At 44.0% G+C, this 288,358-nt stretch overlaps 2 protein-coding genes and 1 pseudogene across 2 annotated transcripts in view; 2 read left to right on the top strand and 1 right to left on the bottom strand.

The window, feature by feature from the left end:
- Positions 1 to 16,983: 16,983 nt before the first annotated feature.
- LOC137532738 (U2 spliceosomal RNA) lies at positions 16,984 to 17,197 on the top strand (annotated as a pseudogene).
- Positions 17,198 to 87,501: 70,304 nt separating this feature from the next.
- Positions 87,502 to 234,174, bottom strand: DTHD1 (death domain containing 1). Its single transcript, XM_068271847.1, has 10 exons — positions 233,883 to 234,174; positions 184,619 to 185,207; positions 173,270 to 173,600; positions 163,062 to 163,241; positions 160,150 to 160,391; positions 149,519 to 149,677; positions 123,620 to 123,913; positions 121,903 to 122,143; positions 90,051 to 90,108; positions 87,502 to 87,806 (listed from the first exon to the last, which is right to left on the bottom strand). The coding sequence occupies exons 1-10, from the start codon at positions 234,172 to 234,174 to the stop codon at positions 87,502 to 87,504; spliced, it is 2,691 nt and encodes an 896-aa protein (XP_068127948.1).
- Positions 234,175 to 252,472: 18,298 nt separating this feature from the next.
- Positions 252,473 to 288,358, top strand: part of ARAP2 (ArfGAP with RhoGAP domain, ankyrin repeat and PH domain 2) — a 53,875-nt gene continuing 17,989 nt past the window's right edge. The window contains exons 1-4 of the mRNA XM_068271835.1: positions 252,473 to 252,623; positions 262,013 to 262,780; positions 268,058 to 268,122; positions 277,777 to 277,856. Of these exons, the coding sequence (XP_068127936.1) occupies positions 262,104 to 262,780; positions 268,058 to 268,122; positions 277,777 to 277,856 (822 nt within the window). The 5' untranslated portion in view covers positions 252,473 to 252,623; positions 262,013 to 262,103. The remainder of the gene's footprint in view (positions 252,624 to 262,012; positions 262,781 to 268,057; positions 268,123 to 277,776; positions 277,857 to 288,358) is intronic.

Raw genomic sequence — 288,358 nt, 5'->3', positions numbered from 1 at the left:
GACAAATATACCCCAGCGTGGCGTAACTCTATGCGGATCACAGTGTTGGACAAAGTTCAACACTTTTATCCCCTCCAGCACCATGCTGCGATGCGTAATTCGATTGGTGCACTTGCAATGGGGAAGTGCTAAAGCACACAAGCTGATGCTGGCCCCTCCCCTTTCCTGAAGCCAGTTCACCTCCTCACTGTAGTACGAGGGGAAAGAGCCCTTCTGGATCCCCACCACTACAGCATTTGCTGTATCACCGACACCTTCCCCCCTTGAACACTGGAAAGAAGTACCATATTTTTCAAAATACGCACCTTTTCTTCAACAAAACTGGGGAAGGGGGAGTGGGTACGCCTTATATTCTGGTAAAAAGGGCCGGGTCGAAACAGAGACTGGGCACAGCACAGTGAAAGCATGTTCTCCTCTGCTTATCCTGGCTCCTCCAGGCTCCAAAGTAACTTCCCCATGCCCGAGCAGCCGTTCCTCATAGTGGCTGAGTCCATTGCCACCTAAGCCCAGGCGCCCGCCATGCAAGAGTGCACAAGCCTTTACAAGAATCGCTCACCAAGAAAACAGTGCAGCTGGACTGCAAAGTCCCACCGACCACCTGTTGCAGGAGTGGATTTGTAAAAGGGGAAGTCAGGAGGGCTCATCCTTGTGTGCAGTGTCACTCTTGAGTCCTGTCCACCGCTCACTTCCTCCTCCGCAATGCAGGAAGCTGGCACCGCATTGGAACAGAACACGGTTTCCCGGTGTTACCTAGCAACAATAACACCACAGCTAGCCTGCGCCTGTCATCTCTTTGATGATAGTGCTAGCCTCACAGCCCGGCTTCTGGGATAAAGTTCAATCCTAGGTTAAAGTTCCTCTTTGATGTGTGACATCAAATCAGAATTGGCCAAATTTAAATCTGTTTTGGTTTCAATTGAATTGGCAATTCCTCTGAGAAAATAGATCAGTGGGAAATGACAAGTTGTTTCTAATTCAAATCAGTGGGTATATAGTGTTGACCATACCAGCACACTATAAAAAAAAAATGATTTTATTGGCAGCAGTACTCCTATGTTCTATATATTTCAAGCAAGGTTTGCATGATTATCTGATGTAGGAAAAATCAGTTTCTTTATATGGTTTGTGTTTCAGTGTATTTTGGCTACACATCTGTCATAGAACAATAGCACTCTGTCATGTTAATATATGCAAATCTCGGCTTTAGTGTAAATTCTGCACAAAATAACTACTGCGTATGGGTTTTACTGAATATTTATAAGTGTTAAAGTAGAGATATACTTGACAGAAATAGGACAAAGATCTCTTTTAAGACAAGCTCATCCTATTACCTGTGTTGTATTAGGAAGTGTCTGCCCTGCCCATCTTTTCTTTGGAGAACAAGTAGTACTATTTTTAAAAATGTACAGGGATAGAAATTACCTTCATGTTGTGTGACTATTGTGTCATTGCTGCATATAAAAATAAAAGAAAGTTTTTAAGAAATAGCAACAGAAATTCCAGACCAAGGCTGGTGATAATAATAATAGTAATAATTATTGTTATTACTATTCTCCATCATTTTTCATGGCATTGTGAAATGAGGATGATGTGTTAAATGCATATTATTATTACAAACAACACGGCAATGCAGGTTGTGCAGCAAACCTTGCAAAATGTACATTTACACTATATTGCCCAAAGTATTGGGAAGCCTTCTTTTGCACATACATAAATAGTGATGAGCATGAATTTTGCATAATCATAATTTTGCATTGTAATGCGCAATTATAATGCAAAATTGTAAAGCAAAATTTCAGGAATAAGAGTCCTTCATAATGAGGATCTGTAATTTAGCAATTATGCATAATTTTGTGTTGATTTTAGCGGTTAATACCAAAGCCCCCTTACATGCTATCATCACTTCACCAAAATTGTTACGTATGTTAACCACTTCACCACTGAGGGGTTTTACCCCCTGACCACCAGAGCAATTTTCACCTTTCAGCGCTCTATAACTTTATCATTACTTATCACAATTAAACGAACTATATCTTGTTTTTACCATTACCAATTAGGCTTTCTTTAGGTGGGACATTATGCCAAGAATTATTTTATTCTAAATGTGTTTTAATTGGAAAATAGGAAAAAATGTGGGAAAAAATTAATTATTTTTTCAGTTTTCGGCCATTATAGTTTTTAAATAATGCATGCTACTGTAATTAAAACCCATGAAATGTATTTGCCTTTTTGTCCCGGTTATAAAACTGTTTAAATTATGTCCCTATCACAATGTTTGGCGCCAATATTTTATTTGGAAATAAAGGTGCATTTTTTTCAGTTTTGCGTCCATCCCTAATTACAAGCCCATAGTTTATAAAGTAACAGTGTTGTACCCTCCTGACATAAATATTTAAAAAGTTCAGTCCCTAATAGAGTTGGGCCGAACGGTTCGCCGGCGAACGTGGTTCGCGCGAACGTAGGTGGTTCGCGTGCGGGTACCGCACGCGAACCTTTTGCGGAAGAAGTTCGGTTCGCCCCATAATGCACTGAGGGTCAACTTTGACCCTCTACATCACAGTCAGCAGGCCCAGTGTAGCCAATTAGGCTACACTAGCCCCTGGAGCCCCACCCCCCCTTATATAAGGCAGGCAGCGGCGGCCATTACGGCCACTCGTGTGCCTGCATTAGTGAGAGTAGGGCGAGCTGCTGCAGTCTCTCATATAGGGAAAGATTAGTTAGGCTTAACTTCTTCCTGGCTGCATACCTGTTCTGTTCAGTGAGCCCTCAGCCCACTGCATACCTATACTGTGATCCTGCCACTGCATACCTGTTCAGTGATCCTGCCACTGCATACCTGTTCAGTGATCCTGCCACTGCATACCTATTCTGTTCAGTGAGCCCTCAGCCCACTGCATACCTGTACTGTGATCCTGCCACTCCATACCTGTTCAGTGATCCTGCCACTGCATACCTGTTCTGTTCAGTGAGCCCTCAGCCCACTGCATACCTGTACTGTGATCCTGCCACTGCATACCTGTTCAGTGATCCTGCCACTGCATACCTGTTCAGTGATCCTGCCACTGCATACCTGTTCTGTTCAGTGAGCCCTCAGCCCACTGCATACCTGTACTGTGATCCTGCCACTCCATACCTGTTCAGTGATCCTGCCACTGCATACCTGTTCTGTTCAGTGAGCCCTCAGCCCACTGCATACCTGTACTGTGATCCTGCCACTCCATACCTGTTCAGTGATCCTGCCACTGCATACCTGTTCAGTGATCCTGCCACTGCATACCTGTTCTGTGAACCCGCCACTGTATACCTGTTCTGTTCAGTGGACCCGCCACTGTATACCTGTTCTGTGAACCCGCCACTGTATACCTGTTCTGTTCAGTGGACCCGCCACTGTATACCTGTTCTGTTCAGTGGACCCGCCACTGTATACCTGTTCTGTTCAGTGGACCCGCCACTGTATACCTGTTCAGTGAACCCGCCACTGCATACCTGTTGTGTTCAGTGAACCTGCCACTGCATACCTGTTGTGTTCAGTGAACCTGCCACTGCATACCTGTTCTGTGAACCCGCCACTGTATACCTGTTCTGTTCAGTGGACCCGCCACTGTATACCTGTTCAGTGGACCCGCCACTGTATACCTGTTCTGTTCAGTGGACCCGCCACTGTATACCTGTTTAGTGAACACGCCACTGCATACCTATTGTGTTCAGTGATCCTGCCACTGCATACCTGTTCTGTGAACCCGCCACTGTATACCTGTTCTGTTCAGTGGACCCGCCACTGTATACCTGTTCTGTGAACCCGCCACTGTATACCTGTTCTGTTCAGTGGACCCGCCACTGTATACCTGTTCTGTTCAGTGGACCCGCCACTGTATACCTGTTCTGTTCAGTGGACCCGCCACTGTATACCTGTTTAGTGAACACGCCACTGCATACCTATTGTGTTCAGTGATCCTGCCACTGCATACCTGTTCTGTGAACCCGCCACTGTATACCTGTTCTGTTCAGTGGACCCGCCACTGTATACCTGTTCAGTGAACCCGCCACTGTATACCTGTTCTGTTCAGTGGACCCGCCACTGTATACCTGTTTAGTGAACACGCCACTGCATACCTATTGTGTTCAGTGATCCTGCCACTGCATACCTGTTCTGTGAACCCGCCACTGTATACCTGTTCTGTTCAGTGGACCCGCCACTGTATACCTGTTCTGTGAACCCGCCACTGTATACCTGTTCTGTTCAGTGGACCCGCCACTGTATACCTGTTCTGTTCAGTGGACCCGCCACTGTATACCTGTTCTGTTCAGTGGACCTGCCACTGTATACCTGTTTAGTGAACACGCCACTGCATACCTATTGTGTTCAGTGATCCTGCCACTGCATACCTGTTCTGTGAACCCGCCACTGTATACCTGTTCTGTTCAGTGAACCCACCGCATCAGTGCGCATACCTGTGCAGTTAAGTGAACCCACCTACCTACGTGAGTGCACGCAGTGTGATATACCACTCCGTGCATACCCAATATGGACAAAACAGGTAGAGGAAGAGGAAGAGGTAGTGGCAGAGGCAGAGGAAGGCCACCCGGCAGGTCTGCGCGAGGTCGTGTAAATGTAATTTCGTGTGGACCTGGCCCACAGTACAGTGCTCGGAAGAAGGCACGTCCCATCACCTCCCAAGATTGTCAGGACGTGGTTGAGTATTTAGCGACACAGAACACCTCATCTTGCTCAGCCACCAGCGCTACTACTAGCACCACTTCCGCTGCATTTGACACTTCGCAAGAATTATTTAGTGTTGAAATCACTGATGCACAGCCATTGTTGTTACAGCCAGATGAATTTTTACCAGCTAATATGTCTGAGTTACGCGGCAACACTATGGATGTAACGTGTCAGGAGGATGAAGGACCTACTGATGGTGCAAGTTTGGATTTGTCTGAGGCAAGCGAAGCTGGGCAGGATGACTACGATGATGATGGTAATAGGGATCCTCTGTATGTTCCCAATAGAGGAGATGAAGAGGGGGACAGTTCAGAGGGGGAGTCAGAGAGTAGTAGGAGGAGAGAAGTTGCTGAAAGAAGCTGGGGCAGCTCTTCGTCAGAAACAGCTGGTGGCAGAGTCCGGCACCATGTATCGCCACCTATGTACAGCCAGCCAACTTGCCCTTCAGCATCAGCTGCTGAGGTCCCCATAGTGCCCACATCCCAGGGTGGCTCAGCGGTGTGGAAATTTTTTAATGTGTGTGCCTCAGATCGGACCAAAGCCATCTGTTCGCTCTGCCAACAAAAATTGAGCCGTGGAAAGGCCAACACTCACGTAGGGACAAGTGCCTTACGAAGGCACCTGGAGAAAAGGCACAAACAGCAATGGGATGGCCACCTGAGCAAAAGCAGCAGCAGCACACAAAAGAAAAGTCACCCTCCTTCTCCTCTTCCTCCTTCAGGTGCATCATCTGCTTCTGCCGCTTTCTCCTTTGCACCTTCACAGGCACCCTCCTCCACTCCGCCTCTGCCCTTGAGCGGTTCCTGCTCCTCTGCCCACAGCAGCAGTCAGGTGTCCGTGAAGGAAATGTTTGAGCGGAAGAAGCCACTTTTGGCCAGTCACCCCCTTGCCCGGCGTCTGACAGCTGGCGTGGCGGAACTGTTAGCTCGCCAGCTGTTACCATACCGGCTGGTGGACTCTGAGGCCTTCCGTAAATTTGTGGCCATCGGAACACCGCAGTGGAAGATGCCAGGCCGCACTTATTTTTCGAGAAAGGCCATACCCCAACTGCACCGTGAAGTTGAGAGGCAAGTGGTGTCATCTCTTGCGAAGAGCGTTGGGTCAAGGGTACACCTGACCACGGATGGCTGGTCTGCCAAGCACGGGCAGGGCCGCTACATTACCTACACAGCCCATTGGGTGAACCTGGTGGTGAACGATGGCAAGCAGAAAGCGGCGGACCAAATTGTGACACCTCCACGGCTTGCAGGCAGGCCTCCTGCCACCTCCTCTCCTCCTGCTACATGCTCTTCGCTGTCCTCCTCCTCCTCCTTGGCTGAGTGGCAGTTCTCCTCTCCAGCTACACAGCCCCAGCTCCGCAGGGCCTATGCTGCATGCCAGGTACGACGGTGTCACGCCATCTTAGACATGGCTTGTCTCAAAGCGGAGAGTCAACCTGGAGCAGCTCTCCTGGCTGCTCTTAAGAAACAGGTGGATGAGTGGCTGACCCCGCACCACCTGGAGATAGGCAACGTGGTGTGCGACAACGGCAGCAATCTGCTTGCCGCTTTGCATATGGGGAAGCTGACACACATACCCTGCATGGCACATGTCATGAATCTAGTGGTTCAAAGATTTGTGGCAAAGTACCCTGGCTTAGCGGATGTCCTGAAGCAGGCCAGGAAGTTCTGTGGGCATTTGAGGCGCTCTTACACAGCCATGGCACGATTTGCAGAAATTCAGCGTAAAAACAACATGCCGGTGAGACGCCTCATTTGCGATAGCCCCACTCGCTGGAACTCGACCCTGCTCATGTTCTCCCGCCTGCTAGAACAGAAGAAAGCCGTCACCCAGTACCTCTACAACTGGAGTAGAACGAAACAGTCTGGGAAGATGGGGATGTTCTGGCCCGACAACTGGACACTGATGAAAAATGCATGCAGGCTCATGCGGCCGTTTGAGGAGGTGACCAACCTGGTGAGCCGCAGTGAGGGCACAATCAGCGACTTAATTCCCTACGCGTACTTCTTGGAGCGTGCTGTGCGTAGAGTGGCGGATGAAGCTGCGAATGAGCGTGACCAGGAACCGTTACGGCAGGAACAGGCATGGGACCAATTTTCATCAGACCCAGCTGTTTCCTCAACACCTGCGGCAGCACAGAGGGGGGAGGAGGAGGAAGAAGAGAGGTCGTGTGCAGAAGACGAGTCAGACTCAGAGGATGATGAGCAAGGTGTTTCTTTGGGGGAGGAGGAGGAGGAGGAGGAGGGGACAGCGGCAGGAGAACAACCGCAGCAGGCGTCGCAGGGGGCTTGTGCTGCTCAACCTTCCCGTGGTATTGTTCGCGGCTGGGGGGAGGAGGTTGACTTACCTGACGTCACTGAGGAAGAGCAAGAGGAGATGGAGGGTACTGGATCCGACTTTGTGCAGATGTCGTCTTTTATGCTGTCCTGCCTGTTGAGGGACCCCCGTATAAAAAACCTCAAGGGGAATGAGCTGTACTGGGTGGCCACACTACTAGACCCTCGGTACAGGCACAAAGTGGCGGACCTGTTACCAACTCACCGGAAGGTGGAAAGGATGCAGCACATGCAGAACCAGCTGTCAACTATGCTTTACAATGCCTTTAAGGGTGATGTGACGGCACAACGCCAGCAAGGTACCACTGCCACTAATCCTCCTCCCGTGTCCACGCAGTCAAAGACAGGACGCTCCAGCGATCTCATGGTGATGTCGGACATGCGGACGTTCTTTAGTCCAACGCCTCGCCGTAGCCCTTCCGGATCCACCCTCCACCAACGCCTCGACCGGCAGGTAGCCGACTACCTGGCCTTAAGTGTGGATGTAGACACTGCTGTGAACAGCGATGAGGAACCCTTGAACTACTGGGTGCGCAGGCTTGACCTGTGGCCAGAGCTGTCCCAATTTGCCATCCAACTTCTCTCCTGCCCTGCCGCAAGCGTCCTCTCAGAAAGGACCTTCAGCGCAGCTGGAGGCATTGTCACAGAGAAGAGAAGTCGCCTAAGTCACAAAAGTGTTAAGTACCTCACCTTTATCAAAATGAATGAGGCATGGATCCCGGAGGGCTGCTGCCCGCCCCAAGACTAAGTCAGTCCCCGCACACACAGCATCTCTGCCTGCACGCCGTGTGACTGGCTGCCTGGCCTGCCCCAAAAAGACTAAGTCGCTCCCAGTCCCTCCACACAGCATGTCTGCCTGCAGGCCGCTTCACTACCTTCTCCGCCACCACCAACAGGGTCCGGGACTCCAGGCGGATTGCTGAATTTTTTAGGCCGCTGCTAGCAGCGGCCGCTGTAATAATTTTTATGGTGCGTGTACATGACTGCCTAATTTTTCTGGCTGCACTGAGGGCAGCTGCAACAACAAAAGAAAAGGCATGTACATGCGCCCATTCCCCTTCGTGATCATTACCTTGCCGTGGTGAAGGGGCTTGCGTATCACAATGAAGCAATGACCGGCGCCTAGATGAGTGTCTCGGGGGGCACACAAAAGATAATAAGGTCGTTGCTTCATTGTGGTCAGACCAAATTTGATCAGCTGGACAGTCACTGTTCTGTCATTCAGCTACATCAGCCAGGCCGACCATATGGGCTGTAAAGCCACCAAAACCTGCACTCTCGCCATGGTGCGCACCAGTCCAGCACGGCCGTCACTAGTACAAACAGCTGTTTGCGGTGCGTTACACGGTGAGTTTGGTGTGTCAGTGTGAAGCAGTACCTTAATTACACTACCTGATTGATGTATACACATGCAAGATGTTTTAAAGCACTTTAGGCCTGTTATTTAGCATTCAATGTGATTTCTGCCCTTAAAACGCTGCTTTGCGTCAAATCCAGATTTTTCCCGGGGACTTTTGGCGTGTATCCCACTCCGCCATGCCCCCCTCCAGGTGTTAGACCCCTTGAAACATCTTTTCCATCACTTTTGTGGCCAGCATAATTATTTTTTTTTTTCAAAGTTCGCATCCCCATTGAAGTCTATTGCGGTTCGCGAACTTTAACGCGAACCGAACGTTCCGCGAAAGTTCGCGAACCCGGTTCGCGAACCTAAAATCGGAGGTTCGGCCCAACTCTAGTCCCTAAGGTAACTATTTATGTATTTTTTTTAATTGTAAATTTTTTTATTTTTTTTTATTACAAAAAAAAAAAAATGGGAATGTGGGAGGTAATGAGTTAATTTTTTGTGTAAAAGTAATGTATTTGTATGTGAAAAATGTTTAGGGTGTAGTTTTACTATTTGGCCACAAGATGGCCACAGTAACGTTTTGTTTAATGCGACCTCCAAGCATCCTTCCGGACTCTTGGAGGAAGTACTAGGAGGCTGGGTAAGTGTTTTTTTTTTCACAATGATCGCGCTGCCCATCGGAGAGCAGCAGATCATTGCGGGGCTTAGATCAACGAACGGGAATGGATTTTCCCGTTCATTGATCTCCGGGCGAGCGGCGGGCGGCGTGTTTACGAGCGGCCGGCGGCGTGTTTATGAGCTGGAGCGCGGGCAGCGGCGGGAGCGCGGAAAGTACGGATTTCTCCGTCCCTGGGGGTTAAAGGATGGAAAAAGGGATGGAGAAATTTGTACAGGCGGGGGTAAAGTGGTTAAAGGAGTTATCAGGCAAAAGGGGCAAAACCAGCTTTACTCACCTGGGCCTTTCTCCTGCCCCTTGCAGTCGACTGTCCCACGCCGACCGCTACGCTCTACGCTGCTGTCCCGGTCTCCTTGATCGGTATTCAGGCCGACCATGGGGTCAGCCTTACTGCGGCTGCGTGAAGCGCCGCTGTCAATCATGGGCACGTGGGCCGCGGCGAACTGCACAGGCAAAGTAGACAATGGCGGGGAGCAGAGCGGTCAGCGTGGGACAGTCGGCTGCAAGGAGCTGGAGAGAGCCCCAGGTGAGTAAAGCTAGTTTTGCCCCTTTTTGATTGATAACTCCTTTAAGGACAATAGTGAGAAAAAGTCAAAACATTTTATTCAATAAGACCTTGTAGTTTTTGAGAAAATCAATAGTAAATATTCAAAAGAAAAATATTTTTTAACTACCAAAAGACCGCCTCATGCCAATTGGCGTGAACATGGCTGCTCCCCCCGGACTGCATAACGGCGCAAGTTAAGTCCTGGGGCGTGGTTTGCAGGGGATGTCGCGTGCCGATGCTTGCGCATCCCTGCTTGAATGATGGAGCTCCACTCCGTCATCAGCGTCTCCCAGCGGCGATCATTGTATTTACATTGTACAGCGCTGTGATCTACGGCAGCGATGTACTGGGGACAGCCGAGTCACTCTGCTGTCCCCCAGGGAGGCTCGGAGAGCGATCGGCTCTCATAGGCTGATGCTTATGACACTGCAGAAAGTTGGTGACTTTTGAGCAAAATGCACCTCAGTGTGATTTTATGTGGCCTACTATTTCGAAGCTGAGTTGCTGTTGTTCTTAATTTCTTCCTTTTTGTTATAATGCCACAAAAAGTTGACCATTAAATATTAAATAATGATGACATTTCATAAATGGACTTATTGCAAAGGTGGCTGGATTTGACTGAGCTTCAGAGAGTTTGCCTTTCTTCCACAAATGTTTGTAGATGTATTCTGTGTGCTTAGGTGCTTTTTTTTTATACACCTGTGGCCATGGACGTGGTTGGAACACTTGAATTCAATAATTTGGGGAACGTTGTAATATTTTTGGCATTATAGTGTGAGTAAAAGTGACTATACAGCCTAAAATAAACATGGCATCTACTATATACCATGTTCTCCTAAAAAGTTATGACTTCATGTTTTTTGTTTTGTTTTTTAGTTTGTTTTGTTTTACTCACCCCGACTTTCACCTCTTAGCCCAAATACCCAAAACTTAACAAATCAAATACTTTCTGCCTCTGTTCTGAGACCAGGCTATATTATTTTTAGAGGAAGTTCCCTCCAAGGCCCTTTTTTAATATGGTAAAACAAAAAAAGTTTCCTCACATTGCACATATTGCAATAAAGGGAATTTCTTCTGGGTACAGAACAATGCATGTCTAGTACTATTTGCTATCATGATTTCAGTTTTGGCTTACCCCATAAAGGAACAGAATCGATTTGACTGATGTATCCATAACTATTTTCTTTTGTAAAAATGTGGACAAAAGGGGTGAGATATTATAGCAAATTATGTGCAGCTAATGTTGTTGTGTCTGGGACAGTCCCACATTTTAACTGAAAGCTTTTTTCACAATGCAATGCAATGGAAAAATAAAACACATCAGTTTTTCAGCCTATAGTGTAAATAGAAAAACTGACGCACAGTAGAGACAGGCCCTAAGAGTGTACCCCAGTATGCCGTAAAGTGAAGGATTAGGACCTCTCCCATTACTGGCCTCAAAGCCACATTTTTTGTATTTCTTTCTAGGTTCACTATCATTGGCATCCTTGTTTATAGTTCTGATGTTAACAAACAATTACTCTTATTGGTATCAACCATCATTATCAGCAATTATTAGTCATTTGGCCAGATGATTCTGATATTAACATTTTTGAACTCATTACCCAGGTTAAAATAAAGCAATTACACCTATTTAATTATTACACATGAGATGAAAAGTTAATTCATCTTTTGTTCTTTCTAGCAGAGAGAGGGCAAAAATAATTAATGTAAGGCAAATATTGTATTAATCATTCATATACGTGCTTTACTGTTAGCTGTATGCTCTATTGACTACATTAAACTTATATAAAACTTTTTAAAACATTACCACAATATTAAATTATATTTCGCTATCTAGCGCCACAAAAAAATGGATAAACAAGGATAAAAACTTGATCTTGATCTGCAACTAGCAAATGTAAAGATCAAGGAGAATGTGACCAATTCCCAAAAACACAAGATAGCCTCTAAGGAATGATTATGTCTGACTAGTGTTCTCAGGTTTACCATATTGGTGAGTGAAATTTTCAGCTGGGGCATTGGGGCGCTATTTTAACCACTTAAGGACCATAGGCTTACACTACCCAGACTATTTTTTTACAATTCAGGTGACTGCACCTTTAAGGGCCTGCTGCAGGGCCATACAACTCAGCACACAAGTGATTCCCCCACCCCTTTTCTGCCCACCAACAGAGCTTTTTGTTGGTGGGCTCTGATCGCTCCCACAAATTTGTGCATATATTTTTAAATACATTTTGCTATTTTTTTTAATTATTTTTATAAATCCCTTACCTTCCTCCCCTCGCCAGCCAATTATATACATCAGTCTATGAGAGACGATCGCTCTCTGTGCCTCCCAAGGGGACAGCTGAGTGACACGGCTGTTCCCAGTACAGCGCTGCCGTAGATCGCAGAGCTGTACTATGTAAATAGACGGCGGTTTTACCGTCTAACAGGCTCCTAGTGGTGACTGATGACAGAGCGGAGCAGTGTTTTTCTGATCCCCAGCAAAACACTGCCCCAGGACTTTACGCCAATTGGTGTTAGGCGTCCTGGGGCTGCCGCAGCCTTCACGCCAATTGGCATGAGGCAGTCTTCAAGTAGTTAAAACTAAAGAGTGTATGTTTGATGGAGACAAATTGAGGGAATAAGAAAAAATCATGAACAAAAGGCTTAATTTGCCAAGGGAAAAATACTACAGATTGGAGGCAGGGCTTTTTTTATTCATTCTGGCCACAGTAGCTCCAAACTCAGCTGTGGTATGTGTTACTAAAGGGTCTCTAAACCCTTTTAATTACACAAATCGAAGCGCATACTTCTACTTTCAGGTTCAGACTAACCAGCAAGCTAATGGTGACCCAGAACTCATTGGAGTGTGTAAGGGACTACAATGGTCCTAAAAGCCCCCTTACTAAGATGTTAAGAAAAACAAAAGTTTGCTTTCTTAAAACAGAAAGAATTTGCGATAATTCAGGTTGGAGTGAGCTTGAGATGTCTCCCAGTGCATCACTGCTGAATATATGCAACTTCTACTTTCACACTGACTTTTTCTTGCAGTATTCAAATGGATTTAGACTGACAAGTACCTGGAAGTCAGCATAAAGGTCCTTAGTGTGGGCTTCTGCGGACTCCTTACGCGGCTCCTTCCGGTCACAGCAGCCAGTGTGGAAGCTGCCATCTTGCATGATCATGTAACATACAGTTGAATCTATAATCACCTCACTGCTGTTTTTTTGAAATTACTATCTTTCTGACAGTCTGTATTACTGATCATTAACCTGTTCGGATTGAAGTAACTCAATAATTACTTGTATGCACCCCCATAACAGCAGTGGAACCACCTTATATTTATTGTATAGCTCAATATAAACATGCAGCTATGTTCTTTTTAATGCATACATTTTTTATTTGCTTTATTCTTATCTATATATATAATAGAGTAAGTGTCTCAACCTTCAAGCAAGAAGAAGAAGTAGCGCCCTGCCCCCAGGGCCGGTCCAAGCAAGAAGAAGGGGCTGGTCCAAGCAAGAAGAAGAAGTAGTATCATATCAAACCAAGGGCAAAAAGGGATAATTTGCATATTCAGTAGCAGTGCATTGTGGGTAACCACAAATGTTCACTTATAGCTGAATTATTGCAGACTAGCCGACCCGCGGCGTAGCATACGCCGCATAAGAGGGTAGAGGGCAGGAAGGGGGTATTGGGCACAGTGGCGGGGAGGGGGGCTGGACCCCCCCTCAACTGGGTCCCCCATGTGTGCTCTACCTCCAGCTTAATCTCACCTGGGTCCCCCATGAGCACTCCCCCTCCAGCTTAAGCTCAGCAGGAACCTCCCCCCCCCTCACCTGGGTCCCCCATGTGCGCTCCTCCTCCTGCTTAAGCACAGTAGCAGCTGCCACTATTAGTAAGAGGCGGCGAGCGGGGATGACTCACCTCTTCCGTGTTCCATCATGCATTCCACTGTTGTCACTTACTGCAATGCCGCACACTGTATTGGTGTAATTTGCCTTTTTAAAACAGAAGGAAATCTGCAATAATTCAGCTATAAGTGAACATTTGTGATTACCCACAATTATCTGCTACTAAATATGCAAATTACCCATTTTCCCCCTTGGTAAGCCAAGCAAGCATCCAGAGCCGCCGGTGTATAGCAAGCATACATCTTTAAATTTCACACAGTCATATCAAACCCACATGTGACAGCCTGTTTCAGACTTTTGGTCCTCATCTGTACATGGCAAGGATTGATATGATTGTATGAGATAGGGGTTGGACCAGTACAACAGAGTAACCAAGCGGCTCAGGGTGACCCAAACCACTCGGAATGTATAGGGAGATAAAAGGGACCAAAAAAAACCTCCTACTAAAAAAAGCAAAGCTTGGTGTAATTTGCCTTTCTAAAACAGAAGGAAATATGCAATAATTCAGCTATAAGTAAACATTTGTGGTTACCCACAATGCACTGCTACTAAATATGCAAATAATTCCTTTTCACCCTTAGTAAGCAAAGCAAGCATCCAGAACCACTGGTGTATAGCAAGCCTATAGTTTTTCAATTTACACAGCCATATCAAACCCACATGTGACAGCCTGTTTTATACTTTTGGTCCTCATCTGTACATGACAAGGATTGATAAGGCTGTGTGAGATAGCGGTTGGACCAATACAACAGAGTAACCAAGCAGCAGCTCAGTGTGACCCAAACCACTCGGAATATATAGGGGGATAAAAGGGACCAAAAATACCTCCTACTAAAAACAGCAAAGCTTGGTGTAATTTGCCTTCCTAAAACAGAAGGAAATATGCAATAATCCAGTTATAAGTGAACATTTATGGTTACCCACAATGCACTGCTACTAAATATGCAAATAATTCCTTTTCAACCTTAGTAAGCAAAGCAAGCATCCAGAACCACTGGTGCATAGCAAGCCTACAGCTTTACATTTTACACAGCCATATCAAACCCACATGTGACAGCCTGTTTCAGACTTTTGGTCCTCATCAGTACACGGCAGGGATTGATAAGGCTGTATGAGATAGGGCTTGGACCAGTACAACAGAGTAACCTAGCAGCTCAGTGTGACTCAAACCACTCGGAATGTATAGGTGGACAAAAGGGACCAAAAAGACCTTCTACTAAAAAAAAAAAAACCCAAAGCTTGGTGTAATTTGCCTTCCTAAAACAGAAGAAAAGCTGAACATTTGTGATTACCCACAATGCACCACTACTAAATATGCAAATTATTTCTTTACACCCTTGGTAAGTCAAGCAAGCCAAGAGCTTTAAGTTTTATACAGTCATATCAAACCCAGTGGCGTCCCTACCATAGTGCGCAGGGGGGCGGGGCGCACCGGGTGTCAGACACCCAGGGGGGTGTCACCACGACCCCCCACAGCAGCACAGCAGGAGGAAGAAGCAGGGCTAGAAGGAGGGGCAGCAGTGGGTAGGGGGGGGATATATCCCCCCCTCACCTGGGACCCCTCCTTTTGCCTCTCTCCCCCTCCAGAATAGCGGCGACAAGTGCGGGGCGGCCGGAGGCGTATGAACAATTACTCACCTGATTTCCGCGTTCCAAGCGTGGAGCGCAGCGTCATGACGTCACATGTCTCCGTCTTCAACGCCGCCCACTGTGCTTCCTGATTAGTGGAAGCACAGTGGGCGGCATTGGAGGCGGAGACCTGTAACGTCATGACGCTGGGAACGCGGAGATTAGGTGAGTAATTGTCTATACGCCTCCGGCCGCCCCGCACTTGTCGCAGCTATTCTGGAGGGGGAGAGAGAGGCAGAAGGAGGGGTCCCAGGTGAGGGAGGGGGGGGATTCCCACCGCTGCCCCCACTGCCCCTTCTTCTAGCGCTGCTTCTCCCCCTCCTGGGCATCTTTACTGGGGGGGGGGGAACTGTACTAGCTATACTGGGGGCAGCTATACCAGCTATACTGGGGGCAACTATACCAGCTATACTGGGGGCAACTATACCAGCTATACTGGGGGCAGCTATACTGGGGGCAACTATACCAGCTATACTGGGGGCAACTATACTGGGGGCAACTAAACTAGCTATACTGGGGGCAACTAAACTAGCTATACTGGGGGCAGGTATACTAGCTATACTGGGGGCAGCTATACTGGGGGCAACTAAACTAGCTATACTGGGGGGGGGGGGGGGGGCAACTAAACTAGCTATACTGGGGGCAACTAAACTAGCTATACTGGGGGCAACTATACCAGCTATACTGGGGGCAACTATACCAGCTATACTGGGGGCAACTATACCAGCTATACTGGGGGCAACTATACCAGCTATACTGGGGGCAACTATACCAGCTATACTGGGGGCAACTATACTAGCTATACTGGGGGCAACTATACCAGCTATACTGGGGGCAGTTATACTAGCTATACTGGGGGCAGTTATACTAGCTATACTGGGGGCAGGTATACTAGCTATACTGGGGGCAGCTATACTGGGGGCAACTAAACTAGCTATACTGGGGGGCAACTATACTAGCTATACTGGGGCAACTAAACCAGCTATACTGGGGGCAACTATACTGGGGCAACTATACTAGCTAATACTTTAAATTACAGTTAGCTCCGCCCTCATCCAGTCATGACCACGCCCATTTGTTTGCCACAAAGCACGCCGCAGGTTGTGGCCACGCCCATTTTTAAGGGGGGGGGGTGTTTCTTAATACCCAGCACCGGGTGGCAAATGCCCTAGATACGCCACTGATCAAACCCACATGTGACAGCCTGTTACAGACATTTAGTCCTCATCAGTACATAGCAGGAATTGATAAGGCTGTATGAGATAGGGCTTGGACCAGTACAACAGAGTAACCAAGCAGCTCAGGGTGACCCAAACTACTAAGAATGTATAGGAGGATAAAAGAGACCAAAAAGCCCTCCTACTAAAAAAAAGCAAAGCTTGGTGTAATTTTCCTTCTTAAAACAGAAGCAAATCTGCAATAATTCAGCTATAAGTGAACATTTGTGGTTACCCACAATGCACTGCTACTGAATATGCAAATTATCCCTCTTTGCCCTTGGTTTGATATGACACAACTTCTTTTTCTTGTTTGGACCAGCCCCTTCTTCTTGCTTGGACCGGCCCTGGGGGCAGGGCGCTACTTCTTCTTCTTGCTTGAAGGTTGAGGCACTTACTCTATTATATATATAGATTTGCTTCTGTTTTAAGAAGGAAAATTACACCAAGCTTTGCTTTTTTTAGTAGGAGGGCTTTTTGGTCTCTTTTATCCTCCTATACATTCTTAGTAGTTTGGGTCACCCTGAGCTGCTTGGTTACTCTGTTGTACTGGTCCAAGCCCTATCTCATACAGCCTCATCAATTCCTGCCTCTTCAATTCCTGCCTCTTCAATTCCTGCCTCTTGGCTGAGATCAAGTGTAGTATCTGTTCTTATCAGAGGAGACCTTTGGGGGACCTGGAGAGATGGCACAGTGGCAGTGTGTCCCGCCTTGTCATAATTCCCAGAGGCTGGTGGAATAGGATCTGCTATTGGTCAAAGCTGAATGGCTGAAGGCTTTGCCTAGGCATACTGCTCCTGGAAGTGGTGCTCCAGAAGCACCTGAAAAAACCTGGGATGTGGCAGATCCCAGGCGGAAGTAGGGTGCTTTGGTCTGTACTGCCCACATGCATAGCCAACTAATGCCGCTCCCCGGCCTTTTGGCTAGGGAGAGTGCGGAATTTTTATCACTCCGGCCACAAGGTCGGGGCCAGCATGCTGGCACCGGGGACTTGTACCCTGGGGACTTCGGTTCCCACCCGGCTCTCTCTCGGGGGAGCCACATGGCCAAGCCCTTTGGGTAACCACTGGGCACAGTCGGGGTCCTCCAACCCCTCGGGTGTTGGAGGATGCCACCCCCTGAGCCGAAGGCAAAGGGGGAAGGTTCCGTTCAGGGAACAACAGGAAGGGCCCTGCTGTATTGTGGGGCCTGTGGCTGCTCATGCACGTTTTGTGGGGGTGCTTTAGGGCACTCACGCTTTTTCCATGCATGGGGCTAATAGCCTTGCTTTCCCGGGACTCCTGTTGCATGCAACAGGAGCCAAGAAAGCTTAAAAAAAATGGGCTGGCACATGTGGTTTGATATGACTGTGTAAAACTTAAAGCTATAGGCTTGCTTGACTTACCAAGGGTGAAAAGGAAAGATTTGCATATTTAGTAGTGGTGCATTGTGGGTAATCACAAATGTTCACTTATAGCTGAATTATTGCAGATTTTCTTCTGTTTTAGGAAGGCAAATTACATCAAGCTTTGCTTTTTTTAGTGTGAGTTATTTTTGGTCCCTTTTATCCCCCTATACATTCCGAGTGGTTTGGGTCACCCTGAGCTGCTTGGTTACTCTGTTGTACTGGTCCAAGCCCTATCTCATACAGCCGTATCAATTCCTGCCATGTACTGATGAGAATCAAAAGTCTGAAACAGGCTGTCTACATGTGGGTTTGATATGCCCGTGTAAAATTTAAAGCTATATGCTCGCTTTACACCAGCAGCTCTGGATGCTAGCTTGGCTTACCAAGGGGGAAAAGGGGTAATTTGCATATTTAGTAGCAGTGCATTGTGGGTAACCACAAATGTTCACTTATAGCTGAATTATTGCAGATTTCCTTCTGTTTTAAAAAGGCAAATTATACCAATACAGTGTGCGGCATTGCAGGAAGTGACGACAGTGGAATGCATGATGGAACACGGAAGAGATGAGTTATCCCCGCCTGCTGCCTCTTACTAATAGTGGCGGCTGCTACTGTGCTTAAGCAGGAGCGGAAGCGCACATGGGGGACCCAGGTGAGGGGGAGTGCACATGGGGGACCCAGGTGAGGGGGGTGCTTCCTGCTGAGCTTAAGCTGGAGGTAGAGCACACATGGGGGACCCAGTTGAGGGGGGTCCAACCCCCCTCCCCGCTGTTGTGCCCAATACCCCCTTCCTGCCCTCTACCCTCTTATGCGGCGTATGCTACGCCGCGGGTCGGCTAGTTTTATATATTTGCTTTTGTCTACGATTAATGACCATTTCACCTTTTGTTGGTAAATCTGTTCCTCTATGTGAAGAAAGCATTGAACAGTAAAATCAATAGTATTTAAAGCAATTAGAGAGCACAGTGTTTAATTTATTACTAAATAAAAAACTGAATGTTGAAGTTATTGCTAGATTTCCTTCACTAGTCAATTTTGTCTTGAAGTTGTTGTAATTGAAGTCAAGATTAAACTAGTCTAAACCTTTGAATGATGAAGGACTCAGGACATGTATTAATGCAGAAGAGCTTGCACAGACATTGCAGATGCCCTGCTGTGACTGACATATGATGGCAGTGACAGTAGCTGTCATAATCCCAGAACACATATCTGAAAAGAATTGCATCCCATTGGCACTAAGATATGAATGGGGCGCCATGCTTCTCATAACTTTAATGGTGCATTTGTGCTTATGAACATACTTCATTAGTGCTCTTGGGTAAATTCCAATCAAAAACTACCTGCATGATGGTTATGTGTTCTTTACAGGATTTGCAAGGATGCTGCAGGTATAGTAATTTTTTCACATCATCAAAACACACAACACACACACACACACACACACACACACACACACACACACACACACACACACACACACACACACACACACACACACACACACACACACACACACACACACACACACACACACACACACACACACACACACACACACACACACACACACACTCACACTCACACTCACACTCACACTCACACTCACACTCACACTCACACTCACACTCACACTCACACTCACACTCACACTCACACTCACACACACACACACACACACTCACACTAATTAACTACACATTCACTCACACACAGAGAGACACACACACCAAACTAATTAACTGATTTTTACTAGTGAACAGTTTCCTGTGAAAAGTAACCAGTGAACTATTGACTAGTGTCATGCATCTGTTTTGAAATGCAAATGCTAAGCTAAAAAGCACTAAGAGCTAAATATACTCCTGATGTGGCCAGCCTCATCCAGATATATCTTGTGGAGGGATTGCACCACTCAGGAAGACACCTTCTGGGCTATATATAAATATATACATACCTACGGGTTTCGGCTGTTCGCTCCCTTGCTGTCCTCAAGTACCACCTCCAACTTCGGCTAGCTGGCTTGTTAAATACTCCAGTCAGGATGAGTCGGCGCATGCACAGTCCGACTCTCTCCTGGTCCCATATAAACTTCCTCTTGCACTGGTTCACTTTAACTACAACTAAGGGCAGATGGTGGGCCCGATACGCGTTAGTTGATCCTGTGATTTTATTGTACTGTCTGTGGATTTTTTCGAATAAACTTTTCAACCCTTTCTACCTCAACCTACTCTGGTTTGCGGATCCTCCTTTGTACACAGTCCGGCTGCATGCTCACCCCATCATGCTCCCGACTCTGTGAGCTCTCTGGGCCTGCACAGGTGCACAATGCTCCTGGTGACTGGAACCCAATTGGGGCGCATGCGTGCAGCTGTGTTGCGCATGTGCAGCACACCCCGACTGAAGGACTTCTAGCAGAGGAACCGCCTTAAAGGGGGCTGGAGGAAGCCCCAGGTATGTATATTTTTTTCAGTCATTGCAGGTTTTCTTTAACCATTTGTGCCAAAACTACAGTACATTCACATCTTCTCTGCCACCAGTTGCAGCAGAAGGACGTGAGTCTGTAGCACCTAGCACGTGCCTGTGCTCATCACAGCAGGCAACAAGTGGGGCCCTAAGGAGGGCCACCTGACTACCAGGGACAGCTATTGGGGTAGAAATGGGCTCAATAGACAACTATGGAGAGCTGTTGGAAAGAGGGAACACTAAATTACCAAGGAATGCCTTGAAGGGAAAAGGAGGCTAGGGGCACTAGACTACCAGGGACTATCTTATAGAGAAAGTGGGGACCCCCCAGATTCCACAGGAAAAATATATAAAGGGGAGGGGACCAGTAGATCCCAGGGAAACATATACGTAAAGGGAGGGGGGGGGGAATAGTTCACAGGAAAAGCTATAACACAAAGAAGGGGTTTATTACTTTAAAAATACCATTTAGCGACATCTTATAGCCCCACCTTCATTTGAAACCACACCCTATGCATAGAAAGAATTAAGCTTTATATAAACCTTTTATTCCCTCTGTTCAATTTGTAGCATTGCAGTGTTAGGAGAGAAAAAAACTACTACTACTAATGCAGAAAAATATTCCTTTATTACACAATTGAATACCTTTACCATACATTATAGCAGCAACAACATTAACATTTTCTGATAAATGGTATAAATAGCCACATTTAATCAAAGTTCGTTATCCATAGTAGCATTTTTTATTTTAAATTAACAATAGGTGAAAAGTAAGAAACTGTTTTTTTTTTTTTCTATTTTTTTTCTTCTTTTCCCCTTTAAATTGTACAGGAAGTAAAATAAATCCCGGGAAAACACTGACATAGCTTAAATGTCAAAACTGCTCTAGTCTATAAAGAGGGTGCAATTAATGCTATTTGCCTCCATTGGGTAAATAGGGATATAAAGGTGAGCATGCCATACACATAGAATCTTGATGAAGGTGCCTTTTCAGCAGGTTAGGTGATACACAGGTCTTTTTAAGAAAAGAAAAAAATAAAAAAACCTGCAAAAGTCACATGCCCAAGTACAAATCTCCCTTATTGGAGTTATTCTCGGTGATCGCTCATGTTCACCGATTAATGATTTATGAACGTATGCTGGCTAGGGTCGATGATTGTATATTTCAGTTCTCTAAGACCTAGGTTCTCAACATGTGGTACGCGTACCCCTGGGGGTACGTATGATGGTTCCAGGGGGTACTCGGGCTTGATATACTTAACCAAGAATAACAAATTTAGAGTTTTAGAAAATGATAAAACTTATTTAAACAATGCCAAATTAGTATTTTAGCTAACTAAAAGCAAGAGTAAATGCTTGAAAATTGTTTAGAACCAAATCTCATGTACTACGATTAAATATATATTTGTCAAGGGGTACTTGTGATAATGTTTACTCTGCTAGGGGGTACTTGGTGAGTATAGGGTTTTAAAAGGGGTACATAACAATAAAATGTTGAGAAACCCTGCTCTAAGACATGGGCCGCTTGGGTCGATCATTCTGACAATATGGGCCTAGCGTACCTTGTTTTCTTCTGCTATGTCTTCTTTTGTCTTCAATTTCGTTTTTTTTTTTCCTAGAACCCTAGGATCTCACCATATGTTCTTGACATGGACTGTGCTTGTAGGCTTTTATCTTATGAAAAATATGTATATTTTATTCCTTGCCATGATGTTCATATTGTTCTTTTGATATTTCAAACCATCTTGTTATCTTATGCCCCCCTTTTTTAGGGTGGGATTGTTACTTTCAATCAAAATAATTGAAACTAAAATTCACATGCCCAAATTACAAACGTAAACTATATAAAACATTACATGGTTTACATAACTCACATTATATGCAAAACACAAAGATTGCTTGTATACTGCGCTATTTGCGTAACACATGTTATACGGGCAATGTACGCATTCTGTGTATTACTGAAGTTACTAAAACTATTAGATTGCATAGGTCCTGGTAAAATTGGCTTACCTCATAGTGGAGGTATTTGGAGAAGAGCGCTATTTTGAAAAACTGTTACTGCATAGAGAGACTCAGCTCATACACAGACACATCTCCCAAACATTCAGTCATCTGAAGTTGGACTATTTGTGTATGATATAGACTATATTGGTCTGAGTGCATAGGACTCTGTTCTGGTTTACTTACTGCAGTAGTGTCTGAATCACACCAGAAACAAGCAAGCAGCTAATCTTGTCAGATCTGACAATAATGTCAGAAACACCTGATTTGTTGCATTCTTGTTCAGAGTCTATGGTTAAAAGTATTAAAGGCAGAGGATTAGCAGGACTGCCAGTAAACTGGTATTGTTTAAAAGGAAATAAATATGGCAGCCTCCATATTGCTCGTTACAGTTGTCCTTTAATAAAAAATATAGCACCATCTAGGCTCCCATTGTCTCAGCTAGTCCCTAGTCTAGCGTACATATTGCCGACAGCACTTCCAGCACTACTTCACATTTTACAAAACCAAGGTGATTCAGATTAAGTTCTGACTTGAAAGGCTAAAATACCATTTAGCCCAAAGTAAAGCTTTAAGCCTTTGATTGTCAAATCTTTTTTTTTTTGGAGGGAGTGAAAGTGTTGAGGACTCGTGATGGAGAGTTTCCAGTTTACGGTAATATGACTTTTTCCTTGGAGAATAAGCGGCAGATGAAGGTTGAATGAAGAACAAATACAAATATTCATCCCTATATTAGTGCACATTTTCCATGGTGTTTATTACTGAACATGAAAACAGAATGGACAATCAAATATTTCAAAGAAGCATCTAAACGGTGTCCCAGCATGTGTCAATATGCCACCAACCAGGCTCCTAAGTAAGCAATATCGCTAAATGACGCTGTTGTGGTACAGTAAATAAAAGGGAATTTTAGAGATAACACACGATTCTTTCCTCCCCACTGTGACACAAGCTGTACTTCTTCCAGCCCGGCAATTTTCAACACTGTGCACACTCTTATGTACTTAATGCCAGAGAAGAATAATGAGTGGGTAACAGTGACACAATACATGCTCCAGGAGAGATTAGTTCCTTCATAGCTGTAGTCCTCTTCATATTCTCTGTTACAAGAAACACCCAAATTTACCTAGTGTAAGTATGTAAAGCATGTTCCTCTCCTTGTTTCCTCAGTGATCTTTACCACATCTCAAAAGTCACTTGAGGAGAAGTTACACAAGTGCTTTATTAACAATCACTGCCATTGGGAGGTTTGCCTATCGAGGGAGAAAATAATAATTTTGTTGTGATTTAAGCAGGTGTGGCTAATGCAGTGCTGCTCAATAGCCTGAGAAATCCCGGGGATGTACAAGAGTGTCACTAGAAATAATAGTAGGTGTTCATTACCAAGCAGCAACCTGGCTTAGAAATGGCTGTAGGAAGAGCCTCCCAGAAAATGTTACTGCATCTGCATTACCAGAAAAAGCAAGAGCTGTTTTTAGTGTGATTTTGAGATAGACGGGGGGAGGGGGAGCTCAGGCTCCCGGGTGGAGCAATGTGCAATGTGGGGGCGCTCAGTAGCTGTCGCTGGTTTGTCGGTTCTTTCCCTTTTTAGGAGTGGGCAGGTGGGATCGTATCTCAAGCAAGGCACATGAGGGCCTGTTTCTCTAGTGGCAATCTGGGGTGGTTATTGGCATATTAACTTTTTTTTGTGTGTGGTGTCCTGTCCGGCCAGGCATGGCGGAGCTGGTGGTGTTGGTGGCCAGAATGAACTGCAGCCCCCTCCCCCGGCAGAAGGGCTACAGGAAAATAGCATCTGAATCCCAGCACTGGAGTCTTCAAAAATAAAAAAAGAGAAATCGAGAGCCCAAAATGGTGTAGTATGTTAGTATAGTAAATATTGTCTTTATTTAAATGGAAAGGTACTCACAAAGGTGGGTTATCACTATGGCAACTATTGTAATTGCAGGTGGGAAGATTAGACCTGACCTCATTTGGGTTAAGAATGTCTCTCTCCGTGGATGTGTAAGGTAAGGGGTAACACCGTCTACCAAGGGTGGTAGTTTTTGAAAGAAGGCCCCAGATTAGAGTAAAAAAACGTAAAACTGTAATGGATTGCGGAGACACCGCCACGCGGTCTGACAGCGAGGCGGCTGGTTCCGCGTTCAGACCGGTGGTTTCTCTGCAACAGCATGCGTCTGGTTTGTCTGAGCCTAGTAGTGCACACAGATGGAGAGCTACGCACGCGCACGCTAACAGGCAGGCCCTTTATGCCAATAGGAGAAGGATCAGCTGATCAGGACGATCAGCTGATCTCAGCGCAGTAGGTGATTGGCTGAATGGGACTGGGCGGCGCTGAGGAGCGCTCTGCTATATATACTTCTTGCTTGTCAGTTGCTGGTTGTCTGCCGTTGCGAATGCTTATGTGTTAGCACTCAGACCATAGAATCGTAAGAGCCCACCGCACCAATGGGAAATCAGGATGTGCTGTGATCACCTCTGGAGCCACAAGGATCTTGTCAAATATTCCAAACGATCCGCACCATCCAAAATGAATATTTTATTAGCTCAATTTAAAATCATCATGACAAGTTAAAATCAGAAGTGGGTCTGTGCATTGTGATGACGCACAGGCGTTTCGGGCCAAAGCAGGTCCTTTATCAAATCATGACCAGCCCACAATGATGTCTAATCCATCAAACAGTTCATTTAAAGTCCAGAAGAGGACCACATAGAAGACTTCAACATCTACATATATACATATTCATATAAACATGGCCACCAATCAGAATTGTAACATGACTTTCCTGTATACATCCACCATATCCCACAATCCAGACATGCCGCCTCATATTATTACAATAGCATCAAAATACCTGTGTGTAGGGTACTCACCAAGACGCTATGTGTGTATAAAAGCACACAACAGCAGAGTTTTCACCACGGATCATAGTATCCAATCACAGGGGCGCCTACAGCGTCCGCCGTAGGACTTGGTCCAATCCCAATAGGGACATGAAAAGCCCTAAGCCGCATTTGGCAATGAAGTAGCTGAGTCAGCCAATCAGAATATCGAAAAAACGGCTGCCGTCCAGGACACACAGGCCCAATCACAAGACTGTGTTAGGCAGCGACCAATGGGGGCAATGCATTGCGCAACCAATAGGTGGACCGCCGACGCCGTCCGCACAAAAACCAGGCCTGAACGCACTGGCCAATAGCGCGTCAGCCTTACACGTCCGCTCCCCACAGTCATTGGAAGCACATGATCGCGGAAGTCCGCGTCATGCGCCTTCCAGACTCTACGCTACAGCCCATACGTGATGGCCAATGGCATATAAGCCTACCACGTCCGCTCCCCGCAGTCCTAGAGGCACGTGATCGCGGAAGTCCGCGTCACGCGCCCCCTAAACCAACCGCAATTTGCCACGTATGCATGGGTAAAGCCACAGCTACACGCTATATAGGCAAACCCATCCAACCAATCAATAAGGATATTTAAATTAGCCATGCGGCAGGCCTATCAATAGTCCCTACAGAGACAGATCCCCTAGACTATGTCTAGATCTGAGACACGGTGGATAATTCCCAGTAAGCAGCCACATGTCAGGACAGGGGACAGAATATCCTTATTGATTGGTTGGATGGGTTTGCCTATATAGCGTGTAGCTGTGGCTTTACCCATGCATACGTGGCAAATTGCGGTTGGTTTAGGGGGCGCGTGACGCGGACTTCCGCGATCACGTGCCTCTAGGACTGCGGGGAGCGGACGTGGTAGGCTTATATGCCATTGGCCATCACGTATGGGCTGTAGCGTAGAGTCTGGAAGGCGCATGACGCGGACTTCCGCGATCATGTGCTTCCAATGACTGTGGGGAGCGGACGTGTAAGGCTGACGCGCTATTGGCCAGTGCGTTCAGGCCTGGTTTTTGTGCGGACGGCGTCGGCGGTCCACCTATTGGTTGCGCAATGCATTGCCCCCATTGGTCGCTGCCTAACACAGTCTTGTGATTGGGCCTGTGTGTCCTGGACGGCAGCCGTTTTTTCGATATTCTGATTGGCTGACTCAGCTACTTCATTGCCAAATGCGGCTTAGGGCTTTTCATGTCCCTATTGGGATTGGACCAAGTCCTACGGCGGACGCTGTAGGCGCCCCTGTGATTGGATACTATGATCCGTGGTGAAAACTCTGCTGTTGTGTGCTTTTATACACACATAGCGTCTTGGTGAGTACCCTACACACAGGTATTTTGGTGCTATTGTAATAATATGAGGCGGCATGTCTGGATTGTGGGATATGGTGGATGTATACAGGAAAGTCATGTTACAATTCTGATTGGTGGCCATGTTTATATGAATATGTATATATGTAGATGTTGAAGTCTTCTATGTGGTCCTCTTCTGGACTTTAAATGAACTGTTTGATGGATTAGACATCATTGTGGGCTGGTCATGATTTGATAAAGGACCTGCTTTGGCCCGAAACGCCTGTGCGTCATCACAATGCACAGACCCACTTCTGATTTTAACTTGTCATGATGATTTTAAATTGAGCTAATAAAATATTCATTTTGGATGGTGCGGATCGTTTGGAATATATAGCACTCAGACCATAGGCAGATCCCTCAGTGTGTTAGAACCAGGTGGACCTGGGAATTCACACTTAGCCAGATTACTGTGTTATTACTGTGTTATACTTTAGACCAGTTTCAGGGTGTAGAGACCACGGACCTCACACCCAAGATTAGGGATACTAATGTCATTGCTGTGTTATTCTTTAGACCAGTTCCAGAGTGTAGAGACCACGGACCTCACACTCAAGATTAGGGATACTGTGTCATTGCTGTGTTATTCTTTAGACCAGTTCCAGGGTGTAGAGACCACGGACCTCACACCCAAGATTAGGGATACTGTGTCATTGCTGTGTTATTCTTTAGATCAGTTCCTGAGTGTTGAGACCACGGACCTCACACTCTAGACTAGGCCTCTGCTTGATATCTGTTATGACCTATTGCTCTCTTGACCCTTCTCCTGCTCTCTGATTCGGTACTTTCGCATATCTGATTACCTGTTGCCAACCCTGCTTGCCCCTGGTTACCGAATCAGCCTTCTGTCTCTGTACCTTATCTGCTCGTGTGTTGCCGACCCGGCCTGGCCGACCCTTCTACCTGTGACACCCCCCCGGTGGGGTGTCCAGTAGTTGCAGGGACTCCCTGTCCCTAAGAGGGACCTCTCTGCAATCCAGTTAGGGACTCTATCCCATAGGAGTCCTTGACTGCAGTAGAGTCTGACTCTCAGCAGTTCAGGGAATCACTGGCTCTCTGGTTATCTCCAACCCTAATTAGATTAGATACTTGTTACGGTCTAGGGTCACCTGCTCCTCAGGTGATCTAGGCTCATATACTGTTGCACCAAATACTTACACTTCATCAGGTGTCCAGAGGTTAGTTATACTTGTATTATTGGTGATTCTGCAGATCATCAATAATCAGGTATATATCTGTATTCTTGGTGATACTGCAGATCACCAATAATCAGATTCTCTCTGTGTGCTGACACCGATCGTTACAAAAACCAGTTAAAAATGGAAAGCAGTGGTGGACTTGCCTCCCCAGATCACAGGGGGTGCTGTCATCATGATACAGGACACACAGAAACAGCAAGTATATGCAGTGCATGGATTGGAGAAGTGAGTTAATGTAACAACTCCAGCTGTGCACTCTGCATGTGCTCCCCCCACCCGCTATCTGGGTACTGTGGGGCTCTATGGCCATGTAAAGGGGGGCACTCTCTGGCTATCTAAAGGGGGGAACTCTCTGGCTACCTAAAGGGGGGAACTCTCTGGCTACCTAAAGGCGGGATCTCTCTGGCTACCTAAACCACTCCGGCTTTGTGGCTATCTAAAGGGCAGGGAGGTTCTCTTCCTACCTAAATAGGGCTTTCTAGTCACCTAAATGGGAGGACCTCTCCAGCTACCTAAACAGGGGCTCTCTGGCTCCTACAGGGTTGGCTCCCTGGCTGCCTACCTGGTGGGCTCCATGACCACACCCACATTCTGATAATGACCATGCTCAATTTTGGTGAAGCACACATCGCTGCAGGACTCCCAGGGGGTTGAACTCCTCCTGACCTTGCCCAATTGTTCGGTGCTGAACAGTGGCAGATGGAGGTATTCAGGTGTTTAGAATAGGCTATGCCGAATTAGAATGCCAAAACGATATGTCTGTAATACAGCTTGCAAAGTATAAAAATTGGCAAGACATTTATTTTTTCTTAGGGAAAGTGGACTTCCATTTTAAATTATCAGCAATCACTTGCAAAATCATCTAATCTACATTGATTGGATGAATCAAACATGTTAGAAATATTAGAATAGTCAGTCCAATTTGTCATTCCTACATCACCTTTTCTTACATAATCAATGTCAACTGTTACATTACTTACAATATACATCAGTCATGTTTTGCAGCAGAATTAAAACTGTCCATTAATAATACAACATGAGCTTTGATTATAAGTCCTGACAGTTTTCAGTTTGATTCATGTGAAATGACATACAGAATAACCAAGTCTTTTTGTCAGGAAGATCCGTCACTGAATGCTTTTCAGAATGATAAAAGTTCTCAATAAAGTGAGTGGAAACTTTGAATTCTATTATATTAACACTGTCTATTAGGTCTGCAGAAATTCAGAGACCCATGTCAGAAGACTGTACTTACAGGTACTGGGACTCAGTAATGATTCTGGGAACTGGCAAATACTCTTCCAGTGAGACGGAGTGGCTGTGATTCAATAAACTGAGTTTTCACCCAGATGTTTTCTCGTCTTATCTACGAAATACATTTACAGAACCTACAAAGTGTACTGAAAAATAGGTAAGAAAGGTCATATCAACCTAAAAGGACTTCTGAGGCGAAAGATCTAATCTATTCTAATCTATTTTGTACTCACTTCTTCCAGCCCTTCCTAGCCTTCCCAGTCCCTCACCGCAGCCCCGGTCCTCATCGGTGTCCCACTGGCCACCCGTAATGATGCCGACCCTGCACCTGCACAGGCATTCGCGTCCACAACTACTGCGCAACTACGGCGCTCAACTACTGTGCAGGCACATTACACGCCAAATGATGTGGGCACGCGGGCAGAAGAGGCGACCCCGCCGGTAGGTTGCAATCATTACGGCCAGCCAGCGAGGACACCGAGGAGGACCATGGCTGCAGAATGGGACTAAGATGGCTGCGAGGGGCTGGAATAAGCCCCAGGTGGGTAAAAAATAGATTAGATCTTTTGCCTCGGAAGTCCTTTAAAGAACAACTAAAGGCAAGGTATATGGAGGCTACCATATTTATTTCTTTTTAAACAACACTAGTTGCATGGCAATCCTCCTGATCCACTGCCTCTTCTACTTTTAGTCATAGATCCTGAACAAGCATGCAGCAAATTAGTTGTTTCTGATATTAGTGTCAGATTTAATAAGATTAGCTGCATACGTGTTTCTGGTGTATGATAAATAGACCAGCAGGACAGCCAGGGAACTAGAATTGTTTAAAAAGAAAATAAATATTTTAGCCTCCATATTCCTTTCACTTCAGTTGTCCTTCAAGTTAATTTTAGAGAGTTTATATGAGAATCAGTTGTATTTGCTAAGTACTACAGGTGCCGTACCTGGAAATGCTTTTGGTACACACAAGCATTGGTAGTAGTGCAACTTGCCAGACACAAGCTAGCACAAAGCAGGTTGTTTTGGTGCTTGGCACCAGGGGTCGAGCACCTGAACTGGGTGTCGCTATAGTACTATTGCAATAGTGCGCATCCCGCGCAAGGGTAATTCAGAGTTCCTGCAATGACTGGACCCTGAATTACTTCTCCCTCCAAGTTTCTATGACTCATTTAACACCACCAGAAATTGAGCAGCAGCAGGGTGAGCTGTCATGATGATCTATTGGAGAAAAGGTAAAGATTTTCTGTGGGAAAAGGGGTATTAGCTACTGATTGGAATAAAGTTCAGTCCTTGGTTAAAATTTCTATTTAATCAGTGTTTTTTTTTAGCTTTGCAGGCCTGCTGGATAGTTCTAGACATTTATTCCTGTGTTTTCTGAATTGCCCATCTGGGCATACAACATTTCTGAAGCGATTACACTGAAATTATACAGCGTAGTTTGGCATATACAAGTCATTGCAGTTACACTTTAAGACATGTCACATTATAATGCCTGTAGTAAATCATTGGTGTTCTTTGAACAGGAGTTTACAGTCCATAGATAGCCACAGCAATATTTTCTGACTGCAGTGAGAACAAAGGATTGGGAAATCCATTCTGTGCTTCAGCACCAACATTCACAAAATGTTATTGATTTTAAATTTTAGGAAACATTTCTCAAAAAAGCTTCCATAAGCATCACTATGTATTGCTATTCTGTGTTTGCACAGACTGAAGTATTAATGGAATATTTTCAATGCTACTTATCGATCTGTTTTATTTTTGTACCTTAAAAGTTTATTTTAAAGCAGACACACAAGGCCAGTCTGTTTACCACATGGGCATAACTAGACTGTATAGATACATATCTGTTTAGCACATGCAGGGGCGTAGCAATAGGGGTTGCAGAGGTAGCAACCACATTGGGGCCCTTGGGCCAGAGGGGCCCCATGCAGGGCCGGCCCTAGACTTTTTACCGCCTGAGGTAAACTTAGAAAAAATCGCCGCCCCCCCTCTCCTCTTCAAGCCGTGGGTGGGGGGCCGCCGAGCTGGAGGGGGTAGTGGGGAAGGAAGGGGGTATTGGGCAAAGCGGCGAGGAGGGGGGTCGGACCCCCTTCCCTCACCTGGGTCCCCCGATCTGCGCTCCCCCTCCAGCCGCTACTAGTAAGAGGCAACGGGCGGGGATCACTCACCTCTTCCGCGCTCCAGCGTGCGCTCCACTGTCATCACTTCCTGCAATGCTGTCTACTTACAATACAGTGGGCGGCGTTGCAGGAAATGATGACAGTGGAACGCACGCTGGAACGCGGAAGAGGTGAGTCATCTCCACCTGTTGGCTCTTACTAGTAGCGGCTGCTACTTAACTTTTTAAAGCTGGAGGGGGTGCGCAGATCGGGGGACCCAGGCAAGGGGGGAGTCCGACCCCCGAGAGGTGCCGACTGAGGCATTTGTTTCACCCTGCTTCATGGGCGGACCGGCCCTGGCCCCATGGGGCTCTTCCTAAACCAAAGTATCAGCTGTTTATTGGTCCTGTCGTGGTAATAATCACTTCCATAGATGCTTTGAATGGTAGTAATCTTTAACAAACTGTTCCCCATCCCCTTCTTGCACCTCTAATACTGTAGATGACCTTGGAAGGTTTTGTTGTGCCGTATCATTTGTTATGTATACAGTGAATGGGGGGCCCAATGGAAACTTTGCACCGGGGTCCATAGCTCCATAGCTATGCCACTGCACATGGGCATAGCTACACTGTATAGATGCTTGCCTGTATACCACATAAGCATAGCTAGACTGTATAGATGCATATCTGCTTACCACATAGGCATAGCTAGACTGTATAGATGCATATCTGTTTACCACATAAGCATAGCTAGACTGTATAGATGCATATCTCCTTACCACATAGGCATAGCTAGACTGTATAGATGCATATCTGCTTACCACATAGGCATAGCTAGACTGTATAGATGCATATCTGTTTACCACATAGGCACAGCATGACTGTAAAGATGCATATCTGTTTACCACATAGGCATAGCTAGACTGTATAGTTGCTTGTCTGCTTACCACATAGGCATAGCTAGACTGTATAGATGCAGATCTACACTCTGCATTGGGGCACAGCAGCATGTTGGGTCACTGGCCAATTGGGGAAAGGTGGGGGTGGGGGGGTGGGGGGGCGGGTCAGAGTATGTATGTAAGGGCTTTCCATGCATACTATAAATACATATACATTATGTCATTTTAAATTACAGAAGTTTAAATATTGTTTTACAAAAACTTTTCTTTATAAAATTGGGTATTTTTAGAGAAAAGGCTGTACAGAAAATGTATCTCTTGCATTTCTTCAGCAGGAATTCAATACATTTTTCATTCTGCATAAAAAAAAAAAAACTGATAGCTTTCAAAAACCACAGCACATGAATTAGACAATTAAAAAGTACTGAATATAACATGAAGAAATTGAGGAGTTTAACAATAGATTTCCTTTCTTGTAAAAATACAGACAAATCTTTAGATCTTAGCATGATCCCCAGAACAAGGTACACCTGAACAGTGTGATTTCAGGGGATTCAGAGAACTGGCTTATAAAGGGAACCTGGGAATGTCACAAAGGGCCTGAATAATCCTGCTATAATCCTCCCCTGGGAAGTTCTCTCAGTACACCATATAAGTAAGCTTAAGTAAGCCTCACATTTTTGTCTTTAACCTAATATCTAACATTTCTTGGATCAAGTTTCACTTCCAGATGAACAATGTTCTAGCATTCAGTGGTTAGCAGCATATACTCATGTACTGCATTGATGTGAAACTGGAGTAGGGCTTTAACCACTTAAGGACCAGGGGATTTTGCACTGATCGGTGCTGCGTGGGCTCTACAGCCCGCAGCACCGATCAGGAATGTGGCAGGGCGATCAGACTTCCCCCCTTTTTTCCCCACTAGGGGGATGTCCTGCAGGGGGGGTTTGATCGCCGCCGGCTACTACTGATTTGCGGGGGGGGGGGGCTCCTCAAAGCCCCCCTCCGCAGCGTTTTCCGGGCTCCCCTGCTTTCCCTCCCTCTCCCTTTACCTCTGAGCGGCGCAGGACGGATATCCGTCCTGCGCCTGATAGGATAGGCTTCTGCCTATCAGATGCCGGCGATCCCCGGCTAATCAGAGGCCGGGGATCGCCGATCTACGTCACGGCGCTGCTGCGAAGCAGCGGCGTGTGATGTAAACAGCGGGGATTCCTTCCCCGCCTGTTTACATTATGCGTGCGAGCCGCGATCGGCGGCTCGCACACTGTTCACGAAGGCAGTCTCTGTGAACCGGCATGGAAAGAGCGGCCGTTTCCATGCTATACCACTAACGACCCGCCGACGCCTATCGGCGTTAGGCGGTCGTTAAGTGGTTAAAGTGTACTCGAGCTGAAACTCGGGTACACAATGAGATACTCACTTAAAGAGAGGGAAGCCTCAGGATCCTATTGAGGCTTCCCTCGCTGGTCTAATGTCCCCAGTCGCTGAGCCAGGCCGCCTGGAAGATTAGTGACAAGTCATTGTCACTAACATTGGGGCTGCACAACTCCTCTTCCTGCAGCAAACCCGCCCGTGCATGCACAGTAAGCCGGAACTGTGAGCTCAGTGCTACTGAGCATGTGCGGGCAGGCTCGTGTGGCTACTGCGCAGCCACGCTGCATGAAGAGGAGCTGTATGGCCTCGATGTGGAGGAGGGCTGCGCACAGCAACAGGGGCAATTGAAATGCTAAGGGAAGCCTCAATAGGATCCTGAGGCTTCCCTCTTTTCAAGTCAGTATCTTATTTTGAACCCAAGCTTTGGCTCTGGATTGCTTTAAAGAGACTCCGTAACAAAAATTGCATCCTGTTTTTTATCATCCTACAAGTTCCAAAAGCTATTCTAATGTGTTCTTGCTCACTGCAGCACTTTCTACTATAACAGTCTCTGTAATAAATCAATGTATCTTTCCCATGTCAGACTTGTCGGCCTGTGTCTGGAAGGCTGCCAAGTTCTTCAGTTTTGTGGTTCTGCTATGAACTCCCCCTTCCAGGCCCCTCTATGCACACTGCCTGTGTATTATTTAGATTAGAGCAGCTTCTCTCTTCTCTCTTATCTTTTACAAGCTGGATAAATCGTCCTCTGAGCTGGCTGGGCTTTCACATACTGAAGAATTACAGACAAGGGCAAAGCTGTTTGCAGGAAGAAAAGAGCAGCCTGAAACTTCAGTGCATGAGAGCAGAAGGGGGAAAGAAACACACAAATGATCTCTTGAGATTCAAAAGGAATGCTGTAAACAGCCTGCTTGTGTATGGATGCATTTTCTATGTGTGGACATACTGTACATCAACGTACTTCCTGTTTTGGTGGCCATTTTGTTTGTTTATAAACAAACTTTTTAAAACTGTTTTTAACCACTTTTAATGCGGCGAGGAGCGGCGAAATTGTGACAGAGGGTAATAGGAGATGTCCCCTATGTTTACTTTTGTGCGATTTTAACAATACAGATTCTCTTTAAAGGATACCCGAAGTGACATGTGACATGATGAGATAGTACAGTGCCAAGCACACTAATAACTATGGTGTGTTCCTTTTTTTCTTTCTCTGCCTGAGAGTGTGACCCTCCTTGATAAGAAATTCCCCTTTTTACCTCTTTTTTTCTCTCAGGAGCCATTTTCTTCTAGGAAAGTGTTTTATAGTTGGAATTCCTTATCAGCGAGGGTCACACTGTAGTCACTTCCTGTCTGAGACAGGACTGAGTCAGCCACTTACATACCTGATATTTAACTCTTTCAAGCAGAGAAAGAAAAAAAGGAACATAGCATAGTTATTTGTATGTAAGGCACTGTACATACACATCTCATCATGTCACATGTCACTTTGGGTATCCTTTAAGGCTCTGTTCCAACTTGGAGCGGATGCAAAAATGGCACAGTAAATGCTGTTCCCTCCATCCTATATCTGTCCCATACAAAGAGATGGGAACGTTGCTGCCAGTGCCAACTGATAGAATGTTGCAGGTGTAGAGAAGGAGTAATAAGCTCTGTCTGTGCAACTATTTATCCTGCATCAAGATGGAAATTGCGCAAACAGAGTACAGATTCCAGTCTTGTAAAGAAGTGCAACTTCAGTGTATGTGTAAAGATTGCATTATCATTTCAGCATGAAGCATGTGCCAATTTAAATATTAATTATGCTATTAGTAAAGACACCCGTTAATGCCAGAAGGGAATGGGATGAGTCGTAGCACAGGAAGGGGAGGATCATAGCTGAAAGTCAGGACTACTTGATCATGGTGGACAATAATTATTGTTAGGCTTACAGTCAATCACACAGAGTTACCACTAGATAGCAACACTCTAAATATTGCTAAGCTGGGCATGCCTTGGGACATTATAGGCCGAATTCAAAAGCGATTATTGTTATTTATTGGATTTATATAGTGCCAACACATTATTCAGTGCTGTACAATAATTAAGAAGCAATATTTTGAAGCAGGTCATTTTGGGTGCACGGCGTTCAGCACCAATCGCCGAATCTGGGCGCCGATGTAGCAGTAATGCTACAGTGTGCACCCTGCTCAAGAGTAATTCTGGGTTCCAGCAATCACGAGACCCTAAATTACTTTTCCCTCCACCGATAATTTGATCAGCATCAGGGTGAGCCGTTATTCATCTCACCCTGCGCTCAGCTCACCGGCGACGTAATATGTACGCCGATATTTGACTATGCACATTTTAAAATGTAGCCACATCTGATATCATAAAGTGACCTTTACCTCACCTGGTTAGAAGAGCCAACTTTGATTTGTGATCTCATTAAAACACCAGACAGTATATTTCAGCAAATAGCTTTAGATGTAGTTATGCTGAGCTCCTGGCCCTGAGACTCGGGCATCAGTCATTTTCCAGCATTCTTCTTGGCCCACTTGTACGGACTAAATAGAATTATGAATGCTCACCAGTCTGCCTAATAATTAATGAAGAGATTCACTTCTGACATTTTCAAGGTCAGCCTTATGATTTTGTAAGGTTTGTTAGTCTGTATTTCACAAGGAATATTGCAATTTTGCCAGCCCAGCTCCATTCACATTTATCTATCTTTAATATTTTTTTTTTCATTTAGTTTCTTTTGATGACAGGAGAATAATAAGTTTCAGTTTTTAAGGCAAATAAAAAACTGTATGGATTGTTTCTCTTCACGCAATATTAGAATATGTCTCCTTTTTTCCTCTAAGATAAAGTTACTGCTTTTGGGTGAGAAAAGTTATCTAACTCACCCCCCATGTCTGGAGAACATGATGATACATTTTTTGCCTTAATCAACCATTCTTCTCAGTCCTTTAATTCTGCCCTTCATCATCAACAAAAAGCACTAATTTGACATGACTGCCCCACTAGTTTTGTTTAATTGTCACATATAAAGTATAAAGTATAGTCAAAAAGGTCCAAACAACTGATAAAATACTGATCTTTTTGTGTCGCCACACTTTTCACAAAAATATAGAACGTTTTGAGAAAGTTTGCAATTTAAATGTAGAGCAAATTGTCCCTGAATGACCACCATAGAAGCACCAAAAGAGGTTTCCAAAACTCAATGATGTGATCTAAGAGCCTCCATACAGGCATGGAGGGGATCCTCTATTGTAGCATCGTCTTACTGGCCAGCTTATGTAGTGTTCTGAATTAAATTTACATATAGCTTTGCTGTGTGCCTCTGAAGAAGCGGTCTACCTTTGGCCACAAAATTTGAGTCATGCTGCGCTTGAAGTTTGCTACATTACCCTGACATATTGGCTGTTATTATGATTTGTCCAAAAGGAAACTACTCTGTACAGCAAAGTCCCCGTTATCTGTAACTCAGGCAACCGGAAGTCTCAACTAACCGGCATGCCTGAGGTGATAACGGGAACTGTTTTTGGTGGGCTTTAAGTGTTTTGTAGGGATTAAAATACTTACCGAGCCTCTAGCACCATCTTAAAACCTTCCTGTAGCTCCTAGTGGCTTACTGGTGTCTATGCACGGCTCGTGGCATATCACGTGACCAGACATGGGTCAGGTGACATGCCGGGAGCCATACACAGAGTTTGCTGAAAAGCCACTCGAAGATTCAGGAAGGTTAGAAGATGGCGCTGGAGGCTCGGTAAGTCTTTAATGCTGCACAGGAGGGGAGGGGGCGGTACTGAGCTTTTTAGGATACCGGGGACCTTGTTGTATGATGCTTTTATGACTGATTAAAAGTTATCTTTTATGGCCTGAATTGTCACAACTAGAACCCTCAATTTTATTGTGAGAATCTACATAAAAAAAATTGGGAAAAAGTGATCACGCACATAAGGACCAAAACAAAAAGGAAGCAAAGAAGATAACAAAATCCGTTATAATGGCAAAACCTGTTGTCCGTTGCTACAGTTATAGATGTACTCTTAACTGTCTCCATTATCCGTATGTTTACATGATTTCTAACTCAGTGAAATGATCAAAATGAAAAGTGGATGTTCTGCTGTCAGTTTTAATAAGCATGGGTGAAAAAGTTTCATTTTGTTTTATTCAGTTGACCAAACTGTGCTACGGCAATCTAGCAAATGAGCAAGAGCCTGATATTAATAACTATATGCATTGTCATTTGTAATTGCTACTTTAATTTCTTATGACAGGTGTGTTCAGAACCAGATGTCTTTGAGAGCTAATTCCATTAGTAACAGTCAAATGTTTATTGCAGCTAATGTTATTGAGAAATCTTATATATTTAACTGCTGCACAAGGAATATCTAGTTTGATAATTATCATGTGCACATAATAATTTTCAAAATGCAATAAAGGGAAATCTTTTCACGTAATTTAGAACAAAATTAAATAACATAATTAAAGAAGTTGGATGAGGCTTGTTATAACATTAGAACTGTGCGCTGCTATTCGAAGTGTGTGCTGTAAAGGCTGAAGAAGACTCATTGGGCTTAAAGTGGACCCCAATTAAAAATACAAGATTTCAGAAATAAAATCCATTTTCTAAATTATAATAATAAATAGCAGCCTTTTTTCAGCTGCATGATGACAAATAGAAAATATTTTACATTTATTGGAGAAACCCCTCCCCTTCCTTTTAAATTGCCGGGACAGAATCCGGCAAACTGGTGGAGTAGATGGTGTCCAGCAAAGGAGGAATTGCTAATGGCTGCCACCTGTATAACGCTAGTTATGAAAAGAGAAGGGTGAAAATCATGCTCTGAAATGCTCATAGGCTTGAAGGAGTGTTTACTTATCTTTGTATGTGTCAGAGTGGTGCAACTAAATATTTTGAATTAAAAACATTTTTGGTTTGGGTCCGCTTTAACTCACTAAGACAAATAGCATGCCTTATCAGAGTTAACACACCTTATCAGAGTTAACACGCCTTATCAGAGTTAATGTGCCTTATCAGAGTAGCATAGCAATTTGCTATTAGCAAACGCTACGAACGTATGCCTGCTAATTGGCAATGACGAGAGCTCCACTCGTCCTGCCCTGAGCCCCCGTGGGTCCAATCACTTTAAAGGGAATCTAAACTGAAAAGGAAATGGAATTTCCTTTTAAAATAATACCAGTTTCCTGACTCTCCTACTGATCTTACACCATCAGCAGTTGGCTGATGGTGTAATGGTTAAGGGCTCTGCCTCTGACACAGGAGACCAGGGTTCGAATCTCGGCTCTGCCTGTTCAGTAAGCCAGCACTAATTCAGTAGGAGACCTTTGGCAAGTCTCCCTTACATTGCTACTGCCAATAGAGCGCGCCCTAGTGGCTGCTGCTCTGCTCTGGCGCTTTGAGTCCGCAAGGAGAAAAGCGCAATATAAATGTTATTTGTCTTGTCTTGTCTTGTCTTGTGTCTCTAATACTTTTCCGCCACAGCCCCTCAACAAGCATGCAAATCAGGTGCTCTGACTGAAGTCAGACTGGATTAGCTGCATGCTTGTTTCAGGTCTGCGATTCAGCCACTACTGCAGTCAAAGAGATCAGCAGGACCGCCAAGCAACTGGTATTGTTTAAAAGGAAACATACATATCCCTCTCAGTTAAGGTTCCCTTTAAAGGACATTATCCTCACATTTTGATTGGCCCAATAGGCTGCCTGTCACTTGATAGGAAACTTGACAGGCAGCCTATTGGCAATTGCAAATTAGCAGGCATAACTTCGTAGCTCTTGTTATGCTACTATGATAAGGTGTGTTAACTCTGATAAGACGTGTTAACTCTGATAAGGAATGTTAACTCTAATGCGGCGTGTTAACTCTGATAAGGCATATTGTTTGTCTTAGTGAATCAAGCCCACTCTATCTTTGTATGAACAGGCAGCTAGGCTAAGACAAGCACTGAGGGAATAAAGTCAGAAGACCTCCCAATGCAAAAAGTACAATAGGAATCAACCAGGAAAATCCATCTTAGTGGTTGACTAAGGGCCTAAGCAGTGGCAGTCCTAGCTGCCAAGCTGAGAAGCATTAAGATGTAATGGGGCTCTGGGCAAGGTAATAGATTTGGCACCTCCTTGAGGTCCTTTTGGAAAGCTGAAGTGGAGAGAGGTCAGAGAAGGTGGTAGGTTGGCCCCATGACACTAACTAGGCCTCAGGCATCTGCCTAAGTTGCCTGGTGGAGGATCCTGCTCAGGTGCCAAATAAGGTTTGCATAGTTACTGTATTGCTGTTGAATCTGACTGATCTTAAAAAAAGCAACCTGAAAAAAGAGGTATATGGAAGCTGCCATATGTATTTCCTTTTAAACAATACCAGCTGCCTGGCAGTCCTGCTGATCATTCTGGCATCAATAGTGTCCGAATCACAGACCTGAAAATAGCATGCAGCTAATCTTGTCAGATTTGTGTCAGAAACATCTGATCTGCATGCGTGTTCAGGTTCTCCCTCTGTACATAGAACTCTCAGTAACGAACATTCCTTACAGATCACCTGGCAGAACTAAAGATGTTACCACCAGTGATACATTTCAGAATGTAATGGCTATGGCTATGGTGCCCGATCACTGATTCCTCTCCCCCGCTGAAAAAGCGACAGCTTCTCTCGGAAGCTGTGCTTTTTCTGGCCGTTCCCTCCCCGATGAGTCACTCTATGTGTGTGTGTTACGCTTAGAGTGACGTCATGTAAACAAACTCATGGCCGCCATCTTGTGGCCAAAAAGTAAAACTACTACTAAAATTAAAAAAAAAATTAAAAATAACACACAATTACATTATAAAACTATACTTTACATCCCACCCTCCCAAAAATACCCAAATAAAATGTTTAATATAATAATAAAAAAAACATGTAAATATTTACCTAAGGGTCTAAACTTTTTTAAATATCAATGTAAAGATGAAATGCTTCTATATTTTTTTTTTATTTTAAACTTGTAAATAGTGATAGATGCAAAACGGAAAAAATGCACCTTTATTTCCAAATAAAATATTGTCGCCATACATTGTGATAGGGACATAATTTTAACGGTGTAATAACCGGGACATATGGGCAAATACAATACGTGAGTTTTAATTATGGAGGCATGTATTATTTTAAAACTATAATGGCTGAAAACTGAGAAATAATTATTTTTTCAGTTTTTTTCTGATTCTTCCTGTTAAAATGCATTTACAGTAAAGTGGCTCTTAGCAAAATGTACCCCCCCCCCCCCCAAAGAAAGCCTAATTGGTGGCGGAAAAAACAAGATATAGATCAGTTCATTGTGATAAGTAGTGATAAAGTTATAGGCTAATGAATGGGAGGTGAACATTTCTCAAGTGAAAACGACGGAACGCGAATGGGTTAAAGAGAATCTGTACTCTACAATTCTTACAATAAAAAGCATACCATTCTATTCATTATGTTCTCCTGGGCCCCTCTGTGCTGTTTCTGCCACTCCCTGCTGCAATCCAGGCTTGTAATTGCCAGTTTTAGGCATTGTTTACAAACAAAAGACATGGCTGCTAACCAGCATGTGATAGGCTGAGAGAATCTCAGTCTGTGACTCATACAGAGCTTGCAGGGGGCCTGGAGAGGGTGTGTATAGCTTCTATCCTATCACAAGCAGATTAGCACATTACATCCTGAGTGCCTGAGCCCGACAGAGCCGACAGAGGAAAGAAGATTAGATCATATAACAGAGATAATACAGCCACTGTGCAACTAGGGAAGGCTGCAGGAAGACAGAGCACATTAGAACAGGTATAGGAACTTATAGGATAGAAGAAATAAGGATGAAAATTTTGTTACAGAGTCTCTTTAAAGAGGAACTACTACCAAACATTGAACTTCATCACAATCAGTAGCTGATACTCCCTTTACCATGAGAAATCGTTCCCTTTTCTTGAGTTGATCATCAGGGGGGTCTGTATGGATGGTATAGTGGTGAAACCCCTCCCATAGAGTGATGTCAGGACCTAGGTCCTGACAGTCTCCTGTCTGTGGACCTTGTTGCATTTTGGGAAATAACAGCTGTTTCCAACTGCCAAGCAACCAGTATCTCCCTCTGTGATTATGTATATCTATAGATAAACAACAACCTTTTAACCTATTGCAATGTTAGTGGGTGTGGTTATAAATAATGGCGCTTGGTGCTGTCTAGTTTTTTTCATGTCTGACGGTAGTAAAGATGATTATGTGCAGGCTTATTGCAGATCAAACAATATGAACAAATTACATGGCAAATATCAATCATTTCTTGATCTCTCTTTGATTTTTTTACTTCTCACTTTGCAATTCAGTTGTATTGACTTCTTTTTCCCATATTTGCTAAAGTCTCTCTTTAATACCCCCCACTGACAATTAACTCACTGAGCAGTACCAACATCAGCTACTTAGTAGCCGAGTGGCGGCACTGAAATGGTTAATGGCACCGATGTCAGGGTGTTTGGCTGCATCCTATTCTAACCAGTAATTCTTCCTATAGTTGCAAGGTATTGCAAGTGAGAATGCATCAGGTCATTGGACAGAAACATCAACTTTTTTTTGTTCTTTGAACACTGAAAATATTGCTTTTGAAGCTGCGTTGCTTTAGGGTTGGAACACACTAGGCAGAAACACTAGCATTGCGGAAAACGCTAATGTTAATGCACATAATGCAAGTCAATGGGCCACATAAAAAAACGCATATATTTGCGTTCTGCAAACGCTGAACTCACTGCATATTTTTTAAAAACGCATCTAAAATGCACCTAATTTATGTCAATGGTGACGCAGAGGTATAGCGTTTTATACACATTTCATATATATTTATGCTCCCTGCAAACTTCCTAGTGATTTTCATAAAATACATAAATGTATTCAAAAAAGTATACAAAATCGCATATGCAATTTTTATGTGCAAAACACAAACACATTAAAACTCAAGCAAAACGCAAGAAGAATGCATGTGAAAATGCACACACAAAACACTAAAAATGCACTCAAAACAAAATGAAAAGGCACAAAGGCATATGCAGCAAAAGACAACCTTTCACGCAATGCTTAGTGTGTTCCCAGCCTTTAGTGAATGCAAGCTCAAATATAAAATAAACATGCTGAAGAAAAAAAAGGGCGGATGCATATGGTTGAAGATCTTTAAATTAATGGACTTCATGTTTAACCTAATTTTGGCTTGCACTTTTCCATATGGCTGAGAATATATTTGTAATGTTTACAGCTGCATGCTCTGATAAGTATCCTGGCATGACCTCAACTCAAGCTGTAATCTCTGTGAAATGCACAGGCATGACTGCATCGGATTCTACTAATTGGAGCTCTAAGGTATAGAAGCCACATGATGGTCCTCAGGTATATTCATATGAGAATAACAAACACATGACAGTGCACACTGACACCACAGTCTGTGATATGCATGCACACGTAGCAGTACACACCACATATTCCATGGCAGACATTGCACCATACTCAGTGACACACACACACACCAACACCACACTCTGTGATGCACACACACCACATTCTGTGACACACACTAAACTACACTCAGTGACACACAAACACACATACCACAAACACTAACAACACTTCCAAACACTTTATGACATGCATGCACACAGGGACTTTCATTTGTGATTAAAATGTAGACATTCCCTCTCCCCCCACACAATACACACAAACAAAAAATGCAAACACACACCACAGTCTGTGACACACACATCACAGTCAGTGATAGGCACACATGCAAAATCACACACCTTACTCTGTGAAACAAACACACCACAATCTGATGCACACACATCATGGTCAGGGACGGATTTGTACTCTTCACCGCCCAAGGCCACTGTCACCAGCCGCCCCCTTCGGTATAGGTAGCGAGATGAGCCCTCCCCCCTTCCCTCTAGTATAGGTAGCCAGATGACTCCCTTAAACCCTCCTCCCCCCCCCCCCTTCCAGTATAGGTAGCCAGATGACTCCCTTAAACCCTCCTTCTCCCCCCTCCCCCTCCAGTATAGGTAGCCAGCTCACCTTCACACCACAGCAGCCATCAGTGTCACTCATTTCTCCGCTTGTCTCCAGTGCAGAAGTTTCCTTTTCCTTTTCGTCTCCAATGCTGCCCAAGTCCATAGCCGCCGGCCACAATGCAAACGTGCACAGAGAGCAAGGTGGCTGCTGCACAGGTGGCTAGCAGCAGAGTACCGCATTCAGGCGCTCGCCTGATCTCCCTGCCGTTCTGCAGTTCAGCATTTACAAGCTTGCACCAGTTTAGCCTGCTGCTTTGGTGCCCTTGCTCCTGTGGTGCCCTAGGACATGGCCTAGTGGGCCTTGCCCTAAGTCCGGCCCTGATCATAGTTAGTGATATACACACACAAACCCTCTGTGGTGTAGTCATAAAACTGCGTAAGCAGAATAATGTGCATAAAGTCTTACCCCATGGTGAGCAGAGCACAATGCAATACATTACATGCAATGCATTATACTCTACTAATCATGCATAATTCTGCTTATCACAGTTTTGTGCATACAGCACACCCCTGTAACATAAACGTACACTTTACTCTGTGACAACTACACACATGCATGGACACACGCACGCGCACACACCTATGTACTAGGAGACCAAATTGAAAGCCAATCAGATTTCATCTTTAATTTTTCCATTTTAAGATAGAGGTTATGAGAAAACAACTCCCTGGTTGCTGTGAACAGCATTTTTTATAGTGTGGGCTAATTTATGGAAACTGGAACAAACTAAAGCAAAAACACCCGATGCATATGAGAGAATTAAAGCTAAGTCATGATTCGAAGCTATAGGCAATGGCCCAGTTTTTACTTTGCACTTGTTTTAACAAGCTATCCTTGTTGTTGTCATTTATAAGCACAGGGACCATTATAGTCATTGCTCACACACACAAAAAAGGAATATAATTGCAATATGTCCTAGTTTAGTTTGTTATTTGAGAAGGCATTTTCATTTGTTCCAGTCACTGTCAGTGCATGTGACAGCGCTGACACATTATACTGTATAATACTGATATTAACCTCTTATGATTAAGCAGTCATTTTGACCCAAAAATTGTTGAATTGTGGATCATATTTATAGCCAATTCCCCAATCAATTCCCCTTTTTCAAAGCTACACAAATATTTAATACAAAAAGCCACAGCTCTGGTTTTAGAGATATACTCAGACTGGTAGTCTGCAGGAGCACTAGTTCATGCACTGAGTGGCATATCTACAGAGCCATGGGCCCAAGTGCACAGTTTACACTGGGCCCCCCTTTTCAGAGTTGTATGTATACTAATTACATAATAGGTGTGAGAGGTGTAACCAGAGGGAAATGAATGGCGTGTTAATGATTACCACTATTCCAAGCGCGTACGGGAGGAATCGGCACGGGAGACTTGGGCGCAGGATACAGCCGGTATATGGCTGATCCTGCTGCTGCACAAGTTCCCGGCCGTGTTAATTACTATTCCCCCTCCAGTCCGCCATGGATGGTGGGGAATGAAATAATTCGGCTTCCAGCAATTGCTGGAAGCCGAATTATTGTGTTTTACAAGTAACTTCAGCTCCGTCTTCTGACGGCGCCAAAGTTACTCCCTGTATGCTGCTATAGCTGTAATTCCTAATAAGTCTCCTGCACTAGATTCACTGTGCTCGATTCCAAGCACGTATAGAGGTGATTATTACCACTCCAGCCAATGCCAGATTTCTGGCAAGGCCACAAAGGCCATGGACTTGGGCGGTAAAAGCAAAAGAGTGGCAGAACTCAGAGAGATAGGAGGCCACACTTCAAAGTAAATCATCTCTCCTTGTCCACAAGTGCCCTGCTTTGGTCTGCACGCATTGGTTTTAGCCTGAATTCCAGAGTTCACTGCATCTCCCTTACTTTCTGTGAGTGAAGTATAATGACAGTCACAGTGTGTTCTGCTTCATCTGCTATCTCCTGATAATCCCATCCTCTGTATGACTAGCAGAACATACAAGCTGCAGTGATTAGTTCCAGTGGTTGTACAGTACTGTAGAGAGCAGAACTCCTAAGTTCTGTGTTTTTATGCACACATTTACGGACATAGAATATCAGCTCTGCTATCTCCATGTCATCTTGTCTCCTGCAATCTGGTCTAGAAATCAACCAATCTGGAAGCCTTAAGTCAGCCATAGAGGCCCTAAAAGCTAAAGCATGCTGAATGTTCTATGCCAACAGGAAAGAACTGCACCACCTCAAACCACCGGTAAAGGTCTGGCTGAAAGTCTTTGACAGTATCATCACCCCGATCCTACTCTATGGAAGTGATGTATGGGGCCCCGCCACCTACCCAGATCAATCAAAAGGGGAATCTAGCCCAACAGAAATATTACACCTGAAATCCTGCAAACACCTCCTCCATGTCCATTAGACTACCTCAAACAATGCCTGCCGAGTAGAGCTGGGTAGATTCTCATTACTGCTTGAGATACAGAAGAGAGTGCTGTCCTATTGGGCCCACCTACAAAGCCATGTGGCACAATGAAGACCAAAAAAAGCCATGTGCCCTGAAAGAAGGGACACTTACTTTAAGAAATTGATGGAACAATTCCCAGACTTTCTCACATTAGAGGATGAGAAAAAAATATACATCTTACTGAGTGAAAAGGAATCCACAGTGACAATTGCTGTACAGTATGTCAAGGCAGGCCACAGACTGAGAGGAGCATAGCTGAACTGTAAATTTAAAAATGTTCACAGACTGCTTTGACATTGTACCCCTACTCCACCCCCTTTCATGTCCCCCGTTTCCCCTTGCTTTGGCTATGCCTGTATGAATTTTGGTCATGTCAATAAAGCCATCTTTGACTTGATTTGACATAACAAAAAAAGTTGTTTAGGTAATATCTTTGATTAACTCTGCAACATTTCTTTGCAGATTTTCCAAACTTTAAGAGTCTTCTTCATTCCGATCCAGTTCTGTATTATTAATGAAGAAGAAACTTAAAGTTTTGAAAGCTTGCAAAGTATTCCTATACAGTTAGTCATTAAAGGTATCAAAGGTATTTGTTGTTATTGCTTCAGATATGAATTGAATAATACTAATATTATAGTTTAAGGTGCTTTCTATATTGTTTGGAGCCCCTTACCTGCTCTTAATATCTCAACTAACTAGTGCACAGTATGTATTCATAGGTTAATTAAAAATATGTAAGAAATAATTTTTTTCCCCTCAAAACATTAGATACTCAATGAATAAATTACTGTATATACTCGCACATAAGCTGAATTTTTCAGCACAAAAAATGTGCTGAAAAGTTACCCCCTCAGCTTATATGCAAGCCGTCAACTTGCCATGTGGAGAGCAGTGTACAGCGTGTGCAGCAGCAAGCTTGCTGGTGGGGAACCTGTGTGCAGAAATGATGCCGGCACTTACAGTAAATTTAAATGAGCGGGCTTGCGAGGACAGGATTGGCTTATATGCGGGTCGGCTTATATGCGAGTATATACGGTATTTAAAAACATTGTAAATCCATTGAAACATACTTATAACGACAAATACAGTATATTTACCTAAATACTTTCACTAAAAAATGATAATAAAACAACAATACTTTAACCTATGAATCATTAAAAGGCTAAATGTATATTGTACTTGATGGAGGTCTGCTACAAATATTCAAGCTATAAATGGCTCAAACGCAAAAAGAAAGCCGCTTAAATACTGAGCTTTAAATACCACATTTACAAGAAAACGAAATAAATGTAAATTGATTCATTCCAGAGTGACTTATAGAAGCTCTTACTGGAAATGGTTGCCCTGGGTCATGACGATATAACATCACAATTTTCTGTTTGAACTGCAACATTCCACATTGATTTCATTTGGGTGGATGCTTCTGAAAAATGTCCACAATCTATGGAAATCTATTTTAGAAAAATAAATGATTTTATTGACCCCAGCCTTGCACGATTTTGTCGGTATTATAATTAATTTAAAATTAATTTTATTGCCACCGGACTTCTTGCAACACGTTATGTGAAAATGGCCTTTTACATGAAATATCTAAAAAAAATCAATATGCTGAAAGCAGTTAAATATAGTTTTTCGTTACTAAACCTATTTGTATGCATGGATCATAATCCTTAATTTTCATATATGTATGAATAATTATAATAATATTTTTTTCAGATCAATAAGCTGTATATTTTTAGAATAAAAGTAAGTAATGCAAGTGCTGTCTTGATTTGTACATGAATTAATCAATACTTTAACTATTAGACAATATTTTATGTTTGTAACTTTAATTACATGTTATAGTTGAATGTAATTTATAAAAGCCAGCAATACTGGCAAAGTTTGTGCCATCATATAGACAAAGATTTAACATCTATTCTGCATAGTGTCCTACATTTGGTATATCAGACCCAATAATAAACCATATAACAAGAATATACTAAGACAAAGCAATCACTAACATCATGCCTGTCAAACCATCATTCCTGTCTGTTTTTTCATCTATCCTCCACCTGGCCGTCCATTTATCCATCCATCCATCCATCCATCCATCCATCCATTCATTCATTCATTCATTACTCCTTCAAACATCTATTAATTCATCTGCGAATCCATGTGGCCCCTCAAATGTGTGTGTGAACTTGTATAAAGTTAGATATTTTCCTTTACCATGTGGTAGATTGTCTTTAAAATGAGTCTGAAGTAAAAAAACCAAACCAAACAAACAAACAAACAAAAACCCCATATACTCACCTACGGAGAGGGAAGGCTCTGGGTCCTATAGAGCCTTCCCGTTCCTCCTCATGCAGCGCTGGATCTCCCGTTAGCTGTGTCCAACCGATCGGTGGAAGATTTCTCACTTGCCTGAGTGCCTGGAGCCTGAGTGCTCCTGAAGACTGCCACTCTATAAGGCCGTCTTCCACTGGTCAGAGGCTAACGGGAAATCCAGTGCTTGAAAGAAAACACAAAACAAACAAACAAACTTTAGAATCTCTTTAACTACATCAGTCCTAAATCTTAAACCCCTGTCAAAGTATTTGGCAAACTCTGGAGCTGTCGCAGGTTGTCCTTGGCAATCTTGATAACATTTTAGGAAGGATGGATGCGGTGGGCGGAGCCTGGATGCGGAGATGCCGTCTGACGTCACAACAATTCGGCGTAGACCACGCCTTCATCAGGTGTGGACCTGATGAAGGCGTGGTCTACGCCGAAACGTTGTGACGTCAGATGGCATCTCCGTGTCCAGGCTCCGCCCACCGTCTCCGACTCCTACGCTGACACCAACGCATCCTGCTGCTCTGGCCAAGCGCGGGACACAGGAGAGGATAGACGGCAGGCCTGATAGGCGCATTGACTTCCTATATATTGTAAGTGTAACTTATATCGGCGTGATTGACCGAAGTAAAAAACGTTTTTGCACCAGCGGTGCGCTCTTGTTTTCTTCTATCCTTTTTGTCAGATTCGCTGGCACCACCCAGCTTCTGGAGCAGCACGCATCTGTCCACCATCAACCTAAGACAGAGCAGGGATTGTTCTTTCTGTTGTTTAACATTTTAGGAAGTCAGATTAGGTGTATGTTAACTGATTTGCATAATTAACAGAAGTAATTAAAGATATTTTGTACTTACATTTCTGTGGTTTTATTAGTTTGATGAGTTTAGGAACAATCTGGTAAAAAATAGGGAGTCGGATAGGATGTCATTTAGCAGAATTACCATATGCATAATAAACAGAGGTAATTAAAGATATTTTGCTCTCCAGTCTCTATGGTTTTATTGGTTTGAGGATGGGATGATCTGGAAAAAAACATTTTAAGGAGGCAGATTGGATGTCTTTTAGCAGAAGTACTATATACATAATAAACAGAAGTAATTAAAGATTGTTTGTACTCCAACCACTTTGGTTTTATTAGTTTAAGGACACTGGGGAGTTCCTGTCTGTTTGCAAACGTTGCTTTTGGCTTCCTGGCTGGTGCTACTGATCCACCGAGACTCAATTAGCATTCCTTGTAAACATTTTTACGAGGTAGGAAGTATCTTTGGACAGCCATGTCCTTCTTGGATCCCTGCCAGGATTGGAACTGTTGCTTATTTGCTACATTGTAAACCGTTGGTGCTACTTATGAAGCCCATTTGTTCAATAGAGCTTTCTTGATGTTGTTTTGGAAATTGGAAGACGCTGGATGTCCCCTTGCAATTAGAAGTTGATGATCTGAGCCACAGTTGGCTCCCGGGCTTGTTTTAGTTATTTGTATAGAACTCGCCCATCTCCTCCTGCAAATTTGTAATCAATTTGATTGGAATACTGACCATCAGGTGATGTCCATGTGTAAATTTGCTGCTGTTAAAAGAAGTTATATGCTATAACCAATGTGGTGCCTTGCCAGAATTCTTTTAGTCTCTGCCCTGCCTCATTACATTTTCCAAGAACAAACTTGCCTGTTCGTCAACTTGTTTTTTCTCTGCCAACTATAACATTACAGTCAACTACAATGTATGTAATGTCTTTCCTGGGTGTTGTGTCCAGAAGCTGTTGCAAATCATCATGAAACTGTTTCTTTTCCTGTACATCTGCTTCAGTTGTTGGAGTAAATTTGAATTGCTGAAATGTTGAATGGTTTGCCCTGCAATCTAACGGTGCCCATACATGGTAGAATTTTTTTCATCCAATCTTACCATTTCTATGTAATATAAGTGAACTGCCTAAATTATCCTTTCAGTATATTCACTTAATTTACCCTTATACTACATACAAATGGTAAGATTGGATGAAAACAATTCTACCATGTATGGGCATCATAAGTGAGGTCATTCTGACACTTTATGGATTGTAACCAAGAACTGGTGTTGACACCTTTTTTATTGATGATGATGACTACTCCATTTCTTCTGTGATTATCCTGTCCACAATAGAAAATAGGATATATATATCTGATATAAAATGACAAACACCAGTCCTATTTAGTTCACTAATTCCCAGAATGTCAACGTTTAGACTTCTCATTGCATCTTTTATCACATCCAACTTTCCTTGATTCATAAATCATTACATTCCAATTTCTGATGGCACATTGTCTTTTGCAGCACTGGATTGTACTTTTGTTACATCTAAGCACCTCAACATTTGGATGTCCTCTTGGCTTTAATCCATCAGCATCATTAGCTCTTGCTCTACTCATACTAGTCTCCTGCTTTTCCACAGTAACTTGTTGGTCATCTTCAGACCTGGTGGACTCATCTTTGGATGCCATATCGACATAACTCTGGTTGCTCCTATTCATCTTACTTTCTTGGCAAAAGTTTACTGGAGTTTTCTGCCAGAACCTTCTCCAACATATGATCTGAACAATATTCCATATGACTATTCTGGTAGATAGAATGCCTGAAGAACTATGGAAAGAAGAAGTTATATTGGCCTCAATTCACTAAGATCATGCTGGAGATAATAAGGCAAGAGAAAACTTACCACATATCGATCTTGCCTTATTAAGGTGTAGAAATATGTTTTCACAGTGAGAGAGTTATCTTATCACTTCGGTCCTTAAGTTACCTCCTCTGTAGTTATTTTCACATGCATTTAATTAACAGCCTGGTCCATATGCAAATACCTTTTTCTCCTGCGTTTTCTCTTTGGAGATAATTTTTCATATTTTATTTAGAATAACTTTTCAGCACTTTACAATTGAAAAAATGCCAAAAAGTAGGTGGAAAAGTACTATCAAAATTATTTTAAATATTTTCTTGCTTGCTAGTGATTTAAAATGCATTTTATTGAAAAGTTTTAAAATATCACTTAGGAGAAAACGCAGGAGAAACAGTTAATTGCATATGGCCCCCTGTATTTAACTTTAGAATTCTGGAGTTATTTTAAGGATTGAAGAGTTAACTTTAGAAATCTCTCCTTAAAGACAGAAGAGTTAACTTTAGGTTTGTTTGCCTGAGGTAAAATGTTTCCTGAATACTGCATGACTTATCACCATGGTGATAACTCTAGAAATGTTATTAAAGACAAAAGTTAAGCTTAGTGATTTGAGGCCATTGTCCAAAAAGTTGCAACAAATAAGATCCCAAAATGAAAAAAGATTAAGAAGGCAAATGGTTGTCAACTTTGGCTTTAAACATTTCTGAGGAAAGGAGAAAATCAAAAGCTAACTGAGTCAAAGAAAAATTTGACTAGCAGAATGTAGAGTTGTAGAGAATAGCACACAGAGATAAGGAAGCTTTTCTGAACCAAAGGTGAAAGAAAATCAAAACCAACAATGTAATATATTAGGAAATACCAGAGATCTTTTTAAGTAGTTTGGCAATATCAAGGGAACCTTCTATGCAAAAAAATGGGAATTGTGAAAGACAAAAATGGAAGGGATCTCACAGAAGCAGAAGTTGTCAAAAAAGGTGATAAGAGTATACAGAACAGCTGTACAAGAAGGACAAAGACAATACATATACTTGGAATACATACGCTTAACCAAGAACCAAGCATCTTGATGAGCAAAGTCAAACGAGCATTACGAGGTCTGTAGCCAGAATGGTGACTGCAGCCTTGAGATTAAGAGACTTGTTACTTGGAAGGAAAGCTGTGGAAAATTTGGAAGGGATACTAAAGGCTAGGGCAGTCACCCTACCATCAAAGATCATGACAGCTAAAGCTATGGTCATCCCAGTAGTAACATACAGTATGGCTGTGAAAGTTGGAATGAGGCCATGCCTAGAAAAACTGATGCTTTTGAATTGTGGGTTTGGAGAAAGCTACTGAGAGTTCCCTAGACTGCCAGAAGATCTAACCAGTCAATGAGGCCAGAGTGTTCACTAGAAGGGCTGATACTTCTATTAAAACTTAAATACTTTGGACACACAATAAGAAGGCCAGATTCTTTTGAGAAATCCTTTATGCTTGGAAAAATGGAGGGCAAAAGAAGAAGAGAATGGCAGAGGCTAAGTTGGATAGACAGTATATGTGAAGTTATGAACATGCCTATGCAACAGCTGAAATAAGCCGTCATTGACAGACACGCCAGGCGTGCAGACACATATATGGACACGAGGAGTCAGAGTCGAGTGTGTGTGTGTGTGTGTGTGCAGTCTATTCCTTGCTGTTTTTATGTGAGTTTCATATTTTCAGAAGCATGATAGCAGAAGCATTACAGCCAGCCCTCTTCCCATTTCTGGATGAAGTTGGGCAATTCTGTTAGAGAATAATGGAATGCAGCCAACTCACACTGATTAAAAGAAGCTCTGTGCTAAAGGATTTTACCTCTACCAATACAGCATATGTCTACCCATATGTATCTCCTGAGAGCACGGCACAGCTCATTCTGAGACTCTGCTGAACCAGATCTGTCAGGTGGCTTCAATGTGTATTCAAGTTGATAAAATGCACAAAACACTAACAGTGAAAATAAAGATCTAATGATCAGTATCTCAAAGTATAGATAAAGACACAGGAAAAAAAAAACTACCACTGTGATGTACTCAATAAATTAGTAAGTGCGACTTAAAATTGTGCACTTAGTACATTAGTCAACTAACTCCATCAACAGCTACATATTAGTAAGTTGAAACATTTGTGTACTAGAGGAAAGAAATAAAGTATTACTTACTATTTTTTACAGTGCCAACAACTTCTGCAGTGCTTTACAGAGTATATATAGTCTTGTCACTAACTGTCCCTTAAAGGGACACTTAAGTCAAACAAAAAAAAGAGTTTGTGACAGGAGCTGACAGGCTGGAGACGCGAGTGATTCTTCGCGTTCCCAGACACATTAGCACCCTCTATGCTGCTATATGGTATATGATATATGCTATAGCAGCATAGATGGCGCTATTGTGGCCAGGAACGCGAAGAATCACTCGCGTCCCCAGCCTGTCAACTCCTGTCACCGAAACGGGAAGTGGCTGCCGGCGGGGCCAGGAGGATCGGAGGGAGATGGCGAGGGCACCGGACAGCTGCAGGGGGCTATTGGAAGCCCCAGGTGAGTAAAAAAAATTTTTTGTTTGACTTAAGTGTCCCTTTAAGCCTCGTACACATGCCTGATTTAAGGCGGCTGAGGTGGCCAATAACAACCACCTCAGCCGACAATTGGGCATGTGTACAGCAGCTGAGGTTCCCTGACCCCCAACCCGCAAGCAATCTGCCTGGCATATCTACTCAACTCCAGTGATGCTGATCCCCCACTGATCCCCTTGTTTGCGTCTCTCCCCTGCCTGCTGCATGACATCCCACATGTGTCACTCGTCATCCCTCCATCGTCCCCCCACATAGCAACACAGAGTGTCATCAGCTACACAGCTGATGTGTGTGTACGGCCTCGGCCCAGTGATGTTGCCCAAGATGTTCAGGTCCTGATCCCCGATGGGCGACATCCATCAATGGTGTGTAGGCACCTTGCGAGTTGCTCATAATCTAATCCCCACTACAATAACTATAACAACATCTCCAGCATAACCGAGGGTCAATTTTAGGGGGAAGCCAATTAACCTATCTATATGTTTTTGAAATGGGGTTGGAAACCAGAGAGCCTGGATGAAACACATGCAGACATGGGGAGAAAATACAAACTACACATGCAGACATGGGGAGAAAATACAAACTCCATACAGATATACTGTAAATAAATGTCCAACCTGAACCATTTACATATACCATAAGTAAAAAAAAACACCTTTTGGACTTACTGCTCCTACTGTAATCAAATAATCTTGCATAGCAATCTGCCTTCTTCTGAGGAAGCAGTTTTTTGCTCTGGTATGTTTGTTTGGTGTGACAATTTAGACTCCAAATTTTGGCATCACACTAAACCAAGGCACATTTCTTCTAACACTAATCTGAAGCCTAAACCTAACACTATTGCCAGTGGTGTCACAGTAGGAGATACAGAAGTTGCAACTGCACCAGAATTCCCAACACAAAGGGCTTCCTTCAGCTCTTCGTTGGTGCTAGGCTGGCAATTATCACATCTATTTATGCTTTGCAAAATGGTAATCATTAAAGAGACACTGAAGCGAAAAAAAAATTATGATATTATGATTTGTATGTGTAGTACAGCTAAGAAATAAAACATTAAGATCAGATACATCAGTCTAATTGTTTCCAGTACAGGAAGAGTTAAGAAATTCCAGTTGTTATCTCTATGCAAACAAACCATTAACTCTCCGACTAAGTTTAGTCATGGAGAGGGCTGTTATCTGACTTTTATTATCTCAACTGTTTTCTTTTTCTCTGCTAGAGGAGAGGTCATTAGTGCACAGACTGCTCTGAAAGACTCATTTTGAATGCTGAATGTTGTGTAATCTGCACATATTATAGAATGATGCAATGTTAGAAAAAACACTGTATACCTGAAAATAAAAATATGAGAATATTTTCTTTGCTGCTAATCTTCTAGTAATTATTCATAGTACACAACCAATTCACTATATCATATTTTTTTGTTCGCTTCAGTGTCTCTTTAACAAGCTGTGTGTCTAGCTGTTAGGGACATAGACAAATTATTTGCCTATCATGGGAATTTCTTATTGCTCATATAAAGCTGCATAATGGCAAATACTTTCTATGTTAAAATTAAATTATGCTCAAAATTAAATGTTTGTTTTAAAACATTAAACACAGTTAAATATAAAACTCTATAAGACTGGTCTAATGGTGTACATAAAAAAAGGGCGCCGTGAAAAAAGAGCCCAGCTGGATAATGAAATGGCGCCGGTGGGTAATGAAATTTGATAACGATAAACATCATTGTCAAACTTGGTTAACAATCGTTACATTAAGTCAACAGTACAGCTTAACCCAACCCTACTCTCACACAGAACCCTCCGCTGGTGGTGCCTAAAACTAACCACTCCCCTGGTGGCGCCTAACCCTAACCCCCCTAGTGGTGCCTAACCCTAACCACCCCCAGGTGGTACCTAACCCTAACCCCCCGGTGATGCCTAACCCTAACCACTCCCTGATGGTGCCTAACCCTAACCACTCCATGGTGGTGCCTAACCCTAACCACCCCCCTGGTGGTGTCTAACCCTAAACACCACCGCCCCCGGTGTTGCCTAAAACTAACCGCCACCTGGGTGGTGCCTAACCCTAAACACTCCCTCTGCAGAAACACTCTTTTACACTTAGAAACGATAATGTCTTTGATAACGTAAAATCTGTACATACAAACAAAATAATATGACAAAAACTACAACGTTGCAAGTTTCTAAAACGATAACATACTTCAAAAACTCTAATGTTCTAATGTTGTTAACAATATTTATTGTGGCTCCCTTTTTTCTGCTTTTTTCACCATATTAACGATAATTCCATTAGACTCTATGGCGGCGCCCTTTTCGTCCACCCTTAGCCGGCGCCCTTTTTTCCTGCTACCATCATAATGTCATTTTACTGAATATATACACCTCACTGAAGCAGACTGATATAATTGCCTGCTACAGGATAAATTCTCAGACTTGTAGTAAAGTAATTATTAAGCAAACAAAGAAGAAAAATTTATCCCCTCCCCTCTCCCCAGATACAGCAGAAAATGTCTACTTTGTTTACTTTGTTTACAAAGTGTACACTTCAAACACAATCTAATTATGCTGTCCAGCAGCAAGCTAATGAATTATCAGCTAAATGAAGTGAAAAACTTCAGTGTCAACCCTTTCAGTACCTATGAAATAGTTTTAAGGCCTGTTTTCACTAATGAGGGCCCATTTCCCTGCATCCGAGTTACACGGGGGAATGCTGCCTATTCCGTCAATAGGCATGCTGTCCGAGTCCCTTGCTAGTGCGATACTGGACGGCATACTGCAGTTTCCGCACTCATCTGAACCCTATAGCTCTGCATGTCATGGTTATGGTGATTTGGCAGCAGCTTTGCAGCAGCACAGGTTTGGACACGGCAACTGTAAAATTTGAGTTTAAAGTGAACCAGAGATTAAATACATGTCAGGTTTCATACTTACTTGGGGCTCCCGGCAATGGGAGTGTGACAGGGGCGGGCGTGGCTGGGCCACGCATGCACAATGAAGCGTAGTTTGGGCAGAGCAGCCCGGGGAGAGGATGAGACAGGAGCAGCCCGGGGAGAGGGTGAGGGACTGAGTAGCTTCAAGGGGGCTGGAGGAAGCCCCAGCTAAGTATAAAACCTGACATGTATTTAATCTAAGGTGCCCTTTATCCCCCCCCCCCCCCTTAAGAAAGCAAACTTTTTATTGAGAGTCTTTTGACCACCATGCACTTCAAATGACACGACATAAAACGTCCCCACTGCTGTGACGTAGGGCTGTGGGCCATTACATGTTACTGCACACAGAGGAAAGTGCAATAGATGATTTCTTTTGTTTTTTTAAAAAAAAAAATCACTTTTAATCTTCATGTTCCAGCAATGCCATAAACTTGCCCCGTGCACACTGCCAGTGATATGTGACATAATAAATATAAGCCTACATAAATTAAAGAACGGATAAAAGAAAGAATAACATCACATTATTATGTGAACAGAGACTTCCTCTGCTTTGTTAAATAATGAAAGAGGGTTTAATATATGCTCCATAATTCCCATTGTGACATTCATTTCACTCTTTTATCTAGTGAAGCAGATGCTGCAGTGATGTGGATCCCATCAATCTTAATTGGAGCTCCCGTCATGTCTGTGACTGTGGCTTTAACATTGCTGAGGTGAAATTCTAATTCGGCTCCGATGGAAAAAATAAATAATGAAAACAGCCCTATTACGGGTTTTATTGACCTTTATGTCAGATCCTGACCTGCTTATGTTATGTAGCTATTGGCATAGCTGATGCTATCACACTTTCTGAAAATTAAAATTACACTCTTGTTAGGAAATTTCTATAAATATAGATCTGTGCTGCAATATAATATCATTAAATCGGACCTAAACCCAGGACTTCTTTTCTGCTCTAAGGGCTTGTTCACACCTAGGGTGTTTTCATTATTTTTTAGCATTTTTTAAAATTGCACTAAAAGCGCTTGTGCAATGATTTCTTATGGGACAGTTCATACCTGCGCGTTTCGTCTGCTTTCCGCTGACCAAAGCGCTGCCTGCACTATTTCTGGGGCGATTTTGCTGTAATGGAAGGTATCGGAAAAGCGCAAAATGTTTACAAAATCGCTTTATGCGGTGATTGCGATCGCGCTTTCAGGAATAAATACATTGGGCTTGATTCACAAAACGGTGCTGTTAGCACGCTGTAAAAAGTGATTCGCGCAAAATTTCGTATTAATGGTCGCGTGAAAAATTTGCGTTAATGCGTGAGCAAGATTTTTTTTGCGCGCGATAACTGTTTTTCGCACGAAACCAGATTTTGACGCAAAAACGCGCAAAAAGCCTACTAACAGCCGTGCTAACAGTAGCACCATTTTGTGAATCGAACCCTTTGTATTTATTCATTTCTGGGTGAAAGAGTTCACTTTTTTGACTGACGTCAGGAAGTGAAAAAACAGAATTGCTCTGCAAAAGCGCTTAGAAAAGCGCTTTACAAAAAATCATAGCGCACAGGTAAGTGCCGGGAGGGGGAAAAAAATCACTCACAAAATCTCAAAACACTGGCCTCAGCGATTGCATTTTTAGATGTGAAGAAAGCCTAAAAGATAAGCAACAGCATAATAAGCTTTACAGAAAAATGTCCTTGTTACAGCTTATAGAGCTCCTCCAGAGTAGTGTTGGGCGAACACCTGGATGTTCGGGTTCGGGAAAGTTCGCCGAACATGGCCGCAATGTTCGGCATGTTCGGGCCGATCCCCGAACTCCCCGAACATCCCGCTTTTGGGGGCCCTATGGGGTCGCAGGCATAAGGGGGGAGCATGCCCCGATCGCAGGGGGGGGGGTCAGAAATTCCCCCCACTCCCTCCGCTAGCGCTCCCCCCTCTGCCCGCTTCCCCATACAAAAGTTTCAGGAAGTACCGGTCCGGTGGTAGTGGGTGGCTGGCAGTGGGCGGCACTGTGAAGTGAGTGACTGAGGAGGAGGAGTCCGGAGAGTGACGCGTTGAGGAAGGCCGGGCAGCGGGCGGTTCAGCAGTAGTACGGTACTACTGCTGAACCGCCCGCTGCCCGGCCTCCCTCAACGCGTCACTCTCCGAACTCCTCCTCCTCAGTCACTCACTTCACAGTGCCGCCCACTGCCAGCCACCCACTACCACCGGACCGGTACTTCCTGAAACTTTTGTATGGGGAAGCGGGCAGAGGGGGGAGCGCTAGCGGAGGGGGTGGGGGGAATTTCCGACCCCCCCCCGCGATCGGGGCATGCTCCCCCCTTATGCCTGCGACCCCATAGGGGGGCAGTATTGCGGGCGAACAGGGCCCTGTTCAGCTGAACAGGGGCCCTGTTCGGCCCTGTTCGGTGGCCATTTAGTAGTTCCGGGCGAACCCGAACTTAAAAGGCCGAACACCATCAGGTGTTCGGCCGAACGCGAACATCACCCGAACAGGGTGATGTTCTGCAGAACCCGAACAGTGGCGAACACTGTTCGCCCAACACTACTCCAGAGATGCTGCAGTGTAATTACTTCCTGGTTTGCTGGGAGCACAGACAGGGTTAAACTCCTGTGTTGACATTTAGCCCGTCTGAACGGCACACCCATGGCACAGATCAGACAGAGATGACAGCTCTAATTACAGTGGCTCCTTAATTCCAGATAAGGAAGAATTAACGGGCTATTATATCTAAATACACAAAGGGTGGGTTTCTCTGTGTTTTCCTTCTCTCCTGTGGAAGAGATTAGGTCCTCTTTAACAATATATTCCTGTTTCAATTTGGCTTTTAAGGCCCAGTGCACACCAAAAACCTCTAGCAGACCTTCAAAACGCTAGAGGTTTTTGAAGTTGGTTTTCAGAGCGATTCTAGGCATGTTTAGAGAGATATTCTAAACTTGCCTAGCGTTTTTTGGAGCATTTTTGTGTAGCAGATTTCATATATTGTTAGGCCCCGTTCACATTAGGGACATTTCTGTGCGCTTTCCACAGCGCACTGCCCTGTGCGATCAGCAAGGTATTGATTTTTTCATGTAACTAAATGTAGCTGGTTCACATCTATGCGCTGCGCTGAGCAGCGTTACAAAAACGTAGTGTTGCATGCATTTCTGTGCGCTGAGCTGTAAAGCGCACAACAATGCAAGTGAATGGGTCCGCTTTTTTAGCGCATAGAAGCGCGTACAAACGCATAGAAGCGCATGCGTTTTTTACCCCTAATTGGAGAAAAAAATACATTTACATACAAAAACAAAGTTTTATTGACAACTGCTGCTGCTACAGTAAGCAAAACGTGCTTTAGGCCTCGTTCACATCATTTAGCGCAGATGGCTGTGCGATTGGAACGCAATGCGTCCAATCGCACGCCATCTGCGCTCCTATGCGCTGCGCTGCAGATCCCATTCATTACAATGAATGGGATCTGCGCTGCGATTCCCAAAAATGCGTGCAGTACGCGATAGCGCAATCGCACTGCCACGCAGCGCATATGATGGGAACGGTAGAAGGGCTGTCTATGCCCTTCTACCGTTCTTGCGTGTCGCACACTATACGCGCTGCCAAAATGCGCACGGCAGCGCGTATAGTCTGAACGAGGCCTTAAAGAAGCGCAGCGCAACGCACAGAAACGCGCACTAAAACGCGCACAAGCGCATGCGTTTTCTACCATGCGCTTTAACACGTTTTTCAGCGCAGTAGATGTGAACGAGGCCTTACAGTAAAGCTGTTACTGAACAGCTTCTGTAACAAAAAACGCTTGGAAAACCGCTCTGGTCTAGCGTTTTTCAGAGCGGTTTTCCACTTTCCTATACTTTAACATTGAAGCAGAAACGTCTCAGAAATCTAAAAAATGCTGCAGCCCCCGAGTTTGCATTTGTGGGAAAAACGAACAGCTCTGGTGGGCACCAGCTCATTGAAGTACATTAGCCAAGCAGTTTTCAAACTGTTAGCGTTTTTAAAAACGCTCATGAACCGCTCTGGTGTGCACCAGCCCGAAGACTTACAGAAAGCTCTTCTCTGCAACTTTGGCAACAATATTTTCTACAGTCTGTGTGGAGCACTGTTGCCACAATTCTAAAAGGCATATATTTAATAGATAGTAAGAAGCAAGGTAATGCCAATAGTAGAATCATGCCAATCCTTTTACTGATATTCTACTATCCTCGATAATAGAATTTAAGTAATTATACCGATATTCTACTATCTACTTCTGTAACCTAAGAGTTACAGATTGCCCAGGAAGCTCATGGTGAACCAGAACTCTTAGGAGTGTGTAAGGGGCTAAAAAAAAAAGGACCAAAAAGCCCTTTTACTAAAAATGCTATGTTTCTATGTGCATCAAACTATTAGACAAAGTCTGACACTTTGATCCCCTCCAGCACCATACAGTGCCAGGTACTAATTATTTACACTGGCACTGGAAATTACTATTATATTGGTGCATGTGCAAGGGGTGGCAGAGCTACTACGCTTGAGCTGTCGCTGGCCCCTCCCTCTCATGCCGGGTTGCCTCCTTACTCTAGAGCAGTCCTGGGTTAACATTACGTGGCCCAGGCCACATGCAGCGGACCACAAGTCACATTCCTAAAATACTTTCTTTTCTCCCACCCTGCAAATTGCGAGCAGGGCGGGATTTACCATAAGAAACTGTAGGCACGTGCCAACAGGTGCCTGATGATGGAAAGGCAGCTCACTCTGATCTTTGAGTGCCTCTCTCTCCTTCCCTATGCAGAGTACTGAGCGGAGTGTAAATGAGCGGTTACTTACCCTGCTCTCGGCATTCCACTGACGAGATCTCCCTTTAGTCGGGGGCAAGTTAATGCTAAGGCTACATCTTCCTACCTAATACTAAGGGGCACCTGTAGCTATGTATGCAGGGCAAGGGCAGTAAGTGAGAAGTGACAGCTGGGCTGGCCAGCACACTTGTGGTGCAGTTCGGCGTGGGTTTGTAGGTTCATGAAGGATAGAGTCTAGGGTGCCAGGACATCTGTGCCTATAGGCTCCTGTGACGTAAATCCGGGCCTGGTCGCGAGCAAGGTATAAGAGTGGGTTAAAACTCACCTGATCGCCAATTCCAGCATCGTGTCCCTATAGCCACAGGGCGTCACGTGACAAACTGTTAGGATGTGCCAGGGTATTGGCGGGACGGATTTACAGTGCTCTAGACTAGAGCAACCAAGTACAGACCCTCTAGGTCATCGCCACTACTGCAATTTCATGATCACCCCCCCCCCCACCAGCACAATGGAAAAAAACTACATGCTGGTGGGGACATGAGTGATTGATCGCAAAATTGGATTGGAAAGGGTTAATCTTACATTAGATTAATGCTATACTCTGTGCAACGCACAAAACAAGTTCAGTAACCTGATAACACAATGAATGCTAATGTGTAGGTTTTTCAACATTTTTCTGCAAGAATTGCAACACTTTAAACCATCTGTTGAGCAGAATATATTGCTGCTATAGAACAGAAAGATTGACATTTCCCTTTGCATTAATTGGAAAGGACACCCTGGCAACGTGTCAAAGTGATGCTAAAGCAGCCTTGATGCAAAAAAGCACCACTTTAATTAGCATCAATATTTAAAGCAATATCCCTCCTTTAGCCTGGTGAGTCACTGTACCGCTATCACGAGTCATCAGGCGAGATATTGCCAGAATTTACCTGACAGCGTATGATAATAAGATGTTTATGTTTCTGCTTCCTGGGCCCAGTCCATTATACCGCTTGCTGAAAATCTGTCAGTTTGATGCTAAAGTATAATCATGGCTGTCACTATGATGCATCGAGAATCTGAGGCAAACCGTTTATTTTTAAAATGTTAATTTATTTTCAGAGAATTGCAAATTATACAGCGATGACTATAAACAGAGCACAATTACTGTTAATTGTTTGGCTTCTTAATGTCATAAGAAACTAAATTTAAATGGGGAAAAATATAAATAGAGGAAGTATAATGTTGCTTATCTAATAGTTACATTATCTTGTAGTTTCAAAGTCCAACTCTGTTCACTACTATGTAGGATTAAGGAAAGGAAGTCATGTTACTTTTTATTATCTTTATTTAGTATTTATAAAGCACCAACACCTTCCGCAGTGTTGTACAGAGTATATAGTCTTGTTGCTTATCTGTCCCTCAGAGGAGCTCACAATCTATAGTCCCTACCATAGTCGTATGTCTATGTCTGTATCGTGTATTGTATGTATTGTAGTCTAGGGCCAATTGTAGGGGGAATCCAATGAATCTACAGCAGGGGTGTCAAATTCAAATAAAGTGGGCCGACATTGAACACTGAGACCAAGTGGTGGGCCAAGCTCAATGTCTAGTGGTCACCTCTCTCACTTATACATTTCTGTAGTGTCTAATAGCCCTCCTCCCCTATACAGTTCCCTGGTGTTTTAATGCCTCCTCCCTCCCCTATACAGTTGACTGGTTTCTAGTGCCCCTCCTCCCTCCCCTATACAGTTCCCTGGTGTCTAATGCCTCCTTCCTCCCCTATATATTTCCCTGGTTTCTAGTGATTCCCAGTTCCCTCCTTCCTCCCCCACATGGCTTCACTTGTGATCTAGGGCTTCACCTTCAAATACAACTTCTCTGGTAGTCTGGAGTGGGCCAAACATAATGCAATGTGGGGAAGCCACTTGGGGGATAAATTTGATGGCTCTGAGGGCCAGATTTGGCCCGCGGGCCGGAGATTAACATGTATGATCTACACTCAGTATATGTATGTTTTTGGGATGTGGTAAGAAAGTGGAGTGTCCGGAGGAAACCCACACAGACACTGGGAGAACATACAAACTCTGTGCAAATAGGGCCCTGGCTGAGATTCAAATCTGGGACCCAGGTTAGAGTGCTATCCACTACACCACCATGCCAACCGAGTTCCTGTCACTTTAGCAGTCATATTACCAATGACTGTACCCAGGGGGTTAATTTCAAGGGAGGGCTCAGAGATGTAAGGGGGTCCCAACTACCAATTCACTCCAGGGCCGGTTCAAGGGGCCCTGTGGCCCCGGGCAAACTTCAGTGTTGGGCCCCCACATTACCCCTTTGCTCCCCGGGGCCCTGCTGCAATTACATTAGCAGTGATAACTACCTCATCCCCGTCGGGTGAGCGAGCGGACAGCGGCTGCACTAGGAGATATGCTGTCTCCCTCCCACTCTATGACCCAGTGCGTCATGTGTAAACAGTACACGCGCTGGGTCATAGAGTGGGAGGGAGACAGCATGTCTCCTAGTGCAGCTGTTGCCCGCTCGCTCACGCGCTGGGTCATAGAGTGGGAGGGAGACAGCCTGCCCGCTCGGGATAAGGTAATTATCGCTGCTAATGTAATTGCAGCAGGGCCCCGGGGAGCAGTGCGAGCGGGCGGGCTGGCAGAAGAAAATATCGCTCCCTCAAATATAGTGGCCCATCCTTCAGATCAGGGGCCATATGCAATTCTCCTTTTCACCTGAGTTTTCTCCTAGGAGATATTTTTAAACTTGTCAATAAAATGCCTTTTAAACCATCAACAAGCAAGAAAATACTCAAATTAATGTTGATAGTACTTTTTCACCTACTTTTTGGTACTTTTTTGGTTGAAAAATGTTGGGAAATTATTTTAAATCGAAGATGAAAAATTATCTCTTAGGGGAAAACTCAGGTGAAAAAGTGAATTGCATATGGCCCATGGTGTTTTTGTGGCTACACTTGTTTTATGACCCTTGCAAGAAGGTATTCCAAGCTGGGAGGGTCACCAGGGGTAGGCAAGGGAAAGGATGTGAACATTGGGAGGCCTGATCAAAGTTTTGCTGGGGGCCCCATGATTTGTAGTTACACCCATGACTGTACCTATTGATTCTGGCCTTGTACTCATTGAAAGACACTACACTACAGACATTGAAAGACAATGCAGCTGCCAAGAAAATCTCCATCTTCTCCCCTGGGTGTAGCCTGGAGGAGTAGATGGAGGCCGGTAGCCATTTTCATCCACCCAATAGGGATGTTTGCTCTATGATTCCTTCTTCTCCAGAACAGTAAATGGTGAGTGAGTTGACGTGCGCCCTCATTAGTTTTATCATTCCGAGGAAAAATCGCATTTTAAAACCATTGCAGTGTCCTATTGAACAGGATATTGGCTCATTATAAACCTCCCATACATGCACTGGTCACCAGATTTTCTATATATGTCAGGAGGATCAATCAAGTAAACATGTCAAAAAATATTTGGGAAAAGACCTTTTAGCTTTGGGGGGAAAAAAAAGGTTTTTTAAGCTCAGTGTAATGCAAATTTACCTATATTCTACTATCACTCACCCTAACCTAACTCTCTATGTCTAACACTAACTAACCCAGCTACACCTAATACTGACCCGCTGACCTACACCTAATACTAACCTGCGTACCTGCACCAAACACTCTATAGTACATAGTAGCCAACTAGCCATACTCCATAACACATCACCACTGCTCCCACCGCAGAATAATACAGCTAATACTGGAAGCTGGAGTTTGGCTACACTACTACAGCTCAAATTACCTATGCAGCACTGCCATAGTCACAATTTCCACAGTGGCCTACATTTATCAGGTGCAATCTGTTCCCCAATTAACTGATCTATGTTGTTTGTCATGCAAAGGCAAGAGTCTATTGAAGGTGCAAGCAAATGGCTTCCTGATGACTACAAACAATTTAATATTTTTCTAATGTAGTAGACAGGGCAGGTCCGGACTTACCATAAGGCACTGTAGGCACATGCCTAAAGGCGCCTGATGATGGAAAGGCGGCTCACTCCCCTCCCCAAGTTCCTCTCTCCTGCCTTATCTATGCAGAGTACTGAGCGGGGTGTAAATGAGAGGTTACTGACCCAGGTCTCTGCATTCCACCGACTAGATCTCTCTTCAGTTGGGGGCACCTCCACGTACTTAATACTTGGGGGCACCTCTAGCTACTTAATAATGAGGATAGGCCTGGCAACCTAATTCTTGACAGGCAAGAAGTAAGGGAGAAGTCACAGCTGGGACAGCCAGTACACTTGCGGTGCAGTTTGCTGGGGTTTGTAGGTCCATGGAGGTCAAAGTCTAGGGTGCCAGCACACATGTGCCTATAGGCTCCTGTGATGTAAATCCGAGCCTGAGACAGGGACTAGGCTACCCTTTGAAATTCTGGGCATGGAAAAACAGGGATAGGGAAGGCATTCACAATACCCACTCAAAAGAAATCCATCATTACCACTAATGATAAAATTTCATTTTAGCTGTAATGGTCAGGCATTTAGACACATTTCTGAATTAAGTCAGTGAGGCGCAGGTCAAGGAACTAATTTTACATAAACTTTGTTAATTGTTTTTAAAGATAAAAAAATTGAACAGTAGCAGTGGCGTCGCGTTTGGGGGCATTGCGGCGGCTGCGCGGTCAGGCTTTCAGTAGCCTTTGCGTCGCGTTCTGATGCGGTCGCGTTTTTTGTTCCCCTAGGGGGACATTAGCTATTGCGGTTGGCTGCCCCCTGGAAGCTACATGTTGCTTCCAGGGGCAGCATGAACGCTCGCTAAAATCGGGACCCGAACGCAGCGATCGTGCAAACATGCGCAAAAGCTCAGTGTAAACGCTCCCATTCACTTGAATGGGAGCATTTACTGCGACGTTCCAAACGCTTGCGGTAAACGCTCCGCAAGCGTCCGTCTGAACCAGCCCTTAAAGTGTACCTGAACTCAGAACTTTCTAACCTTTAAAGAAAAACATTTCTTTGTTACAGCTTACAGAACTCCTGCAATAAATCTGCAGTGAGTCTACTTCCTGCTTTCATGGAAGTAGACAAAGGGTTAACATCCAATGTTTACATATTAGCTGTGCCTACCGAAGACTGGCAAATACAATGTGAGCATAGAAGTACAAAATAACAATGCTGAGAAAGTGCAGGTGTAGGATTATATTGTTAAATAAACTAATGGGTGGGAAGTGCAGATGGGCTTCTTGGCAGAAGGTATAAGACAATGGTAGCAATGCTGTCTGTTACCAGATGTAGTGATAACAATTTAAAAAAATGCAAAATTAAAATATAACTCAAATACAAAAACAACAGTTTAAAACCAGGGATTCAGAAGATTAGGTGCCAAGCAGGTTGACTGAAGCACTGACCTTGAGGGGAGGCACTGTACACTGAACTGAAGGGAGGTACTAGTCATTGAGGCATACAAAAGACAGGCTGGCATGTGTGAAGGTAACCCTGGTGCCAGTGATAGGGATTGAAAAAATAACCAATAGGAGAGGGATGTTTCCAGGCCTGGATAACTCAGCAATGTAGATACACAGGGGAGAGAGTATACATGAGGATACAGTGGTGTAACAAACGATCTGGGGGAGCCATTGCAAGTTTTACATTGGGCCCAAACCACTGTTTTGATATGAAGCCCCAAAACCTACCCAGAACAGCTGCATGTCAGCTGTTATCAGAGTAAGGAAACCGTTTGTTAACCATTAATACTATTCATTGTAAATATAGAGGGGTATTTGTTACCAGCATAGCACCAATGAAAAGCTAATAAGATGGATGATCTTGGTCCCTAGTGGTTCCCTCTGGTCTAGTGACCCCGGTGTGGCTGCAACCTTTGCATACCTTATTGCTATGCCACTGTGAGGAGATTTTCATGTAATGAGTCAGATCAGAAGGATATGATTTATTTTTTATGCTTGTCTAGCATTTACCTAAACTGGAATTTAGAAAAGTAGAAAGCACCCTTGAGGCTTGTTAGATGTTTGAAAAGAACTAAACTTCACTGTGCCAGTGTAAAAGTGAATTCTTTTGGGACTTGTCAGTTGGGAAATTTCTTCAGTGTACCTGACAGTTTTGTTAAGCTTTGAATAATGTATTCCCTGGTCACATTACAGTGTAGCTGCTTAAGATATCACATATGTATTCTATATAAAGACCGACTGTGTGTAGTACTTTATTTTGGACATCACTTATAGTGGTCACACCTGATATCAGGTAGTTGCTGCAATCAGGGACCCAGGTCAGATCTCCAGTCGCCTCTTGTCCTAGTAACCACGGCTCAGATTTGGCTCAAATATAAACTCAAGATATGATCCAGAAAGGAGGTACTGTATATACTCGACTATAAGTCTAGAAATGTAAGTCTGATTCACTAAATAAAAGTGTAGGGGTCGACTTATACACGAGTCACAACCAACACTGAGCTCACTGAGTTATGTGAGTAACTATTAGTGTAATTCCCATTTACGGCAATTTATCCTTGATAATAAAAAAATAAGAAATGCCATGAAAACACAGGTCTTAAAGTCCTGGCCTCAACAATTAACAAGGAAGGAGGCAGGGGGGAAATACTGGGCTGCAGGATGGGGGGGGGGGGGGGGGGGGGGGTTTGAATAATTGCTGCTCTTGGGGGCCTGGATGAGTTTTTGGCTGCACTTAAGGGACAGGCGAGTTTAATGGATTTAATGATGTATGCAATACAGTCATTAACCCCTCCTGGGCCCCAAGTGCACCTATTAATTATTCCTGGTCCCCAAGTTCAGCCTTTAACTTTGCTGGGTAGTCAATAAAAAATTCCAGCTTAAGAGGGTCAAATGTTGGAGTCGACTTATACATGAGGTCGGCTTATATTCGAGGATATACAGTAAGTAATATTTGGGTTCTACCTCCTCTTGTTCTTTTTTTTAGTAGGCTTTTTGAGGGGAACTGAAGAGAGAGGTATATGGAGGCTGCCATGTTTATTTCCTTTTAAGCAATACCAGTTGCCTGGCAGCCCTGCTGATCCTCTGCCTCTAATACTATTAGCCATAGCCAGTGAACAAGCATGCAGCAGATCAGGTGTTTCAGACTTTAAAGTCAGATCTGACAAGACTAGCTGCATGCCTGTTTCTGGTGTTATTCAGATACTACTGCAGAGAAATAGACCAGCAGGGCTGCCAGGCAACTGGTATTGATTAAAAGGAAATAAATATGGCAGCCTCCATATACCTCTTACTTCAGTTCCCCTTTAAGACATTTATTTACTAATGGGACACAGACAAAAATACAGTGAAAAAAATATTCTAATATGACACGCTATAGTACTCAAACAAATACAGTTTTGAATGTTTAAGTTGTATTTGTTTTTAGATGACTTCACCATTTTATTGGATCAACTGGAGGATGTATTGTTTTGACTGTAATCTTTCATCTTTTCAAAAATAATATTGGAGTGTGCAGAATCTTTTTCCAGCTTTTGGGCAAACTGTCAAGCTTGTATGTGTTTTTTGTTTGATGGCAGTGGTTATTTTGAGTTGGCAATATTCAAGGAATTTTGAAATGTCTGAAAGTGTTCATAAAGGCTCTTTCACACAGTTCAAGCTCTGATTTGCTGATCTGAGTGGCTTCCAGCTGCAATGTCATAAAGCCGAATGGCAGTTTTTGCAACCCCCATGTGTTTCAGTGTTTGACACATGGTGCCATTAGCTGGTAAAAGGAAACCTTATAATTGTCACATCTGAGAGAGGGTGCTGCCACGCTTAGATGTGACTCCAGGAGATGGACGCCTCCTACCCACCTGCACTGAGTGGTTCCAACTTCCTAGTGTACGCAAGGGAACAGCTGAAAGGTGGTTATTGCGGTATTAGGCAAATCGGGCACATGTGGCTTCTGGACAAATCGGGCCGCCATAGACTTCAATTAAAAACATCAGCTAGCCGCCGGTGCCAAAAGAGAAAATTGGGCACCAGGCGACACGCAATAATTATATATTTTTTTGGGGAGGGATTTTCTTTTTGTTTTGAAGCCGGCAAAAAAAAGGGGAAATTGGTGCCCAGTAATTATTGTTTTTTTTTTTTGCTGCTTTGTATGTGCATGGGGTGTGGTTAGGGTTAGGCGTCAGGAAGGTGGTAGTGTGGTGGTGGTGGGGGGGGGGGAATTAGGGTTAGGCATAGGCACCACTGGAGGGGGGATTCTTAGGGTTAGGCATCACCAGGGGGGGGGGGGGGTTATGGTTAGACATCGGTAGTGGAGGGTTCTTTGTAAGAGTAGGGTTAGGCTTAGCTATAGTAAAATATTGGTAACATTTGCAGATATTTCACTAATGAAAATTAACACTTTAACCATTTATGGCACCTGGATGTGATTGTCACGTCCATGCGGCTGCTTTAGGGCTGCTGCACGCTCCCGCTCATGATTGCGCGTGTGCTTGAGCATGCATGTGTGGTCCCCTGTTATCCCAGAGATCAATGAATGGCAACATAGTTCCCATTCATTGATCTAAGTCCCCGGTAGAAAGACCGATGGTTTCTTATCATAAACCGTCGTCTTTATAACAAAAAAAAAAAAGTTTCCCATCCTCCTAATACTTCCTGGAAGCAAGCACTTCGCTTTCAGGGCTAAAAAAATAAAAATAAAATCTCACTGTGGCCATCTTGCGGCCAAATAGGAAAACTACATCTACATACATTTTTTAATAAAATAAACCCACATTATTACATTTAAAATTAACTGTTTACCCTGCCACACCAAAAATTACCCCATAAATGTTTTAATGAAAAAAAAATTACAATTAAAAAAAAAAATCATGAATAGTTACCTAAGGGTCTGAACTTTTTAATATGCATGTGAAGAGAGTAGATTACAAAAATGTTTTAAATTATAAGCTTGTAAATAGTGATGGTCGCAAAACTGAAAAAATGCACCTTTATTTCCAAATAAAATATTGGCACCATATATTGTGATAGGGACATAATTTAAATGGTGTAATAACTGGGACAAATGGGCAAATAAAATATATAGGTTTTAATTATGGTAGCATGTATTATTTTAAAACTATAAGGGCCGAAAACTGAGAAATCAGCAAGGCTTGGTGTACAGAGGCGCCAGAGTAGAATAAAAACACTTAAAAACTGTCTAAAAGAGGGGGATGTTCAGGTGGACTTACCTCCCTCAAAAATATAAAACTCAATTGAGTCACAATATATCAATACAAACATTTTATTCAACTCCACTTAGTGCAACGCGTTTCGCAGGTGTGGTCCTGCTTCATCAGGCAAACAGGAGTATAGCTCACAGAGGCGCTCACTTCTGCATTTAGACCCACTGAGCTATACTCCTGTTTGTGCAAAACTGAGAAATAGTGAATTTTTTCCATTTTTTCTTAATTTTGCTGTGAAAATGCATTTAGAATAAAATAATTCTTAGCAAAATGTACCACCCAAAGAAAGCCTAATTGGTGGAGGAAAAAAACAACATATAGATCAATTCATTGTGATAAGTAGTGATAAAGTTATTAGCGAATGAATGGGAGGTGAAAATTGCTCTGATGCATAAGGTGAAAAATACCCACGGGCTGAAATGGTTAAATAGTAGAATATTGGTAAATGTACCGATATTCTACTATCAGCACTGTTCCTGTGCCCAATTTTCCATGGTACCCGAAATTCACGTATGCAGTTATTTCACCACTGTCAACACCCCATGTGAAAAAGGCATAATGTGTCTCTGACTGCATTCACACTGGGGTGTTATGGTGCATTGCATTAGAAAATATAGTCTCATTGCTAAAAGTGATGCAATTATATTTTAATGGTTGGCCAAGAGAGGAAGGGGTCTATGATACTCTACGAGAGGAAAAGAAGCGTATACAACTATGGTCAGTCACTGCTCAGTATTACACAACTGGAACTTGCCGAGTCCCTGGACATGCTCATGGTCATGATATGCAGAGGCATTGTTGTAAACAAAGAGTGGGTAATCTGGGCAGCAGTGCTGCTCATCCGGATTCCGGATATCCGAGTAACCCGTATATCTGACCTTTTTTCAGCCATCGGATTCTGTTTCAAGATTCCGGATTTCTGTGGAAATCCGGATAGCTATCTGTGGATAGTTGGCTGGCAATACGGATATCTGCGGATGTCAGCAGAAATCCGACTATTGAGATACTGTATGACATCCAGGACGTCATTGAGCCAATCAAAAGGGCTCCCAGCAGAAGCCCTAGCAACCAATCACAGAGGGTAACCCTGGCCAGCCCCATCTGACCTCATTGAGCCAATCAGAGGGCTCGCAGCCTAAGCCCTGGCACCCAATCACAGAAAGGAACCCTGACCAGGCCCCCCTGTATAATAAGGAGGGCTGCCATGATGAGACATATCGTCCTTGCTTGTGAATGCTCACTGAGAGACATGCTCCAGTGCTGCTGGCCTAGCAAGTGCTGTACACAGTTATAAACCTGAAGCTGTTCAGTGATTAACCCCTTCACCATCACTACACTATTATGTATTGTTAATTAGCTTGATTTCATTGTGCGACAGAGTGTGTGCTGCAGGCCTGCTGCAGCTGCTATGTGTTTGTGTGTGTGCTGTGCACAGACCAGGCCAGCTGCTGCCTGATGGCCAGCTACTAGCCTTAGCTAGCTACAGTATAGGTTAGGTTAGGGATTAGAGAATAGGATTACTGTGTTATTGTTGTGTAGTCAGTACTGTAGTACTTCAGTCAGTGCTAGTAGTTGTTAGAGTAGTAGTACTACTGTGTTAGCTTACTACAGAACTGCTGTGCTGCTGAGCAGTGCCAGTGTGACAGTTAGTGTCTTCTCCTCTGCTGTCTGACTGTCAGTCGGCATGTGGCACTTGGCACGTGGCACTTGGCACGTGGCATGTGTCACGTGACACTTGGCACGTGGGACTTTGAACTTTGCACGTGGCACTTTGTACATGGCAGGTGGCACTTTGCATGTGGCACTTTGCACGTGGCACTTTGCACTTGGCAGGTGGCACTTGGCAGGGTGTCACGTGCAAAGTGCCACGTGCATAGTGCAAAGTGATACACGCAAAGTGCTATGTGCAAAGTGAAAAGTGCCATGTGCAAAGTGCAAAGTACCACGTGCCAAATGCCACATGCCAAGTGCCAAGTGCCACATGCAAAGTGCCACGCGCCAAGTGCCACGTCCGGCATGCTCCTGGCAGACGTTACACCTGCTGCTGCATTGCCCTGCTGCCTTTGCCGCTCCCACCGCCAGGGTGCCACAGGCCTTTGCTGCTGTGCTGATACCACCTATGTTTAACCCAAAACACAATTGCTGCATAATTTTTTGGAGGTGTCTGGGCTGAAAACAGTCATGTCCCAGTTGTGCGGTTGGACTTTGGACACAATGTGGGCTGCACGACCGCTGTCTGGAACCTAGTCCTGATGTTAATTGACAGCCATTTTTTTGGGGGGGGGAGGGGGGATTTTAAGTCCCCACATCATCAATTAGTTTTTCCCTTTAAAAAATAAAGATGCTACATGCCTCATTTACCCCCAAAAAGTTTTTTAAAGCAATTTAATGGCCATCTCCGTTTTTTTCTAACTAAATATCTGAATCTGCCCGGATACCCCGGATACTGGGGTTGGATATCCGATTCTATTCAGATACCAAAAAGGTCAAAAATCGGATATCCGATCTGGATCCGGATATCTGGGTATCCGGATCCTGATCAATCTGGATTTTGAAAAGGGGTATCCAAGCAGCAGTGGAAGTGATTTATTAATGTTGCAAACAGCATATGAACAGGGCACACAGTAGTTGTGCTGGGAATATACATACGGCGCTGCAGAGGTGAGTGGCTCATGGGGAGGAAACCTCAGTTCAGAATATAACCCTGCATTTCAACTTTGCTCTAAAACATTATTTACAGCATATTATATGCAACCAGCATTTTTTTTACTAGACCAGCATTGGAAGGGTTAAACACAGAGGTTTAAAGTTCCGTGGAGAGATATGCAGAAGTTCAGATAGATACATTTAACTAAATAGAATGTAACAAGTGATAAATGTTACACACTCTTTGGCTGTCCTCCAGCTCCTTCTCAGTCAGAGAGAGTGAGTCACATTCAACACTTAGATACATTTATGTAAACAAAATGTATCTATGTAAGCTTCGGATGCGTCTGCAGTTCTCTCCAGGAACTTTAAAGCTCTGTGTAACCCTTCCAATGCTGGTCTAAAATCATTGGGCTTGACTTGATTCACAAAACGGTGCTAACTGTTAGCACGGCGGTTAGCATGGCTGTTAGCATGGCGTTTTAGCGCGTTTTCCTGCAAAAAAACAGTTACCGCGCCCAAAAATTTGCGTTTAGGCATTAACACAAATTTTTCGCGCATTAACGTTCGAATTCGCATGATAACGTGAATTTGTCACATGAATGTGACCGTTAACACGCTAAAAATTTGTGTTAACGTGCCAACGCAAATTTTTGCATGCGATAACCATTATCATGTGAAATTTGTGATAACGGTTATTGCGCAAAAAATGCACATTCATGTAATAAATTCACGTTATCGTGGTATAGAAATAACTTATGAGAACCCCAAAATCAAAATCTCTGACTATTAGAATATTGTGAAAATGTTCAATATGCAAGGTGTCTGACTCTAATCCAAACCACCTGCAAAGGGTACCTATTTTATATATTAGTCTCACCTTTTAAGTTGAATTACTGACATGAATGGATTTTTGTTTGCACTATATTTAAATTTGTTGAGTTCCTGTGTGTATATTATATATATATAATATATATTTATTTTTTTTCTCACACAAAACATTAGCGCCTGCGCATGTTAGTACAATGAATTCTCACCTGTGTTTTTCAAATCTTTTCACCTAGATTCTTCTTGATAAACAATAAACAGCAAACATTTTGGACATGAACCAGTCAAGCGGTGGATCAAGGAAAGGTATTTGACTGCCATCCTGTGGTAAATTGTATATTACAGTCACTAAAGTTATAAAATGTGATTTATACTGTATTTTGAGTATTGTAAAAACAAAGTAAAAAGAGAAAGCATTTATTTATATTTTTGTCCATCTTACTTTTTTTTGTTTTCACATCACAGGACACCACACGTTAAATATTTGGTCTCTGTCTCAGTAGATATTAATGCAGAACTGCAGCCTGTATAACAATGCCACAGCTCCCAAATATTTAAAAATGATTTCTTGTGATGCTGGTGATTAATATCTAAGAATGCCATTCTCCAGTACTGTCTCAGGAAAATGTAGGTATAGTAGTTATAAAATAAGTAGTTATAAAATAAGAATTTTTAATGAATATAAAAATAAATAAAAATAAAACTCTACCTTGAAAGTAATCCTGGGGCTTGATTCACTAAAGGGTGCTAAGTGTTAGCACGCCAGTGAAAAGCCCCTTAGCACGTGCAAAGTGCCTTTGCACGCGTTAATATAAAGTTTAGTGCTGCACATCGCTCCTGTGCGCACAAAATGTCACACCGTCCACCTGCAAAATAGCCTGATTAGCTTACTTTGCACACAGACGGTGCGACGCTTCAGGCACACCGGTGCGACGTTTTGGGCCCTCAAATAGCGCGCAATGATTAACACCTTTGCCCGTGCAAACTATTTAGCACCCTAGTTTGCACGTGCAAAGCTTTTAGGTGTGCTAACTGTGTTAGCACCATTTAGTGAATCAAGCCCCTGGTGTCAGACTAGTGTGATTAAAGCTTGTGGACTGCTGTAGTTCAGCAACATTTCCCATCATGAGAACTTGGCCCCAAAGACATTGGATTAAAATATAACTTTTTATGACACACACACACACACCTCAACCCCTAAATTGTGAGAGAGCATATTATCATTAATATTTATACAGCGCTGACATCTTCCACAGCACTGCACAGTATTGTCTTCAGTACATTGTCTTGTCACTTAAAGTGAACCTTAACTGAGAGGGGTATGGATGTTTCCTTTTAAACAATACCAGTTGCTTGGCACTCCTGATGATATCTTTTGCTGCAGTAATGGCTGAATCACACACCTGAAACAAGCATGCAGCTAATCCAGTCTGACTTCAGTCAGAGCACCTTATCTGCATGCTTGTTCAGGGGCTGTGGCTAAAGGTATTAGAGACACAGGATCAGCAGCAGAGTGAGGCAACTGGTATTATTTTAAAAAGAAAAATCCATATCCTTCTCAGTTTAGGTCCCCTGTAACTGTTCTTCAGAGGGGCTCACAATCTAATCCCTACCATATCATGTGTCTATGTATGTATCATAGTCTAGAGCTAATTTTAGGTGGAAGCCAATACACTTTTATGTATAATTTTGGAATGTGGTAGAAAACTGGAGTGCCCGAAGGAAACATACGCAGATACAGGGGAAAACATACAAACTCTGTGCAGATAGTGCCATGGTTAGGATTCCAACCAGGGACCCCAGCACTGCAAGACAAGAGTGCTAACCACTATACCACTTCCTCTGCAATGCAAATGTCTCACACAGAGTGGGGTAGGGCTATAGTCACTCTACTTCACCCTTTAGTAATCTGCTAGCATACAAACAATACAGTCAGTATCCTCAGTGGCTGGGGGGGCGGGGACTAACAAACATATAAGGTGCAGGTGCTGAATAAAAGTGCAACATAACAACACCTGAAACATTAAAATCGTTTAAGTGTGAAAATTTGCAAAAAAATGTGAAAAATCACACTTATCAATGGAAAAATGCAAACAATAAAAAACAAGCTAAGGAGAAACACCTTCATTTAATGTTTGATATCTTTTGCCTGGAGTTCATCCTTGAATAAGCTTACAGTCAAAAGTCCTTCATAGTCTTTTATTCAATAGCAATTTGTTAAGTGTTAAAGTAATTTTAAAGTAAACTATAGTGACATACAGTTCTTTAATACAGTAGAGTCCCAGAACTCAACTAACCAGAAGTTTGAAGCAACCAGCACAAGTCACCGGCAGTACTCGCAGTGGTGAAGGCCAACTTCTTAGGCTGTTTGTGGGCTTTGCTGTGCTTAAAGGGACCCTGAGCAGTGACTGAAATTAAAAGATTTCACTTACCTGGGGCTTTCTCCAGCCCACCGTAGACCGTGAGGTCCCACGACGTCCTCCTGGCTCCTCTTTGTCTGCCTCTGCCGGTAACGATAAAACCTGGCCAGGTGTTGGGCCGGCTCTTCCTGGATCCTGACACATGCTGTCATCACGCCGCCCGCTACGCATCATCAGGGCGGCCAGCGTGACAGGTCTGCACATGCGTGGTTTTCAAATGCTAAACTGCGCATGTGCAGACCTGTGGACGTGACCAAAACATGATGTGGGTTCAGCTGAATACTAGCAGTTTCTAGGCTAAATTGCACCCAGGGCAAGGGGGTAAAATGCGCCCCCAACATGGAGACAGATATAGGTGCCCGCAGTATAGGTAGCCAGCTATAGGTCCCGCCTAGTATAGGTAGCCCATATAATTGCCCCAGTATAGGTTACATAGGTAGGTGCCCCCATATAGGTTACATAGGTAGGTGCCCCCGTATAGGTTAGATAGGTAGGTGCCTCCAATATAGGTAGCCAGTACATTTGCCCCAGTATAGGTTAGATAGGTAGGTTCCCCCATATAGGTTAGATAGGTAGGTGCCTCCAGTATAGGTTAGATAGGTAGGTGCCTCCAATATAGGTAGCCAGCATAGATGCCCCAGTATAGATTAGCTAGGTAGGTGCCCCCAGTATAGGTTAGATAGGTAGATGCCTGCAGTATAGGTTAAATAGGTAGGTGCACGCAGTATAGGTTAGATAGGTATGTACCCCCTCAGTATAGGTTAGATAGGTATATGCCCTCAGTATAAAGGGAGTGCAGAATTATTAGGCAAATGAGTATTTTGACCACATCATCCTCTTTATGCATGTCGTCTTACTCCAAGCTGTATAGACTCAAAAGCCTACTACCAATTAAGCATATTAGGTGATGTGCATCTCTGTAATGAGAAGGGGTGTGGTCTAATGACATCAACACCCTATATCAGGTGTGCATAATTATTAGGCAACTTCCTTTCCTTTGGCAAAATGGATCAAAAGAAGGACTTGACAGGCTCAGAAAAGTCAAAAATAGTGAGATATCTTGCAGAGGGATGCAGCACTCTTATATAGGTATATGCTTCCAGTATAGGTCAGATAGGGATATGCCCCCAGTATACTTTAGATAGGTATATGCCCCCTGTATACGTTAGATATGTATATGCCCCCAGTATAGGTTAGATAGGTATATGCTTCCAGTATAGGTTAAATAGGTATATGCCCCAGTATAGGGTAGATAGTTAGGTTCCCCCAGTATAGGTTAGATAGGTATATGCTCCCAGTATAGGTTAGATAGGTAAATGCCCCAGTATAGATTAGATATGTATATGCCCCCGGTATAGGTTAGCTAGTTATATGCCCCCTGTATAGATTAGATAGGTATATGCCCCCAATATAGGTTAGCTAGTTATATGCCCCCAGTATAGGTTAGATAGGTAAATGCCTCAGTATAGATTAGATATGTATATGCCCCAGGTATAGGTTAGCTAGTTATATGCCCCCTGTATAGATTAGATAGGTATATGCCCCCAGTATAGGTTAGATAGGTATATGCCCCCAGTATAGATTAGATAGATATATGCCTGACGCTCCACTTGGTGCCCGCAAGCCTGCCGCCAGCAGCAGAGCGAGGCCCCCTGCAGTGTGAGGCCCCAAGTGGGAGAGTGCCTCGCCTGTATGCTGGCAGCGCCCCTGTTGGAGACAGGTCTGCTGGTCCTAGTAGTGCACCGATCATAACCCAATAATCCTTCTCCACCACTACTAGCATCTAGTATCCACTACTGCCCCCTGTATAAGGCCTCAGTGCAGAATCAGTGTTTTTTTTTTTTTTGGGTCACTTAACTGTCATTGAACTACCTCAGCCTGACCATAGGGGCTGGAAAACCGCGATTGCCTATACTTTTGCAAATGCGCTCACAAGCATGGTGGCCACTACACACCACTACATAAATATTGCCACCGAGAGGACTAACATTTATGTCCTGGAGGAGTCAACTAGAAAAAACAATGATTTGCTCACTTGATGTTGTTATCACTAAAGCTCTTTGTGGTGCATTAAACGCAGCGTTTCGTCTGTCATTGTCAACCTAACCCTTACAATACCTTATTGCCGTGTATACACATCGGATGTTTGTAAGCACTTAATTCCACAAATTTAGGAATGTAATGTGATTTCTGCCCTTTAGAGATTAAAACACGACTCTGCGTCAACTACGTAATTTTTGGTGGGACTTTTGCCATGGATCCAGCTCCGGCATGCCCCCGTCCAGGTGTTAGGCCCCTTGAAACAAATTTTCCATCACTTTTGTAGCCAGAAACAGTCCCTATAGGTTTTACCATTCGCCTGCCCATTGAAGCCTATGGCGGTTCGCCCGCTTCGCCTGTTCGCGGACTTTTGCGGAAACTTTTATTTTATTACTTTTAGAATGTTATGGTCGCTACATCACTATCCAGGTGGACCGATGAGCATGAAGAGGGCTGGAGGAAACCCCAGGTATGTTTCATTTTTTTTTTACATGTTTGTATCTTAGCCGATTGTGAATGTTTATGATCTTACTGGCAGCATATATCTCAAGTAAAGCAATATTAGTTCACAGTGAAGCGTAGCTGTAAAATAGACTTATAGCACGACAAAAAGGAAAAATAACAGGGTAAAAAACTAGATTTTATTCAATATACAGTAAAAACAAATAAAAATAATTTTTTTTTAATTACATCAAAATCATGCTTTACTAAGGTGGGACTATTTTTACTGATGCATCTACAAAACAGCTGAAAACCCTATTTAAATACTATAAATTTTAGCCGAGGTCAAGTCAAGGCTTTTCATGTCTACAACATTATTTACTGAAAATTGTGGCATGCAAAATCCACACTAAGCTGATAAAAGCTGCACACAGCTTTCTGGAGGAGAACTCCGGTGACAGGTATTGCCACGCTGAGCTGATGGTGCATTTATAAGCTTAGAATGAATTTTACACAACGAAATTTTCTGTTTATAAAATCATCAGCTATCCAGCTTGACCCTGAAAGTTTGGTGATCTAAAACTCTTTCCACTTTTGAACCAAGTCCTTTTGTAATTAGGATGAAAAATATAAACATTATAAACCCCGCACAATGAGTATAATCCATAGCAGCTTCTGCAAGCATTCAACAGAACATATTTATAAATATTTCAATATATAATTAATTTCTAAAAACAAACAAGCAAACAAAAATATAATGATATGTAATAGTTAAAGTGAACCCAAGTTAAAAATAAACTGATGAGATACACAATTGTATTTATCCTTCTGCTCCTAAAAATGACCTTTTTTTTAGTTATCCCATGTTTTTATTTTATATTTAACCACTTCAGGATCACAGGTTTTCTTCCCTTAAAACCAAAACAACTTTTACATTTCAGCGCTCCTCCCATTCATTCACTGATAACTTTATTGCTACTCATCACATGTGAATGATCTATAGGTTGTTTTTTTCGCCACAAATTAGGCTTTTCAAGGGTGATATTTTATTTTAGTAATAATGTTATTCTCTATGCATTTTAAAAAGAAAAAAGAGAAAAAAATGAAAAGATACACTATTTCTATATTTCCAACCATAAAAAAAAAGCAAGGGAGGCTAGGATTAGATCAGGGTTGATCAGGGTTAATCAGGGTTGATCAGGGGTATATAGTCCTGGTATATTTATTTATAAGTCCTGGTATATTTATAAAATCCTCTAGGTGGCAGTCAGACTACAAGAAAAGAAGATCCAGTTACCTTGTAATCCTCTCAGGAGTGATTACAAGGTAACTGTATCTTCTTAAGTGCTGGCAACATTGTTTGTAAACCTCACAAATGAATGAGCACTGCTATTGGCTTATAGCAGTGCTCATTCATGGTTACAGGCATCTGATTGGTGATGGGAGTAATTACTCCCATTCATCAATCCCACCCAGAAATAAATGAAGCTGGTGCACGTGCACGTGCACGCACGGGGGCGCGCACCCGCGGGCGGGAGCGCGGGAGCGCGCGGGAGCGGGGGCGCGCGGGAGCGCGCGCGTGCACGCGCGCGATCGCGCCCGCACAGCACAATAGCGGCAGGGGCGTTTATAAACGCCCCTGATCCGCTAATTAAGTCAATAGGGGCGTAGTTAAGCGTCTGGGAAATCCGAAAGTGGTTAAACACTTACAAAGTAGATTCAATGTTTTGTTGTCTCTACTCAGTGGCAGCCCATTAAGTGTCCCTAAATGTTTTTATTTATTTAAGTATTTTTATAGCGCCGACATATTACGCAGCGCTGTACAGAGTATATTGTCTTGTCACTAACTGTCCCTCAGAGGGGCTCACAATCTAGTTCCTACCATAGTCATATGTATGTATCGTGTAGTGCATGTATGGTCTAGGGTCAATTTTTGGGGGGGAAGCCAATTAACTTATCTGTATGTTTTTGGGATGTGGGAGGAAACCCACACAGACACAGGGAGAACATACAAACTCCTAGCAGATGTTGACCTGGCTGGGATTCGAACCGGGGACCCAGCACTTGCAAGGCAAGAGCGCTAACCACTATGCCACCGTGCTGTTAAATGAAAATGCATGACCTATTGACCTTTTTATTTTATCTCCCCCTGCTCTCAGAAGTGATTTTCTGCCAGGAAAACTTTTTATGACTGTAATTTGCTTATCAGTGATGTTTACGAAATTCCTGACAAGGTACCGACAAGACAGAAGCGGTCACTTCCATGCCTAGAAATTAACTCTTTCAGGCAACAAAATAAAACAGGTAAAACAGCTTGGTTATGAATATGTTTTGCACTCTACATGCACATGTTTAACTCATCATGTCTCATGCCACCTAAAGTACATTTTAAACTTTAAATACTGCATTATGGGCAAATACATAGCAACAAAATAACATTAATTCATTTTGTACAACAAATATAAACTTACTTTCTAGTCAGCAGCAAGAAATACAAGACTGACGGACAGGTTCCAATTTGGGATGCATTTTCACTTGTATTTCTTGTTTTCACTTTAAATACTTGATGTTATTACACATTGTAATTTTAATTTTAGATACAGTATGAAAGGAATAGATTATTTCTACTGTTTGGGTTCTAGTTGAAGGGATTTCTGCTTACATCATATCCCAGTGACTGGGTCTCAGAGCACAGAAAGTGAGGTAAACAGTAGTCACCATTATGAAGGCCTCTTTATACCTGCTTTTCCTATGTACCCCATTCTTCACTTTACTTCAGCCTCCCCTTTACCTCATTATACATCACGCTCTCTCCTGTACCTCAAATCCAGTTAGCTAGATTTAGGCATTGTAGTTTTGACACAGTGATTAGGGCTCATCATTTTTAGTGATTTGGTATCTATACACCATGCAGAAAATTTGCTTAACACTAACCCTCAACCTATGCTTAAAACCTTACCTTTTACTCTTTATGCTAATACTAGAGCTTCTAACATTAACATATATACATATTATTTCTTATGCCAAAATGTAATGACAATGCCAAATCTTGCACCAAACCCTTGATTCCAACCTCATACCATGTATTTTATCACTTTCCTTACCTCATTCAGTATTACATTCTAGCCCTGCCAGTATCTTATTTCTCAGTTTACCTTATTTCTTTTTTGTTCCTCATTCTGATTTAGTATACTATGGGCTTGATTCACAAAGCCGTGATAACGCTTCTCTCGCTCGCGCTAGCGATATAACGTGCATAATGTTTATTGTGCGCAAACATACATTTGCGTGCAACCATTTGCACGCGAAAAATGCGCATTTTCGCGTGAAAATGGCCACGATTTTGTGCGCAACTTTGCATTTGTGCACAAAAATGTTACACGCATTATAGCGTGCGCAAAAACGCTAGCGCGACCGTGATTCCACAGCTTTCTTTGCATCTTCCACAGTTCTCTCTTTCTCACAGTAACCATATTCTTAATATTATTTAGTATTTATATAGTGCTGACATCTTCCACAGCGCTGTACAAAGTATATGGTCTTGTCACTTAACTGTCTCTCAGAGGGGCTCACAATCTAATCCCGACCATAGTCATATACCTGTGTATGTATCATGTAGTGTATGTATCGTAGTCTAGGGCCAATTTTAGGAAAAGCCAATTATCTTATCTGTATGTTTTGGGGGTGAGGGCGCATTCACACTTGAGCGTTTTACCGGCGATTTGGGCAAAACGCTCAAACGCTAGCGCTTTTGAAAGCGCTAGTATAATAGAACCCTATGGGCCTGTTCTTACTTGGGCGATTTGCGTTAATCGCCGCAAATCGCCCAAAATCACGAAACGCAAATGCGTAGCCTGCAGTATTTTCAGGCGATTTCCCGGTAATCGCGTTTCAGTGCTATAGAAGTTCTAAACGCGATGGCGGAGAAATTGCTGCACTGTCCAGTGGTTTTTCTACACGAAGTCACGGTAAAATCACTCCCACAAAACGCCAGCAAAAAACGGTGGCGTTTTGCACTTCTAAGTGTGAATGGGCCCTGAGAGAGGAAATTGGAGTGCTCGTAGGAAACCCACACATACATGGAGAGGACATGCAGATTTTGCACAGACAGTGCCTTAGCTGGGACTCATATCAGGGACCCAGCGGCCAGCGCTGGAAGGCGAGAGAGCTTACCAATACGTCACCATGCTGTCCATATCCATTACCATATCCTCTATGAATGGATGGATCAGCCTTCCGTGTTTCTTTGTGGCCTACAGGTTACATGCTCCTCAGTCCTCACTATCTCACCAATGTTCTTTCTTAAAGAGGAACTCCAGTGAAAATAATGTAATAAAAAAGTGCTTAATTTTTACAATAATTATGTATAAATTATTTAGTCAGTGTTTGCTCATTGTAAAATATTTTAAATCCCTGATTTACATTCTGACATTTATTACATGGTGACATTTTTACTGTTGGCAGATGATGTAGCTGCTGCATGCTTTTTTGGCAGTTGGAAACAGCTGTAAACAGCTATTTCCCACAATGCAGCAAGGGTCACAGACAGGAAACTGCCAAGAGTACATACTCATAATTTCTTGTTGGAGGGGTTTCACCACAATATCAGTCATACAGCGCCCCCTGATGGTCTGTTTGTGAAAAGGAATTGATTTCTCATATAAAAGGGGGTATAAGCTACTGATTGGGATAAATTCAATTCTTGGTCGGCGTTTCTCTTTCAGCTAGTAGTGATTTTCTTATTGTATGAATGAAAAGTATTTTAAAGTGAACCCAAGGTGATAGTGATATAGAGGCTACCATATTTATTTATTTTTAAGCAATACCAGTTGCCTGGCAGCCCTGCTGATCCTCTGCCTTTAATACTTTCAGCCATTTCATTGCATGCTTGTTTCTGGTGTTATTCAGACACTACTGCAGTCAAGTATATGAGCAGGGCTGCCAGGCAACTGGTATAGTTTAAAAGGAAATAAATATGGCAGCCTCCCTATCACTATCACCTCGGGTTCACTTTATCCTATTTAGTGATATAGTAATAAACAAGAGCGGACAAGTTGGGGAGAAAAGGACATCACTGCCTAGTAGACTAAGCTTGCTAAATTTAGAATTAATAGCTGGGGGATTAAAATATATCATCGCTGATTGACTTATGAGGAATAATTCTATAATTATAAGATTTAAAATTACGTTACCAAGGTAAAGAACCAATAGAAATACCAATTAAATCCATACAGTAGAGTATAAGTGGAGTACATTTATATTTTTAAAAAATTCTCAAATTGGAGAAAACCTATGCAGTAGGCATGAATGTGACAAAAAAAATCAATTTAATAACGATATGCCATAATTATTTATTTTTCCTTTGATGATGGCTGGCTTTACTGATCAAAAGAGAAGCTTAAAAGACTAAGGGCTCGATTCACAAAAGCATGATAACTGAGATATCACATGTTAAAGCTTTTCGTGTGCAAACGCGTGCTTAAACCACAGCCCTGATAAGCATTACCACGCTTTAGTGAATCAAGCCCTAAGGCTTCAATGGATCAAAGGTTGCGCGATAAAAAATATTTTAGACTTTTTTTCTGCCAATGCATCAATATTTTCTCAGGTGCGGTAGAAGTTCAGTAATTTATCGCAGCCCATTGATTAAAACTTGTTCAGTAACAGCAGAAGTCTCTGTTGTTATATGCTGTTCTCCGTGCAGAGACAGCATTGCAATAGTAAGAGGCATCCTGACATTTCTTTAGATGTACATGTTTGTTATACTGCCTCTGCTTGCTCTAAATCTGTCTATTCGTTTTTCTTAACATTTTATTTAATTGATTCAGCTTAGATGAACTTCCAGGAGACATTACTCATGCCCTGTTTAGGTGATTTCTCCACTAGTTCCTCCTCATCTTCAAACAGAAACCTAAAAGGTTAAACTGCCGAAAGTGGGGCAGGGGAAACCTCTTTTGTTCAGTGATCTCTCTGTTCACTGCCTGGGGGGTAGAAAAGCTAGACCTGCCGGAGAAGCCTGCACGTCCTATCAATGAGACTTGCAGGAGACGGGGCTGTTTCTATTGGCTCCCTGCTCCTGTCAATCATGGGTATATCCACATGGAAGGCATTTGAAGCTGGTTTCCGAAAGAGGAGAGCTGCCGGTAATGATCGAATATGGTACAGTGTTTTACCGCATGCTGTAACCTTCATGAATTTACATTTACTTACATTTGTTGAGGTATTTACTGCACAAGACAGAAACTGTCATTTCTATGCCTAAAATTTAACTCTTCCAAGCAGCAAAATAAAACAAGTAAAACAGTCTGGTTTTTAACTACTTTTGGATGACGCTAATTGAAATCTGTGCCCTGTTTTGATGCTGATTTGGCTGGTGAGGCGTAGATTTCAACTCACCGCCGATGCACGCATCTTCCGTTTTCATCGCTCCTGCCGATCTTGCCACTGTCTCCCCGCCGTCACCCATCGTAGCTCACTTGCCCTGCAAATCTCTATGACTGCAGAGCCCTATGAGCCGGTCAGGAGCCGATAGACTCCTGGCCGTGTCTATCAATGTAAACAACTCCCATTGGCTTACATTGATAGGCACGGTCAGAAGCCAATGAAAGCGGCTCCTGACCGGCTCACAGGAACTCTGCCATCATAGAGATGGCAGAGTGGGTTGCCCAGGTTCCTGACATGCGTCAGTGATGGCGGTTGCGGCGGTATGTGTGGCGATTCATCGGAAATCTGCATTTTCTGTACCAGCGGTCTCTGGCCTTTAAGGGGGCAGAGGCCGCTGGTTCTTAAGTGGTTAAAATGTTTTGCACTGTACATACACATGTTGTATCTCATCATGTCACATGTAGCTTCGGGTACACTTTAATTTCACAATATATTACATGTACAGACAGTCCCAAACTTACAAACGACCCGAGTTACAATTTTTCATACCTACAAAGACAATTGTCTTCATGTACAAAATATACAGTGGCTTGCAAAAGTATTCAGTCCCCTTGAAGTTTTCCACATTTTGTCACATTACTGCCACAAACATGAATCAATTTTATTGGAATTCCACATGAAAGACCAACACAAAGTGGTGTACAGGTGAGAAGTGGAACGAAAATCATACATGATTCCAAACATTTTTTACAAATCAATAACTGCAAAGTGAGGTGTGCGTAATTATTCAGCCCCCTTTGGTCTGAGTGCAGTCAGTTGCCCATAGACATTGCCTGATGAGTGCTAATGACTAAATAGAGTGCAGCTGCTCTGTGACGACCTCAGATGTTGTCTAAGAGAATATTGGGAGCAACAACACCATGAAGTCCAAAGAACACACCAGACAGGTCAGGGATAAAGTTATTGAGAAATTTAAAGCAGGCTTAGGCTACAAAAAGATTTCCAAAGCCTTGAACATCCCATGGAGCACTGTTCAAATAATCATTCAGAAATGGAAGGAGTATGGCACAACTGTAAACCTACCAAGACAAGGCCATCCACCTAAACTCACAGGCCGAACAAAGAGAACGCTGATCAGAAATGCAGTCAAGAGGCCCATGGTGACTCTGGACGAACTGCAGAGATCTACAGCTCAGGTGGGGGAATCTGTCCATAGGACAACTATTAGGCATGCACTGCACAAAAATTGGCCTTTGTGGAATATTGGCAAGAAGAAACCATTGTTAACAGAAAAGCATAAGAAGTCCCGTTTTCAGTTTGCCACAGGCCATGTGGGGGACACAGCAAACATGTGGAAGAAGGTGCTCTGGAAAGATGAGACCAAAACTGAACGTTTTAGCCAAAATGCAAAACGTTATGTGTGGCGGAAAACTAACACTGCACATCACTCTGAACACACCATCCCCACTGTCAAATATGGTGGTGGCAGCATCATGCTCGGGGAGTGCTTCTCTTCAGCAGGGACAGGGAAGCTGGTCAGAGTTGATGGGAAGATGGATGGAGCCAAATACAGGGTAATCTTGGAAGAAAACTTCTTGGAGACTGCAAAAGACTTGAGACTGGGGCAGAGGTTCACCTTCCAGCAGGACAATGACCCTAAACATAAAGCCAGGGAAACAATGGAATGGTTTAAAACAAAACATATCTATGTGTTAGAATGGCCCAGTCAAAGTCCAGATCTAAATCCAATCGAAAATCTGTGGCAAGATCTGAAAACTGCTGTTCACAAACGCTGTCCATCTAATCTGACTGAGCTGGAGCTGTTTTGCAAAGAAGAATGGGCAAGGATTTCAGTCTCTAGATGTGCAAAGCTGGTAGAGACAAACCCTAAAAGACTGGCAGCTGTAATTGAAGCAAAAGGTGGTTCTACAAAGTATTGACTCAGGGGGGCTGAATAATTACGCACACCCCACTTTGCAGTTATTTATTTGTAAAAAATGTTTGGAATCATGTATGATTTTCGTTGCACTTCTTACATGTACACCACTTTGTATTGGTCTTTCACGTGGAATTCCAATAAAATTGATTCATAGTTGTGGCAGTAATGTGACAAAATGTGGAAAACTTCAAGGGGGCCGAATACTTTTGCAAGCCACTGTACATTACTGTTTTTTTTTTATCATTGTTACATGTTACCGTATTGTATAAACTGCTGTATTGTAAAAACTAAAAACATGTTGAAAACAACCAAAAAACATTTGTTTATACTATATGTCCAAATCCAGAGTTACCCAAAAGTAAATCATTTATCCACTTTCCCTATGTATAACACATGACTCAACTTACAAACAAATTCTACTTTCAAAGAAACATGCGGAACATAACCTGTTTGTAAGTAGGAGACTGCCTGTATTTGTTCTAAGGAAGTAGAAATATTTTTTGTTTTGTTTTGTAGTTGCACTGAATGTAGCTTCTAAATATGTACTGTATTTGTGCAGTTTAGTGACAGGTTTGTTTTAAAAACTAAGTACTGGCCATTAGCAGAAACGTCTGTCTGAATAGGATACCATTGTTACTTAAGATGTCTTTTGGGTTGCTGTCATTTGTGATTCCCATTTAACCTTCATCTGTTCAACTAAGTCATTGCGTCCACATTTGTGCAGGTGTCTCGCTAGGAGTCTGAACTTGTCTGTTGATGCTGGAAGTCTTTTCTTCCAAAGACTCAGAAGTTCATAGACCTGAGTAGATAAATTGTCTGGGCTTTTTAGTCTCACTAACTGGAGAGTGCTCCTTCGAACAGGGAGTGATTGAATTAACTCACTCACATCATCTTCTGAAAGTTCAGGAGCTACCCATTTCACCACACTGTCCCACAGAAGGTCTAGTAGAAAAGACAAGAACAGTGAGGTAAAATGATTATGGTTAAAACATAAAAATATGTTTTTATATTTTTAATTTATTTATTAGTTTCAGCTCTAAAAATAGATAAAAAAGCATTGATAAATACTTAATCTGCTGATTTGGTTGGAAGGCTGGGAATACAGAAAAGGTTTTTGTTTTATGAATTTTATGACTTATGAATAAAAAGTCACCACATATCTCCAATTTTCTGTCACCCGATCTTTTTTTCATAAATCTGGCACTATGTGCAATACTGGTAAATTAAATATGAGTGATTAAGAAATTGGAGACACAAAAAAAATTCATATTTTAACCTTATGTCACCTTTTAAAAGCAACAATCAAAGAAATGGCAATAAGCAGGGTAAAAAGGCAAATTACTCTGCCCCACTTTATAAATAGATCTTAGCTTCTGTGGTGTTAATAGACTGTTATCTACAGTATTAAAAAGAAACATTCTTGTACAAAAGTTATTATTGAAACCAGCAGAAATAAATACTACCCCCCCCCCCAAAAAAAAAAAAATAAATAAATAAATAAATAAAATAAAAACAAAATAAAAATAAAACCTTAACCTATTTTGGTTCCTGGACGTAGTTTCTACGTCCAGGAACCATGCGCGCTACCGCGCGCCCTCGCGGCCGATCGCGCGCGTGCACGCGCACTCCCGGCTGCGGATTCGGTAGCCAGGGAATCAATGTATCGGTCTACAGTGCCCGATCATTGATTCCTCTCCCCCGCTGAAAAAGCGACAGCTCCTCTCGGAAGCTGCGCCTTTTCTGGCCGTTCCCTCTGCGATGAGTCACTCTAAGCGTGTGTTACGCTTAGAGTGACGTCATGTAAACAAACTCATGGCCGCCATCTTGTGGCCAAAAAGTAATACTACACCGTTAAAAAATTTTTTTTAAAATTAACACACATTTACATTATCAATCTATTGTTTACCTCCCACCCTCCCAAAACTACCCAAATAAAATGTTTACAATAAAAAAAACAAAAACATTACAATAAAAAAAAAAAAACATGTAAATATTTACCTAAGGGTCTTTTTAAATATTAATGTAAAGATGAAATATTTCTATATTTTTTTTATTTTAAACTTGTAAATAGTGATAGATGCAAAACGGAAAAAATGCACCTTTATTTCCAAATAAAATATTGTCGCCATACATTGTGATAGGGACATAATTTTAATAGTGTTTTTTTAACCGGGACATATGGGCAAATACAATACGTGAGTTTTAATTATGGAGGCATGTATTATTTTAAAACTATAATGGCTGAAAACGGAGAAATAATGATTTTTTTCCGTTTTTTCTTATTCTTCCTGTTAAAATGCATTTACAGTAAAGTGGCTCTTAGCAAAATGTACCCCCTAAAGAAAGCCTAATTGGTGGCGGAAAAAACAAGATATAGATCAGTGCATTGTGATAAGTAGTGATAAAGTTATAGTCTAATGAATGGGAGGTGAACATTTCTCACGTGAAAACGACGGAACCTGAATGGGTTAAACATCCATTTGTCCTGTTTTACATGATGATCATTAAAAATAATTCTGGTACTAAAATAGTAATTGCATAAAATTGATGCCTTTTGTTAAAGAATTAAAAGTTTTAATTTCATCCAAAGCATTCAGTAAGTACAGGCAGCACTTCTTTCTGCCGCTCACACATGGGGCCTGATGTTGTACAACACTGTGGTATGGTAGCCGTCTGCGGAGAGAGGGAGTGCATGGCAATTTTACTGTTACTAATACTAGGGGGTGCGCTGCACTTTAACCTTTTAGCACCACGAGTGTTACCGAATCAACACGCACATTGCTATGGTGATGCCAAAGGGTTAACCTGCAGTGCTCCCCCGAGAAACAGGTCATTCTGGCATCTGACCTGAGCGCCGCCATAGACATAATGTTACTACGTCTATAGTGGCAGAGCAGCTTTTAAAGTGTAATTGGGTCCTGGCGATTGCTGGACCCCAAATGACTTCTCCATCCAAGTTGCTATGACTCGGAGGGGGAGTAGTAGCAGCAGGCTGAGCTGTCATTTGGCTCACCCTATGCCCGAATAAAAGGTACGCGCTCTCCTAGCATTATTATCGGTAAAGTTTCTGTGTGCTCCCTGCACACGGCAACTTTACCACAACTTTACTATGGAGTAATATTTATTTATGTAAGTTGATTATAACTTTAAGAATTAAATTGTTATACAAAACAAAGTAACGATTACCTCCGGGATCACTCGTTATTAATTTTGTACTTGATGGACGAGTGATATTTCTCTCCACCTGGGAGGATAAAACAATAAAGAACAATTTACCAGATAAAATAATATCAGTGATTTACAAAATTAAATATACACTTGAGTAAGTCAACAGCTGAAATAATAATGGAGGGGGGGAAAAGTAATATTAGATTTCTTCTAGTTTGTACAAAAATATATCATTATAAAGAAAAAAAGATTTGTTTTGCGAGAAAATAAGATTAAAAAAAGTTGTTTTAGAACTAGATTAGGAAAGTAGATATTTAATCCTCCAATTAGAAATTGTAAATAAATTACTGTATATACTTCCAAATATCTGTGCTCCAGATGGATTTTTTCCCTAAAATGACTAAATTTATTTTAAGAAATAATTTAATTGGAGGATTGAATGCTTCCTTGGACAGACATAATAACCTTTCCCTATGACCAGGACAACCATACGCAATTAAAAACCCAAGCAGTTTACTTGTTAACCATTTACCGCCATCCTAACGTATTAAAACGTCATGCTTACCGCTATTAACAGCAACATGACGTTTTAATACGTCGCGCATTCCCGCCGCTGCTACCGCCGTGTGTCCGCCGCTACCGCCGCCATTACCGTCGGGATCCCGTGCTGGGCGATTGGGGAAGAGGACCGAACAGTCCTCTACCCAATCGCAGTGCCTGGAGTGAATGGACGTGACCGCGAACAGCGGCTACGTCCATTCACATAAACAGGAAATGTAACAGTTTAATAAAGTGTAAAAAAAAAAAAAAAAAAGTGAACACGTCCTATGAGTGTTCACTAGCGACATCTTGTGGCCAAAAAGTATATTACACCTACAAAATACATACATTTTCAAGTATATACACATCATTAATAAAAATTACACTTCCAACCCTCCCCCCAAAAAAAAACACTTGTAAAAAAAAAAAATCAGCTTAAAAAAAATAAATAAATAGTTGCCTTAGGGACTCAGCTTTTTTTATTCTATATTTTATGGGGGAAAATTAATTTTAATTTATTACATAGGGGCTTGTAATTATGGCCAGAACAAACAGAAAAATAACCAATTATATTTCAAAATAATATACTGTCGCCATACATTGTGGTAGGGACATAATCTAAACGGTTTAATTATCGGGACCACTGGGCAAATAAAACGTGTTTGTTTTATCCACAGGAGAATGTTTAATTTTAAAACTATAAAGGCTGAACACTGAGAAATAATGATTTTTTTTCTTTTTTTTCTGTTTTTCTCATTAAAATGCATTTAGAATAAAAAAATTCTTAGCAAAATGTACTATCCACAGAAAGCCTAATTGGTGGCGAAAAAAACGAGGTATAGATCATTTTCTTGTGATAAGTAGTAATAAAGTTATTAGGGAATAAAAGGGAGGAGCGCTGACAACTGAAAATTGCTCTCGTTCGTTAGGATAAAAACCCTTGGGGGTGAACTGGTTAAACATCTCTCATTATTACATAGATGAAAGATGTTAAACCCATTGGGTCAAGAGTACACCTGCTTATCATCTGCCCATAAATCTTTATCTCAGGATGATAATTTTTTGATTGAGGAGCTTCTGTGTCTGAAAGTGATAAAACGGTTTATTGAATACATGGTGGAAATGAGTCTGAAGATTTCACAAACAGAAGCACATGTGGCATAGCAGACACACATACTCAAACACTTGTTTTATTGGGTAGGGAGAGGGGTTGAATATATGGGGCCCTCTTTCTAAAGGAGGCTTCCAGCCCTACACTTCGAGCTTCAAGTTCCTTGCAGATCTGGGAAATGCCAGCCTGCATGGGGAATAAGAAGACAATAATGGTAGAATTCCACACTAATATTTTTTTTTCATTTAACTATAGCATGTTAATGCAGTTTACACCTGCCCCCCATCGCCCTCCTGTCCTAGTAGTTCCCCTTTGTTGCCTGGTAGTAGTGTTTGCCTTCCTAGCCCCTACCCCTAATACCCCTAAGTCTTAGCAGGAGCATGTAACTAGTCATCTTACCTGTCCTGCCAGCAAGTTTTATGCCATCCAATCATTGTCTGGGCCTAATGGATCTTGGCCACGCAACATCACTCATGAGTTGCATGATCACTTGGTCACACCAAGTAAAGTAAGGAACAGTGACACAGCTCTGGAGAGCCATGACAAGACCTGGGCAATGAATGGTGACTAGGAAGCATGCCAAATGGACAGGTAAGATCAGGTATTGGGCAGGATCCTCTTATTCTTAATTGTCACAGTATAATATAAGGATATTTGCGGTGTATTCCCCTATTATTATACAGAACTGCATAATATACTGTCAAATACCTTCTGTTTTTAGAAGGCAAAATTATATGCAGCACTGCTTTTTAGTAGGAGGGCTTTTCGGTCTGGATGTGTGCCTGGCTTTTAGGGGCATTAAGAGGCGAATTGTACAGTGGGGTGCGAAAGTTTGGGTAACCTTGTTAATCATCATGATTTTCCTGTATAAATCGTTCGTTGTTACGATAAAAAATGTCAGTTAAATATATCATATAGGAAACACAAACAGCGATATTTGAGAGGTGAAATTAAATTTCTTGGATTTACAGAAAGTGTGCAATAATTGTTTAAATAAAATTAGGCAGGTGCATAAATTTGGGCACCACAAAAAAGAAATGAAATCAATATTTAGTAGATCCTCCTTTTGCAGAAATTACAGCCTCTAAATGCTTCATGTACGTTCCAATGAGAGTCTGGATTCTGGTTGAAGGTATTTTGGACCATTCCTCTTTACACAACATCTCTAGTTCATTCAGGTTTGATGACTTCCGAGCATGGACAGCTCTCTCTAACTCAGACCACAGATTTTCAATTATATTCAGGTCTGGGGACTGAGGTGGCCATTCCAGAATGTTGTACTTGTTCCTCTGCATGAATGCCTTAGTGGATTTTGAGCAGTGTTTAGGGTTGTTGTCTTGTTGAGAGATCCAGCCCTGGCGCAGCTTCAGCTTTGTCACTGATTCCTGGACATTGGTCTCCAGAATCTGCTGATACTGAGTGGAATCTATGCGCCCCTCAACTTTGACAAGATTCCCAGTCTCTGCAATGGCCACACAGCCCCACAACACGATGGAACCACCACCATATTTTACTGTAGGTAGCGGGTGTTTTTCTTGGAATGCTGTGTTCTTTTTCTTCTATGCATAATGCACCTTTTTATGCCCAAATAACTCATCAGTCCACAGCACCTTATTCCAAAATGAAGCTGGCTTGTCCAAATCTATCTATATATATAATAGAGTAAGTGCCTCAACCTTCAAGCAAGAAGAAGAAGTAGCGCCCTGCCCCCAGGGCCGGTCCAATCAAGAAGAAGGGGCTGGTCCACGCAAGAAGAAGAAGTAAGGTCATATCAAACCAAGGGCAAAGAGGGATAATTTGCATATTCAGTAGCAGTGCATTGTGGGTAAACACAAATGTTCACTTATAGCTGAATTATTGCAGATTTGATTCTGTTTTAAGAAGGAAAATTACACCAAGCTTTGCTTTTTTTAGTAGGAGGGCTTTTTGGTCTCTTTTATCCTCCTATACAGTCTTAGTAGTTTGGGTCACCCTAAGCTGCTTGGTTACTCTGTTGTACTGGTCCAAGCCCTATCTCATATAGCCATATCACATGTGGGTTTGATATGGCTGTGTAAAATTTAAAGCTATAGGTTTGCTATACACCAGTGGTTCTGGATGCTTGCTTGGCTTACTAAGGGTGAAAAGGAATTATTTGCATATTTTGTAGCAGTGCATTGTGGTTAACCACAAATGTTCACTTCTAGCTGAATTATTGCATATTTCCTTCTGTTTTAGGAAGGCAAATTATACCAAGTTTTGCTTTTTTTAGTAGGAGGTCTTTTTGGTCCCTTTTATCCCCCTATACATTCCGACTGGTTTGGGTCACCCTGAGCTGCTTGGTTACTCTGTTGTACTGGTCCAAGCCCTATCTCATACAGCCTTATCAATTCCTGCCATGTACTGATGAGGACCAAAAGTCTGAAACAGGCTGTCACATGTGGGGTTGATATGACTGTGTGAAACTTAAAGCTATAGGCTTGCTTGACTTACCATGAGTGAAAAGGAATAATTTGCATATTTAGTAGCAGTGCATTGTGAGAAATCACAAATGTTCATTTATAGCTGAATTATTGCAGATTTTCTTCTGTTTTAAGAAGGCAAAGTACACCAAGCTTTGATTTTTTTTTTTTAGTAGAAGGGCTTTTTGGTCCCTTTTATCCCCCTATACATTCCGAGTGGTTTGAGTCACCCTGAGCTGCTTGGTTACTCTGTTGTACTGGTCCAAGCCCTATATCTCATGCAGCTGTATCAATTCCTGCCTTGTACTGATGAAGACTAAAAGTCTGAAACAGGCTGTCTACATGTGGGTTTGATATGACTGTGTAAAATTTAAAGCTATATGCTTGCTATACACCAGAGGCTCTGAATGCTTGCTTGGCTTACCAAGGAGGAAAAGGGGTAATTTGCATATTTAGTAGCAGTGCATTGTGGGTAACGACAAATGTTCACTTTTAGCTGAATTATTGCAGATTTCCTTCTGTTTTAAAAAGGCAAATAACACCAATACAGTGTGCTGAGCTTAAGCTTGAGGTAGAGCACACATGGGGGACCCAGTTGAGGGGGGGTCCAACCCCCCTCCCCACCGCTGTGCCCAATACCCCCTTCCTGCCCTCTACCCTCTTATGCGGCGTATGCTACGCCACAGGTTGGCTAGTGTGCTTTAACATACCACAAGCGACTCTGTTTGTGCTGTGGGCTTCCTCTGCATCACTCTCGCATACAGCCTCTCCTTGTGTAAAGTGCACTGAATGGTTGAACGATGCACAGTGTCTCCATCTGCAGCAAAAAGATGTTGTAGATCTTTGGTGCTGGTCTGTGATTCTGACTGTTCTCACCATTCGACACTTCTGTCTATCCGAGATTTTTCTCGGTCTGCCACTTTGAGTCTTAACTTGAACTGAGCCTGCGGCCTTCCATTTCCTCAATATGTTTCTAACTGTGGAAACAGACAGCTGAAATCTCTGAGACAGCTTTCTGTATCCTTCCCCTAATCCATGATGGTGAACAATCTTTGTTTTCAGGTAATTTGTGAGTTGTTTTGAGACCCCCATGTTGCTACTCTTCAGAGAAAATAAAAAGAGGAAATAAACTTACAATTGACCCCTTAAAATACTCTTTCTCATAATTGGATTCACCTGTGTATGTAGGTCAGGGGTCACTGAGCTTACCAAGCCAATTTGAGTTCCAATAATTAGTTCTAATGGTTTTGGAATTAATAAAATAACAGTGCCCAAATGTATGCACCTGCCTAATTTTATTTAAACAATTATTGCGCTCTTTCTGTAAATCCAATAAACTTAATTTCACTTTTCAAATATCACTGTGTGTGTCTCCTATATGATATATTTAACTGACATTTTTTATCGTAACAAGCAATGATTTATACAGGAAAATCATGACGATTAACAAGGTTGCCCAAACCTTCGCACTCCACTGTATATTTTGGAGTGATACATCTTAGGAAACCACTCACTTTAACTGCTAGCTGACCGCACCACGCCAATGGGCGTGGCCGTGGAGGCAGCCCCAGGGCCGCTTAGCACTGATCTGGTAAAGTCCTGGGGGTCGCTTTTGCAGGAGATCGCGTGTGCCGTTGCGCGTGCATCTCTGCTTGGTAGGCGGAGCTCACCTCCACCTTCAGCCTCCCAGGGGCGATTGACGCCAGGAGACTGTTAGACGGTAAAACCGCCGTCTAATTAGCTTGTACAGTGCTGTGATCCACGGCAACGCTGTACTGGGGACAGCCGTGTCACATGGCTGTCCCCTCCAGAGGCTCAGGGGTGATCGGCTGTCATAGGCTGAAGCTGATGACAGCTGATCACGGGGATTAGCTGGCGGGGGGAGTCTAACATACATAAAAAAATACACATTTGTATTTAAAAAGTTAGCAAATACATATTGATTAAGCAAAAAACAAACACTGGGGGAGCAATCAGACCCCACCAGCACAAAGCTCTGTTGGTGGGGAGAAAAGGGGAGAATTCACTTGTGTGCTGTATTCTGCGGCCCTGCAGCGTGAAAAGTGGCCTGGTCTTTAGGGAGGATTTAACCCTGCGGTCCTCAAGTGTTTAAAGGACAAATATCAAACTTTACTGAAATTCTAAATGCCATATTTCCAGTAATTACTAGCAAATAGCAATACAAAAGCATTTTTTCATCTTTTCATTTCCTATGTGAAGAAAATATGACATTTACAGAGAACAGTTTTTGCTGTGGGCATTACTATGGAGGACTGTGTCCAACACACAGAGGGCTTGATTTACAAAGCTGTGTTAACTGTTATCACGGCTGTGAAAAAGTGCTTTGCGTGTCGTGCGTTTTTTTGCGTGAAAAACAGTTATTGCGTGCAAAAAGTCACACATTTTTGAGCGTTAAAGTTTGCGTTCATGCGATAATGCGAATTAACTACGCAAACGCGGAACTCTAACGCACAAAAAATTTGCGTTATCGCACAAATGCTAATTTTTGCGTGCGATAACCGTTTTCACGCTACATTTTGCACGAAGCACCTTTCACAGCGTGATAAGTTATCACTGCTTTGTGAATCAAGCCCAGAGACAGTACTTGCTGGCTGAAATCCTGTGATTGCAATGCCTTCAGAACCATAGGTAGCAGAGGTATAGCATCAAATGCTGTGTAAATATCTCATCAGCTGCATGCCTTGCTCCTGTGTCTGTGCTCTCTGCCTCACAAAGTTCTAAAGTAAACAGTCAAGTGTTACAGCCAGGAAGAGCCCATTCTGAATGGAAGGGGTAAGGATGCAAGAAAAGGAATAAAGTATAACACCTTCTCTTTAAAAGCTGCTCTGTACTTGAAAAATCTCTTAGCTGTTCTCATATAGGCTGTGAAAAAGCAGCGTGTGTGTGAGCAAAAAGGGCAGGAATCAACAGTAAATATTTCCTTTGTGAATAATGACATGGGAATGGTACCTATCTACATGGTACAGCCTTGCAAGCTGTCACCTGCACAGAAAGCTGAAACCTGATATAGAAGGCATTCCTTCACACAGGCTGTCATAAAAGACACAGGAAAAGCCTTATTTTAATGCTAGCTAAAAACTCTATAGGTATGTGTGGTTTATAGAATGACAGTTTCTTTGATAGTTCCTCTTTAAGATGAATTATCACATATACCTTCTGTTTAAAAAAAGGCAAAATTATATTCACTTTATAAATGAACAATGAATTGTAAATGGCAAATGCTAATGTATTTTCTTTTCAACTATAATTTTCAATTAAACTCTCAATTCTAACGTACTAGTGTCGAGTATTACATTTATATTTCAAACACTTCAAAAAGTAATTTTTACATGTAAACGTGTACAGCTTTGAAACATATAAAATTATATTACTAATTCATTCAGATGTGAAAAAAATAAACAAACATTAACTTGTGAGCAACCAGCACCGCTTTTTGATGCGCTGGAAAAATAACATATGCTAACACAGATGTAACTGAAGAATGATTTTATTACAATGATAAATGTGGGTCCAAAGCCACTTTAAAGTTATTATTTATCCCACTAATCTCATTAATTATCTCTCCTTATCTGTTTATATTATTATTCATTACTCCTAAAAAGTAATTAAGGCAAGATCATTAACACATTTTTTGAATCAACCACAATAATAAAAATATTATTTATTTAGGATCTATATAGCATTGACATCTTCTGCAGTGCTGTACAGAGTATATTGTCTTGTCACTAATAGAGATGGCCCGAACGGTTCGCCGGCGAACGGTTCCCGGCGTTCGCGTTCGAACGCAAACTTTTCCGGAAGTTTGGTTCGCCCTCATAGTGCATCATGACATCACAGTCAGCAGGCACATTGTAGCCAATTAGGCTACACTCCCTCCTGGAGCCCCCTCCCCCCCTTCCAAAAGGCAGGCAGCATCAGGCTTTTCACTCACTCGTGAGCGCACGCAGTGTCACTGTGCCTGTCCAGTACCTGTCTGTGTGTGACAGGTGCACATTGTAATACCCACTGCATACACCTACCTGTTGTTCACTGTGCACCCACCCACCTACGTGAGCGCACGTAGTGTCACTGTGCCTGTCCGGTGCCTGTCTGTGTGTGACAGGTGCACATTGTAATACCCACTGCATATACCTACCTGTTGTTCACTGTGCACCCACCCACCTACGTGAGCACACGCAGTGTGATATACCACTCTGTGCATACCTGTTAACTGCACCTGTGTGACTGCACACTGTATTAGTCAAGTCAGTACATATCTTTCACTTCATCCTCCCCAATATGGATAAAACAAAAGGCAGAGGCAGGCCACCTGGCAGGTCTGTTCGAGGTCGCGCTGTCGTGATTTCGTGCAGCCCTCAACCAAAGTACAGTGTTCAGAAGAAGGCACGTGCCATCAACCCCCAATATTGTCAGGATGTAGTCGACTATTTAACACAGAACACCTCATCTTTCTGAGCTTCTGCACGGAACTGTGACATATCTTCCTCCTCCTGCTCTGATTCTGGCACCCCACTTAACACTCAGTCGGCCGCCATCACCAAAGTGCCATCACCCCAGGGCTCAGCGGTGTGGACGTTTTTTTGTGTGTCTGCTTCAGATGAGAGCAATGACATCTGTACTCTCTGCCACCGAAAATTGAGCCATGGAAAGACCAAGACCCGCGTAGGTACAACTACCTTACGAAGGCACATGATTACAAAGCACAAACTGCAATGGGATGACCACCTGAGGAAAAGCAGCACACAAAAGCAAAGCCACACACGCAGTGGAAGATACCAGGCCACAATTTTTTCTCAAAAAAAGGCCATACCTAAACTGTACCATGATGTTGAAAGGCAAGTGGTGACATCTCTGGCACACAGCGTTGGGTCAAGGGTACATCTGACAACGGATGCCTGGTCTGGAAAGCATGCTCAGGCCTACCCGAAGACTAAGTCTTTCCCCACACACAGCATCTCTGCCTGCACGCCGTGTGACTGCCTGCCCCAATACTAAGTCGCTCCCCACACAGCACCTCTGCCTGCAGGCCGCTTGACTGCCTTCTCCGCCACCATCAACAGGGTCCAGGACTCCAGGCGGATTCCTGAATTTTTAAGGCCGCTGCTAGCAACGGCCGCTATATTAATTTTTCTGGTGTACATGCCTGCCTAATTTTTCTGGCTGCAGCAACAAAAACAAAAGGCATGTACATGTGCCACTTCCCCTTCATGATCATTACCTTGCTGCGGTGAAGGGGATTGCATATCACAATGAAGCAATGATTCTATGTGATAGCCGATGGCTATATGAGTGTCTCATTGTGGACAGACCAAACTTGAGCAGGTGGACAGTCACTGTTATTCTACCATTGAGCTACCACAGCCTGGCGACCATATGGGCTTGAAAATCGCCACGGCCTGCACTCTGGCCGTAGTGCGCACCAGTCCAGCACGGCCGTCACTACACAAACAGCTGTTTGAGGTGTGTTACACAGTGAGTTTGGTGAGTCAGTGTGAAGCAGTACTCTAATTACACTCCCTGATTGATGTATACACATGCAAGATATTTTAAAGCACTGGGCTTGAAAACCACCACGGCCTGCACTCTGGCCATGGTGCGCACCAGTCCAGCACGGCCGTCACTACACAAATAGCTGTTTGCGGTGCATTACACAGTGAGTTTGGTGTGTCAGTGTGAAGCAGTACTCTAATTACACTCTCTGATTGATGTATACACATGCAAGATGTTTTAAAGCACATTAGGCCTGCAATTTAGCACTCAATGTGATTTCTGCCCTTAAAATGCTGCTTTGCGTCAAATCCAGATTTTCCCGGGGACTTTTGGCATCTGTCCCACTCCGCCATGCCCCCCTCCAGGTGTTAGACCCCTTGAAATATCTTTTCCATAACTTTTCTGGCCTGCATAAGTGTTTCTAGTTTTTAAAGTTCGCCTCCCCATTGAAGCCTATTGCGGTTCACGAAAGTCCGCGCAAACCGAACTTTCGCAGAACCTAAAATCGGAGGTTCGGGCCATCTCAAGTCACTAACTGTCCCTCAGAGGGGCTCACAATTTAATCCCTACTACAGTCATATATCTATGTATGTGTTGTGAAGTGTATGTATCATAGTCTAGGGCCAATTTAGTGGGAAGCCAATTAATTTATATGTGGGAGGAAACCAGAGTGCCTGTAGGAAAGCCACCCAAACACGAGGAGAACATACAAACTGCATGCAGATAATGCCCTGACTGGAATACGAACCAGGGTCCGATCGAGAGTCGACAGTGTGTTAACCCTTTCCACTCGTATGTCCCGCATAGCAGGACATCACGAATTTGCCGTTCCTGTCGTATGTCCCGCAGAGCAGGACATAGTTTCAGCGGCGTTTTGCAGGCACATCTGGCCCCCAGAAAAGCCAGATCTCTCTCCCCTTGTATAGTAGTCATGTAAGACTACATGCCCACACAGGTGGTACCCCCCTGCCCCAAACTGGAAGTGCGCGATAAGCGCTGACAGGAAGTGGCAGATTCAATTCAGCTTCTTTGTTGCTGATTGTTGCTGCTTCTTTGCAGGGTCTTTTTTGCAGTTTTCTTGCAGATTCCTTGCAGATTCTTTGTTGCACAATCCTTGCTGATCCCTTGCAGGTTCTTTGTTGCAGATGCCTTGCAGGTTATTTCTTGCAGATACCTTGCAGATTCCTTACAGAGCGGAGCAATGGCATCCTCTGCAGCAGGCAAAATAAAAATGTCAGCAGCTGAGGTGACACAGCGGATTATGGAGGACAGCAGCACAGGATCAGATGTGCAGGATTCTGGTGATGACAGTGACTATACTGTCACTGATGATGGTGATTATTGCTACAGTGATGACACTGATATTGATGATGCTGATAAAGGTGGGGAAGCTGCTGAAAGTGGGGAGACTGCTGAAAGTGGGGATGGTGATGGTGATCACATAAAATGGACAAGCTTCTCTCCTACCAGTGACTGCTTGCTGCATAATTTTCCCTTGACTGTGTGTAATGCAGGGGTACAACTGCCTGCAGCTAATGTTACAGAAACTGTCGGTGGGTTTTTTGAGCTTTTTTTTTACACCGGCCCTATTACAAGAAATTATTAATGAAAAAAATGATTATACAAAAAGGAAGTTAGAAAATAACCCTCCTTCACCCAGATCCATCTGGAAGAGCTGGACTGATGTTACTATGCAGGAAATAAAGGCATACTTTGGAGTCATTCTTAGGATGGCACTGCAAGAAAGGGGATCTATCCAGGATTTTTTCTCAACTCGGTGGATCAATTACACCCCCTTTTTTGGAGATATCTTTTCTCGTGAGCGATTTAGTCAGCTTCATTGTATGCTACATGTTTCTCCACCCATCAGTGGTCCTGAAGGCCCTCTGTAACGATTGTGAAATTATTCCCCTGGTCAGCGCACAGGATGCGCGCTAACACTGCGGAAATCCTCCACAAGCGTGTAATCTGAGAGAACCCAGCAATGGTGCTATGCACCTGTAGAGGGGAATTCCTGCCGGCAGATGGAGCTTTGGAGTGCAGAGGAACATATCCTCTGCACAGCCACAGATGCCAGATAGGAATTGTACGAGGGGAAGCGATGCAGGGCAAGATAGCCCTTAAAGAGAGAGAGCACAGAGACAGGGTGTATGTGTGTCCACCAATCTAGTCGCCAGAGCGACGATGCACACACAACCGTGAAGACCAGGTGGGAAAGCAATCGCAAGAGATGGCGATTGCTAACAGCGACACAAGACTGAATAAGCACAGAGAAGGAATGTATGTATGTCCAACAATCTAGTCGCCAACCAGCGACAGCGAACACACAAGAGTGGAGACCAAGGGAGAATGCAATCGCAAGAGATGCAATTGCCAATGAGAATGAGCACAGTGACAGAATGTATGTGTGTGCACTAATCCAGTCGTCAACCAGCGACGGTGAACACACAACAGCAGAAACAAGGTAGGAATGCAATCGCAAGAGTGGCGATTGCCAATAGTGACACAAGACAGAGTAAAGGTTAAACACAGGAGCAGAGAACGAAATCAACTAAATAACCAACGCAATAACTAAACGCGGTCACCGCGCGTTAGGCGCAACAGCGACAAGCGCGTTTACGGCGCGGTCTCCGCATGTTAAGCGCAACAGAGACAAGCACGCCACCCTGACTAACGAATGAACACAAATGAACAAATAACAGGAACGCTTGCTAAACAGCTGCCTTACCGCAGACAACCGCAAACGTTTGCTCCAGACAGCCAGACGAACGGAAAACAGGAATAGGTCAGATAAGATCCACCGCTCTTCCGCCAGAGCGAGTGCGATCCGAGTTCAGGGATAGGACAGGAAGGATCCACTGCTCTTTCCGCCAGAGCAAGTGTGATCCAAGTACAGAAACAGAGTTAGCAGGATCCACTGCTCTTTTCCACCAGAGCAAGTGTGATCCAAGTACAGAAACAGAGTTAGCAGGATCCACTGCTCTTTTCCACCAGAGCAAGTGTGATCCGAGTACAGAAACAGAGTTAGCAGGATCCACTGCTCTTTTCCACCAGAGCAAGTGTGATCCGAGTACAGGAATAGGCCTAGCAGGATCCACTGCTCTTTCTGCCAGAGCGAGTGCAATCGTAAGGACAAGACAAGACAGGCAATACAGATAATACAACCTGACTGCACTAGAAGGATTGCCTAGTGCAGTCCCCAGGAATTACTCTAAGATAATCTTTAGCAAACAATAGCAAGGCTGACACTCAAGGGGCTTGATTCACAAAGCGGTGCTAACTGTTAGCACGCCTGTGAAAACCCCCTTAGCACGTCTAAACAAGCTTTTCGTGCATAAAACTTTACGCGCGCAAAACTTTACGCGCGTAAAACTTTACGCGCGTACTGCACAGAGCACAGGGCGCACCGCGCGAAGTGCCCATTAAAGCCTATGGGACTTAGCGCGCGTAAAACTTTGCGCGCGTAAGACTTTACGCGCGCAAAGTTAGCGCATGATCTGATTGAGAAATCCGATGCTAACCTACTTAGCACCCTGGTTAGCGCGTCTAAAGACTTTAGACGTGCTAAGTAGGTTAGCACCGCTTTGTGAATCAAGCCCAAGGAGTGTTTTAGTGGTAACAAACCATCATGACCAGCAAAGGATTGTGGGATCACATGGTATTTATGCTGCAAGCCTTCAAAGGAGGCGGCTAGATAATTTACATGACAAATGTATGCAAATTCCTCAGCAGCAGAGCAGGTCTGAAACTTGCAAAGTGAAGACAGGTCTCTCTTCCAGAGACCTGCAGCCCACAGACTTTAGGAATGGTCAAACAGCTGTCTGCCTGTGCAGCCAGCTGAGCGGATCATTACACCCTCAAACTAGGGGTTGGAAAGTCAGGAACTTGACTGAGCATATGAAAGAAAGATGCAGAAGTCTGTTTGTACCCCATAGGAATGTAGTGATTGATGAAAGCACAATTCGTTTTAAAGGAAGATCAAAGTACAAGATGTAAAATCCTCAGAAACCAAGCAAGTGGGGGCTACGAGTGTTTTCTCTGGCTGATTGTGAGACTGGATACCTCTTTGCGTTTGAACCGTATTATGGATCTGCAACTACGGAAAGCTTGCCAAGGCCAGACTTGCCATTTTCAGCTCGCATTGTCCTTCATCTTTGTGCAAATCTGAAACAAGCCACTCCTGGACATGGATACCCTTTATTTACAGATCGATTTTATACCAGTCACATATTGGCACAAGAGTTACTAAAAAGAAAAAAATTCACATAACTGGAACGGTCATGCCCAGTCGTTAAGGTCTACCAAAGTGAAATAAAAAAATTGAAACTGAAGAGTTGTGAAGTTCGTGCTTGGAAACTTGACAGTGAAGAGATGGTATTGGCATGGAAGGATAAGCGTATTATACACATGCTTAGCACTTTCTACCCTGCAACTACAATGACACAGCAGAGAAGAATGAAAGGTAGAGTGACTGAAAATGTTGAGAAGCCCACAGCAGTCGTAGAATATACTTAACACATGGGAGCGGTTGACCGATTTGATCATTATACCAGTAGTTACTCTTTCAACAGGAAGTCACTCAAGTGGTGGAGGAAGACCTTTTTTGGTTGTTGGAGCTGGCAGTAGTGAATATCTTCATAATTTTTAATCAGTTGCATCCGCATGAACCAAAGGATCATATCAGCTACCACAAGAACCTAATTCTTGAGCCGGTATGCAAACAACGAGCCTCTAGGCCTCAGCAGAGATATGGCCACCCTTCTTCATTGGACGTGGAAAAGCGTCTAAATGGTAGCCAGCATTTTATTGCTCTAATGCCCAATCGAAACACCAAAGATTGCACAGTGTGCAGTGACAGGAAGACACCAGATGGCTAGAGTTGGGCCGAACGGTTCGCCTGCGAACGGTTCCATGCGAACTTCCGTGGTTCGCGTTCGCGTCCCGCAGGCGAACCTTTGCGGAAATTCGGTTCGCCCCATAATGCACCATGGAGGGTCAACTTTGACCCTCTACATCACAGTCAGCAGGCACAGTGTAGCCAATTAGGCTACACTAGCCCCTGGAGCCACTCCCCCCTACTAAAAGGCAGGCAGCGGCGACCATTACGGTCACTTGTGTGCCTGCATTAGTGAGAGTAGGGCGAGCTGCTGCACACTCTCTCTCATAGGGAAAGATTAGTTAGGCTTAGCTTGTCCCTGGCTGCATACCTGTTCTGTGAACCCACCACTGCATACCTGTTCTGTGAACCCACCACTGCATACCTGTTCTGTGAACCCACCACTGCATACCTGTTCTGTGAACCCACCACTGCATACCTGTACTGCAAACCCACCACTGCATACCTGTTCTGTGAACCCACCACTGCATACCTGTACTGTGAACCCACCACTGCATACCTGTTCTGTGAACCCACCACTGCATACCTGTTCAGTGAACCCGCCACTGCATACCTGTTCTGTGAACCCACCACTGCATACCTGTTCTGTGAACCCACCACTGCATACCTGTTCTGTGAACCCACCACTGCATATCTGTACTGTGAACCCACCACTGCATACCTGTTCTGTGAACCCACCACTGCATACCTGTTCTGTGAACCCACCACTGCATACCTTTACTGTGAACCCACCACTGCATACCTGTTCTGTGAACCCACCACTGCATACCTGTGCTGTGAACCCACCACTGCATACCTGTTCAGTGAACCTGCCACTGCATACCTGTACTGTTCAGTGAACCCGCCAATGTATACCTGTTCTGTTCAGTGAACCCGCCACTGCATACCTGTTCTGTTCAGTGAACCCGCCACTGTATACCTGTTCTGTTCAGTGAACCCGCCACTGCATACCTGTTCAGTGAACCTGCCACTGCATACCTGTACTGTTCAGTGAACCTGCCACTGTATACCTGTTCTGTTCAGTGAACCCGGCACTGCATACCTGTTCTGTTCAGTGAACCCGCCACTGCATACCTGTTCTGTTCAGTGAACAGTTTGGTGTGTCAGTGTGAAGCAGTACCTTAATTACACTACCTGATTGATGTATACACATGCAAGATGTTTTAAAGCACTTTAGGCCTGTCATTTAGCATTCAATATGATTTCTGCCCTTAAAACGCTGCTTTGCGTCAAATCCAGATTTTTCCCGGGGACTTTTGGCGTGTATCCCACTCCGCCATGCCCCCCTCCAGGTGTTAGACCCCTTGAAACATCTTTTCCATCACTTTTGTGGCCAGCATACATTTTTTTTTTCAAAGTTCGCATCCCCATTAAAGTCTATTGCGGTTCGCGAACTTTAATGCGAACCGAACCTTCCGCGGAAGTTCGCGAACCCAGTTCGCGAACCTAAAATCGGAGGTTCGGCCCAACTCTACAGATGGCAGGTGAGGATTACACCTAGGAAATTGCTTTAAACTGGACCATACTTTGGCCACCTTCTCTGCTACCAGCCAATAGAAGATACCAAGCTGTCCAAAAAAGGTATTAAATTAAATGTTATAATGTGTTCTTTAAAATAAGATATACCATGTTACTGTGTTACGTTCCATGTTAGAATGGGATAGAGGGTAAAAGGGAGAGTGCAATTCTGTAAAAAACAAAACTCTGAGCAGAAACGACTGCCTTTAGGAAAATACTCAGAGGGTCCGATCGAGAGTCGAGAGTGTGTTAACCCTTTCCACTCGTATGTCCCGCATAGTGGGACATAACGAATTTGCCGTTCCTGTCGTATGTCCCGCAGAGCAGGACATAGTTTCAGCGGCGTTTTGCAGGCACATCTTGGCCCCAGCAAAGCCCGATCTCTCTCCCCTTGTATAGTAGTCATGTAAGACTACATGCCCACAGAGGTGGTACCCCCCTGCCTCAAACTGGAAGTGCGCGATAAGCGCTGACAGGAAGTGGCAGATTCAATTCAGCTTCTTTGTTGCTGATTGTTGCTGCTTCTTTGCAGGGTCTTTTTTGCAGTTTTCTTGCAGATTCCTTGCAGATTCTTTGTTGCACAATCCTTGCTGATCCCTTGCAGGTTCTTTGTTGCAGATTGCTTGCAGATCCCTTGCAGGTTCTTTCTTACAGATTCCTTGCAGATCCCTTGCATGTTCTTTCTTGCAGATCCCTTGCAGGTTATTTCTTGAAGATTCCTTGTAGATTCCTTGCAGAGCGGAGCAATGGCATCCTTTGCAGCAGGCAATATAAAAATGTCAGCAGCTGAGGTGGCACAGCGGATTATGGAGGACAGCAGCACAGGATCAGATGTTCAGGATTCTGATAGTGTTGGGCGAACAGTGTTCGCCACTGTTCGGGTTCTGCAGAACATCACCCTGTTCGGGTGATGTTCGAGTTCGGCCGAACACCATCAGGTGTTCGGCCAAACCGTTCGGCCACATGGCCGAACTAAGAGCGCATGGCCGAACGTTCCCCGAACGTTCGGCTAGCGCTGTGATTGGCCGAACGGGTCACGTGGTTCGGACCCGAACGCGCTCTGATTGGCTGAACGGTCACGTGGTTCGGGTAAATAAATACCCGAACCACGTCATATCTCCGCCATTTGTCTGTGGGTTTAGCTTTGGGTAGGCAGGCAGGGTAGTTCGCTCTCCAGCCACGCTAGCCAGGGTCCCCCCCCAGTCATTGTGTGTCGCTGCTGGGAACAGTAGTACACCGCTCGCTCAGCCACACTATATATAGCATTGTTTACTGCCACTGTGTACCTCGCTCAGCCACACTATATATAGCATTGTGTTTACTGCCACTCTGTGTACACGGCTCAGCCAGACTATATAGCATTGTGTGTACTGCCACTGTGTACCTCGCTCAGCCACGCTATATATAGCATTGTGTTTACTGCCACTCTGTGTACATGGCTCAGCCAGACTATATAGCATTGTGTGTACTGCCACTGTGTACCTCGCTCAGCCACGCTATATATAGCATTGTGTTTACTGCCACTCTGTGTACACCGCTCAGCCAGACTATATAGCATTGTGTATACTGCCACTCTGTGTACACGGCTCAGCCAGACTATATAGCATTGTGTGTACTGCCACTCTGTGTACACCGCTCAGCCAGACTATATAGCATTGTGTGTACTGCCACTCTGTGTACACGGCTCAGCCAGACTATATAGCATTGTGTGTACTGCCACTCTGTGTACACCGCTCAGCCAGACTATATAGCATTGTTTACTGCCACTCTGTGTACACGGCTCAGCCAGACTATATAGCATTGTTTACTGCCACTCTGTGTACACCGCTCAGCCAGACTATATAGCATTGCGTACTCTGCCAGTCAGTGTGTATATTGCTGGGATCAGTAATACTCCACTCACCGCCGGCGCCAACCACTATATGAGCTCACCATGAGTTCCTCAGAGACCTCCGCTGTGAGCAGCACTCCCAACAACAGCAACAGCCAACGCCCCACGCAAGCTATAACATCCACCCCAGCAGCCAGTGGTCAGCAGCAGCCCTCCCCGGAGGAGAACGTTGTGTCCATCGGTACGTCGACAGAGCGATTAATGAGGGCTGCCATTGAGGAGATGATGGGGCCTGATGTGGAGGAGGAGGTCTGGCTCAGGCCAGCATCCCAAGGTAATGTTGAGGACGATGAGGGGTCTGTGTCTGGGGATGTTGGGGTGGCAGAGGTGGTGGGTGGGTCAGACTCAGTAGAAGAGTTGTATGATGAGGATGATGATCGGGACCATCTGTATGTGCCTCAGAGTCCGACCCCGGAAAACATGTTGTATCGTGTGTTTAGGTACTAAAATCTGCGTTCCCACTTCCCAGTACTGCCCGCAGTGCCCAGGTTCACGGATCCATATAATTTTTTGGGCAGCACTATCAAACTGTGGTACTATGAGTGAGTTGCCATGGTCCTTCTGTGCTGCCTGTCACACTCACCGTCTGTCTGCAGATGGATTGTTCAACACAGCTACGCCATCTGACATGTAGTCCTGGACCTTGACCATCTTCTCCAGGCGATTGGTGTTGGAGGACGTGGAACTGCCCGATTGCTGTTCTGTGGGCTGCTGCATGGGTGTCAGAAAATGTTCCCACTCCAAGGACACTGCCAATACCATTCCCTTTTCGGCACTAGCAGCAGCTTGTGTTCTTTGCTGCCCTCCTGGTCCTCCTGGGTTTGCTGAAGTCAGTCTGTCGGCGTACAACTGGCTAGAGAAGGAGGAGGATGTCAATCTCCTCTCTAAAGTCTCCATCCTCAAGGGCCTGCTGGAATTGTTCCATTTTTTTTTTTATTTTTTTTTTTTTTATTTTTTTTTTAACTCAGATGCACACCACATGCGGAGAGCTTGTCAGCTAAAGGCCTATCAGCCTTGAGTGGCTGTATGCCATCGCTGGGTAGTGCTATCATCATTGTTCGTCTGATATAATAATTATATTTCTTATATTGCTCATAGGTAGCTTGATTATATAGTCGCCCTTTCAGAGCCCGATCATCCCCCCCCTGAAAACAGGGTTACAACAACTACCCCTGCTCACAAACCCTGAGACGGAGCACAGTAAATTCCAGCTACCGCATGTGAACACACACAACCCTCATCCAACCAGCTCTTATTCCACAAACTACTCATTCAAACTTCACAAATACCACACCCCTATCACCAGTCTCTGCTACGGATTGCCCAACCGCCTCTAACCCTGCCCGTCTTTATCCCCGACATGAATCTATATTTATGAATTGTTTAAATACCCTTCTGTGATTACTCGCCAGGTTTTACTACACGATCTTGCCCATTCACCTCCATCATAAGTCATTTCATCTTCCTTCATATCTTGGACTACAGGATTCCTGCCACCACACAACTGGTCCATTCTACAAACCCATTCATCCAGACTTGGGGGGGTTGGTTCTTTCCACTTATCCAGTATCATTCTTTTAGCAACCTTGGAACCTACTTCTTTGATTAAAATGCTACCCTTACAACCACCTGCATCAGCAAATCCAAAGATCGCTTCTTCTGCGGATAGGTTGAAGGTATCTGTTAGTAATTCTCTGCAAAAGAGGGTTATTTCTTCCCAAAAAACTTTTACTATGGGGCATGACCACCACATATGCATCTCTGTCCCGTCCTCCTGCCCACACCTCCAACAAACCACCTTATGGCTAGTAAATTTCTGGATGCGTGAAGGGGTGAGATACCATTTAGCAGTGGTCTTGTACTGGATGAGTTGTAGAGTTGTATCCCGTATGGACCAATTACTCTGCCAAATCTTTGGCCATTTGTGGCTGAGAGTGGGACTAACGGCCGTTTCCCATTTTTCACAATAGGTTGGGGTAGAGTTATCTATCTCGCCTGGGCTGTTAAGTTTATTAAGTTTAGATAAGGCTTTTTCCATTTTTTTGTTAAGCAAGATGTGTTTTTCTAGGATATTCAAGTCTATCCTACTTTTCAAATGCACTTTATGCAGGAAACTTTGTGCTTGGATTAGTCCCCACGTATTTTTCTGCCCATCGTTATATAAAAGGCTAGGAATTTTCAGAGTGTGGTCGCCCCTAAGGTTAACAATACGTGTTTCACTACTTATATTATTTTTTATGAACCACGACTTCTTCGCGCCTGGAATAAAGTCTGGGTTGTCCCTCAGTGTAGTCATGGGCGAGAGGCCCGTTTCTTTTTGCCATATTTGCACAAACCAATAAAAGGTTTTTAGTGTTGGTGTAATCAAAGGATGGTGGGTAGTTGAATAAATTTTGTAAATGTTGCTGGGTATCCATGAGAAGATTAAATCAAGATTGCCTTCTTCCTTTTCTAGTGATGTCCATATTTTGCCTGTTTTATTAGGGGAGGCTTCTATCCTCCAGTCTAGAATTCTGGCCAAGTGTATACTTCTATAATAATTCTGGATATTTGGGGCGGCTAAGCCACCTCTTTCTTTCCCTCTGGAGATTAGCTTATAACTTAATCTACGTCTGGACCTACTCCATATAAAATTCTGAAAAATGTTTTGCCAAATTTGGAACCATGAACCCGGGATAGTCACTGGCAAACTCCGCAATAAAAAGATGAGTTTGGGTAGCACAACCATTTTGATAATACTGATCCTACCAATAATATTAAAACAAGGGCGGTCCCATGACTGAAGTTTACCCTTAAATTCTTTTATAATTTTTGAGAAATTAGCCTTAAAAAGATCCTTAGGGTCTTTTGTGAGGGAGATTCCAAGATAGTTAATCACGCACTCATTCCATTTAAATTTGTTTTTTTGTTTAATTTTATGTACAGTAGCAGCTGAACAGCCCAAATCTAAAATTGTAGTTTTTTCTTGATTTAGCTTAAAGTTGGAATACAGTGCGAATGTATTTAAGATTTCCTCACATCTAGTAATAGAGTGGATCGGGTCAGTCAGGATTAACAACAGATCATCCGCATAAGCAAGGATTTTAATCTCATCTTCATTTGTTTTAACGCCTTTTACCTGATCATCACCTTGAATTACTTGAATAACAGCTTCTAGGCTTAGGTTGAATAGCCAGGATGATAGTGGACAGCCCTGCCTGACCCCATTTTTTATATCAAAAATATCAGATATGTGTCCATTGACGTTGACTCCTGCACTTTGATTCGAATATAATCTTTTTATTTTCTTAATAAAATTGAGGCCAAAGCCAAGCCTATCAAGCATTTGAAATAAAAAGTCCCTTGAAAGTCTGTCAAACGCTTTTTCAGCATCTACAGCAATCATTATTGCTTCAACTCCTCTTTTTTTGCATATGTGAATCGAGTTTATTGCTGCATAGATATTATCTTGAGTTTGTTTGTTTTTGACAAAACCTGCCTGTTGTTTGCCCAGGATTCTATCAGCAACCCCGCCCAGTCTATTTGCCAGGATTTTTGTATAAATCTTGACATCACAATTCAGAAGTGATATAGGCCTAAAATTTGCACACTCCATATTGGATTTCCCTTCCTTTGGGATTAACGTTATGGTTGCTCGATTCGTCTCTAAAGAAAAAGTAGCAGCTCCTTCCTCATTATTAACCATATTACAGAAGATGGGGGCCAAGACAGGGGCGAAGTGCTGATAAAACTCCGCGCAATAGCCATCAGGACCAGGACTTTTTCCCTTCTGGAGTTTCGACACAGTGTCTATAAATTCACTTTCTTTTATTAATGCTCCAAGTATTTCTTGGTCTATAGTATTTAATTTAGGTAAATTTATTTTTTCTAAGTAAACCCCTATATTCTGGAGCTTAGGAATATCTGCATTGTATAGTCTTTCATAATAAAGAGAGAACACTTTACATATATTTTCTGTACCTATAACCAGTTCGCCGTCTGTTTTTTTAATTTGTTGAATAAATTTAGATGTATGTTGTTTTTTTTTAATTAAGTCCGCTAATATTTTACCCGGTTTGTTTTTCCCTTGTATGTAATGCCTTTTAAACTCTTTATACTCTTTTATACATTTATTATCAAGCATTAAATTTAGTTCTGTCTTGATTTTTGATAGATTGAGTAATGTTTTAGACGATAGGCAAGATTTATGTTTTATTTCAGCTAAGTGTAGACTGTTCATTAGTTCGGTGATTTTTTTTTGCTTGTCTTTCTTTTTCTTAAAACTTAGTTTAATTAAAATTCCTCTTATAACACATTTTAAAGTGTCCCAAAGGATGGCTGGTGTAGTGGCCGTAGGTAAATTAATTTCAACAAATTCTTTAATGGCATTTGTTATCAAGAGTCTGGTGTCTTCATCTTCTAGTAGGGTTTTATCTAGTCTCCATAATTTTTTCTGTGGGCCAGTTAAACCTAGATTTATACTTAATATAACAGGGGCATGATCGGAAAAAGTAATATTCCCAATTGTGGCTTCTGTAATAGATGTAATATCATTTTCTGCCACAAGAAAATAGTCTAGTCTAGAATAATTTTGATGTACGTGAGAAAAAAAAGTGTAGTCTCTTTCTTCAAGGTTCTTAATCCTCCAAGCATCTACAAGCTTTAAATTTGTGAGTTCATTACTAAATTTTAAAATATCGCGTTTACGAATGTGTGAAAAGCCTTGTGACGTATCCTGTGTTGGGTCGATCGTGAGGTTGAAATCTCCCCCAATAAAGACCCTACCTCTGGCTTTTTCTCTCACTTTCTTAAGGAAGTCAATTAGAAAGGCTACTTGGCCTTTATTTGGTACATAAACGTTTGCCAATGTCAAACAAATGCCATTGACCTTCCCAAGCACAATTAGCTCTCTTGCTACTTTATCTTTGTAAATTTTGTCTATGGAGAAGTCCAGACCTGATCTTACTACAATTGCTACGCCACAGGTTTTTTTGTGCTCATTCAAATTTACGATCCACTCTTTATACCTTTTATCAAAACACCTGGGGACTTTCCCTTTTTTAAAATGTGTCTCCTGAATAAATGCTATATCAATTTTATTCTTTATTAATTCATCTACAATTCTCCTACGTTTACACCCAGAGTTAGCTCCTTTAACATTAAGTGTAAGCAATCTTAGATTATCTGCCATATTAATTAATGACTAAAATTGTTGTATAAATCTCCATTCAGTGACTGAGTCAGGGCAGGAGGGCGGGACAGCAGCACTAGGGTACACCAAGGCGGGAATTGGTAAGAAGCATTCATCCATACACTCATTCTTTCCACATTCAAATTGGTCATGTCCGAGTTGACAACTAGGTGTTGTCGACATGTATCGGACTTCTCGTTTTCCTTCTTGACATTTTTGACCTGTCTGACACTTTCTTCAATCAGTTTTTTAACATTGTGTTTGTATAAACTGGGTATAAACCCAGTCATTGGTGTTGTCCAGATTCCAGAATAATGAATAATAATGAATAGTGAATAATGCGCGGGCCGCGTTCAATGCAGTCTAGCATGAATTGAGCCATGTGTGCCAGAGAGTCCTGCCAGACTCCTCTGTCTTCATGTTCTTGTGAGCGTTGTGATTGTTGTGATGCACCATATTCGTCACCAGCATCACTTTCTTCCTCTTCTGCTGTCCATTCCCGCTAAATTGTGGAAGTCCAACGTGCACCGCTCTGTCCCTCGGCAGTGGGGGCATCCAATTCCTGCTCCAACTCCAGCTGTTCCTCGTCCTGTTCTTTGTCATAGCTGGGACCAGCGTTTCCTGAGGCAGGTTGCCTGATGTTGGTATCATCACGCTGATCGTTTTCATCTTCAGAATCCCCCACTTGCATCATGCCAGCGGTTTCCATCTTCAACATTGATTTCTTCAGTAAACACAGCAGTGGTATTGTAATGCTGACTGTAGAGTTGTCACTGCTCAGTCACACAACGTGGATTGCTCAAAATTTTGGAGGACTTGGCAGAGGTCCAACATGGTGGCCCAATCAGATCCACAGAAGCTTGGTAGCTAGCTGCTGGAATGCGCCTCGGCACTGCGCAAAAGCGTGCTAGCATGTGCAGCGTAGAATTCCAGCACGTAGGGAGGGACATCACCCAGCGAGCGATGGTGCGCTAGATTAAAGTGCTCCTGCATCTCTTGGTGAGTCCTTCAGAAGCGGTACTGGACCTTTAACAATGTTTTTTTTTTTTTCCTTCAACAGAAGATCTGCCATGTTGGAGTGAGGAGGACGCCGCCGACCCCGACACCAAGCTGAACCCCGGCGAACTCCAAGCAGAGGATCTTCAGGAACCCTCAAGGCTTTGAGCAAGCTGAGGAGGATCAGCAGTCCCGATGAGACCTCTCCTCATATGCGACTGAGTGCAGTGGAGCTCCCCAGAACAACCTCTCAGTTGTCACTTTGTCACTGGTCACTTTGTCATTTTGTCACTTGTCACTTTGTCACTTGTCACTTGTCACTTTGTCACTTGTCACTTTGTCACTTTGTCATTTTGTCACTTTGTCACTTTGTCACTGGTCACTTTGTCACTTTTCACTTGGTCACTTGTCACTTGGTCACTTGGTCACTTGTCCAGATGATCTCGGTACACCTCCTGCGATTCAAATTCCTGCACACATTGCTCTGGGATTTGGGTGTGATGAATGATGCATCTAACTGGCCACCGGAGGCAATTAGACCTTCAAAACATTGAAAGCAGCTTTCTGTTCCGCCCCCATTTTGCATCATGTTGAGTTGTTGACGTCATGTTCATCCTCGGCCTCGCCTTGCATTTCAGTGCGAGGTGCATTTTCCACAGAAAAAGGTTGTGAATCCGGGCACAACATTTGTGGCTGTTCCATTGACCTTTCACAGGTAGAAGATTGTGGGGGTGGGAATAGCTCCTCCGAATAGCCCATAGTGTCCTGAAAACTACTCATTGCATTGCTTTGCGCACACATTTTTTTGTCCTCATGCAAGGCCTGAGTTGCACCTGAAAGCGTGGCCTTCTCCTCCTGCGCCTCCTCCTGTTCCATCACGTCTGCTGCTGCTGGGTTAGCGTTGATGCCCGGTCCATGTTTATTGAACCTCTTATCTTTATTACATTTATGACTGCATGGCGGTAAAAAGCATGCTATCCGCACGCTTCTTGTCCTCATGCAAGGCCTGGGTTGTTGTGTCTCAAAAAGGATGGCCTTCTCCTCCTGCGCCTGCTCCATCACGTGTGCTGCTGCTGCTGGGTTAGCGTTACCGGTCCCTTTTCCTGGAACCTCTTCTCTGTATTACATTTATGACTGCATGGCGACAAAAAGCATGTTACCTGTGCAAAGAAACATGACATTTTCCACATTTAAAAGACAGTTTTTCCTTTGAAACTTTACAATCAATTTTCTCAAAAACTATAAGCTCTTTTTCAAATATTTTTTTCCTCTTGTACCCACTCCCAAGGTGCACATACCCTGCTAATTTGGGGTATGTAGCATGTAAGGAAGCTTTACAAAGCACGAAAGTTCGGGTCCCCATTGACTTCCATTATGTTCGGAGTTCGGCGCGAACACCCAAACATCGCGGCGATGTTCGGCGAATGTTCGCGAACCCGAACATCTAGGTGTTCGCCCAACACTAAATTCTGATGATGACATTGACTATACTGTCACTGATGATGATGATTATTGCTACGGTGATGACACTGATATTGATGATGCTGATAAAGGTGGGGAAGCTGCTAAAAGTGGGGAGGCTGATGAAGGTGTGGAAGCTGCTGAAAGTGAGGAGGCTGCTGAAAGTGGGGATGGTGATGGTGATCACATAAAATGGGCAAGCTTCTCTCCTACCAGTGACTGCTTGCTGCATAATTTTCCCTTTACTGTGTGTAATGCAGGGGTACAACTGCCTGCAGCTAATGTTACAGAAACTGTCGGTGGGTTTTCTGAGCTTTTTTTACACCGGCCCTATTACAAGAAATTATTAATGAAAAAAATGATTATGCAAAAAGGAAGTTAGAAAATAACCCTCCTTCACCCAGATCCATCTGGAGGAGCTGGACTGATGTTACTATGCAGGAAATAAAGGCATACTTTGGAGTAATTCTTAGGATGGCACTGCAAGAAAGGGGATCTATCCAGGATATTTTCTCAACTCGGTGGATCAATTACACCCCCTTTTTTGGAGATATCTTTTCTCGTGAGCAACTTAGTCAGCTTCATTGGATGCTACATGTTTCTCCACCCATCAGTGGTCCTGAAGGCCCTCAAACTAGGGGTTGAAAAGTCAGGAACTTGACTGAGCATATGAAAGAAAGATGCAGAAGTCTGTTTGTACCCCATAGGAATGTAGTGATTGATGAAAGCACAATTAGTTTTAAAGGAAGATCAAAGTACAAGATGTAAAATCCTCAGAAACCAACCAAGTGGGGGCTACGAGTGTTTTCTATGGCTGATTGTGAGACTGGATACCTCTTTGCGTTTGAACCGTATTATGGATCTGCAACTATGGAAAGCTTGCCAAGGCCAGACTTGCCATTTTCATTGTCCTTCATCTGTGTGCAAATATGAAACAAGCCACACCTGGACATGGATACCATTTATTTACAGATCGATTTTATACTATTCACATATTGGCACAAGAGTTACTAAAAGAAAAAATTCACATAACTGGAACGATCATGCCCAGTCATTAAGGTCTACCAAGTGAAATAAAAAAATTGAAACTGAAGAGTTGAGAAGTTCGTGCTTGGAAACCTGTCAGTGAAGAGATGGTATTGGCATGGAAGGATAAGCATATTATACGCATGCTTAGCACTTTCTACCCTGCTACTACAACAACACAGCAGAGAAGAATGAAAGGTAGAGTGACTGAAAATGTTGAGAAGCCCACAGCAGTCGTAGAATATACTAAACACATGGAAGCGGTTGACCAATTTGATCATTATACCAGTAGTTACTCTTTCAACAGGAAGTCACTGAAGTGGTGGAGGAAGACCTTTTTTGGTTGTTAGAGCTGGCAGTAGTGAATATCTTCATAATTTTTAACCAGTTGCATCCACATGAACCAAAGGATTATATCAGCTACCCCAAGAATCTAATTCTTGAGCTGGTATGCAAACAACGAGCCTCTAGGCCTCAGCAGAGATATGGCCACCCTTCTTCATTGGACGTTGAGGAGCATCTAAATGGTAGCCAGCATTTTATTGCTCTAATGCCCAATCGAAACACCAAAGATTGCACAGTGTGCAGTGACAGGAAGACACCAGGTGGCAGGTGAGGATTACACCTAGGAAATTGCTTTAAACTGCACCATACTTTGGCCACCTTCTCTGCTACCAGCCAATAGAACATACCAAACTGTCCAAAAAAGGTATTAAATTAAATGTTATAATGTGTTCTTTAAAATAAGATATACCATGTTACTGTGTTACGTTCCATGTTAGAATGGGATAGAGGGTAGAGATGTCGCGAACCTCCGATTTTCGGTTCGCAAACCGGGTTCGCGAACTTCCGCAGAAAGTTCGGTTCGTGGAAAAATTCGCGAACCGCAATAGACTTCAATGGGGAGGCGAACTTTGAAAAATAGAAAAAATTATGCTGGCCACAAAAGTAATGGAAAAGATGTTTCAAGGGGTCTAACACCTGGAGGGGGGCATGGCGGAGTGGGATACATGCCAAAAGTCCCGGTGAAACATCTGGATGTGACGCAAAGCAGCGTTTTAAGGGCAGAAATCACATTGAATGCTAAATTGCAGGCCTAACGTGCTTTCAAACATCTTGCATGTGTATACATCAAACAGGGAGTGTAATTAGAGTACTGCTTCACACTGACACACCAAACTCACTGTGTAATGCACCGCAAACAGCTGTTTGTGTAGTGACGGCCATGCTGGACTACTGCGCAACATGGCGTGATTGCTCTTCCTCACTCAGTGATGTCAGGTAATGTGTGACTTCCTTCTCAACTTTCCATGGCATTGTTAAAAAGCTTACGTTTTGTTTTTAATTTACATTTTCTACTTGCTGTGTACTTGTTCAGTACCGCTACAATGAGAATCCTGTGGAGGCGGGCAAGTCTGCCATTGTGACCCCGGGTAATGGCCGGGGAATGAGAGGTTTGAATCCGGTGTGGAGCCTGAGCAACGGCTACCACTACACATCCAAGGAGGGCAGCGGGCAGGCATGCACGCCCGCCCCGAGGTAGTGACCAAAAATAACAATACAGGAGGAGGACTTTCGAGGCCCTGCTGTGTATTTGAAATGAATGTACTTTAAATCCTTTAACGAGAACCAGTTATGGCGGGCAAAGATGACACCACATTCCTTTCACGAGAATCATATGGAGGCGGGCAAGTCTGTCATTTGTGACCCCGGGTAATGGCCGGGGAATGAGGGATGGAATCCGGTGTGGAGCCTGAGAAACGGCTACCACTACACATCCAAGGAGGGCAGCAGGTAGGCATGCACGCCCGCCCCGAGGTAGTGACCAAAAATAACAATACAGGAGGCGGACTTTCGAGGCCCTGCTGTGTATTTGAAATGAATGTACTTTAAATCCTTTAACGAGAACCAGTTATGGCGGGCAAAGATGACACCACATTCCTTTCACGAGAATCATATGGAGGCGGGCAAGTCTGTCATTTGTGACCCCGGGTAATGGCCCGGGAAATGAGGGATGGAATCCGGTGTGGAGCCTGAGAAACGGCTACCACTACACATCCAAGGAGGGCAGCAGGTAGGCAAGCACGCCCGCCCGCCCCGAGGTAGTGACCAAAAATAACAATACAGGAGGCGGACTTTCGAGGCCCTGCTGTGTATTTGAAATGAATTAACTTTAAATCCTTTAACGGGAATCCGTTATGGAGGGCAAGTTTGCCATTGTCACCGCGGGGAATGAAGGTTGGATTGCGGCCCGAAGTGGGAGCCTGCTGAGACCCATGCTGTAGCTGCCCTAACCGTGCTTTGCAGACCAGGCATCTGTGGTCAGATGGACCCTTGAGCCAGCGGAAGACAAACCAAGTCGAAAGCATTTGCCAAGAATGTTTTACGGAGGGCAAGTTTTTTTGCCCTTTTTTTAAATTTTTTGAAAATGATAGATGGTTGTATTTTTAAATTGTTTGAAAGTTTAGATGGTTGTATTTTTAAATTGTTTGAAAGTTTAGATGGTTGTATTTTTAAATTGTTTGAATGCTTGTCTTTTGAGGGGTGCTTCTTTTCCTCAGGTGTTCTTGCCATAGCTGTTTGTGCCTTCTCTCCAGGTGCCTTCGTAAAGCACTTGTCCCTACGTGACAGTTGGCCTTTCCACGGCTCAATTTTTGCTGGCAGAGACAACAGATGGCTTTGCTCCGATCTGAGACACACACGTGAAAAAATTTCCAAACCGCTGAGCCCCCCTGGGGTGATGGCGCTACGGTGGCATCAGCAGCAGCTGACGTTGAAGGGCATGTGTGCTCCCTGGCCATAGCTGGCGATACATGGCACCGGACACTGCCCCCAGCTGTTTCTAAGGACGAGCTCCCTCTGCTTCTATCATGGAGTTGTCTCCTCCTACTCCTCTCTGACTCCTCCTCTGAACTGTCCCCCTGGTCATCTCCTCTACCGGGAACATATGTGGTATCCGTATAATCGTCATCATAATCCTCCTGGCCAGCTGCGCTTTCCTCAGACACCTCCTCAAGTGCACCAACTTCAGGTGGTCCGCCATCATCCCCATCCACACACGTTACATCCATACTATCGCCACCTAACTCAGACGTATGAGGTGGTGTACCTGCGCCTTCTTGTTGTTGTTGTAGTAGTGGCTGGGAATCAGTGATTTCACCACCACCACCAAATAACTCCTGCGAAGTGTCAAATGCAGCGGATGTGGTGCTTCTTGTAGCGCTGGTGGCTGCGGGAGATGAGGTGTTCTGTGTTAAATACTCAATCACCTCCTCACGATTTTGGGAAGTGATGGCACGTGCCTTCTTCTGAGCACTGTATTTTGGGGCAGGTCCGCATGAAATCACAGCAACACCACCTCGCACAGCCACAGACCTGCCGGTGCCTGGTGGCCTTCCTCTGGGTCTGCCTCTACCTCTTCCTCTACCTGGTTTTTCCATTTTGTCCATCTCGGGGGTATGCTAGCTATATGCAGTGAGGTGGGTTCTCACTCAACACAACAGGTAGTTAGATGCAGTGAGGTGGCCAGGTGGGTTCACACTCAACACAACAGGTAGTTAGATGCAGTGAGCTGGGTTCACTCAACAGTAAAGGTACTTAAGATGCAGTGAGGTGGGTTCTCACTCAACACAACAGGTAGTTAGATGCAGTGAGGTGGCCAGGTGGGTTCACACTCAACACAACAGGTAGTTAGATGCAGTGAGCTGGGTTCACTCAACAGTAAAGGTACTTAAGATGCAGTGAGGTGGGTTCTCACTCAACACAACAGGTAGTTAGATGCAGTGAGGTGGCCAGGTGGGTTCACACTCAACACAACAGGTAATTAGATGCAGTGAGCTGGGTTCACTCAACACAAGGCTAGGTATATGCAGTGATGAGGTGGGTTAAGTAAACACAACAGGTACTGGGTAGTTAGATGCAGTGAGCTGGGTTCACTCAACAGTAAAGGTACTTAAGATGCAGTGAGGTGGGTTCTCACTCAACACAACAGGTAGTTAGATGCAGTGAGGTGGCCAGGTGGGTTCACACTCAACACAACAGGTAGTTAGATGCAGTGAGCTGGGTTCACTCAACAGTAAAGGTACTTAAGATGCAGTGAGGTGGGTTCTCACTCAACACAACAGGTAGTTAGATGCAGTGAGGTGGCCAGGTGGGTTCACACTCAACACAACAGGTAGTTAGATGCAGTGAGCTGGGTTCACTCAACACAACGCTAGGTATATGCAGTGATGATGTGGGTTAAGTAAACACAACAGGTACTGGGTAGTTAGATGCAGTGAGCTGGGTTCACTGAACAGTATACAGTAAAGGTACTTAAGATGCAGTGAGGTGGGTTCTCACTCAACACAACAGGTAGTTAGACTTAGATGCAGTGAGCTGGGTTCACTCAACACAACGCTAGGTATATGCAGTGATGAGGTGGGTTAAGTAAACACAACAGGTACTGGGTAGTTAGATGCAGTGAGCTGGGTTCACTCAACACAAAGCTAGGTATATGCAGTGATGAGGTGGGTTAAGTAAACACAACAGGTACTGGGGTATATGCAGTACTGGGTAGTACAATGTGCAGCTCCCTGTCACACACACAGGCAGTCAGTCACTGAATGTGCTGGGCTGCTGGCAGTGGCACACACACTATCAATTAGCAAGGCTGTGCATGCAACAAAAGTGTCAGAAAAAAAAATGTACAGGTTGAGCTCTGAAAAGAGCTGTTGCTGGGTGCTTTAAAAGCAATATTAATCAGTCAGGAACAAGCAAAGCAGCCTAGAACCTAACTAATCTGTCCCTAAGAGAAAAAGTCTGCAGCAGCTGTCCCTTTCCTCTCTCTAGCAGGCACACGAGTGACTGTAATGGCCGCCGGAGGCTGCCTTATATAAGGGGGGGGGTGGGGTTTCAGGGCTTACTGTAGCCTGATTGGCTACAATGTGCCTGCTGACTGTGATGCAGAGGGTCAAAGTTGACCCTCATAGTGCATTATGGGGCGAATCAAACTTCCGGAAAAGTTCGCCTGGCGCAGGCGAACGCGAACCCCCAATGTTCGCCTGGAACCGTTCGCCGGCGAACCGTTCGGTACACCTCTAATAGAGGGTAAAAGGGAGAGTGCATTTCTGTAAAAAAAAAAAAAAACTCTGAGCAGAAACGACTGCCTTTAGGAAAATACTCCGAGTGTACTCCGAGTGGAAAGGGTTAACCACTACGCCACCGTGCTGCTATGTGAAAGCATTACAAATGCATTTGTTATGCTTTCACATTAGATTCCCCCTTATGCATACATCTTTTTGCTAGCAAAGCTTAATTATATTTTTACCTTTGGAAGAGTTATTTGAAGCTTGCATACTGGTGTCCTTTGCGCTAATGAATTATCAGTTGACTGCCCAGTCCTGTAGCTCACAATGATATCTTCCTTAGGCAGTCTGTAGAAAGCTACTGTCCCCTTATAATGTGGTGAGCTGTAGTTTCCAAACTCATCAACAACACTGAGATCTAAAGAAAGTCTCTGCATTTTCTGAGTGTGAAATGTCAACTTGTACACCTCTGAGGAATCCTTGCTACCTGTGAAGATAAAGGGAAATATAATGTCACTGTAAGCTTTTAATCACTATTAGTGGTACAACACACTAAAGGAAATCCATTTATACCATATTAATGATCCTGTCTTTATTATATCACTGATTGCCAATCAATTACAATCACTTGAGTCCTCAGGGGTGTAACTTACATAGGCCGAGCCCCCCCATCAAAATTCGGCATACTTGCACCCTTTACCAATCCATCACATGTCTGTTTGGTCTAGTAAGAAGAAAAAAGAAGGCGCCTGCGCACGCTTCAAAGTTCCAATGTCACCCCCCCAGCTCTCTCCAAATTTAGAAGAGCAGCTGGAGCTGCACTGCGGCAAAATACTTTACCTTATTGCGGTGGGACAGGTCCTCTTCACTTCTCTGTGTAGCTTCACTGTGCAGCCTATTAGCTTGCGGCTCCAATACTGCACATCATGTGACAGGAAGCTGCAAGCTAATAGGCTGCATGGTCCGGCTTCACAGAGGATTGAAGAGGACCTATCCCGCTGGAATGAGATAAAGTACTACGCTCCTGTTCTGTATGTATTTAAAAGGTCATACACTATTTTGCCGTTAAAGGAAACCTAAAGTAGAAAGAAAAAAAAAACAGTTTATCTTACCTGAGGCTTCTTGCAGTCCCCTGAAGTCATTATGTGCCTGCACTGTCCTTCCGAGTCTTTTCGGCCAGCAGCGGTGACCCTCACAAAGCTGGCTGGCCACATAACTCCTAACTGTGCTGCCGGGAGTGTTCTGTGCATGCGCAGTACATGAAAATCGCTACTCTGAAGCACAATTAGAGTGTGCGTGGCTTAGGGCTGTGCATGTGCAGTGGCTGCCGATTGGCAGCGATTGGCCAGCTTTGCGGGAGTCGCTGCTGAGCGATGGAGGGACTTGGAAGCATGACGTGGGCACAGGATGACTCCAGGGGGCTGCAAGAAGCCCCAGGTAAGTTAAACTGATTTTTTTTTTAGCTTAAGTAACCCTTTAAAGGATACCTGAGGTGACATGATGAGATAGACATGTGTATGTACATTGCCTAGCACACAAGTAATTATGCTGTGTTCCTTTTTTTAATTTCTCTGCCTGAAAGAGTTAAACATCAGGTATTTACCGTAAGTGGCAGTTCCTGTCTGAGTCAGGACTGGGTCAGACTACAGAGTGACCCTCACTGATAAGAAATTACAACTATAAAAAACCTTCCTAGCCGAAAATGGCTTCTGAGAGCAGGAAAGAGATGCAAAGGGTCAATAGTTCATAGATTTTAGCTCTGGTATATGTCAAAGGATGTGTCATTGAGCAAAAACAATAAAACTGTAAAAACTTAAAAAGTAGATGTAAATACAAAATAAAACTGTGGAATATCTTAATAAGTCATTTTTAGAAGAAGGAGGATAGATACAATTGTTTATTTCATTTGTTTATTTTCACCTTGTATGTCCTTTAAATTATGGAAGAAAAGCAGTTTACCCACCTGATGCAGATATGTTGCCACAAAAGCGAAAATTAATTTGGTCTCCTTCTTGAATACTTATTGGCTCTGAGGGTTCAGGAGGTCCTGTGTACCCAGCCTCCACCAGTGCAGAGACTTCCCAGTTCAGCTCCTTCGATGGAACCAATTCAACAAGGATGTTGTGAAAGTTGTCTTGCTTTCTGTATAAAACCACATTGACCATTGAGCTGCGTATAGCAACTTCCAGGCTCTTAATAAAGCGAATCAAATGCGTACTTTCCACAGCTGAAGATAGGCGAACTACAATAAAACTAAAACATAAAAGGTCTGATAAGTTATTAGAATACTTTCATAAAAACTACAGCTAAACACTATTGAAGCTAGTTATTGTGACAATCCAGCCCCGCGATCCCGTCGAGATCTGCTCCCGTTAGTGTACGCAGGAAGTACGGGCGCAGACGGACAACGAGACCGGTTGCTGGATCGTCAGAGGGAAGAAAGAAAAGGGCGACAGAGCGTGCCAATTCCGTCTAATCTGCTCCCGTTAGCATACGCAGGAAGTACGGTGAACAGACTGACAATAAAGATTGGTCGTGCAGCTGCCGACAATATGTAATGGGACAAACATCCACCAATCCCGTATTACTAGGCCACTGTTGCCATGCAGGTCTCATGCACTAGAGACTGCTGGAGGCACATTCACTGTGTGCGTAGTAAACGGTTAAGATTGGTTGGAGGTGCCCATACATGTACAATTCTGATTGTATATACAATCGGTAAACTAAAAATATCGATTTCGCGCTGGAAATCGGGTAAATAAAGTAAACTGCCACCACTCTCTCAAGTTCAGGGAGGAAAGAGACTCCCGCTATCATAATACGGTAGCCAGCCCAATCACGTTCAACACGCTCAAGTCACCGTTCGGGGAATAGTCACTTCCGACGGCTTAAAGACTGTGAGCAATGTGACATTAAAGAAAGGTTGCTGGGTCCCTATATGATGCAATCTCGAATTGTATTTACAATCGAGGAACGAAAGTTATCGATTTCGCACAGGAAATCTAGTACTAGCTAATCCTAGAAGGAAGAAACGGTTATTTACAACCTAGCTAGCAAACAATTTATAAGCAAATCATAAAACGATGCGGTAGTATGACTGACTCTTCAGAGGGCAGATTCGTTATAGCAGCAATCAGATGACCAGAACAGGCACAAGACTGAACGATAAAATCGTTAGTTTATTTCTAAACTACATACACACAGCTTATTTTAGAACAGATTGATTGACAGAGAGAAGGCAAGAAAAGGAACAGGATGTCTGATTATATACAGTTCAAATACCGTTATTGGTAGTCCATGCGGCAATCGCAAGTCTTTGGCGAAAGTCCCAAAATGGCGGTTGCCATGCGGCCAACAGGCCTTTGTTAGAAAGTTCAAAGATGGAGGTTGGCCCGTGTCCCTGCGGGCTGCCAGGATGTTACTAGGCATCAGATTGAAGGTAAAGGACGCTGGACTTTTGGGTCATGTCAGTTTTGTTCCTCACTGTAGGTGGGAGGAGTTATGACACATACAAGTCCAGCCTTGCAATTTGAATAAGGCAATGCCCCCTTAGGCAGGGAAAGGTTTTGGGCCAATTCATATTTTGCCCGCTCTCAGCATGCCCGTAGGTAATATCAGGAACCCGAATGAATATTCACAATCAGCGTAAGTGTGTGAATCTGCTAATACCAAACACGAGGAGTCTGGATCGCTAATAGCACCGTCCCCCCCTTTCACCTTACTGGCACTGGTTCCGAAAGATCCAGAGGGCTGAAAATCTCCCAGGACCAGTGTCATGTGGAATCTAATAAACTCCGTGAATTTGAGGGAACTGCGATCTTGGGAACACCAGAAATATTACCAAATTGTGCCTATTTATTAAATACAGTTTCTACAGTTTGGTTGAATCTTTGGGTGCCCAGATGGCGTGATAAGGATCATTCCTGTCTCCTTTCAACTCAGGCCACAAGGCAGCTAGGTGTCGGACTCCTGGTGGGTCGGTGCCGATCAGGCTGGAGAAAGCTATAATTTATGAGCTTCTGTCAACTGATATCTACCCTTCACCTGATGGATGAGGTCATAAACACCTCAGGGGGTCCCCTGTGCTGGCAGAGAATCTTTTCAACAGGAGGCTAATTAACTGACCATGAAAAGATTTCTCCAGCCCTTTGGTGAAGGGAAAAAAAAGTGTATTTAAACCAAAAACTGTCAGTTTGGGTGGCTTGCGAAGAACTAGCGTTGGTAACTCCATGACGCATTCGATATGTCATATCGACGGCGTCACATCTCCCCCCTTTAGAAGATTGGGGAAGGAGCGGTTAGCAGGACCTTGACTGAAGCAATACCAACTTGCTACTTGGGCTCAGTACAGCGGGGAAGCCTGGGTTCCACATGACCTTGGGGGTTGCCCTTTTTGTGTTGGTCAGTAGTTTAGCCAGGAGGCTACAGGGCTCCGCAAACGTCCTGTAGTATCCCGCTGTTCCCAGAGAGGCCTGTACCTCTGTCATGACAATCTGATCTGCGTCTGGTTCAACGGTCAGATTGTCAGCTGACAGCTGTCCTAGTACCAGGGACGAGTGATCGCAGTGTTGCTCCCAAGTCGGGGGGAACACAGGGATGTCATCCGGGTACGTGACTGTACAACCGTGCTTGCTCTTCCACAGGTCGTTCCACGCCTGGGGAAAGGTGGCTTGGGCATTCATCATACCAAAAGACATCCGCATCGAGGCGCTTAAGTCCAAGGGCAGGGTGAATGTGGATTCCAGGCGCGCCTCCGGCACGGTTGGAATCTGCCAGTATCCGTTGTTCCAATCTATGATCGTTAGGTAGTTGGCGGATGCCAGCCAATCCAACAGATCACCGAGGGGAGTCACGGGATACGCAACAGTTACTGGGATGTCGTCCGGCATCCTATAGGCCTCACAGAACCTGGTGGTCTGTGAGCTAGAGGATTTGCGGAGGACAGCCATTTGTAACATCTCCTCATACTTCATCTTCACTTTTGCTTGCACCTCCGGAGAGGCGCTGTAGGGGGTCTGCCATAAGGGCTTGTGAGTCCCCGGGTCCCTTCTTTGAACTGCTGTATCCTGCCCAGGGTTGCTGCGAAGATTTCGCTGTGGGGGCGCAGTGCGCTTCAGCGAGGCCTTTGGGGAGTACGAGAGGTGGGGGGTGACTTTCACATCATTCGCCAATTCTCGTGTGGGAGCTATCAAGCCTGGCAGGGGACCTGTGTCTTCCTGTTCTAATTGGCCGTGCTCTCCCAGAACTAACTGCGTTCTATCTGACTGGGCTTCTAACAGATCCACATGGACCGTGCTTTCACCTGGGGTGTCAGTTACATGGGGAATGGGTTCATTGGAGTAGTTACCATTCTCCCTGTACACCTGTAGTGGAGCTTCCACTGCTGGCGGCTTAGCGGTCTGGCCACTAAGCGCACGCAGGTTGGAGTCGCTCTGTAGTATCCTCACGGATGTGGGACTACAAGTCTCAGCCATCTGCCTAGTGTGATCTGAGGTCAGCGGCTGAAAATCAAACTCTCTGGGGTCAGAGCTGACAGGAATGCCTGCAGGCTCTGAGCTCAGGTTACCAACAGTACTGTGTGTGTCTGTCTGCACAGGTATACCACAATAAACATCACCTTTTGGGTAAATCAAAATCACGTCAATATTGACATTGGTCTGGGGGTCAGAGATATCAGGGGAAGTCAAGACTCCTCCAGATAGTCCTGAGTCCGGACTACCGGTGACACTGAAGGCGTCACCCAGCGTACTCTCACAAACATGCACAACATTATCAAAAGCATTTGCATAACATGATATGTCATTTTTAGCATGAGTGTCACCCGCCTGAAAGTCAGAATTGTCAGAGGGAATCCCTGCCGTCAGCTCTGAGTTCATGCGGCTGGCCATAGAGCATGTAATGGCCAAAGAATGTACAGCGTTTCTATCACAATTATCACTGACACATGCAATTTCATTAGTAATAACAGGTGCAGAAAAAGATAAAAGACAGTCAGTTGCTGGTACATATAAATCTGAGGGTACCTCCCGCCCAGTGGCATTAGGTGCAGTAGCAATAGCAGGTAAGGGTTTGACATCTCCCTGTTTTCCCAAAGGCTTGTACAGTACCTGGTGGTCAGGGAGTCCTGCTGGGAACTCCTGCATATCAGCAGAAAATTCCGAAGGGCACACAAGCGTGCCTAGATTAGTGCCAAGCACAGGAGGAGAGGGAAACTCAGCAACAGCCCACTCTGGAAAACCCACCCCCCATCCGGCCTTCTCGGGACCTGGGATAACAGGGTTGTGGTGGTTGGGCCTGACTTCAGTCAGGGTGAGGAGCTTTTGTGGGAGAATATCTTCCTCTGTGGCAAGGTCGGAACAGACCAAGGAAACATCTGCTTCTGCAGCACTGGAGCAAAAGATGATCTGGTCGTCCACTGGAGCACTGTGAAGATTTCCGGAACCGTAGAGCGTCTCTGACACGCTGACAGGCAGTGCAGAGGGTGATGCAGGTGACGGATCAGGGTTGCTAGCCATCTTCGGGCTAGGGACGGTCGTTCTCTTCCTCTTGGGACAGAAGAACTTTATGTGGCCAGTTGCGCCACAAAGATTACACGTGCGAATGGCAGGTGTGTCAGACTGGGATGCAGCAATAGCAGCAGCTGCAGGTCTCGGTGGCACAAAGCTCACCGGACCAGGAGGAGCGAATGCAGTAGGCTTACCTCCTTCCAAGTCTTGGGACAGTGTTCTGTGACTGTCCAGCACCAGAGTTCTTTGGCTGTCAGGTACAGGAACCTGATGGTACGCCCTCTCAGAGGTGCATACAGGAAAGTCTCGTTCCGTGCCCTCTTCCATGGCAGGAAGTTTTGCTGTGGGGGTCACGGGTAGAGGTTCGCATCTCTCCACCGAAACACATAGTGAAGAGTGCAGATTCGATTGGGTTAGCTGGGCCAACTCCAATTCATGTGGGAGCCGTGGCTCTTTGTTCTGGAGCTTGGTCTGGCGAAGTCGCTCTTCGTGCTCTGCCTCTAGCCGGAGCTCCTCCGCCTCCAGGAATATGCGCAGATCCTGGCCGGTCAGGTTTGGCAACCATGACGGGCGTATCAGGATTGCAGGGTATAAAGGCATTAAGCAAGGTGGCGACAAGGATTCCATCTCTGGGGTAATGCCACCAGCTCAGCCTTGTTTGTGCTGCAAGCAGCAATGCCGTGCGATTCGCAGAGGGCATGCAAGTTAGGAACTGACCAATTCTGGTTAAACTGAACTGAATCAGACATTCAGAAGAGAAGAGTACAAGAAAGAGTAGAATATAGCAAAGAAAAAGTTAGGAAATGTAGACCAATCTATTGCTATCAATGTGTACCGTTTTGTGCCCAGAACTTCGGTTCTGCAAGACAGGATACTTAATGACCACTGTCTTATTGTTCTGGTTGCAAAGACTGAGTTTGTCAGATCTTTGCGCTCTGATTTCCCAAAAGCTGGCTATGCCTGGTTTTGGGGTGTGCTATCACCACCACTGCCCATCAATGTGACAATCCAGCCCCGCGATCCCGTCGAGATCTGCTCCCGTTAGCGTACGCAGGAAGTACGGGCGCAGACGGACAACGAGACCGGTTGCTGGATCGTCAGAGGGAAGAAAGAAAAGGGCGACAGAGCGTGCCAATTCCGTCTAATCTGCTCCCATTAGCATACGCAGGAAGTACGGTGAACAGACTGACAATAAAGATTGGTCGCGCAGCTGCCGACAATATGTAATGGGACAAACATCCACCAATCCCGTATTACTAGGCCACTGTTGCCATGCAGGTCTCATGCACTAGAGACTGCTGGAGGCACATTCACTGTGTGCGTAGTAAACGGTTAAGATTGGTTGGAGGTGCCCATACATGTACAATTCTGATTGTATATACAATCGGTAAACTAAAAATATCGATTTCGCGCTGGAAATCGGGTAAATAAAGTAAACTGCCACCACTCTCTCAAGTTCAGGGAGGAAAGAGACTCCCGCTATCATAATACGGTAGCCAGCCCAATCACGTTCAACACGCTCAAGTCACCGTTCGGGGAATAGTCACTTCCGACGGCTTAAAGACTGTGAGCAATGTGACATTAAAGAAAGGTTGCTGGGTCCCTATATGATGCAATCTCGAATTGTATTTACAATCGAGGAACGAAAGTTATCGATTTCGCACAGGAAATCTAGTACTAGCTAATCCTAGAAGGAAGAAACGGTTATTTACAACCTAGCTAGCAAACAATTTATAAGCAAATCATAAAACGATGCGGTAGTATGACTGACTCTTCAGAGGGCAGATTCGTTATAGCAGCAATCAGATGACCAGAACAGGCACAAGACTGAACGATAAAATCGTTAGTTTATTTCTAAACTACATACACACAGCTTATTTTAGAACAGATTGATTGACAGAGAGAAGGCAAGAAAAGGAACAGGATGTCTGATTATATACAGTTCAAATACCGTTATTGGTAGTCCATGCGGCAATCGCAAGTCTTTGGCGAAAGTCCCAAAATGGCGGTTGCCATGCGGCCAACAGGCCTTTGTTAGAAAGTTCAAAGATGGAGGTTGGCCCGTGTCCCTGCGGGCTGCCAGAATGTTACTAGGCATCAGATTGAAGGTAAAGGACGCTGGACTTTTGGGTCATGTCAGTTTTGTTCCTCACTGTAGGTGGGAGGAGTTATGACACATACAAGTCCAGCCTTGCAATTTGAATAAGGCAATGCCCCCTTAGGCAGGGAGAGGTTTTGGGCCAATTCATATTTTGCCCGCTCTCAGCATGCCCGTAGGTAATATCAGGAACCCGAATGAATATTCACAATCAGCGTAAGTGTGTGAATCTGCTAATACCAAACACGAGGAGTCTGGATCGCTAATAGCACCGTCCCCCCCTTTCACCTTACTGGCACTGGTTCCGAAAGATCCAGAGGGCTGAAAATCTCTCAGGACCAGTGTCATGTGGAATCTAATAAACTCCGTGAATTTGAGGGAACTGCGATCTTGGGAACACCAGAAATATTACCAAATTGTGCCTATTTATTAAATACAGTTTCTACAGTTTGGTTGAATCTTTGGGTGCCCAGATGGCGTGATAAGGATCATTCCTGTCTCCTTTCAACTCAGGCCACAAGGCAGCTAGGTGTCGGACTCCTGGTGGGTCGGTGCCGATCAGGCTGGAGAAAGCTACAATTTATGAGCTTCTGTCAACTGATATCTACCCTTCACCTGATGGATGAGGTCATAAACACCTCAGGGGGTCCCCTGTGCTGGCAGAGAATCTTTTCAACAGGAGGCTAATTAACTGACCATGAAAAGATTTCTCCAGCCCTTTGGTGAAGGGAAAAAAAAGTGTATTTAAACCAAAAACTGTCAGTTTGGGTGGCTTGCGAAGAACTAGCGTTGGTAACTCCATGACGCATTCGATATGTCATATCGACGGCGTCACAGTTATATATTATAAGTTTATTATTTATATATGTGATCGATATATCTGTCTATGCATAACACTTAATGCCAACGTACTATGGGTGCAATAGGCGTTAAGAGAATGAATGAGTTTTAAATGGTTTGAAGGATGCAGAGCTTTTAAATTGCCCCTGAGTGTACAAAAAGTTGCTTAAAACAACTTGGTGAGGAGTAGAGAGGTTGGGGGCTGGGCGATGTGCACAAGAGTAGAGATGGCCCGAACCTCAGATTTTCGGTTCGCGAACCGCGAATGCGAACTTCCGCAAAAGTTCAATTCGCACGAACTTTCGCAAACCGCAAAAGACTTCAATGTGGAGGCGAACTTTGAAAACTAGAAACATTTATGATGGCCAAAAAACGGATGGAAAAGATGTTTCAAGGGGTCTAACACCTGGAGGGGGGGGGGGGGGGGGACATGGCAGAGTGGGATACACGCAAAAAGTCCCAGGGGAAAAATCTGGATGTGACGCAAAGCAGCGTTTTAAGGGCAGAAATCACATTGAATGCTAAATTGGAGGCCTAAGGTGCTTCAAAACATCTTGCATGTGTATACATCAATTAGGGAGTGTAATTAGAGTACTGCTTCACACTGACACACTAAACTCACTGTGTAACGCACCGCAAACAGCTGTTTAGTGACGGTCATGCTGGACTGGTGCGCACCATGACGAGAGTGCAGGTGATAGCGGTTTTCAAGCCCATATGGTCGCCAGGCTGAGGTAGCTCAATGACAAAACAACAGTGACTGTCCAGCTGATCGAATTTGGTCTGTCCACAATGAAGCAAGGACCTTATTATCTTTGGTGTGCCACCCCCCGAGACACTCATATAGCCGGTGGTCATTGCTTCACTGTGATATGCAAGCCCCTTCACAGCGGCAAGGTAACAATCACGAAGGGGAATTGACACATGTACATGCCTTTTGTTTTGTTGTTGCAGCCGCAGTGCAGCCAGAAAAATTAGGCAGGCATGTACACGCACCAGAAAAATTATTGTAGCGTCCGCTGCTAGCAGTTGCCTTAAAAATTCAGGAATTTACCTGGAGTCCTGGACCCTGTTGGTGGTGGCGGAGAAGGCAGTCAAGCGGCCTGCAGGCAGAGATGCTGTGTGAGGAGCGTCTTAGTCATGGGTAGTGTTGGGCGAACAGTGTTCGCCACTGTTCGGGTTCTGCAGAACATCACCCTGTTCGGGTGATGTTCGGGTTCGGCCGAACACCTGATGGTGTTCGGCCAAACTGTTCGGCCATATGGCCGAACTAAGAGCGCATGGCCGAACGTTACCCGAACGTTCGGCTAGCGCTGTGATTGGCCGAACGGGTCACGTGTAGTGTTGGGCGAACATCTAGATGTTCGGGTTCGGGCCGAACATGGCCGAACTCCGAACATAATGGAAGTCAATGGGGACCCGAACTTTCGTGCTTTGTAAAGCCTCCTTACATGCTACATACCCCAAATTTACAGGGTATGTGCACCTTGGGAGTGGGTACAAGAGGAAAAAATTTTTTAGCAAAAAGAGCTTATAGTTTTTGAGAAAATCGATTTTAAAGTTTCAAAGGGAAAACTGTCTTTTAAATGCGGGAAATGTCTGTTTTCTTTGCACAGGTAACATGCTTTTTGTCGGCATGCAGTCATAAATGTAATACATATAAGAGGTTCCAGGAAAAGGGACCGGTAACGCTAACCCAGCAGCAGCACACGTGATGGAACAAGAGGAGGGTGGCGCAGGAGGAGAAGGCCACGCTTTGAGACACAACAACCCAGGCCTTGCATGAGGACAAGAAGCGTGCGGATAGCAATTTGCATTTTGTCGCCATGCAGTCATAAATGTAATACAGATGAGAGGTTCAATAAACAGGGACCGGAAACGCTAACCCATCACAGATGTTCATTGTTCATGTTACTTGGTTGGGGTCCGGGAGTGTTGCGTAGTCGTTTCCAATCCAGGATTGATTCATTTTAATTTGAGTCAGACTGTCTGCATTTTCTGTGGAGAGGCGGATACGCCGCCGATCTGTGACGATGCCTCCGGCAGCACTGAAACAGCGTTCCGACATAACGCTGGCTGCCGGGCAAGCCAGCACCTCTATTGCGTACATTGCCAGTTTGTGCCAGGTGTCTAGCTTCGATACCCAATAGTTGAAGGGTGCAGATGGATTGTTCAACACAGCTACGCCATCTGACATGTAGTCCTTGACCATCTTCTCCAGGCGATCGGTGTTGGAGGTGGATCTGCACGCTTGCTGTTCTGTGTGCTGCTGCATGGGTGTCAGAAAATTTTCCCACTCCAAGGACACTGCCGATACCATTCCCTTTTGGGCACTAGCTGCGGCTTGTGTTGTTTGCTGCCCTCCTGGTCGTCCTGGGTTTGCGGAAGTCAGTCTGTCGGCGTACAACTGGCTAGAGGAGGGGGAGGATGTCAATCTCCTCTCTAAAGTCTCACAAAGGGCCTGCTGGTATTCTTCCATTTTTACCTGTCTGGCTCTTTCTTCAAGCAGTTTTGGAACATTGTGTTTGTACCGTGGATCCAGAAGGGTATAAACCCAGTAATTGGTGTTGTCCAGAATGCGCACAATGCGTGGGTCGCGTTCAATGCAGTCCTAGGCCGAAGAGGTCATAGCCTAGGGTCACAAAACCTGTTTATTGGGCAATTTCAATGGTGGCGAATCTGACGTACATAAATCGCAGCAATGGCCGTTAGCAACGTCTGAATCTCACGAAATGTCTCATGCAGGTAGAAGACATATTGTTAGACTTGGGCTCCAAAGATGGGTTCCCTACATCTCTGCAAACCAGAGTTACAGGGCTCCAAATTTGGTAAAATCCCCCATAGGCTTTCATTGGGCCTCCTATTTACAGTTCCAAAATCTCACATCTTTTCAAAGGGCAATTACTCAGCAGTGGCAAATTTTCTAGCACTGTAGGGACCCTTAGGGGGAACATGACTGGTGAGTTTCGGGCCCCTAGGCCGAAGAGGTCATAGCCTAGGGTCACAAAAACCTGTTTATTGGGGCTATTTCAATGGTAGTGATGGTGACGTACATAAATCGCAGCAATGGCCGTTAGCAAAGTCTGAATCTCACGAAATGTCTCATGCAGGTAGAAGACATATTGTTAGACTTGGATTCCAAAGATGGGGTCCCTACATCTCTGCAAACCAGAGTTACAGGGGTCCAAAATTGGTAAAATCCCCCATAGGATTTCATTGGCTCCCTATTTCACTTTCCAAAATCTCACATCTTTTCAAAGGGCAATGGCTCAGCAGTACCAAATTTTCTAGCATTGTAGGGACCCTTAGGGGGAACATGACTGGTGAGTTTCGGGCCCCTAGGCCGAAGAGGTCATAGCCTAGGGTCACAAAAACCTGTTTATTGGGGCTATTTCAATGGTAGTGATGGTGACGTACATAAATCGCAGCAATGGCCGTTAGCAAAGTCTGAATCTCACGAAATGTCTCATGCAGGTAGAAGACATATTGTTAGACTTGGATTCCAAAGATGGGGTCCCTACATCTCTGCAAACCAGAGTTACAGGGGTCCAAAATTGGTAAAATCCCCCATAGGATTTCATTGGCTCCCTATTTCACTTTCCAAAATCTCACATCTTTTCAAAGGGCAATGGCTCAGCAGTACCAAATTTTCTAGCATTGTAGGGACCCTTAGGGGGAACATGACTGGTGAGTTTCGGGCCCCTAGGCCGAAGAGGTCATAGCCTAGGGTCACAAAAACCTGTTTATTGGGGCTATTTCAATGGTAGTGATGGTGACGTACATAAATCGCAGCAATGGCCGTTAGCAAAGTCTGAATCTCACGAAATGTCTCATGCAGGTAGAAGACATATTGTTAGACTTGGATTCCAAAGATGGGGTCCCTACATCTCTGCAAACCAGAGTTACAGGGGTCCAAAATTGGTAAAATCCCCCATAGGATTTCATTGGCTCCCTATTTCACTTTCCAAAATCTCACATCTTTTCAAAGGGCAATGGCTCAGCAGTACCAAATTTTCTAGCATTGTAGGGACCCTTAGGGGGAACATGACTGGTGAGTTTCGGGCCCCTAGGCCGAAGAGGTCATAGCCTAGGGTCACAAAAACCTGTTTATTGGGGCTATTTCAATGGTAGTGATGGTGACGTACATAAATCGCAGCAATGGCCGTTAGCAAAGTCTGAATCTCACGAAATGTCTCATGCAGGTAGAAGACATATTGTTAGACTTGGATTCCAAAGATGGGGTCCCTACATCTCTGCAAACCAGAGTTACAGGGGTCCAAAATTGGTAAAATCCCCCATAGGATTTCATTGGCTCCCTATTTCACTTTCCAAAATCTCACATCTTTTCAAAGGGCAATGGCTCAGCAGTACCAAATTTTCTAGCATTGTAGGGACCCTTAGGGGGATCATGACTGGTGAGTTTTGCCACTGCTGAGCCATTGCCCTTTGAAATGGTGTGAGATTTTGGAACGGTAAATAGGAGGCCCAATGAAAGCCTATGGGGGATTTTACCAATTTTGGACCCCTGTAACTCTGGTTTGCAGAGATGTAGGGACCCCATCTTTGGAATCCAAGTCTAACAATATGTCTTCTACTTGCATGACACATTTCGTGAGATTCAGACTTTGCTAACGGCCATTGCTGCGATTTATGTACGTCACCATCACTACCATTGAAATAGCCCCAATAAACAGGTTTTTGTGACCCTAGGCTATGACCTCTTCGGCCTAGGGGCCCGAAACTCACCAGTCATGTTCCCCCTAAGGGTCACTACAATGCTAGAAAATTTGGTACTGCTGAGCCATTGCCCTTTGAAAAGATGTGAGATTTTGGAAAGTGAAATAGGGAGCCAATGAAATCCTATGGGGGATTTTACCAATTTTGGACCCCTGTAACTCTGGTTTGCAGAGATGTAGGGACCCCATCTTTGGAATCCAAGTCTAACAATATGTCTTCTACTTGCATGACACATTTCGTGAGATTCAGACTTTGCTAACGGCCATTGCTGTGATTTATGTACGTCACCATCACTACCATTGAAATAGCCCCAATAAACAGGTTTTTGTGACCCTAGGCTATGACCTCTTCGGCCTAGGGGCTCGAAACTCACCAGTCATGTTCCCCCTAAGGGTCCCTACGATGCTAGAAAATTTGGTACTGCTGAGCCATTGCCCTTTGAAAAGATGTGAGATTTTGGAAAGTGAAATAGGGAGCCAATGAAATCCTATGGGGGATTTTACCAATTTTGGACCCCTGTAACTCTGGTTTGCAGAGATGTAGGGACCCCATCTTTGGAATCCAAGTCTAACAATATGTCTTCTACCTGCATGAGACATTTCGTGAGATTCAGACTTTGCTAACGGCCATTGCTGCGATTTATGTACGTCACCATCACTACCATTGAAATAGCCCCAATAAACAGGTTTTTGTGACCCTAGGCTATGACCTCTTTGGCCTAGGGGCCCGAAACTCACCAGTCATGTTCCCCCTAAGGGTCCCTACAATGCTAGAAAATTTGCCACTGCTGAGTAATTGCCCTTTGAAAAGATGTGAGATTTTGGAATTGTAAATAGGAGGCCCAATGAAAGCCTATGGGGGATTTTACCAAATTTGGAGCCCTGTAACTCTGGTTTGCAGAGATGTAGGGAACCCATCTTTGGAGCCCAAGTCTAACAATATGTCTTCTACCTGCATGAGACATTTCGTGAGATTCAGACGTTGCTAACGGCCATTGCTGCGATTTATGTACGTCAGACTCGCCACCATTGAAATTGCCCAATAAACAGGTTTTGTGACCCTAGGCTATGACCTCTTCGGCCTAGGACTGCATTGAACGCGACCCACGCATTGTGCGCATTCTGGACAACACCAATTACTGGGTTTATACCCTTCTGGATCCACGGTACAAACACAATGTTCCAAAACTGCTTGAAGAAAGAGCCAGACAGGTCAAAATGGAAGAATACCAGCAGGCCCTTGTGGAGACTTTAGAGAGGAGATTGACATCCTCCCCCTCCTCTAGCCAGTTGTACGCCGACAGACTGACTTCCGCAAACCCAGGACGACCAGGAGGGCAGCAAACAACACAAGCCGCAGCTAGTGCCCAAAAGGGAATGGTATCGGCAGTGTCCTTGGAGTGGGAAAATTTTCTGACACCCATGCAGCAGCACACAGAACAGCAAGCGTGCAGATCCACCTCCAACACCGATCGCCTGGAGAAGATGGTCAAGGACTACATGTCAGATGGCGTAGCTGTGTTGAACAATCCATCTGCACCCTTCAACTATTGGGTATCGAAGCTAGACACCTGGCACAAACTGGCAATGTACGCAATAGAGGTGCTGGCTTGCCCGGCAGCCAGCGTTATGTCGGAACGCTGTTTCAGTGCTGCCGGAGGCATCGTCACAGATCGGCGGCGTATCCGCCTCTCCACAGAAAATGCAGACCGTCTGACTCAAATTAAAATGAATCAATCCTGGATTGGAAACGACTACGCAACACTCCCGGACCCCAACCAAGTAACATGAACAATGAACATCTGTGATGGGTTAGCGTTTCCGGTCCCTGTTTATTGAACCTCTCATCTGTATTACATTTATGACTGCATGGCGACAAAATGCAAATTGCTATCCGCACGCTTCTTGTCCTCATGCAAGGCCTGGGTTGTTGTGTCTCAAAGCGTGGCCTTCTCCTCCTGCGCCACCCTCCTCTTGTTCCATCACGTGTGCTGCTGCTGGGTTAGCGTTACCGGTCCCTTTTCCTGGAACCTCTTATATGTATTACATTTATGCAGGGCCGGGCCGAGGCATAGGCTGGAGAGGCTCCAGCCTCAGGGCGCAGTGTAGGAGGGGGCGCACAATTCATTCAGCTGTCATTCCTAATTGTGTATGAAGCAGAAAGAAATAAGAAAAGGGGATACATAGCAGTGACTGCAAGCCAGATAACTAGAGATTAAGGTGTTGGGGAGGTTCTGGGCCCTGTGGCCCTCTTAGTCTAATAGCAATCAGTGTGTGACGGCTGGGGTAGGAGGGATGGAGGGGCGCACTTTGGTATCTCAGCCTTGGGTGCTGGAGGACCTTGTCCCTGCTCTGCATTTATGACTGCATGCCGACAAAAAGCATGTTACCTGTGCAAAGAAAACAGACATTTCCCGCATTTAAAAGACAGTTTTCCCTTTGAAACTTTAAAATCGATTTACTCAAAAACTATAAGCTCTTTTTGCTAATTTTTTTTTCCTCGTGTACCCACTCCCAAGGTGCACATACCCTGTAAATTTGGGGTATGTAGCATGTAAGGAGGCTTTACAAAGCACAAAAGTTCGGGTCCCCATTGACTTCCATTATGTTCGGAGTTCGGGTCGAACACCCGAACATCGCGGCCATGTTCGGCCTGTTCGGCCCGAACCCGAACATCTAGATGTTCGCCCAACACTAGTCATGGGGCAGGCAATCACACGGTGTGCAGGCAGAGATGCTGTGTGTGGGGACTGACTTAGTCTTCGGGCGGGCAGTAGCCCTCCGGGATCCATGCCTCATTCAATTTAATAAAGGTGAGGTTCTGAACACTTTTGTACAGGACGCTAGAGGCAGGGCAAGACAGAAATTGGATGGCAAATTGGGACAGCTCTGGCCACAGGTCAAGCCTGCGCACCCAGTAGTCCAAGGGTTCATCGCTGCTCACAGTGTCTAAATTCACACTTAAGGCCAGGTAGTCGGCTACCTGCCAGTCGAGGCGTTGGTGGAGGGTGGATCCCGAAGCGCTAAGGGGAGGCATTGGACTAAAGAATGTCCGCATGTCTGACATCACCATGAGATCGCTGGAGCGTTCTGTCCTTGCCTGTGTGGACATGGTAGAAGGATTACTGACAGTGGTACCTTTATTGCGTTGTGCTGTGACATCACCCTTAAACGCATTGTAATGCATAGTTGCCACTTACCAGCTTGTTCTGAAAGTGCTGCATCCTTTCTGCCTTCATGTGATTTGGAAACATCTCCGCCACTTTGTGCCTATACCGAGGGTCTAGTAGCGTGGCCACCCAGTACAGCTCATTCCCCTTGAGTTTTTTGCACAAATCTGCACAAAGTTGGATGCAGACATACTATCCATCTTCTCTTGCTCTTCCTCAGTGATATCAGCTAAGTTCTCCTCCTCCCCCCAGCCACGAACAATACCACGGGAAAGTTGAGCAGCACAAGCCCCCTGCAACACCTGCGGCGGTTGTTCTTCCGCCTCATCCTCCTCCTCCAAAACAACACCTTCCTCATCATCTGACTCCTCTTCCCCAAATGACTCTTCCTCTTCCTCCTCCTCCCCCCTCTGTGCTGCCGCAGGTGTTGAGGAATCATCTGCTTCTGCTGAGAATTGATCCCACAACTCTTCCTCCCATTCCTGTTCCTGTTCACACTCCTCCACAGCTTGATCCACCACTCTACGCATGGCACATGGGATCAAGTTGCTGATAGTGACTTCACTGCGACTCACCAGGTTTTTCACCTCCTCAAACAGCTGCATGAGCCTGCAGGCATTTCGCATGAGTTTCCAGTACTTCGGCCAGAACATCCCCAACTCCCCAGACTGTGTCCTTTGACTGTAGTTGTAGAGATACTGTTTGATGGATTTTTCCTGTTGTAGCAGGCGGTTGAACATCAGGAGGGTCAAATTCCAGCGAGTCGGGCTATCGCAAATCAAGCGTCTCACTGGCAAGTTGTTTCTCCGCTGAATATCGGCAAAGCGTGCCATCGCCGTGTAAGACCGCCTGAAATGCCCACGCACCTTTCTGGACTACTATAGGATGTCCTGTAAGCCTGGGTACTTAGACACAAATCTCTGAATTACAAGATTGAGCACATGTGCCATGCAGGGTACATGTGTCAACTTTCCCATATTCAAAGCCGAAATGAGATTGCTGCCGTTGTCACACACCACGTTGCCGATCTCCAGTTTGTGTGGGGTCAGCCACTGATCCACCTGTTTGTTCAGAGCATCCAGGAGAGCTGCTCCAGTGTGAATCTCCGCTTTGAGGCAAGACATGTCTAAGATGGCGTGACACCGTCGTACCTAGCATGCAGCATAGTAGCTGGAGAGGAGATCTCAGCACCAGTAGAGTTGAACTGCCACTCAGCCAAAGAGGAGGAGGAGGACGACAGCGAAGAGGATGCAGCAGGAGGAGTAGGAGGAGAAGGAGAGGAGGTGGCTGGATGCCTGCCTGCAAGCCGTGGAGGTGTCACGAGTAGGTCCGCTGCACAGCCACATACTCCCTGCTCGTCAGTGGTCACCAGGTTGACCCAATGGGCTGTGTAAGTAATGTACCTGCCCTGACCGTGCTTGGCAGACCAGGCATCCATGGTCAGATGGACCCTTGACCCAACGCTGTGCACCAGAGATGACACCACTTGCCTCTCAACTTCATGGTACAGTTTGGGTATCGCCTTTTTAGAGAAATAATTGCGGCCTGGTGATCTTCCACTGCGGTGTCCCAATGGCCACAAATTTACGGAAGGACTCAAAGTCCACCAGCTGGTATGGTAACAGCTGGCGAGCTAACAGTTCCGCCAAGTCTGCTGTCAGACGCCAGGCAAGGGGGTGACTGGCAGAAATTGGCTTCTTCCGCTAAAAGATTTCCTTCATGGACACCTGACTGCTGCTGTGGGCAGAGGAGAAGGTGAGAGGTGGAGTGGAGGAGGGTGGCTGTGATTGTGAAGGTGCAAGGGAGAAAGCGGCTGAAGATGCTGCACCTGAAGGAGGAAGAGGAGAAGGAGGGTGGCTTTTCTTTTATGTGCTGTTTTTCCTCTGGTGCTCTTCCCATTGCAGTTTGTGCCTTTTCTGCATGTGCCTTCGTAAGGCAGTTGTCCCCACATGGGTGTGGGCCTTTCCACGACTCAATTTTTGGAGGCAGAGAGAACAGATGGCATTGCTCTGATCTAAGGCAGACACACTAAAAAATGTCCAAACCGCTGAGCCCCCCTGGGGTGATGGCACTATGGTGGCATCAGCAGCTGATGTTGAAGGGCATGTTGACTGGCTGTTCATAGGTGGCAATACATGGTGCCGGACACTGCCACCAGCAGTTTCTGATGATGAGCTCGCCTGCTTCTTTCAGGAACTCGTCTCCTCCTACTCCTCTCTGACTCCCCCTCCGAAATGTCCCCTTGGTCATCTTGTCTCTTAGGATCCTACGTGACATCTGTATCATCATCATAATCATCCTGCCCAGCTTTGCTTGCCTCAGACACCTCATAAACTGCACCAATAGCAGGTACTTCATTATCCTCCTCACACCTTACGTCCATAGTGTCGCCTAACTCAGACATATGAGGTGGTGTAACTTGCTTAGCGCCTTTATCTTGTTGTAACAATAATGCCTGTGAATCGGTTAATTCCCCACCAAATAACTCCTGCGAACTGTCAAATGGAATGGATGTGGTGCTAGTAGTAGCGCTGGTGGCTGCGGAAGATGAGGTGTTCTGTGTTAAATAGTCAACCACGTCCTGACAATCTTGGGACTTGATGGGACGTGCTTTCTTCTGAGCACTGTACTTTGGTCCAGGGCTGCACAAAATCACATCAGCACGACCTCGAACAGACCTGCCGTGTGGCCTTCCTCTGGGTCTGCCTCTGCCTCTACCTGTTTTGTCCATTTCGGGGGGAATGAAGTGAAAGGTATGCACTGACTTGACTAATACAATGTGCAGTCACACAGGTGCAGTTAACAGGTATGCACGGAGTGGTATATCACACTGCGTGCACTTACGTAGGTAGGTGGGTGCACTGAACAACAGGTAGGTACATGCAGTGATGGGTATTACAAATGTGCACCTGTCACACACACGTACCGTAAACAGGTACAGTGACTGGTGGTATTAAATAGCACACTGCATGCGCTCACGTAGGTAGGTGAGTGCACTGAACAACAGGTAGGTAGGTATTTGCCTTGCTGCTGAGTATTTCAAATGTGCACCTGTCTCACACACACACACACACACACACACACACACACACACACACACAGGCAAGTACCCTGAACAGGTGCAATGACTGGTGGTATTAACAATGCGTGCGCTCACGTAAGTAGGTAGGTAGGTGGACAAAACAGTGAACAGGTACAGTGGTTGGGATTACAAATGTGCCGCTGCCTGTCACACACACAGGTAGTCACTGAATGTGCTGGGCCTGGCAGTGGCACAGTAGGAATTAAGGTGCCAAAGGCCAGCTGCTACTGACTGACAGGGCTGTATATAATGCAAGTGGGCCACACACATACAAAAACAAATAGATCACAAGAACAAGATTAGCTCTCAAAAGATTTGTTGAGGGGTGCTTTTTTAGCAATAAGAATCAGCAAGGAGCAAGCTAACAAGCCTACAAGAGCCTAACTAAGCTTTCCCTATGGGAGTCTGCAGCAACTCTCCCTTCTCTAATTACTGCAGGCACACAAGTGAGTGAAAAGGCTGATGCTGCCTGCATTTTATAAGGGGGGGGGGGGGGCTCCAGGAGGGAGTGTAGCCTGATTGGCTACACTGTGCCTGCTGATTGTGATGTAGAGGGTCAAAGTTGACCCTAATGATGCACTATGGAGGTGAATCAAACTTCCGGAAAAGTTAGCGGTTCTCCGCGATCGCGAACCACAAAGGTTTGCCTGGAACCGTTCGGCAGCAAACCGTTCGGGCCATCTCTACACAAGAGTCTGCTGCACAATGAATTGGGACTGTCTACAAATCTTTGTACGATTTTAATCAGTGGGTGAGCAGATGCAGTCATTAGAACAATTGTGCAGAGAGCAGAAAGTTTTTTCTCTCCTTGCCCTTAGTGGTCAGTCTTTCAGGACAGGGAAAAAAAACTTTTCCCCCCACACAGGGCCCCCTGCAGCTTCTGGGCCCCCTGTGACTGCATCCCTTGCAGGGTCTATTGTTATGCTCCTGGCCAACATATTTCGCAGCACTGGACAATAAATATACATAATGATAGAAAGATGACAGACAAACGTAACAAGGATGACAGACATTCTCACACTAACCCACCCTTATCTATGCCTAACACTAACTTCCCTCCACCTACATCTAACACTAACCTTCCTCCAGGGGCGTAGCAATAGGGGGTGCAGAGGTTGCAACCGCATCGGGGCCCTTGGGCCAGAGGGGCTCCAAGGGGCCCTGCTTCAAATTCAGTATTAGCTTTCTATTGGTCCTGCACTCATAATAATCACTTCTATAGATACTTTGAATAGTGGTAATCATTAACAAACTGTTCCCCATCCCCTTCTTGCACCTCTGACACTGTAGTTGCCATTGGCAGGTTTTGGTGCGCAGTGTCAATTGTTATGCATAGAGTGCTTGGGGGACCCCATTGAAAAACTTGCATCGGGGCCACAGCTAATTAGCTATGCCACTGCCTCCCTCCTGTATATGGCTAACACTAACCCACTTGCAGCCATTGTTTTCATCTGCTTCCTCTAGTGATGACCTAATTATGATTACGCAAAATTTTGCGTAATCCGTGAAATTACAATTGTGTCCGTAATCTGAAATTTGTAATTTCTTGAAATTATGTGAAATTTCGCATATACACCGAATTTTGTAATTACAATTGTTTTTTGTAATCATGATCATTTCCATAATGGAAACAAATCAGAATTTTACGTTTAACATGGAAATTCGTCCATTCTTAAAATAGTGTTCCAGTCCAGAGCCTCCTAATACATTTAAAGTGACAGCATGTGCAGGGACCTTTGCATTATCAGATATTGCAAGGCCCCAAACCAAGTGTCTCAGCATGCATGACTGCTAAGTGCACCTTGACAAAGAGTACCTGTCTTAGAAATGGCTGCAGGTAGAGTTGCCTGATACATTTAAAGTGACAGCACGTGCAGGGACCTTTGCATTATCAGTAATTGCAATCAATAAGTGACTTTCCTGAGTTTAGTAATTACTTAAGTTTGCATAATTACTATTAAAAATGAAATTACGTTCATTTAACCCCCTTGCCGTTCCAATTCTGGCGGCAAGGGGGCAGCGCAGTACTTTTTTTTTTATTTATTTTTTTAAAATCATGTAGCAAGCCCAGGGCTCGCTACATGATAGCCGCTGAGCAGCGGCAGCTCTGCAGCCACTCCGATCGCTTCCGGCGATCGAAGTAAGCAGGAAATCCCGTTCAGAACAGGATTTCCTGCTGGGCTTCCCCGGTCGCCATGGTGACGGGGCGGGATGATGTCATGGACGTCGGGGCATCAGAGGGAATCCCGATCCACCCCTCAGCGCTGCCTGGCACTGATTGGCCAGGCTGCGCAAGGGGTCTGGAGGGGGGGGCAGTGCGGCGTGGCGGATATCGGCGGATCGGCGGATCGGCGATGAGCGGCGGCGATCGAATGTTACAAGCAGCTAGCAAAGTGCTAGCTGCATATAACAAAAAAAATTATGCAAATCGACCCAGCGGGGCCTGAGAAATCCTCCTGCGCAGGTTACCCCGAGCTGAGCTCGGGATAACCGGCAAGGAGGTTAATATAACTTTGTTTCTATAGAGAGCACAAAATTATGAAATTTTGCATTAAACGCAAACGCGTCAAAATGCAAAATTACAGGATGGAAATTATGATTACACAATTCCGAATTACGGTTTGTATGGAAATTACAAATTTGTGTCGCAGTGGCAAAATTTGCATCTGTAATTACGGAAACGCAAAATTACGCAAATTTCTACTCAACACCAGCTTCCACGGCGGCTGACGGGTTCAGGTAGGGGGAGAGTACGTATGTTCCGGCTGCGTTTCATTTAGGCACAGGCAGAAGCTGGAAGACAGCTCTCCCTGCGCTAGGTCATCTCAGGGAATATAAAAAATATATTCCCCTACTGATTACCTAAATTATTCCATTGTGTATGTAATTCAGGGTCCGGTTATTGCCTGCACCAAAATTACAGTGATTTTTTGCAGTGCTCAAATCCGGTGCACTGCAGGTGCCGAGTGAGCGCCAAAATGACCTGCTACTGTTACTGATGCCTGGAGCCCTAGACTAGATTGTCAGATCTGTCCTCAGGCATACTTCTACAGTGGTAAGAGCCAAACTCGTACTGAGTTCAGGTTGACACAACACCACATGAGAGAAGGTGCCGCCCTCACACTTTAAATTGAGCCCACAGTCTGTCCCCTGTCTGGAGAAACAGAGCTACCTATGAAGACTGGAGTTATATAGCCAAAAAGTGGGCAGCCCATTCCAAAACTACCATCCTGGCATCTTCATAGCTGGTATTTGCATTGTGGGCTATTCTGGCACCAAAATTAAAAAGTAATTTGCCATTTGTCCTATTTCATTTTTCAGTTTGACCACTTAACAACCAGACATATAAAAATGTCCTGCTAGAGCCTCTTAATGGCTCCAGGACGCTTTTATAAACAAACAGCGCTGCTGCCACTGTGCGCATGCACGTGCGCGCTCCCTCACGTGCACATGCACGCTCCCGTGAAAAAAAACACCATAGAAAAAATACACCTTTATTTCCAAATAATATATTGTCACCATACTTTGTACTAAGGACATCATTAAAATGTTGTAATAACCAGGACAAATAGGCAGATAAAATGTGTGGGTTGTATTTACAGTAGCAGTGTTTATATTAAAACTATAGGGGATGAAATTGGAAAAATAGTGTATGTTTTCATTTTTTCCTTGTTTTTCCCTTTAAAATGCATAGAAAATAAAGTAATTACTGAAAACAAATCTCAACCCCAAAAAGCCTAATTGGTGGTGAAAAAAACAAGATATAAATCATTTCATTGTGATAAGAAGTGATTAAGCTATTGGCAAAAAAAAGGGATGAGCACTGAAAGGTGAAAATCACTCTTGTCCATTAGGGTAAAAACCGCTTTGGGGTGAAGTGGTTAAAGTGGCGTGAATTTCAAAAAACATAAATTTTTGCTCTAAAAAATTAAACACAGTCAAAACAAATATAAAACATAAAAAGTCTGGTCTTACTTGAAGGCCTAACATGAAGAAATATTTACACTTCCTTGAAGCTCACTGATAACATTACCAGTTTGCAGGTCAAATTATCAGATTGTCTTGCACTTAAAGCGGTATTGTCACCATAAAAATCAAATTTCAACAGCAACTGGTCTGTGTGTATTAAGTGATAAAGATGCTAATCCTGCATTCAAAACTTGCAAAACTTTTTCTGCTGTTATGGTTTGTAGTTATCACATACTTTAGGAGCACTGGCCCTAGTGCCAAACAGTGCCAAAGAGTTGAATGCTGGGAGTTCTTTTTATCTATAACATATTCCTCCTCTTCCATTTATTTCCCTGCCTGGCTGCTTATCAGAAACACCCTCTGATTACTTGTGTTTACCAGCAAAGCCGAGGTGACTCAGTGATTGGATGTGTAAATAGAAAGTGTTAGTATACACCTCAGTGGGAGTGTCTGAAGACTCTGGGAGGAGGGCAGCTAATGAATACACAATGAGCAAGAGAAGGGAGGGGGGAAAACAAGAGTCAGGGAGGATATGATGTCAGCATTAGCTTGTCAAGATGGCCACTGCCTAGAATAGGATTTTCTGCTTTTCCTTTATAAAATTCACAGGAATCATTACATGGATAACACAATACATCTGTTATGTAAGTAGAAGTAGTATTTATCTACTTATATATGTGTTTTTTATTTCTAGGTTAGCATTGGTGTCGCTTGTTCTTTAAAGGATACCGGAAGTGACACGTGACATGATGAGATAGACATGGGTATGTACAGTGCCTAGCACACAAATGGCTACGCTGTTTTCCTTTTTTTCTTTCTCTGCATGAAAGAGCTAAATATCAGGTATGTAAGTGGCTGACTCAGTCCTGACTCAGACAGGAAGTGACTACGGTGTGACCCTCACTGATAAGAAATCCCCCTTTTTATCTCTTTCTTGCTCTCAAAAGCCATTTTCTGCTAGGAAAGGGTTTTATAGTTGAAATTTCAGTGAGGGTCACACTGTGGTCACTTCCTGTCAGGACTGAGTCAGTCACTTACCTGATATTTAACACAGCATAGTTATTCATGTGCTAGACACTGTACATGCCCATGTCTATCTGATTATGTCATATGTCACTTTGGGTATCCTTTAACTCATTGCTGTGCAAACAAAACAAAGCAGCAATATTTTTTTCCCTCCCCCGGAAACAGCTTTAGGCCATAGATGACATTGAAACAAAGCCGTGAAAGTTTTTTACCTCCCCTCTGGAAACAGCTTTAGGCCATAGATCACATTGATTAAATCTCATTCTATGCTAAGGACAGGGAAATACGTTTAGCATTCTTTATCACAGAGGAGTGTAAAAATAATAGATAGGACATCATCATAAAGCTGACTTAAAAGTCACTTTATAGAATAGTGGCAGCTCATATCTTTAGAAGTTCAAAAATATCAATAGGTTTGTAAGTGCACTCTCAGATATACAAGGGCAAATTTGCAGGTGCCCAAATATTTTCATATAGTATAACCCCCTTCCCCCTCCTTTACACACACACACACACACACACACACACACACACACACACACACACACACACACACACACACACACACACACACACACACACACACACACACACACACACTCACACTCACACTCACACTCACACTCACACTCACACTCACACACTCTCACTCTCACTCTCACACACACTCTCACACACACTCTCACACACACTCTCACACACACTCTCACACACACTCACACTCACACTCTCACACACACTCTCACACACACTCACACTCACACTCACACTCACACTCACACACACACTCACACACACACTCTCACACACACTCTCACACACACTCTCACACACACTCTCACACACACACACACACACTCATGCACACACACACACACACACACAAGAAACAAACACACACACACGCACGCTAGAAACAAACACACGCACACGCACTATAAACAAACACACACACACACACACACACACACACACACACACACACACACACACACACACACACACACACACACACACACACACACTAGAAACAAACACACACACACACACACACACACACACACACACACACACACACACACACACACACACACACACACACACACACACACACTAGAAACAAACACGCACTCATAATTTAAATGGAACCCGAGGTGAGGTCAATATGGAGGCTATCATATTTTTTTCCTTATTAACAATGCCAGTTACCTGGCATCCATGTTGATCTTCTGGCATAAGTAGTGTCTGAATCAAAACCCTGGAACAAGCATATGGCTAATCCAGTAAAACCTGAGTCAGCTGAGTCAGAGTACCTGATCTGCTGAATGCTTGTTCAGGGTCTATGGCTAGAAGTATTTGAGACACAAGATCAAGAGGACTGCCAGGCAACTAGTATTGTTTAACAGGAAATAAACATGGCAGGCTCCATACCCCTCTCACCTCAGGTTCCCTATAAAGGAGGAAGTAAGCAACGTAAGGGTTAATTCACCGAACACCGGTAAAACTAATGTGGCAGATATCACAATTCAATTGTAATAATATATGCAAGTGATCTAGCACCCATTGTGCACATAGCAAAACGTGTGTGATATACATACAATGCACATGTTGCTAATATTGCATGCCTTATGCCATTCGTGCTACAGAATTAGTGAATCAGTTCCTTAGTGAGACCAGATATGGATTAAAGGAGAGGTCCAAGGTAAAATAAAAATCAAAATTCACTTACCTGGGGCTTCCTCCAGCACCTGGCAGCCATCCTGTGCCCTCTCCGCAGCTCCTCTCACTGCCGGTGTCCTCCGCTGAAGAAGCCGACCTCGCCAGGTCGGCTTCTGGGACAGCTTCATGTGCGCTCCACGGCGCACATGAAGCCGTCGAGTGGCTGCGATGTAGAGATCTGATGACGTTGACTACACCACGTGACCAGCGCCGTGGAGCGCACATGAAGATAACCCGGAAGCCGACCTGACGAGGTCAGCTCCTTCAGCAGAGGACACCGGCAGTGAGAGGAGCTGCAGCGAGGGCACAGGATGGCTGCCAGGGGCTGGAGGAAGCACCATGTAAGTGGATTTTGATTTTACCTTGGATGTATCCTTTAAGATGTAACTCCAGGCAAGGTAGTAGATTTGGGACCCCCTTGTGGTGCTTTTGGTAAGCTGAAGTGGAGAGAGGTCAAAGGTGGCATATGGGCCTCTTGACACCCACTAGGCCCCAGGCACCTGCCTAGGTTGCCTGGTGGATGATCCTGCTCTGAGAGAGACATATAGCTATCTGACATTAGATCAGGAAGCCACATGGCAGATGTACACAGTCCCCCAGCAGTAATGTGTTATCACTGGGAATACCAGCAGCCAGTGAACAGTTAGATGTACTGTAAGGCGACACCTGTAACAGCGCAAACATCAGTTAACAAGCATGCCTAGAATTCTACCTGTGTATTTGTTCACAGAGTTCAAACGAGACAATTCCATTCTGCACATTCTTCACCACAATGTCATCCAAGACAATCCACTGATCTTCTTTTAATGCCAGCAATTTCAGTAATTCACTCGGATTATCCCCGTGCTTCCTCACCGAGGCACTTACTGCTCTGTAATAAAGAAAAACAGGAAATGTGTGGATATAACCAAGTCATTTACAAACAAACAAGGCTCTCCATCTGGAGTTTATATTAAAATCCTGATATTTAAGGTGATTTTGAAGTTGAAAAGTTAATAATAATCTTTATGGAGGCAAAATCCTCTGAGCAGGTGTTTAATATGCACATTCCACTCGTAAAATGAGAAAACATGGAGTGAGTAATAGTGAAGCAGGTGGTAATGCAAAAACAAGAAGCCTCAATTCATATAATGATGAATAATGTAGGAAATACATCTGAATGAGGTTCGGCAATGGCAATCCTATTTCGTTGATTGATTTAACTTCCTGAAAATGTACTCATTAATCAGTTATCAGATAATATGTAGCATTCTAGCAAATGGAATTATGAGTATTAGTGCCGTATATAAATTATCAGCCAACTCAGAACTGACATGTGAGTTTAAAGGACATCTGAAGTGAGAGGGATGCGGAGGGATATTTGTTTCCTTGTAAACAATCCCAGTTGCGTGGCTGTCTTGATCATCTTTCATGCATCAGTAATGTCTGAATCACTCACCTGAAACAAGCATGCAGTAAACCCAGTCAGACTTCAGTCAGAATTCAGAAATAACCGATCTGCATGCTTGTTCAGGGTCGATGACTAAAATTATTAGAGGCAGAGGCTCAGCAGGGCAGCCAGGCAATTTGCATTGTTTAAGGAAAAATAGTTTTTTTAACTCAGAAAAATGAGGGTTTAAAAAACATTTTTCCATTGCATTTTGAAAAACCAATTTTCTCAAAAACTACAAGGTCTTTATGAAAAACGAGTGATCTAAGCCAGTTTAAAAGCGGGCTAGGTCTGTTCCTAATGCGCCATGTCCGCCGCGCACCCGCCCCTCCTGGCCCCCTCCTCCTCCGGCTCTCGACAGTGTCTCTGTGTCTTGTCCCTGCACATGCGCAGTGCTAAAAAGCACTGATGGGTGGACGGACGCAGCGACACAGGGATTTTAAAGTATAGGATTATTTCTTGCCTTGCTTCCACTCTTCCACTTAAAGAGACTCTGTAACTTAAAAAGTTCCCCTGGGGGGTACTCACATCAGTAGGGGGGAAGCCTCTGGATCCTATCGAGGCTTTCCCCGTCCTCCTGTGTCCCACGGCGGTCTCGCTGCAGCCCATAGAATGCACAGCTGACAATTTGTCAGGCTGTGGAATTTTTACCTTTTCTGGTTCCAGCGGGGTGCTGTTGTGGATCTCCCCTTGGAAATAGGCAGAAATAGCCGATCTCTGTCAGGTCAGGAGACTTACACCCAGAGCCGGTTCTAAACAGGCACATATGAGGGGGCAGTAAAAAATGGGAAGGGGGCATCATGGACGGGGCAAAAAAGGGTGTGGTCATGATATCATGTGGGCGGGGCTAACTGTAATGTAGTTACACCTGCTAATGTAGTTACATAAAAAAATATGAAGTAAATGCAAATAATGACAGACAGCGTTTCCCCAGTAAATGCACATAATGACAGACAACCTTTCACCAGTAAATTCACTTAATGATAGACAGCGTTCCCACAGTAAATGCATGTATAGTTGTCCCCAGTATATGTAGCCAGGTGTATATGTCCCCAGTATATGTAGCCAGGGGTATAGATGTCCCCAGTCTATGTAGCCAGGTCTATAGGTGTCCCCAGTATAGCCAGGTGTATAGGTGTCCCCATTATATGTGGTCAGGACTTACCATGTCCCGACTCCCAGTATAGCCAGGTGTATAGATGGGCACAGTGGTGGGGAAGGGGGGATGTCTCCCTCCCCTTCCTTCACCTTGGGGCTCCCCCTCTGTCGCTCCCCCCTCCAGATAAGAGTGGCGGGTGGCTGGCAGCAGTGGTAGAACACTTCCTCTCTTCCCAGCACAGGATAGAGATCTGTGTGCCACTACTCTGGTCTAGTCTAGACCAGAGTAGCAGCGCACAGATCTCTCGTTCTCCCACGCTGGGAAGAGAGGAAGTGTCCTGCCGCCGCTGCCAACCGCTGATATCTGGAGGGGGGAGCAAGAGAGAGGGGTCGCTCCAAGGTGAGGGAAGGGGTGGAGACGTCCTCCCTTCCCCACCGCTGTGCCCATCGCTCCCTCTTCTCTCTCCGCTGCCACCCCACTTGTTTGAGGTGGAAGAGCAATTATTTAAGGGGGCGATGCCCCCTCTTGCCCCACCCTAGAGCTGGCGCTGCTTGCGCCTGCACAGTAGAGCGGACCGACAGAGATCGGCTATTTCTGCCTATTTCCGAGTGGAGAACCACTACTTTGCCTGCGCTGGAGCCGGGAAGGTAAATATTTACATCCCGCTGTTTGGAGGGGCACAGCGAGGATGAGGGAAGCCTCAATCGGATCCAGAGGCTTACCCCTACTGAGGTGAGTACCCCCAGTAGATTGTTTTTAGTTACAGATTCTCTTTAACATACATAGTTTTGCTATTAACTGCTAAAGTCTGCACGAAAGTATGCAAGCATTACGCAAAATTGCATTTCCTTATTATGAGCTTCATTCATTAACCGGCACTAAACCGGTTAGTGAGCCTTATTACCTAGTGGGCGCAAACCACGGAGTTAGGTGGCTGGCGCCCAAACATCGCGGACGCATCGTGTACAGCGCGTGCAGCGCGGTGTGCAGGTAATAGTGTGCGGTCGCACCCGGTGCACCAAAAACAGCGCATCGGGTGCCCCCTGAAGCGGCTCATCAATGTGCCGCTTCGGGGGCACCTGATGCGCTGTTTTCGGCACACCGGATGTGACGTTTACAGGGCAGTGGGTACGACATTATTGTCACACCGTGCACTATTACCGGCGCATCGTGCTGTGCGCACTGTGCACGCTGCTATGCGCGACATAGCTTTGCGCAGTTTTTAGTGCGCACAAAGCTACTTTTGGGGCACTAAGTTGCTTTTCACTCCGGTGCTAACACTTAGCACCGGTTAGTGAATCAAGCCCTATGTTTACAAACAAAATTAATTAAGATTTTACCCGAAATTTTGCATTACGATTTGTGCTCATCACTATTCCAAACTTTTGACAGGCACTGTACTCATTGCATTCATAAGGACTCATCTGGGATTAAGTACAGCTAGGGTGCTTTCACACAGGTAGTTGAACTGTGTGCTCACCAAGCAGTTACTAAGCAGAAGTGAGCAGTTACCAGGCAGCAGTGAGCAGTTACCAGGCAGCAACAAGCAGTTGTGAGAGTTTGACAGGCTGTTCACTGCTTATCAACTGCTCGTGTGAAAGGGCCCTAAATAAGGGTCAGCACTGGGGTTAGTTGATGCTATAATCTTCAGAGATAACCAAACAAGCAGAGCCCTGGCCAAAGCCAGGGACCACCAACCACAAGCTACACCAAGGGGGACAAATTGGGCAGCCACCCAGTACAATCACCAACAGGGAAACTCCCCACCACCACTACTACCCAAATTAAATGAAAACACCAGAAAAGGCAAAGCTTACTCACCAAGCAGCATCTTCCATTAAACTGATCTGCAGGGTAAAGCCAGTCAGCAAATTATAAGGCTCTGTACATGTGCCTAGACTTTGCAGTACCGAATCTAGCATGGACTGAACCAGTTATACTATCTTTTACACTACAACAAGTAGACATTAATGTGGTAGCAGGGGTGATGTTGGGATGAGCGTAATGACCTAATTACGATTTTGCGAAATTTCGCGTAATTAGTGTAATTACGATTATGGCCGTAAGTACATAATCGTAATGAAGAAGGATTTCGCGAAATTTCGCGCAAGCGTAATTTTCGCATTACAGTCGTATCATGCCGTAATTTCGCATTAAACGCTACCGTAATTTCGCGTTAAACCGTAACGCTCCGTATAATATAAAAAAGCCGCCGACTTTAAGGGTTAATAGCAAAGCCCCCTTAAATGCTAAGAGCCTCAAATTTGGAGAATATATTAAGGAGATCAGGAGGAATAAGAGGAAATTTTTTTTTTTCAAAAAGACCTTATAGTTTTTGAGAAAATCGATGTTAAAGTTTCAAAGGAAAAATGTAAACATTTAAAAACCCGCCGACTTTAACGGTCGGTTAATAGCAAAGCCTGCTTAAAGTTTAGGAACACCAAATTCCCAGGGTATATTAAGGGGATCAGTGGGAATAAGAGGAAAATTTTTTTTTCAAAAAGACCTTATAGTTTTTGAGAAAATCGATTTTTAAGTTTCAAGGGCGAAAATGTCTTTTAAATGCGGAAAATGTCAGTTTTTTTTGCACAGGTAACAATAGTGTATTATTTTCATAGATTCCCCCAAGTGGGAAGAGTTTTACTTACTTCGTTCTGAGTGTGGGAAATATAAAAAAAAACGACGTGGGGTCCCCCCTCCCAGACCTCTTTAACCCCTTGTCCCCCATGCAGGCTGGGATAGCCAGAATGCGGAGCACCGGCCGCGTGGGGCTCCGCACCCTGACTATACCAGCCCGCATGGTCCATGGATTGGGGGGTCTCGGAAGGGGAGGGGCAGCCAAGCTTTCCCCTCCCCCTCCGAGCCCTTGTCCAATCCAAGGACAAGGGGCTCTTCTCCACCTCCGATGGGCGGTGGAGGTGGAGGCCGCGATTTCCTGGGGGGGAGGTTCATGGTGGAATCTGGGAGTCCCCTTTAAAAAGGGGTCCCCCAGATGCCCACCCCCCCTCCCAGGAGAAATGAGTATAGAGGTACTTGTACCCCATACCCATTTCCTTTAAGAGTTAAAAGTAAATAAACACACAAACACATAGAAAAAGTATTTTAATTGAACAAAAAACATAACCACGAAAAAAGTCCTTTAATTTTCTTAATTAACCATTAATACTTACCTGTCCCTTTAAAAGCCAGTTCCCACGCAATATCCTCGGAAATGTTCTATCAGTTACAATGTAACAAAGTTATTACAATGTAACAACTTTGTTACATTGTAACTACGCCGCACCCGACGTCACTCACCGCCGCCGCCGCCGCCGCGTCTGCGCTGCAGGACCCGACAGAGCTCTGAGCTATAGTTAAGAGCTCTCGAAAGCATCTTTGTATTTGGGCTCCAAGGAGCCCCATTGGTCCTTAGCAGACCAATGGGGTTCCTTCTGATTTGAAGGAACCCCATTGGTCTGCTAAGGACCAATGGGGCTCCTTGGAGCCCAAATACAAAGATGCTTTAGAGAGCTCTGAGCTATATAGCTCAGAGCTCTGTCGGGTCCGTGCAGGAAGCTAAGTCCCCGCCGGCTCCGCTGCCCTCCCCGCCTCTCCCACATGTCACCCACATGTCACCCACATGTGGGTGACATGTGGGTGACAGATGTGGGCGGGGTGGACAGCGGGAGCTGCGGGGACTTAGCGTCCTGCACGGACGCGTATGCGGCGGCTGAGCGGCGAGTGGCGTCGGGTGCGGCGTAGTTACAATGTAACAAAGTTGTTACATTGTAATAACTTTGTTACATTGTAACTGATAGAACATTTCCGAGGATATTGCGAGGGATCATTTATTTAAAGGGACAGGTAAGTATTAATGGTTAATTAAGAATATTAAAGGACTTTTTTTCGTGGTTATGTTTTTTGTTCAATTAAAATACTTTTTCTAAGTGTCTGTGTGTTTATTTACTTTAACTCTTAAAGGAAATGGGTATGGGGTACAAGTACCTCTATACTCATTTCTCCTGGGAGGGGGGGTGGGCATCTGGGGGACCCCTTTTTAAAGGGGACTCCCAGATTCCACCATGAACCTCCCCCCCAGGAAATCGCGACCTCCACCTCCACCGCCCATCGGAGGTGGAGAAGAGCCCCTTGTCCTTGGATTGGACAAGGGCTCGGAGGGGGAGGGGAAAGCTTGGCTGCCCCTCCCCTTCCGAGACCCCCCAATCCATGGACCATGCGGGCTGGTATAGTCAGGGTGCGGAGCCCCACGCGGCCGGTGCTCCGCATTCTGGCTATCCCAGCCTGCATGGGGGACAAGGGGTTAAAGAGGTCTGGGAGGGGGGACCCCACGTCGTTTTTTTTTTATATTTCCCACACTCAGAACGAAGTAAGTAAAACTCTTCCCACTTGGGGGAATCTATGAAAATAATACACTATTGTTACCTGTGCAAAAAAAACTGACATTTTCCGCATTTAAAAGACATTTTCGCCCTTGAAACTTAAAAATCGATTTTCTCAAAAACTATAAGGTCTTTTTGAAAAATTTTTTTTTCCTCTTATTCCCACTGATCCCCTTAATATACCCTGGGAATTTGGTGTTCCTAAACTTTAAGCAGGCTTTGCTATTAACCGTTAAAGTCGGCGGGTTTTTAAATGTTTACATTTTTCCTTTGAAACTTTAACATCGATTTTCTCAAAAACTATAAGGTCTTTTTGAAAAAAATTTTTTCCTCTTATTCCTCCTGATCTCCTTAATATATTCTCCAAATTTGAGGCTCTTAGCATTTAAGGGGGCTTTGCTATTAACCCTTAAAGTCGGCGGCTTTTTTATATTATACGGAGCGTTACGGTTTAACGCGAAATTACGGTAGCGTTTAATGCGAAATTACGGCATGAACGAAACGCGAAATTTCGCGTTGAAAATTACGCTTACGGTATTTTCAATTACGATTTTAATGGCAATTTCGCTACGCTAATTTCGCATCGTAATCGCAAATTTCGCATGCGTAATTATAGTAATGCGAAATTACGAAAATTTCAGCTCAACTCTAGATCCATCCTCTTCAGACCAGTTAAAGCGGACCCAAACCAAACATTTTTTTAATTCAAAATATTTAGTTGCACCACTCTGACACATACAAAGATAAATAAACACTCCTTCAAGCCTATGTGCATTTCAGTGCATGCTTTTCACCCTTCTCTTTTCATAACTAGGGTTATACAGGTGGCAGCCATTAAATTCCTCCTTTGCCGGACACCATCTACTCTACCAGTTTGCCGGATTCTGTCCCGGCAATATAAAAGGAAGGGAGGGGTTCCTCCAATAAATGTAAAATATTTTATATTTGTCATCATGCAGCTGAAAAAAGGCTGCTATTTATTATTATAATTTAGAAAATAGATTTTATTTCTGAAATCTTGTATTTTTGATTTGGGTCCACTTTAAATAGCAGGTTCTGCTTGGTGGGTTGGTTGAGGATGGTAAGCGTTAGGCATATTTATCAATGTTGGTTAGTACGGCTTAAAGGAATCATCAGTCTAAAAATAAAAAAAAATCAGCTTTACTCACCTGTGGCTTTATCCAGCCCCTTGCAGCAGACTGTCCCACGCTGACCGATTCACTCTCCCCCGCTGTCCCGGGCTCCCCGCACGGGGCAGAGGACGACTAGCTGCCCTAGTCTCAAGGTCTAGTCTCAAGGTCAGAACATAACTCATTTTTTATACAGATCTCGAAAGGTTAAAATGAAAGATACAATTGCATTTTGCTATTGTGTAACTTAAAAAATAAAATAAAAGAAAGAATACTCTGTCATAAGTTGTTCTGATGGGGGAAAAATGTGTAGTTCTACAAAGGTCATATAAAGGGTGTAGGAGCTTATAGACACCTCTACTGCTGTTTAACTACTTGCCGACTGCTCCACGCCAATTGGCGTTAGAAGTGCGGCAGCCCCAGGACCGCTCCATGGCGATTGGCGTGAACGGCCGTCTATGGGGCTAGCAGGAGATCACGCGCAGGCTGCGGCGATCGCCGCTCGGGAGACTGTTAGACGGCGGTTTCGCCGTCTAATTACTTTGTACAGCGCTGCGATCTGCAGAAGTGCTGTACTGGGGACAGCCGTGTGACACGGCTGTCCCTCTGGGGCACTAGAGAGCCTATGACAGCTGATCGCCGTGATTGGCTGGCGGCGGGTGGGCAGGAGGGTGAGGGAAAGTAAAAATCTAAAAATTATGTATACAGTATTTAATAAAAACAAATAGGAATAAATATGTGCAAAAAAACCAATGATCAACTGGGGGGCGATCAGACCCCACCAACAGAGTGCTCTGTTGGTGGGGAGAAAAGGGGGGGAGGGAATCACTGGTGTGCTGTGTTGTGCAGCCCTGCAGCTTGGCCTTAAAGCTGCAGTGGCCTATTTAACTGAAAATGGCCTGGTCTTTAGGGCGGGTTAACACTGCGGTCCTAAAGTGGTTAATCCTGCAGAATAAAGATTTTACTCTCTTTTTCGCTGTTGATGCTCAACTATTGCAGATCAAAATAAATGTTAACATAATTATCTAATTTGCTTTTAATATGCAATATGAACGTACCTGTATACAGGACATTGCAGAGCAGGAATACTGTGCAATGAAATCACCCCTGCGACCCCTGCCATCGCAGGAGGGCCCAGAGACTTTGGGGGCCCCTCCTCCTCTCTCCTTGTTCGCTCACAAAAACCATGTGCAGGAGCATGTGTAATTTTTTTTTTCTGCTTCCAGACGCTGCTTTACAGCAGAACACTCTCTACTGCCATTCACCGAGTCCCGATCACGTGACCTGCATGGGGTATAGCGTGGGGCCCTATGCTATAATTTTTGCAGGGGGGCCTTGTTAACCTCCCTGGCTTTATGATTATTTTCAGATTTAGGATCTAAAAGCCGTGCAATTTTTTTCACAGGCTTTTAAACCCTAAAAACAAGAAAAAAACACACTACAGAGAGGTTTTGCAGCAGCTCCTGCATATAACTCAATCAGGCTCGGGGTTACTGCTCCAAACTATGGATTTCCGTCCCGAGCCTGACTCAGAATGAAAGCTAAGGAGGTTAAGTCTAGTTACACCCCTGGAACCAATTCACAGATTTTCTTCTCTACGGCTAACAAACAGCACTGAAGAGGAACACATACTCTAAAAGACTTATAATTTCCTCCTATTTTCATTGTGTGATAACTACTGTGCATTTTAAAGAAAACTAAAAGTAGTTAGGTTTGATTCCTACTTGAACCAAAACCAGAATTTTTTGTACATTTTACAGAACGGCAAATGTACAGGTTGATGGATTCACACATTTCATCTGGTGACTACAGCATACTCCGCAGATACTATATCTGACCTGAAGAAGTGGGTTAAAGGGAACCCTAGGTAAGAGTGATATGGAGGCTGCCATATTTATTTCTTTTTAAACAATACTAGTTGCCTGGCCGCTCTGCTAATCTATTTAGCTGCAGTACTGTCTGAATTAAACCAGAAACAAGCATGCAGCTAATCTTGTCAGATGTGACAATAATGTCAGAAACACCTGATCTGCTGCATATGCTTGTTCAGGGTCTATGGCTAAAAGTATTAGAGGGAGAGGATCAGCAGGACAGCCAGGCAACAGGTATTGCTTAAAAGGAAATAAATATGGCAGCCTTCACATCACTCTCACCTCGGGTTCACTTTAAACCCGTGAAAAACATCATCGTATTATATCTTGATCTTTCCATTGAATCTTTAGTACATCTCTGAGCTTCTTTCTTACCAGTTTACACCATTTTTATATTTTTGGGGTGCCTCCTACCTTCCCCCCTCCCCTTTCCATATGTTGCCCACATACTCAATGTGGATTGTGGTTAGAGAATAGCTATAGTCATAGTTTAGTACCCTAGTCTCTTTCTGGAGCATGTCCTGGTTTTCTTCACAAGCGCTACACTGTAGTTGCCATATCGTGCATCCCGGATTTTTTTGTATACCTCTTCTTTTTCAAAAACAAATTCATTATACTGTATCAACCTACTATACTACATGGCAGGGGCTTAACTAGCGTGGAGCAGCCCCTGCACCAACAGATGGGCTCAGAGCTGTATAGGAGCCCCAACTTCTACTTCACTACCACCGATAAAGGGGTCCATTCTTTAGATTAGGTGTTTTTGTGGCTAAACTCGTTAGGGGTGAAGATTATGATGTCCACTCTTGTTTTATGGCCCTTGCAAGATGCCCCCCAAGGTTGTAAGGGCTGCCAAGGGAAAGAATGTGAACATTGGGGGACCCCATAAAAGGTTTACAGGGGATGGGGGCAAGCTTTGTAGTTACGTCACTGCTACACTGGACTCCCGGTCTGTCTTAGGGTTTTTCATTACCCTGGAAGGCATCCTTACCTACCAGGCCCACCCAGAACATGTCATATCATGTGCTAGGATCTGTGGGTTCCATTGCAGTCAGCAGTACACAAAGTTCAAACCTGCAAGATTTTTAGAGACAAGCAGATGTATTTTCCATAGAAGCCTATGGTGGAAACATGTCTACTCTGGACTCCAAACAGAGCACAATGGACGGTTACTGCACTGTCTGCTCTGGCTGGCCACTGGAGATCCAGCACAGATGTGTAATGAGTCTTAGAGACTATAGAAGATGCACAGTAAGGAAATGGATTATAGGATGTCCACGTTAGTGAGCCATCCTCAGTAAGAGTTTACATAAGTAGCACTTTATTTGTAAAGGGCAGTGTATAAGCTGAGCCATCATTAATAGACATATTTCAGATTCTGATATTAGTTTACTTAAAATGCCTTTCTCTGAGAGAATAACCACAAAACGTTTACCGAATCTGGTGGGTAGCTGTGACCTTAGAAGCTGTGGCACTTGACGCTCTTTTATCACCATCATCTCCGGCCTTCTTCTTCTCTGGGTTTGGAGGACATGGCAAGATTACCATAACTGACTTGTTAAAGGTTGGAATTGATGGCTGCCTCATGTGGATGAGGGGACTGCAAGATACCACTGGATGGTATATGTCATGTTTCATCTTCAGTACAGAAATTAGTGAAGTATCAATAGGCTGAACCTAAAGATAGGACACAAAAAGAGTGCAAGACTGCTGCACATTTAATAAGATAAAGTCAGTTAGGTTGCACACTCTGCAATGGGGAGCAACAAAACTCAGCATAACTTTTTTTTAAACAGAGGGCTTGCACAGCTTATTACTTCTATCACAGATGAAGAAAAGACGGCAGGATGTATGTCGTACTAGTTAAGCGCACTGCCTTTCAAAACGGATACCAAGGCTTGAGCCAGTGCTTATTCCTCTTGTGGGTTTGTCCACCGAACTACGCCACAAGTGTGCCCATCACAGTGCAGCCTCCTATATCCTGGCCATCACTTCTCTGCCCCTTCTCCTGCCTGGCATGCTTGTTCACTCACCTTGCATAAGAGGCTGACATCACCACTGATGGAGCAGGAATGCTGGATGGGCAGTGTGAACAGCCCTCTGTTTGTCTGTAACTCAGCCAACTAGATGGCTGCTCTCCTATAGACTTCCCACCAAGCTCTCCATGCTACCTCTGCACTCGAGGTAACATCAGCCTGACTCCCTGGTGGGGATATGCCAGGCGGGGGAAGGGTCAGAGAAGTGCTAGCTGGGGATCTGGTGCTGGAAACAGGCAAATGTTGAAAGGTGTGGTGGAGTTCGATGAATGACCCTGCAAATCTTGAGCAAACACGTTATCATGCACCTGTTTGCCACATTAAACCACTAATACTATTCAGGGTACATCACTTGATTCATATGCATGGAAACATGACAGAGTCACTTTAACTTGTACATCAATACACAAATTCAGGATCAAGCCCTGTAGCAGTTCGGGAGGCAGAAGAATCTTTAAATCGTACTCTTTTAATCTTTGAAGGTAGCCAATAAAAGATATGAAATTGATTCTTAACATTTTGTTTTACACCAATGCTTAAAGGGTTACTTAAAGCGGACCCAAACTAAACATTTTTTTTTTAAATTCAAAATATTTAGTTGCACCACTCTGACACATACAAGATAAATAAACACTCCTTCAAGCCTATGAGCATTTCAGTGCATACTTTTTACCCTTCTCTTTTCATAACTAGGGTTATACAGGTGGCAGCCATTACTTCTGAGCATAGTAGGAGGGTTTAGACCATGGGTGTGTTTGTCATCAGCTGCCCCCCCCTCACAGGGGCATCGTCTATGTGAAATCTCACACAAGCTAAGATCACCTCCCCTGTGACATCATCAGTAGCAGCATGTGTTTTGTTTTTTGTTTTTTTATCTCCTCCACCAGTCTGCCGGATTCTGTTCCGGCAATATGAAAGAAAGGGAGGGGTTCCTCCAATAAATGTAAAATATTTTATATTTGTCATCATGCAGATAAAAAAAAGGCTGCTATTTATTATTATAATTTAGAAAATAGATTTTATTTCTGAAATCTTGTATTTTTAATTTGGGTCCACTTTAAGCCTAACATGAAATTATTTTTTTTTATCTTCAATATAAATTTAAGCAGTTACAAGACACTTACTACAGTGTTTGTTCTCTGCTAATCTCCTCCGTCTCCCCATAAATTAGTCTGGTAGTTTGGGCTTTTGGCGACCAGTTGCCTGCTGACCCGGAAGTGTAAAGTCGCTGAAGCACGTTCCTCCCCTGGGTCCTAATGCCCAGTTGCCCACTGCCCATACTATTTCACTACTGTCCTGCAAGCTCTTGCTACATGGGTGCACCTGTTTGCCTGTGATTGCAGGGTACATATACGTTTTGCACATATGACACAGGCTAAATATACATGGCACATTTGGCACAGGGTACATATACATTTGGATGTGCACCCCCAAGAATAGCGTTTTCCTCAACTTAACTCTGCTCGTGCACTGCAGCAGGCAAAGTCGATGCACGAGCGGTTACATCATGAAGAGCACACTGACTTGGAAGTCGTTCCAATGACCAGCACCATTTTGAATAAATTATAAAATCTAAATTCTCAAATAAGAGAATAAAAAACTACACCAGAGTGGTGATTATATGCGAAAAGGAACTACGTTGAATGAGCTACAAGGTGAATACTTATTTTGAAAAAAATAATTTGACTTAAGATTTCCTTTAAAAATCTCAATAAAATGCACCTGCAAAATAACACTGTTTCCTTTGAACCTGTCCTTAAGGGTTTCAAGTTTAAAAGATGATTCTTAAAACTTTTTAGTGTGATATTGACTCAACAGCTACTTCTAAACTTAGACTTTAAATCGCTCCATAACCTCCTGGAATTTCTAATAGCATCTCATTGGTAAATAGAGCGTTTATGTTCCGTACATTATATCTCAAGGAAATGATACCTACCTTTCTGCAGAAATAGCAGCTGATTCATCCCCACTTTGTTCCATGGGGCTTTTTCTTACTGAAGGTCAAATTTCCATGAGCATTACCTATGATTTGTATAACCGAACACAGCGTTGTTCATCTCGGAGATCAATTACCTTGAGGTGGCTTAATACCCGCAGATGTTGAAATTCCAGGTGCTTACATTAAAGTCAGTATGCTGAATTACATACCCCCAGAAGAGCCCTTATCATTGCCGGTACATTATAATGATTCTAACTTGTAATAATGTCTTTCCTACTTCTGTCTCAAGGACTGCTGTTTTGGGAAATAAGTCTTACAATTTATGCTCCAGATGCAGTACATTTTACGGAAACGGCACAGATACAGACATACCTTAAACTGCACAATAATGGAAGAGCTGAAACAGCCAGGGGGGTAATTAAAGGAAATCCGAGAATCCACGTTCAGCTTCAGAGATAATCCTTTTCTAAGAACGGTGAAATTTTCTTTCTTTAAACACGATACGACACAGAATGTCCCGAGCTTGTAGATTTTTATTTCTGCAAAATTTCCCTGTGTTAAATAAATGGCAAAAATAAAACAATGCAGGACATCTGGTGAATAGGTACATTACCTATTAAGAGAAAAGGTGTTTCTTTTTTCGGTTTAGAGGAATATTATTGCATGTACAGACCAAGTCACCAGTTATCTGATCTGTGCCAAACCAATCAGGAAGTATCCCTTCCTGCCAGAACCAATCAGCAAGCTGTTGTAAGGAGCATGGCCTGGATACAGTCACCATCTCCATTCCACCCCACCTTCTAATTACTAGTAGCAATGATCTTCCGAATTCCACGGATTTCTAGTTTCTGAGCAGAAATCAGCTTTTCACGGCTGAAATCAGTATGCAGAAATCGGTACGCAAAAATTGGTAATCAACAGAATACCACATTACGAGACTTGAAAATCTTAAAACCGATCAGAAGACTCGGAGGCATTGGACCAATCAGAGAATGAAGAATTTTACCACAGAAATCAGATTACTGCAGAAATTTTAGGCCATCAGAAAATGCAGAAGCTTAGCATGGGTGCCGATCAGAAATCCGGTTTCCTCATAATAGCGTACAACAGCAAAAAATAGTCAATTACGTGAGAAAAAAAAAATATATTTTTGGAATTGATTAACTTTATTGGCAAAAAAAAAAAAATAACATCCTGTGGAAATCGGAATGATGCTTATCAGAAAGCAGAAATCCGTCGGTAATTGGAAACCAGCATTTCCGGCCATCCCTAATTACTAGTACAAATGGATGGGCAGGCAATGACAAGATGAGCAAGGGTTGAAGTCTCCATATGCCGAGAGTGGGGCGAAGCTGGCCACTGCATCCAGGTAAGACTCTGTGCAGGCCAGATTGGCACACAGGTTGTGCTGTGGGATTCTCTTCTATGCTAACATTAATTAGGTAAGTACAATACGTGTCTGACATGGGACTGTGTTTTTTTTTCTTTCCTTTTTTGCTGACCTGTAGAGTCCCTTTAAATGCATATTATTAACATATTATTAACTATCCCTCAAAAAGCTCAAAATAAAGTGTCCCTAACATACCCATAAAAGTATATCACGACTTTGGTTTAGGGTCACATTTTGGGTAGATCATTTAACAGAAAATATTTTTGGGTTACGGGACGAAATTCAAGCACCCAGAGAAACCTCCACAAACATGGGGAGAACATACATACTCCATGCAGATATGTCTTGGCTGAGTATCAAGCAGGGTAAGGTGCTGCATACTTTTCCAGTTATTCTACACAACCTTTATTAGGGCTGCTGCTGCATTTACAATAGACCATGAAGCAGCTATATAAAATGTCTGTGTTGGTTGGTTACAACACAAATAAGACTGGGACTACACTTGCTTAAAATCATGTGTGTCTTCACACAAAGTCAAATCAAACGTAAAGCTTTTCAATGGCAATGCACGTGTTCATTTGGAGCTCCATGATTTTTCTACCATAATTTGCTAGCGTTTAAAAAATTGGGTCCCCACCCCATAAAGTTTCAAATCACAACTTAATGCACATTTTAACGTGCAGCAGAGGTGTATGCTGGTTAAGGCACACGGTAGAACATGAGCTAAATGGGTGAAATTGTCTTTGGAAAACAACATTAGTTTTTTTGTGGATCTAAGTGTGGTCCCAGACTCCCAGCCTAAGTCATGCAATTTAGGAAATATGTGTCTGAGTTTTGCGGCATCCCTAACCACAAATATTATGTATACACGTATTAGGGCATTCCGATCCTATGCATTAATCAGTGTGATAGTTTAAGTGCTACCTTCCAACGAAATAAAGAAACATTTCATTAATTGTTATTTAATCTAAACTGAACTGAATGCATTACATTTTTCCAACATCATTTTGAGAAAACAACAAGAACTCCCGCAGAAAATAACAAAAAAATTGTGTGAAGTCCCCTAGGTCATCTACATTTTTTATAGGCACTATATCCCATTCAGGAACCAACTCTAGATGAAACCCAAGGTCCATACTTCCTAAACGCTGCTCTTTAAAAAAGAAAACTCCAATGAACTGCTGTCCTCCTGCTCTACCCGCTATCCAAGTGTCCGTTCTAATACTTTGTCTGCATACAGAATTTGAGACTGAAGAAGTCTTTTAAGTTAGCCAATGGTATGATCCTGATTCAAAACTTCTTGCTTTTAATCTAAACAGTTGATACCAACTTCTCTCTACCTGATCACTATCCACCTAATCTACACCTATTTGGTAACTATTACAAATGCTATTTTTTTGTTGTTACATAAATGTTATGTTTCTCACATGTTTTAATGAGTTTCCTCACAGCACTGCACGTTGCTCCCACATCTCAAAATCATACTGAGAATTGAACTGGTTCCCCTAAATTGGCCTTGGACTAGGACTATTGTAGGGATTAGATTGTGAGCTCTGTGGAAAAGGTCAGTACTGGATAACAGCAATAATAATAATATAAGGGAAGGCCCAACGAAGGTCAATGCTCTTTCATTATGTACTGTACTGTATACAATCCAATTTCCCAAAAAGCTGATTTGCTGGGTAAAATTCACATAAAAACAGAAAGTAATGATTTGCAAACCATATCGATCCTATTTTTAACTTAAAATAGTAAAAAATACTACCTATCAAATTTGATGATTCTAACATGTATGGGGCTTTTTTTAAAATTAATGTTTAAACCCATCCCATTAACTTTTATGGAATTTGTGAAACTGGTTTGCCAAAAAAATACAACATGGAGCCACCCGAAGCAGGAGGAAATTTTTGAAAGTTTATCAGAGGTGTTTTTTCTCATCCCTACTTACTAACGGTAACAGTAAAAAAGGGCGCAGGTGGCTAGTGGACAAATCTGGCGCCGTCATTCACTTCCATAATAATTATCATTTACTGGGCGCCGAACAGGAAAAAAGGGCGCCCGAGAATAATAACGTTTACCAACGGCGCCCGAAGATGTTTTATAACTGCTTGTGATGATTTACGTTTCCTATTTCAATAAAACATTATTTTAAAAGTTATCCCTTAGTGTTTGTAAAACATTATTATTCACGAAACAAAGCGATCAGTACGTAACGTAAATTGTACTATATTTTATCCCTTACTGTTTTTAAAAATTATTCTACACACAATACAGTGATCTCTAAGGAGGGTCTTAGGTTTAGGCACCATCAGGGGGGTCTTAGGTTTAGGCACCAACAGGGGGGTCTTAGGTTTAGGCACCAACAGGGGGGTCTTAGGTTTAGGCACCAACAGGGGGTCTTAGGTTTAGGCACCAACAGGGGGGTCTTAGGTTTAGGCACCAACAGGGGGGTCTTAGGTTTAGGCACCAACAGGGGGATCTTAGGTTATGGCAACCAACAGGGGGGTCTTAGGTTTAGGCACCAACAGGGGGGTCTTAGGTTATAGCAACCAACAGGGGGGTCTTAGGTTTAGGCACCAACAGGGGGGTCTTAGGTTTAGGCACCAACAGGGGGGTCTTAGGTTTAGGCACCAACAGGGGGGTCTAGGGGTTAGGGGTAGGTACAGGGAGGGTTAGTTATTTTTTTTTTTTAAAACGTTATTATACGTTTCACTATTTAAACGGAAGATTAACGTTTTTACAATTGCCGATTTCATGCACATTATTTAATGATTTATAACTTTATAAAACATTAATTTTAAACGAAATACAGTACAATTCATTTTTAAACGTTATCCATGCTTATCGTTTAAAACCCTGCGCCCTTTTTTCCCAGCGCCCCTTTTTAACGTACGCCTTACTAACACCTGTACTAGAACATGTTATGATCGCTTCTGCAGCGTTTACTGCTGACTGCAGTGGTATTGCAAACCAAGCAGTTCTAATGTCATTACATGCATTTGCTTGCATAGTTTGGTTTGCACTTAAACTAGTTGCTGATTCCATCTGCAGTCGCTCTGAAGTTAATGACAGTTTAATATGCTTTTGTGTAAACAAACATTGTCTGCTGCAGTGGAGGGGCGGTCCCTTTCCTGCAGGCTGCATATCATTGTCTGCCTTTTCCTGCTATCAGCCTGTGATTAATTACCATTCACTTGTGTGGGAATCTGAAGGTCTGCTCCCATTGGATGACCTCAGTATAAAGAACTGCTTCCTGCAATGCCTCATGGGCTACCATAGTCTCAGATTCTATCTGTTACTCTGCCCGTGCCCCACCTCGTTCCTAGTCCGTGTGGACTGCGCTGACTCCTGCGAAGGGGTCAGCGAGTCCTCCTAGTTCTGCTCTTGTTCTAGAAGTTGTTACTTGCTTGTCTTGTGTCATATATTGGTTCATCGCCAATATATACGCATACTTGCGCATTTTGTTATTTTCCTTGAATTCGTGTTACGTTGATACATCAGTGTCGCTGATATATACGTACACGAACTGTTTATATCCTGTGTTCCGTTAGTCAGCGTTCCTGCACGCTGAGCTAGTTATCCTGTTCCTGGTCCTGTTTGTGGATTGCGTTCATCTCTGCGAAGAGATAGCGAATCCTTCTGAGTCCTGTTCCCTGTATTGCTCCAGTCTTAGTCAGAGTTCCTGCTTATGTCATATATCGGTTCATTGCCGATATATACATATGTTAGTCAGACGTTACGAATAGTTTCATTGATAGCTGTAATTGTAATACGCTAGGAAATCATACTTATTGTATATTTATCTGTGTTACGTTCATCTATCTTGATCCTACTATCTTCTGACTATCCTGTCCTGTCTTTGTGAGGCACGCCATCGCCGCAACGCATTGGCTGCCTCATTCCAGTCTGTCTGGTTTTGGACGCTTGCTGTCGCTAAGTAGCCGCTAGCTAGCAAGCGTTCATTCTGTCTACTTGTTCTGATCTCCTCAGTCCTGGTTTATGCGCTCAGCGCTACTTTGTGCTGAGACGTTATTACGAAAGTGTTGTTTGTGGCTGTTCGGATCTGCACCGGCTCTGTGCACCACAATCTCCTATTGGAGTCAGTCCTCTCCTCCACTAAACTGGGGATATCCTGATCCCTTGTGCTGGTGTGTGTACCTCCTTCACGTCAGCTTATGTGTTGTATGCTGACTGTGGAGATTACACCTCCAAGCTTAACATTATGGTAGCCCCCTTACCAATCCCCATTGTGGGGTGGGTTCCCAGCAAAAATGACACTGTTTGTTATGGTTCCTATTCCTTTAAGAAATTTGAGAAGCTCAATTCTGAAACAGAAAATGAGTTTTTTTCTGAATGTACCAGGTTCCTGGCCAATCCCGAGCTCCAGGCTACTCCTGTTTCAACGTGGGCCCCCCAGCTAGTTTATGTTTTATTTAAGAGAAGATTGTTTCAGTGGGCCTACGATGTCTTGGATCATACCAATTTAAAAGAGAGACCACTGGAATTTCTAGCGTTTGTGATCCATAACTGGCTGCGCAAAACCGATTTGCCTAGCCCTTTTGATAAGCTCCTGGCAGCTTGTCAATCAGCTGCTCCTTCTACTGCCTACAAAAATAATCAGCAAGCAGATATTTGTTCTGATAACTTTTCTTCTGCTAAGGCAGCAGGGTCTAAAGCCAAACGTAAACGCTCCAAAAGAAAAGCGTTACAAGCAGCGGAGTCGTTGCCCTTGGCGACTGCGCATCAGATCTGTAATGAGACTCCGCCAGTAGCAGATAATGAAATTCAGTCACCATTCAGGGGAGTCAAATGGACCTATGAAACTACTAATGAACTTTCATTGCTAGCCAGGGAAAATAAAAGTTCTTGTTTAAATGAATTATCTGAATATGATTATGAAGATATATTACAGAGTATTGAACAGATCAATTTATTCGTGCAGCAAGGGAAATTTGCATACACTACAGTTCAACACTTGCTACAGGTATTGGAGATCCTTAGGAATAAGAAATCGGCCAATCACCTGCTAAATAACCCAATGTATGTTTCTGCCACTAACACATTTGCAAACTATGATCAGCCGGATTGCTCAGCTGTTAAATATGCATGGGATCCTCCATTTGAGAAAGGAGAGATGGAAGCCCTGGTCTATGAATGGAAGAAAGATGCAAGTTCATTTTGTCAGTTTTACAGTGCAAAAAGTGAATTAGTATTGAATGCATGCATTAAGTCTGCCTATAACCTAATAAAAACTGGTGTGTGTGGGTATGACTTTGTGGCTCCATTGATCGATGTGTGGAGAATGATTCTGGACGATTTTTATGCGATTCAATCAGTTGATACCAGGGAAGACACACTGTCAAGTGGAGATTGTTCCACTTCCTCAGTTCCTGAGGACTCGCCTGCTTCAGCACCTTTGGCTGATTCAGCGAGTGATTCAGAGCTCCTTTTGTGTGAAATTGAAGTTCCTGTAATTCCACCCTGTACCATGGATAACTCAGTGTTACTTCCCAGTAAGACAGAAATTACTAATACTTCCTTAATCTTGCCCTGCACAAATTTCTCAGCAGAGGACCCAGAGGTCCTGCTGACTTCTGAGTCCAGCCTAGCCAGTACTCATGAGTCTTTGTTCAGTGAAACAGACACCAGAAAAATCTTGCCTGTCTCTGCAAACACTTCTGCAGAAATTACCTGTGTTAATAAAGTTCAACTCCTGTCTGATCCAGCAGATGCCAATAGATGCACTACATCAGTTTCTGAGTCCCAGCAATCCTGTCCAGAAATCTCAGAACCCCAGCATCTGAATTTTCCAATTTCACAATTGAATGCTGATTTAGATGCGCAAACATTGTGTTTTGACCTTCCTGTTTCTACACCTCACTCTAGTTTCATGAATAACTCAGAGCGTCTGCTATGTGAGTCCGAAATCGCAGAATTATTACCGTGTTCAGAAAATGTTCCAGTGAACTTGCCCTGTACCATGAATTGTGCAGTAGATCTCTCCAATGAAACTCAGGTCACAGAATCATTATGCTGTCCAGCAGGTGCTTCCATGGTTTTGCCCTGCAGTGTGGACTGTTCGGTGATCCTGTCCAGTGAAGCTGTGGTCACAGAGTCTTATGCTTCACCCAGTACTTTGGATACTTCAAACCCTCTAGCAGAACAGTCTGAGGCACTGCTTACCTCAGTTGGTGTTGCAGTAATATTCACTTGTCTAGCAGCTGTTTTGGAATTACAGTCTGCTCTAATAAAACTTGATGAAATTCTGCCCAGCGAAGCAGAAGCCATTGAAATATTGTCCTCGTCAGGAAGTGTGTTAGATACCTTGCCCTGTACACAGTCTGATTTAACCAAGGTTGTTGAGTCCCTCTCCAGTGTTGTAACAGCCGAGGAACTCCAGCCCTGTCCTCTGAATGTTTCAAAAGTCTTGCCCTGTAACATGGATAATTCTGACTCGCTGGAAAAAATAATCAGAATTTCAGTCCGGGTTAATGAGTGTTTCTGAAACCCAGCCCTGTATCCTGGAAAATTCTGGTTCTCTGGCCGGTGTGGCAGAAGTTCCTGAGTCCCCTTCCTGTCCAGTGAGTTACTCAGTTTTGCCTAGTTCAGTGGGGATTGCTGCACTACTGACTTGTTTTGCAGCCCTTCATGAGCTCCAATCCAGTGTATTTGATGAGTCTCTGTCTAGTCCAGAAGAAGTTATGGGAACCCTGTCTAGTTCGGTGCATACATCAGAAGATTTGTCCTGTCTTGTAAATGCCCCTGAACATGATTTGTTAATAACTTTGCTGGAATCAGAGACATCTAAGTCTGATCCTGCATTTTTTAGTGAGAATCCAGTAACTGTGAAGTCTAGTCATGATGATTTTTTTTTGCCCAGTCCTGGTTTCGGTCCTACCTTGACTGACTTTGAGGTTTGCAGTTCCTTGACATGCCCAGAAGTCTCTCTTGTGCCGGTGTGCCCAGATGTGCTTCGTATGCCAGAGTGCCCAAGTGTGTCTGTGTTAGCGTGCTCACGTGCTTCCCTAGTGGAGACATGTTCTGATGTTGCCGGTTGGCCTGCATGCCCGGAGATGGTTCTGGTCCCTAAAAGCCCTGATCTTGATGTTTGTCCTTGTGACCCTGACTCTGGAGTTGCCCGGGGTTCCATAGGGGTTCTTGATAGTTCTCCATGTGAGCCTAAGGGGCGTTCTGACCTGTGGGGATCTCTTTGGAGCTTCCAAGTGTTCTGGGAGATCTCTGAGGAAACTTGTCCTGGTACCTTGGACTGGTTCAACAGTGGGTTTTGTGTTGGTAAGGACAGTTCCGGTGGGCATTGCAAAGGCTTTGGCGTTTTTGGACAGTCCTTGGAAGGCGGTGGGTATCGCGCAGAGAGTTTCTTGGGGTTGTTTTCTGGAAGTCGTGGTTCTGATGGGTGTCACACTGAGGCTTGTAGTGCTGACGGGCATGGTTCGGTAGGTTCTGGTTCCAATTGGTCTAGTTTTGGTGAGACTGATTCGGGAATTTGGTTTTGTCGGACGGATCCGACCTTCATGAATTTTCAGTCAGATCAGTTTGCTGGATTTCCCACTTCTGATTTTTTGGTTTGGGTGGTTCAGGAGAAATATGTCAGTTTTCATAGGCGTCCAGAGGCCGCGTTTAAGGGAGGGGGTACTGTTATGATCGCTTCTGCAGCGTTTACTGCTGACTGCAGTGGTATTGCAAACCAAGCAGTTCTAATGTCATTACATGCATTTGCTTGCATAGTTTGGTTTGCACTTAAACTAGTTGCTGATTCCATCTGCAGTCGCTCTGAAGTTAATGACAGTTTAATATGCTTTTGTGTAAACAAACATTGTCTGCTGCAGTGGAGGGGCGGTCCCTTTCCTGCAGGCTGCATATCATTGTCTGCCTTTTCCTGCTATCAGCCTGTGATTAATTACCATTCACTTGTGTGGGAATCTGCAGGTCTGCTCCCATTGGATGACCTCAGTATAAAGAACTGCTTCCTGCAATGCCTCATGGGCTACCATAGTCTCAGATTCTATCTGTTACTCTGCCCGTGCCCCACCTCGTTCCTAGTCCGTGTGGACTGCGCTGACTCCTGCGAAGGGGTCAGCGAGTCCTCCTAGTTCTGCTCTTGTTCTAGAAGTTGTTACTTGCTTGTCTTGTGTCATATATTGGTTCATCGCCAATATATACGCATACTTGCGCATTTTGTTATTTTCCTTGAATTCGTGTTACGTTGATACATCAGTGTCGCTGATATATACGTACACGAACTGTTTATATCCTGTGTTCCGTTAGTCAGCGTTCCTGCACGCTGAGCTAGTTATCCTGTTCCTGGTCCTGTTTGTGGATTGCGTTCATCTCTGCGAAGAGATAGCGAATCCTTCTGAGTCCTGTTCCCTGTATTGCTCCAGTCTTAGTCAGAGTTCCTGCTTATGTCATATATCGGTTCATTGCCGATATATACATATGTTAGTCAGACGTTACGAATAGTTTCATTGATAGCTGTAATTGTAATACGCTAGGAAATCATACTTATTGTATATTTATCTGTGTTACGTTCATCTATCTTGATCCTACTATCTTCTGACTATCCTGTCCTGTCTTTGTGAGGCACGCCATCGCCGCAACGCATTGGCTGCCTCATTCCAGTCTGTCTGGTTTTGGACGCTTGCTGTCGCTAAGTAGCCGCTAGCTAGCAAGCGTTCATTCTGTCTACTTGTTCTGATCTCCTCAGTCCTGGTTTATGCGCTCAGCGCTACTTTGTGCTGAGACGTTATTACGAAAGTGTTGTTTGTGGCTGTTCGGATCTGCACCGGCTCTGTGCACCACAATCTCCTATTGGAGTCAGTCCTCTCCTCCACTAAACTGGGGATATCCTGATCCCTTGTGCTGGTGTGTGTACCTCCTTCACGTCAGCTTATGTGTTGTATGCTGACTGTGGAGATTACACCTCCAAGCTTAACAGAACAACACTCATAATCAATCATTATAGCACAAAGGAGAAATCTCCTGAACATCCTCACCTTGGCAAAGACAAGTATTACTATTATCCTGTCCTTGCACAACATAAATACATTCCTGCTGAGATCTTTTTTAGAGGTCTGCACTGTACTGCAAGGATTTATTAATGCAAATCATCATATCAATAAGCATTTGTATTACTCTGGATGATGTAAAATGAATACAGAATGATACTAGCCTTGTGATTCCCATGATATCCATCTAAGGAGTTTGGTGTTAAGTAACTTGCTTGAAGCTTTTCATTGATTGTTTTAACCATCACGTCCTTATAACTTCCTCTATAATGGCTATTAAATGGAATTGAAATACTGATGGGAAATGGGATTTTAAGATCAGTGGTACAGCTTGAAATATTCAAAACACTGCTGACCAATTCTTCTCCATCTGACACCATTAAGGAGCTAATGTCATCCATATATCTACAGTTTAGCCCCTGTAGAATAGAAGACGGAGCTTTGATGAAGCAGGCAAAATGTTCCTCATCCTCACCTTCAACTTGTAAAGTGAATCTGTAAAATAAAGCATTTTAAAACCTTAAAAATGTGTTTCTACTTTTTTATGCAGTCATTTAAAAATCCGTTCAAGCGTACACTTAAAGTGGGCCTCCGCTTTAATTTCCAGAGTGAAAAGAGCCAGAATGACACTTACTCTGACTGCACCCCTCTTATTTTTAACTCAATGCAGCAATGGCTGACTACTGCAATAAGCAGCGGGGAAGCACTGTGGTAGCTCTGGAATGATACATACCAGGGATGGATTTACCATAAGGCACTGAAGGCACGTGCCTACAGGCGCCTAATGATGAAAAGGCGGCTCACTCCCATCCCTTAGTGCCTCCCTCCTTCCCTCGGGGGCACTACTAGCTACTTAATACCGATGGTACCTCTGGCTACATAATACTAAGGGGCACCTATAGCTATCTATGATGGGCAAGGGAAGTAAGGGGGAAATGACAGCTGGGACAGCCAGCACACTTGCGGAGCGGCCGGCAGGGGTTTGTAGGTTCACGGAGCGGAGGGTGAGTCTAGGGTGCCAAGAAATCTGTGCCTATAGGCTCCTGTGATGTAAATCCGGGCCTGCCACATACCGTGGCTGGCACTGCATTACTTCCCTCTTCACCTGGCTGAGTGGCACAGGTAGAAGCAGAGTACCCCTCAGGCCATACTATGAGGCTCCTCCCACCCACATGTGACACAATCTCTAAGCAGAGGCAAAGGCAGAGAATTGCTATTGCGGTTTTTTAGACGGGATCATGGCTAAGCAACAAAACCTAGATTTTATGGCACAAGTAGCCAATTTTTTACATTTTTTTACTGCTACTCTGTAACAGCTTCTGCTGCCTGCGTGGATCTGTCTTCATTTTCCTGCCCCTTACATATAGTTTATTGGGTATTCTTCCCCCAAACGCTTTTTTAAAATTGTATTTATTACCTAATTGCATGTAAAGGAATGTATCCATGCCCCCAGCTCCCTACAGCGCCTAGGCATTCTGAGTCCTATTCTGCAAGTGCCTGGGGAGGAGGAGGCTTTTTCTGAAGCATGTATGAGATTCCAGAGGCAAGGGGGTGGAAAGGGGAGGAGAGAGCAGGAGAGGGGAGTGGAGTTTTCACAGGCTGAGGGGAGGAGATGCAAAGCAGCTTGCTTGTGTAATGATGACAAGCAGAATATGGCTGCAATTATTGTATTACAGGAAAAAATAATCATATACTGCTGAAGCTGTTTGCAGCTAGATTTGCTGTGTAAACCATTTAAACTTTATAAAAAATATATAGACAAGTTACTTGCTATAGTTAGTTTTTCATCTAGGATCCGCTTTAACAGTGTGGGTTCAATTTCACACTGGAAGACCTCTTTAAAGTTTAAACCTATCACAAGTCTAGGCAACAGAAAATGAACATATAATGAGTAAACACATAGGCTATCTTCAGTAAAAACGGTGTTCCGGTTACATAGTCAATTTTTCCCCTGCATATCACATATTTATACCAGAAAAGCATTATTTCCTAAAATGGTGAAATATATTTATTTCAACAAAACTGCAAAAGAGAGAGTTCATACATTACATTGAAGTGCAAGCCCCTCCCACTTGAGCAGCCAACCTTAAAGGACCCCTAAACTGAGAGGGATATGGAGGCTGCCATTTTAATGTATTTCCTTTCAATCAATACCAGTTTCCTGTCATCCAGCTGAGTCTCTGCCTTTTAGCCATAGGATTTGAACAAGCATGCAGATCAGATGTTTCTGACTGAAATCTGACTGGATTAACTGCATGCTTCTTTCAGGTGTGTGATCCAGACACTATTGTAGCCAAAGTGGTCAGCAGGACTGACAGGCAACTGGTATTGTTCAAGAGGAAATAAATATGGCTGCCTCCACATCCCTCTCACTTCAGTTGCCCTTTAAGTTTTCCATTTACTTGCCACACTAGCTGGGACAGTTTGGGGTAGCTGAGTGATTACAAGTGACTCAAACTACCTACAGCTCAATCAGTAAACAAGTATATACAGTTTCTGGGGAGTAGGGTTAAAGCAGGCGAGGAGCATCAGACCTCCAGTAACTTATTATCTTGGAAAAAGACAATAGCAACTGACTGGGAGATAAACAACCTGGCCTATCACCTTCCCACGTGTTTATTTGATAGTTATACTGTAAATTGCTTTCAAATCCTTCAGAAAGTACTTAATACAGTCTTTAAAAAGTTCTCTTCATTTTGAAGAATAGCACTTTATCATTGTTATTAACTGCAAGAATACATTTACAGCTTAGTAACACCAAATAGCTCTGACCTGCAGTGTCAGACTTACTAATGGAGCACATTTTAGCCTTTTCTTCTCATTTCTGCGCCTCAATATAATCTGTCATTATTTCCCATACCTTGGAATGATGTCAAATTGTGTTAAAAGTTGTCAAATTTGCTTCCCCATAATAGGCAAGCAGGATGTTTGTTGTGCTTAATTAGAGTTAAGGTTGAGGCTTAGAATCATTTCTGTAAACTGAAAGATATTTTAACACATTATACACTGCTAACAGTAACGTAATGTTTAAAGAGGTACCGTAATGACTAGGGATGGTCGGAATGCCAATTTCCGATTCCGCGGTAAATCCGCATTCCGCCATTGCCAATTACCGATTCCGCTTTCTGCTACCAATTTCCGCATTCCAATGCGGAATTTCCGCCGAAAATCGTGGAAATTCTGCCCGACTTTAACATCGATTTTCTCAAAAACTATAAGGTCTTTTTGAAAATATTTTTTGAAACTTGTTCAGAAGATTCTGTTTAATAAACCCTGAAAGTTTGGTGTTTCTAGGACTTACGGGGGCTATGCTATTAAGCGCTAAAGTCAGCGGATTTGTACTGTAATGTAAAACGCAGAAAATAGGCAGATGCAGATTTTCTGCATTTTACATTACAGTAAAAATCCGCCAACTTTAGCGCTTAATAGCAAAGCCCCATTAAGTCCTAGAAACACCACATTTTCAGGGTTTATTAAACTGAATCTTGTGAATCTCACGATTTCCGGCGGAAATTCGCCTACCACACTTGCATTACCGATTTCCACATTCCGATGCAGAAATGCAATTTCTGATCGGAATTTCGGAAACTGCATTTCCGCGGAATCCGAATGAGCATCCCTAGTAATGACATACAGTAGAATTCAGTAAATTATTTAGGATTTTCACTTTTACATTAACCTCCTAAGCGGTAATCACAAGTTAAGCTTGGGGTGGAGAAAACATTCCAGGAGCTGTATCCCCGAGCTGAACTCGTGGTAGCCGCCGGGAGGTTACTGCAGAGTGTAGCGTACTGCGGGCATTTTAACTCACCTCCCGGGGGTTCCCGACATTACCTGTCCATTCTTCTTCCTCTCCTCCGAGGCTCTGCTTCTCCTTGGTGAGATCGCTGACTGTCGTCATGACAACAGCCGGCAATCTCACTATAGGGTTACAGTGACACCGGGAGGATGGAGGAAAAACTTCAGCGCTGGATCCCAGGGAGGAGAGTCTGTGCTGAGCTGCTGCAGATCTCCCTAGCAGCATGAGTTTTTCCAGGTTTTAGGATCTGAAAGGGTGCAAAAAAAATTGTACCACTTTTAAATCCTAAAATCTGGACATAATCATACCACCAAGGGGGTTAAATTACCTGGTATCAGCATCATAAATACTTCATATAGCTATATATTGCTATATAGCTATATATTGCTGTATACTGGTATGTAGCCCCACCCTTCCACTAAGGGCCAGCCTGGGCTGTTTATTATGCAGAATTATCCCCACCTCGAGCAATATGGGAGATCAGAGATCTTTTCTACTGTCTTTACAACTCTCAGTACACAAACAGAAGTCTTTTAAAAAGGTGTTCAAACTGTCCAAAAACTTGGGCAATGGCATGGTGGAGGAGGATCCATGGCAGCATTTTCCAATTTTGTTTACGTGCCTAAAAATTGTTAGTTGCAGCCACTGTAGCAGAGGCCTGAAAAATGTGGCATTTACTGTATCTGCCTGACAGTAAAGTCAATAAATCAAGAATTGGTGCAGTGTGGGCTTAACACTGTACTAGTAATAACACACAAAATGACATGCAACAATTTGTGTCACAAACAGAACTGCAGCTACAGCAAGCTTATCTGTCCCTCAATCAGCAGCGAAGTTCTACCTACACTGACTCCAGGCAGCCTGTAAAATGGCTGCCAGGTTCATTTTTTTTAAAGGGGGTTGTGCCCTGTGTAGTAAAAAAAATGCTTGATTGGCTGTCCTGTGACTGATTTAAGGGTGAAAGGTCAAAATATAGTAAAATGGGAAAGCATGGGGTGGATGCGAACATTGCCTAATGTTCCCAGAAAAAGGGGGCGGCGGACAGCGTATGTTCACCACAAATTGTTTGCCGGTGAACATGTTTGTCCATCACTACATAGGCTTCTTTCACATCTGTGAACATGTGCAGGAGCCATTCTCCTGCACGCGTTATGGCCTGTGGCGTGTCGTCGGGATGTTGCGGTGCGACGCAAACAGCAGCAGTAGTTATTAATTCAATTTAAACAGTAGAGAACAATAGAGCGAGTGCACACCGATGCCTTAAACTTTTTTCCAACCTGTATCAACACAGTGGTGCAACATCCAGATAGAAACAAGGTTTTATCATAATTTGCAATAGAAGAGAAAGGATAATCCGGGAGCAGCTTCACCTTTCAGGTATAAAACTTCAAATACTTTAATATACTTCTTCCAATAAAAATATATTCACAAAGGGTAAAAGGGACATCAACAGCAATACTTATCGACAGGAGGTAGTAAAGGTGGTGCGGAGGCTGGTCGACGATCGTTTCGCCCCTCTATGAGGGCTTTCTCGAGACCGTATAACCCCCTTACCACCACACCGCCTGTATATACCAAAGGGCCCACCCCTCAATCTGTTCACATCCAATGGCAGCAACTCCCACACCCAGGCTCACCTGCATCCAATACACCTAATCCGCCGCCCGTCGCATACACGCAACTTCCTCTGCGTCCAAAGGCCATCAAACCTCTTGGAACGCATATACATTTCCGCTTCCACATACGGAGCACACTAGTGCTCCGCCCATGGGCTCGTTCTCTTCGGCGCATGTTCTATTGTAAACTTGTTTCATTCCATAAAGTACCTATGTTTCCGTATGTCCTAGGCGGAATTGCTGCTATCATGTGGCCAAATATGGTGTTGCCTTCAATTTTTCTATTACTTCAAACTTTCATGTATACAGCTGCCATGTAGTGGTCTTTTTTCATATTTATATTTCTAATACAACTTATAATAGTACTTATTGTTGTGAGGGTCTGTAATAGACAAGAGGGCCCTTCGATAAACACAGACCGATGCCAGTTATGAGCACACTTGAACATCAATAAGCAAAAATCAGTTAAAAACAACCAATACAGTCATCTTAATAATTTCTTCACATGCATTACAGGAATTATAAGCATATGAGACCTCAGTGAGGACAATGCTGGAGAGCAACTCCAACCTCAAGTCGCTCATTATCATCAGTCAATATAAAGGAAAGAATTAGTCACATGAACATCATAATATTACATTAATTGGACCTCAGAAACAGATAACAGACAGAATGGGATCAAAGCCCAGCTTCATCCGAAGTCCCAATATCATTGGTCCCATTCTACTAATTCACACTATACCAACATATAGACACTCACTGTGGGATCTAGGGATAGTTTAATCTACCCCCATTAAAACCACATGGTCATAGTGCCTCCTTAGTACATCTAAGAACAAGTTAATCAAAGAAAGATTCCCATATCTATCCTGTCATTGAAACCAGACGGGCCCTATGTGCCCAACCTTATGATCCACTTGCTCTCTAAATGCAATAATTTTTCATCTCCATTGTATCCCCCTCTTCCCTGAATAAATTTATCAATACCAAAGAAGCTCAGGCACTCCGGGTCCCCTCCATGTCGGCTTCTAACATGCTCAATTAATCTCTTAGCTCCCCTCCCATTTTCAATAGACCTAAAATGTTCTGAAAATCTTTCCCCCATTGGTCTAGTTGTTTTCCCTATATACATTAATTCACAGGGACAACTCACTGCATATACTACCATCTCTGTCCGACAGTTGAAAAAATGTTGGATCTTGTACGTTCGGTTCAAAAATGAGAACCATTTCCCCTGTTTCAAATAATTGCAGTACATGCATCTATTACATTTGAAATTTCCCAATATCCTTGAACGGTTCAACCATGTCCTAGTTTGTTCAGTCTTATATTCACTCTTTACTAGACTGTCCCTAAGATTTTTGCATCTTTTGAACGAGATGCATGGAGGATGAGAGCACTTCTCCCTGAGCAGTGGATCCGATTTCAAGAGTCCCCAGTTTCATCTAATAGCTCCAGCAATATGTTCTCCTAGGGGGGAATGTGAAAAATGCATGAAAAAACAATCTTTTCTGGCTTTATTTTTCTTTTTGAGGAGGATTTCCCTATCTACCCTCTCTGCTCTAGCTAGGGGCCGAGCATAGGACCTCATCATCATATCCACGAACCTCAAATCTTTTTTTGACTTCCAACATCTGCCGCCTTCCCAGCATTTCATCTGTATTGTTGCGTTTCATGCGTACCATCTGGCTGTATGGCAGACTGTTTTTTAATTTTACAGGGTGGTAACTCTCACCATGCAGGACCATATTGGATGCTGTGTTTTTTCTATGGGTACTTGTAGTGATCCTATTGTCCATCACTTTTATCTTCAAATCCAGAAACTCAAGTTCAAGGCCTCCCCAATTGGAGGTCAGATGCAAATTGATGTCATTCTGATTAAGGGTTTCAATCCAATCCTGAAATTCTTTCTGGTTACCCGCCCACACTATCAAAATATCATCTATATATCTGGCCCAGAGGCGGACCCGAGCAGCTCCCCAACCTCTCCCGGAAAAAACCTGATCGAGCTCCCAGTGTCCCATAAAGAGGTTGGCAAATGTGGGAGCCACAGGGGTCCCCATTGCTGTGCCAACCTCCTGGTGGTACCACTGCCCGTCAAAGAGGAAGGAGTTACCGGTCAGGACCGCCTCCAGGCCCGACAACAGAAACGTATTCTCCTCAGGACTCTCCTGCAACAGAGGTAGGAATGATTTAACTGCTGTTAGTCCATCACTGTGTCTAATCCTACTATACAAAGACGTAACATCAATACTTGCTAATGCATAACCCTCCCTCCATTCAAACTGATTTAATTTGTTAATGATGTCTGTAGAATCCAGTAGGAATGATGGAAGTGCCTCCACTATTGGTCGAAGTTTGTAATCGAGGAATTGAGAAAGTCGTTCAAACACAGACCCTATTGCTGAACAAATTGGGCGTCCCGGAGGGTGCTCCAAATTCTTATGCACTTTTGGAATGCAATACCAGACTGGTTTCCTGGGGTTTGCTGGAATCAACTTATTTGCCGAGATTTGACTCATAATGCCCCCTTCCACAGCCTCTTTAAGTAAGCTTCTTAATTTAGTCATGTGCTTCTCTGTCGGATCTGTGCGTAACCTTCTATAAGTCACCCCATCTTCCAGTTGGCTGAGACATTCTGCCTCATACATCATTCTAGGCCATAGCACAATGTTTCCACCTTTGTCAGACGGTTTGATTACCACTTCCCTCTGTTTTTTTAGCCATTCCAGGGAGCGTTTTTCTCCCACTGTGAGATTCTGTTTTGGCTTAGGGTAAACTAGTGCTCGAAACTCTTGTCTAACCCTATTGAAAAAAACTTCCAATACCGATCCTGGAGTGATCTGTGGATTGAATTTAGATGACGGTCCTATGTGTGATGGAACCTCCAACCCTCTATAAGAGAGTGCCTTTTTTCCATTTGGATCCTCACAGATGTCTCTGATCCATTGTTGTTCCTCCACCGAGAACTCCATACTTAATATCATCGGGATTGGGACCATCTCAGGAGGTGTTGGGTCCTTGTAAAGACCCAACTTTTTTTGTGATTGAAAATACCGATAACATGCAATTTTTCTGATATTTTTGAATAATTCTATCTCAAAATCCACTTCCTGGAACTGACTACTTGGACAGAAATTTAGACCTTTCTTTAATAATGATATGCAGGACTCATCAAGTTTCAATCTGGACAGATTAATGATATCTAAACCTTGTCGTTCCTGTTCCTCTGGGAACGTCTTAATTCCTTCTGTTCCCATGTAATCTGCTGTTTCTTGAGGATGCCCTTTCCCTTTCTTATGTCTTTTGGATCTTTTGCGCCGCCTACTGCGCCTAGTTCGTCTTCTTCTCCTAAAGGGGTATCTTCCTCCGAAAATAGATCCTCCTCAAAACTCGTGTTGGGGCTGCTAGGCCATGTGGATTGTGGGGAACTATCCCCTGACCCCTCCATTGGTTTCTTGGGTGTCTTAGGATTTCTTTTGGGCTTTCGTGGTCTTGGATTCCCTTTGGGTGGGTTCCGTGGTTTTTTGGATGGAATCCACCACCTCTTCTTGGTCTATACCCACTTTCCACCCCATGTCGCCAATCGAAAGCTTGTTTGTATTCATAATCCAATTTGTCCCGTAGGAATTTATCATTCTTTTCCTTCTTTATCTGTTCCTGTGTGTTGACCAGTTGTTTCTCAAACTTTTTCAGGCATTCTTCCAGGTGTGACTCACTTGATTTCTCAATAATTGCCTCCTTTAACTTCTTAATTTCTTCCTCAATTTCTTCATAATCCAATTCATTCTCCTCCAACACCACCTCCTGAAATCTCATCGTAAATTCCTGCATTAACTCTTCACATTTAATTTTTGATGTTTGTCTGACCCTGGCTTGGGCCAACCTTTTGATGATTCATATGCCCCTTGGGGCCCTCCGCACCTCCTTATACTGTTTCAGGAAGACTATCGTCCAATACTTCCTAATTTCTTTTTCTAAAGCCCGTAGCAATTTTCTTTCCAACACAGGTAAGTCATAGGTCAAAAATGACAATTCCACTTTTTTCTCAAATAAAGGTGCTACGTCTTGTCGCCCAGCAGCTAATGCAGTGTGGGCCATCACAACAATATACCATATGCTGGGTGCACTTCAGCTTAAACAAATGTATAGGTCATTCAATTTAAACAGTAGAGAACAATAGAGCGAGTGCACACCGATGCCTTAAACTTTTTTCCAACCTGTATCAACACAGTGGTGCAACATCCGGATAGAAACCAGGTTTTATCATAATTTGCAATAGAAGAGAAAGGATAATCCGGGAGCAGCTTCACCTTTCAGGTATAAAACTTCAAATACTTTAATATACTTCTTCCAATAAAAATATATTCACAAAGGGTAAAAGGGACATCAACAGCAATACTTAGCGACAGGAGGTAGTAAAGGTGGTGCGGAGGCTGGTCGACGATCGTTTCGCCCCTCTATGAGGGCTTTCTCGAGACCGTATAACCCCCTTACCACCACACCGCCTGTATATACCAAAGGGCCCACCCCTCAATCTGTTCACATCCAATGGCAGCAACTCCCACACCCAGGCTCACCTGCATCCAATGCACCTAATCCGCCGCCCGTCGCATACACGCAACTTCCTCTGCGTCCAAAGGCCATCAAACCTCTTGGAACGCATATACATTTCCGCTTCCACATACGGAGCACACTAGTGCTCCGCCCATGGGCTCGTTCTCTTCGGCGCATGTTCTATTGTAAACTTGTTTCATTCCGTAAAGTTCCTATCTTTCCGTATGTCCTAGGCGGAATTGCTGCCATCATGTGGCCAAATATGGTGTTGCCTTCAATTTTTCTATTACTTCAAACTTTCATGTATACAGCTGCCATGTAGTGGTCTTTTTTCATATTTATATTTCTAATACAACTTATAATAGTACTTATTGTTGTGAGGGTCTGTAATAGACAAGAGGGCCCTTCAATAAACACAGACCGGTGCCAGTTATGAGCACACTTGAACATCAATAAGCAAAAATCAGTTAAAAACAATCAATACAGTCATCTTAATACCTCCTGTCGATAAGTATTGCTGTTGATGTCCTTTTTACCCTTTGTGAATATATTTTTATTGGAAGAAGTATATTAAAGTATTTGAAGTTTTATACCTGAAAGGTGAAGCTGCTCCCGGATTATCCTTTCTCTTCTATTGCAAAGTAGTTATTGATTCACCTGACGGGGCTCCTGACGATTAAAAGCTCCCGGGTGCGTCAAACCGCAACGCACCAAAACACAGCGTTGGATGTGAAAGGTAAAATGAATACCTATGGACTTTCATTTTACCTTGGTTGACTTTGCGTTAAAATGCACAAAACGGGCTCAGAGCCCTAAAGATGTTTAAAAATGGTGCAATACATTTCAGAAAGTAAATCAGGCAGAAAAGATTTTACAATGGGAAAACACTATAGTTTAAAAATGTATATTGTAAAAACCTAAGCAATTTTATTCATTATGTTATTTTGACTAAACTTTCTCTTTAAAGGGGAACGGAAGTAAGAGGTATATGGAGGCTGCCATGTTTATTTCCTTTTAAGCAATACCAGTTGCCTGGCAGCCCTGCTGATCTTCTGCCTCTAATACTATTAGTCATAGCCCCTGAACAAGCATGCAGCAGATCAGGTGTTTCAGACTTTAAAGTCAGATCTGACAAGACTAGCTGCATGCTTGTTTCTGGTGTTATTCAGATACTACTGCAGAGAAATAGACCAGCAGGGCTGCCAGGCAACTGGTATTGATTAAAAGGAAATAAATATGGCAGCCTCCGTATACCTCTTACTTCAGTCCCCTTTAAATCACTTAAACAGCCAACTTGAAGCAAGGTAGGATATTCGCCTCAGATGAAGACTCTAGGGGCATCATGGGAAACAGTCTTAGTTGATAACAGACTGCTAAATGTGCTAAATGCTTCCTCCTGCATTATTTACCCCGTGGAACAACTATGGGGGTACAGATTGTACACTTCTGTACAGTTCCTTTATGGTGTGTGAGAGGAAAAAAAGCACAAATAAAATATATAACAGCTGCACAAACCTCAGAACCAAGATGAAAACACTTACTCTTTGTAGGTCCAGTTGCCAGAGTCCATTAGATGTTCAACTGAAATGTTTACAGTAGTTCCATTTAAAGTGACCTCAGAAAAAGACACATCCGAAATGTTTTCTTCTTTACTCACATACTGCTTTTGGTGGTCTTTTCTGGCATTTATCTCTTGGTCTCTGGTCACTTGTTCATCTGTTGGAAGCATCTGCTCGTCCAGCAGTGGACCATCATCATTCTTATCCATCTGTTCCTGGGTTTGGTGGGAACCATCGTCATTGCCGGTTTTACAGGTCTGATCATTTGTATCACTTATAAACGCGTTGTCAGTTTCATCACCTTGGGTATTTGTGGCTGATTCCTTTTTCAGACGTAAATGTTCCGTTTGTTCTGGAGATTTGGTGTTACACGTAGTCTCTTTATCATTAATAAATCCCTCAGTGTCACCACTTGTCAACTTTTCTTCTACATGGCCGTTGCGCTCCTCAGTCATATAGTCTTTACACTGAGCAGTGACATTATTTAATTGTTCCTCGGATAGTTTTAAGCCGTTTGCTGTGTTCTCAAGGATTTGGATTACTTCAGTGAGCAACTTGATGGGTTCTGCAGCTTCAAAATATAAATGTGTTTGTTAGGAAAGGCAGCAAAGTAACCCTAAAGCAAAACTTATTTTATATTTACTGTAATATTTTAATGGACTGGCTATAAAGGAGGATATCTAAAAATAAACTTTAGAATCTCTGAAAGGCAGAGGCAGTGTACTTTATTAAAGGTTGTCTTTGTAACATAAACATACCAATTCAACTTCAAATTACCACCTGACAAATATAAGCCATTATTGATCTGGCTCCTCTAAAGAGAATTGCATCCTCTCGCTGACTATTGCTCAAAAAGAATTCTCCATTAACAGCAGTCAGTACTTACAGATGTACTTCAGCACTGCCATGGAATAGCATGCTTGCCTGACAGCATAAACTTCATCTCTCCCCACGCCTCTTCTTCCCCATGGATGTGTGGCTTACTCATACACTGCTCTCTGCACATCAGTTCAAGTTAGTGCTCTATCTGTAATCTACTCCCTTCCTGTCTGTACTCATACATTAGTCATCAGACTAGTCCAGGTAACAGATCACAGATATACGAGTAATAATCCACAGTAATACACAATACATACACTGGAGAAGAGAACCCTGTTTTTTCAGGGAGTAGAAAGTGTCTTCGGGATGCAGAAAGAGGCAGCTCAGGCAGGCAACAGAAATTCTCTCACTATAAGGTAGTTTCTGCACAACTAAAAAAGTCCATGCAATGGTTGCAGAGCATTGCAAAAGGTACAGTTCAGTATAGTGGACGTGATTCTCAAAGCATAAATCGTAGATAGCTGATAATCTCATCAAAACATGGATCACCACCACCACACCGCAAGGTTCCGGACTCACCAGATGGTAGGACCTATACTAGACCAAGTTCCACATTGGGAGTGGGACACTTAGGGCCGTCCCTCACCGCCTCTGGGTAGTCCACTTGCTCACAGATCTAGGCCCCGGCACGGAAGTGAGAGAGTGACCAGATTGTGGCAGGCATGGGTACACGGAATGGCGTCCTGACCGGGCAGAGGTGGCCGCAGCGCGCACGGACACAACTCGCAGCACGGCAGGGGATATACGACGGCAGCCGGGGCCCAGCATAACGGGGGAGAGCCCGTCCTAAAAACTCTGTGCCTTATTTTCGTCTTCAGGTTGTAAGTGCAACTGATTTTTATACTTTTAATAAACTGTACGGTTTTACACTATGTGGAGTCTTTTCCTTTGAGGAACTCTGTTGATTTGCATGGTGGCAAGCTCAAGGCTACTGATCTGTGAGCAAGTGGACTACCCAGAGGCGGTGAGGGACGACCCTAAGTGTCCCAATGTGCAACTTGGCCTAGTATAGGTCCTACCATCCGGTGAGTCCGGAACCTTGCGGTGTGGTGGTGGTGATCCATGTTTTGATGAGATTATCAGCTATCTACGCTTTATGCTTTGAGAATCACGTCCACTATACTGAACTGTACCTTTTGCATTGCTCTGCAACCATTGCATGGACTTTTTTAGTTGTGCAGACGCTACCTTCTAGTGAGAGATTGTTTGTGTATGTAGAAGGAGCTGCTCCAACAATCAATTTTAGTGTTTAGGGTGTTATTTATATGCAAATTGAGATTAGGGATATTGGTGTAGCGCTATCTCTAAAGCTATCAGGCAGCAGAAATTGTTAGAGAAGCAGGACTGAGCTACAGCAGTGTTGGTTCAGAGTCATATTCCTAAGGAAACTGCTGTTACACTGTACGCTGATCCTTTACAGCTAGATGTCAGCGTTTCTGAAATTAAGCTTTATAAATAAGTAATTTTTTAATTAGAAAAAAGACTTCTAGCAAATAGCAAATCTATGGTTATGTCAATTTTATCACAAACAGAGGTTTTTTTTCTTCTTCTAATGGACGCTTATGGTTAGTATATTTATTGTGTGTTGATTAGCATAAAACAGTGTGATAGGTATTATTAAAGTTATCATTAGCCCTTTTTATGTATACAAAAAGTATATCAATGTATATATATGCGTTTTATTTTGTGTCAGCATCTCTTGTTTCCTAGGAAGGTCTCTGGCAAAATAAAAAAAAAAATCAATATATATTTATAAAGCAGGGCTTACGTCTCTGCCCAACAGTTCTCTGACACATAATTTCATCTCTCCAATTTAGGATTTCCATTTTATATGTCTGGATCATTGGGAATCATTTGTAGTGATGCATTGTGGGAAACCACAGTCGCTCACGTAATGCTGAATTATAGCAAATACCTTCTATTTTAAGAAGGCAAATCAAACTGAGCATTGCTTTTTAGTAGGAGGGCTTTTCAGTCTCTTAATCACCTATACGTTTCTAGTAGTTTTGGGTCACTGTGAGCATAATCAGTATTAGCAGTAGTAGCAGTAGCAGTGGTTTTGGAGCACCATGGGAATCCTCAATAGCAATTTCAGGTAAGTGAAGGTGTGAGATTTAAATCTGAATTTCCTGTTGTGGCCTTCATGTTTTTTACCAACAGAATATCCAAGCAGGGTAAAAAACATGTAAGCCACAGCAGGGAATTCAGATTTAAATCTCCCACCTTCACTTACCTGAAATTGCTACTGAGGATTCCCATGGGTCAAGATAAATGGAGTTATCCTTGGTGGGATATGCAAGCGTGATGAAGTGAGGTCAGTGTGCGGCGAGCAAGCAATATTTAATTATTAGGGCTCAGCTCTCGGATCCAAATTTCGAGTTTGGCATCGGAATTTGGCAGTTCCGAGTAGTGTTGGGCAAACACCTAGATGTTCGGGTTCGCGAACGTTCGCCGAACATCGCCGCGATGTTCGGGTGTTCGCGCCGAACTCCGAACATAATGGAAGTCAATGGGGACCCGAACTTTCGTGCTTTGTAAAGCTTCCTTACATGCTACATACCCCAAATTTGCAGGGTATGTGCACCTTGGGAGTGGGTACAAGAGGAAAAAAAATATTTGAAAAAGAGCTTATAGTTTTTGAGAAAATTGATTGTAAAGTTTCAAAGGAAAAACTGTCTTTTAAATGTGGAAAATGTCATGTTTCTTTGCACAGGTAACATGCTTTTTGTCGTCATGCAGTCATAAATGTAATACAGAGAAGAGGTTCAAGGAAAAGGGACCGGTAACGCTAACCCAGCACCAGCAGCAGCACACGTGATGGAACAGGAGGAGGCGCAGGAGGAGAAGGCCACGCTTTTTGAGACACAACAACCCAGGCCTTGCATGAGGACAAGAAGCGTGCGGATAGCATGCTTTGTACCGCCATGCAGTCATAAATGTAATAAAGATAAGAGGTTCCATAAACAGGGACCGGAAACGCTAACCCAGCAGCAGCACACGTGATGGAACAGGAGGAGGCGCAGGAGGAGAAGGCCACGCTTTGAGACACAACAACCCAGGCCTTGCATGAGGACAAGAAGCGTGCGGATAGCATGCTTTTTACCGCCATGCAGTCATAAATGTAATAAAGATGAGAGGTTCCATAAACAGGGACCGGCAACGCTAACCCAGCAGCAGCAGACGTGATGGAACAGGAGGAGGCGCAGGAGGAGAAGGCCACGCTTTGAGACACAACAACCCAGGCCTTGCAGGAGGACAAGAAGCGTGCGGATAGCATGCTTTTTACCGCCATGCAGTCATAAATGTAATAAAGATGAGAGGTTCCATAAACAGGGACTGGCAACGCTAACTCAGCAGCAGCAGCAGCACACGTGATGGAACAGGAGGAGGCACAGGAGGAGAAGGCCACGCTTTGAGACACAACAACCCAGGCCTTGCATGAGGACAAGAAGCATGCGGATAGCATGCTTTTTACCGCCATGCAGTCATAAATGTAATAAAGATGAGAGGTTCCATAAACAGGGACCGGCAACGCTAACCCATCACAGATGGTCATTGTTCATGTTACTTGGTTGGGGTCCGGGAGTGTTGCATAGTCGTTTCCAATCCAGGATTGATTCATTTTAATTTGTCAGGGGTATCCCTGTGGGCCAGTACCTCCGCGTCAGGAGGAATTGTTCCTCTCCTGATGCGTTCGAGAACGAAGCAATGAATCTTAGGTCACGTTTTAGGGACCGGGGATACCCTGATCGCTTATTGCGTCAGGCTTATCAGCGTGCCCGTATGGCCGACCGCAGTGCACTTCTGGTGGCGCACGGGCCCCGGAGAGATGAGGCCAATCTTACACGATTATGTGTACGTTATTCTGCACAATATAAAGAGATTACTCGCATCTTGCAGCGACATTGGTACATTCTTACCAATGATCCCAAAATTGAGCCATTTGCGACATCTGAACCTAAGGTCACGTTTAGGCGTGCACCATCTCTCCGCGACCTGATCGTTAAGAGCCACTTTAAGGGCACTGCGGTCACACGCCCCCATTGTATCGTAACCGGGACCTATAGTTGTGGTGGATGCACTGTTTGTCGGTTTTTGGCCATTGGAAGGGAAGTAATTCTTCCTAGTGGACACCTTTGGCGTCTACAACACTATGTAAACTGTAATACCCACTTTATGGTTTACCTTCTTATGTGCCAATGTGGCGCATTCTACATTGGTAAAACAGGACGCGATTTCAAATCCAGAATTGGTGAACATATTGCTAACATCAAGAGCATTGCATCCACCACACCGGTTGCGAGACATTTTAGATCCGCACATGGGGGCGATCTTCGAGGTATACGATTTGTCGGCCTCGACCGTGTGCATACAACCATTACAGGGGGTAATTACGATCGTCTGCTCCTGCAGAAGGAGTCCAGATGGATCTTTGAGCTAGGGGCCACTGAACATCCTGGCCTTAACGAAACAGTTGGTTTCGCGGCCTTTTTACCTAACTGACTTACTCTGTCCCGGGATCCATGTTACTGATAGCCTTCCCTTTAGACCCCCCCCTTCCCCCTCCCCCCCCCTTTTTCCGTTGTTGCCTGTTTGGTATGGGCTAGTTGTGCTCCCCTTGCCCGCTGTGGCGGTTTCCCACCTGTGTCTCCCTGTCTGTCCCTATGCGGCATCGCTGCACAGCAGGCATTGATTATTATTACCATTTACTTTTTATTTCAAGTGACTATGCCATGTTGGCATATTTTTTGGACATATTTCCGCATTTATGCGGTTTTTGTGTCCACATTTGAAGGTTTTTTGCGAGTATGCCGTCTCTGCTCAAAAATTAATGTGTGAATAACTTTTCGAATGGTTTTGCTTGATTATGTGTTTATATTTAGTTTATTTTGTTCTTTTCTCTTTATTTATGTTCGTCCCCGCAATCCAGCCATGCCCCTTCTCCCCCTCCGTCCTGACCAATCACGCAGGCTATGCCATTCTGCCGTGAGCCACCGGGATTGTTTTTCCGGCACCATGATTGGTTGCGGATAGGAGGCGGGGTCGGGTGACGCGCATGACGCGTATGTAGTGACGCGTGCGGACATCAACGTGCCCGCGTCCGCGTCCTTCATAAATGGCTGGACGCGGGGATTCCTCTTTGCCACGTCTCCCTTCGTAAAAGCCGGTAGACTCGGCGAAACATGTCAGGGCTGCTGGCGTGCTGCTAGCACGGTCCCTGCCTTTTGACCTCCCGCCCGCATGCTCTCCATCCACGCTTCTTGCCTGGTCACTCTTCAGCCCCCGGGTGCCCATTGGACTGACTCTAGCCAGCCTGCGGCTTCCAAGTCGGGCAGAGTGCTGCATTTTAACAAACTGCATGAGCTATCCATACAGCTACACCCAGCAGCACAGATGCATGGACTCCCTGCCATTGGACCCTTCGACACTCCCCAAGCTATGAGCTCCAGCCAAGGGGTCGAGATACCTGCAAATTGATCAGCCAGGAGCTAACTGGACTCCATCTAAGCTGCATCTGGAGTGGGTACAGTATGTCCTTAGTCTGTGCTCATACGCATATGTGCCTTTTCTGCTACATCCTTTATTGATCTGGGCTTCGCTTGCTAACTGCCTTAATTGGACTGTTTGCTTCTGTGTGCTGCTGCATTCGGATCCTTTCCTGCATCTTTGGAACATTGTCATTTCACTGTCTGGTATACCCGGTGGGAGGACGCTTTGTTTAAGGAACCTCCTCAGGCCTATGTTTTGCAAGTTTTTGGGATCTCTGATCACACTAGGTGATCCTAGGTAGTGGTATGTCTGTTGGATGCATGCGGGGTGAGGCTCTATGGCAGTTTGTACCGGTGCTTTCTTTTAAAGTTTGTTCAAAATGACATTAATAAATTTTGTATTTTTTCATTTAATCTAGTCAGTGTGGACTTATGACTTATGCTCCCCACACCCCCTTTTCCTTTACTTTTACGTTTTCATTTTAATTCAGACGGTCAGACGGTCTGCATTTTCTGTGGAGAGGCGGATACGCCGATCTGTGACGATGCCTCCGGCAGCACTGAAACAGCGTTCCGACATAACGCTGGCTGCCGGGCAAGCCAGCACCTCTATTGCGTACATTGCAAGTTCGTGCCAGGTGTCGAGCTTCGATACCCAATAGTTGAAGGGTGCAGATGGATTGTTCAACACAGCTACGCCATCTGACATGTAGTCCTTGACCATCTTCTCCAGGCGATCGGTGTTGGAGGTGGATCTGGACGCTTGCTGTTCTGTGGGCTGCTGCTGCATGGGTGTCATAAAATTTTCCCTCTCCAAGGACACTGCCGATACCATTCCCTTTTGGGCACTAGCTGCGGCTTGTGTTGTTTGCTGCCCTCCTGGTCGTCCTGGGTTTGCGGAAGTCAGTCTGTCGGCGTACAACTGGCTAGAGGAGGGGGAGGACGTCAATCTCCTCTCTAAAGTCTCCACAAGGGCCTGCTGGTATTCTTCCATTTTGACCTGTCTGACTCTTTCTTCAAGCAGTTTTGGAACATTGTGTTTGTACCGTGGATCCAGAAGTGTATAAACCCAGTAATTGGTGTTGTCCAGAATGCGCACAATGCGTGGGTCGCGTTCAATGCAGTCTAGCATGAATTGAGCCATGTGTGCCAGAGTCCTGCCAGAATCCTCATCATCCTCTTGTGAGCGTTGTGATAGTTGTTGTGATGCATCATAGTCGTCACCTTCTTCCTGGTTTGCTTCTGCTGACCATTCGCGCTGAATTGTGGAAGTCCAATGTGAACCGCTCTGGCCCTCGTCAGTGGTGGCATGAAATTCCTGCTCCAACTCCAGCTGTTCCTCCTCCTCTTCTTCGTCATAGCTGCTGGGGCCAGCGTTTCCTGAGGCGGATGGTCTGATGTTGATACCATCACGCTGATCGTTTTCTCCTTCAGATTCCCCCAGTTGCATCATGACAGCTGTTTCCTTGATTTTCAACATTGACCTCTTCAGTAAATACAGCAGTGGTATGGTAATGCTGACTGAAGAGTTGTCACTGCTCACAAGCAACGTGGATTGCTCAAAATTTTGGAGGACTTGGCAGAGGTCCAACATGTTGGCCCAATCGGATCCACAGAAGCTTGGCAGCTGTCCGGATGCGCCTCGGTACTGCGCCGTCATGTACTGGACCACTGCACTCTTCTGCTCGCAAAAGCGGTCTAGCATGTGCAGCGTAGAATTCCAGCGCGTAGGGACATCACACAGCAAGCGATGGTGGGGGAGATTGAAGCGCTCCTGCATCTTGGCGAGTGCCCCCGAAGCAGTACTGGAATTTCTACAATGTTTGGCCACTCGTCGCACCTTCAACAGAAGATCGGCCACGCCTGGGTATGTCCTCAGGAACCGCTGAACTACTAGGTTCATCACGTGCGCCAGGCAAGGGATGTGTGTCAGCTTAGCCAACCTTAAAGCGCAAATGAGATTACTCCCATTATCACACACAACCATGCTCGGTTTCAGGTCCAGCGGTGCCAGCCACAAATCCGTCTGTTCCTTTATTCCCCTCCAAATTTCCTCCCCTGTGTGCTGCTTATCCCCAAGGCAGATCAGCTTCAGCAACGCTTGCTGACGCATGCCAACAGCTGTGCTGCACTGCTTCCACGATCCTACTGCTGCTGGTGCTGGGTTAGCGTTTCCGGATGAGGTACAGCTTTGAGATGCGTTGGAGGAGAAGGAGTCAGAGAGGTAGGTGCTGCTGTTGTTATCCAGTGGGAGGGACGGCGGTGCAGCTGTTTGCGGCGTGGGCAACACCCGCGCTGTAGCAGGTGAGGAATCGCTGCCAGGCTCCACAAGGTTCACCCAGTGCGCGGTAAGAGAGATGTATCGACCCTGGCCGAACGCACTCGTCCAGGTGTCAGTGGTGAGGTGAACCTTGCAGGCAACGGCATTCTTCAAGCTTCAGGTTATTTTGCTGACCACGTGCTCATGCAACTCAGGCACTGCAGAGCGCGCAAAGTGGTAGCGGCTGGGAACCACGTAACGTGGGATGGCCACTGACATCATGCCCTTGAAGCTGTTTGTCTCCACCACTCGATATGGCAGCATTTCGCAGGCCAGAAGCTTGGCTATGCTGGCTGTTACTGCCACGGCCCGGGGGTCATTTGCTGGCAATTTCCTCTTGCGATCAAACATCTCAGAGACAGGCAACTGAATCGTAGGGCTGCACACTGAAGGGCTGTTGGTTGTTGTGTTTGATGAACACTGGGAGACCTCAAGAGCACTACTCCGGAAAGTGACAGTGTCAGCGTCTGATGTTTGTGAATGTTGTGAACCACGCAATGGCTGGGCTACTGCTGCTGCTGAGGCGGGTCTGGTGGTGAGTCGGGTGAACCCAAGGGAGGCAGTGTTGCTGGTACCCTGTCCTGCCGCGTTTGCCCACAGAGTGGGATGTTTGGATAGCATGTGGCGGCTCATGCTGGTGGTGGAGAGGTTGTTAATACTTTTCCCCCTGCTCAGGCGGGTCTTGCACACCTTGCAAATCGCTATAGTACCATCCTCAGTGCAGTCTTCAAAGAAAGCCCAGACTTTGGAGCACCTGCCTTGCTGGCGATTTCTGTTTGCGCCTTTTTTGCCTCTCACTTGAACTTCCACGCTTGTGGTGCCTGAAATTGCGCGCCGCCTACCTTGTGGCACAAGGCGAACTCGTGCAGCAGTGGGTTCTTCAACAGACTCATCTGTGCTGCTGCTACGACGGCGATGTTCTCGTTCACAAACAAAATCTGGGTCTATGTCCACATTGTCCATACCCTCCTCTTCCATCTCCTCAAACTCGTCATATGTCATTGTGGGGGGCCGCCACCGTGGAGTAGAGCTCCCCAGAACAACCTCTGCGCAGCTCACTCCAACGTCGTCTTCCAGATCTTGTCGGCCGACCTCCTGCAATTGCAACCCCTCCTGCCCAACTTGCTCTGGGATTTGGGTTTCAAAGTCCTCGGACTCGCCTTGCATTTCAGTGCGCGGTGCATTTCCCACAGTTAATGGTTGTGAATCCGGGCACAACATTTCTGGCTGTTCCTCCATTGACCTTTCAAAGGTGGAAGTTTGTTGGGCTGGGAATAGCTCCTGCGAATACCCCATTGTGTCCTGAGGTAATTCATCGGACTGGTTATCTGGCAGTTGTGTGCGTGGTGTCGCTGCCGGTTGTGTCAGCTTTGTGCCCACTGGCTCCTTGTAACTGGCTGAGGACTCGGACCTCGTGCGTGATGTGCTGGTGCTGCTTAACCCACTGCTGGACGCTTGAGAGGTCATCCAAGTAATTATCTGGTTCTGTTCTTTTGGATTTGTGAGGGTTGTTGTCCTAGACAACATGGGCGGTATTGAGTGGGTTTTCTTGGGTGCTCCCCTGTGGCCTGTACATGAACCGTCAGGGGAAACACCTCTTCCCTTGCCCCTCCCTCTTTCACCGGATTTCTTCCTCATTTCACTTATCCTTAAAGTACACGCTGACTGGCAGCAGTACAGTGGCAGTACAGAAATGCTATACAGTGGTGGGTGAGCGGTGTACCACTATTCCCAGCAGCGACACAGAGCACAATGCTATACAGTGGTGGGTGAGCGGTGTACCACTATTCCCAGCAGCGACACAGAGCACAATGCTATACAGTGGCGGGTGAGCGGTGTACTACTGTTCCCAGCAGACACAGAGTGGCAGTAAACACAGTGCTATATAGTGTGGCTGAGCAAGGTACACAGAGTCATAAACGTAATTGCATCAGCACCAATGGTTCAGTAGATGTGCAGGAATCGCCTTTGGAGTCACAAGTTACCAGTCTATTAATTCCATCAGATTCGCACCATCTAAAACATATTTTTATTAAGTGATCTTTTAGATAAAATGCATCAGTTTAAAATCCACATGTGGGTATGCCTTGGATCCAAGGCATACCCACATGTGAATTTTAAACTGATGCATTTTATCTAAAAGATCACTTAATAAAAATCTGTTTTAGATGGTGCGAATCTGATGGAGTTAATACAAGGTACACAGAGTGGCAGTAAACACAATGCTATATAGTGTGGCTGAGCGAGCGGTGTAGTACTGTTCCCAGCAGACACAGAGTGGCAGTAAACACAATGCTATATAGTGTGGCTGAGCGAGTTACACAGAGTGGCAGTAAACACAATGCTATATAGTGTGGCTGAGCGAGCGGTGTACTACTATTCCCAGCAGACACAGAGTGGCAGTAAACAGAATGCTATATAGTGTGGCTGAGCGAGCGGTGTAGTACTGTTCCCAGCAGACACAGAGTGGCAGTAAACACAATGCTATATAGTGTGGGTGAGCGAGGTACACAGAGTGGCAGTAAACACAATGCTATATAGTGTGACTGAGCGAGCGGTGTACTACTATTCCCAGCAGACACAAAGTGGCAGTAAACAGAATGCTATATAGTGTGACTGAGCGAGGTACACAGAGTGGCAGTAAACAGAATGCTATATAGTGTGGCTGAGCGAGCGGTGTACTACTATTCCCAGCAGACACAGAGTGGCAGTAAACACAATGCTATATAGTGTGGCTGAGCGAAGTACACAGAGTGGCAGTAAACAGAATGCTATATAGTGTGGCTGAGCGAGCGGTGTACTACTATTCCCAGCAGACACAGAGTGGCAGTAAACAGAATGCTATATAGTGTGGCTGAGCGAGGTACACAGAGTGGCAGTAAACAGAATGCTATATAGTGTGGCTGAGCGAGCGGTGTACTACTATTCCCAGCATACACAAAGTGGCAGTAAACACAATGCTATATAGTGTGGCTGAGCGAGGTACACAGAGTGGCAGTAAACAGAATGCTATATAGTGTGGCTGAGCGAGCGGTGTACTACTATTCCCAGCAGACACAGAGTGGCAGTAAACAGAATGCTATATAGTGTGGCTGAGCGAGGTACACAGAGTGGCAGTAAACAGAATGCTATATAGTGTGGCTGAGCGAGCGGTGTACTACTATTCCCAGCAGACACAGAGTGGCAGTAAACAGAATGCTATATAGTGTGGCTGAGCGAGGTACACAGAGTGGCAGTAAACAGAATGCTATATAGTGTGGCTGAGCAAGCGGTGTACTACTATTCCCAGCAGACACAGAGTGGCAGTAAACACAATGCTATATAGTGTGGCTGAGCGAGGTACACAGAGTGGCAGTGAACAGAATGCTATATAGTGTGGCTGAGCGAGCGGTGTACTACTATTCCCAGCAGACACAGAGTGGCAGTAAACAGAATGCTATATAGTGTGGCTGAGCGAGGTACACAGAGTGGCAGTAAACACAATGCTATATAGTGTGGCTGAGCAAGCGGTGTACTACTATTCCCAGCAGCGACACAATGACTGGGGGGACCCTGGCTAGCGTGGCTGGAGCGCGAACTACCCTGCCTGCCTACCCAAAGCTAAACCCACAGACAAATGGCGGAGATATGACGTGGTTCGGGTATTTATTTACCCGAACCACGTGACAGTTCGGCCAATCAGAGCGCGTTCGGGTCCGAACCACGTGACCCGTTCGGCCAATCACAGCGCTAGCCGAATGTTCGGGGAACGTTCAGCCATGCGCTCTTAGTTCGGCCATATGGCCGAACGGTTTGGCTGAACACCATCAGGTGTTCGGCCGAACTCGAACATCACCCGAACAGGGTGATGTTCTGCAGAACCCGAACAGTGGCGAACACTGTTCGTCCAACACTAGTTCCGTGTACACACTCGAAACTCGAAAATTCGGCAGTTCCAAGGACCGAATTCAGTTTTCCATTCACTTCCGCAATACGTGTGACGGACGCCACATAATACAGGCTGGCGTAATGACATACACTAGGGAGTCCCCTGCTTCCATGGTAACAGTCTGAGGCACGGAAGCGCTTCGGAGTAATACGGAGGAAGCAGGAAATAGCTGGGCAGGGCCAAAACAGAGTTTGCCGAGATTAGTGGGCTTTAAATGAAGCTAACCTAGAGACCCCGCTTTGCAGCCTCCCTAGAAGCGCATATAGCGTGAAACGGCGATAAGGCACCAGCACCCAAGCACCTACCACTCACCTACCAACCACCAACCCATGTCACCTTCCTTCAAAGGGTATGTTTTTTAACTTTTGTATGCTTGCATGCTTGTACGCAAGATATTTCCAATTTTTCTATACATTTGAATAAATGAGCCTAAGGAGCAGTGCCGGTTTCTCTACCTTTGTTTACCTACTACGATATTGACTACTGCATACCTGAGCACGCTTCGCATTGGCCAGTATAGGGAAGGAGCACTGACTGTACCACCATGCTACACCAGCTCAAAAACTTGGGATTAACACTGTAGTGTCAGCCTGCTAATGATCTCTATCACCAGTTACAACTTTTTAATTTTCTATGCCATCTTAGTGATACATATCTTGTTTTTTTCAGTACAATCTAGGTTTTCATTGGGTAATATTTTTCTCCCCAAACTATTTTGTTTTATAGTCCATCTATGGGGAAACATTAGGCGTAAATGCAGAAAACAAACATTTTTTTTCATTTTTCCTCCTCCCTAATTTTCACATATCACGTCCCACAGTTATAAAACATTTACAAACAAATTATTTGGCCCTTCCCGATTAAAATAATACCCCACATGCCACATTTTACTTCTAGCTGAGCATGTGGTGGGCCGTTATCCCCAGTCTGCGCATCTGTGGCGATTGAATGCGTTCGCTAGGGTGACAGTTCAGGGGGCATAGAGCTGTACAGATGCATCACTAGATAATGGCAGAGCGTTACATCTGTAGAGCATTGGGGCCTGAAACTTTCGCCCTAGCGATTGCATCTGATCGCTACTGGCGGCAGTCATTAAACATTTATAGACAGGCATATGTATTGCAGGGGTTAATAATGGGTTAATAGGCTAAGTTTGGGTTAAAAATTAATGGGGAATTACAAAAAAAAATACTTTTTATTTTATTGGGCCCATGTCACATTAATTTTTTTTTTTTACTTTACAACTTTTTCCCCCTAACTTTATTGAATGATTGTTGCTGCTAACAGCAACAATCATTCACAGGACCATTCACGTGACTGTGCACGAGCGTGCACGGTCACGTGCATGCGCGGTCACGTGCATGGCCACGTGTACACGCAGGGGCGGTAAACAACTCAATTTAATGCAGGACGTAGATTCTACATCCTAGAACATACAGGAGGACTAATTAGGATGTAGAATCTACGTCCTGGAACTTAAAGCAGTTAAAGATTTCCAAGGTTAGAGAGTGACGGATGTGTTATGGAAGGGGATTCTAGAGGAGGGGTGAAGCACAAGAGAAATCTTCTTATATACCGTATATACTCGCATATAAGCTGACCTGTGTATAAGCTAAGATACCCACTATTTCCTCAGAAACCAGGAAAAAAGTGATTGACTTGCATATAAGCCCCCCACCCATAAAGCCTTCTCCACAGTAGCCAGATGTTTCCCCAGTACAAGTCAGCCTCCTCCCCATAGCCAGATGTGCCCCTGGATCACACAGCTGTAACTCAAGAAGCCACTAGATGGCGTCATAGATATGAGACACAGCGGTTGCCACACAGGAAGAATCCCAGACATGTTGCTTTCATGCTTCGCTCCATAAGCCAGGGGACATAGGTCGTCTTGAGCAGTGCACTCTGCACACCATGTTGCAGGGGATGGGGGGCACAGACACAGCAGGTTGCAAGCTGGTAAGAGCAGAATCACTAGTGCACACAATCCTTACGCTCCTCTGCCATTAACAAAACCTGCTTCACCATCTGTTTTGCTACACTGATTCGTATATAAGCAGAGGGGTAACTTTTCAGCACATTTTTTAGGCTGAAAAATTAGGCTTATACGAGAGTATATACAGTATGTGAATACAAGGAGGTGATTAAAGAAGAGGACAAAAATAGTGTCATACTATATATAAACAGCTATAACACAAAGGAGTGACAAAGGTCATCACAAGCAATGTCACAGAAAATAGAAGGATACAAGTAATTTATAGTTTATTTAAAGTAATTTACCTTTTTTTTTCACAGGTTTACTTGTTTTATTCTACAATGTACATACAGCTGTCTAGTAGATCTTTGCCTTTTACATTTGAGAACTAAAAATGTTTTGTATCATAAAAAAATGTAAAGCAAAAATAAATAAATAAATAAAATAAAAAATATTTTTTTTTTGAAATGTATTTATTACCAACCTTGGCCTGAATATTGACTCTTGACTTGTTTGCCAGATGTACCGAACTTAGCCTGTTCATCGAGCTAGCCTTGCCTGCCACCAACCTCATCCTTTGGCTGCTTCTTGACTTCATCCTAATTTCCACCAACCCTTGTCTCAGCCTATGCTCATCTGCTACAACATCTGTCAGTCAAGTCTGACATGGCACTCGTAATGTCCCAGTTGTTGATTGGCTGTACTCTTGATCTCCGATGGTCTTGCGACCTGCTGGTAATTTGCAGGTCTAGTATGTTACCCGCTAGAGGTAGTAGCCTATCATCTCTTGTGAGGCACTCTGGCAAAGACCAGTGGTCACTTTCTGCTCCCTCGGAGAGCCCTGGCCAGCCACTGGTGCCAGGTCAACAGGTTTTTCCTGTTTAAGGTTCCCATTGATGATACAATATCCTGAACAATCGTAACACATAAAGCTTTTGTCATGCAATTCACAGAAAGTAATTATCTGTTTCAATGTCGATTTTCTATAGCAAAGAACTGTGACAGAGATCTAAAGGTGGAAATAACTCTTTACTGTCTGGAGTACGGTAAATCTTAATTAGAAAAATCAGCTGGTTAGGTAATATTTTCAGAATTTGAAAAACAACAGACAACATGAGAAAGAGGCAGAACATTCTGCAGCTCTTGTGAAGAAGGCAAAAAGACATTACACACCAGGGAAACAATGTCATGTACTTAATGCAGAACATGGCAGAGATGAAATCAAGTGGAGGAAAGTTTAGCTGTGGCTTGCCTTAAAGTTTAGCGTTATGCGACTTCTGCAATTTTACGCTATATTTCACATGTCTAACTCTTACTACCACAACATACCGCCGTGCCCAGATGTAATATATTGCTTCATAAAACCTGCGTATGTGAACAGAGAATGAGGGAGCTTTGTTCTACACTTACTACTGATGAAATGCAGGTTTTTGTGCACAGATGCTGAAGTAAATCATATGGAAAACAGGGCACTATCCTGCTTGTCTATAGCAGACTTTCAGAGGCAATTTACAATACATCTCAGGTAGACAAAGCCATAAATGTCACAATGAGGACAATGTCATTCTGAGACTCATGAATAATACCCCGTGCTTCTACACAGCAACAAGGAAATTCTGTTCATTTAAGGAAATACAATCACACGGGTCATGCAGGGAGACAGAAGACGAAAGCAGCGGGCGGTCTCCATACTTCCTCCTACCAATTATACTGTCAGCTTGATCAAGTCTGTTATTTCATAATTACATATAGGTGTCAGTGTACCTGTTCATTCAGGAAACACAAAGTATTTTTTCAAAGCTAATGAATGTGAAAGAAAGAACTTAGTTTGTGTTTGTTAGATTTGACAGAAGGCTTCATAAGCGTTAGTACTCTATAGGGCAGGAGATATGATTCCTAGGCAACATTGACTGGATAACTACTAGTGCTGCTGAGCGGAACACTCTGCCCAAATGTAACCTTGCATCAGATCAGACTGGACTTAGGCGCTAATGAGGGAAAATTACCTTTGATTAACTGATTCCCTTGTTTGAAAGGCAAACAAACACTGAGCAGAACTGTTTACCTGTATCTATGTTATCACTCAGTTGCACAGCTTGTTTATGTGCCTGTATAAGCTGTTCCCTAAGTAGGGATGGTCAAATTAATGATAATGGTGTAAAGGGGCCCATACACCTAACGATTTTCCTGCCGATATACAGCAGATTTGATCACTGCGATCAAATCTGCTGTGAAATCCTTGTGCAAACAGGGACAGAACGATCGATTCCCGTCGAGCCATCCATGCAGAAGATTTTTCTCGACCACCGGCGGGTCGGGAGTGCGTCGATAGCGGTGTTCGAATGCCCCACGATTGACGCAATACAGCGGCAATACATCACCTGCTCCGGGCCGGCACGTATCCCCACTGTCACCGCTGCTCCATCTCCGCACTGGGCTCCGAGTCCAGCAGGCTTCACTTCTTCCTGTCTCGGCAGGAAGTTTAAACAGTAGAGCGCCCTCTACTGTTTAAACTTCCCCGGACAGAAAGAAGTGAAGCCAGCCGGAACCTGGAGACCAGCGCGGAGAAGAAGACAGCGGTGACAGCGGGGACACGCGCCGGCAGAGCAGGTAATGTATGCGGGTGGGCGGGCAGCGGCAGCTCCACAGATTGGGATCGGTTTCATGCTGAAATCGATTCACCATCTGTTTGCAGTAATGGCAGCCATACGATCCCTCTCCGATCAGATTCGATCAGAGAGGGATCTATCTTTTGGTTGAATCTGATGGCAAATCTACCCGTGTATGGCCACCTTAAGGTGAGCTTTCTGTGGTGTGTGGTTCACCGGGCAAACCTGATGAGCAACCTGCTTGCAAGCTAGCGTTTACAATTTCACAAACCCACAAATCCTGGTGTGAGCAGAGGGTTCAGCTGTTGAGACGCACCACAACTGTGCTGACTGCTAGGTTAGTAGTTATCTCCTAGGGATAACCTAAGGGCAGTTCTTCCATGAAGCAATGTGAATCATGTGATTCTGGGTGGCAAATAATGTCCCCCTCTTCGCACTCCCCATCTCCCCCTCCCTAGATGCATTGAGCTCCTTCACTTACCTGCTCTCAGTGTTGCAGCAATGGGATCTCCATCTGCCCGTCTAGCAGGGGAGTTGCTAGGTTCCTAAGAGATCTGGGGCACTTTTGGGAACTCTAGCCATAAATTGGGGGTAGCCACGCACCAGAGTGTGGGTGTGGTCATGGGTGGAGCCAAATTTATATGAACTTAACAGCAGTGTAGATAGGCCTGCCCAGCAAAATGTTGGATGATGCCCCCTCTTAAAAAAAAAATCCAAAATGTAGCATATCACATAAATAGGCAGCATCACTTAAACATAACTGGGCAGAGTTACCTGGCTTCTGTTCTGGCTGGTCTGGATTTCTGCTGGGCAGACTAGCCTGCTGCCAGGTTATCTGGCAGTTCCCCCATAGCATTCCCTGACCTTCTATTGGACCCCCTCCTATGCTCCCACAGGAGGCACTACAACTCCCAGCATGCCCCCATAGAGGAACCACAGCTCCCTGCATGCCCACATAAAGGCATTGATTACAGCACCCAGCAAGACACCACAGCACCCAGTATGCCCACATAGAGGCACCCAGCATAACCCTCATTGATGCACCACAGCTCCCAGCATGCCCGCCATTGAGACATCACAGTTGACTCTGCCTGGGGGACATCTGGGGCACCCAAGAACAAATCCGGGGCACGTGGCACTGATCTTTGGGGCTAGCAACGCCCCTGTCGTCTAGTATCCTGTATGCTTGGCAACAGCGGTGCCTCATGTGACCTGTTACGTGCTGCCAGGTCACATGAGGCACTGCTGTAGTCAGAGAGGAAGCAGAACTTCACGTGTGGCTGGTGCTCCCATTGCTAATAAGTTGAGAGCAGGTGAGTGATGCGGCACCAGTGCAGCACATACCAGTGCAGTACCTGGGGATCAGATGCTGTGAGCTAGGAGAAGGGAGATGCTGTCTTGGTGGAAGCAGAGGGAGGTAAGCGTAGTGTCATTGCCTCATATGCACAACCCGATCCGTCTCTCCTCCCTGGTCCGGCTTTGCACGCACACACACACACACACACACACACACACACACACACACACACACACACACACACACACTCACACACACACACACCGGGGGGAGGGGAGGTGTTCCTCACAATGTATTGCTTCAGGCTGCAAAAAGTCTAAAACTGGCCTTGACTTGGCCATACAGGGAAGACACCTGCCACCCCCCCACCCCCCCCCCCAGCAAGCCATCATCCTGCTTCTTGTCACCACTCTGGAGCACAGATAGCTCTATTCTCTATGCTCTCCCAGTGGTAACCTGAGTAGAGAGGTCTGGATGGATGGGCGGTCTCATACAACCTGCCATCCATCTCTAACTGCAACCATCCAGCTCTCTAAGCTCCAGAGGTGGTGACGTCAGTGCAGCTCCATGACTTGCTGTAGAAGCCTCATTTCTCCCAAAATGGTGACCTCTTACCACTCTTATTGTTGAGCTGTAGCATAAAATCTTTACACCTTTGCTTGGAGATTGGCTTGCATATTAATATGTCTTGTTACAATCTAATTTATGCAAATTATGTGATACATTGTTTTTTAGTGTTAACACTATGACATGCAGATTACATAATTGAGAGTTGGAATGTCACACATATAACATTACTCTGGGACAAACGCATTTATGATAACTACTGTACATTATAAATAAAGTATTGGGCTATTGTTTTGCTTTGAAGCTCTTGAGGACCACAACCCCTGACCAGGTTATTTTTTACAAATTAGGGCTCTGAGTCTGCAGCTTTACGTGCTCGCTGCAGAGCCATACAAGTCAGCACACAAATGATTCCCCCCATTTTCTGCCAACCAACAGAGGTTTCTGTTGGTGGGCTCTGATTGCTCCCCCAAAGTTTGTTTATTTATTTACATATTTATTTATGTACATTTTTTCTATAAACATACCTATTTTTTTGTATTATTTTTTTATCCCTCCCTCTCTACACCCGCCAGCCAATCATCACCATCGGCTGTCATAAGCATCAGCTTATGAGAGCCATTCGTTCCTGTGTCTCCCAGGGGGACAGCCGAGTGACACGGCTGTCCCCAGTACATCGCTGCCATAGATCGCAGTGCTGTACAGTGTAAATAGACCACCGCTTTGCCATCTAACAGTCTCCTAGTGGCGTTTGCTTCTGGGGGACTGATGACGGAGCGGAGCACGATTTCCTGCAAATCTCCGTCCCAAGACTTAATGCCAATTAGCGTTAGGCAGTCCTGGGGCTGCCGCCGCGTTCGTGGCAACTGGCGTGACGCGGTCATTAGAAGGTAAATAAACATATGAAACCTGTGCACTCAAGTGTCTTCACACAATCCAACTATAACTATGGCAGAGACTAGATTGTGTGCGCCTCTGATAATAATGGTAAATAAATACATACAATAGAGTTTTCTGGAACTTACAAAAATTTCCAGCAGTGCTCCCAGTGGGAAAGGCCAAGTTCGTGGGCTATTTGTATGCTCTGCTGTGCTGTATCAGTAAGGCCTATTTCTAATGCTACATACACACTTGAGATAAAAGTCTTTGGAAAAGGCAAGATCACAGACCAATTTTACCCCATTCCATGTAGTATGAGAGCCACACCTACACAGTCTATTCTTTGGAGCTGAACTCCCCATCAGACAGAAATCTTTGCAAGATGCTGCACACAAAGATGCTGTACACATTCAAAAGATCAGTATCTGCAAAAAATCTGTTCCGGCAAAAGATCCGTTCCTGCAAAATGCATTCATAGTCTATGATATCTGCAGATCTCAATACACACCTTGTTTAACAGACATTCATCTGCAGATCAGATTCGACCAGGATGGATCTTCAGATCTGCACATGATTGTCAGATCTGCAGAGGAATGTCTGTTAAACAAGGTGTGTATTGAGATATGCAGATATTATAGACTATGAATCTTTTTGCAGGAACAGATGTTTTGCTGGAACAGATTTTTTGCAGATACTGATCTTTTGAATGTGTACAGCATCTTTGTGCACAGCATCTTGCAAAGATTTTATCTGATAAGGAGTTCAGCTCAATAGAATAGACTGTGTAGCGTGTGGAGTGTGATCTTGCCTTTTCCAAAGACTTTTATCTCAAGTGTGTATGTAGCATAAAGGTGGGTACACACATCAGATAAAAGTCTTCGGAAAATGAAAGATCACAGACCAATTTTACCCTCTTTCATGTAGTATGAGAGCCTATTCTACACAGTCCATGCTATTGAGCTGAACTCCCCATCAGATAAAAAACTGCAAATGATCAGTTCCTGCAAAAGATCCGTTCCTGCAAAATGCATTCATAGTCTATGATATCTGCAGATCATCATACACACCTTGTTTAACGGACAATCATCTGCAGATCAGATCCATCAGGATGGATCTTTGGATCTGCAGATGATTGTCTGATCTGCAGATGAAGGTCTGTTTAACAAGTTTTGTATAAGATCTGCAGATATCATAGACTATGAATGCATTTTGCAGAAACTGATCTTTTGCAGGAACTGATCTTTTGCAGATACTGTTGTGTTGCATGTGTACAGCATCTTTTTGTGCAGGATCTTGCAAAGATTTTTATCTGATGGGGAGTAGTGTTGGGCGAACATCTAGATGTTCGGGTTCGGGCCGAACAGGCCGAACATGGCCGCGATGTTCGGGTGTTCGACCCGAACTCCGAACATAATGGAAGTCAATGGGGACCCGAACTTTTGTGCTTTGTAAAGCCTCCTTACATGCTACATACCCCAAATTTACAGGGTATGTGCACCTTGGGAGTGGGTACAAGAGGGAAAAAAATTTTAGCAAAAAGAGGTTATAGTTTTTGAGAAAATCGATTTTAAAGTTTCAAAGGGAAAACTGTCTTTTAAATGCGGGAAATGTCTGTTTTCTTTGCACAGGTAACATGCTTTTTGTCGGCAAGCAGTCATAAATGTAATACATATAAGAGGTTCCAGGAAAAGGGACCGGTAACGCTAACCCAGCAGCAGCACACGTGATGGAACAGGAGGAGGGTGGCGCAGGAGGAGAAGGCCACGCTTTGTGAGACACAACAACCCAGGCCTTGCATGAGGACAAGAAGCGTGCGGATAGCATGCTTTGTACCGCCATGCAGTCATAAATGTAATAAAGATAAGTGGTTCAATAAACAGGGACCACGCGGCAACGCTAACCCAGCAGCAGCAGACGTAATGGAACAGGAGGAGGCGCAGGAGGAGAAGGCCACGCTTTGTGAGACACAACAACCCAGGCCTTGCATGAGGACAAGAAGCGTGCAGATAGCATGCTTTGTACCGCCATGCAGTCATAAATGTAATAAAGATAAGAGGTTCCATAAACAGGGACCGGCAACGCTAACCCAGCAGCAGCAGCAGCACACGTGATGGAACAGGAGCAGGCGCAGGAGGAGAAGGCCACGCTTTGTGAGACACAACAACCCAGGCCTTGCATGAGGTACCGTCATGCAGTCATAAATGTAATAAAGATAAGTGGTTCAATAAACAGGGACCACGCGGCAACGCTAACCCAGCAGCAGCAGACGTGATGGAACAGGAGGAGGCGCAGGAGGAGAAGGCCACGCTTTGTGAGACACAACAACCCAGGCCTTGCATGAGGTACCGCCATGCAGTCATAAATGTAATAAAGATAAGTGGTTCAATAAACAGGGACCACGCGGCAACGCTAACCCAGCAGCAGCAGACGTGATGGAACAGGAGGAGAAGGCCACGCTTTGTGAGACACAACAACCCAGGCCTTGCATGAGGTACCGCCATGCAGTCATAAATGTAATAAAGATAAGTGGTTCAATAAACAGGGACCACGCGGCAACGCTAACCCAGCAGCAGCAGACGTGATGGAACAGGAGGAGGCGCAGGAGGAGAAGGCCACGCTTTGTGAGACACAACAACCCAGGCCTTGCATGAGGACAAGAAGCGTGCGGATAGCATGCTTTGTACCGCCATGCAGTCATAAATGTAATAAAGATAAGTGGTTCAATAAACAGGGACCACGCGGCAACACTAACCCAGCAGCAGCAGACGTGATGGAACAGGAGGAGGCGCAGGAGGAGAAGGCCACGCTTTGTGAGACACAACAACCCAGGCCTTGCATGAGGACAAGAAGCGTGCGGATAGCATGCTTTGTACCGCCATGCAGTCATAAATGTAATAAAGATAAGTGGTTCAATAAACAGGGACCGGCAACGCTAACCCAGCAGCAGCAGCAGCACACGTGATGGAACAGGAGCAGGCGCAGGAGGAGAAGGCTATGCTTTTTGAGACACAACAACCCAGGCCTTGCATGAGGACAAAAAGCGTGCGGATATAGCAGCAATGCTTTTTGCCGCCATGCAGTCATAAATGTAATACAGATGAGAGGTTCAATAAACAGGGACCGGAAACGCTACACCATCCCAGATGTTCATTGGTCATGTTACTTGGTTGGGGTCCTGGAGTGTTGCGTAGTCGTTTCCAATCCAGGATTGATTCATTTTAATTTGAGTCAGATGGTCTGCATTTTCTGTGGAGAGGCGGATACGCCGATCTGTGACGATGCCTCCGGCAGCACTGAAACAGCGTTCCGACATAACACTGGCTGCCGGGCAAGCCAGCACCTCTATTGCGTACATTGCCAGTTCGTGCCAGGTGTCTAGCTTCGATACCCAATAGTTGAAGGGTGCAGATGGATTGTTCGACACAGCTACGTCATCTGACATGTAGTCCTTGACCATCTTCTCCAGGCGATCGGTGTTGGAGGTGGATCTGCACGCTTCCTGTTCAGTGGGCTGCTGCTGCATGGGTGTCAGAAAATTTTCCCACTCCAAGGACACTGCCGATACCATTCCCTTTTGGGCACTAGCTGCGGCTTGCGTTGTTTGCTGCCCTCCTGGTCGTCCTGGGTTTGCGGAAGTCAGTCTGTCGGCGTACAACTGGCTAGAGGAGGGGGAGGATGTCAATCTCCTCTCTAAAGTCTCCACAAGGGCCTGCTGGTATTCTTCCATTTTGACCTGTCTGACTCTTTCTTCAAGCAGTTTTGGAACATTGTGTTTGTACCGTGGATCCAGAAGGGTATAAACCCAGTAATTGGTGTTGTCCAGAATGCGCACAATGCGTGGGTCGCGTTCAATGCAGTCTAGCATGAATTGAGCCATGTGTGCAAGAGTCCTACCAGAATCCTCATCATCCTCTTGTGAGCGTTGTGATAGTTGTTGTGATGCATCATAGTCATCACCTTCCTCCTGGTCTGCTTCTGCTGACCATTCGCGCTGAATTGTGGAAGTCCAACGTGCACCGCTCTGGCCCTCGTCAGTGGTGGCATGAAATTCCTGCTCCAACTCCAGCTGTTCCTCCTCCTCTTCTTCGTCATAGCTGCTGGGGCCAGCGTTCCCTGAGGCGGATGGCCTGATGTTGGTACCATCACGCTGATCGTTTTCTCCTTCAGATTCCCCCAGTTGCATCATGACAGCTGTTTCCTTGATTTTCAACATTGACCTCTTCAGTAAACACAGCAGTGGTATGGTAATGCTGACTGAAGAGTTGTCACTGCTCACAAGCAACGTGGATTGCTCAAAATTTTGGAGGACTTGGCAGAGGTCCAACATGTTGGCCCAATCGGATCCACAGAAGCTTGGCAGCTGTCCGGATGCGCCTCGGTACTGCGCCGTCATGTACTGGACCACTGCACTCTTCTGCTCACAAAAGCGGTCTAGCATGTGCAGCGTAGAATTCCAGCGCGTAGGGACATCACACAGCAAGCGATGGTGGGGGAGATTGAAGCGCTCCTGCATCTTGGCGAGTGCCCCCGAAGCAGTACTGGAATTTCTACAATGTTTGGCCACTCGACGCACCTTCAACAGAAGATCGGCCACGCCTGGGTATGTCCTCAGGAACCGCTGAACTACTAGGTTCATCACGTGCGCCAGGCAAGGGATGTGTGTCAGCTTAGCCAACCTTAAAGCGCGAATGAGATTACTCCCATTATCACACACAACCATGCCCGGTTTCAAGTCCAGCGGTGCCAGCCACAAATCCGTCTGTTCCTTTATTCCCTTCCAAATTTCCTCCCCTGTGTGCTGCTTATCCCCAAGGCAGATCAGCTTCAGCAACGCTTGCTGACGCATGCCAACAGCTGTGCTGCACTGCTTCCACGATCCTACTGCTGCTGGGTTAGCGTTTCCGGATGAGGTACAGCTTTGAGATGCGTTGGAGGAGAAGGAGTCAGAGAGGTAGGTGCTGCTGTTGTTATCCAGTGGGAGGGACGGCGGTGCAGCTGTTTGCGGCGTGGGCAACACCCGCGCCGTAGCAGGTGAGGAATCGCTGCCAGGCTCCACAAGGTTCACCCAGTGCGCGGTAAGGGAGATGTATCGACCCTGGCCGAACGCACTCGTCCAAGTGTCAGTGGTGAGGTGAACCTTGCAGGCAACGGCATTCTTCAAGCTTCGGGTTATTTTGCTGACCACGTGCTCATGCAACTCAGGCACTGCAGAGCGCGCAAAGTGGTAGCGGCTGGGAACCACGTAACGTGGGATGGCCACTGACATCATGCCCTTGAAGCTGTTTGTCTCCACCACTCGATATGGCAGCATTTCGCAGGCCAGAAGCTTGGCTATGCTGGCTGTTACTGCCACGGCCCGGGGGTCATTTGCTGGCAATTTCCTCTTGCGCTCAAACATCTCCGACACAGACAACTGAACCGTACCGCTGCACAAGGAAGGGCTGTTGGTTGTTGTGTTTGATGAACACTGGGAGACCTCAAGAGCACTACTCCGGAAAGTGACAGTGTCAGCGTCTGATGTTTGTGAATGTTGTGAACCACGCAATGGCTGGGCTACTGCTGCTGCTGAGGCGGGTCTGGTGGTGAGTCTGGTGAACCCAAGGGAGGCAGTGTTGCTGGTACCCTGTCCTGCCGCGTTTGCCCACAGAGTGGGATGTTTGGATAGCATGTGGCGGCTCATGCTGGTGGTGGAGAGGTTGTTAATACTTTTCCCCCTGCTCAGGCGAGTCTTGCACACCTTGCAAATCGCCATGGTAACATCCTCAGTGCAGTCTTCAAAGAGAGCCCAGACTTTGGAGCACCTGCCTCCTTGCTGGCGATTTCTGTTTCCTCCTCTTTTGCCTCTCACTCTAACTTCCACGCTTGTGGTGCCTGAAATTGCGCGCCGCCTACCTTGTGGCACAAGGCGAACTCGTGCAGCAGTGGGTTCTTCAACAGACTCATCTGTGCTGCTGCTACGACGGCGATGTTCTCGTTCACAAATAAAATCTGGGTCTCTGTCCACATTGTCCATACCCTCCTCTTCTATCTCCTCAAACTCGTCATATGTCATTGTGGGGGGCCGCCGCCGTGGAGTAGAGCTCCCCAGAACAACCTCTGCGCAGCTCACTCCAACGTCGTCTTCCAGATCTTGTCGGCTGACCTCCTGCAATTGCAACCCCTCCTGCCCAACTTGCTCTGGGATTTGGGTTTCCGAGTCCTCCTCGGACTCGCCTTGTATTTCAGTGCGCGGTGCATTTCCCACAGTTAATGGTTGTGAATCCGGGCACAACATTTCTGGCTGTTCCTCCATTGACCTTTCATAGGTGGAAGTTTGTTGGGCTGGAAATAGCTCCTGCGAATACCCCATTGTGTCCTGAGGTAATTCATAGGACTGGTTATCTGGCAGTTGTGTGCGTGGTGTCGCTGCCGGTTGTGTCAGCTTTGTGCCCACTGGCTCCTTGTAACTGGCTGAGGACTCGGACCTCGTGCGTGATGTGCTGGTGCTGCTTAACCCACTGCTGGACGCTTGAGAGGTCATCCAAGTAATTATCTGGTCCTGTTCTTTTGGATTTGTGAGGGTTGTTGTCCTGGACAACATGGGCAGTATTGAGTGGGTTTTCTTGGGTGCTCCCCTGTGGCCTGTACGTGAACCGTCAGGGGAAACACCTCTTCCCTTGCCCCTTCCTCTTTCACCGGATTTCTTCCTCATTTCACTTATCCTTACAGTACACGCTGACTGGCAGCAGTACAGTGGCAGTACAGAAATGCTATACAGTACCACTATTCCCAGCAGCGACACAGAGCACAATGCTATACAGTGGTGGGTGAGCGGTGTACTACTGTTCCCAGGCCCAGCAGACACAGAGTGGAAGTAAACACAATGCTATATAGTCTGGCTGAGCGGTGTACACAGAGTGGCAGTACACACAATGCTATATAGTCTGGCTAAGCCGTGTACACAGAGTGTCAGAAAACACAATGCTATATATAGCGTGGCTGAGCGAGGTGCACAGTGGCAGTACACACAATGCTATATTAGTCAGGCTAAGCCGTGTACACAGAGTGTCAGAAAGCACAATGCTATATATAGCGTGGCTGAGCGAGGTGCACAGTGGCAGTACACACAATGCTATATAGTCAGGCTAAGCCGTGTACACAGAGTGTCAGAAAACACAATGCTATATATAGCGTGGCTGAGCGAGGTGCACAGTGGCAGTACACACAATGCTTTATAGTCAGGCTGAGCCGTGTACACAGAGTGTCAGTAAACAATGGTATATAGTCTGGCTGAGCGGTGTACACAGAGTGTCAGTAAACAACGGTATATAGTCTGGCTGAGCGGTGTACACAGAGTGGCAGTAAACACAATGCTATATATAGCGTGGCTGAGCGAGGTGCACAGTGGCATTACACACAATGCTATATTAGTCAGGCTAAGCCGTGTACACAGAGTGTCAGAAAACACAATGCTATATATAGCGTGGCTGAGCGAGGTGCACAGTGGCAGTACACACAATGCTATATAGTCAGGCTAAGCCGTGTACACAGAGTGTCAGAAAACACAATGCTATATATAGCGTGGCTGAGCGAGGTGCACAGTGGCAGTACACACAATGCTATATTAGTCAGGCTAAGCTGTGTACACAGAGTGTCAGAAAACACAATGCTATATATATAGCGTGGCTGAGCGAGGTGCACAGTGGCAGTACACACAATGCTATATATAGCGTAGCTGAGCGAGGTGCACAGTGGCAGTACACACAATGCTATATATAGCGTGGCTGAGCGAGGTGCACAGTGGCAGTACACACAATGCTATATATAGCGTGGCTGAGCGAGGTGCACAGTGGCAGTACACACAATGCTATATTAGTCAGGCTAAGCCGTGTACACAGAGTGTCAGAAAACACAATGCTATATATATAGCGTGGCTGAGCGAGGTGCACAGTGGCAGTACACACAATGCTATATATAGCGTGGCTGAGCGAGGTGCACAGTGGCAGTACACACAATGCTATATATAGCGTGGCTGAGCGAGGTGCACAGTGGCAGTACACACAATGCTATATATAGCGTGGCTGAGCGAGGTGCACAGTGGCAGTACACACAATGCTATATATAGCGTGGCTGAGCGAGGTGCACAGTGGCAGTACACACAATGCTATATATAGCGTGGCTGAGCGAGGTGCACAGTGGCAGTACACACAATGCTATATATAGCGTGGCTGAGCGAGGTGCACAGTGGCAGTACACACAATGCTATATTAGTCAGGCTAAGCCGTGTACACAGAGTGTCAGAAAACACAATGCTATATATATAGCGTGGCTGAGCGAGGTGCACAGTGGCAGTACACACAATGCTATATATAGCGTGGCTGAGCGAGGTGCACAGTGGCAGTACACACAATGCTATATATAGCGTGGCTGAGCGAGGTGCACAGTGGCAGTACACACAATGCTATATATAGCGTGGCTGAGCGAGGTGCACAGTGGCAGTACACACAATGCTATATTAGTCAGGCTAAGCCGTGTACACAGAGTGTCAGAAAACACAATGCTATATATATAGCGTGGCTGAGCGAGGTGCACAGTGGCAGTACACACAATGCTATATATAGCATGGCTGAGCGAGGTGCACAGTGGCAGTACACACAATGCTATATATAGCGTGGCTGAGCGAGGTGCACAGTGGCAGTACACACAATGCTATATATAGCGTGGCTGAGCGAGGTGCACAGTGGCAGTACACACAATGCTATATTAGTCAGGCTAAGCCGTGTACACAGAGTGTCAGAAAACACAATGCTATATATATAGCGTGGCTGAGCGAGGTGCACAGTGGCAGTACACACAATGCTATATATAGCGTGGCTGAGCGAGGTGCACAGTGGCAGTACACACAATGCTATATATAGCGTGGCTGAGCGAGGTGCACAGTGGCAGTACACACAATGCTATATTAGTCAGGCTAAGCCGTGTACACAGAGTGTCAGAAAACACAATGCTATATATATAGCGTGGCTGAGCGAGGTACACAGTGGCAGTAAACAATGCTATATATAGTGTGGCTGAGCGAGCGGTGTACTACTGTTCCCAGCAGCGACACACAATGACTGGGGGGGACCCTGGCTAGCGTGGCTGGAGAGCGAACTACCCTGCCTGCCTACCCAAAGCTAAACCCACAGACAAATGGCGGAGATATGACGTGGTTCGGGTATTTATTTACCCGAACCACGTGACCGTTCGGCCAATCAGAGCGCGTTCGGGCCCGAACCACGTGACCCGTTCGGCCAATCACAGCGCTAGCCGAACGTTCGGGGAACGTTCGGCCATGCGCTCTTAGTTCGGCCGAGCACCGTCAGGTGTTCGGCAGAACTCGAACGTCACCCGAACAGGGTGATGTTCTGCAGAACCCGAACAGTGGCGAACACTGTTCGCCCAACACTAATGGGGAGTTCAGCTCAATAGAATATACTGTGTAGAGTATGCTCATATACTACATGAAAGGGGGTAAAATTGGTCTGTGATTTTTCATTTTCCAAAGACTTTTATCTGATGTGTGTATCCACCTTTACGCCATCAGCCGTTTCCTGTCTTGCCATATAACCCAGACTCTACTATATATATATATTTACCGTACACACATACAGAGTTGCAGGGAGAAACTGTCAGTGTAAATTGTGTTCTTCCTGTGTGCTCAGGTAAGAATGATGGGCTAATTTGGTCGGTCCAAGTTGTCCTTCTTTGGAAATCACATCTGTGGTGGACTGAATAAACAAGATATCCGAGTTGTGTGCAGCAAAAGAGACTAGCTTGTATTTTTGCTGTTTGGTTTGGGACAAACAGTAGGTTTGCACACAGTAGACAAGATTTCATCTCACCCCACCTAGTGAAATAATTGTATTTATGTTTTGTTACCTGTTTTCTGTATATATTGTAAATGTCCTAAATAGCTTGTACTGACAAATAAAGCACACACACATACACACACACATAAATAATTCAGTGATAAATTACATTACCAAGAAATAGTAACTAATCAGGTTATTTTGTATCCTCCACTAGGTCAACTGCTCCTAAGTTGGTGTAAAATGCTATGCCTCTAATTATGTTTTGTCCAGCTTCTATAACTTAGCTAATATGGTGGAAATGTAGTTCAGGAACAAATAAAAACAAAACAAAAATGTCATCTTTCTGAAACCAAATACAGTAATATTTTCACTTCATACAGCATTATCTATAATCCTAATTGCCAGAAGCATTTTCTGCCTTTTTCCTTTCTTGTACATGTGCCTGTGATTCATCTCTCTTTGACCTATCACACTGCAGAAGAACACCTGGAGACAAATCATGTGCTCAGAGCACTTACGCAGACAGAGGTGTCATAATTTAGTGCTGTCCTCTCTACAAACAAGATAGAGCGGGAAACAAAGACACTGTGCGGTACCAAGTGGCATTTCTCTTGACGTGCCTCAAAGAGTGGAGAAATTCATATTTTCTCATATCGCTATGAAATCTCTCTGCTTGCCTGAACTTTGCTCCTGGCAATACTTTACAATGCAGCATAAAGTGAAAACTAAATAAATAAATAAATAAGACACCCTGAGCGTATAACTCACACACTTTTGGAAAATAGGAAACAAACTGTGCATATCTATTAAATTATATTTTGCAAGGAAGATATTAGGAGGTAACATTGTGCTTTAGGGCCTACCAATGTTCCTGTTAACATTGACTTACAGTCACAACTATGGATGGTCTTTCGGATTCCGCGGAAATAAAATTTCAGCATTTCTGATCAGAATTTCTAATTGGAACTCGGAAAAAAATGTATTTCTGCATATATACGACATTACCACAACTCAGTAATTTTAGCCCAATCACAGAACTCAGAAGTATTGGACCAATCAGAGAATGCAGAGTCAACTTGGGAATATTTGGCCAATCAGGGAATGCAAACAATTACCCAAAAAAAAATACTCTGGAAATCGGAAATTGGATTTCTGCGGGGAATACCGCATTACTACAACTCTGTAATTTTAACCTAATCACAGAACTTGGAAGCACTGGACCAGCCAGAGAATGCAGAGTCAACTCGGAAGTGCTTGGCCAATGAAAGAATGAAAAAAATGCCCCAAAAGAGGACAACTCGGAAATCCAGAAATCAGAAATCCACGGAATCGGTAATCAGCATTGGCAGAAATCGGAATTTCCACGGAATTGGAAATCAGCATTTCCAACAGGTGCGTAACTAATAATCACAGGGCCCCCCTGCAAAACTTTGGATGGGGCCCCCTCCATTAACACCCTCCAACCAACCCTGGCAGCCTGACCCCACTAACCCTCCAAATGTTATTCATTTGACTAGTGCACACTTGAATGTGTTTTCCCCATGCAGATAAAAACAGACAGCTTATTACACTCAACTTATTACACTCACTCTGACTGTCCCTGATGGAGCAAAACCGGATCTTTAGACTTCTGAAACATCACTAAAGTACACATCACTTGGGGAGGGGTAGAGAGGTTGGGGGCTGGGCGCTGTACTCTGAATAGGGACTGTCTACAAATCTTTTTCTACTTGATTTCTTATCAGTGGCTGAGCAGATGCAGTCATTAGAACAATTGTGCAGAGAGCAGAATGTTTTTTCTCTCCTTTCCCTTAGTTGTCAGTTTCTCAGGTCGGGGCCCTCTGTGGCTTCTGGGCCCCCCTGCGGCTGCATCCCTTGCAGGGCTTATTGTTACGCCCCTGATTTCCAACCACCCCTTGTTACAACTTAGGGCCCGTTTCCAGTAGACGCGTTGCTATGCAGAAAGCGCTCCATATCGCAATGCAAGGAAACTGCAACCAATTCACGTCAATGGAGTAGTTTCCACTGCCGTGAGTTTACCTACGTGATCCGGCACGATGCAACGCAGAGGAAATTATGGATAGCATGCTACAGTTTTCTGCAGCACGCATCTGAGTCCCCATACCCGCCGACGGGAAGCCGTATGACGCCGCATCCGGTTGTACGGAAGACAAGTGGAAGTACCTGCGGAGGGATGCGGCAACCGCCTCGCATCCTAAACTCTACTGGAAACGGGCCCTTAGTTCTGCTTTAACAAATAACCCATCCTCCACTCAGATCAGATGAAAATGCTGCAGGGGTAAACAAAACAAAAAAAACCTATTTTTTTTCTTTATCCAAAAGTTTTTATTGAAGTTTTTCAAATATAAAAATGTATAATCAAACAATTTTGTTTGTAACACTTATTTCCAATTTGTTGAGATGGAGTGGCTTATTGCAAAGTAAAGTAGGACATTAGAAAATAACCATCATTCACAACAAAAGTTTCAATAGATTTCGTACAAATTCATTACGAGAACCCAGACACTGACAACAAATAACAAAATTATCGTTGACCGAAGATTTCAACCCTAGGAGCAAGAGGAAAGCTGCAAGATGTCGCTGGATGCTCTGTAAGGGCCCTTTCACACTAGAGGGCTTTTTCGGCGTTTTAACGCCACGGCCAAAGTGGGTGTTTTCCAAGGTAGAATGAAAGTCCATAGACTTTCATTTTACCTTTCACATCTAACACCGCGTTTTGGAGCGTTGCGTTTCAACGCTCCCAGGTGCTTTTTCTGGGCCTACCGCGGCGTTTCTTATTACAATTGATATGATGTATTGGCGTTAAAACGCCTTGAAAACGCCTGCAGCCAAAACGCAGCGTTTTAGCCTTTTTACCGCTGCCTGTAGTGTGAAAGAGCCCTAAGTATTTGAAAGCCTGCAAAACCCCCTAAAACAAAGCCACCGTTATCCCTCAGGGATGCTGGTTAGTTGAGACTTCCAGTTGCCTAAGTTCTAGATAACAGGAACTTTGCTGTACCTACTTCCGCTCCTACTGCAAAGTGTTGTTTGGAATTGGAACACACGCCTATTTTCTTTGCAAACAACGCTGACATCGCTCGATAAGGTTACATTTTTGTTGCTCAATGGCATAAATTCACAAAGCATTACCGCATGTAGAAAACAGACAATTTTACCGAAATTTGATCTAATGTAAATTTCTAAAGGCTGCTCCCGCATGGCAAGCTGAAACTACCAGCCAGGGAGGTAAATTACTGATTTGTGCAGTAAATAACTCAACACATGTCAGTTAGGAGTTGACACATTTATGAGGTAGTGGGTCTACAGGTGCACATTAGTTCATCATACCGTAGGGAAATGTCTTCCTAAATATTTGCTGACGATTCAAGGAAGCAATGGATGTGCCTTGACAAGATCAGTATTTTCAGTGTGAAAAAGAAAATGTCTAATTTGGAAGTTTAGAAAGAAGAATTGTGCAGGTGGAATACCACTTTCATCTCCCGGAATGATTTGATGTGAGAATTACATAAGATATGATTAAGGTACAAGATGCCTAAGTGAATCCACAGAGACAGTTGTAAATTGTCTATAGCATGCAGTAACACTACAAATGGAATCTGTAAGGGGAATCCATATGCACTAGAAGTGGTAGGATTAATGAAGTGTTGCCATGATGAGATTGTTGCTTGAAATGTGGGGAAAGGATGAAATAGGGTTTCTTGGTCTAGTAATGTGGATAATAGGAATGTGGGAAAGGGGGTGTCTATAATTTGCTGCTACATTTGAGTCATTTTCTGCACCCACTATGCACTAGAAATATTGTTACATGCCTGATAATAGGTCTCTTAACAATAGAGCCTACCATGTTTTTGGGGAATGGTAAGCAGATTATGGGTAAGTCTTTAAAGGGACTCCGAGCTCAGCGAAAAAAGTAAAGTTGTACTCACCAGGGTCTTTCTCCAGCCCAGTGCTGGTCGGGAGGTCCCACGCCGGCGTCCTGGCTCCTCTCCTTCACCCCGCTCCGGTATGGCTGACAGGCCGCAGCCCGGGCGACACTCGGTGGAGTGTCGGGCTGCAGCTTCCGCGTATGACGCGGATTAAGTCACACGCCGGCCGCCTCGCGTCATCACGGCGGCCGGCGTGAAAGTACTGCGCATGCGCGCTTTAATCGCGCATGCGCAGTACTTTCACGCCGGCCGCCGTGATGACGCGAGGCGGCCGGCGTGTGACGTAATCCGCGTCATACGCGGAAGCTGCAGCCCGACACTCCACCGAGTGTCGCCCGGGCTGCGGCCTGTCAGCCATACCGGAGCGGGGTGAAGGAGAGGAGCCAGGACGCCGGCGTGGGACCTCCCGACCAGCACTGGGCTGGAGAAAGACCCTGGTGAGTACAACTTTACTTTTTTCGCTGAGCTCGGAGTCCCTTTAACCTCTTAAAATAAACTGAAGAATCATTTCCATAAAGATGTTTTTCTTAATAGGGATTAGAGATAAGAGAATGGAATAAATATTTTAGACAGTGTTTGCATCTGTAAAACTGCTAGTTTCACCGTACAAGTTAATTCAAATGTAAAGATCATCAGAGGGGTAAGTGGGACTGTGTGTGTATGCGTGCATGTGTGTTATAGGATGGGTTTTTTTCTTTGGTGATTCTTGTAAGGGCCAAAAATGCCTAGGTGAGGAGTAGGGAGTGACCGGGAGCCCAATGGTGCAGTATCGCCAGGTATAGGGATTAGGGAGGATAGAATTATATAAATATATATTAAAAAAGGTGGGTTGCAGAGGCCTGCAGGGAATTAACCTTCCCTGCTCGGTACTCCAGGTCCTGCTGGATACTGGATGGTCGCTCTCCTGTAGTACGATATACTTTCCAGAAAAACTGCAAAGCTATTACCTCCAAAGGAGGTCTGACTGGTGATGGGTAGGATAGAGGCACCCAATGTGTGTTCTATTTTATTATTTTTAAATACAAATAAAAAAATTATATAATAAAAATAGAGGTAATTGCATACCTCTCTAGAAGATATAGACACCAGTTCAACTGGAAAAAAACGTTTTTATATAAAAAACAATCTGACAATACATTTCACCGGTCGTGGCCCGCTTCCTCAGGTCAATACAAAATGCCTTGATAGCATAGGGGATAGAGGGTAGGCGCGCGCGTGTGTGTGTGTGTGTGTGTGTGTGTGTGTGTGTGTGTGTGTGTGTGTGTGTGTGTGTGTGTGTGTGTGCGCGTGCGTGTGTGTGTGTGTGTGTTTGTGTGTGTGTGTGTGTGTGTGTGTGTATGTAAGTGTCAGTTTGTACATATCTATGGATCCAGCCAAAAGATAAAACCGCAAATATTGCAAATATTGTATAGAGGATTTAGTCCAGCGAAACAGGAGACTAAATTTCAGTTTTTTTTTTTTTTTTTTATTTGGTCTCCATATGAGTTTATTCCCAATAAAGGTGACTTGTTTTAGTTTAATTTTAGTTTAACTGCAAATCTATTTAACTTCCTTGTGATATGTAGTTAAAGCGGATCCGAAAAGAAAAACTAACTATAACAAGTAACTTGTCTATACAGTATATCTAATCTAAAGTTTAGATAATTTACACAGCATATCTAGTTGCAAACAGCTACAAAAGTCCATGATTATTTATACCTGTGATACAATGAGGGCAGCCATGTTCTGTCTGTCACATTGTCACAGGCTGAGGGCTGGAGATGGTATCAGCTTGCCTGTGTGTAAAGTCAGTCCCCTCTCCTCCTCGTTCCTCCCCTCTGCCTCTGAAATCAATGGCTAGTAACCTCCTCCTCCTCCTGCCCAGTGTGAGCTCCCATAAGCCCTTGCTACAGTGCCAAGGCACAAAAGGAGTTGTGGGCAAGACTTGTTTAGTTTATAAGGAATTAGAGTATTAAAACAAAACAAAAAAAGTATTGGGCTTGAGAAATGCCCTATAAACGATACAAACGGAACACAATTATGCAATGAGTAAAAGTTTATCTCGGATCCACTTTAAGAAGATAATTTAGTAATCAAGCTGCCTGTGAACACTTTTATTTCAGTGTCTACAGCTTGAAGTATATTATAAGTTATGTGTTTATTTTCCCATTTTGCATTTGTAAAGCATTTAATTTTAGTTGAAACATAATAATGTCATGGGGCTAGCTGGGAAAGGCAATATGAAATATCTTTTGATGTTGTAAGGTGTTAAAATAACTGTATGCTGGATCATTGAGGGGAATGTACTATTATGAATTTCGCTTATGTGCCTTGAATCTTTTATTGTACTGCCTTTCTATTAATAAAAGATTACACAAAAAAACATAATAATGTAAATGGAGATGGGGATGGCTGTAAACATGTGGTAATGGTGTGGCAACCATGGGCATAGCAATCGCCCCTGCGACCCCTGCCATTGCAGGGGGGCCCCTCCACCTCCCTCTCCCCAAGTGCAGCCAATTAGAAAAGAAACCTCCTCATTCACTGACGAAAACCATGTGTAGGAGCGTGTGTAATTATTTCCTGCTTCCAGAGGCTGCTTCACAGCAGAACACTCTCTGCTGCCATTTGCCGACTCCCAATCCCATGGGGCTCGGGGACAAAGAGGCACCCATGCTATCCTTTTTGCAGGGATGCCCTACTAAGAATAGCTATGCCCCTGATGATTTGCACTATGCCCTGTGTTGGTGCATCATTCCTGAATTAGGGGGTGTTGAATGAGGAGTGTCCACTCCTTTTAAAGTGATATTCCCCACTTTACTAAAAATAATTGTCCCCTTGACAGCTCGCTTTGCTTGCTGGGCTGCAGGCTTAGTCCTTGCTTGTTCAGATGCCCGTTTATTCTAATTCTAGACTTGGACAGTGGACATTGCACACCAGACCACTGGCCACTTGCTGGGCTTCGGGTTGCCAGGTTAGTGCTGCTGGCAGCCAGGCACAATGGACACCCCTTGTTCAACACTTCCTACCTCAGGAATGGAGCATCACACCTGACTGGGGAATAGTGCAAATGAAAGCCACGATTCTTGGCTTTCAAACATACAGATTACCAAAGGGGAGTACATATCGTTTCAACAGAGGCAATCAAATCTGATAGATGGTATTATACAGAAGAATACAGTATAATACCCATGATCATGGCATCACTGTGCCATTGCCACTAACCTATCCCCATGCACAAAAGTAATCTACTCCACTTATTTCCCAGTAGCACAGCATTTCCATGATAATAATACCAGATTTATAGAGAGTCTGAAGCCAATTTTAAAATAAAAACAGATACTTACCTAAGGAAAGGGACGGCTCTGGGTCCTAATGAGGCTTTCCGCTCTCCTACGGGTGTTCTCCCCGGAGGCTCCCCTATTAGCAGTCCACAACCAATTTGGTTGTGGAATGCTCTCTTCTGGGTTGGGGAGACTTCGGCAGCTTTCAAAAGCACTCTGGCCTCCAAAGACGGCCGGGACACTCCATACTGCACACGCGGGAGCGCCCTCTCTGGCGCACTCGCACATGCACAGTACAGAGCTGCCAGTCTTTGGAAGCCCAAGCACTGCCGAAGTATGACAAAGTCTCCAGCGGAGACTCCCATGGAGCCTGAATGAGGACACCGGGAGGAGAATGGGAAGGCTCATTAGGACCAACAACCTTCCCTCTCCTTAAGTATCTTTTTTTTTATTTTAAAATTGGCAGATTCACTTTAAAGCCATCTCTATTCCCATCACCATTTGGATAGTATTTATATTGTGTATCGCTTCTGATTTGCATCTAAGTAATCAGGAAAGCATTTCAAAAGCAGGAGAAAAATACAGTCTGTGTTTGGAAAACAGAACACAATGCAATTCAAGCATCAGTTAAAACTCCAAAAGAAGATATCATTTAGCTTTCAAACTGCATGCAAAATCTTTACAACGTGCTTAAGAAAAGCATCAGTGCCAATGATGAACTAATTGCCACACAACATGACAAGTACATGAGTTGTGTAATTTGTGTAATAACATTAAAAATGAATCTGCCATTGTTGTTACTATAGCATTTAATCCCTTTAAGTCGTAAACCTACATAAGAGTTTTCAAACAATATTGTAGAAGTAATGCCAGTTAGGCTTTAATACTTTGGATAATGCGGGATGTTTTGAATCAGGATGACACCATTTGTTGGCTAACGTAAAATAAAATAAAAGGCCTACAGGAATCAAGTCCGGAGAAGGCTTGTTAGATAAAAGTGTACTTTTTTATTTTTAGTTAGCCAATAAATGATATCATCCTGATTCAAAGCTTCCTGCTCTTGCCGATGGCTAACATGGTACAATACTGTACTGGTATACTGTGGTTAAATGGCAGAATGTAGGAAAAGGTAGATTATATATTATCCTTTCTAATGGTGCCCATACATGGTACACTTTTTTCATTTTTTCAGATTAGATAATTTCGTTTGATTATTCAGTTACTTCGAATATAAAGATTTTCCAACACGTCTGATCGGACTTTTATAAAAAACAAAACGTGATAATCGTTCATTTTTCTTGATCATTTTTGTTTCTTCTTTGATCATTTTGGTCAAATAAATGGGAAAATCAAATGTTTTTATTGTACCGTGTATGGGCACCATACAGAATGCCAAAATGGAGCATTTGGTACATACTTCTAATGCCCTGCTCAATATGCAAACACGCAAAATGTTATTGGTTCCCTGTGCAGTACAGTGATGAATATGGCACCTGTGCATGTTGATGCTGTAATGGCTTGGACAACTTGTTCAAAGGAACATGAAGTGAGAGGAATACGGGCCCTGCCATCTTCATACTCCTACAAACAATGCCAGTTGTCTGATTATCATGCTGAGCTTTTGACTCACCGGTAAGTTGTTTTTGAGTCACATACCTGCAACAAGCATGCAATCAGTTGCATCAGACCAGAGTCAAAACATCAGATCTGGATGCTCATTCTGGACCACTGGCTTAAAGTATTAGAGGCAGAACATCAGCAGCAGGCAACTGAAGTCAGGCAACTGGCATTGTTCATAAGAGAATCAAGATGTCTGCCTCCGTAGTCCTCTAACTTCAAGCATACCTGAACTGAGAGGGATATGGAGAGTAACATATATCCTTTTAAACAATGCAGATTGCCTGATTGTCCTGCTGAATCTCTAATACTCTTAGCCGTAGACCCTGAACAAGCAAGCAGATCATGTATCTCTTACTGTAGCATGACTGGATTAGCCACATGCTTGTTTCAGTGATTCAGACAGTTCTGCAAGAAAAGAGATCAGCAGGACTGCCAGACAACCGATATTGTTTAAATGGAAATAAATATGACAGCCACCATATTCCTGTCAGATTAGGTGTCCTTTCAGGTTCCCTTTAAAGAGAAACTATGACCAAGAATTGACCTTCATCCCAATCAGTAGCTGGAACCCCCTTTCCCATGAGAAATATTTTCCTTTTCTCAAGCAGATCATTAGGGGGCTCTGTATGGCTAATATTGTGGTGAAACCCCTTCCACAGTGGGATGTCAGGACCATAGTCCTGCAGTTTTCTGTCTGTGAACCTCAATGCATTGTGGGAAATAACAGTTGTTTACAACTAGGTCCAACTGCCCAAAAATCAAGCAGCAGCTCCTTCCACTGACATCACCTGCCAGCAGTAAAAATGTCCCCATGTGGTAAATGTCAGAATGTAAATCAGGGAGAGGAAATATATCACAATGGGAAAACACTGACTGAATCATTATACATAATTATTGTAAAAATGAAGCACTGTTATTACATTATTTTCACTGGAGTTCCTCTTTAAGCCATTATCTGACACTGGGCCTATTGCTAGGCTCTGATTTAGGATATATTTCAGCTTAATATGTTTATCTTAACTCCAGATTATCAAATATGATGTTTGTCTTATGGAGTCATACCTTGAGTTTATCATAGATATTAAATAGATGTTAGCAAATAAAAGGAGTGTAGTCTGTTAAAGATTTTCAAGTGTCTATAGTGTATATTGCTTAATCATTCTGTACAAACACTCTAGATGATAGTATGTGCAATGACTCATATGGCTCCTCTTACAATAAAGAATAATACAGGGGCACAACTGCATGATATAATCCCATAATAAAGTTATTTCAAGTACCCATCTCACTTGCCTAAGGCAAGCCTGAACTAGACTTTCCTCCACTTACCTTAATGCAAAAAAATAAGCATACATAGAGGCGTCTGTTGAAAAGGGCAGTGAAACTAGCTGATAGAAGAATATCAGTACAGATACCAGTATTCTACTACTTCATATAGTAACATATCAGTAATTTACCAACATTTTACTATGACCTAACCCAATTCTCACACAGAACCCTCCCTCTGCCGATGCCTAACCCTAATATCCCCCTGATGGAGCCTAACCCTAATACCTCCCCTGGCGGTGCCCAACCTTAACCCTCCCCCCGGTGGTTCCTAATCTTAAGCCCCTACTGATGGGGCCTAACCTTAGCCCCTATCCCTGGTGGTGCCTACCTTAAACCCCCCTTGTTGGTGCCTTACCTTAACCCTCCCTACCGCAATAGTGCATTAACCCCCCCTTTCGCTAATGCAGAACACTATCATGCCCATCCGCATCCTGGTGAAAAGGGTGCCTGATAAAATAGCGGGTGCTGGGGCCTTCTGCTATGCAAACTGTCAGCCAGAACTTCAGAATTATCTCCCCTTGTCTCATGGAACTGCAACTGCCTATTTTGTTATTCCTTGATGCAGCAGGGGTTACTCTAAAGGTACGTACTTGGCGGATCAGCTCCTCTTTCGTGGGCAAGTACCCACAAAACGCGTTGCCAAGTGCTTATTAAAAGTTTGTTTTCTATGATACACATTTGTCATCTTTTGAGGTAAGCCACCTAATTTTTTTCTATTTTAGCTGTTCTTAACACAGTTTTATTACCCTTTGGGCACCTCTTCCCCCCCTTGTGTTACCCACCCTCCCTTGGGAGGGGTAATTTATTTGTTTAGGTGTTTACCACTTCTACAACCCTCTGGAATCTTTTACCTAGTGAGCGACCAAGTCCAGTTCATCTGGACACCAGAGTGAAGTTGGTCTGTGCATCTCCACCTGCCTTCAATGGTCGGTTGCCCATTTGCAGCCCTCTTTTGTGAGTACCACCATCTATTACATTATCCTATACATTGTTACTACACCATTGGGGCTCCCATTGTCTCTGTGTTCTTTTTTCACACCAGGGTGCTCTTTGATCACTCTACACATCCACATATGTCCAGGGATGCCGGCTGCTACACTTGTTCTTGCAGTGTAGCGTGCCTTCCTTAGTTACGCACACTGCTTACATAGTAATGTGTGTTCCTTTAAATGTTAGACGCTGCTGTGAAGTATTGTGACTGCTATACCTAACTAGAACGGCTGCTACTATGTTAATTAACATGGTTACTATGTTAATTACATAGTAACTATGTTAGTTAACATAGTCGCGGCCACTCTAGTGAAGTGTTATGGTTGCGATACTTCAAGGCAGCGGCAGCTTTTTAAGGAACACGCATTGCTGTGTAAGCAGCACGCGTAACGAAGGAAGGCGAGCTACACTGCAAGACCGAGCATAGCCTGAAGCCTTAAATTTAACATGCTGTGCTGTCTTGGAGCTCGCGCTACTATGTTTTGGGTGTTGATAAAGGGCAATGTAGTGTGCAGACATTGCATTACACAGAACACAAGTTCTAGCCTGTGGTGTGCCTCCTTTTGTTTCTGTATATGTTTAGCCAGTTTAAAGTGTCTAATTCGCTTTCATCAGTAGGTGTGAATAGACAGCAGGAGCTCTGCCTTGGCAGCTCTCCTCTTACAGTAAATGCTGAGGATTAACCCCATCAGAGCTACCTGCAAAGTTAAACCATGTTCTACACTTGAGTTTATTTAGGCTGTCCATACACTTTAAACAAGACAATAGACAAATTGTAAAGAAGACAAATGTGTCCATAAATTTGTGCTATCTATGCTTAATATTTTAGAGCAGAGAGGAAATTTTGAGTTTATTGTCACTTTAAGTCATATGTACTTGCCAGACTCAGGCTATTAGTTGCCTGCTGAAATCACTAAGTAAACAAATAAAGGTGGCTGCTAAGCCCCATAACAATAATTTGTTCTGATATGGTTATAGCTATGCTCCTAGAAGAAAAAAAAAGGTTTTTAGCCTAAATATTCCAACACAGCCTTTTCCCCTTGACAGCATTAATTTAAGAAAACCTGAAGCGAAACAACTTCTCAGATAGAATGGCAACGCCATTTGAGCCTGTAGAAATTGCTGTCAAAAGACAATAATCTTGCCATGGCTGTGGATACCTTTGATTACAGTGTAAGCAATCACAAAGCAATCTTTTTTTCATTGAAACTGATATGACTTGGCATCAATAGTTCCACACACTCCCACTCTACAAAGGGCAGCATAGGTATAGCTCCTTGCTGATACATAGTCCTCCTGGATGTGCTTTACCGTACTAGTTGTTATTTTATATTTATACTAATTCTATGCCTTATACAGTATAGGTGTGTGGTATATGCAAAACCACTGTGGCTGAAAGTACTAGAGCATACTAATTTCACTATTGCTGTGTTTCCCGGGTAAAAAAAGACAGTGTGTTATATTAATTTGTGCTTCAAAGGATGTGCTAGGGCTTATTTTTGGGGTATGTCTTATTTTCTTTGAGGGGTGTACGTTAGAAAATCAGACTAGGCGATCATGCTAGTGTATGGGGAGCTGTGCAGTCTCTTAGCACACCTGCCTAGTGGCTGCATACCCCTTTGCTCACCTGTAAATGGCTCCAGTATCCCACCATGATTGGCACCCATGCACTGTATGTTGGGTTGGCTCGTTTGTGACCATGCTGGGGAAGCATAAGCACATGCGCACACAATAGCATGACAAGAGGCGAGTGCAGTCACTTTGGAGCCATATACAGCACATGGATACTGGAGCCATTTACAGGAGGGGGACACAGCCACAAGGGACTGCACACCTCCCCATACACAAACATAGCATCCAATTTTCTATACAGTTAGGGCTTATGTTCGGGGGAAACATGGCAGTGCTGGTGAAGAGGAACCAAAACAGAAGTTTTTCAGTGGTATAATAACTATTTCTGAGTTTTTATGGACAATTGGCATGAATGCTGTCATGTAGGAGGTAATATGCCTATGATAATTCTGTAACCTGGCAGGTTCAGAATTAATATAAGAGACAAAGGAGCTGCACTGACAGCATGGGATATCAAATCAGGGAGGTCAGTGTGCAGGGCCGGATTTCTGGAAAGGCCATCAAGGCCCGGGCCTTGGGCAGCTACAGCCTAGGGGGGCGCCTGGACATGAAATAGGGATTTTGCTACATATGAATGAAAAAATCTGCAAAGGGGAGCAACACATGAAAAGAGAAGCTGATGTCATGGAATGGGAGGCGGAGCTGCTGCATTTGGAAGCGGAACCTCAATATACTTGTTCCTAGGGGCAAAAAAAAGTATAAATCTGGGCTTGTCAGTGTGACAGCCAATGACTTAAAGAACAACTGAGCCAGGGAAAAATATTTGACTTTTACTTAACTGGGGCTTCTTCCAGACCCCCATAGTTTATGAAGTCTCTGTCACAGAGTCCTCCAGGTACCCTCTGTTTTGCTGCTGTCACCCTAAGTAAAGTCCACATCTGTCTGAATCGCAGACTACGACAAACATGCCTCCTCGATAGTGCTTTTGTGGTCGGGAGTGTTCTGTCTTTCAAGCCTGATAGAGGAGGCTTGCGACGTGGATAGTGGACAAATTGTAAACTTAAAGAGAAACTCCGACCAAGAATTGAACTTTATCCCAATTAGTAGCTGATACCCCCTTTTACATGAGAAATCTATTCCTTTTCACAAACAGACCATCAGGGGGCACTGTATGGCTGATATTGTGGTGAAACCCCTCCCACAAAGAAATTCTGAGTACGTACTCTTGGCAGTTTCCTGTCTGTGAACCCTGTTGCATTGTGGGAAATAGCTGTTTACAGCTGTTTCCAACTGCCAAAACAGCAAGCAGCAGCTACATCACCTGCCAGAAGTAAAAATGTCACCATGCGATAAATGTCAAAATATAAAGCAGAGAGCATTGTTGCATTGTGTGAAATAACAGCTGGTTTAAGTGCCAAAAAAGCAAGCAGCATCTCCTTCCAAGACATCACCTGCCAACAGTAAAAATGTCACCATGTGATAAATGTCAGAATGTAAATCAGGGAGAGGAAAGATTTTACAATGGGCAAACACTGACTAAATCATTTATACATAATTATTGTAAATATGAAGCACTTTTTTTATTACATTATTTTCACTGGAGTTCCTCATTAAGATGGGGTGACAGAGGATCAATGGAGGAGATCTGGATGACTCCAATGACCTCAGCTACTGTAGGGGGCGGCTGGAAGAAGCCCCAGGTAAGAAAAGTCATCCTTTTTCCTATGCCTGCAGCATGGGCAGAAGTCCCCGACTGACGAGACTTAGCCAGTCAGTTACTGGGGCTGAATGCGGCTGAACGGAGGCACGCGGGAGGACGGCAAGGGATTCAGACATGCTTATGGGGCTGGAGGAAGCTGCCGGTAAGTATCAAATCTTTCTTTTTTAATGTCTCTAATACACTTTAAAGGGCACCTGTGAGAAAATAAAAAGTAAAAGTTAGATACACACCTCAGCAGAGAGAAGCCTCTGGATAGAAAATAGGCTTCTCCCAGCCACTGGATAAAAAATATAGAAAATAGGCTCCTCCTATCCTCCTCAACTACCCCAATCTAGCTCTGGGACCCGCTGATAATATTTAACAGGAGCTCCTTGAATATGTTCTCGTGGCCGCATTACTGTCCATGTACATGCATGCACAACCGTAATACTGCACAGATTATAGTATGGTTCGAGCCTGCACAGTTGCATGAAAAAACAGGCACAGATTTTTCCTCCAGATGCTTTCCACTACTTACAGTGGGTTGCAAAAGTATTCAGCCCCCTTGAAGTTTTCCACATTTTGTCACATTACTGCCACAAACACGCATCAATTTTTATTGGAATTCCAGGTGAAAGACCAATACAAAGTGGTGTACATGTGAGAAGTGGATCGAAAATCATACATCATTCCAAATTTTTTTTACAAATAAATAACTGCAAAGTGGGGTGTGCGTAATTATTCGGCCCCCTGAGTCAATACTTTGTAGAACCACCTTTTGCTGCAATTACAGCTGCCAGTCTTTTAGAGTATGTCTCTACCAGCTTTGCACATCTAGAGACTGAAATCCTTGCCCATTCTTCTTTGCAAAACAGCTCCAGCTCAGTCAGATTAGATGGACAACATTTGTGAACAGCAGTTTTCAGATCTTGCCACAGATTCTCGATTGGATTTAGATCTGGACTTTGACTGGGCAATTCTAACACATAGATATGTTTTGTTTTAAACCATTCCATTGTTGCCCTGGCTTTATGTTTAGGGTCATTGTCCTGCTGGAAGGTGAACCTCCGCCCCAGTCTCAAGTCTTTTGTAGTCTCCAAGAGGTTTTCTTCCAAGTTTGCCCTGTATTTGGCTCCATTTACCTTTCCATCAACTCTGACCAGTTTCCTTGTCCCTGCTGAAGAGATGCACCCCCCGAGCATGATGCTGCCACCACCATATTTGACAGTGGGGATGGTGTGTTCAGAGTGATGTGCAGTGTTTTCTGCCACACATAGCGTTTTGCATTTTGGCCAAAAAGTTCAATTTTGGTCTCATCTGACCAGAGCACCTTCTTCCACATGTTTGCTGTGTCCCCCACATGGCTTGTAGCAAATTGCAAACGGGACTTCTTATGCTTTCTGTTAACAATGCCTTTCTTCTTGCCACTCTTCCATAAAGGCCAACTTTGTACAGTGCATGACTAATAGTTGTCCTATGGACAGATTCCCCCACCTGAGCTGTAGATCTCTGCAGCTCGTCCAGAGTCACCATGGACCTCTTGACTGCATTTCTGATCAGTGCTCTCCTTGTTTGGCCTGTGATTTTAGGTGGACTGCCTTGTCTTGGTAGGTTTACAGTTGTGCCATACTCCTTCCGTTACTGAATGATCGCTTGAATAGTGCTCTGTGGGATGTTCAAGGCTTTGGAAATCTTTTTGTAGCCTAAGCCTGCTTTACATTTCTAAATAACTTGATCCCTGACCTGTCTGGTGTCTTCTTTGGACTTCATGGTGTTGTTGCTCCCAATAATATCTTAGACAACCTCTGAGGCCCTCACAGAGCAGCTGTATTTGTACTGACATTAGATAACACACAGGTGCACTCTATTTAGTCATTAGCACTCATCAGGCAATGTCTATAGACAACTGACTGCACTTAGATCAAAGGGGGTTGAATAATTATGCACACACCACTTTGCAGTTATTTATTTGTAAAAAAAATTTGGAATCATGTATGATTTTTGTTCCACTTCTCACGTGTACACCACTTTGTATTGGTCTTTCACGTGGAATTCCAATCAAATTGATTCATGTTTGTGGCAGTAATGTGACAAAATGTGGAAAACTTTAAGGGGGCCGAATACTTTTGCAACCCACTGTATGTAAGTATGAAACGTTTCCTCTTTTTTAGGTTTGTTTTAAACAGCATTCTAATACTGCTAAATGTAATCTTAGCTTGCTTGGAACCATGGATGCAGTAAACAGTTTGGTATGCAGTACTTCACAAAATTCTTATTTCCCTGTTCCCTGTTTGTTGTGATTGAAATTTTCCCCAGTGGTCTTCACACAACAGGAAGTTCAAGCAGATGAGGAAATGGGACAGCAATACAATCTTGGTGAAGGCTCTAACCCTTTACTACTCTATAAATCTAGTGATCATTTTTAAGCATTTTTAGATAGATAGATAGATAGATAGATAGATAGATAGATAGATTAACCACAAAAACCTAATTTGTGGTGAAAAAACAAGATATAGCTCATTTAGGTGTGAAAAGCAGTGATACAGTTATGATCAAATGAATGGAAGGAGTGCTGCAAGGCGAAAATGGCTCTTGATGGTAAGGGAGAAATAGCCTTTGGGGTAAACTAGTGAAACAGTGGGGGAGAGATTATGGTTAGACGTGATAAATGATGTTGACACTGTTGAAGGGAGAAGCTATGATGATGTACCAGGAAAAGGGTCAATGGTAGGGAAAGTTTTGTTTAGGCCTCAAGAAAGTGTTAAGCTTGAAGTGAACCTGAACTTCCTTAAGCCTTCTTGAGGCTGTTCAGCCCCTCACTGTCTCCCCGGGTGGCTCCTGTCCCCCGTTGTATGGCCGGGTAGCCTGTCCAATAGGGATGCTCGGTGGATTCCGCGGAAATCTAAATTCTGTGATTCCGGCCGGAATTGGGTCAATTCCGATTCCGGAGTTCGGAACGGAATTGCAATAGTTTTAAAACCGAATTCCGCAGAAAATTTTTAAATTCCGCGGAATTTTACGGAATTCAAATTTACTTACTCTCCTACCTAATTCCTCACTTCTCTTCCTCCCTCCTCCCAGAGGGAGGAGGGTCTCATCTTCCAGGGCATTGTGGTATTTCAAAAGCCAGCTTACATACCATGGCTGGGAATTGAACCCAGGCTAGGCTGGGAATTGAACCCAAGTCTCAGTGTGTGGTAGGTAACTCACTTAACCACTATACCATCACCAACACTACATGCTGAAGCCAGCCTAGCATGTACCATTATGATCAATCCAAGAGAAAAATTAGCTTGCTTAAGGATTTGTAGCATGTCAAAAGCCAACTCACATTGGCTGGGAGTAGAACCCAGGCTGGGCTGGGAATTGAACCCAGGTCTAAGTGTGTGGTAGGTAACTCACCTAACCACTGTACCAACACGACCAAAAAAAAACCTTTCACTACACTCAACTAATCATTCACCTCTCTCACTCTGTCAAACACTAAGTCTGCGGCCTGGTTGGCTCTGTCTAACTACTTTCACTCTCTCACAAATACACCTAGCTACTACTGCTAATATAGCTCACACCAATCTAATTCTCTCACACAGTCTTTAAAAAGACTTTTGGTTTATATACAGTCTTGAAAAAGACTATTGTTTTATGTAGAAACAACTAATATGAGTCTGTCTCTCCTCTCTCCAACACCAGACTGAGACCCACAAGCTTTCGTGCCTGTCACAGCTCTCTTATATACAAAATGGGTGGGATAGCTGATGATAGGAAGCTAGCAGCTGGTTACTAAAGTAGGATTGGTTGGTTTTTGTTAAGCCTCTAATTGGTGCAGAAATTCCATTTTTAATGCAGAAATCATCGTGTTTTAAGCTTCGGTGATGGGTCCATCCCTTCTGATTGGCTAATGCAGCTTTAAAACGCTTTTGTTTAAATTCTGACGGAATTCCGCATAGAAATTCCGCTATTTCCGCTTATTTCCGATTAGCGCTATAGCTTTTCTGTTCCGGCTCAACGGAACGGAATTGCCAATTTCCGACCGGTATCGCAGAAATCTCCATTCTGCGGAATCCGACGGGCATCCCTAGACAGGAGCCACTCGGGGAGACGGTGACGGACTGAGCGCCCTCAAGGGAGCTTAAAAGACAAATGCGAGGTGGAAAAAAAACCAAGATCTACTTACCGGGGGCTTCCTCCAGCCCCTGACAGCCTATCTGTCCCTCGCCGCAGCTCCGGTGCCCCGGGATTCCATCTGTTGCAGATGTCAACCCCGCCAGCCAGCGACTCGGCATCTTCTGCACCTGTTTGAATGCGCGGCTGCACCACTCACAATTGTGCTCATGAAGCCTGGTGCATTCTGTGCAGACGCAGTATTTCTGCACCTGCACAGAATGCTCCAGGCCATGTGGTGCAAAAGTGCAAAAATCTTCAACAGAGGGGTTTCAGGGACACTGGAGCTGCGGCTAGGGACAGATAGGCTGCTAGGGGCTGGAGGCAGTTTCAGGTTAGCAGATCTAGTAATCTTTTTTTTTACCTAGCATCTGTCCTTTAAAGAAACCCCAGGTAAATATGGTACCTGAGATGTCTTTCAATGCGGTGCACTTTAAGGGGGAGAATATGGTTGGGTATTAGGAAGGGGTTGACATTAGGCAGAGGTTAAGGTTAGGCATCAGGAAAGAGTTAACATGGGGTGGTAGGTTAGTGTTCGGCATCAGGAAAGGGGTTGACATTACATGGAAGTTAGGCAACGGTAAGGGGTTAATGAAATCTCAAAGCGGAACATTAGGGTTAGGCATTAGGAAAGCGAAGTTTAGGGTTAAGCATTAGAAAATGGTAAATGTCAGGGGGAGGGTCAGGCATCATGAAGGGAATTCAAAGTAAGGAGATCATTAAAGTTTAAGAGATTGATGGTGAAAATACAAAAAAAATGCTATGCAAACACATCAGGCAAATGGCTTCTTGATATTTTAAAGTATTTGAAATGCCGTAATTTTGTTGATACTCAGCACTAGATCGACCAGCTGTTAATCCACGTGTACCATGTATTGGTCTTTTTACTCACCAGTATCTGAAGACTGGTCTGGAAAATGATCCTGGATTCTTTGTAAGAGATGAAATGTGGACTCCAGAGTTTCTGTTGTTCTATTTAGCTTTTCACAGAAGGCTGTACTGAGATTGTGGAATAGTGGAATTAGTAGAAGCATGAGTTCTTCTAGGTGTCTACTTTCTTTAGAGGAAGGCTCATCCAGAACATCCTTCACTTGATCATTGAATTGCTTTATCTGTGTCAGAATCTGGAGCAGATGATGGATCTGTTCCTCAGCACTGGTTTGCCTAGAGGATAATGAATCCATTCTTGCTGTGAAATACTGTTCTGTGAGCACTTGGAGATAATCTGGCAGCAGTGAAACCTGCAATGTGATTTTGAACTAGGGTACTGTCTGTTTCAGTCATCCGTCCAGTGTAGCTCAGAGCTGCCAGTCATGAAGCTACTATTGACAGCAGGTCACCCCAGTAACAGAAAGGAGTGGCAGAAGCAGCACTGTACACAAAGATTACAGATAGCCAGAGAATTGTCCTCCTCTACACTAAATCATTTTACTGAATGACAGAAGCATTCTTCACAGTATTTACATTTATATTGCAACACAGAGAAGTCCTCAGCTGTAATCAAACAAGTAACTTCAGAGCCACAGAACCATGTTAATCTGGATGTATGGAAAGCCTTTGAAGTGAAGGTAGGGACAAAAAACCCTTCTCTTTCCCTTGTGTGTGGCTAGGAGGCTTTAGAACAACTATATTTTACTATCAGGAAATGCATAGACTTATATACCTGCTTGAGTAAATGCATATGAGTTTACATAGTAAAGTATACTCATTTACTTTGACTAAATCTGGCACTTTCTTTATCACGATAAACAACAATCAACACTACACTGATTATGGGCCCGATCCCATTCAATTTTTCTCCAACATTTTTTTCCTAGCAGATAATTTTTATCTTCTGTTTAAAATAACTTTTCAGCACTATGCAATAAAAAGTGCCTTATAAGGCATTTCATTGCTAAGATGTATCTTATGTAGGAGAAAACTTAGGGGAAAAGGCGAACTGGATTGGGCCCAATATGTACTACATACTCCATGTGAAAAACTAATATTTTTTCTGTTTTTTTGTCATAGCCTATATTTTAATGTACTGCTATTATGAAAAATGTAAAATGAGTCTGTGTACACACATATAGGAGGCATATCTGTCCCAGAATAAAATGCACTAGAAAAATAACTTTTTTTTCTATGTAACTGTCACTTTATTAGTAATGCAACAGTTTTGACAGGTTTTGGACTACAACATCTCTTAATGGAGGAATCTTAAAGTTTGTTTTATTATTTTCAAAAGCATTCTCTGGAAAAGAAATCTATAAAAAAATACAAGTCAACCTGCTTACTTGCTACAAACTAGTAGTTTGACCCTGCATCTGCTGTCCAGGGAGTGTTTATGAAAATTGATAAATTCCTGAAATTCCCCCATAAGGAGTTGGGCTAGTCTAAAACCTGTCAGAGCTGTCAAATCAATACTAGGCTATGTGAATGACAGCAACGTAGGGAGAAAGTAATTTATAATGCACTAGCTGATTTCTCGGTGTTGCCCGGGTATGTATTTGGCTGGTGTTGGCTCCGCCCACTTTTTCTAACCCTAACACACAATTACTCAATGACCAAGTTTGTGAGCTTTGCCGTCTTTGGCATCAATAATTTGCATTGAAATGATAAAATCTGATTGGCTGTTTGTGACTCCACCCCCTTTTCTGAATTTTAACCCCAGTTACCCAATGACCAACTGTACCAGGTTTGAGGCCTGTGCCATCAACAGTGCAAGAATCGCAGCAATTCAATTTTCCCCTTGAAAAGCAATAGGTGAAGTTTGATTCACTTTTGTAGGCTTCACCCACTTTTCTAAATAATAATCCCAGTGACCAACTGTGCAAAGTTTATGAACCCTGCCATTAACAGTGTAAGAATGGCTGCATTTTACATTTTCCCACTGAAATTTGTATGTGTCTCCACCCGCTGATGACCCGACGTTGTCCGTGTATGTATTTGACTAGTGTTGGCTCCGCTCACTTTTTCTAATCCTAACTCACAAACACTCAATGACCAAGTTTGTGAGCTTTGGGGTCCTTGGCATCAATAATTTGTATATTCTCATGAAATGAAACAAATCTTATTGACTGTTTGTGGCTCTGTCCCCTTTTCTGAATTTGAACCCTAGTGACCCAATGACCAGCTGTACCAGGTTTGAGGCTTGTGCCATTAACAGTGCAAGAATGACAGCTATTTTAATATGCCCCTTGAAAATCAACAGGTGAATTTTGATTGGCTTTTTTAGGCTCCACCCACTTTTCTGAATACTAATCCCAGTCACCCAGTAACCAGCTGTGCAAAGTTTGAGAACCCTGCCATTAACAGTGAAGAAGGGCTGCAGTTTACAATTCCCCCTCCCCCCCCAAAAAAAAAATCTGTTTTTGACTCCACCCACTTTTTGTAACCTTGACACACAGTCACTACTCAATTACCAAGTTTGTGAGCTTTCGGGTGCCTGGCATCAATATTGTGCTAATGGAAGCAGTTTATCCAGTTAAGAAATCTGGCTGTTTGTGGCTCCGCCCCTTTAGTGAATTTGGCATCAATAAGCAACCACTGAAATTAAACAAATCTGAATGTCTGCTTTTGGCCTGCTCCCTTTTCAGAATTTAAGCCCCAGTCTCCCAGTGACTGACTGTACCAGATTTAAGGACTCTGCCATTAAGAGTGTATGAATGGCAGAAATGTAAATTTTCCCCTTGAAAAACAAATAGGTGACTTATGATTAGCTGTTGTAGGCTTCACCCACTTTCCTGAATATTAGTCACAGTCATCCAGTGGCCAACTGTGTCAATTTTGAGAACCCTGCCAATGACAGATTGGCTGAAATCAATCTAACAAATCTGATTGGCTGTTTGTGGCTCCACCCCCATTAGTGAATTTGGACCCCGGTCACCCAATGACTGACTGTATCAAGTTTGAGGTCTCTGCCATTAACAGTGTAAGAATGGTAGCAATGTAAATATTCCCCTTGAAAATCAATTGGTGAATCTTGAGTGGCTGTTGTAGGCTCCACCTACATTCCTGAATTTTAATCCCAGTCTCCCAGTGGCCAACTGTGTCAAATTTGGGAACCCTGCGATTAACGCGATTAACAGTGTAAGAATGGTTGGCGTTTATATTTTCCCATGTAAAAAAATTTAGTTGTTTGCGCTGCTCACTTTTTCTAACCTTGACATACCACCACTCAGTTATCAAGTTTATGAGCTTTGGGGTCCTTGGTATGAATACTTTGTATATTCCCATTGAAAAATAAACAAATCTGATTGGCTGTTTGTGGCTCCGCCTCTTTCTGAATTTGAACCCTAGTCACCCAGTGACCAACCGTACCAGGTTTGAGGGATCTGCTATTAACAGTATAAGAATGGTAGCAGCTTAAATATTACCTTTGAAAATCAAAAGGTGAATTTTTATTGGCTGTTGTAGGCTCCACCCACCTTCCAAAATCTTAATCTCATCCACCCAGTGACCAGCTGTGCAAAGATTGAGCTCCCTGCCATTAACGGTGTAAGAATGGCTGCAGTTTATATTTTCCCAGTAAAATTTGTTTTTGGCTCTGCCCACTTTTTGTAAACTGAACACACAGTCACTCAATGACCAGGTTTGTGAGCTTTCAGGTTCCCGGCATCAAAAATGTGTGAAGGGAAGAAGTTTATCCACCAAAGAAATCTGATTGGCTGTTTGTGGCTCCGCCCCTTTAGTGAATTTGGACCCCAGTCACCCAATGACTGACTCTAGCAAGTTTGAAGCCTCTGCCATTAACAGTGTAAGAATATCAGCAGTTTAAATATTCCCCTTGAAAATCAATAGGTGAATTTTGATTGGCTGTTGTAGGCTCCACCCACTTTCTTGAATCTTAATCCCATTCACCCAGTGACCAAGTGTGGCAAGTTTGAGAACCCTGCGATTAACAGTGTAAGAATGGCTGCAGTTTACATTTTACCATTTAAAATGAATGGCTGAAATTTGATTGGCTGTGTTATGCTCCACCCACTTTCCCTGGATTTGTAACCTCAGTCACCAAGTGACCAACTGTGCCAAGTGTGGGGGACTCTGGTTTGATTACTGTGAGAATGGCTGCCTTTTACATTTTTTCCATTGACATGAATAGGTGAAATCTGATTTGCTGCTTGTAGCTCCGCCCAGGTGTGAAGGGGGGCCGCAAGACCACCAGAACATATCATCCCAGGTAGTAAGGGATCTGTATGCCAAGTTTCGTTCAAATCGGTCAAGCCGTTTTTGAGTGATCGCGACACACACACACACACACACACACACACACACACACACACACACACACACACACACACACACACACACACACACACACACACACACACACACACACACACACACACACACACACACACACACACACACACACACACACACACACACACACACACACACACACACACACACACACACACACACACACACACTTACCTTCATAAATGGTAAGGGCAAACTACTAAATCAAGGGGTAGAATGCAACAGAATGAATGGCAGCAAAAATAGTTTCATATTAGTGTGTGCTATGCACACCCAGAAAAACAGTTATACAAATAAAACAATTAATGTACAGCTCTATGTCTGTCCTGCCAGGATTGGCAGGTGGTAGGATTAATAACTCAACCACTCAAATCAGTAGACTTGTGAATTTCTGACTCACCTAGGAAAAACTGCTGTGACATTTTTTTTCTAATGTGTGTCCTGCTTGGTGGCTGCTAAACTGGGGACGGGCTGTGAAAATACAGATAGTGGCAGCCACAGAGCTTCAGAACACTTTAGCCAAAAAGGGGTGGAGTTTCAAAAATCCAATGTTTACAAGCAAGTAGTTATCAACCTTACCACCCACCAATCCTGGCAGCACAAACACAAAGCTTTAGTAGAGGGGACTTAATCAGGCTTAACTGCTTATTCCGTCGGAGCCCGAGCGGTAAGCAGTTACTACACCTATGTGAGGCACACACATGTCAATATTGTAGTGCCTGTTTCTCTGGGGGTGCCAGCGCTGGATAGGGACTGCTGAGAAGTGTGGGGGAAGCCTCATTAGGATCCTGGCTTCCCCCTTCGGAGAAACCTTGCAGGTTTCCTATTTTGGAGAATTGTCAGGCTTCTTGGGAAGTTGGGGACAGCAAAGAGTAACAAAGTCAGAGAGGCAGTGCATACATGATTGGACTTTTTCGGTCTGACTTGTTACCTAAAACCACACTGCTTGCAAGGTACATGCAAAAGGGCATCTGGAAAAAATGGGTGCGGGATACAGATGAAAATATATCTACAACAATATTTTTTGTTTCTATTTTATAAACTAAAATCAAGTGCTAAATACGTTGAATTATTGGTAATGAAATGGCAAAACACTGTCTAGAACAAAAAACGATATTTACACTTGTATTAAGCATAGTAATACAATTGTAGATATTACAGGTATTTTACTGCAACTATACCTAACTGTACTCTCCCCTAGACCCCCTCTGGATGTTAATAAGCATAGTTTAATAAATTGTGTATATTACAAATTTTGTACTGGAACTGTACCTAACCCTACTCTCACACAGAATCTTCCCTGTACCTATTCCTGACCCCTAGACCCCCCTGGTGGTGCCTAACCCTAAAACACCCCTGGTGGTGCCTATTCCTAACCCCCCCCCCCCTGGTGGTGCCCAACCCTAAAACCCCTCTGGTGGTGCCTAACCCTAACCACCCACCCAGTGATGCCTAACACTAATCACCCACCCGGTGGGGCCTAACCCTAACCTTAAAAACGATATTTAAGCATTATACTTATGAAAATAAATTTTAAAACGATAAAATAAGTGAAATTGAAAATTTCCTTATTACATTCCTGAAAACGAAATTTAAAAACGATAAAATAAGTTAAACCGAAAGTCAAAACGAATTTGTAAACAATATTTGTCATAAACCTTACTCTGTAAACAAAAAAGTTTTGTTATCACGATCCCTGCAACCGCTATTTGGCAGGTGCTCTAATTTCTTCTCTGGTGCCCAATAGCCGATATTTTGCATTGCAGCCTATGGTACGCCCTTTTTGTCCATTATGTGCCATTTTTTCCTGCTTCCAAAAATAGATATTGACTATGATTAAACTGTAACTTAGCAAAGAAAGCACTTCACTAGCTGGAAGTTGGTTTCATCAGACATTTGTAAAAGTCTAACACTACCTAAACCACACAAAACACAAAGTCCTGACTGGTACCATTTTTCTAGGCACAGAACAGGAAGTGGCTGCTAATTGTTGTAATGAATGCATATGAGAATGGACAGTGTCCGACCTCACCAATCAGAATCAGAATCAACTTTATTCGCCAGGCGCACCCGGAATTTTTTGTGGACACACGGCATAGCAACATCAGCATGGAACAGATAATAGTTACATAGACATGACAGCAGTCTGACAGACAGTAGCAGCAATTGGCATAGAGCATGTAATGCAAAAAATTGGCATAGCAATTGGCACAATTAGCAACATCAACGTGGTACAGATCTTAGCTCCAGAGACACCGTGATGTCCATTTAACCGACAGCAGCAGCTCATTAGTTCAGACGAGCAGGTCTTTATTATGGAAGCACATTGTATGGTGGCATGTGGTGCAGCGCGACCAGCTGGAGACAGTTTCTTACATGCGCATTTCTGCCAGGGGAGGCCAAGGAGGATTAGGGGATGTCAGTTTGGGAGAGTGCATGCATTGAGAAGAACAACTGCCTGGGGAAAGAAGGTGTTTTTATGCCTGGTGGTTTTAGTGAGAATGGATCTATAGCGGCGACCTAAGAGAAGGGGGTCAAAGAAGCAACTGCCCGGGTGAGAGGGGTCTTGAGTGATCCTGTTAGCCCTGGACCTCATTCTTGAAGAATGAAGGACATCCAGGGGTGGCAGGGGTGACCCGATGATCTTCTCAGCAGCATTGATTACCCTCTGGAGTTTGTGCTTGTCCCTTGCGTTGGCCCCGGAGTACCAGACAATATTGGAGGAGCAAAGGACAGACTCGATGGTGGCAGAGTAGAAGCTGATCATTAGCTCCTGCGACATTCCAAACTTCCTCAGCTGCCTGAGAAAGAACTGCCTCTGCTGGGCTTTCTTTTGAATTACAGAGGAGTTCCCATCCCACTTCCCAAGCTGTCTACTGTAACCGATTTACCATGTCTCCACAGCAGCGCCACAATTCAGATAGGAACCCTGGCAGAAGCATACTTCTAGGGCTCCGCGAAGATGTTTTTACCCAATTTTTACTTTTGCTTTTAGGATAAAGCATGGCAATTGTCAATTTGGAGAGCACATGCAATGCCTCAGTTTGCCAGGAGGTGGCTGCAGTGTTCCTTGTACTCAAGAATTTTTATTTACTTTGAAACAGTCTTCAGGCATCAAGTTGTATTTGATAAAAAGTTTCTAGAGACAGTTAAAAAAAAGGTAAAACTATAAAAAATTAAATTGATGATGTTATGATGTAATAAAGGCATAAGATTCTTAATATATATATATATATATATATATATATATATATATATATATATATATATATATATATACCATAAATGAGCATAGCAGTAAAAGCTTTATGTCTGACACAAATATGAAGCCTTCTCAAGCTTTACTAGATTTGCACAATGAAGCTAACACAATGGAATTCCAGCCACATTTCTCCAATAGTATGAGGACTCGTTAAAAGACCTATAAAGTTTTCCTTGTACTTTATGAACCCAGTAGGGAAATTTAGCTGCTGGCTGCCTGTGACAGTGAGTGAGTGAGTGAAATTGATTTGAATGGGGCCTGTTTACTTATACTTTCCCCCAAAACACTGCAGGTACCAGATGTTTACAAAATAAATATATAAGCAAATAACCCTTAAGGACCAGGCATTTTACATGGGGGGGGGGGCGTTTTTTTTTTGGGGGGGGGGGGTGTCAGGCAGCCAGATCCCTGCTGGGGCTTGTTGGCCTGTGTTGTCCCCTGTAGCCAGATGTCCCTCCTTTAGGCAGCAGCCTTTAATCACCCCCCAGACTCCAGCGATGAGCTGCTGTGGACCGCTCCGGCATCCCCGCTCGTACTGTCGCTAAGTTCTGGATCGCAGCATGATGACGTCATTAAGCCGGGACCCGGCACTTACATCAGAGCAAGCGGGGATGCCGGCCAGAGCAGAGGGAGTGGCAGGAAGGTGAGTGAATCCTCTTCTTTCCCCCCTCCCGCCGCAGCTCTTACTAGTGATCACTATGATCCGCCGGGGATCTTACTGATGATGTGATCAGAAGCCATACGCGACGGCTCCTGATCACTGAGGCGAGATGTCAGCAATCATATGACAGCTTAATCTCCCCTCTCGGGCGCGCATGATCACAGTCAGAGCGGCAGCACCACCTGCTGGACATAGATTCAAACTACGTTGCTCCTAATGTGGATAATGTACCTATTTGCAACAGGTTTTGGCCTCAATTCACTAAACTTAACTCCTGTCTTTAATAACTCTTCTGAGCTGTTTTACAGTTATCACAATTATATCACCATGGTGATAACTGTAAAACAGCTCAGAAGAGTTATTAAAGACAGGAGTTAAGGTTAGTGAATTGAGGCCATTGTCTTTTTGTGTTGTGATCTAGCTTAAGTTGTACAGATTTTTTTTTTTTTAACTGTGTGAGAATTCTGATCGAATTTTCAGTTTTAATCAATATGTCGATTGGCAGTGGATGATTTTTCTGATACATTTTTATGAAAATGTAATGGTGTAGGATAGATTGTCAATTTCCTTATTTGTACCTAAGCAATTTTTTTCAAATTTTTCAATATTTTAACACATCAAATACATTGGTAATATGTTTCAAATGTTCCAATCAATTAGATAAATTGATTCCAATTCTCAAATTGAAAATAAATATAAAAAAGCATAGTTTTTGGCCATACACAATGAAAATCATTTAATGTTCACACTTAGCAATGCAAAGCGATCATAATTTTGCATTGCTATTTTTTCGGCGATTGCGTTTTGCGATTCTCATGCCAGTGAATGAGAGCCACAAAGCAAATGGGAAAATGCTACATGCAGCACGTTTGCGATTGTCAGAAATTCAGCTAACATGTTATATATGCAACACATACAGGGCTGGATTTATACTTTGTGTGTCCCTAGGCCAAGTATGTTGGGGCTTCATTTCATGTACAGCAGCCCCCCTCCCATTCCATGTGCAGCTCCCTCTCCCATGTGTATCATCCATGTACTGTAGGCTCTCTCTTTCATGAACAGCTCCCTTGGGCATCAGTTTCCCCATTTTCAGCCTCCCTTTCATATGTAGTGACCAGTAATGTAGCTAAGGTGCTCTGGGCCCTGATGTAAGTTTTACAATGGGGCCCCCCAAGCACTCTATACATAACAATTGATACGGCGCACCAAAGTCTGCCAATGGCAACTGCAGTGTCAGAGGTGCAAGAAGGGGATGGGGAACCGTTTGTTAATTATTACTACTATTCAACTCATCTATAGAAGTGATTATTATGAGCACAGGACCAATAGAGAGCTAATGCTGTATTTGAGGGAGGGCCCCGATGCGGTTGCAACCTCTGCAACCCCTATTGCTACGCCCCTGGTAGTGACCCACCCTTCATGTTCAGGTGCCCCTTCAGCTGCAGTCACCCAAGGCCTGAGCCTTTGGGGCCTTTCCAGAAATCCAGCCCTGAACACAAGCTATAAATGCAAGGTAACAATAAATATTATAGCTATAAAAGTGCTTAAAAAAGATGCTAACATCACTAAGAAGCTGTGTATGAGTAACGCTTTCCCCATTCCTATCCCATCCCTATTCTTTATTTTATTTCCCCAGGCGATTTTTATTTTTATTTACAATAACTGAAGTGACCTATAATAGTCCTGTTTGCTGAAAAGGGTCAATCTCTGCATGATCTCACCATATCTCAGGCTATGCATGGTGACATGTATTACAGAATGTAAATATGTCTTCATATGGAATCTACCTTCTCCAACAGGTATTCAGAAAAACATCTGCAGATAATAACCAAGGCATGCAGAGACTCGTTATAATGATGCAAAAAAAGACTACAGAAATAAGGCAACATAAGAGCTCTACGTCAGTATGAAACACACTGAAATATATTCACTGATCAAGATAGATATTGAATGAAATGGTGGTAACCTTGCATTCACCCAGCCATCCAATTATGTGCAAAGAAACATTTTGTTTGAAATGTACTTACTTGTTTATTTTTTACTTATTTTTATTTATACTCTTCATATGACTGGATATACTTAATAGCCTGTTTGTTTGTTTTTTTGCCTTTTGTCAGAGTTGCTTTACAAAATCGCCCCCATGCTACATGCAAATAAGAGGTTAATGATCAGATATTACACAGGCAGATAAAAGGTCTGTGTAATGTTTGGAGGTGGAGATAACAATAAACAGATGGATTTCAGTGTTTTGCAGAAGGAAAAATCATATCATGTCCCAGAGGTGTCAGGATGTAATTAGAAGAAAAGAACAAGACTTGACAGTGACTCGAGCATTGGGATTTTATATTCAAATTAGTCAAATGCTACTTTTCTCTCTCCAAGATCTTGTTTTTCAGTTTAAAAGAAAAACTGTTAACAGCAGAGGAAAGAATCAGTCATCCGCCGTTGATTTTTCTGGCCAGTAGCTATTAGTTTCCTCAGTGATAATGCGGTTGGTGCTGGCAGGGGCATAACAAGAGGGGAGAAGCCCTTGCGACAGCAGCGGGGCCCAGAGCTGTAAGGGGCCCCACAACTACTACTTCACTCTCACCAATAAAGGGGTTCATCCTTCAGATTAGGTGTTTTTGGGGCTATACTTGCTATGAGTGTGAAGATTATGATGTCTGCACTAGTTTTATGATCCTTGCAAGGTGGGCTCTAAGGCTGTGAGCAAGAGAAGGGTGTGAGCATTGGGGGGCCCTGTCAAAGTTTTGCTGGGCGACCACATGATTTGTAGTTATGTCACTGGGTGCTGGTTTTGCCTGGGCAGACACATAAGGGAGGGATCACACTTGCGTTAAACGCTATGTGAAATCACATATGCCTCCGGAAAACACAGCCGCACCATAGACTATCATTTTGTGCAACAGGCACACATCTATACATGTCCTCATTAATCTCCAGCCAGCGTGTAATACGCTGACGTGTCATGTGATGCGTGTCACATGATGGCCTGTTACTAGGGAGATGCGATGCAGGAAGCGCTATGTAGGTGAGTTAACCCCCACTAATCGCCTGCTTGTGACTCTGCAGGGAGGGAAGGGGGATTAGTCCCCCGGGCCTTAGTTTGCCCATCGCTGGCCTATGGGCCTGGTGAATGCTACCCCCCCTCCCCCACCACCACCACCACCAAATCTTACTAAAAAAGCCAGGCGATCATCAGTACGGGGCAAAAACCGCTATCTTGCCTAGGGCCCCATTTCGTCTTAATCATTTTCTGTAAACCTTCAAGCTGGCTTTACACTTGGCAATAGGGTAGCGGTGCGATATGCTGCTCCTCTTGCATCGTGCTGCAATGCCAAATACTTCACAGGACCCTGCAGCACAATGCTCCAGCAGAGTCACATGCATAGTTCCCCCCCGGGTCGCTCGCACGCCCCTCTCGTGCCCTTCGCTGCCCCTCGCCCTGTCATGTTCTACTTGCTGGACAGGAAGTACGTCACTGGGACTCTCGGCTTCCCTGTCGTATCCAGTAATATCAATTGAGCCATAGGGAAACATGCACACTACCTTGCACGTCAGTTATAACTGACAGCAACTGATATAGAAAACAAGGGCCCTTATGCTTTCCGCTTCCGAAAAGACAAATCTGATTAGATCTAGTCAGAACTGGAAGGAATCATTGTTAGAAGGAAATGGTGAGCTTCCACGAGCATCTGATGGTGAGGTAAGTATGTAATGTTCATTTATTTAAATAACTTTACTAAATTCAGGTTCACTTTAAAGAAAACCTAAAAGTGAAAGGGATATGAAAACTGACATGTTTATTCCCTTTTGACAATGCAAGTTGGCTGTCAGTCCTGCTGATCCTCTGACTTTAATACATTTTTTTCTAGGACCTGAACAAGCATGCAGATCAGATGTTTCTGACTGACATATGACTGCATTTGCTGCATGCTTGTTTCTGGTGTGTGATTCCACTACTACTGCAGCCAGAAAGATTGGCAGGACAGTTAGGTAACTGGTTTTAATTCAGGCTAGGTTCACAGTTGTCAGTTACATAATATGCGTAATAATGAGTGTGAACTGCAATGGAGACTGGACAAAGACTTTAATACAAAGCCCGCATGAAGTAAGGTAGAATAACACAGTCAGTTACAACGCAGTGCTGTAAACAGGCCCATAGAATTGTATGGCCAGTGAGTTGACATGTAGAATTATGCTGCAACACAACTGACCACTGTGAACTAGCCCTAAGAGAAAACAAATATGGCAGCCTCCATTTTTGCTCTCCTCTCAGCTTCTCTTTAAAGAGAACCCAAGGTGGGGTTCTAAGAATGATATCCGCTGATTGGAGGGAAGGGACGTGGGCGGGGACTGGAGCTATGCAGGAGGCGGAGGGAAGCGGTGAGAGTGGCACTACATAGGTAAACACAGCCCGCTGCATGTCGACAGCATGGCTGTGATTTATGGGGGACAGCAGAGTGCAGGAGGGGCCTGGGGGGACACTATATAGCAACAGAGGCTGGGCTGTATAGGCAGACCCAGCCTCTGTGTGCGGATATCATTCTTAGAACCCACCTCGAGTTCTCTTTAAATTGAATTATGAAATAAACTGCTATGCCTTATTTGAAGATTAGTTGGTGTACTTTTAGACCTGCTCCTGACTGTGATCCCTTCTTATCCTATAACTACAAGTCTTTTGGGACAACTGAAGTGAGAAGTATATGGTAGCTACCATATTTATTTCATTTTAAAACAATACCAGTTGCCTGGCAGCAAACTTTTTTATTTTTTTATTTCTCAGATTAGTAACCTGCTCAACTGAGAGAAAACATAGCTTCATTGCTGTGCTCCTGTGTTGAGCTGTATTATCATCATTGTATATTTATGCACAATTTCTATATATATTTCTTTCTATACACCCCCTCTGGGGAAAATAACATACTCAATCAGTTTTCACACAAACTTTCCAATTGAAACATCCACACTACAGTATACCGCACTAGTCTTACTCCGCCCTGGATCTTAAACCTTCCCCAAAGCCTCTGGGCCCACAACCACAGATAGTGTTACTTCTGCCTTTCCCTCAATAATTCAAGATCTCTGCCCATTTCTGACGCCATTCATTTAGTTTCTTACAAGGGGATGGCTCATTTGACTCCCACTCTTCCACTTCCAAAAAATTACCCATCTCTTGTAACCACTCACTTAAACTTAGCGGATTTACATTTTTCCAGTTTTCGGCTATCAATCTTTTAGCCACTATAGCCGCAGGTATTGTCAAGATATCGTCCCCTCCCTCCACACTATTCACCCTTTCCCCAAAAATTATAACTCAGTTGCTAAAATTGGAATTTTAGGACCCGCCGATCCACAGGATTCTATTTCCTGCCATATCTTTGCAATAATCGGGCAGGTCCACCACATATGGTTAAGTGAACCTTTCTCAATATTGCATCTCCAGCACCTTTTACCTGTACTCCCTCCTCTCATTCTTCCCAATCGCAAGGGTGAGATATACCATCTTGCCAATACCTTATAATTGACAAGCTGGTATCTAGATTTTTGTGGTAACAAGATGTTTTTAAAGATTTTTTTCCAGTCTAATACGCCTTCAAGATCAAGCTCTTTTCCCATAATTTACAACAACGGGGGAGAGTAGAATCGTAAAAATTCACCAACAAACCTATACAAGCAGGAAATCGACTTCTCCTGCTTTATAGCTAAATGAAAACATTTCTCGAAGGGATTTAATTGTTTACTAATTTTGCCTCTTAACCTTGCAAGGAAACTATTCAATTGACAATACCATAAGCTATTTTCATTCTCCAAGTTAATTCTGAAATTATCCTGATTTACTTTCCTTATACCAATGTTTATCTAATCCGGGTACAAAATCTGGGTTATTTCCTATAGTTGTCAACAACGAGAAAACTTTTTTTTTTCATTAAACCTAATAATTCTTCAAAGGATTGAAGGTTTGGAGCCAAAAGAGCAGGGGCGTAACTAGAAATCACTGGGTCCCCCTGCGAAAATTTGGATGCCCCCCCCCCCCATAGGTACCAAATAATTGTAATGGGGCAGTGTTTCACTATAAAATAATTGCAATGGGGCAGCGCTTCACTATAAAATAATTGTAATGGGGCAGCGTTTCACCATAAAATAATCGTAATGCACCAGAAATTTATCGTAAAGTGGGCAGCATTTCACCAGAAATTAATTGTAAAGTGGGCAGCATTTCACCATAAAGTAAGCGTAAAGTGGCCAGCATTTTGCCATAAAATAATCGTAAAGTGGGCAGCATTTCACCATAAACTAATCGTAAAGTGGGCAGCATTTCACCATAAACTAAGCGTAAAGTGGCCAGCATTTCACCATAAAATAATCGCAAAGTGGGCAGCATTTCACCATAAAGTAATCGCAAAGTGGGCAGCATTTCACCATAAAATAATCGTAAAGTGGGCAGCATTTCACCATAAACTAATCGTGAGGTGGGCAGCATTTCCCCATAAAATAATCGTAAAGTGGGCAGCATTTCACTATAAAATAATCGCAAAGTGGGCAGCATTTCACCATAAAATAATCGTAAAGTGGGCAGCATTTCACCATAAAATTATCATAAAATTTGGATCCCCCCCCCCCCCATAGGTACCAAATAATTGTAATGGGGCAGCGTTCCACTATAAAATAATTGCAATGGGGCAGCGTTTCACTATAAAATAATTGTAATGGGGCAGCATTTCACCATAAAATAATCGTAATGCACCAGAAATTAATCGTAAAGTTGGCAGCATTTCACCAGAAATTAATCGTAAAGTGGGCAGCATTTCACCATAAACTAATCGTAAAGTGGGCAGCATTTCGCCATAAAATAATCGTAAAGTGGGCAGCATTTCACCATAAACTAATTGTAAAGTGGGCAGCATTTCACCATAAACTAAGCGTAAAGTGGGCAGCATTTCACCATAAAATAATCGCAAAGTGGGCAGCATTTCACCATAAAATAATCACAAAGTGGGCAGCATTTCACCATAAAATAATCATAAAGTGGGCAGTATTTAACCATACACTAATCGTAAAGTGGGCAGCATTTCCCCATAAAATAATCGTAAAGTGGGCAGCATTTCACTATAAAATAATCGCAAAGTGGGCAGCATTTCACCATAAAATAATCGTAAAGTGGGCAGCATTTCACCATAAAAATATCGTAAAGTGGGCAGCATTTTACCATAAAATAATCGTAAAGTGGGCAGCAGTCACCAGAAAATCGCAATGTGGGCAGCGTTCAGCAGAAAATTGTACAGTGGGCAGCAGTCATCAGAAAATCGCAATGTGGGCAGCATCCACTAGAAAATCGTACAGTGGGCAGCAGGAACCAGAAAATCATACAGCGAGCAGCAGTCACCAGAAAATTGCAATGTGGGCAACGTTCACCAGAAAATCGTACAGTGGGCAGCAGTCACCAGAAAAATCGCAATGTGGGCAGCAGTCACCAGAAAATCGTACAATCTGCAGCGTTCACCAGAACATCGTACAGTGGGCAGCAGGCACCAGAAAATAATATAGTGGGCAGTAGTCACCAGAAAATCGCAATGTGGGTAGCGTTCACCAGAAAATCGTACAGTGGGCAGCAGTCAACAGAAAATCGTACAGTGGGCAGCAGTCAACAGAAAATCGCAATGTGGACAGCAGTCACCAGAAAATCGTAATGTGGGCAGCAGTCACCAGAAAAATCGCAATGTGGGCAGCAGTCACCAGAAAATCGTACAGTGGGCAGCAGTCAACAGAAAATTGTACAGTGGGCAGCAGTCAACAGAAAATCGCAATGTGGGCAGCATTCACCAGAAAATCGCACAGTGGGCAGCAGTCACCAGAAAATCGTAATGTGGGCAGCAGTCAACAGAAAATCGTACAGTGGGCAGCAGTCAACAGAAAATCGCAATGTGGGCAGCGTTCACCAGAAAATCGTAATGTGGGCAGCAGTCACCAGAAAATCGTACAGTGGGCAGCAGTCACCAGAAAAATCGCAATGTGGGCAGCAGTCACCAGAAAATCGTACAGTGGGCAGCAGTCAACAGAAAATCGCAATGTGGGCAGCGTTCATCAGAAAATCGTAATGTGGGCAGCAGTCACCAGAAAATCGTACAGTGGGCAGCAGTCACCAGAAAATCGTAATGTGGGCAGCAGTCAACAGAAAATCGTACAGTGGGCAGCAGTCAACAGAAAATCGCAATGTGGGCAGCGTTCACCAGAAAATCGTAATGTGGGCAGCAGTCACCAGAAAATCGTACAGTGGGCAGCAGTCACCAGAAAAATCGCAATGTGGGCAGCAGTCACCAGAAAATCGTACAGTGGGCAGCAGTCACCAGAAAAATTGCAATGTGGGCAACAGTCACCAGAAAATTGCAATGTGGGCAGCAGGCACCAGAAAATCCCAATGTGGGCAGCAGGCACCAGAAATTTGCAATGTGGGCAGCAGTCAACAGAAAATAGTACAGTGGGCAGCACCTGTTAAAAAAAAAAAAAAAGAAAAGAAAAAATTCACTCACCTGGCAAAAGTCTCCTTTCCTGGCCTCAGATCCCCGATGATCCTCCTGCACATCTCCCGCGCTGACAGGCAGAGTGCAGGGCTACGGCAAGATGGCTCCCGAAGCCCTGTACTGGAGACAGAAATAGTCTCCAGAGCAGGGCTTCGGCAGCCATCTTGCCGTAGCCCTGCTCTGCCTCCCGGGGGACAGACGGCGGCTGCGGGGAATGAACTGGCCCAGCGTCTATTAGATGGTCCTAGAATCGGGCGGGCGGCAGCGCTCCCCCCGCACATGGCTGGCGGGCCCCGGAGCGGCCCCGGGCCCCCCTGCGGCTGAGGGGGTCGCATCCCCGGTGGTAACGCCGGTGCAAAAGAGGGTAGGAAACTTTTGTTAATAACTTCTTGACCGTAACTGGATGCCAGGATTCTACCAAAAAAACCTCCATCAACTCTCTTTCTCCCAAATACCAGAACTTATTAGGTAGCTTCATTTTTATGTCCAGTAGTCTGTATACTCCTATAATAGTGCTGAATATTCGGGACTCTCCCATCCCACCCATGTTTTTAGAGCGACAAATTGTTTTCAAAGCTATCCTATGTTTAATTTTCACCCAAATAAATTCTTGAAATGTCTTTTGCCAGTTTGAAAACCAGGATTGAGGGACTACGATGGGTAGGTTTTGCATAACGAAGTTTATCTTTGGAAGGATTTTCATTTTAATATAATTTATTTGCCGGGCAGCCCACCTGATCTATTTGGCTGCAGTAGTGTTTGAATAACACCAGAAACAAGCATGTGGCTAATCTTTTTAAATCTAAAAATAATGTCAGAAACACCTGATCTGTTACATGCTTGTTCAGTGTCTACAGCTAAAAGTATTATAGGCAGAGGATCAGCAGTATAGCCAGGCAACTGGTATTGTTTAAAAGGTAATAAATATGGCAGCCTCTATATCTCTCTACAGTTGTCCTTTAGGCCTCTTTCACAGTGTGAAGTTAAAGTCACACGTTATAAAATACTTTAACGCAGAGTAACGCACAGCAATGCAAAGTCTGTGCGACATTCACACTGCACACATTGTGTTAGTGTGTAACGTGTAGCGTTATTAGAAAGTGCTGCATGCTGTGTGTTTAGCAATGAATCTGCTGCGTTACATGTGTAGCACATGCTCAGTAATGTGTTTTGTTTTTAAATGTTCCGCATGCACCATTTTCGTTCCATTTAACGTCACACTGTAAAAGTGTATATGCATTGCATTAGGGCCGCGTTGTGCGACCTTAACGTTGCATCAAATGCAAAGTCCTACTGTGAAAGTAGCCTTAAAGGGAACCTGAACCTAGTAAAATTATATAAAATAAACACATGGTGTACCTGCAAGGTAATGTCCATGTTTCCCTATAGCTCAAGTGGGAGATATTACAGTTGAACAGTGTGCTGACCCAGAAGCTGTTACAGGGTCATCGCCATTTTTAAAATGGAGGACTGAGAATTCCACTGATCACAGTGGACAAATAGGACGCAGGAGAGGAAAAACAGATTTATAAGCAGACTATGCGGGAGGTAAGTATGACATATGTATGTTTATTATGACTCTTAATTTTCAGTTCAGGTTCGCTTTAAATATATATATATTTATACACCAATTCATGGAGCAAATAAACATTCCTTTCCACTTAGTCAGGTTTACAGTTTACAGAGCTGGGTGTGACTTATCGACTAGCCCAGGTGAGAGAGAAAAAGAGAAGGAAGAAGTGAGCCCTCCCTTTGTGAGCATTTTTTATGATGCATGGACAAAGTCTAAACCAGGAAAGGAGGAGAAGTGAAATGGCTGGTATTCTTGCACAGCATGTTTGTGAAACTGGGACTCAGCATGGAGATGGGAAATTCCGACAAATAAACGCACACTGATACCTTCTCAGCTAGCGAGAAGGCAGGGGAACCAGGGGAGAACAGAAGGTATGTAAGCTGGAATCTTCTTACCGGCTCACTTCTGTCATTTGAGATGCAGCTCAAGCCGTTGGTATAGCTCTATAACCCCGAGCAATGTTTATATGGGCTCTCCGCTATTAGCCTTGCAGTAATGTTTTATTCGACTTCCTGCATAACTTTCCTATTCTGTTGAGACTTGCTATTAACTTTATAGCAGTATAAATGGTAAACACTAGCTAGAATGCCATTTGCTGACACTGATGTGAGCCAAAGCACACGATCTGTACGTCTGACTTTATTAGGACAACATAGTAAGAAGATTTTAGTGTTCGTTTCAGTGGCAGCATTTACACCAAAATAAACTGCTAAATATAATCTGAAACACTTGAGATTAAGTTAAAGGTAAACTCTGGGATTTTTTTTTCTTTGTTTTGTTATTTAGAAGGAACCTTAAATGAGAGGTATGTGGAGGTATGTGGAGGCTGCCATAGTTGTTTTCATTTAATAACAGTCAGTTGGCTTCTGTCATGCAGCTGTTTCAGTTACCCACTGTCCTCCTGGGCATTGGAGGTGGGGGCGAGCCTCTTGCCCATGGATTGGATAAGAGCTCTTGGGGAGAATGGGAGGCTTTACCACCCCGCTCATCCAGAGTAGGAAAATGGTCGGAAATACCAATTTCGAGATTCCGCAGAAATTCTGAATTACCGAACATACCAAATACCAATTCCGTGGATTTTTGTAGAAATCCAAATTTATGATACTGGTTACGATTTCTGCAGAAACAGGTTTTATTTGTCATTTTTGTTAATAAAGTTGTGTAATTTAAAAAAAAGAAATTTTCTGATTGGCCAAATACTTCTGAATTAGAAGCATTGGATCAATCACAGGCTGCAGAATTTTTCAGTGGAAATGTCACAACACTCAGTAAGGGCTGGTGCACACCGAGCGGCTTTTTCAGCGTTTCTGAAGCCGCTTGCGGCTGCGGATCCGCTTGGTCAATGTATCTCAATGGGGTGGTGCACACCAGAGCGGGAGGCATTTTGCAGAAACGAAAAATGCTGAGGTGAGGCATTTTTTTGGATTTCGGATGCGTTTCTGCCTCAATGTTAAGTATAGGAAAAACGCAAACCGCTCTGAAAAACGCCTGTTCAGAGCAGTTTTGCCGGCGTTTTTGTTACAGAAGCTGTTCAGTAACAGCTTTACTGTAACAATATATGAAATGTACTATACTGAAATCCGCTGCAGCAATCCGTAAAACGCTAGCAAAACGCCATAGAAAAATAAGAAAAAGCGTTTCAAAATCTGCTAGCATTTTGCGGATCTGCTAGCGGTTTTTGGTGTGCACCGGCCCTAAAAGTACACAGTATATCTAATTTAAGGCCAATCACAAAACTCAAAATTTCGGAAATACTAGGTAGTATTGAACCAATCAGAGAATGCAGTAGTTTACCGTGGAAATCAGAATACCATGGAATTTTTAGACCAATCACAAGACACAGATACTACAGAGTTTGTTTTACCAATTCCTGTGATTGGTCTAAAATGTTCACGATATGTCGATTCCCAATGAAAAATTCTGCAGCCTGTGATTGGTCCAATGCTTCTGAGCTCTGTGATTGGGCTAAAAATTCAGAGTTGAGGTAATGCATTATTTGTGCGGAATACTGAAGTCTGAGACCAATTTCTGTTTACTGCTGCAGTAAGCCCATTTCCGTTTAGATCGTTATTCTGCAGAAATGTTCTAACTATTCCTAATCCGAAACCATATCATGGACCATACGGGTTGGTATAGCTCTGGCTGCGGAGCCCCACACAGTCCAGGCTCTGCATTCTGGCTATATCAGCCTGCATTAGTAGCAAAGGATTAAAAAGGCTTGGGCACTGTCCATTTTTTAAAATGTATAACACGTGTATACAGTGCTCGGAAATAATATATTTTAAAGTATATGCATATGCAGCAGTTTAAAAAACATTTTTTCTTTGACCCTGGGAACTCACTAGGCAGTGCGTGAAAGGTTGCATTTTGCGGCATACGCATTTGTGTTTTTTTTGTCATAATGAAGTGGGTTTGGAGTGCAATTGCATTTCTCACATGCATTTTGCTTGCGTTTTACTGCGTTTGCGTTTCGCACATATGAATTGAAAGTTTGTTTTTGTGCATTTTGTATGCGTTTCTGATATGCACTTCATGCACATTTTTTGGGAATGTGGCCAGTATAAACTTATGCACTTGCATCATTCTTGCATGACTTAATCAGGAAGTCAACAGGAAGTGGAATTACATCATCAAACTTGATTTAAAAAAAAAGCATGAAAAAAATGCATTAAACCGAAATAAAACGCTATGCCTCTTTGTCACCATTGAGATACATTATGTGCACTTTACAGTATATGTGTTTTAGAAAAATATGCAGCAAGTTTTGCATATCAAAAATGCACATTGCAGAACGCAAACAAATGCATTTTTTCATGTGGCCTTTTGACTTACATTATGTGTGTTAACACTAGCGTTTTATGTAAACGCTAGCGATTCTGCCTAGTGTGTTCCTACCCAGAAATATACAAAATCAATTTTCTCATAAACTACCAGGTCTTTTTGGTATTTATTTTTGACTCGTTCCCACTATTCTCCCAAACACACCTGGCAACTTTGGTTAAGATTACATTTATGGGGGCCTTGCAATTAACCACAGAAGTCGGCGGTATTGACTCTAATGTAATTGGCAAAATCGTAAATCAGAATTACCATGCAGAATTCGGAATACTGTCAGATTCAGAATTTGGCTATTCTGAACCAAAAGTATTGCTTAGACCAGACAGAAAACCTATGTTGATTGGGGGTGGAGCAAGAGCGGTAGTGGATCGATGGGTGATAGCCTTGTACTGTTTGATACGGTTCGATCAATTTTCAACAGATTTCCTGCAGGAATATATTGAAAACCAATGAGTTGTGTATAGTAAGGATTTATTTTCTGCCGGGAATAGTGTGTAGTGTGGCAATCTATAAGTATATGCCACCAAAGTATACTCCTAACAAAACATCTAACTTTAACCCTCCCTCCTATAGCAATCCACTTGCTAAACCCCCCTTCCAAAGCAAAACCCCTTCCTGAACACCTAAAGCTATCCTCCTCTGCCTGACTATTAACTCTACCCCCCCCCCCCCCCCCACACACACACACACACACAGTACCTAGGGCTGGTGTTACAATACAGGCAAAGGGGGCAATTGCCCCACGGTGCCGTTTTAAAAATGTCTCGGTGCTGTGCTGTCCTCCCTTTTGCCCCCACATCTCAGGCCTCAAGATCAGTGCGGCGACGGGCAGACCTCAAGATCAGAGCGGGAACCAAGGCAGTTAGAGCAGTCTGCCTTGGGTACTTCAGGTATGTCAGTCGCCGTGCTGATCTTGAGGTCTGAGAGGTGGGGGGCTCATTTATACCTGTACTGGGGACAATCATTTACCTATACTGGGTCACTACTATACCTGTACTGGGGACAATATTTTACCAATACTGGGGCACTATTATACCTGTACTAGGGGCAATCTTTTACCTATACTAGGGAACTATTATACCTGTACTGGGGGCAATAATTTACCAATACTGGGGCACTACTGTACTTGTACTGTAGGCAATAATTTACCAATACTGGGGCACTATTATACCTGTACTGGGGGAAATAATTTACCTATACTGGGGCACTACTATACCTGAACTGGGGACAATCATTTATCTATACCGGGGCACTACTATACCTGTACTGGGGGCAATCATTTACCTATATTGGGCACCACTTTACCTATAATGGGGCACCACTATACCTGTATTGGGGACAATAATTCATTTATACCGGGCACTACTATACCTATACTGGGGCAATCATTTGCTTACACTGGGGCACCACTATACCTATACTGGGGCACCACTATAATGGGGTCAATACTTAACCTTTACTGGGGGCAATACATTGCCTATACTGGGGCACCACTATCCCTATGCTGGGGTTAATACATTACCTATACTGGGGCACCACAATACCTATACTGGGGGCAATACTTTACCTATATTAGGGGAAGTACAGTACCTATAATGGGGACAATACATTAGCTATACTGGTGGAAATTGTTTACCTATACTAGGCACCACTATACATATACTGGGTGCAATAATTTATATGTACAATACCTATACTGGGGGCAATACATAACCTTTACTGGGCCACCACTATACCTATACTGTGGCAATACTTTACCTATACTGGGGCATCACTATACCTATACTGTGGCAATACTTTAACTGTACTGGGGCATCATTCACTATACCTATACTGTGGCAATACTTTACCTATACTGGGGCATCACTATACCTATACTGTGGCAATACTTTACCTATACTGGGGCACCACTATACCTATACAGTGACAATACTTTACCTATTCTGGGGCACCACTATACCTATACTGGGGGCAATACTCCACACTACCTATGAAGAGAGGCTACCGGTAATTCTTGCTATGGAGGACCGGACCACTGGGCTGTTTGCCAGGGAGTCACTGGGGAAGGGGGTGACTGACTTTGACTTAGGGTAGGGGGCCCCCAGCTTACCTTTGCCCCGGGGCCCCTTGCTGCTTAAGCCGGCCCTGCCCTTACCCTATTCCCTAACACTAACCTATAGTATAGTATATAGTATATAATAGTCAAGCTAACTGTTATACAAAGCTACATCATAGCTAAGCCCCAGAACCTATATGTAATGACTGTGCCCCAGTGCTGGTACCTGAAGCTCTGCTATATAATAACCAAACCCAACCAACCCCCCCCCCCCTCCCATCACATATCACAGACAACCCCATGCTACAATTATCATTTAGCTAGGTACCCAATTTAGCTCATGCAGTTTGAGCAGTTAGTGATTGGGGAAAAATAGTTCTATGGTGCATTCCCTGAAAGATAGCAGAAGGCAATGGAAAGTTAAACACACCAGCATCAATGAATTACAGTAGCTTTAAAGAGGAGTAAACAGCACTGTGTTACAGCACCACGGACAGAAGCGCACGGAAGGGGTTGTTCCGGGTGTACAGAACACCCCCCTGCACCAAGACCGGAAGTCTCCCTCTAAATCTGAGCAGCGGCAGCCACAGATGCACAGCTGCCGCCTGCTCATATCTGTGTGCGGCGAGAAGGACTCTGACTAGAGCGAGGGGCCCAGGGATGCGGGAGCCGGCTTTATTCCTCGCTCCCTCCCTCCCTCTGAATTCCCCTCACCTGCGGTGATTGTGTGCCCGGCTCCCCCATGAGTGTGTGCGCAGCGGAGCGGTAGGTCCTCTTACCGCAGATCAGGCGCACCGGCAACTAGTCTCTATGCTTCCTGTGACGTCATGGTAAACAGGAAGCAGGAGACTCCAGTTGCCGATGCGCCTGATCTGCGGTAAGAGGACCTACCGCTCCGCTGCGCACACACTCATGGGGGAGCCGGGCACACAATCACCGCAGGTGAGGGGAATTCAGAGGGAGGGAGGGAGCGAGGAATAAAGCCGGCTCCCGCATCCCTTATTGGCGCCGCCACAATTTTTTTCTCTCTTCTCTTCCCAGGGCAATCTTCTCCCCACACAGGGGCACCTTCCTCCACCTATCTAGTCTATACTGGGGGCATATACCTATCTAACCTATACTGGGGGGCATATACCTATCTAATCTATTCTGGGGGGCATATACCTATCTAATCTATACTGGGGGGCATTTACCTATCTAATCTATACTGGGGGGCATATACCTGTCTAATCTATACTGGGGGGCATATATCTGTCTAATCTATACTGGGGGGCATATACCTGTCTAACCTATACTGGGGGGCATATACCTATCTAACCTATACTGGGGGGCATATACCTATCTAACCTATACTGGGGGCATATACCTATCTAACCTATACTGGGGGGCATATACCTGTCTAATCAATACTGGGGGGCATATACCTATCAAACCTATACTGGGGGGCATATACCTATCTAACCTATACTGGGGGGCATATACCTATCTAACCTTTACTGGGGGGCATATACCTATCTAACCTATACTGGTGGGCATATACCTATCTAATCTATACTGGGGGGCATATACCTGTCTAATCTATACTGGGGGGCATATACCTATCTAACCTATACTGGGGGGCATATACCTATCTAACCTATACTGGGGGGCATATACCTATCTAACCTATACTGGGGGGCATATACCTATCTAACCTATACTGGGGGCATATACCTATCTAACCTATACTGGGGGCATATACCTATCTAACCTATACTGGGGGCAACTATATGGGCTACCTATACTGGGGGGGGGGCCTATAGCTGGCTACCTATACTGCGGGCACCTATACCTGTCTAAACATTGGGGGCGCATTTTACGCCCTCACCCTGGGTGCAATTTAGCCTAGAAACTGCTAGTATTTGGCTCCACCCACACCATGTTTTGGCCACGCCCACACACCGCTTTCAGGAACCCCCCCCCTTGGAAATCCTGGATTTGCCCCTGACGGAAGCACTGCTTGCTTTTGTATTTAACACGCTGCCATGAGCCAAGTATCATTTTATACATTGTGTTTGTTGCTTTTGCTTTATGATGATGTTCATGCCAAGGAGGTCATCTCTTCCCAAAAAAAGTTCAGGCCAGATGCCACGCATCACAGCTAGCGCTATAAAAGCCATTGTATGAAGTGGGAGGCTGCTGGACTATAAAATAAGGGCCTGTTCAGACTATATGCGTTCCTAGCCGTTTTCAGGGAACGCGTACTGGTACCAAAAACGCATAGAAACGGCTCGTAATGCTTTTCAATGGGGTAGTTCACATGTATGCGTATGAGACGCATACGTTTCTCATCCGCATTGCTGCAGGCAGTTCTGTGCGATACGCATAGAAACGGACGCAATGAAAGTCTATGGACGCGTATCAAAAACGCGTACTATTGCGTTTTTAGCGTCCGTTTTCCTCTGCGGTTCCCATAATTCTTTTTTTTCCCCTGGGTCACGTGTTTGTGCAAAACGCAATAGAAAACGCATTCAAACGCAAGAAAAACGCATGCGTTTTTCAACTTGCGTTTCTTTGAATTTATACGCGTTCTACAAACGCAGCAAGTATGAACAGGCCCTAAAGAAAAAGTCTAATTATCTAGTGGTCCATTAGAGCTTCCACATTGCTGCCTACATTTTTATAGTGCAGATTTTATAGATCCATGTTAGTCAACAGGAAAAAAAGCAAATCTCATTCAACTAGGAGATAAAACCTTAATTTATCAAGTTGGTATATTGGCTGCATTAACCCAATAATGTTAGCATCAGTTGCGCTATGTTTGAATGCATAAATTAGTTGTCTCTATGATGAAGATCAATCGTTACAATGACCTGAAGAAGAAAGGACCAGGGAAATCCAAAGCCCCAAAAAACACAAAAGGAGCCAAAAGTCCAGCCAATTGTGCAATATGTCACACTATAACAGGCTCGTTATGCTAGGCACACACTATAAGATTTTCTGGCAGATTTTCTGGCAGATCGATTATTTCCAACATGTCCAAGTATAGGCTGCCCCGCCCACCAACTTTTGTCCCTCTCCTAATAATGTTTGAACCGATTGTAAGCTGAACTCCCAATGTCTGCCTCTAGCCTTCAGCTGCATATGTCATGCAGAATGCACGTTGGAGACATGCTTGCATCTATCTATCTAAGTTATAACTTTAAGAACTGAAACTTTGCTACAATTATAACATTGCAGGCTCCTTCATTTTTAGTGAATTTAAGTCACTCTACTTCTGTTTTACAAACCTGGGAAGTCAAAACGGAACCGATGAAAACAATGCATAATCAGAGGTGTGGGGAAAAAAAAAAGATTATTCACAGCTAGTAGTTACAATGACTTAAAAAGACTCAAATTTTTCAGATATTGGGCTTGATTCACAAAAGACTGGTAACGATAATGGTTTCGTGCGCAAATGCAAATGTGTGCGTATAAACTATATCGGTTTGTGCGCAAAAATGTTATCGTTTCGCACTAAAATTCACAATCGCGCGAAACGCGAAAATTTGCGCGAAAACGGCCGGGCTATCAGTTAGCACTCTTTTGTGAATCAAGCCCATTGACTTTAATACTAGACTTTTCCACTTGTCAAACCTCCCAACTCTTTCTTAGTGCTCAGGGTGGACTGGGTCTGCCGACCAACTGATTGTGTAGATAAGTTGTGGACTTCAGTCTACTTTAGTTTCAGTTTTAATTTTACACAAGCCAACTGCTATATCTTCCTATCTATGGGAGTTTGACATACATTCCTTTCACAGAAATGAAAGTGGTACTAAAAGCACATAGATTACAATGTTTGTACAGAAACCTGCACAGCACTGGCACCTGGTAAGGGGTAAACATTACACAAAATGTACACATGCTTGATTGAATCTTAATTTCTTTTTGACTCTGCCCAAAGTGCTTTTTGTTTGGTGGCCAAATAAGTGGCCATCACTCTCACCATGGGTCCCATGCAATTCACAAACTCGTTGCCTAATTCCATTAAGCCCCCCCCCCTCCCCCACAGGAAAAAACTCACTTAGGTGAATAATCGCCTAGTTGGTTCTTCTCCCCATATGCAATTGTAAAGATCAAGCTGCTGAATAAATGAGGCACCATTAAACATAGGCTAGATCTTTTCACCTGCTGAGATACGGTGTAATGTCTCAATGGTTTTATGTCCCACTGGCATCCTTAGGAATCTGGGAGCCCCAAATGCCTGTATTTTACTTTTGTAAAGGGAGTTATTTTTTACTCCCTACTTAGTTGCTGTAAAAAAAAAAAAAAAAAAACGAAAAAAAAAAAAGTTTCTCTCCTGTTGCCTGCCGGGACATCGCTGCTCCCGAGACAACAATCACCCTCTAGGAAACATGCCAATCATCTGTTGGCTGCATAGACACACACGGCATGCCATTCCTTCTTCTGCGGGCTTTCTGGTTACAATAGTCACTCAGCAAAGCATCTTTACACCTCCTAACAGGGCTTCCCATTGGTTTTGAGTTTTAACCAATGAGAATCCCCACCGAGGAGGATTTTCATTGGTCACTTGCATGCAATTGATGACACCATTGCATGTGCATGGACTGGAAAGGGTAGATGTTCCTGATGTGGGTGTACAGTGGGACCCACATGTTATGTGGGATGGGTGAGGACAGTGTACTAAAGACAGTGAGGCTGCTGTTGTGTAGCCTTACTCTTCAAAATAATGAAAAGAAAAAATGAAAAACATTTTACCTCCGTCTGATGTGCATATACCATACGATAGTTTCTAGTGAAAACAATTGAATTATTTATGAGTTTATTCAAATACTTAAAATTACTACGAATTATGTTTAATCTCATACTTCACTTTTTGTTTTCCAGGTATTGCTGACTCACACAAACCATCTCTGTTCTGGTGAATTACCAAGTGTGCAATATTGATAATGCATTGTTTTAGCCTAAGAATAACATCATGACCGTGAACTATAAATATGATGTTGGACAGTTGCTGGCTGATATCCATTTAGAAATCTATCAGCCATTCTTCCAGGTATCAGGCTATCAAACTGTCTCAGACTGTGCACAGATAGACAATGAAAGGCTTCAGGAAATGGGAATATCGCTCACTGGACACCGAAAAAGGATTCTCAAGAAGATACAGGAAGTGTTAGAGAAGGAAGACTGGGCCGGTGAAGATGCTGTTGTTTATGCAGAGAGGATAAATGAACGCACCTCAGAGGAACATGGTGGGACTTCCACACTACCTGGATGTAAATCCAATTTGCCAGCTGATGTTCTACAGAGTGAATCTAGTGAAAATGTAACAGATCTATTTACGGATTATTTGGTAATAGGGGAAACAAATAATAATATTTCTGCACATTCCAAACACCAAGATCGGGAAATCTTGCCTGATAAACAGGAGCCTGGAAGTTACACATCACTGGATATCAGGGAGCCGACAGAGTCTGGCAGCCCTGACTTTTTTGAGTTCCAAGGAGCCATGGTTGACAATGATTTATATGGGACAGTGGATGCTGGTCAAATAGTGAAACCTAAAGGGAATAAAGTTCCAACAAGATCATTCATATTAAGAAATAGACCTGTACCGGATCTACCTGTTTCTGTTGGTGATTCAGCCGACAGTAGGTGAGTCTGTGAGTTAAGATGAAAACTGATATTTCAACTATGAGTGAAGGATGTGATGAATTAGACTGTAGCTTACCATAACTCTTTGAAAACCATAAGTTCCTTGTAACGATTAGAGTTGGGCCGAACGGTTCGCCTGCGAACGGTTCCATGCGAACTTCCGTGGTTCGCGTTCGCGTCCCGCAGGCGAACCTTTGCGGAAGTTCGGTTCGCCCCATAATGCACCATGGAGGGTCAACTTTGACCCTCTACATCACAGTCAGCAGGCCCAGTGTAGCCAATTAGGCTACACTAGCCCCTGGAGCCCCACCCCCCTTATATAAGGCAGGCAGCGGCGGCCATTACGGTCACTCGTGTGCCACTGCCTGCCTACATTAGTGAGAGTAAGGCGAGCTGCTGCACACTCTCTCTCATAGGGAAAGATTAGTTAGGCTTAGCTTGTCCCTGGCTGCATACCTGTTCTGTGAACCCACCACTGCATACCTGTACTGTGAACCCACCACTGCATACCTGTTCAGTGAACCCGCCACTGCATACCTGTTCTGTGAACCCACCACTGCATACCTGTACTGTGAACCTACCACTGCATACCTGTACTGTGAACCCACCACTGCATACCTGTTCTGTGAACCCACCACTGCATACCTGTTCTGTGAACCCACCACTGCATACCTGTTCTGTGAACCCACCACTGCATACCTGTTCTGTGAACCCACCACTGCATACCTGTTCTGTGAACCCACCACTGCATACCTGTACTGTGAACCCACCACTGCATACCTGTTCTGTGAACCCACCACTTCATACCTGTTCAGTGAACCTGCCACTGCATACCTGTTCTGTTCAGTGAACCCGCCACTGCATACCTGTTCTGTTCAGTGAACCCGCCACTGTATACCTGTTCTGTTCAGTGAACCCGCCACTGTATACCTGTTCTGTTCAGTGAACCCGCCATTGCATACCTGTTCTGTTCAGTGAACCCGCCACTGTATACCTGTTCTGTTCAGTGAACCCGCCACTGCATACCTGTTCTGTTCAGTGAACCCGCCACTGTATACCTGTTCTGTTCAGTGAACCCGCCACTGCATACCTGTTCTGTTCAGTGAACCCGCCACTGTATACCTGTTCTGGTCAGTGAACCTGCCACTGCATACCCGTTCTGTTCAGTGAACCCGCCACTGTATACCTGTTCTGTTCAGTGAACAGTTTGGTGTGTCAGTGTGAAGCAGTACCTTAATTACACTACCTGATTGATGTATACACATGCAAGATGTTTTAAAGCACTTTAGGCCTGTCATTTAGCATTCAATATGATTTCTGCCCTTAAAACGCTGCTTTGCGTCAAATCCAGATTTTTCCTGGGGACTTTTGGCGTGTATCCCACTCCGCCATGCCCCCCTCTAGGTGTTAGACCCCTTGAAACATCTTTTCCATCACTTTTGTGGCCAGCATAATTTTTTTTTTTCAAAGTTCGCATCCCCATTGAAGTCTATTGCGGTTCGCGAACTTTAACGTGAACCGTACCTTCCGCGAAAGTTCGCGAACCCGGTTCGCGAACCTAAAATCGGAGGTTCGGCCCAACTCTAGTAACGATCTGCTAGTGTGTGAGCACTAGCAGACAGACAAATATCAAACATTCCCTCAATGGGAATGTCTACAGACAGTGTTATTAGAAGGCAGTACTAACACCGAGTACAAATAATAAGATACAAGAATGGTCAGGCAATCGAGTCGGTAACAGATCTGACAGATAAAGTACAAAATCGGCAGGCAAGATCAGGGTGAGTATACAGGCAGAGGTCGGCAACGGATCAGATAGGCAGAGGTACAGAATCGTAAGGCAAAATCAGAGTAAGTATTCAGGCAGAGATTGGCAGCAGATCAGATTGGCAGAGGTACAGAATCATGAGGCAAAGAGTAGTCAGAGAAACAGGCAAAGGTCAAACACAGTATAATAATCAACAATAATATATTTTTCCTAAGCTAGTGTGAAATCCCTGGGGTCCTGCCGGATCAAAGCACACACAGATCTGACTAAGGTCTGAAGCCTTCACTGCGAAGTGTTAGCTAGAGACGACAGTGAGCAAGTGTAAGCACAGCTCTTAAATAGCCCAAGTAAGCAGGCAACCACGCCCCTGAGCCGTTTGGCCGATCAGGCACCGGAGGTGGAGCCATGCATGTCAGCTGACAGGTGATCAGCTGACACGTTTCCTTAGAGCATAAGAGGGGCGTCGCCGACAATGCATGTGTCCACCCTCATTTGCAGTCTGAGAATCATGCGGCCGGATCTCTGCATGAATGCTGCTGACACCATCCCTGACAATGTGGGCAGCCGCACCGGAAGTCCCAGATGCGCTGCCAGCGGAGGCAGCAGAAACTGACATGGTAAGCGCAGGATTACTGACTTTCCTATTAATTAATGTCTATGCTTCTGTCACCACCACCGCACATATTTGATAAAGGTGCCTTTTGGAAAGGGCGCAGGAAATAGCCAGTAGCAGAATATCGGTAAATTTACCAATATTCTACTACTTCATTCATATAGTCAAATATCGGTAATATTTAGTAATATTTAACTATGATCTAACCTCTCCCGGGAGGTGGGGAGGGGGTAGCTAACCGTATCCCTTCTGGTGGTGCCTAACTTTAACCACCCCCTGGTGGATGCCTAACCTTAAACCCACCTGGTGTGGCCTAACCAGAACCCTCCTGACAGTGCCAAACCTTAACTAACCTTAACCACCCCGTAGTGGGTGCCTAAATTTAACCCTCAATAGTGGACACCAGGGCCACCTACAGTACTATGCAAACTGCAGCTACAAATACCGAGCACAAATTGCCCACTATTTGTAGCAGTTTTTACAGTGGGCGGCCCTTTTCAACAGGATGCATCTTGAATCCTTTTCAACTGCTCAACCACAGTCTCCTTGTTTCAGTCTTTATGTAAAATTAGAAAATATGGGAGTACTCATGTACTGAGATCTTTTCACAGATGCTAGAAAATAGGTAGCAAATATTTGGTACCGTGGCAGTAAAAATAGGGTAAATATTACTATTATTATTTAGTATTTACAGTACAGAGTATATTGTCTTGTCACCATAACTGTCCCTCAGAGGGGCTCACAATCTATTCCCTACCATAGTCATATATCTATGTATGTATCGTATGTATTTAAGGGTAATTACTGATTACATTATTATTTAGGCCCCTTTTACACTGCATTGCATTATCCTTTCTGCACGCAGGATAATGCAACAGCAAAGAAAGTGTATGGGGGCCTTATTCACAAAAGGGTGCTAAGTGTTAGCACGCCAGTGAAAAGCCCCTTAGCGCATGCAAAGTGCCTTTGCGCGCACTAATATTCGCACAAAAGTTTTGCGTTAAGTTGGTGTGCGTGAAACGTCGCACCGGTGTACTCAAAGCACCGCACCTGTGTGCCCGAAGCATGGAACCTGTGCGCCCGAAACCTCACATCGGTGCTCGGGCACACCGATGCGACATTTTGGCCGCACAGGTGCAACATTTCATGCGCACCGTGCAACGTTTTGTGCGCACCACGCTAAACTTTGCGCGCAAACAGTAATAGCTTTGGACGTGCAAACTACTTAGCACTCTAGTTTGCACGTCCCGAGCCTTAAGACGTGCTAACTGAGTTAGCACCGGTTAGTGAATCTTAGTGGCCTAACTACGTCACATTGCGCAAGTAGCTTCCAATCCACCCCCCTGACCCGCCGCAGAGTTAACAGTGCATTACTATCGGATTTTTTTGCAGTGACCAAATGCATATAAGTCAATGTGCAACACCAAAACTTTAGATATGTTGGTGGCGATGCTGCAGTGTGCATGCGTGAAACAACGCAAATACGACGGAAGGCCAGGAATCCCAGTGACGTACTTCATGTCCAGCAGGGAGTACGTCACTAAACGAGGGGTGGAGTCATGCAAGGGGGGTGCTATGCATATGACTCTGTCAACGCATTCTGCCGCAGGGTCATATGAATCAATTTTTTTGGTGTTGCGGTGAGATGCGAGGGCCTCAGTTATAACAACATCCTTAATATTTATATAACCCCCGATATCTTCCACAGAGTTGTACAGAATATATATAGTCTTTAGGGATGATCGGAAAGTGCAATTTCCGATTCCGCGTAATTCCGTCAGCGCTAAATTCGACAACCATTACATTCAGTCGTAATTTTGTGTAATTCCACATTCCGATGGTAACATTTCAGTAATCTCAATTGAAACCTCATTTTTGATAAATCGTAGGCCATGGGACCTAGTGGCTGTTCCACCGTTTTTTTTTGTTTTCTATTTTGCAGCAGGAGTTGTCGTGTAAGCCATGGAACCTAGAGGTGGTTCTACGGCAGTCATTATAAGTTTGGTTTGGAGCAGCAGGAGTTGTAGCGTAGGCTATGGGACCTAGAGGTGGTTCCACGGCGGTCATTACAATTTTGGTTTGGAGCAGCAGGAGTTGTCGCGTAGACTATGGGACCTAGAGGTGGTTCCACAGCGGTCATTATAAGTTTGGTTTGGAGCAGCAGGAGTTGTCACGTAGGCTATGGGACCTAGAGGTGGTTCCACGGCAGTCATTACAATTACAATTGGTGCTGAAATAATTCCGATTTTCATGCAGAAAACCTGTTGGTTGTTTTTTGTTAGGCCTCTAATTGGTGCTGAAATTCCGATTTTCATGCAAAAATCTTGTTGTTTTCACTTTAAGCTTCTTCTAGGGTCTTCCTTGTGATTGGCTTAAAAAACAATCTGCATTCCGATGGAATTACGCATAGCAATTCCGTAATTCCGTCAGAACGCTATAGAAATTCCGTTCCGATGCGAAGGACCGGAATCGCCAATTTCTGACCGGAATCGAGGAAAACGGAATTCCGCAGAATGCGGTGAGCATCCCTAATAGTCTTTTTAGTAACTGTCCCTCAGAGGAGCTCACAATCTAATACTGTATTTACCATAGTTTGGGATGCCTAGTGGTTTGGATCACCCCAAGCTGCTTGGTTACTCTGGGATATGGGAGGAAACCCACACAGACACGGGAAGAACATACAAACTTCATGCGGATAGATTTGAACCAGGGACCCAGTGCTACAAGGACAGAAATGGACTTTGGAGAAAAAAAAACAAATATGTGACATACACATTTCCCTGATGGAAAGCTCTGATTATGTATTTTTATTATTCGTTTGTGTTGCCTTCATAATGTGACAAATTTGATTCACATGCAACACCCATTGAATATATATTTATGTTTTTATTTTCAGTTATTCTCTGCATATTACAACATACACGGATACCAGGGGAGATGTTACCATTAATTCCCAGAACAGTAAGTTATCCTTTTATTCACACACATAAATAAGTCTATATGTCATGTTGTAAAGACAGTAAATGGCAGCTTAGGGTTGGAATCAACTGCCTGTGATTTTCAAGGCTGATCTCCCATTGTAATAAAATGGGGGGGCTGGTGATAGTACCTATACATCAGACAATGTATGGGCAGATCGACCAAGAGACAGATATCTCTCTGATCGAATCTGAACGGAAAGAGATCTGTTAGCTGCCCATACATCTCAGGCCGATTTCCAATCAATTTCAGTGTGAAATCTCTCAGGAATTGGCCTTGTGATGCCGCTTCGAAACCCCCAACGTTGTCCTTCCTAGTGTAAAATGTATCCCGGGTGCAGTATAATGTACCTGTCTGTGTCTGCTGCTCACTCTGTCTCTGCACTCTTCCTTCCATATACATGCAGGTGTGTGTCTGACGTCACACACAAGCCCACTTATGTGCTGGTAACCACATAGGGCATGTGTATAGAAGGGAGAGTGCGGAGAAAGACCAAACAGCAGACACTGACAGGTAAAGTATACTTCACATTTTCCACTAGGGGGCAGAGGCGTAGCTATTGGGGGCAAGGGGGGACATACGTCCCTGGGCATATCACTGTAAGGCCGCCCATATGCTGGAGAGGCGGCTCTCGGCCGCCCAAAGTGCAGAAACGTTAATAACAGCAGAAGACTAATCGGCTCTTAAATTTCAACAATGACTTCATCTCTCCTCTATAAAGGACATCATGTCACAAGAGATTCTGCTATTACCAAGGAGAGTCGCTGGAACATTGGAGCCGGTGAGTCTTCCGCTGTGACATCTGGCTATGCAAAGAGGGGCACATCTGAGTATCTAAATGGGAGAAGGGGGCACATCTGACTATCTGAAGGGGCACATTTGGCTTTCTAAACAGCATTTGTACATTTGGCTCCACTCATGACCACGTCCACATTCTGATGCAACACAGCACCCTTTTTTGCGTAGGGGGTGCTGCAATGCATCAGAGGGGGCGCAAAAACTGTCTTAGTCCCTGGGAGCTGAAAACCCTAGCTACGCCTCTGCTAGGGGCCGCAGTGGCGTAGCTATGAATCTCGGGGCCCCGGTGCGAGTTTTACATTCGGGCCCCCCAAGAACTCTATACGTAGCAATTGATACGGCGCAACAAAACCTGCCAAGGTCATCTACAGTGTCAGAGGTGCAAGAAGGGGATGGGGAACAGCTTGTTAATGATTACTACTATTCAAAGCATCTATAGAAGTGATCATTACCAACACAGGACCAATAAACAGCTTATACTTTGGTTTAGGAAGGGCCCCATGGGGCCCCTCTGGCCCAAGGGCCCCGATGCGGTCGCTACCTCTGCAACCCCTATTGCTACGCCCCTGCTAGGGGGACAGCACTGGGGTTCAGTCGCAGTTGCTGACTTAAAGCTGAATTATCGCAAATACCTTCTGTTGTAGGAAGAAGAGGGTTGGCTTTTTAGTAGGAGGGCTTTTTTGTCTCTTTTAGTCCCCTATACTTTCCTAGTGGTTCTAATGGTGTCCATACATGGTACAATTTTTCATTTTCTTTTGATTAGATAATTTAGTTTGATTATTCCGTTAGATCGAATATAAAGATTTTTCCAGCGTATCAGATTTTTTTTTCGAAAAAATGGGATAATCGTTCGCATTTCTTGATAGAAAAAAAAATATTTTCTACTTTCATTCAATTCGATCATTTAGATTGAAAAAACGGGAACATCTAGCGTTTTTATTGTATCGTGTATGGGCACCAAATCACCATGGGCTGCTTGGGTAAATAATTTTAATAGTACTTTTTCACCTGCTTGTCGGTACTTTTTCAATTGCAGAGTGCTGAAACATTATTTTACATAGAAGATGAAATGAAAGAGAAAAATCATCTCCTAGGGGAAAACGCAAGAGAAACATTTTATTGAATAAGGGCCCGTATCTCCAATGCTGGAGGAAAAAGCTTTCAGCTGCTACATTTCTCACCAAGCTGCTAGGGAGATTTCTAGGATCACCACAGATGTAGATGTGCACAAGGGTGATTCTCTATTAAATTTAATTATACGACTTTCCCAGAATTAAGACATTAAAACAGTAACTTATTATAGAAAACAATTAAGAAACAGAGAATGCAGACTGCTATATAATACAGTGATAGGAATTAGGCACAACAAGCTATAGCATTGTCAAATGAATCCATTTTAAAATATTAACCACGGATGTCATTTTTATTCAACAAAAAGAGGAAAGCCTTGCAGTACTGTAAAAAGACCACAAGATGTCCTAAAAGACAGTGAAGATAAAATACAAACTCGTTGGAAAATAATACATCACATAAATAAGAAGTAAGAAAAAAAAAACCAAGCACATGAATAATAAATTAAATTAAAAAGGGGCATCCCCACATAGAGTACAGAGCATAGATTTTACTTTTTGCAATATTGTGGCTCTTATAAGATATGATAAGACAGTTTGTTGTGATCTGCTGTTATTCAACATTATGTCTGGCATATTATTTACCAGCATGTGGGGGAGATTCTGATTCTATTCCTTCCTAACATGAACAGAACCAAAGCCATTCATATTCTACCAGATGCTCAAAATAAAGCACTGCATGTACTAATGATGCTACAGTGTGATAGGATGTTGGTTACTATACTCAGAAAGGTTCCAACATGATGTATCTCATCATAAAAGAATACAGTACTTTAACTCAATGTGTAATTACATGTCACCTGGGCTGTAAGGAAGCGTTGGCAACTTTCTAGCAATTATAGGAACTTCCGCTCACTGGCAGTACAGTAGTGATAGACACAGAAACTTAAACAAAATTAGGTTCTGGAGAATGCAAGTTTATTAAAAAATGGATTTTAGGCATAGTAAAGCAAACAGCTGTAACTGAAAATAAAATGTTGAAGTCCCTAAATGCAAAGTGAATGGCACTCTTGCCTTGCAGCGGTAGAGTCCCAAGTTCCAATCACACAAGTTTGTATAAGTTCTCCAAGCTAAAATATGCTGGTATGCTAAGGTAACGGATCTGGATCTACTACGGCCTGAGGGCTCATTCACACTTGAGCGTTTTGCTGGCGATTTCGGCAAAACGCTCAAACGCTAGCGCTTTTCAAAGCGCTAGGGTGATAAAAGTCTATGGGCCCGTTCTCATTTGGGCGATTTGCACTAATCGCAACAAATCGCCCAAAAACACTAAACGCAAACACGTAGCCTGCACCATTTTCAGGCGATGTGTGAATGGTGATTTTTTTGGCGTTAATTACCAAAAAACGCCAGAGCAAAATGCTAGCAAAATCGTTAACTTTTTGCGATCAGCAAGTGTGAATGGGCCCTAATAATGGTCTACCAAGAGCAGGCTCAGAATATATGATATAATAATATGTGACATCACGGTCCTGAGCTCTTGATAAAGTATCCAATTTTGTGGTCCCTATCAGCCTGGGATAGTAAGTATCAGATTGTGATGATCTTTGAATTCAGTAGGTTTCCTATCTACTTTCAGTTTAGTTGATGCCTAGACATCATAGTAAATAGAAAACTACAACTGACCTAAGGTTAACCTTAGGTTATTCAGAAGGGCACCCTGAACTGGAACTGAAGACAAACGTCCATGTACACTAGTCTAACTCATTTTTAATTGTAGCAGATAAACTGCAGTCCGACCTATGCAATTAACTTCAAACCAAAGTCAAACGTCTGTGAACACTAGCCTTAAAGAGACCCTGAAGTGAGAATAAATCTCGCTTCAGAGCTCATAGTTAGCAGGGGCATGTGTGCCCCTGCTAAACCGCCGCTATCGCGCCGCTAAACGGGAGTCCCTTCACCCCCAAACCCCCCACTGCAACCCTTGGTCGCAGACTTGGTCACTCCTGGAGGCAGGGCTAACGGCTGCAGCCCTGCCTCCAGTCGCGTCTATCAGTGGCGCATCGCTGCCTCTCCCCCGCCCCTCTCAGTGAAGGAAGACTGAGAGGGGCGGGGAGAGGCGGAGATACGCGCTGACAGACGTGCGTGGGGCAGGGCTGCGGCGGTTAGCCCTGCCCCAACCAGGAAGCGCTCCCCCGCTGCACCGAGGGGATTTGGGGGTGAAGGGACCCCCAATTAGCGGCGCGATAGCGGCGGTTTAGCAGGGGCACACATTCCCCTGCTATCTATGAGGTCTGAAGCGAGATTTATTCTCGCTTCAGACTCTCTTTAAATCTGGCCTTTTAGAATGTAGCCACCACCAGTAACAAGGGAAGTGCAATTGTAATTGGCCTAGTTATCTTGACAGGAAAAGTTCTGTTGGTTGAAATAATTCAGATGATAAAGGTGATGGGCCCTATGATGTTAAGGTAATTACAGCGGTTTACTGCTGAAAGCAATGGACTCTAGTAATAAAGGCCTACCCATTCAACAGTGTTCATCATACTCAATGGGCTTGATTCACAAAAGGGTGCTAACTTAGTTAGCACGCCTAAAAGCCCCTTAGCACACCTAAAGCCCTTTAGGATGCGCAAAGTTAGCGCTGCACACTGCGCGCGAAACGTCGCACCCGGTGCGCACGAAACGTCGCACCGGGTGCCCCTAAAACGTTGCACCAAGTGCGCCCAAAATGTTGCACCTTGCGACGTTTCGCGCATACCGCACAGCACTAAACTTTGCAGTCAATCAATGAAAGCTTTGGACGTGCTAACTGCTTAGCACCCTAGTTAGCATGCCCAAAGCTTTTAGGAGTTCTAACTGAGTTAGCACCCTTTTGTAAATCAAGCCCTATGTATTTTAGGGTCCAACCTTTCAGTAAAAAAAAAAGATCACTTGCATATACTTGAAACTGAGCATTTCAGTGACATTGCAGCAGCTTCACACTGGCAGAAATGTATTGCCGGTCTGTTTATTGCAGGTCTGTTTATTGCTGGTCTGTGTGAAGGTGTTATCGAGATTGCCTAGTTGCCTATAGCTGCATGTCATCTTTCAATATGACAAGTCCTCATCTATCACTGTCGTCTAACCAATAGGAATTCAAACAAAGTTCCTGGAGCAAGGCAATGTTTTCCGGAACTCACACACAGACCAGCATTACAGGGCACCACGTTTACTTTACAACGCTATACTGTACACACTGTAGTTACATTTTGATCTATGACAGTTTGTCCAATGCTTTTAGTTGTAGATGGTATTTGTCCCCATTTATTTTGTGGAGGGCTAGCTAAGCCTGATAAGCTGAAATGATAAACAGTAGATAAAGGGAAAATGCAGCTTTCAAGGAATGTTTGTATTGACAGCAAAAGTCTATGATTTCTGTGTGAGTGAGGGAGAAGGTGCTGGAAAGTTGAGAAGAAGAAGCACGTCTGAGTCCATTTATTCAGGTCCAATTCCTTTCATTTTTCATATACAAACTTGAAGAAAACCTGTCCAGGAAAGAAAATAGACCGAAGGGTGCAGTCAGGGCCGGGATTCTGGAGAGGCCACAAAGACCCGGGCTTTGGGTGCCTGCAACCCAAGGGGGAACCTAAACATGAAAGTGTGGTTGCTGCATATGAAAGAGGAGGCTGAAAATGGGAAACTGATGGCCAAAGGAGCTGTTCATGGTGCTACAGTAAATGTATGATACACATGGAAGAGGGGGCTGCCTCCTGTAGTCAATCAGGTCCCTAGCTGTCCTACCTGTCCACTGCGTTGCACTCCTGTAGGCTGTAGCCTTTCAAAAGCTGAACAACTGAGCCCTGTCACGGGATAGTGCTCATATGCAAGACTGTTGCACGACGTTTGCGACCTTGGCCTTGATCAGGCAAAACTGTCAACTGTGCATGCGCAGAATATTTCTGGTCAGGGGTGTGTATTTGAAACTGGGGCAACGCATGCACAGTAGCCAGCAACAGGGCTCAGTCGACCAGCTCTAAGAGCAGCACAACAATAAAACGCAGTGGTCAGGATGAATGGCAAGATACCCAATGGACTGAAGGTGGCTGGAAGGAGCCTCAGGTTAGTTAAACTGAACTGCTTTGGTTCATCTAAAGTTCCTTTCAAGTACATGCAATTGTTACCTAAGCTGTATCTATCTAGATACAAAACCCATGTAGCTTATAAGGGTCAGTAATAAAAGGAGTGGACTAATAAAAATATAATGCAGATGACTGCAAAGTGTGCGGTATACTTGTACCGCTGTACCTGTGCGAACTTCACAGTCACTGCCTAGAATTACTGTCTATTCCTGTAAATGTGATGACATCATCACCTTCACTATGTTTTTAGTGAAGGTGTCACTTTAAAGCAGCCCATACACTCAGCCGATTTTCTGGTCGACCGATCGATCCCGATCGATCAATTGCAAATCGGTTGGCCAATCGACCGATCGACAGCCGATTTCGATCGATTTCGATGGATTTCCATCGAACTTGCAGGGTGGAAAATTTAGGTCGATCTGATGAGATTGCTTATCAGTTTGCATTGGCCTTAATGGAAATCTGATGGCAAAAAAATGCCATCAGATCGAATTTCAATAGATTTCAAACTGAAATCTATTGGACTTCTATCCTGGTAAAAAATGTTCTAAAAACGCATCAGATAGATCATCAGATGCATTTCTTATCTATCTGCTGCCAATCTGACGAGTGTATGGGCACCTTAACTTATTGAAACAGAACCAAAATATTATTAATGGATTTTGTACTCCAGTTTTTGTTTTTTTTTTATTAATAAAACATATTTAGCATACCATGATAACCATATGAAAACTGTTAATGTATAGATTGAGCTGTAGACACTAGACAGCCAATAGTAAAATCAGCTTTTATTACTCCTGTTGCACTGAGCTAAGTTGGCGGCTGGTAGCTTCCTATGGTTGTGCATTGATTTTTTATTTTATTTTGCCATAACATAGCTCCAAGTATTTGATTTCTCAGAACCATCTGTTTTAATTATTTTCTGCTTTAGTGTGATGCAATGTATAATATCAGAGCTGGAATTAGAATACAGAACAGTAGGCCTAGCTAAATCATTTCATGGCTTAAAAAAAGTTTAATAAGAAAAAAAAGAAAGAAATGCCTAGAGGTATAAAAAATGTAAATGAATAGTCATGAGCAGATTTGCACAAAAATAGGATTTGCGGTGGATGAGGATGATCTAAAATGGGTTGAGGCTGTAGATAACAGTACACAACAACTGCACTCTATGACGAAGTGAACAAAGATCAGCCAAAACATTAAAGTCACTTGTCTGGTACTGTGTCAGTGTTCCTTGTGAAGCCTAAACAGCCCTGTTCCATTAAGACATGGACTCACAAAATATCAGAAGTGGTCTGATTCCTCCAGTATCTAACACGAAGCCTCTCTCCTGTGTTTCCTTGCAGAGCTGGTGGCTGGCGCAGTGGTGTGTGTTTGTAAATCTCTCTCCTGTTCATACGATGCATCCATACTTTATGACATGTAGGGAAACATGAAGTAGAGAGGAGACGGCTGCCAAGTAGCATTGACTACATCCAGGGCTGGATTTACCATAAGGCACTGTAGGCATGTGCCTATATGTGCCTGGTGATGGAAAGGCGGCTCACTCGCCTTCCCTTATTGCCTCCTGCAAAAGGATAGCAATATTTGGCTGCCGCCCTGTGCCCCTCTGCCAGAAAGCATCATCCTGCTGCCTCTTCCTCCCCTACAACAGCAGTATTGTATACCCTATACGCCTCCCAAAGCCCCACACCCCATGCCAATATTGCAATAGTAAACAGCTTATGTCTGCGCCTTTCACCCCCCACTCAACTGAACAACAAGCCTGAATAAGTATATTTAACAAAGTAAAGCTTAATAAAATGTTTGGGAATATCAATATGCAGTTTTGGAAGAACACTCCTAACAGATACAGACATACTGCATACTTAATATGATGTTTACCACAGGAGGTAATTGATAAATGGCATATTTTATAATGAACACATTCTGTAATACATTTAAACCATAAGAAGCTTCAAAGGAATTATCTCGTTTGAGAAAAGTGCACTACTTATGACCTCAGGCAGCAGAACTCGTGCTGTAAATTCTTGGAATGCTTTAATGTCTCTCTGCTAACAGAAAATATAGGAACTAAAAGCACAAGTCCTCTGTTATTGTCTCACACTGCCTCCTAGGGACAATTGGCCACAAATACACCTTACAGAAGTACTAATTAGAAACAGGCAATTGTACCAAATAAGAACATTTAAAAAAATGCTAAAATCAATTGGCGCACTTGCTAGCTTCTAAATAAATTGGCTGCTAAAGGGTTAAAAAACACTGTTCAAAAGTTCCATGATCATTTATAATTGCAAGGTCATGTTTACATTACATGGGAAAATAGACATCAGGAGTGATGTTGTGGTAGACACCACATTCTGTCATCACAGTGAACCTTAGGGGAAACCAAAAAGTGTTAAAATTAGCTTGATGATCACTAGACTCATCTAATCTCTCATCTATAAGTGTTTGATCACATTTAGATGGATTAGTATGCTGAGGTTACACATCAACACAAATTAAAAAAAAAAAAAAAACGTACCATGCAAGGCTGAACAGTGGGTACCTGGGGAATGGGTGGTGACCCATGACTTCAGACACCACTGAAGCCAAAATGGTCAGTAGGACACAGGCAGGCAATATGCATTGATCTAAACCACAGGTGTCAAACACAAAATGTGGCCCTTCTTGCTATTTTATGTGGCCTCTCAAGAGCTTAAAATATGCATCATTGTAAACAGTAAAAGAACAATAGTACACTGCTGTCAGTGTTTCTGGTTGAAAACATTGTCAGTGTCGTCAGCAACAATCACTGGAACCCCCTCCGTGAAATTAGCATGAACTCCCCCCCCCCCCCCATGCAGCTGGTAAAACATACACTCCTACACTCCTTCAATCCTCCCCCTGACCCCCCCCCACCCCACATACACACACACACACTCTCCCCGTAGAGTAGCGGAGCAGTGTAATATTTGCCTGCTACAGTGCTGCGTCTTGTCTTTTTCGTTTTTTCCTGGCAGCTGCACGCTCTGACTTCCTCACCTACAGCTCCTGATCTCGTGAAATGCATTCAGTGTCAGAGGTGTACAGGATAGAGCATGTGTGCAGGCAGGGATTCAGGCCCCCCACAGTCACTGTAGTTATGCCACTTTATTTAAAACTGTACAATAAATGCTGTATCTTAATTTTAACAATTTGGCCTGCGACTTAGATTATATTTTTGTTTTTGGCCTTTCACATGATTGAGCTTGACACCCCTTATCTAAACAAAAACAACTCCATAACCTTCGTACTACAGGATCACTTTTTTTTTTATTGGCGATATAGTGAAACCATAGTGAGGATTGCTGAGAGGTGAAGGTCGCCAGGTTTGCATGCAGGTGACAGCAAGCATGAGGTTTCCATCATCTTGTGTACTAATTGCAACACTAGACACCTTTAGAAAAGGCAAGGCCTGAACACCTACTGGCTTCGTAGTAGGCATAAATTTTGTCCTGAGTGATTGCCTCCCAATTCAATAATTACACACACACTGTATTTGTAATTCCAGCAAGGTTTATTGCCTGGTGTCTAAATGTAAGATTTAAGATGATCTTCATGTCTTTGTAAACAATGAAATGTGTGAATTACATGCTGTGGGTGAATGTTCATTTCTTTAATTAATGCAGAGCAATCTGGCGATGACAACCTGAATCCAATCTCTCCATATGAAGAGACATTCTTTTTCCGAGATTCAGAGAGCACAAAGGTATGTTACATCTTATACGTCTATGCAAATGAGGTGCTAAAATATGTGAGAACAGCATCACAAACAGCGTGGCTTCTGCAAGGAAGATGCAGCGGAATGTCACAGTATTTGCAGCAAGTTTCTAGCAAGTTTTGTAACGAGTTTATAAAAATCTGGAAAATGTACTTTATTTTCATTTCCTGTTTTGATGCACACAGAGTAAACATATGGTTTTGTCATCTGCTTATCTTATGTGTCGTTACTTAAGGCTAGGTGCACTTACTGAACCAACATAATGTCACCTGTTTGTGTTTGCCTCCCCTACTGAATTTGTAGATAGATACGATAGATAGATAGATAGATAGATAGATAGATAGATAGATAGATAGATAGATAGATAGATAGATAAAGCAACACAAATAGCAATAAAAGAAGCAAGTGACTTTGTTCCACCCCAGCAGCAGTATTCTACAGATTCCAAACAAATCACGGGACTTTAAATGAACAATTATTCTTTATTCTTCTCAGTAAAGAATTCTTCAAGGTTTACAAAACATGCTGGCTCAGTTTCGGATTTCCAAATCACATAAAGACTGCCTGACACGTGTTTCATGGCCCAAGGCCGCTTCCTTAGAGGCACTCAGTATACATAGATATCCAATATGGACCCTCACAAATATAAGCCAGCAATCTGATGGAAGATAAAAGGTGAGTATTCACCAACGATAACATGGACGTTCAAGCTTGCTACTATTCATGGATGTATGAACGTCCATGTTATTGTTGGTGAATACTCACCTTTTATCTTCCAAAGGGAGCACGGCCGCGGGGCTTTTGGACGTCCCAGCGCTGGAGGTAAAGGAGGACAGGGTAAGCCTCTGGAGGATTTAGAGGCTTACCTTTACTGAGGTAAGTATATGACTTTTTCATTCACATTGCTCCCCCAGAACAAGTATGCAGATTTTCGCGTGCTGGGGCACCTGATGTACATACTTTTTCAAGGCATTTATTTATTAAAATGTCACTCACACTGTTTTATTAAAGAAGAACGCCATTGTTTTACTGTTTTGGCCATAAAAGAATAAGTTTTGGGGTGTTTTGTTGTGTGTTTAGTCTGTTGTCTGTGTCTCTCGCTACGTAGCGTGGATCGGGGAGGTTGGCCCTAGAGCTGCGCAGCCGCACTCGCGGCTATGTGGACTGCGCAGCCCCGGCCATAGCAAGAGTCAATTTTAGGAAAGGCAAGAGTGCCCGACCCGGGCCGTGGGGCCGGCAGCCGGCCCGAGGGGCAAATGAGCGGGGGGACCCAGCGGATAGGCACGGAGGGCGCGGACGGCGTCCTCCATGCCTGAAAAGATGAGGCAAGTGATTAACTTTTTTTCCTCACTTCGCCTCGTAAGTCCTTTAAGTGTGGGGTGATTGTCAGGAAATAGTAGGAGGAGTTGGGATTATCACTTGACTGGGGCACAAAACTAATTGCCAGCTTTTCCCAGCATTAAGATTGCAGAACAGTGCACTGAATTCCTGGTTTTCAGTTCCGGCAGATACAATAAAACTTGGCTGGCTCGGTAGTGTGCTTCACAGACACAAAAGGGAGAACAGGCTGTTATTAATTGGTCTATTAACCCTATAAAGGCTAGAGCAAGTTTGGCATTTTAATTTAGTTCAACCAGTAACAGCTTTCTGCCATTAATAAAATGATATCAGTATCTGGTTGCTTTTATAGACACAGAGGGCTTGATTCTCTAAACAGCGGTAACTGTTAGCACGGGCATGCTAAAAAGTTACCATGCAAAGTCCCGCGTTCGCGCAATCATTGACATTTGCACGAGATAATGTGGACTTTTGCACGCGATCAGGCGCCGATCACATGCAAAAGTCTGCGTTATCGCACGCAAATGTCAGCGATACCGCTGTTTAGAGAATCAAGCCCATAATATGTAACATGGAAAAAATAAAGTATATAAATATAATTTCAAAGTAAACATGAGGTCAAAATAAACTGATGAGGTAAACAATTGTATCCATCCTCCTTCTCCTAAAAATGCCTTTTGTAGATATCTCATTTTTTTTTTAAATTTACTTTTTAAGAATAATAATAATAAAAAGAACACAGCATAGTTATGTGGGTGCTTGGCCCTGTACACACGTCTATCTCATCATGTCACATGTCACCAAGTGTATCCTTTAAGGTCTCTCTTGGCCACGTACATATGGATTTCATGACCTAATGCATCCAAACACAAAAATTATACCTGTTTTCCATCTCTTTGATATTAAGATTGCTAGGGTGATGCCATTGACATCAGTAGCACTTAAACATCTGTATTCACATTCTTAAATGTAGCATTATAGAGCCAGTAAGAGATATGTTACACCATGTATGAAATGCAGCACCCATTACCCCACATTTGAAATGCAGCACGCCTTACCCCATGTATAAAACGCACCATACATTAGGCCATGTATGAAAAAGCAGCACACATTACACCATGTATTAAATGCAGCAAACATCAGGCCACATATGAAATGCAACATACATTAGTCCATAAATGAAATGTAACAAACTTGACCCCATGGATGAAATGCAGCATATATAAGGCCACGTATGAAATGCAGCACACATTATTCCATGTATGAAATGCAGCACATATTGATCCACATATGAGATGCTGCATATCTTGCGTATTAAATGCTGCATGTGTTAGAGAAACCAAAGCATATTTTTCATGTGCTGTATGCTTTACTAAATAAATCACATACTGTCCTTCACTGCATGCATCACATCACATGTAATGCCCAATGTGACTTTTTCTCTTTGCTGCACTGCAATCCTTTTTTTAAAAGTATGTGCAATGCAATGTTACAGTGTGAAATTAGACTAAAATATCTTGCACTCAGAATAACAGGATTGCCTTTGCAAATGTGATTTGTTCACCACAGGATCTAAAAAGGGGGTGCAGTGTAGTACAGCTAAAATGTCCACTGCCCCTCCTCACTTCATAGAACAGGGACACATGTGTGTCTGTACAGTGATCATTGCAAAACCCAAACAATCTGTATCTCGAAATGTTGAGAAAGATTTAATTTGCATCTCAGCTAAAATATTTAAAACTGACTTTCTAATCCTTCAAACCTTGGCAACGGTTCTTGTTGGGTGTACATAGAGCACAAAAGTTTCCACGTTCCTGAGAAATGCAGCATGGAACCTCGTTGTCAACCAGTTATTTATAACCTGGGCAGAACGCGCCCATTTGAGCAGAGCTTGGTGTGCACTAGTGCAACATAACTGTGGAGCCAGCACAATGATGTGAATGCGCAGATTGTGAAATCATTGTCCTAAGCTGTTAAAACATGCATTATACCGCAATCTGATTAGTCTGGGCTAAAATGATGAAATTCATACAATGTATAAAGCTGAGGTTCCGTACCTCAGGGGGCACTTCTGTTGGGTCACGGGGGTACATGAGCTAGATGTAGTTAATTAAGCATAACAAATTTAGAGTTGTATACATGATAACTACTAATATTATAAATGGGAAAGGTCGGATGTTTGGATGTTTGTTACTCGATCAACGCAAAAACGGCTGAACGGATTTGAATGAAATTTGGCACACACATAGTACATTACCTGGAATAAAGTATAGGATACTTTTTATTCCCATAACCAAAAAGGGGGCGGAGACAAATACAAATTTCACTGGGAAATGTAAACATCAGCCATTCTTACACTGTTAATGGTAGGGTTCTCATACTTTGCACAGTGTGTGACTAGGTGATTGGGATTAATATTCAGAAAAGTGGGTGGAGCCTACAAAAAAGCAATCAAAATTCCCCTATTGATTTTCAAGGGAAATATTTCATTGCTGCCATTCTTGCACTGTTAATGGCACAAGCCTCAGATCTAGTACAGTTGGTCATTGGGTGACTGGGGTTCAAATTCATAAAAGGGGGTGGAGCCACAAACAGCCAATCAAATTTGTTTCATTTCAATGCAAATTATTCATGCCAAAGACCACAAATCTCACAAACTTGGGCATTGAGTAATTGAGTAACTGGGTTAGAAAAAGTGGCCACAGCCAACACCAGCCAAATACATACCCGGGCAATGCCGGGTCATCAGTGGGCAGAGACAAATACAAATTTCAATGTAAACTGCAGCCATTCTTACACTGTCAATGGTAGAGTTCTCAATCTTTGCACAGTTGGTCACTAGGTGACTAGGATTAATATTCAGAAAGGTGGTAGGAGCCTACAAAAGCCAATCAAAATTCACCTATTGATTTTCAAGGGGAAATATTTCATTGCTGCCATTTTTGCACTGTTAATGGCACAAGCCACAGCCAATTAGATTTATTTCATTTCAATGCAAATCATTGATGCCAAAGACCACAAAGCTCACAAACTAGGTCATTGTGTAATTGAGTAATTGTGTATTAGGATTAGAAAAAGTGGCCACAGCCAACACTAGCCAAATACATACCCGGGCAATGCTGGGTGACCAGCTAGTCCTGTATAAATGACAACACCAAATTAGTATTTTAGTAATAATAGCCTGTATTAGTAATTAGTAAATGCCTGGAAATTGTTTAGAAACAATTATTATGAACTTGTACTAAGTAGTGGTGGCGCTACACTGGTGCCTGCTGGGGCACTTGTCCCCCCCTAGGAATCAGTGTGCCCCTCTGAGTGCCCTCCCCACCGCTTACAGTTAACTGTTTCCAGGCTCCAGCAGCGTACACTGAAAAGGATAGGGTATGTAAAAACAATCTATGTCAGCCTGAGGCTACTATGTAGGTGTTAAGTGAACCATGGGTCTTATCTGTTTGTCATAAATACATCCCAATCCTTGCACAATCACTTGTAATTGATGTATCTGTATGACGCTTATAATTGCAATGAAATCTCTCTATCTCTTTCTATTGTATGTTCTATCATTGCCAGTTAAAAGGAATACAGTCTGAAGAATGCTTACTAGCAGAAAGCTTACTATTTTTATTTTAAATTTAGCCAATACATACTTAGCTACAAAGATAAGGTATTAAACACACAGCATTTCTCTCCCTCCTGCCTTTTCCCCCTCCCCTTGCTTGTAGAGTCGTCAGACACAGGCTGGGGGCTGGAATGATTTGTCTGTGATCTGTCCACAAAGGAGCCACTTGCTAGTAAGTGAGCATTAAAGCATGCAAGCAAACTAGCCAAGCACTTCTATAGGTAACTTTTCTTCCATAATAGCACCATCATTTGCACAATCTGCTCTGCTCAAAAGCCTCTGAGAGTTCTGTTTGTGATGTTTTCATGTGATTCCTGTCATTGCTGAACTAGCCTAGCCTTAAAGAGAACCCTAGGTGGGATTTAATGATGTTAGTGGGGCACAGAGGCTGATTGTGCATACTATCACCAGCCTCTGTTGCCCTATGGTGTGCCCCCAGGACCCCCCTTCGCTCTGCAATCCCCAGCGCCGTGCTAGCGACACACAGCGTGTCACCAACAGGCTGTTTACCTGAGACTGTCTGTCAGCGCCGCTCCCCCGCCACCTCTGTATTGGCGCTACCCACCCGGGGATAGCAGAGCGCAGGGGGGTCCTGGGGGCACACCATAGGGCAACAGAGGCTAGTGATAGTGTGCACAACCAGCCTCTGTGCCCCACTAACATCATTAAATCCCACCTCGGGTTCTCTTTAATTTTATCACCTTAGTTAGGCAAAAAGTATCTAAAGCTTGCTTCTGGTCACTCGAATAAGCCCCACCAGCCAACCATTGTGCCTCCCCAAACATTAAAGCAGGAGATGCCACTGGTCCTAAATATATCTGTTTCAAGGGGTAATTAAGATTATCTTACTATATCAAGGGGTCCTTGGTAAACTCAGGCTTTCAAAAGGGGTACATACCAAAATAATGTTGAGAAACACTGGGCTACATAACACACGAGTTGCACCATACTACATTACTTGTGTAAATATAGATCAATAATAGTTTTACCAGAACACTCTAATCTGATGTTTCATTATGCTGAAAAATTCTGGCAACAGAACGTTCTTCATGGTCTGAAGAGACATAGGCATTAAATACTTAACATGCTTTCTGGGATCTTCTTAATTTTGTATTATGATTGTAGACTATCTCAGAAGCTTTATGCATTCAGCTGAATAGCACAGTGACTGCATCTTACTCTCCTGTATGAAGGGAACAGGAGGAGATGATGATGAGATGAGGGGTCAAAATCTTTCATGTTGATATGTTTAGAATTGACTAAGACAGTAGTTACAGAGATCTGGGTGAACTATAACTGCTACAGTATTTCAAATAGCCGTATGACATTTGGGATATGACAGGTAGGGAAATAGTCATTCAGCGGTTATCCACAGCCTCAGGTATTACTGCTTTCTTGATTTTGAAAGCTGTGGAGATTATATTCTGCATTTGCTATGGAACACACTAACCTTTTTCTATGGATCAGACCTCAGTGCTCAGCGGTGGAATTGAACCAGTGCACCATTACATCTCCTGATTATTAAAGAAGCCCTTGATCAACAGATTTGTATGTTATAGTGGCATGTACATTATGATTTGCCATGGATATGCACATCTTTCTTTAACCCTCTTGGGCCTGGCTGCCTAACCCTCCTTAAGGACCAGGCCATTTTATATGCGGGGGTGGGGATTGCGTTTGGGGGCATAAGGCAGCCGGATGCCCACTATAGATAGCAAGGCATGGTGTCCCCTGTATTGACGGGTGTCCCCCGTATTGCCAGCAGCCTTTACTGACCTCCCAGGCTCCAGCAATGAGCAGCTGTAGCCCCCTCCGCCCTGGCCGGCTTCCCCGCTCGCACTGCCACTAAGTTCCGGGTCGCAGGATGATGACGTCATCAAGCCAGGCTCTGACACTTAAGGCAGAGAGATGATCACTGAGGGAACATCAGGAAGGTGAGTCTCCGTCCTCTTCTTCCCCTCTGACCGGTGCTGCTAATAGTGATCACTACATAGTTACATAGTTATTTTGGTTGAAAAAAAGACATACGTCCATCAAGTTCAACCAGTACAAAGTACAACTCCAGCCTGCTCCCTCACATATCCCTGTTGATCCAGAGGAAGGTGAAAAAACCCTTACAAGGCATGGTCCAATTGGCCCCAAAAGGGAAAAAATCCTTCCCGACTCCAGATGGCAATCAGATAAAGTCCCTGGATCAACATCATTAGGCCTTACCAAGTAATTGTAGCCATGGATGTCGTTCAACCCAAGGAAAGCATCTAAGCCCCCTTTAAATGCAGGTATAGAGTTTGCCATAATGACTTCCTGTGGCAATGCATTCCACATCTTAATCACTCTTACTGTAAAGAACCCTTTCCTAAATAAGTGGCTAAAACATTTTTCCTCCATGCGCAGATCATGTCCTCTAGTCCTTTAAGAAGGCCTAGGGACAAAAAGCTCATCCGCCAAGCTATTATATTGCCCTCTGATGTATTTATACATGTTAATTAGATCTCCTCTAAGGCGTCTTTTCTCTAGACTAAATAAACCCAGTTTATCTAACCTTTCTTGGTAAGTGAGACCTTTCATCCCACGTATCAATTTTGTTGCTCGTCTCTGCACCTGCTCTAAAACTGCAATATCTTTCCTGTAATGTGGTGCCCAGAACTGAATTCCATATTCCAGATGTGGCCTTACTAGAGAGTTAAACAGGGGCAATATTATGCTCGCATCTCGAGTTTTTATTTCCCTTTTAATGCATCCCAAAATTTTGTTAGCTTTAGCTGCAGCGGCTCGGCCAGAGATCATAGTGATCAGAAGCCAATCGCGATGGCCCCTAATTACTGAGGGGTGTGCTCGTCAGCAGCAGAAGCAGCAGGTGGCATAAATCCTACGCCACATAAGAGCTGGACAGCCACAAGTGGGGCATAGGATTTACATTACGCGGTCCCCAGGAGGTTAAGTACTCATTTGTTATCAATCCCCTACAGACTTTAAAGGGAACCTAAAGTGAGAGGCAAATGATGGCTGTTATTTATTTCCTTTCAAACAATACCAAGTCCATGCTGATGTTTCTGGTATCAATAGTGTAGTGTCTGAATTTCACACTTGAAGCATGCAGTTAATACAGTCAGACTTCAGTCAGAGCATCTGATCAGCATGGTTGTTCTGGCTCTATGGCTAAAAGTATCAGAGGCAGAGGATCAACAGGACAGCCAGGCAATGTGCATTGTCTAAAAGGAAATAAATGTCAACCTCCATATGTCTCTTCCTTTAGTTGTGCTTTAATGGCACTGACAAATAGCGTTGATGTATCACTTACACATACAGTATGTCCAAAACCACATAGTTGACACCATAGTCCAGCCTTCCCTGTGCCTAAGGCATATGATAGTATAGTAGCATTAGTTATCAATACAGAAAGTGATCGGTACTTTATGTAATACATATTTTAAGGCAGGACATGCTAACCTAAGAGAAGTAACACATTTGATGTCTGAAAAGTCAGGCTTCGTAAAAGACCACTATCGTAAAAAAAGAAGCAGTTAAAATCTGACAGAAACAACAGGTTTTGGGCTAGTCCATCTCCTCATAAGGGATTCTCAGGGTTTTCTTTGTTTTCAACAGCATTTCCTGAACAGCAGTTTAACTGCCAAAATAGTAAGATACCAGCCGGCCTCCCTACTCACTTGCACACTATTTTGTCAGTTAGATTTTGCAACTGCTGTTCAGGAAATGATGTTGAAAACAAAGAAAACCCTGAGAATACCCCATGTGGAGATGGACTGGCTCAAAACCTGTTGGTTCTGTCAGATTTTAACTGCCTACTTTTTTCATGATAGTGGTCCTTTAAAAGATACCCGAAGTAACATGTGACATGGTGAGATAGACATGTGTATGTACAGTGCCTAGCACACAAATAACTAGGCTGTGTTCCTTTTTGTCTTTCTCTGTCTGAAAGAGTTAAATATCAGGTATGTAAGTGGCTGACTCAGTCCTGACTCAGACAGGAAGTGACCACATTGTTACCCTCACTGATAAGAAATTACAACTATAACACTAGCAGAAAATGGCTAAGAAAGAGATAAAAAGGGGAATTTCTTATCAGTGAGGGTCACACTGTAATCACTTCCTGTCTGAGACAGGACTGAGTCAGCCACTTACATATCTGATATTTAACTCTTTCAGGCAAAGAAAGGGAAAAAAAGGAACACAGTATAGTTATTTGTGTGCTAGGCACTGTACATACATGTCTATCCCATCATGTCACATGTCACTTCGGGTATCCTTTTAGAGCCAATCCCCTTGACCTTCGTTAAGGCATTAGTCAATGCAAATCTTCTACTTGAAAACATAATTCGTACAAGATTAAACTGATTTGAAGATGCATGTCAAGACTCAATTCCCTGGTAAAATATAGCATGGCCTTCCAGAATTTTCCTTGTGTATTGTAATTTCTTGTTAGTAGATTTAGTTATTGTTATTAATTCAACAGAATAACTTCATTCACTCCATACTAATTCCAACAACATGTAGTGGGATTTAAGATATATTACATTTACTCACTGCTATTTTATTATTATTATTATTATTATTATTATTATTATGAATATATATATTGTCTTGTCACTAACTGTCCCTCAAAGGAGCTCACAATCTAATCCCTACAATTGCCATATGTCTATATTATGAAGTGTAAGTACAGTAGTCTAGGGCCAATTTTAGGGGGAGCCAATTAACTTATCCGTATGTTTTTTGGGAATGTGGGAGGAAACCGGAGTGCCCGGAGGAAACCCACGCAGACACGGAGAGAACATACAAACTCTTTGCAGATAGTGCCCTGGCTGGGATTCGAACCAGGGACCCAGCGCTGCAAGGCGAGAGAGCTAACCACTACGCCACCGTGCTGCCCCAATCTTTCAATCTTTTATTGTATTTCTGCTAGACCATTGTTCTTAAACAGACCCTGACTCTGCAGGGTGCAATACTTTGCTTCCAAATAACACCTCCAAGCCCGAGTGGCCAAGAAAATGATTATAAATTATTAGGGGAATTGTGTTGTGGTCTTTATGTAGATTTTACTGGTAAAATGTTTTGGTGAAATCATCATAATGCCATTCATAGTTTTCTACTCTTGTATAACAATACTGGTCGATCTCACTTAGATACTGATGTAATGTGCAAATAACTACTGTGATGTTTGGAAAAAAAGAAAAGTCAGGTTTCCACTTTATAGACTTCATATATATACTGTATATAATATACAGTGGGATGCGAAAGTTTGGGCAACGTTGTTAATCGTCATGATTTTCCTTTATAAATCGTTGGTTGTTACGATAAAAAATGTCAGATAAATATATCATATAGGAGACACACACTGTTAAATTTTAGAAGTGAAATGAAGTTTATTGGATTTACAGAAAGTGTGCAATAATTGTTTAAACAAAATTAGACAGGTGGATAAATTTGGGCACCACAAAAAAGAAATGAAATCAATATTTAGTAGATCCTCCCTCTGCAGAAATTACAGCCTCTAAATGCTTCCTGTAGGTTC

The sequence above is a fragment of the Hyperolius riggenbachi genome, chromosome 1, assembly GCF_040937935.1.
Source record: "Hyperolius riggenbachi isolate aHypRig1 chromosome 1, aHypRig1.pri, whole genome shotgun sequence".
Classification (NCBI taxonomy): domain Eukaryota; kingdom Metazoa; phylum Chordata; class Amphibia; order Anura; family Hyperoliidae; genus Hyperolius; species Hyperolius riggenbachi.
This window is presented reverse-complemented; position numbering and strand designations above follow the sequence as displayed.

Coding starts and splice junctions, on each gene's coding strand:
- DTHD1 (XM_068271847.1), bottom strand. CDS start 234,174: ATGGATTCATTATCCTCTAGGCAAACCAGTGCTGAGGAACAGATCCAT. Junction 163,242..173,269: donor GATATCATGGGAATCACAAG/GCTAGTATCATT, acceptor TATTTAACACAG/GGAAATTTTGCAGAAATAAA. Junction 123,914..149,518: donor CTCTGTGAACAAATACACAG/GTAGAATTCTAG, acceptor TTTATGTTTTAG/TTTTATTGTAGTTCGCCTAT.